The sequence below is a fragment of the Colias eurytheme genome, chromosome 21, assembly GCF_061535395.1.
Source record: "Colias eurytheme isolate Ceu_HAF_F1 chromosome 21, ilColEury1 Martin Lab GWU primary, whole genome shotgun sequence".
In the NCBI taxonomy this organism is placed as follows: Eukaryota; Metazoa; Arthropoda; class Insecta; order Lepidoptera; family Pieridae; genus Colias; species Colias eurytheme.
The window spans coordinates 869,158-1,072,067 of record NC_143000.1 but is presented as its reverse complement, the minus strand read 5'-3'; the positions used below and the strand labels follow the sequence as shown (position 1 = coordinate 1,072,067).

The window sequence follows — 202,910 nt, the reverse complement described above, 5'->3', positions numbered from 1 at the left end:
AAACTAAAGAGTTGTTTGATTGCTTGCTTAAACGCGCTAATCTCGAGAACCTAATCTGGGATAGCCCATTTATTGAGAAAGGTTATTATTATATCATCACGCTAAGACCAATAGAAGCAGAGCAATGCAGGTAAAACCGTGGGGCACAGCTAGTGTCTGATAATTTAATTTTCAATCGACCTATAGAAATTAAGAAATGTCAACAAAAAGTTACTAGGAATAAAGAATCAAACATATTTATTTCGCTAACATTTCAAAACAATAAATCGCCCAATTTTTTAAAATGCATCTAGGTAATCACTAAAATAATATTGTTGCTACACATTACACAAAATTAAAATCATAATACGTACAGCGTCTTTGCTAATATTTCGCTCAGGCGTTGCACTTGAACTTGGCAACATTGACCTATTGCACTTGCGCAGATGACCTTGACCTGCGCTCAAATTGACAGGTGACCGACTTATGTAAACAAACTTTTATCTGCCAACCTGGGGGGTAACCGGCACCTTTAGAATAACAGTCTTATTATGGGTACGTTCTGTTGCGTTCACAAAATAATCTTACTTTTTTGGCACCGGGACCTTCTAAAACATATGTAAACCAATTGCAACAAGACTGTTTCGAGCGGTTTCGAGACGTCAATCGAAAAATTGGAACCGGCACGCTCTCTTTGACATTTAGCATTCTTGTTATAATGTCAATAATGACAGTTTTAAGCAATTTTAGTGAAGTTGTAAATATGGAACTTTTATAACATTATTTTGAATATTATTAAAAGAATACACATCAAATTTAAGTGAAACGTATGTAGTTGGAAATCTATTTAATAAATGAAGCTTTTAAAGAAGATAATACATTTATTAAATTAAAAATGCAAAATTAACATAACTACATCATCGGGTTGTTCCAAGAAAAGGCTTCAAACCTTTTGATTTAAGAAGAATCGTGTAAATAATTTATTATTGCGAAGTGCGCAATCATCAAGAGTCTCTATGGGATATGGGGGCATCATATGAACAATCTTAAAATACAATTATAACCTACAGATTTATGTGTGTAAGATAAAAGTAATGTAAGTACCATACCTACCCAATGCAAATCTTAAGAGTATATTTAAAAATACGTTTGTTTATGTACACATTCTCCACTTGTTATTTCTCTATATAATAAAATGCAACCCTACTTATTCTCTAAACATAAATTTTATCTAATACCTACTCAATGTAAATCTATAAAAGATTCTTTATTATTTCTTCTTGATTCAATATAGTATTGACTGGCTATTTTATCATGTTATATTATTTATATAATAAAACACTTAAAAGTAAATCTACACTCAAATGCACTACCCATATTATACTTATGTTAGGGATCTCATTTAATTTTGAGAAATAAAACCATTATTTATTTCCAGATTCTACAATCAATTCCGAGCACAAGGAATAAGATTACCCAGCGTAACCACATGGAAGCATTGATAGTATTCAAGAAGCTATAAAGTGCCAGCGCAACATGAATATATTTTTTTCAATAGGAAGCAATATCATGCTTTAAATGTATTAGTGCAATTAAAAACATATTTTATAAATCCAAAATCTTTATTTAGTCCATTTTATTTATTCATTGACAAAACATTTGCTCCTTTACTTCTCTTGATAACATTTATATATAAAAAAATGTAATAAAACATGGAATTATTTGAAAATAGATTCAATTCTATTTTGATTAAATATTAATTAAAAACAATTAGGTATATTACTCAAATCCAAATTTGTAAGTAAATAGCATATTAAAAACACCCTTGATTAAAAAAATTAAGTTTTATTTATAGTATCAGCCTTTAAAACTTAAAATGCAATAAACAAAAACTTTATATTTACATCACAATGAATAATTCCTACACTAATAGATTAATGGTATTTATATTTTTATTTTAAATTTAAATTAATTATTGTATTTGCATATAAATAAAGAGTAGATAAATAATTTAAAAACTTGCAGTACTTATGTATACTTTTAATTTCATTTTTATTAAACTTAAAATGAAAACAATGTAGGTACTATATTAAGGTACATTTAAATTTTTACATTTTCAGATGTATGATACAAATATGAATATTTTAAGTGTAGACTGTAGACATGGTGGCGCCTCCCCCAACTTGAAGTTCTCACTACCACATGATCATCTCCCAAGCCGGTACTTCCTTGTTCAATGTTTGGGCAAGCCGGCAATCAACACAACTGTGAAAGATAAATTGGACTTAAACTGATTCTTTGTTGCTTTAAAATTTAATAAGTACTTACATTTAATATGTTTACTTTTATTATTAAAGGGCTTGTCATGGTGTATGTAAACGTCTAAAAAGAAGTTTTTTAAACAATGTCGGTATGGTTTGTTAAATACCTTATTTGTTAATAATTTTTCAAGTATTTCAACGTTTTAGTTGTTTATCTTGCAATTCTTAATATTGTATTAAAATAAACTTAAATGTGTAGGTACAATGCCTTAGAAAACTTTTAATATTTAAAGTAGCTTCTAACCAAACATAGATAGGTTTGCTTATAAATTAATATAAATATTTACTTTTGACCAGCTGCTCTAGTTTTTGTGAACTCCCAAATCAATTGCACTTAAACTTTCAGAGAATTCTATCAACTTCGTCTCAGCATAACTTTTACCTTGTTGGGAGTTATTTATGTATCCATCTTTGTCTTTGTAACTTCGGGGTCAGGGAGCTTCGCGCACTCTGCACAATGTTCTGCTGCAAGTTAAATAAAAATTACTTCAATTAAGTAACAATAATCAAAACAGACGAAATTATGCAAAAACCAAAACTTTATTCGTAAAAATATATCTCTGTAGTCTGTTATCATAAATCGTCCTTACTCGTACTTTATCTTACCTTGCTATTTCAATATTGCTTTTTCGCACTTTCTCATTTATCCAGAGATGAGATTCACATATTTAAGTTTAAGTTTATCTGAAATTTTAGATATTAATATGAATTATGAGGACAGTGACATGACATTTTGATTTTTGACGTTTAATGTTCGATACAAATCATTACGACTTGGCCTAAAAGCCTCGTAGCCAAGCCATTAATCTTAAAAAAATAGACAAAACTTCGGAATTCATTCGGTCATTGGACATTGTAGGCAATCGTATAGTAATCATGTTGAAAATGCTCCCGGTACCAAAATAAAGTAAGATTATTTTGTGAACTCAACAAAACAAGGTTGTTATTATAAAAATGGCGGTGATTGAAAATTAAACGTCAAAAATCCAAATGTCATAATCACTGTCCTCGTATTATTATCTAAAATTTGGATAAATCAAATTGAAAAATTGCGAAAGATACGTAATATGCATTAAAGAATGCATGAAAGAGCAATTGAAATAGCAAGGTAAGATAATATACGAGTAGGTAATAAATATATCTAAAACCTTGGACGATTTATGATAACACAGATATATTTTTACGAATAAAGTATTGGTTTTTGCATGATTTCGTCTGTTTTGATTATTGTTAATTGAAGTAATTTTTATTTAACTTGCAGCAGAACATTGTGCAGAGTGCGCGAAGAAAATAACTCCCAACGAGTTAAAAGTTATGCTGAGACGAAGTTGATAGAATTCTCTGAAAGTATAAGTGCAAATGATTTGGGAGTTCACAAAAACTAGAGCAGCTGGTCAAAAGTAAATATTTATATTAATTTATAAGCAAACCTATCTATGTTTGGTTAGAAGCTACTTTAAATATTAAAAGTTTTCTAAGGCATTGTACCTACACATTTAAGTTTATTTTAATACAATATTAAGAATTGCAAGATAAACAACTAAAACGTTGAAATACTTGAAAAATTATTAACAAATAAGGTATTTAACAAACCATACCGACATTGTTTAAAAAACTTCTTTTTAGACGTTTACATACACCATGACAAGCCCTTTAATAATAAAAGTAAACATATTAAATGTAAGTACTTATTAAATTTTAAAGCAACAAAGAATCAGTTTAAGTCCAATTTATCTTTCACAGTTGTGTTGATTGCCGGCTTGCCCAAACATTGAACAAGGAAGTACCGGCTTGGGAGATGATCATGTGGTAGTGAGAACTTCAAGTTGGGGGAGGCGCCACCATGTCTACAGTCTACACTTAAAATATTCATATTTGTATCATACATCTGAAAATGTAAAAATTTAAATGTACCTTAATATAGTACCTACATTGTTTTCATTTTAAGTTTAATAAAAATGAAATTAAAAGTATACATAAGTACTGCAAGTTTTTAAATTATTTATCTACTCTTTATTTATATGCAAATACAATAATTAATTTAAATTTAAAATAAAAATATAAATACCATTAATCTATTAGTGTAGGAATTATTCATTGTGATGTAAATATAAAGTTTTTGTTTATTGCATTTTAAGTTTTAAAGGCTGATACTATAAATAAAACTTAATTTTTTTAATCAAGGGTGTTTTTAATATGCTATTTACTTACAAATTTGGATTTGAGTAATATACCTAATTGTTTTTAATTAATATTTAATCAAAATAGAATTGAATCTATTTTCAAATAATTCCATGTTTTATTACATTTTTTTATATATAAATGTTATCAAGAGAAGTAAAGGAGCAAATGTTTTGTCAATGAATAAATAAAATGGACTAAATAAAGATTTTGGATTTATAAAATATGTTTTTAATTGCACTAATACATTTAAAGCATGATATTGCTTCCTATTGAAAAAAATATATTCATGTTGCGCTGGCACTTTATAGCTTCTTGAATACTATCAATGCTTCCATGTGGTTACGCTGGGTAATCTTATTCCTTGTGCTCGGAATTGATTGTAGAATCTGGAAATAAATAATGGTTTTATTTCTCAAAATTAAATGAGATCGTTAACAACAGACTACATAAGTATAATATTTGAGTGTAGATTTACTTTTATAGTCTTATATTCTACTAGCGGTCCGCCCCGGCTTCGCCCGTGGTACATATTTACGTTTTCTCTACATAAAAACCATGCTTGTACTTCAAGGAATATAATAGAAAAGAATTATCGAAATCGGTTCAGCCGTTCACACGTGATGCCGTGACAACGCGAAACGGGTGCAGACCCGCCGCCTTTTTATAGCTCCCGCCGCGAAGCGCGTCGAACGCGGCAACTGATACGCAAAAATAATCCTTATGGCATGATTCTGTATTCACGCGCGATGACTTATAGCGTATTTCATGTATAACTTTGGTGTTTCTACACCGATTTACATGATTCTTTTACTATAACCTGCCCAGGAGTATGAAGAATAATTGTGCCAAATTTGGTTAAAATCCGTCGTGTAGTTTTTGTTTCTATAACGAATATACAGACAGACAGACAGACAGACAGACAGACAGACAAAAATTTTACTGATTGCATTTTTGGCATCAGTAGCGATCCCTTATCACCCCTTCATAGTTTTTTTTTAAATATATTTCATGTACAGAATTGGCCTCTCTACAGATTTATTATAAGTATAGATATAGGTAAATAATAACATGATAAAATATATTGAATCATGAAGAAATAATAAACAATCTTTTATAGATTTACATTAAGTATTAGATAAAATTTATGTTTAGGGAATAAGTAGAGTTGCATTTTATTATACAGAGAAATGAGTATGGTCGCCAAATATTGTACAATAACAGTCGTGAAATCGTAACACACCGTAACATACGTGACTGATAGTAACATACGTGATTTTGTTAAGCCTAGTGTACATTACAACTAATAATGCAGGAGATTTTTTTTACATTTCTGTTTTATATTGTTAATTGAATTATTTGATTACATTACTTTAAAACTCAATAAAACAAATTTAAATATTAAAGAAAAAGTTTTATTTCTCAAATTTTGTATTTCTATAATACTTACAAATGCAAGAATCATTCACAACTTATGATATTAATTACGAATACGAATTATTATAGTAAAAAAGTTACTAACTTCCGAAACATGATAGTTTTTGAAGTGGGTTCTCTTTATGTAAAAAAGTAAATTTTTAACTTTAGATTCTCTAGTGAGTACTACCCATAAGAGCCGCTCACGGATGTTACGTAACACAATAGTAACACATGGTATCATTCGTGAATAAAAATATGGTTGGACATAACCTAAAAAGCCTTTATTCGCCAAAGTATTGTAGTAATAAGACGCCGCATAGTTTGATTTGTTACTAGAACACTAAAGCTACACACATAATTTAAATAATATAGTAAATTTGTATTCTTACCTTGCATAATTCTCACTCAAAATTATTAAAATGTTCTGGGACAAAAATGCCGACTACCTTTCGATCAACTTTTACAGTAACAAAATGGCGATTTTTTTTTCTAAAGGTAGGCCAACATATAAATCGGTGTTGCCCCTACTTAAAAATATTTTTGTGGCTTGGATATCTAGTTATTTAAGGTGTTATTTTATGGTAACCGTGGTGATTCGTGAAAAAAAGTGAGACATAGTTTTAAGTGAGTTTTATATTAATTTCTTTTATGTTATTTTTATTAGAACTTGTTAAAACTATCCACAAGTTTACAGAATAATTTAGAAATACCAAAATTTTACAGGTATCAATAGATTTTTGCATAATTTTGTGACTTCAAAGTGTGAGATGACTAAGTGGGACACATGATTTTAGTATGGAAAGGAAAATAAGCATTTCAAAAAAAAAAATATTGAGCTTGTTAAAGGCACTCAAAATTAATTTAAATTATTAATATAATAGTCCGGGATCCATCGCTCATTAATTTTGCAAGTGATTACTATCAAGCTAATTTTTCGTGAGTAGCTTTATTTTGATGAGATGCCCAATAATTTCATGTACGAAACTCTCGATTGTGGTAGCTTACAGAGGTAACAAGGATAAAAAATTTTGATTTGACGGTTCTCAAATATTTATTACGCAATTTGTAGGACAATATGTCTGTTGAATTATATAAGTATTAAATAAGTGAAAATAAAAAAATCAGCTGGTTAGTAATCATTTATGATGACCTCGTTATCGATACACATTGGAAAGGGGGACTCTTTGATCAAACCATAGATTTTGTAGGACAAATATTTTTTTCGAATAATTTAGATAATTATCTTGAGATTGAACAAAAAAAACATTCAGTTAGTAATTAATATTTGAGAACCATCAAATCAAAATATTTTATCCTTGTTTCCTCTGTTAGCTACCACAATCGAGAGTTTCGTACATGAAATTATTGGGCATCTCATCAAAATAAAGCTACTCACGAAAAATTAGCTTGATAGTAATCACTTGCAAAATTAATGAGCGATGGATCCCGGACTATAATGATAAATATAACATAGTGAAGCTGAAACTATTTAAAAACTACCATAATTACTATATAAAAAAATCTGGTGCTATATAAAATGACAAGGACATTTTTTTTTTCTTGAATGTACAATTTTTGGCGGCCATACTCAAATAACAAGTGGAGAATGTGTACTTATACAGACGTATTTTTAAATAGATTTGCATTGGGTATGGTACTTACATTACTTTTATCTTACACAGATAAATCTGTAGGTTATATTGTATTTTCAAATTGTTCATATGATGCCCCCATATCTCATAGGGACTCGTGATGATTACGCACTTGTTTACTATTTAGGTACACGATTCTTTTTAAATCAAAAGGTTTGAAGCCTTTTCTTCGAACAAGCCGATGTAAAGTTCTATTATTATCTGATAACTGTCAAATTGTCAAATAGATCGCAGTTCGCACCGGTCCCAATAATTGAGTGAACTATTACGAGTGACGTCGTCAAAATTGCTAGAAAAACAAAATCAGTTTAACGCTGCAACAAGCTTGCGTTAAGGGTGTCACGGTACGAAAAGACATAGTAATGTTATAATAAGCTTGCTATAAGAGATGCCGGTTACCCCCCTGATCGCCGATAAAAAAATAACGACGGCGTTCTAAATTCAAATTTTAGAATACAGATTAATAAATTGGAATAATTTTCGTTACCTATTTGTGATTATGTACAAATATAAATAAATGAAAACACGAAAAACAGTGGATGACCTTGAGAAGGTAAGAGAAGGATTATGCTGCATTATTTATGTTAGTACATTGTAGTTCATTCTTCTGAATAAATAGTTAAACAAACTTGATATATCGGTGAAATCGACCCTTAAACTTTATTATTAGTGGATATAACATGTGAAATTATTTTTGTTCTATTTGCAAATATTCTATGTCACAGTAAAAATATACACCCAGTTAGTAGTTACACAAATATTTTTCGCTATCAAAAAATCACATTCATGATCATCATCAGTATGGTCACACCTATAACTTACGACCTTTTAATGCTCTAAGCTTACGACAGTATAGTGCCTGCAGCTGTAAGAAATTTTCCTATTAGTCTACTTATTACAAATTGGGGTACATGCATGGCGTGCAATAAAAATTTAAATTTAGTTATTGCTTATTAGATCTAGTGAAAGAGGCCACGTCATTTCAATATTTCTAAATTTATTTTAAGTAGGTAAACACAAATATGGCTAACAATGATATAGGATGGATATAGATTATAGGTATAAATAATTTGAGGAAACCTACATAATCACACGCCTGCGGTTTTCCTGCTCAAGTTGTCAACAGGATACATAGTTTTACAATTATATTCTCCCGACAGGATTAAAATTGAATGTTAATGTTGGAAATATTTGAGCAGTGGTGGCTCAGTGGTGAGACCTCGGACTTCGAATCGATAAGTCCGGGGTTCGAGACCGGGCGAGCGCGCAGGAAATAAATTGATTTTTCAATTTATCTGCGCATGTTGTAACATCACCACTGCTCGAACGGTGAAGGAAAACATCGTGAGGAAACCGACACGTCGAAGAATCAAAAGTTCGACGACATGTGTCATCCGCCAACCCGCACTTGGCCAGCGTGGTGGATTATGGCCTGTACCCTCATAGGAGGCCCGTGTCCCAGCAGTGGGAACATATATGGGCTGATGATGATGATGATGATGATGATGATGTTGGAAATATTTACTTTAAATTTTGATTAAGGTTTAAGCTTTATTGGGTCAAGTTTTTAAAACTGCATCATAATCGGTTCGGTGATTGAGACGTATAAACTAAAGTATAAAGATAAAAACAGATAGACTTTTGCAACTTGTTTATATTTTACTTGTTATTATTTTACCTCGAATATATTTTTTAAAAATATTTTTTTTTTTGGTAACCGTCTGATTAATCGTAACTAATTCGTAACGTCCGCGTCATGTCATAGTAAAGTTTAAAATTTCCAATTTCATGATGGTAGGTATATCGCCCGAGTTGACCCGGGGTACGAACAAAATAAAATGTAGGATTAATGTAATTTTCTCCTGATGAAAGAATTTTCAAAATCGGTCCAGTAGTTACCTAGTTTTTGTGTGAAAACATACATACATACAAAAACACCAATGTTTTCTCTTCATAACGTTAACTTCGGAATTAGAAGTGGCCAAAAAATATATATTACTAGATTTCCGCCCGCGGCTTCGCCCGCGCAGGCAAAGAAAAACCCGCATAGTTCCCGTTCCCGTGGGATTTCCGGGATTGCGTCATTTTCCCGGGATAAAAAGTAGCCTATGTCCTTTCTCGGGTATCAAAATATCTCCATACCAAATTTCATGAAAATTGGTTCAGTAGTGTAGGCGTGATTGAGTAACAGACAGACAGACAGAGTTACTTTCGCATTTATAATATTAGTATGGATTACATAGTATTTAACTTACAAAACTTGACACCATCAAGCAAATTAAAATATTTAGTTCAAGCTATTACAATTTACAATTCATCCAAACTCGGGGCTCTTTAATCGATATTCTTGTCTGTGAACTCTGATCAAGCTATGCTAAAAGTATCTTTGTTCCAATGTTAATTTCTGTTACATTTTCTAAGGTTTCGCATTTTAAGGCATTTAAGGCATTTCATCATAATAAAATGTAAGGTGTATATCTAAATGTGCCCGTGGTTTTGCCCGCAAAGTTCTGCTCATATTATATTTAACGTGATGATCGCTTAAAGCCATCCTCGATAAATCGACTATCTAACAATTAATAACTTTTTAAATTGAATGCGTAGTTCCTAATTATGGCTCATTCAAAATATGGCTAAAACGATAATATATCGATAATCGATATCAAATTTACTATGAAACTTCACTATAAAATCCCAGTTCCCACCACTGAGCTACAGGTCACTATTGAAATGTTAAACGTTATCATGGTGTGGTATCGAGGACCGCGGGGAGCTTTCCGGCTGCGTTTCCTCTCGATAACAGTCCTAACGCTAGGGATGGACGCTTATCGATATTTTGGGTTAGCCGTAGTATAATGTTGTGTGTTTGTCGATATTTTCTTAGTTTTTTGATGCACATTAAAAACTTAATAAAAGCTTGAAAACAGTGCAGGAGTTCCGTCCAAGTTTCAGGTTCATTTGTAAAATAATTTCGCTATCAATGGTTTTTATTATGGATCTCTACTGATCTAAAACTGAGAAACAATAAAACGAATAAGTTCCTGAACGTCAGATTTCTTTTCTTATAATTGCATTGGGCCGTCATATACATTTCGAGGATTTCAAAGAATAATGATTCAATAAAATGTAGGCAGGTACACCATGTGGTATTATGACGTAAAAAGCGTATCAACGCACATTTGAGGTTACACAGTTTATTTTGAGTGTTGTGAATTCATTAACATTTTCTAAAACTACGATATTTTAGCTCCTTTAAAAATCTGTACGACACAAGCCTTTTGGCTCATTACTTTTTAAGATACAGTTTCTTTAAACCATTAGATCCCTGCAGCTGCGGTACCTGTTTCTTTGTTTTATAAACCATTGCCACTGCGTAGGTTATAATGGGTCATCATGCTCTGCTTTTTACCAAAAAATGCGTATCTTTCATACACATCCTTCAAAAAGTACGATATTTCAAAATTACTATTTGCTGAAAAACTATCGATACTTCCAGCACATCCCTAAGCGCAGTGGTCAAATATTTTCAGTTCACATTGTCCGTATGGCAGCTGTGCTCTTTAATTAGTTGTTTTTAACGCGTGGCTTTCCTTGTAGATATCAAATGGTTTATATGAGCTAGGGCCAAACATTGCTGACATTTGTACCCGGTCATTGTTAGTGATTTGTTCTCTATGGTTTTGCTATATTTTTAAATGTAACGGCTCTTCACGTGATCTTCGGTGGGGTGAGATTGGATTTTTTTTTTGTAGTTGTTTTGTATTGAAATAGTGTGCTTGTCTATGTTTATTATTTTATTGAATATTAATTGTGCATCCTGGTTTTCATTGTTAATGTTGACTGTTAGTAAAATTATGATTTTTATATGCGTAGGCCGCAATCTGGTTGTAGCACAATATTATAACTACGTAATATATTGAGCTATTGTATGTTTTTCATCTCATAATAATTGAATTGATAAGTTAGTTTGTGATAACTATGCAGCAATTAATAACATAATAACAATCAAGTTTTTCTCATGTTAATAAAACAAAATGGCCGCTCACAGCAGAGATGAAATATCAAGGCCTCTAAATACCTAACTAACTACAATACTGACTCCGCAAATGTAACAATAATTATTAATCCGTACATTATTTAATTATAATTTACAATACAAAAACAGCTAGACAAAAACTGAATACGTTCAACTACCAGTGTACCATGCAGTTGTACGTAACCTAAACGTGTTTTCTAACTTAACTAAAATGGAGTGAAGAGAAGATAAAAGAAGAGAGAAGAACCAACTCGAGTTAGTTGCGGCTCATCGTATGGCAGTTTGCTTGTGATAATCGCCAGCTGCCTAGCGAAGGGCAACAAATGACTGAGTTGTACATCATACGAGGATGGAACAACGCCTACCAAAAAGTAGTAAATTAAAGTACTGAGTTATGTCTAACTACGAATTTTTAACCAACCAAAATTCGCCCTTTTGAAGGATCAGAAAAATCATGCACACACTGACAACAATTTCGTACTTCCCCAATTACCTATATGTATTGTAAAAATGTCTAGATATATGTTATGGTTTTTGCGATCCATGCGTACGTCAAAAAGTGACTAATTAGCCACATCTTATTTAAGTTGTCTTTTGTTTTGTTCACGATAAAGTTCCGTTTTTTTTCAGAAATAATGTACGTATTAGGGCGCTTGTGCACTACAAGGAATTTTACTGTCCGGCATTCCGATTTTTTACGGTCCGGTTTGGCATGAAAAAACCGATGAATTGCTTGTGCACCTGTCCGTCTTTACTCGGATGACGGATCAGTGCGTACAATTCAAGGAAGTATGGTATAATGCTATCATAAATGATTGTTTTCGCATTTTACAAGAAACGAGTAGAAATATAGAAGGTGAAATATTATATTACTTCGTTATAATAAAAAGTAAAGTTCCGTAAGAGATTTAAAATGCGTGTTTCACTTATTTATTTTAATCGGTGACGAGGAGCTAAATCTATTCCCACTTGAACTTTAACTTACCAACACTTACTTAGATAATAATTTAAAAAGATCAATGCTTGGTCAATGTATATAAAATAACAATACCGACTTCTCAAATCTCATTGCCAGCTAAAAGAAAGTAAAACAAGAGCTTGCTTTCAATTGGCATATGCAATAAAAAGAGTAAAATCCAAGCAAGTGGGCACTCGAAAACAATTATACCTACAGCGACTCGTAAACTCAAAAAACCATCCGGAATAGGGAAAAGTAAAATGTCGGACAGTAAAATTACGTATAGTGCACAAGCTAGTATTTAGATTAATTGCGTGCCATACCGGACCGTAAAAAATCGGAATGCCGGACCGTAAAATTCCTTGTAGTGGACAAACGCCCTTACTATTATAGTTTTGGTAATCTACCCCACTTTTTAATTATAATATCTACCTACTTATCATTGTACTTATATCATATTTTACTAACTTACAAATAAGTAATCATTGCCTCTGCTATCAAAAGAAAGAAGAATTGTGTACAGTTTGGAAAAAAGTCGTGAAAATAATGGGGGCGCCACTATCGCGCATGTGAAATGAAATGAAATGAAATGATTTATTTGTATGAATTGTGGTTACAAAGCAAAGTTATAATAAATTTCACGTCCGCACAATTCGCCAACAATTGGCATACAAATATTTAAATTTTATAATTTAAACTAATTCACGTGAGTTATTATTTAAGCAATATATTATTTACATTAGTTCATTTTACATTATAAATTATAATATAGCAATATGACAATTTGATTATTCCATTCTATTACATTATAATTGATTTCTTACGTCAATTTTGTCAAGCTAGGTTAACATTTTTATTGTTTCGGTAATATATAGTCCGGGATACATCGCCCATTTTTGCAAGTGATTACTATCAAGCTAATTTTTCGTGAGTAGCTTTATTTTGATGAGATGCCCAATAATTTCATGTACAAAACTCTCGATTGTGGTAGCTACCAGAGAAAACAAGGATAAAATATTTTGATTTGATGGTTCTCAAATATTAATTACTAACTGAATGTTTTTTTTTTGTTCAATCTCAAGATAATTATCTAAATTATTCGAAAAAATATTTGTCCTACAAAATCTATGGTTTGATCAAAGAGTCCCCCTTTCCAATGTGTATCGATAACGAAGTCATCATAAATGATTACTAACCAGCTGATTTTTTTATTTTCACTTATTTAATACTTATATAATTCAACAGACATATTGTCCTACAAATTGCGTAATAAATATTTGAGAACCGTCAAATCAAAAATTTTTATCCTTGTTACCTCTGTAAGCTACCACAATCGAGAGTTTCGTACATGAAATTATTGGGCATCTCATCAAAATAAAGCTATTCACGAAAAATTAGCTTGATAGTAATCACTTGCAAAAATGGGCGATGTATCCCGGACTATAATTATAATCTTAAAGATTCGTTTAAGGAATATAAACAGTGATTAATAAGCCACGCTTTTAATTTTTTGTGCATTAAATTTTTTGGTAGTTCCCTTATATGTTTTGGTATATGGTTAAAAATCTTTACACACATTACACTTGCATTCTTTTGGTAGAGTGCTGAACGGCAGTTAGGCATCATTAAACGTGTGGGATCTCTTAGTCCCAGTATAGAGTGGTCTTTCATGCTTTTAAAAAGTTCACTATGTTTTTTGACAAATATACAAATTTCCAAAACGTATAATCCCGTGAGTGTTAAAAGATGGTGCTTTTTGAATAATGGTCGACAAGATTCTAAGGGACCAATATTGCACATAGCCCTTATGCACCTCTTCTGTGCCAAGAATACATTTGTCACGTCCGTCGAGTTGCCCCAGAATATAATTCCATACCGTATCACAGATGTAACGTATCCGTAATATGCGGTAAGCGCAGCATTAAAGGACACCGTTTTTCGTAGTCTTCTTAATGCGTAGACGAACTTATTTATTTTTCCGGTAATCATGTCACAATGTGCTTTCCAGTTGCAATTTTGATCTACATTTAACCCTAGGAACTTTATGTAATGTGTTTGTTCGATAGTATGGAATTTGTCCGTTACCTACATTAAGAGGTGTATGTCGAGCTTTATAATTTGAAAATTGAATAAATTTTGTTTTAGTCATATTAGCCGATAGATTATTATCATTAAACCATGTCAATACTAATTCTAAATTTTTATTAATTGTCATGTTATAATTTATCTCTTTGTGATCGTCAGAATAAATTATTGAAATGTCATCTGCAAACAATATACACTTTTGGTCCATAATGTCAGGTAGGTCATTTATGTAAATTAAAAATAATAAAGGCCCCAATATGCTGCCCTGTGGCACACCGAAACTATTAGGTAAATAGGGGGACTTGTATGTAGTGAACTCTAGCTTGGTATTTATTTTATTTATTTCAACACTCTGTTGTCTCTGAAACAAATAATCATGAATCCATTCAAGAGCAGGACCTCTAATGCCATACTTCTCACATTTATATATAAGTAGTTTGTGGTCCACAAAGTCAAAAGCTTTTGACATGTCAAAGAAGATTGATGCAACAGGAATTTTATTATTAATGCATCTCGTTACTTCCTCAATTAAATAGAACGTAGCCAATGCAGTAGATTTATTTGCTTGAAACCCTGTTTGTTCTTTTTTAATTATACTATATTTGTTTAAAAAATTTATGAGTCTGGCACTCATAGCTTTTTCCAGAATTTTTGAAAAAATGGATATAAGTGTAATCGGGCGGTAATTTTTTATATCCGTTTTGCTGCCTTTTTTGTAGAATGGCTTAACAATAGATACCTTCAGGTTTTCAGGGAAGACGCCTTGCGAGAATGATTTATTAATTAAATTAGCCAATACATAAGAAATGCTGTGTTTACATTCTTTAAGTATGCTTGTATCTATTGAGTCATAACCTACAGCCTTTGTATTCCTAAGAGAATTTATGATTTTAATAATCTCTTGCTCTGTGCATGGTGAGAGAAATATGCTGCTATTTATTGAATTTATTTTATATTTGTAATTACTTGATTGATGAATGGAATTAGTTATTTTACTTGAATTATTACAGGTAAATTAGCTTGGAGAAATTTTTGCGTTTGTAGTAGTGTATGGTCAGCAAATAAAATAAAACAACATTTTATTTTTAGTTTTTATTTTATATATATAAGGGATTTTAAATTAAACTATATGTGTTTCTCCTCTGAAAAAGATGAGACTTTATTTTAATATTTGCACATTTAACATACGTATAACTTTTACATTAACTAGACCGGGAGATATTGACACAAAATTTCGAGTCATTTGTAACAGGATGGCGGTTCTACAGGGGTCTTAGTACGCAATGACAAAAAGAAAAACGATGGTGTGAACGCTGGTACCGGCGGCTTAGTCGCGTAGGCGTTAGTCGAACTCGTCGGAAAAATAGCGAAGTCAAACAATTTGTAACACAAAAATTTTAGAATTTACCGATAGCCCATAAAAAAGAAGTAGGCGGTAGTGTCATGCCATACTTTTCCGGTGTGACTTACAGCCCGCCATACCGACGTGAATGTGTTGATTTAAAAAAAAACAATTCAACCATTTGTACCAGGCTAACTTTTGCACAGGTAACCATCGTCGTGCAGCCATTTACGAAAATCGCCATGCCATACTTTTCGGACGATTCCAAATGGTCGCCATACCGCCGAAAATCTGCAAATTTTTTTTTTCAACAAATGGTTGAATTGTTTTTTTTTTTAATCAACACATTCGCGTCGGTATGGCGGGCTGTAAGTCACACCGGAAAAGTATGGCATGACACTACCGCCTACTTCTTTTTTATGGGCTATCGGTAAATTCTAAAATTTTTGTGTTACAAATCGTTTGACTTTCGCTATTTTTCCGACGAGTTCGACTAACGCCTACGCGACTAAGCCGCCGGTACCAGTGTTCACACCATCGTTTTGCACGCCTCATAAGCGAAGCGTTGAGGTGGGTACTACTGTCACTTCGCGCAAAACATCTGATTTTTCAAACTTAAAATGTCTTTATGTATCATACATTGCACTTGTAAGATAATACATACACACACATATTAAGAAAAAACACTATTTTTAACATTCATGATATTTTTGATGTCATTTTTGTTATTTAAACTAGTTAAAAAACAGTTTAAAAAAGTTCTGTCTTGGACGTCCGTGTGTCTGTATGTGCGGAGGATTTTCTTGTTAACACGATAGCGACCGAAATACTTTACTAATCGAGTCTTTTTTTTTCTCTTACGCTTGAGTATGCTCAGGAATAGAACCCTTTCATTTTTCAGGGTCTGATTCGATGTGGTTTAATTGTTATTAAATAAACAAAAATAATAATTAATAAATAATTATTAAAAAAAAATTACGAGGCGTGCACTTTTGGATTTTCCAAACTATTTCTTTTTGTCATTGCGTACTAAGACCCCTGTAGAACCGCCATCCTGTTACAAATGACTCGAAATTTTGTGTCAATATCTCCCGGTCTATACGTAATAATTATAATTTTTGAATGAAATGTGTGCTTTATGTTCACGGTACCAAACGACTGCACGTGGCACCTGCGGACAGCGTAAACTGGTTTATTCTGGTTTTGTGCGTGTTTCCACTTTCCACTATCAAGTGACGATTTATTTATTTGTTTTGTTTCGTAATTATTATGGTCAAATATTAATTATGAAACAAATTATTATGGACACGATATTTTATTGTTTCACGGTAGTCGCCTTGTCGTTTGCTCAAGGACGTGAAATTGAATGATATATTTTTTTTTATAAAGTCAAAACCATTTTCTTTCAAATAAAAACTTGTTTTTATTGAAAACAAAAGTGTTGCTAGGAATAAGTATAAAATTAAATAGTAATGTTAGGATATCGAAACATTTTTGTATAGGCCAGAACGATATAGTGGAAACGCGCTCTAAGATCTGAGTAATATACACACCACTACATATGCAAAAATTTCTCCAAGCTAATTTACCTGTATATGTCAAATTAGTAAAGAAATTATTAAATGTCATAGCAATTTCTAATGGATCTGTTATATCAACGTCATTGTGTGAGATTAGGTCAATACAGTTGCTATCAGACATATTATGCGTCTCTCTGTTCTTTATCAAGTCCCATGTAGCTTTTGTTTTGTTTTTGGAATTTAATATTAATCTATTATTCTATATATATCTATGTGGCCACCCTATATACGATAACCATAACGGTTTTGATACTTTGTAGAAGCTCTGCAGTTAGAAAGCCTTTTCGCTCTAGTCAGAATTCAGAAACGACAAGAAGAACAAAATTGTCATCGTCATCACCTTATATGATGATGTGTTTTCAAGGCATGCAAATTGTGCATCTAAGTAAATTTTTTTAAAATGAATTTTCGCTTTTATTTTTTAAAACCAGGATATGAGAAAACGGAAATAAATTAAATTATGTTTAAATTAAATTATTAATTTTATGTATTTTAGTGGTGTGTGATCTTTTCATGGATATTTCTATGGAAAAAAAATCATTTATGTATACTCGCTCATATTATATCATATTCTTAGAAATTTATACTTATGCTTATTATTGCAATAACACAATGTAATTACTAATCAATGTACCTACATAATTACGATATGTGAGGCTTCTCATAGTTAATTAAGATTTCTTTACAATTTTATTATGCCTTTTAAGAATAAATTATTATAATACTTAAGTAAAAAAATTGGATTTACGTAAGTAAGTACATTAAAAATGTATATTGTAACGATGGAAATTTAATATTTAAATAACTTTACAGCTCAGTAGGTATGTACTTAGCATTGAGATATACATATAATATTATCTCAATGGTACATACGTAGTATATTATTATTAGTCTGTGATGGTACTTAGTCGCATTTTAGTTATAGAAGGCTATTCTACTGTTTATGATAAGCCAGCTTTGATAACAAAATATATTGTGTTAAAAATATATTGTTAAATTGTTCGTATGCAATTGTTTATGTTGGTATTATTAATTACCTCTTTCACTTCTTTCTTGGATTTTTTTATTTTTTTTTTATAAGCAAGGAGTTTCTTCATGACGTCCAGTAAAAACTGATAGCCAAGGTGCAAGGTGGCGGCATTGAGGATCATCTTTCATAGTGACCTCTCACGGTCATGCACTTGGTAGCGGCCATGTTGGAGTGATGCATTTTGGCGCGAAAAGTTCCGTAGGTTAATTTTTTTATTTTTAATTATTGAATACATATTATTAATTCATGTGATTGTACAATTGTATTTGAGTGTGAAAAGTAAGGACTTTACAACATATAAGTACACGAATATTTATTTTTATTAAGTTTTTTTTTTCGTAAAATAAATGTTAAAATCGTAAGTAGGTAGGCCAATGCCTATTCATTCTATTCTGGAGTGAGATTTATTGACATCTCACTCCAGAATAGAATGCAGCAACAAAAAGTAATTACGCGATATATTTAAATCAAAAAGATTCGTTTAAAAAATAACAATTGAAAAAGCAAATATCTTAGAATTATATTTTAAAACAAACCCTAGAAATTCCACAGATTATATCATAAAACCAAGCATAAAACGAACAGAGTATTTAAAATACAAATAGAAAAGTAACAAATGACACACGCTATAAAAACAAAGAACGGACGCTGTACCACAATCTTCAATGCGTTAATTTTATTTATCTGCCAAGGAACTCTAATAGCTACGTTTATGGGGACTCGTACAAGTAAATAGTATTTTATTTGTGAATTCAAGGATGGTACATTTTCAGGGTCATCGGGATGGAGGCAGACATGTTTTTAGGAAGAAAGTTTTTTTCTTCTATTATATTGTTGCTGTCGTTAAGTTGAATTGTTGCTGTTGAAAACAAACCATGCTGCTTTATCGTTAAAATAATAAAAAAAAATGTCATAAAGTCCTATAAACAATTAGTCGTTAACAACCCACTGTATGAAAGCATATTGTACTTAAATCAATAGGTAATAATAAAAATATATGTAACTTTATCAAAGGTATAAGTGTACAATCATAGAGGAAACATGTCAAAACGGTTCAAATTTTTACAGATTATAAAGCACATTGACTTTTTTTGTGTAGTGTCGCTGTTAACCTAGAAGGGCTTCTACAGCCTAACCGAACTTTTCGAACATGTGTTCCGGGCCTAATGCCTCCTGTGCACAAGCACATAGAGAGACAAACATACATAAATAACGATTCTTTGCTATTTTTTGTTAATTTTCGTACGCATTTAATAAAAATATTCATGGTTAGATTCATGAATATAGTATTATGTGATTATCCTAATCTATACTAATTATTATTAAAAAATAATCATAAATTAAAATATCGCAGAACTAACCCTAGCAATCTTGAAGTGAATCCATTTGTTTCTCAGACCAAGCTTAGTAAAAGCTAAAATTAGATCTAAAACTTGCATTCCATTATTAGCTATTTAAATTACAGGCCTTTACTCGAAAACCCACTTGGAAATAATCTTTTTGAGCTGTAGAGTGTAGTGTGAGTTAGTGCGTAGTAGGTGCCTATATCGAAAAGAATGAATGCATTTTCTTGGGTTCATTATTCTTGTATTTATTTTATTAAAATGTATCGAATCGTCTACGATTAGATTAAATATTTTGTAGCAGTTTTCATTTTGTAAAGTAGTAGGTGAGCGTTGGTACAGGATTTTTGGAAATAAAACAATAAAATTAAAAACTAAATAGTGAGGCTCAATCGACCCGTCAATTTGAATCCGAACACTTCGAGTCTTGGGCAAAAAGGTATATATTACAATTATTGTTTATAATACATATTACAAAAACAAAAAACCGATTTAAATTAATTATAAAAGATTTGTGAGTGTAGAGATTATATGAGTAACATAAATTATTATTGGACAAGACAGGTCTTTTCTATTATTTATGTACCCAATTGACAAAATTTTACATCTTGTATTTCTGTACTACAAATGATGAGTTCAACATTCTTAAATACATAACTATTTGTAGGTACTTATATAATACATATAGTGTAACGTGTGAATTTATTTCACTTAATCTATGTTTGTTTTTTTAAACGGGCTAATCTCAGGAACTACTGGTCCGATTTGAAAAATTCTTTCAAGGAAGGCTATAGGCTTTATATAATCACGCTAAGACCAATAGAAGTGGAGCCATGCGGGTGAAACCGCGGAGCGCAGCTAGTATATGTATAATATATATATATATATATATATATATATATATATATATATATATATATATATATTACCTAACTAATAACCAGGATATTCTGTCATCTGTGTGTGGTGTTTGTATAGTCTTTGGAATTGTAGTAGGAAATGAAAACATTAGTAAATGCGGTCTATTTTTTGAGAATAAATAAACGAAACTTTTTCAATCCTTTTTTTCACCTACCAATATGAATAATTTACAAAACTACATGAAAAACTATAAATTAGAATATGTATTGTTTATTACTAACATCCTCACTAGTCACTTGTCTAGTACAAAAACATGTAGGTATATTGTATAACATTTTATTAACATACTTAAAAAAAATACTTGATCCTTTACAAATATAAAAAAAGAGTTCAATATAACGACTTAGCTTTCGCAAAGCTTGTGCAAAAAGCATGACTCTATCACTTATTTCTGTGTCTAATGTCTATGTTTTGTTTCGTTACTAATTGATTATTTAAATTACTTTATATTCAAAGTTACCAATTAATCAGTTTATCAGTGCCTACATGGTAGATTCTTTGATATTTAATAGGTTTATTTCTTTGCATAAAATTAACAGATAAAAAATGATTAATAACAACATGTCGAGTAGAAATACTAAAAACATTTTAAATTTTTAATCAACGTCGCACCTGCGGTCATTGACCAATTTTCTCCCTGGCCTTGTAACAAATTTATTGGTCAGGATGCCAACAACTGGTATGTATGTAGGTATGTGTATGTTTTTCGTTTCGTTTTAAAACAAGTTGCTTTTATTTGCTGGAAGCTTGTCAAAGGAGCTTACTTAAGCTTAGCTTGTCAGTTATAGGATTATATTTTTAAATCAAGGAGTGTTCAAAATAAGATGTAGGTTCAATGAATTAAAGATCTTCATAATTAATACATGGGTACCACTAGAAGAGAGATATCTGGTCCTTTGGAAGGCTTACGTGGGGAATGGGGATACAGGTCCAACACGCAGAGGCTCTTTCTAAAATTTGAATGTGTTGTGTTGGCAACCTTTTACTATCTGTGGTAACTGGTAGTCCTACATGATACATTACAATATGCATGTAAAGTGAAGAAAGCCTGAGGCCAGAGCAAGTGTGCCATAAATCTCTTAATAAATATAATAGTTACTATAAATCAGAAACCCGTTAAAACTGACGCGAAAATTACAGAATGCATTTGGTATTCAGATAATTTATGGTCTGGAATAACAAATAGGTTTTTTTTTTCTTGTGTGAGCATAGCCGCAGGTTGAAAGTAATCTATATCTATATCATATATATATAACTCAAAGGTGACTGATATAGTCTGACTGATCTATCAACGCACAGCCCAAACCGCACTGTACGTATATCGGGCTGAAATTTGGCATGCAGGTAGATTTCATAACGTAGGCGTCCCCTAAGAAAGGATTTTAGAAAATTCATCCACCAAGGGGATCAAATAGCCAATAGGGGATGAAAGTTTGTACCATGGAAATTTATCTTTTCTACGCAGGCGAAGCTGCGGGCAACAGCTAGCTAGTTATAGATAATTAATGAAGAACTGTATGCATTTATCTATGTATGTAAGTACGTATTACGAACATTTACAACTGGCCAATCACCCCGGTTTCAAATGGAATAAAAAAATAGACAATCCAACAATTTTTTTCTCCAGCTTCATCATTTAAATCCATCTTTAATATAAATTTAATTTTCAATCACACATAATGCAACTCTATGAGTAAAATAATTTTCGAAAAATAATTTTAATTTTTAAAGTGAAACTTTTATTACATCGTCTCAAACTTTCTGATCTGTGTAGCGCATGTCACGTGTATCGCGGCTGCCGAGTAGGTATACCTACCGACCGTCACGCGACATGCGCTACACAAAGCAGTGTTCGGAACCGTTCGAACAGTTTCACTTTTACCGTGGTTTCATAAAACCACACAACTTTTTTTTTTCGAGTTCGACTTTCCAAAACTATGATAACATATCCAACTCACCAAACTATACTTTAATTCTACTCATCTATGTGTGTACGTAAGAATCTACGAAACGCATAGAAATACGGGGAGAGAGAATTAAAATTATAAAGACCTCAAATTCAATAAAAAATATGGCTCTACTAGTTAAATTGTTACACGAATATGTTTTCAAATCATTTGTTATGTATAAAATAAATTAAAATAATAATTATACATGGCAGGAATGGTTATAAATTATAATTATTCTCTAGTTCATAACACAATAAAAAATCCTAAAGATGCACTCAACTGTTAACGAAGTCAAGGATATTTATATACTTTTATAAGATTATACTAAATTTTCATTTTCCGAGATAAGAAATGATTATATCAGTAATTATTGAACTATTGTTTCATTCTTTTGTCCAAATAATTTATTGGAGCGCTAAATAAAAAAGCTGACCACGGCTAAAAGATGGTATATGGTAAATTAATCTAGTGCTTCTAGAAGAAGTCTTCACTACATAGGTACTTACTACTTATGTAGTATAAAACAAAGTCGCTTTCTCTGTCCCTATGTCCCTTTGTATACTTAAATAAAGGATTAGGATGCGGTTTTTTTTGTCAACAATAATTCCGCGGCCCTTCGCCATTCGAATTTCTTCTACTCTTTCTAGTTTTATGTACGTAAGGGGCACCCCACGCCATTTATTGAGATGATTAATAATCATTTCAACTACATCATAAAAATAAAAAAGCCTTTTATTTCCACAACACAACTTTGGATAGTTTTACTATTACATAATATGAACCACTATTTCAATTTATTGATGGAACGCGGCGTCTGTATGGTGAGGAGTCAGTTGTCACAGGTCCGAATCCAGCGTCATGATTAATTTTTTGTGTTTATAATTTTTAAAATGATGTCAATACTTTGAGCTAAGTATATATTTTAATCACGATATTTGTATGTAGGTATTAGCATTCCGTTATTCTTCGATGAACTATCCCGTTTTACTTGGATTAGGCCCAAAATAACTGTTACAGCTTATAAATCTAGAATTGTTTGTAAGGAGAAAGTTAATGCTGAATTTGAACTAATATAATACTGTAAAAATAATATACAGGTATAAAGGAAACGAATAAGAAAAAGTCGTGCCAAATTACTGAATTAGGTGAATAAAATTAATAAAAGTAATTTTATTCACAAATTTCGGCGTACAGTTTAGGGTGCTTTTCCACCAATAATGTGCGAGGATGTGTAGCTACTAGCTTCATTTAGTTTGGAGTTTGAACATTGAGATATACATATGGAGACGACACCACCTACATAACTTATGTTCCACTCAACATAAGCCATATGGCTTTCCTCGCACATTACTGGTGGAAAAAATCTACTCTATTTTTCTATCATAAGTAACCCTTTACAAGGGTCTTTACTTATTAGAAGAGATGGGTAATTTATGAACCTGAAGTTAGATTGCATATTCAGAATATCTCGAAAGTCGACGGGAAGTCCTTATATTATAGAAGATAATAATTAATAATTATTATATTATTCATCATCTCTAATTATTATAATTCTTTAAAGTCTTCACCTATCGCTTATGAAAATGCAAGAAATGCTCACCCTAGAGCAGAAACACATCTTATTTATTAGATTACTAGTTACTACATATTATAATACCTACTAACTATAGTATTAGGTATATTATCTGTGAATAATACCTACTTAATCTTTTTCCTTGACGGAGGTATAGCAGTAGGTATGTAAAAGGTTTTATGCACGAAGGAGACTAGATTTTTTAATACTTAAGTAACTGATATGTATAGATATTACAGATTATTTTAATTCCATCAAAAAATTAAAAATAAAGATGCCTCATTTGTATAATATATGAAATTCAATTAAAATTAGGATTGAGGCACGCAAAAGTTCGTCATATTGTTGTTTACTTCGTACCTAGCCATATGTGCATGAGCACACAAACCACGTAAATAAACCATGTTAGTCAAATAAGTGCTAGTTAAATATGAAAGTTGGATGTTATGAGTTCTTCACAACACTAGACTAAATGAAGAACTCATGTCAGTTTCAACTTACATGCGTATTAAAATATATACTAGCTGCGCTTCGTGGTTTCACCCGCGTGGCTCCGCTCCTGTTGGTCTTAGCGTAATGATATATAGCCTATACTCTATAGTTTTCCTCGATAAATAGGCTATCTAACACCGAAAGAATTTTTCAAATCGGACCAGTAGTTCCTGAGATTAGCGCGTTCAAACAAACAACTTATCAGTTTTATAATATTAAGTAGGTATAGATTTAATGACAAATTGTTAGTGAAATATAATACGATAATGTAAGGTGTTATTATTGACATTGGTGTGTTTCCTACAGTAGGTAACATGATCCTGGCAACCCTGCGACGAGTAAGGACGTGATAACATAATTATAATAATACAAGCTTCATGCCCTGGCTACGCCCGGGTTGACGTGGAATTAAAGCTCTATACCAGTAGGTAACTTACGATTATAGAATAATCTAGATAGTTCTTTAGGAATACACGTACCTATGTATATAAGGAGAGATTTTTTATTGAATAAAAACTTATTATAGGTATATAAAGAAGTCTTAAGTATGAAAAATGAAAAACTCTCGTGTTCTAGTATAGTAGAGTCAATAAATCCCAGATCATATGGCGAGATTTTTAATAATAAAAGTCCTCGAACATAATGAATATTTTTCGTTTTACTAAAATATACATCTATAATGTATTCCTTTCGTAAACAAATAACTAAGCAGCTTAGCAGCCAACCAATACTCAATAGCTGTTTACGCAATTTTTTTTAACGTACGCGTTCTAACGCTGCGTCTAGACAACACATATTATAGTATACTCAGTCGTTGTAGTTCGTGTGGACTCGTCGTTTTCTTATTCGTCTAGGTTTATAAAAGCTGGATTGGCACCCCCGCAAGTTTATTTACGTTTGCGCGCGAAGATAACCAAGTCGCCATGTACCGGTTAGTGTTTTTTTTTTTCAAGTTCATGACCAAGGAACCGGGTTGTGAATATTTAGTGTTTCCTGTGTAAAAATTTAAATTGATTGCGGATTTATTCATTATCTTTTCGTAATTAGATGTGATAAACGGTTAAATAGAATTTGTTACAGATATTTTAATAATTAAATAGGTGAAGAGTGTAAGATGTGTGTTCAAGTTATTTAAAAAATAAGGATATTGTTAATCATGAGTAGAATTTTTTACTTTTTAATATTTTTAATTTTTATTACATCAGGTCAGGTTTTATGACCTTTGATCTTAGTTATTTTTTTTAAACTACTACCTACTGGACATGGGCAAACATTTTATTTAAATGATATGTAAATGCAAATTATGAAAAATAAATATTTCATCTTTATTGTTTTATGATTTTAAGGCGTAGAGCATACTTTTAGTCACTAAGCCTTCAAATAATAATAACGTGCTTTAAAATTTTTAGGTACCTAAGTACCTAAGTAGATTAATATTAAGAAATTTACAAGGAATCTAAATACCTACTAACAAATCTTATTAAAAACTCAGGGTACTAGAGTGTCGTTCTGTGCTTCATGTAATAAAACAGTAATTAAATTGTAAGTAGTTAAAAGTTATAACCGACATTAACAAATTAATAATTACATAAATTTTGTAATTATTATACCTATGCCTTATTTTAAAGTTACGCTATCTCGGAGAGTTCTCCATATCACACTTTAGAAGTTTTTTTTAATACAAGTTTACAATTTCCAAAACATATCTAATATTTAATTATATCTAATTAATGTGCAATTAACTGCGAAACGTGTATAATTAGTAGCGTATGCGTTAAATTAGAATAAAACTCAGTTCCCGTGGCGGCGGCTTTGTTAACAAAACAATGACAATTTTTTCCCAATCTTGTGTTTATCTTACCGGTAGAAGCTATAATATCGTAAAATTATTTAATTATCTATTTAACATACAATTTTTGAATGGCAACTCGCTAACTACCAATGTCAAGGCCGACCAGATAGAAAGCGCGCGAAATATCGCCAAAATATTTACGCGGAATATAACGTAAACAATATTTAAATTAATGATTTATGTTAGACAAATATGCTAATAAGTCATTAATTTTTTAATTAAAATATTATTTCGAAGCTACGATTGGTTTTTCGTTAAAATCTCTCAGTTTAAACGAAAAACCAATCGTAGCTTCGAAATAATAATAATTTTAAAAATTATTATTTTAAGTGAACCTAGATAATTTTCGAAAATAATAATTGTATAACGCAAGCATTTAGGAACAAATATAATGAATGTCAAACATACTTGAAATTATATCACACGGAAAATCTGTAAATATACAAAAGTTATAATCGTTTACTGAATTGCGTGAATTGTTTAATTAAAAAGAAACAAGGCGTAAGAACGCTATTTTTATTGTGTACAATACTATCTAGCGTCTACCATGACATTAAAAATTAATGATTAGGTACATAATTAATATCCTCTTTTGTATAAAGGATGCTTAAAAACGAATTTAAATTACTACCAAATAGTAGGAAAGGTTAGAGCTGCTATTTTTTTGTAATCGATTCGAAACTTTAATTTCAAATTTTACCGATAAATAAAAAAATGTATTTTATCAACTCCATTTTGACCATTTTGAATTTAATGAGTTTTCGATCTGCGTCGTCGATATTGAAATAATAATTAATGTAGAGTTTTAATTGTAATTTATGTAAATCTATTCATATGATGGGTATCGTCTTTCTTTTTCAATTTTGAAACTTAAGACTAGGTAGGTCATTTGGCTGGTGGAAATTTTTTGGATTTAATATATCTTTATTAATTGATGATCTAGAAATTAGTATGCATTTCGTCTACTTTCCACCCAAAGAAACAGTAACCAAAAGCTCGAGATAAAAACTAAATTGAAAGCTTCCAGAAATGCAAATAATAAAGAAGAAAGATGCATATATAAAACCGGCTCTACAATATTTTGAACCAGCTGCGCTTCGCGGTTTCACCCGAGGGCTCTGTTGATCTTAGCGTAATTATAATATAATTACGCTATAACTAGGCTATAAATAATATAATTAGGCTATAAACATATTATGTTTATAGCCTAGCCTTCCTCGACGAATGGGCTATCTAACACCGAAAGAATTTTTCAAATCGGACCAGTAGCCAGTAGTTCCTGAGATTAGCGCGTTCAAACAAACAAACACTTCAGGTTTATAATATTAGAAGGTACACCTATAGATAAATATTTCGATGTCCAGGAATAATAGTTTAATCCAGTGTTGCGTGTTAAAAAAATCGTTTAAAAAGTCGACGTGTAGAAATTTATTGGGTGCACGTACACGCATGATTTCATTCGATTTGTTCATTTCCTTGAGGAAATAACTCTTAACATATTATGCTGAGGTGTTATATGTTGTAACGAATTTTTGAATAACTAACCGTAATGCAGTTTTATTACGAATTTAGGACTAATTATCAATTATACGGATTAATACGGAGTGATGTAATTTCTTACCGCGACTGGCGTTAGCTCAATTAATAACTAAATTATAAATGAATACATAATGCTGTCGGGTAAGAATACATACAGACATCCGTGATTTTTGTCATGATATAAAAATGTTAGCCATGATTCCTAATTATAATAAATAATAATAGAGCATACATATTCGTCAATTATGCAAATTTTCTTCTAATTATGCAAAGATACGCAGACTAAACGTGATAAATTATTATTATTTGCAATAGACTACTAATAATTTTAATTTATGACCATATTTTACAAAAACATTTGGTCACGGCCAATCTAGTACGATATAATATGTACCTAACTACATTTCTCAATGGAAAATGATGGTAGGTAGGTAGGTATAGTCAGAGCCTCAAAGAACGAATCTTTCGACGCAGTATTTATGTGGTTTCGAAAACAATCTGCTGTATTCAAGTTCTTGCGATGAAATGTCTATAGTTTGTGTGTACAGTATTGGGTTGTCTAATTTCCGAAATTTCTTTCGTATTAGTACTACTAATACGAAAGAAATTTCGGAAATTAGACGAATTATAGAGTTGATGTATTCTACTAATTTAGTAGAATACATCAACTCTATAATTCGCTAAATATCATTTATCTTCAATAATAAGTAATCCTTTTATCATTTCAGGTTATTACTCCCTGTGTTTCTGACATTGAACGCTGTGTCGTCAGCGCCTCAGGATGTGACAGAAAACTCCAACGTTACGTATGTGCAAATACAACCACTAGTCACAAACAACACGCAAGACTCGCCCATACAAGAATCCAGAATCGAAAAAATACCGCTCACAATTCCGGGAGCCGTTGCAGTTGCAATCGAAAATAACGTTTCCCGCCAAAACAACATTATCACAACAGAGATCGACCAATCAGAACCGACGACGATTACACCGGAAACAACTACGCGATTTATTCCGGTCAGACGAACAACTACTGAAAAAATTACAAGTCCAACAGAAGTTCCAACTACATTACTGCCTATAAAACCATCTTTTATCAAACCGAAACCGAAATTTGTGTCCAAATTAAGTTATTACAATAAAGCGAGTTCATTTGATGTTATTGCGGCAAAAAATTTAGTTGAACGCGTCGGTAAAAGGAAGTACAAAACTACATGTAGATGTGAGAAAATTTGGAACTGTCCGAAATTACAAATAACTATACCGAGATGTCCAGATGAATATTTTCTATGTTGCTTATAAATAAGAAGTAATTAGATAGAATATACATTTAGGATTTTCCTACAATATAGGTGACATGATTATAAAATAAAATAGTCTCGTCCAACCACTCATAATTAATTAATTTAAAAAAAAAGCTTATAAGGAAAAAGTACTAAGTTCACAGGGTCTTCTAAAGAATATAGCAATATTTTTAATAAAATTACAATTTTTAGTTAATTTGAATATATAAAATCAATTTGTAGCCTATAAAAATTGCCTAATTCTTTTATTTTTACAAATTAACATTTAAAAGCATTTTTATTTACCAATGTTAGCTTTTAAGTCGGTCAATACTGTATACTGTAGAGTGTAGAACCATAGTCAGACTTTTGTTTACATTTCAGTGAATAAATAAGGTTTTCTACAATTCTCGATTTTTTTCAATATTTTATCGCTTGGTAGAGTATGTCATTGGTTTGAATAAGCGACATATTAATTAATTAGATAATATTTTATTAAAATTTACATTTAACTTATAAGGCACATTATTAATGTTAGTAAATCTTTGTGTACTTTTTATTAGGAATACTATTAAGTATTGAGTAGGTACTCTATTATTTATTACGGCAGCTATATGTAATCACTTTATTATGTTATAAAATCTCAATCAAAAGAATTGAGCGATGTTAAACATTTGACCGCCTCCTTGGTACAGTGGTTGACGCGTGAGCGTAGAACCGAGGGGCCCTGGGTTCGATTCCCAGTGGAGACGAAGAAAAAAAAATGTCTCGGTCTGGCAGGACACAGAAGGCTGATCACCTACTTGTCCCTAAAGAAAATCGATCAGTGAAACAGATGTATGAATAATGCATCTGCCCCTTACCCCACTACGGGGACACGGGACTTCACAAACGTTATAGTTATTTAATAATTATTTTCTCGTAACGTAATCGCTCGTTTCTGCAAGTGTTAATAAAAATTTAATAAGTGGGCGCAGTATATCATTTCCACAATTACTTGTATCTACAATATTAGCAATTAATTATTGTAAAAACAAAATCCGATAGTTAGAATAAAGTAAATAATTTGTAAAATTGCGTAATTTTCGTCATAAACAACTTTTTTATCTGTAATTGTAACTGTACATGATTGATATAATTTAAAGTATTTATTTTAATAGTTTATCCTCCTGAACGAATTTATAATCAGCAAAAACCTGCAAAAACCAACGAGGGCTAGTGTACTGCGAATTTATATTATAGTACACTCCCTAGTCTATACTCTATGGTCAACAGATTTTCAAATGAATGGAAGATCGCTTCTTGTTTTCAAAAAATTATTGTCTATGACTATGTATAGAAACGTACATTTTAATTTAATATTGGATGTTTTGATACTTAACCAGGCGAAGCAATATGAGATATGATACAGTTATATAAACATTGCATGATATTGTATAACTTTTGTAAAAACTGTTCCCACCGTGAGTGTCTTTAGTGTTTCATTAATTATGTAAGAATTTATTGGAAGACAACAAACTGTATATAATTAGCTTGAATTAATTATAGACTGATGTTTAAAATTGTTGTTTTATTTGATGCATTTTCTCGTAGCAGTGTTGATCCTATGGGGAGGGAGGATGATAATTGCGAATTCAGGAAAGTAAAAAAGACTGAATTAGAATTCATTATTTTCATATTATATTCACTTGATTGATTATATTCACACTTATGGCTGGTTTACACGTATTAATTTGTTAAGTAGATAAAAAATTTTTTAGTGATTAATTCCCCTCTTTAACCTCTTCTAAAACCTCACTAATAAAAAATTTAAGGACAGATTTTACGACTTCCTCGCGTTGTTGATCGTCCATCCTTAGTTAACTAACGAACTTAATTACTAAATACGTTTGGACAGCTACTTCAATATAAGTCACTTATAATTTAGTTACCTACTTATCACCTTAAGAGGAGGCTCCCTAACATAATTTCTGGCACTGAGAGACCGGTTACGGTATTAGACGCTAACACAGCCGTAATAAAGTTGAATATCGCGTGCGCTCTTTGATCGCGTTCGAGCTCGAAAAGTAAGTCTCAATTCTTATTTCGTTTATTACTAAAGTTATAATTGATCTAGAGAAAAAATATCTTGGGATTCGATAGTAAACTCTATTTTCTTACTGTTAACATTTATTTTAGACATAAAGTCCAAGTAAATCTTTAAAAAAATGTAATAATCCTTAAAAAAGGCATAATTTTTGAATAAAAAATGAATCGAGCGAAAATGTTACAATTACGTAACTGTCTTGTACATCGAAAGAAAAAGACCCAATAAATCATATATGTAGATACTAAAGTTCCATTTTGATTGAGTGTGTGCCTGTTTCAGAATATTAATGCATTATCACATAAAATTTAGGGAGCCTCCCCTTAATAGGTGTAACCATTAATATGTGTGATGACAAGTGAATACAATGTATGTAATGTTTATTGTTTAATCGATAGACGATTAAAACATAGTTGTAGAGTATGCTATTACACCCATATTCAATGTATCTCATATTCCATGGTAGCTTCAATAAATTAAATTTTAATTACAATAAAACAACTTGAAAAAACTTAATTCCTTTATTGGCTCATAAAATAGACATTTAACTAAAACAATTCCATTACACATTTATAAACAAAAAATAGGCATTTAACATTTCTATTTACACAACTAAACAAGCAAAATAAATTCTTATAGCTAAGCATTAAGTGATGCATTAAATTGCATTAACATTAGATTATAGAACGAGAGTAAATATTTAGTATCTGTATTTTTAATCTGTACACAGTATGATATGTTACAATAATTATTAATGGCGCGAAAATCAATGGCGAAAATCAATAATTCAGTATACAGTTTCACACTGATTAATATAATTTATTAGAATACGGTAGTAGAACATTTTTTCCTTGGCACGTAAACATCTATATTATACAGTATTCTTAAATTATTTTTACACAAATAATAACATCTATTTTCTTGTATACAAGGAAGAAAATATAATATGTACGCATTTACAAGTAAATAGGAAGATACATTTTTGAAAAAAAAAAAGAGTAGCTCTTAAGGAAATGTAAGGGTATTAACATTAATTTGTATATAGGAAGAATATATAGATTCGAAAACTAGACATTTAAGATAGAAATTAGTTTTGAGCGTGTTTCCTTCAATATTCTAGTGTAAATTTTTAGTAAACACCTATTCGTCTACATATTTGCATAGAAAAAATATAACAGTCTTTAGAAGAGAGGAATCCTAATGTTATTGTCGTAATATTATCAACAAAAAAAATAAAAATTATTTACTCATATGTGCATTTTGCCCCTTTTGTCTTTAATAAAAACGATCAAATCGTAAAATTATTAATTTATTATTTTATATCTATCAATCGCTATTTTAACGAAATTGTTTTTAATAAGTTGAAATAAAAGAAAAATAATACACAAAGAAGAACACACCAATAGTTTCATTATATAGAAATTCGAGATTTCTTCTCTAATACAAATATAAAAGTTTTTACTGGAACTTTTCAAGAGATTTTTTTGGTCTTAAAATTGTGATGATTATAATATAAGGTTTATTTACAAATAAGCTAACATCAATATGTAAAAACATCCTGCCATCTTTATATTACCTATTTTTCTAGTAGTTGAGTATTTAATTCTTCTTATCCACCATGACTACTTAGAAGGTATACTACATTAAAATATCCTCTGTTGAAATCTCGTTTTAAACGGATCCCACCAAAAATACGGGAAACCGCTTAAGTTATACTTCAAAATTAGGACAATTTAAATTTTGAGCACTAGTATGTTTTGATATGGGCTTCAATTAAATAGTCCCTTAAAATCTAAGTTATATGTATATAGACACAAATTTAATTACTTCTCTTGACTTGATTTTGAATACTACCACTAGAAAGCTGAAACATAGATTTTTTAAGCTTTTTTTTTTCAATGAAGAGCCAAGATAATATTGTCATTAGTTGAGTCTTGAGAAATATAACGACAAAGTCGTGTGTAAGAACTTATAGTACCTATAACAAATAATTTTACACAAAATACACCAAAAAATTTACCCTAAAACCGGCCAATTTCGTACCAGCGAAACATAGAGATTTTTTTATTTAAATATACAGACTAATAATTCGAACACGTGCATTTATAAGTTAAAATAGCTTCAGATTCTGATATGAGGTTTTTAATCAGCGAATAGCAGATTCGATTCTCGGCCACAGCGTTCCTGCAAGAAAAGTTTTAACGAATTATAAAAATAATTAAATTGAACTTGACTTTGATGATCAGGCTGAACGAGCTGAATTATTAATGATTTGGGTACGTTTCTAGCGTCTCATTCCTTCGTCGACTTCAAACAGTTTATGGGGCTTGACATGTGAGTTTATATACGAGTGAGTGAATGAGTATCGACGAAGAAGTAATGAACGAATGAGTGAATGATCTATATTGTACAGGAGTGAACGATAAATAGTGGGAATGACTGAATGAACTGAAGTACAACTGCGTTAATGGCCTGTAATGTAAATAATCAATAGATTGGACTGGTGTATTTCATATTATGCTCATTAATCAAGTGCACAGGTGCAACTTCAACTGCTTCAAGTGCGCAGAACTCACACAGTATGACTAGTTCGACAAGTGAGTTTATAAGCGAATGATTTATTAGAGTAAATGAGTTAAAGATCAGTAGCGTGAATGAATGAAAGAGCTGAATAAGTGATTGAAAAGTATTGTTAATGATTTTGATTTTATTTAATTTGTCTCTGATTTTTTTTTTTCGTGTTGTGTTACTGTAAATGGAAGACACAGGCTCCTGAAAAACAGTTCTTGCTATCTTAGGAGCCTGGGTCGCTCTAATTTGTTAAATGTTTTAAGTGAAATAAATGATTATTTATTTATTATTTATTTATTTAATGAGTGCAAGACGAAGTAGTGTGAATGATGAAGAGTGAATGATAAATAGTGTGAATTACTGAATGAATTGAAGTATAAGTATAGTGTAAATCACTGCAATACAATATTAGATATATGTATAAGTTCCATACCTGATGCTCGCTAATCAAGTACACAGGCAGGGATCTCGCGCAGAACTCGCACGGTATGACCGTTTCGGCTGGCGGGCTCGCACTGCGGGGTGCAGCTTGTGCGATATTACCGCCATATTGGTCGGGGGGGGGACTGGCGCTGCGGGACCGCGGGGGGACACGGGCCAGGTCGGGGCGACAACCCGTCTGCAACACGTAGATGTTGATTTCAAGATTTTCTTATTTATTTATTAATTAAAACATAATTATGTAATTGTTAGTATGACCTTAAAACTATGTAAGTAGTTTTTAAAGAAGAACTGTAAAATGTAGTTCCGGCAATAGGTAACAATACAAAGTATAAATTAAAAAAAAATATACATACTTTCTTCAGCTGCAGTAGATATACAATGATCAAACTCAACTAAACAAACAATTATTCATGCAACAATAACTACTTTAGATGTCTTTAGTTCTACCTTTAACGTAAAATTTAATATTGTTTTTTAGTCGTAATCGCGTGAGAGAAAAAAACATATTTATTTAAAAATAGTATTCAAATAAATTAAATTCACCAAATTCAGTTAATACAATCAAACAAAAAAAATTGAGTCTATAATGTATTATGAACTTTACATAAGAGAAGACAAGATACACAAAACTCAGTGTTACCTCATGCTGCACCAGAACATCTAGAGGCACAGCCTCTCCACAGAACTCGCACGGCAGCCTTACTTCCTCTGGGGACCTGCAGTTGCGGCTGAAATTTTATTAAATTTATAAGTTTTTCATTAGTTAATTGATAATCGTAATAAGCCTAAGAAAATCAATTTTGGTAACAAGAAAGTTAACTTTTAACAGAGAAAGTAGCGTGTGTATTTGATTAACCTGATTTTCAATAAAATAGGAAAAAAATATTCACTCACTTTTGATTCACATCAGCACTGGCATTATTCGCATTATATGGAGCTGTTACCTGAAATAACATTGAGATATAGTAATTAGTTTACACAGTTGACACGTATTTTTATTCATCTTGACATCGATTCATTTCAGTTGAAAGTTTTGAAGTAACAAACCCGAAATTGGTATATTTACCTCATTCAAGTCCCGTCTTAGTACCTTCAGTGACGATTTAATCTGACTGAACCGGTCACCGTTCTTCCTCTGATTTGGCTCCTTCAGTTGCAGTTCATTGAATCTCTCCATAAATTCCTCTGGCGTCATTGGTTTCAAATTCTTGAATTCCTTTTTCCTCCTCTCAACCTCCAAGTCTATTTGCTCTTGTTCGGTATTTGTAGAAGTTCCGCCAGAACCGAGCACGTGGCCGGACGGTATGTCTGGCGCCATCCAGATGCGACCGTTGAGACGATTCTTGTAGCTTTGGTCGTCTATTTCGCGGTTGTGTAGCGCGTCCATCTTTCTAAGTTTCTCTAGTTTCTCGAGCGGAGTCAGGACTGGTGGAAGACCTAAGAGATATCATGGTATATTTTAGAATTTTAAAAACGAAGGAAGGGAATGAATATATGTTTAATTTGTTCAGTACTTATTTGATCAACACAATATTAATGAAAATAACATAAATGGCATAGCATCCTTTGACTTACTCTAGTCTTTAACCAAATATAACTTAATAGAAGTGATATTAAATTTGCACTATCTCGCCACTTACCCATGATAATATCTGCCCATTCAACTCCAATATGCTTCGCTTCTCCCTATAATTAAATTCAAGCAGTGGCTTGTGTTCTGCCACATTTTTTTTTTATTAAAGATAGCCAGGCATTTGACTGCATCCTACCTGATGGTAAGTAGTGATGCAGTCTATGAATGAGCATGCCTGCCTTTTTTTTTTATAGTGGGGAAATCTTCTTAGATACCCCCGGCTCCCGGGGATGGAGTCGTGGTTATGTCGGATTTCTACCGACTAAAACCCCACTCTGTTCCATCGCGCTGCTTTGGACGGAACTGCCGGAACGGTTACGACTTTACCGCGTGTCCCGCACAGGAATGAGCATGCCTGCCTAGAAAGAGCCTATTCACTTTCACCCTGGACAGATCCGGATTATAGGTTTCTGGAAAGACAGATGCATTAGCCACATGCATTGCACCACTCTGTAACCGACTCACCCTTGGCCAAGTTCTCCGCGTTCTTCTCCCGCAATGCACGCTGTTCCTCCTGCTGTCGTTGCAGCGCGCGGTAATAGGGCAGCTCGCGGAGCGGGTCCGCGGGGGGCTTGGGGGCCGGACGCTTCTTTATAGCGCCGCGAGACATTGGCCTTAAATAAAATAAATAAATAAATATTATAGGACATTATTACACAAATCGACCTAGACCCACAGTAAGCTCAATTAAGGCTTGTGTTGTAGGTACTAGGCGACGATAAATATAATATTTAATAAATACATATATAGATAACACCCAGACCCAAGAACAAATAATTGAGTTCATCACACAAATATCTGCCCTGACCGGGGATCGAACCCGGGACCGTCGGCTCAGTAGGCAGTTATTTTACCACTGCGCCAACCGCGTCGTCAAAATGAATTAATTTTACTAAAGAAACGCAAATTATAGTGAGGAGAGAATGAATGAAAGACTTATTTAACTTTGCAAGAGATTAAAAAAGACGTGTGTCACTCGGGGACTGCCGCGGTAAAGCTATTGCATGCTATGCCTTCAAGCCACACCTCCGCGCCCGTCCCCGTGGGGAGCGTGACGTTTTTTTTTCGTTATGGAATTTCTGGATTCGGTCCCCGCGCTCAAGGCCCGCGATGGAAGCTATGCAAAAGCTTAAAAAAAGTCTTAACTGTAATACTGACATAATAATTGTTTCAATTTAAATAATAAGATGATAACGATAACATAAATAAGCATTTTATGTATTATTATGATGGTGTCATAACAATTTTATTTATTGGACACACAATAGAACCAGAAAAGCGAGCGAACATAGAAGCGAGTTTATGCCTAAATTACAAACAAATCATGCTACCAAAACAACTAAGAAGGTACTCAATATCTATAGTGAATAAAGAAAAAACTGACATATTCTTATTAACTTTGTTCGTAGGCGCCACATTGGTATTGATCTGTGGCTGATCATTCGTTCTCTTCGGTCTTGGTACAGCACCGTTAGAACTAGATGCTCTCGGCTCTACATTTGTTTCTTTTATTTGATTCACTGTTCTTTGTTTAACTTCATTCACAGGTCTATGATTCATTTCATTCACTGGTCTATTTTTATTTTCATTCACAATTCTTTGAATCATTTCATTCACTTGTCTTTGTTTATTTTCGTTCACAGGTCTTTGAATCATTTCATTCACTGGTCTCTGATTCTTGGTCCCATTGGAAGATGTACTGGGTTGAAAGTAACGTATCTCGGTCGGTCTCGGTACATTAATGTCTTTAATAATGTCCGGCTTCTTGATCCCGTTCGCTGGTTTCGCCCAGTCGTTGAAAATCTTGTTGGGCTTGTCCTTTCTGAAGGGTGGCGGATCTGGAAGATAAAATGTTTTGTTAAAATAAAATTTAGTATTTTGTGGTGGATTCATTTAGATAGTGATGAACATCAATTCAAATTCCAAATTCCATTTTTTTTTAATTCTAAATTTGTTTATTTTTCATATTCATCGTCATAAATCGACATCGGTTTGTACAGAGCCGAAATTTTTTTTTACCCTTATCCAGAGTTAAAATGCCATTTAGACTTAGGGCCGATTTTTCAATCCTTGGTTAAAACTTATTTGTCGAATAACGTATTAAACTACCATTTTAAAAATGTATTCTTTGGCCGTATTTGACAGTTTACGGGTGAAATTTTAATATTATCGTGTAATACTTTATTGGGTGGATAAGTTTTATCCAAGTATTGAAAAATCGGCTCTTAAAAGAATATTGTTTCAGTACGGTTCAGAGCAGTATATATTCAGCTTGAGTTGGCATGACACTTAACCTACTTTTTACCCAGTTATCTAACTATTATTATACCATACCACCTTTCATCCTAGTTCTCCCGTGGAAGTTCCACCAAGGATCACTTACCATCATCCAGCCTCAAGAAGCCATGGTTGGAATCCAGATGCAGTTGCCTGTATCTCATCATGACCCATTCACCACACTGCTCGCACTGTTCTGTGCGCGCGCCGCAGTAGCGCTCGTGTGCGGGGAGTTCGCCCCGACGGAGCTCCAGGGTACAATACCTATACAAAATAAAAAATATGTATACCACATATATATTTTTTTAATGATCTAAAGGTAGCCAATTGCACAGTACAAATGCATAAGTAAAATTGAAATTCACATAAAAAATTTACGATAATTTTCTGATGACACAATTTGAAACTAAGGTTGCAACAATTTATTACATTTTTTAAATTCATAAACTCATAACTATGTGTGTGCATGGCTCTTACTTGCAAGTCTGCATGGTGTGTGCGCACGAGTCCCTAATGTGGTCCTCCAAGTCCGTCCCGCAGACGCTCTCGCCGCATTGTTTGCACGGCACTAGAGGCATAATATAAAATAAATAAATAAATACATATTAATTACATTTCCCGCAGCCGGAGGCCCCAAAAGAAACTCAGATATACTTAGAAACTACATTTAATGACTAAAGTGAGACTTTTACACCCATGTCTGCACGATGCAGACCGGAGTTAAAGAATGAATTTATACATTTTAATAATTATAAAGACGTAAGCTTGGATGCTAACTCAGGGAAATCGGACCAACATTCTATTCCCGTGCGAACGGCGTATTCATCAGTTTCGTATGAAGGCAGGGCCGTAACTTATTTCAACACAATCAGATCCCATACTAACTTTCGCTTGTGTAAGAATACAGGCATAATAAATGAATCATAATTTAAAATACTTTTTTTAACTTTAGTTTATAATTTAAAATATAATATTTCTAGGCCTAGGTCGAAAATGTTTGAAAATCTTCAAGAAAAGGATATTTTGTTCTTTTTGTAATGTTTTTTAAATATTTTGTTACTATTTATTGCATGGCTGGAATGTGTTTAATCCTGTCTTTTGGAATATGTATTTATTTCAAAACATTACAAAACATAACACATTCCTGGGAAATGTATAATACAGTATATACATCACATATATATATGCAATAAATAAGATGATTTATATGTGTGAAAAAATGGTCAGTAACTCTGATATTATCGCACATTCAATTATCGTGCATATAGATAATATTCCCTAAAATACATACACAATTTATGCATCTTCTCATGATGTTCCTGCAGCTCCGCGTGAGGGAATGGCTCCTTGCACACAGGACACATCCGGATGTTTCTAGCACAGTGGATGGTGTGGATCGTGAAGTTGTCTGCCGGGATGTCCCGCTTGCTGTGCGAGAAATTAATAATAGTAAATTTATGGAACTAACTGTTTACCCTTACTGTCTGGCTGTTTTTTGTTAGTTTAAAGACATAAATACAACAAAAAAATCATAAAAATTAATTTTTATGAGATATTACTTTTTGAGGAAAATTTCCTCATTTAAAAAAAAATATATTGTGGAAAGAACATAACTTTTTATATTGTTAAGTATAAAGTTAATCAACTAAAGAAAGTGTGACATAGTAAAAATTCAATGTATATTGTATTGTTGCATGTGAACTATGTCCCTTGCTAATAACACTAGTGTTGGTCTGAAGTATTAATCTATCAGAAAGTTTTATGGCATGACACTTGTTTTGCTCATAATTTTTTATAAATTCAGATTTAGATGTTTCTTATTTCATACACAGTATACCATTTATTAAATTTCTTATGAGAGAAACTGAACAATAAAGTCCACATTTCAAAAAGCAAAAGCGATACACCTCTTTACCTATATAAAAAGTCAAAACATTGTTCTTATTGATTTAATTTGTTATATATTTTTTTATAAAACATTATTTTATGCTGTATAAATAAGTTTATTGATTAAAATATTTATATAATTCAACAGTACAAAGGTACTTGCCTTGGAATTACAGATTTGGCAACAGATCTTAATCCCAAATGTATGCAATTATCAAATTGTTGCATAAATACAAATTTTCCTGTAAAACTGTAGATATTTCTAGTCTATTATATTTACCGTTACAGTACGAAGCAGGGCTTATAATGGAATGACGGTAGTTAGAAAAATCGAACGAACAATTTACGGGAAATCATTTCACAATAAAAAACAACGCAAGAAATCACCGGTTATTACTTCAAATTCGGTTAAAAGGTAAACAACCGAGTAAACGTCCAACACATGTAAGATTTGCTCCAATTGTCCAAAAATAAACTAACAACGTAGGATTACCAAAATAGAAATTATATTGACACAACATCAGCTACCTTTGTGACCAAACTTACCAGTTCTCGCACGTCTTCGTCTCGACCTCGTCCATTTTCCCAGAGGATTTACGATAAATTAAATAATATTACGGGATATGAACTTCCACCGTATTTAAAAAGGAAGCCAGTTTATATGTGGGTAGTATAACTACAAACTAAGACTACCAAGCACTCAATATCTGTTACTGTTTGACCTTATCACTTCATGGAACACTTTGTATGGTTGTAATTGTTTATGAAAATTATTACTTTTGTTTATAATTCAGTAAATCCCCGTTTATAATAATAGAGCAATTGTTTTGTGTACCTAGCTAGATGACATTAGAAGAAATCAGCTGAAGTATTGAGCTGTCAAACGTCACATTTCGATTGAAATTGTATCGAATTTAATATTGGACGCGTTCTTTATACTATTATGTACAACTTAAATAAATACAAGTAATGCGGTCTAGTATTTACATTAATTTAAACATAACAACTATATTTTTAGCCTTCTAGCGGTTCGCCCGTGGTGCATGTTTACGTTTTCTCTCCAAGAGAACCATCCTCGTACTCCAAGGAATATTATATAAAAAAATGAACGAAATCGGTTCAGCCTGTCCTCGAGATTTTAGCTATAAATTTAGCGTTTCATTTTTATATTATAGAAATATAGAGGACCTTGTCAGTCACAGATTATGTAGCTTTCACTTGGTAAAAGATTTTTTTAATTGTCTCAGTGTGGTCTCAACTCTCAGTACTCAGTAGGTACTTCAGTAGATCCAGAAATTAATAATTATAGCGCTTGTAATATCAGATTCATGATATAAATTATTTTCATCAATTATACTAAAATGTTACTAGTCATTAAAATCATTTTAGTGTTGCTTTAAATTTTAATTATTTTATAATCGAAAAAAGGCAAAAGTAAATTGAAAGTTTTTTATTTACATTAATTCGTCTTCAGCACAGGGCTTCAGTATCGAACTTTTCGTCGTATAATGGAAACAGTCTCTTCTTGGTCTATATATTTTTTAATTTAATATTACTTCGGTATAAATAAAAAAACAAACATCGCTTGGCAATAATAACTTTATTCAAATAAACAAAAAAGTAGTAATCACTGCATACAATTACAAAATACAACTCTTACTCTAACTTAACCTAAGTTAATTATTAATAAACACAATGCTTACTACTTTTTAATTTGATAATTATCACACAGCCCCTATAGCTTCATTACAGAGTTCCTATAGGTAAAAAAATACATAACATAAACCACCAAAACTCAAATGTTCACTGTAATAATTCCAAATAATAGTTAAAAGTTTATTTTTCACATTTCATAAATACCAAAGAAACATTCCAATAATTACTGTTATACTGTTACTGCCCTTTGAGATACAGGTAATTACCTAGTTCAGGGGCCGTATCGCACTGACTGGCAAATTCATATTATGATCGCAATAACCAGCCATGGTTAATCATGGTATTATATGAATTTGCCAGTCAGTTCAATTCACGGCGTAAACTGTCTGGAACTAAGAGGTCGTAATACGGCCCCAGAAGGCAGAGCAATATTGTAATCTTATATTTGAAGTTGCTGATAAATTTTTTATTTTTATTTTACACATTTTATTGTATACTTGTTTTACAATAATTCTTTTAAAACTAAGGATTGTTAAAAGCATTTTAATTCTTGAAAAATAAACATTTTACAGAGTTCCTATAGGTAAAAATAAATATTTACAAGATAATTCATAACCAATTACTTTATTTTTTATTTTTGAATCCCTTTAGTTGATGTTTGCAACAATTTTTTTTTGGTTTGAGAGAAAATAATACACATACATGCAAAATGTATATGAGAAATCCCTTCACTACACACACTTCATGTTATTTATATTATAATCAACACTAAACACTGCACAGTCCATAGCATATTATATTATTTCAACACAAAACCCTATCTTAATAAAAATGGAAGTGCAATTGACTAAATTTACTTCATCATAGGAAAATACTAGATTCTAATTTTTTTGTCATATTCTTAAAAATTCATTACCAGACAAAGGCCGGAATTTATAATATACAATAGATACTATACAATAGGTATTCTTCTTATTATTTACCTCTTTTTTATGACACAGCTGTTCATCTTACTAAGATATCAAGATCTTCTAGCCCTCCATCATAAAGAATATAAAGCAGTATTCCAAAGGACATATTTTCTTCTTTCATAACACTCTCTTGTTAGCTTAGTGTTTCATAAATAAGACAGCTCTTCCGCTTCTTTTAGTTCATCACTTATTTAGACTTCAGTATATTATCTATTTTGCAATACAATCCTGTCCTTTTTATTCCCCCAACAAGCCTCAGCAGACCTTGTTTCCCGGTATTTATTGTGATGTAGTGGCCACAAGGTCCTCACTGCCCAGTGTATAGAACGGTAGCCAACTTAAACCTGCCCCCACTAGCTCCCTCTGCCAATAGCCTTTTGAAGTGAAAACTTCTTTAGCGACGTTGAGCACTTTTTCTGTAATGGGTATAAAATCTTAAACTCACGTCAGAACACGTGACCTGATCGAAAAAGCGTAAGACGGATACCATTCCAAAATATCAAATATGCTCAACGTTAATAATCAAGTTTTCGCTTCTGCCGGCACTCCCGGAGTGCAACCCGTCTTTTTTAGTGCATGTAGTGCATAAATAACTTACATGTCTGCGGAAATTAGTTTATTTTATTGCACAATACACACTTTAAGTCTTCCACACTGTCCTCCTTGAAAACCAAGGCTCACACCACACTTTAAGTCTTCTAAACTGTCCCCTTTTGGAAAACAAGGTTCACATCACACTTTAATGTCTTCAGAACTGTCCTCCTTCGAAACCAAGGCTCATACAGCACTTTAATGTCTTCAGAACTGTCCCCGCTGAAAACCAAGGCCTACACCACGCATGGTGTGTGTAGTGGCTCTCGCCACTTCGTATTGCGCTTGCATCGCTTTGAACAATTCCTCTTGCTTCTGGTTCGGATCTGCACCTTCTGCCGCTGGGCTCTTTACCGCATCTGTGGAACAAGTATTAGTTGTAATGCTATGTGTAAAGTTTTAATGCAATATGTTTGCTGTTTCTAAATCAAAATAGAAATAGTACTAAGCTTATCTTATTATAAGATATTTTTTGTATAATGTGTAGTAGTTTAATCTATATCAGTAGGTTTTATGCAAGATAATTCACTTAAAAATCACATCATGTGACGTTTGTCACCCGCGAGCCCAGTGTTGCCACCTTAGACATTTCCGGGCTAAATCTAGCCCTTTTTTGAAATTCAACCCGTGTTTTAAGTTTTTAGCCACAAAAGGGTAATCTAGCCCTATTTTGAATGCCTAAAATTTACTTAAAATGGAGCCCATTATATAATTTTTGCCATTTTACCATGCTAAAATAGGGTTTGTTTACTCGCTGAGCGTTCTGATTGGCTAATAAAGGTTAGTCGACCAATCAAAATTCCCTCTATTTATTTATTTATTTATTTATTTATTTATGATAAGGTACCTTACAGCTAGTGATACAATTTTTGAGATGAATAAATACTAAGCTACGCCAATTAAAAGGTACACCGATAGGTAGTAAAAATAATATACGTATGTGAACAAAGACTAGTATAAGAATTTTACAAATGATAAGAGAAAATATTTTAATTTCATGTAGGTAAAGTAAGCATTGATCAAGCCCAATAAGTATTTATAAAGAAAGGAAATGTTTTAAATATCTATGAATTCATAATAAATTAAAACCAACTTAATTTAATATTAAGTAAAACCAGGTAAGTAGGATGTGATTGTGAGTGTGAGTGTGTGTGTGTGTGTGAAAGTGCGTGTATGAGAATGTGTGAGTGTAATAGCAGTGAGTGTAAAAAGCTAATGTATTATATTATTATGTGAGCTGAGCTTCAGTATTGATTAATTGTAAAATTTGCTTTTTAAAACTAGTACGCGATAAACAGAAGGGATCCACAGAAGAAAATTTTTTATTATAAATGTCCGGGAGCCTATGGAGCGGTGACATTTTTAGATAATTAGTTGATGTAGCCGGCACGTGGAATAGGCGTGTATGGCGAGTACGCTGTGTGGGTACAAGAAACTTTATATTTTCCAACGCTGTGGAATAGTCAAACTTGTTGTTCACGATATCGTATAACAGCATAATGTCTATTATATCTCTCCTATCCTCCAACGTATTTAACCCATAATGTGAGCAAGCCTGTTCATAATTCAACGAATAATGTTTTGTTTTATAATTCATTTTGTTCACAAATATTTTTTGTATTGCTTCCAATCTTTTAATGTGACATTTATATTGCGGTCGCCAGATCACACTTGCAAATTCGAGAACACTACGTACGTAGGCAAAATAAAGAACTTTCAAGCAAGTAATGTCGTTAAATGGATCAGCTTGTCGCAAGATGAAACCAAGATTTTTGTAGGCTTTATGAACAATAAAATCCACGTGTGTACGATATGCAAGTTTGACGTCCAGAATCACACCTAGGTCCCTTACTGAAGTAACAGCAGGTATAGATTCACTATTAATTTTATAATCAAAACAAATAATATTATTATTTCTATTACGGGTAAAACTTATTTTTTGGCATTTTTTTATATTAATTGATATTTTATTTAATTTATAATAGTCACTTAATCTATTAAGATCATCCTGAAGACATTGACAATCGTAAGAGGAAGTGACTTTTCTGAATATTTTTTTATCATCAGCATAAAGTAAGAAATTAGAATTTACAAAGCAGTTACCAATGTCGAATAAATAAATGTTATACAATAAGGGACCGAGATGCGATCTCTGCGGGACGCCCGAAGTAATATCAACAAAATCTGATTTAAACCCTCCTAGAATCACCGATTGACTGCGGTTCCTGATATAAGACTCTATCCATCTGAGAAGATCACCCCTGATACCCACCGCATAAAGCTTACGGATAAGAACATTATGACTTACTCTATCAAATGCCTTCTCGAAATCTGTGTAAATTACATCGACCTGTGCTCCTTCACTCATGTTGTTATTTGTGTAATGTGTTAAGTCTAATAAGTTAGTAGTAACGTTCCGTGATTTAATAAAACCGTGTTGTTGAGTAGGAATACATTTAAGTGTATGAGTGTAGATTTTTTGGTATACTACTTTTTCCAGCATTTTAGCAAATATATTAAGTAGTGATATGCCCCTATAGTTAGTTATATCTTTCTTCGAGCCTTTTTTATGTATGGGCACAATTAAAGCCTTTTTCCATAAGTCTGGGAAAATTCCTTCGGTTATGGAACGTTGGAAGAGTATGCGTAAAGGTGTTCTAAGACTAGTTCCACAGTTTTTAATGAAGACAGCCGGTATGCCATCCGACCCGGCTCCCTTTCTATAGTCCAAATCCCGAATTAGCTTAATAATCTCCTGATCTTTAATTGTGATTGAGCAAAGGCTATCAGCAAGCTCAAAATCGTCTACAGTAGTAATTGGGTCAGTAGTATTATCATCGGATTGAAAAACGGATAAAAAAAATTCACTAAACGCTGAACAAATGTCGTTACCAACAGTAAGGTTGCGTTCACGGAAAATCATACTGCATGGGTAACTAGAGTTATTTCGTTTGTCTTTAATATACGTCCAGAATTCTTTAGGCGTGGTTTTAATAGATTTTTGGCAACGTAAAATGTATTTTAAGTACGCTTCGTCCTGAAGTTTTTTTACTCTAGTTCTAAGCAGTGAAAAAGACGCGTAATCGTTTGGATTTTTGTATTTCTTCCAACGAAAGTGAAACTTATATTTTTCTTTTATTAAATTAATTAATGCAGGCGTATACCATTTCGGATATTGACGACGAGATGAAATCCTAACAGACGGTACGTATTTCTCTATAAGAGAATTTAAAACATTATAAAATTTATCGATGGAAATATTAATTGATGCGGAATTTAAAACGTCAGTCCAATTTATTTTACTAATTTCACGATTTATTGTAGTATAATCAGCCTTATAGAATTTTTTTATTTTAGAAAACTGGGAACGTAACGGTTGTATATAAACATCTTTTATTGTAATTACAAATGGTTGATGGTATCGATCAATGTTGACAAGGGAATCCGAGGATATAATATCATTACAATCAATAGATAAATTAGAGAACACGAGATCTAAAATATTACCACAACAGTTAGGTGATAGGTTGTACTGATTAGCCCCCATTAAGGTTGTTAAATTCATTAGGTCCAGAGAGGCATCTAAAAGATCATTAGTACAGGTATCTGTAATAATAAAAGAGTGATCCTTCAACCAAGTAATAAACGGCAAATTAAAATCGCCCACTATCAAATATTTGTTATTAGGGTAACATTCATACAAGGACAGTAACGCTGCGTTTAAAGATCTTATATTACCAGGCAAATCAGAATTAGGAGGCAAGTACACAGCAACAATGTGAAGGTCACCTTGACTTTTACCAAATTGACAGTTAAAAGACTTACCAGGTATAGTTAGCCAGACACTTTCCACGTTACCGCACGTAATATTTTGAGTTAAGTAACCACAAAACGCTTTTTTAACGCATATAACAACGCCTCCGCCTTTCATTTTATGTTTCCTATCAAATCTGAAAACGTCATAGCGTGAATCACAAATCTCTGAGTCAAGAATTCCATCACACAACCAACTTTCCGTTAAAATAATAATATCATAATTGCTTAAAACGATATTTTTATGCAGTTCCGGTAACTTAGTTCGCAAGCCGCGAGTGTTTTGGTAGTAAATGTTAATATAATTACGTTTGGAAGTCATTGAGAACAAGTATAAAACAATTTAAATGTTAAGTAAAGTACAATAGCAAAGTAATCGATTAAATCGAAATAATATTAACTTACAAGTTATATAAAGTATTATCGCGGCAATACATTTACCTATCTTAAGTATTTTTATTAATATTACACTATTCACATGAATATCATAACGATAATTATAGAATAAAACTATCGGAACACGACAAAAATTGTTAAAAATATTGCGGGCAGTTCTGAAAAAAGTAATGCAGTATAGGGGAGCGGAACCTTTTATAATGAAGTCGTAATAATAATTATTTATATATGAAGTTGACGTAAAATAATTTATTGAGAGCTCACGTATAATGTAAATTAAAATGTATTTATATTGTGTAGTGTTTACGTATGTTAAAAAATTGTAAGTGGTGGATACTGAGGATATAAAAGCGTATGTAATATGTAGGGCATGATCAAAACTTAAAATTAATAACATAACTAAAAGAAGTAAATTGCTATTGAAATAAATGGTTAAGGGCAGGTTTCTAAAAAATTCTTCAGGTCTTCATCCGAAGCTATGACCTTCGCCGGCGCTTTCTCATGTGCGCGTAAATATATGGTGCAATTTCTGATCCAAACGAACTTAATGTTTCTTTCTTTGGCACGTTGCTTGCAGTTGTTAAGTAATTATTTATTAGCGATTGTAAGATGTTCATTAATAAATATCTTCAGGGAGTTACCCGTGAAACCAAGGTCATGTGATGTTATGCCTTTTACTTTGTTAGACTTTTTAAAGTTACTGATCAAAGTATCCTTTGTGGCTTTGTCTTTCAGTTTGACTATTATCTTTCGTGGGCTGTCCTTCTTGTCTCTGAATGATTGAACCCTTGTAATGAATTCAACATCTTCCTGGTTGAGGTTACAGCTAATAGCGGAGGCTAGACGAAGGAATACTTTTTGTAAGTTTTCATTTGATTCTTCAGGCACACCGATAATTTCCACATTTAAAAATCTATTCTTTTGTTCTGTGCGACCTTGTTCAAGTTCCAGGGCAGAGATTTTCGCTAGAAGAGTATTTATAGTGTTACGACTCTTAGCTGCTTCAACTTCTGACCTTTGAAAGCGTTCTCCAAATCCCTTCATATCTGACTTTAACTTCTTCATATCTTCGTTTAGTCTGTCAACTATGGATAACTTGCAGTCTATATCTTCCAGTCTTTTGTATAAATCTTCAATCACATTTGCATTTATTTTGCTCGTTAAGTCGTTCAAATCACTCCTTAACTTTTCAACCTTTTCCGGCAGAGTAGAGAGCGGTGATAGCATTTCCTCAATCCTATTCAAAGATGACTGATAGGAATTAGGCTCAGTACTAGGTTTAACGGCGTCACCGGGGAAGACAGAGTTTCTACAGTCAGGACAGCACCAAGAATTTTGTCGTTCAGTGCCAAGTCTCCGCCAGCCAATTTCAGATAACGTCGCACAGTGGAAGTGGTAAGTGTTACGGCAGCTCGAACAAAGAGCGCCATCAGATACTTTTTCGTTGCAGCGCTTACAATTATTCATACCGAAGGTTGGGGACACCACACAAATCTTATACGACGTACGTAGATAAGCGTTCACGTATTTCGCGCGGAGTCTCTTAGCATAAATAGCTGCGCTGTCGTAGGGTCGGACTATCGAATTAGAAATCCGAGTTCTAATCCACGCGGGCGCGGTGAGCAAAAACTTTAATTTTAAAAATTTTAAACACTTCAAACAACAATCAGGAGAATGTCTAGTCACATACGACACCAGATCAGACCTCTACTTAACGAAATACGCACGATTGGGGAAAAAGGCTAAAATATGCACTAACGCCGTAATTAGAGAGTTTTATGCATTTGCATATGCAAATATGCAAATGCATATAATCCGATGTCTATTTATAACTTTATTAATGTTTTAGCTTGTTCTATGACCACCTTAACAGCCAAAAACGTTTGACGTTCATTAGACTAATTTCTGCTGTCAATAGCAACAAGATTGTCCGATAAGTTACAACTATAGTAATAGAAAAATATAAATAAAGTGGAGGTAGTGAATTGTGTGTTTCTTTTACTATAAAATGCAGTTCCATCAAAAAGTAACAATACAAAGTATAAATAAGCAACTAACCGGGGTCCCGTATGCCCATGAGTCGCATGAACTTGGACACCTGTCGGCCATCATTGTCTTGCGCGAACCGAGCGCCGCTCCACTTGGCCGCCTCCTCCTCTGCCGGTTTGCCCTTATTCGCCCACAGGAGTTTGCGCTTTTGCACCTGTGCACAATTAAATTCGTCTTATAAGAAATACTTTAAAAAAAGAGCGTGTGTGCCGAGCACACGTGTTAGAAGTGAAACTTCTTTGTCAATATTTAAAGATCGTCGCCCTACTCCACGTGGTGAATGGAGTAACTTTCTATAGTATTTTTCTGCTTTTTAAAATTCATAACTAAAAAACAAAGTTTCTGTCAACTGACAATTCAGATTTAGGTTTCATAGGATAATAGCCTAACCACAAAAAAATAACGCCTCTCAACTCGATTTCTTATGATTTAAAACCATAGACTAATATAATCAAGAAGACTTACAATCGCCATAGTAAAAAACGTAACTCGTTTCTCAGTTCCCAATTTTGTCGATAGATGTCACTCACAGTAGCATTTGGCATTTTTATAAGCTTTTTTATACGTTTAATGACTAGATGTCGCCTTAGAGCATTAAGTCGGTTTAATGAAGCTAAGAGATGTCGCTATTAAAAAAATCAATGTGCCAAATAGTATCTTGACGTAAAATATAATACGCAAAAAACGTAAACTATAACGTAAAATATAATACGTAAAATATAATACGCAAAAAAATATTTTTATTTAAATGTTATTTTTTGCTCTGAATCGCGCAAGCGAAATGTTTTCGCTACAGAGCATATATACAACTTTCCGCCATCAATAATCGGGGCCTTTACGGCCGGCCGGTCGAGTAGACTAGTCTCTCCCTTTTTCGATTGAGGAAATCCACCTCCACATCATTTTGTTTTAGTTTTAAAGATTTAAGAAGCGTAAAATAATACTTTCTTCATTTTTGTATTTTGAGTAAACGTAACACTAATATCGGTTAGTTTGACCAGAGGCGACTCGTGACAAAATTGTATGGGTGTTTAATTAAGTATTGAACTAAAGTCTAAAACAAAGAAAATACAGTAGCGTAGTAAATTCATTACAAAAAAAAAGCACCACAATAAGGGTGCTATTACAGATTTTTAACAAAAAACGCTATTTTACGGTACAATTTTAACTCAAAGCATGAGAACAAAGTAATATCTTAAATTAAAGATAATAATACCTATATTCAGTTCTACGATCATCTTATAAAAATTGTACGACGTCATACAAAATTGTCGCTGAAATACGATTTTCCCAGCACAATGATCGCATAAAATGCAAAAAAATGGGGTCTAAACATGGTCTAAAACGGTACAATTTTAAGAAAATTAAAAGCCTAATCTATCTTCCTATAAATTATTGAGGGATATATAGTCCTTTATAGATTCTGATAATTTTTTTGTATCTAAATCAAAATTTTATTTCAATTACTAGCGGTCCGCCCCGGCTTCGCCCGTGGTACATATTTACGTTTTCTCTACGTAAAAACCATCCTCGTACTTCAAGGAATATAATAAAAAAAAAAAAAGAATTATCGAAATCGGTTCAGTCGTTCTCGAGTTATGCGCTTACCAACACATTTTGCTATTCATTTTTATATATAAGAGATTATATATGTATGTTTATCAGCCATCTGGTTTCCATAACACAAGCTAAATTAAAAATACTTGTCGATTTCTTCATACATTTTGCTATCGCGAGTCGCGACTCGCGGGTCGTCAGACCGCGCTCAGAAGCGCTCTTGGAAGGACGGGTGTATCGCTCCTCGTCCCAAAAACAAAACGAATTAAAAAAAGATTATTGTGCGTGCACTGTCGTTTTCGTGATTTGAAATATTTGATACTTTATAAGAGTAAACTGTATAAGTTTCATATTCCAATTATTTGTAATATAAAATTATGTTTTAAAAATTACCTTGCCTGAGATGCTCTTTTTTATGGGTTGTTGAATAGATTGGTGGGGTAAAACAATTCAAGATGGCGTCGACGAAAATTTGACTTTTTTCGTGATGGGTGTCATTTTCATGGTTTTTGGGGTAGCTATTAACGAATATGAGGTCAAAATTATAATCCAAGATGGCGCCGACGAAAATTTTACATCTTTTCGTCATGGGTGTCATTTTCATGGTTTTTCGGGTAGCTATTAACGAATATGAGGTCAAAATTATAATCCAAGATGGCGCCGACGAAAATTTTACATCTTTTCGTCATGGGTGTCATTTTCATGGTTTTTGGGGTAGCTATTAACGAATATGAGGTCAAAATTATAATCCAAGATGGCGCCGACGAAAATTTTACATCTTTTCGTCATGGGTGTCATTTTCATGGTTTTTGGGGTAGCTATTAACGAATATGAGGTCAAAATTATAATCCAAGATGGCGCTGACGAAAATTTGACTTTTTTCGTGATGGGTGTCATTTTCATGGTTTTTGGGGTAGCTATTAACGAATATGAGGTCAAAATTATAATCCAAGATGGCGCCGACGAAAATTTTACATCTTTTCGTCATGGGTGTCATTTTCATGGTTTTTGGGGTAGCTATTAAACAATATGAGGTCAAAACTAAAATCCAAGATGGCGCCGACGAAAAATTTGAGATATTTTCGTCATGGGTGTCATTTTCATGGTTTTTGGGGTAGCTATTAACGAATATGAGGTCAAAATTATAATCCAAGATGGCGCCGACGAAAATTTTACATCTTTTCGTCATGGGTGTCATTTTCATGGTTTTTGGGGTAGCTATTAACGAATATGAGGTCAAAATTATAATCCAAGATGGCGCCGACGAAAATTTTACATCTTTTCGTCATGGGTGTCATTTTCATGGTTTTTGGGGTAGCTATTAACGAATATGAGGTCAAAACTATAATCCAAGATGGCGCTGACGAAAATTTGACTTTTCTTCGTGATGGGTGTCATTTTCATGGTTTTTGGGGTAGCTATTAACGAATATGAGGTCAAAATTATAATCCAAGATGGCGCCGACGAAAATTTTACATCTTTTCGTCATGGGTGACATTTTCATGGTTTTTGGGGTAGCTATTAACGAATATGAGGTCAAAATTATAATCCAAGATGGCGCCGACGAAAATTTTACATCTTTTCGTCATGGGTGTCATTTTCATGGTTTTTCGGGTAGCTATTAACGAATATGAGGTCAAAATTATAATCCAAGATGGCGCCGACGAAAATTTTACATCTTTTCGTCATGGGTGTCATTTTCATGGTTTTTGGGGTAGCTATTAACGAATATGAGGTCAAAATTATAATCCAAGATGGCGCCGACGAAAATTTTACATCTTTTCGTCATGGGTGTCATTTTCATGGTTTTTGGGGTAGCTATTAACGAATATGAGGTCAAAATTATAATCCAAGATGGCGCCGACGAAAATTTTACATCTTTTCGTTATGGGTGTCATTTTCATGGCTTATTAACCAATTTGAGGTCAAAAATAAAATTCAAGATGGCGCCGACGAAAAATTTGACATCTTTTCATCATGGGTGTCATTTTCATGGTTTTTGGGGTAGCTATTAACGAATATGAGGTCAAAACTATAATCCAAGATGGCGCTGACGAAAATTTTACTTTTTTCGTTATGGGTGTCATTTTCATGGTTTTTGGGGTAGCTATTAACGAATATGAGGTCAAAACTAAAATCCAAGATGGTCGTCGAATTTCAAGATCGCGTCATGGTAATACTGTCGCGTTACGGAGCAAGGCGGCGATTTTGGTATCTATGAATCTCGCCAAAGAAGTTTCACTCCGGACACGTTTTCTCGGCACACACGTTCTTTTTTATTTTATTCTCTTCGTTTAAATGTTTTAGATAAACTTTATTTTAAATAAAGTTTAGCGAATATAATATTTAAAGTTAATAATATCTGTCAGAATATTATCACAGATGATGATTGCCACAGAGTTGCGTTTTATATTACATTTCTAAAATAATATGCATTTCAAATTTCAATGTTCTTTAAAATTGTTTTTTAAGACTTTCTACAAAACTGTAGTTGTTAAAGTTTTTGTTATTTTATTTAAGTTAACTTTAAAGGAGTAAGAAAAATATACCTAATTATCGACGGTTATATTGGGGATTTGGTAATACTGTCTCAAAAACCTTGGAAATGACACCCATGCCGAAACGATGTAAAAGTTTTGTCAACACCATCTTGGATTTTAGCTTAGACCACATATTGGTTAATAGATACCCCAATAACCATGAAAATGACACCCATAACGAAAATATGTAAAATTTTCGTCCGCGCCATCTTGGATTTTAGTTTTGACCTCGTATTGGTTAATAGCTACCCCAAAAACCATGAAAAGGACACCCATGACGAAATGATGTCAAATTTTCGTCGGCGCCATTTTGGATTTTAGATTTGACCTCATATTGATTAATAGCTACTCCAACTCCTTGAAAATGACACCCATGACGAAAAGATTTCAAATTTTCGTCGGCGCCATCTTGGATTTTAGTTTTGACCTCATATTGGTTAATACTTAATAGCTACCCCAAAAGCCACCCACATTTGCAAATGTGTTTGCTACTTAGGAAAAGTTCAGTTTTGACGAATTTAATTTATTTCTTTCCGACTGTTTCTCGGAATAACATACATTTACTAAGAATTGCATAAAATGCCGGGTTTAATAATATATTGCCGGTATCATAATATTATGTATGATAATAATTCTTAAAAAAGTATTTTATACATTTCTTAAAAAGCTTCGATATTGTATACAATTCATATTCAAATTGTTGTAAAATAGTCACACTTTTTTAAGTTGGTTGAATACACTAAAATACTTATAAGGATCGTACCTACTAATAAATGATAAAAGTAACAAAATGAATTTTTAAAGTTCCCAGTAATCTTCTGGAATCAATTTCAATAAAAATATAAAAAAATAATACTATCAAGTATGAAGATGATCTATAAAATGGATTGCGCTCATATTGCGCTATGTTTACGTGATCTTTTGTTTCGCGAAGGACTGAAAATTATTGGATTCCGTATTTAGGCATTTGATATTCGTATTGGAGTTTAGGTATACGATAAATTTAATTTAAAATTAAAGATATATTAATTGTTAAATGAATGAGCACAACTTTATTATAATTATTTATGGGAGTTCACTGCACCAGCGCTCCTTAGGATGGACCGCCTATTTTTGTCACTTCGTTCATCGCTGTTCGAGAGTGACTTTGTGACCACCATGGACTTAGATCATTAAGTAATCGATAACACTCGCAGGTGTTTCCCCTTTTGTCGAGGTATCAGATTATTCGAATCGAAAAATCTTATGCTTTCATAAAAACTACTTGCGTAATCGATTACAAACACTCTGCGTTTTCCTAGGCTAAAACATCGAAAGGACGTCTTCGAGTGCTCCGCTAAAAATGCCGTTTTGCACTGTCAAGCCTTGCAGAAGCAATTCAAACATGTCGAATATTAAAAAAGATGGAATAACCTTTCATTTGTGTATATTTTTTTAACGTACATTTCTAATTAAATGCAATTTCTAATAATCGTCGATGTATCGTTTAGCGATATGATCAAGACAAATAATCGAGTCGTTTACTCGATCATTGATGCGGCCCCACGAGACTATCATGGAAAGAAAATATACAAATTTAATCTTTATGAACTAAGAGATAAAGTTGAATTTAAAACGCGATAATGAACCGCATTCCTTACGAGTCTATCTTTTAGCCCCTTGACCACCGAGCGGCCCGATCGGACCACGGCCCACGACACAATAGATTTTCTATTGTGTCTGTGATTCCGGGGGCTGAGGCATTAAAGAAATACAAATTTAATCTTTATGATCTAAGTTATAAAGTTGAATTTAGAACGCGATATTGAACCGCACTCCCCACGAGACAACTTGGAATGAAATACAAATTTAATCTTTATGAACTTAGGGATAGAGTTGAATTTAAAAACTCGTCGCTTAAAAGGTCATAAATTTTTACGATTTTCGTGACACAAATTATTTTTGTGAATGTGTGATTGTGTTTCAATAGTGTGAGTTACCTTCCCCGCACCAAAATCAGCAGAAAGTTTAGTTAGAACATTTACCAGCGTACTCCATCCATTACATAATGATCTAAGACCATGGACCACGTTGCTATGAACTGGTTTTGTCAAAGAATTACTCGAACAATTAGAGCATCAATTTCAACGTAAGATGTATAGGTGCCCGTAGCTGTATTGATGAGTCTCGTACTTAAAAACCGATAGATGCTGGTTCAAATCATTGCCGTACATCCACATTTTTTTTTCTTTTCCCGTATTTTATTGTCATATAAATAATACTGTTTACAAGGGAATAATTAAGAAGAAAAAAGATATAGACATTTTTTTTAACAGAAAATAAAGAATATATATAAATATAATATATATTATATACACTACTCTGATCACTATGTCGAATGTTTGTAGTGGGTGTCGAAATCTTATTAAAGGTACTCTCTTCCTTAAGATGCTCCACAATCCTATATAAGTTACTCTATGATGCTCCACCACCGCGTTGCTATGAACTGTATTTATCAAAGAAATACTCGAACAATTAGAGCATAAAGGAGAATGACCACGGGTGGTATCGGTAAAATTTTAGTTGTGCCACGTATTCGTGATATTGTTAATTCCTATTTGTATTTATAATGATCATATGTATCAATATTAAGTCTTAATTATACCGGATAAATTGAAATAATAGTAAAAGTTATTCTTTTGAAACATGTATGACCACGTATGGAATCGGTAAAATACTAGTTGTGTCACGTGTTCGTGATATTGTTAATTCCTATTTGTATTTATAATGATCATATTTATCACTATTAAGTCGTAATTATAACGAATAAATAGAAATAAAAGTAAAAGTTTCTGTTTTGACACATATATATCTATCTCTCTTGCAAGCGTCCTGCGTCATATTATGTCATAGTTGAATGAATGTGTTCGACGCATTGTTCGACGTTATTTATTTTGAAATAATGTTTATTACGATTTACTTTTCACATTTGTCTTGTAAATTAAAATATTACCTATGTAATAAATGTAAAACTTAACGTTCATCGTTAGTATAAACTCGATAAAGTATTTTTTTGAAGCGTTGAATAAAACTATTGTTTTATTTTTATTGTCGTGAACTGCGGCTTATTTACATAAAAACTTTAATCGTTTCTAAAAGTACTAACATCAAGCTTTAAATTGAACTATATTTCATCTTGACACAATAAGTTTGATTGCGATACCAAGTGCCATAGTCACTTGGGCAATCTCCTTTCAATGTGAGACGTATAAGTGCCTGTAGCTGTGTTGACTGAGTCTCGTACTTTAAAATCGATAGATGCTGGTTCAAATCATCGCTGTACATCCACATTTTTTTTTCTTTTCCCCTATTTTATGGTCATATAAATAATACTGTTTACAAATTAGAAGGGAATACTTAAGAAGAAAAGAGATATAGAAATTTTTTTTAACAGAAAATAAAGAATATATATAATATAATTATATTATATACAGTACTCTGATCACTATGTCGAATGTTTGTAGCGGGTGTCGAAATCGTATTAAAGGTACTCACTTCCTTAGATGCCCTAAAAACTAAAATAATAATTCAAAAACACCGGAGTTTTTAAAACAACGCCCTCTAGATGTAATAATTGAAAATCGATAGTTTGCTGTTTCCTTAGTTCTAAAATTGGTCACTAGGTGGCGCTTTTATAACTGCAAATTAAATAATAAGCTCAAATGAGAGCGCCATCTAGCAATAAGCTGAAATTACGGGGTACGATCTTTAGTATGACGTTCATCAGTCCTATATATTTATTAGTCCATGTTTAAAACTAAAAATAATTATTCAAATTGTATATACCTGATCAAGTATCTTAGAAGCGTGTAGCGAGCCTGAACAGTAGTTTGGCAAGCCGGACGGATTCTCGCCCGCAGCCGCTCGTAGCTGCTGTGCTGTCGCCATAGACCCATCTGGGGTTTTTATTTGGAGACCTGCAAAATTATATACATATTTATAATAGTAATTCAATTGATACAAATGGAATTATATCTTAAATTTTAAATTTATAAGGTAAAGGTGAATTATTTCGTGTAGTCAGTGCAGTTATCATTATCATGAACATTAGTTTTTATTCAATTCATCCGCAAAAAAATACAATGTAATGTGTATTGTATTTTTTTGCGTAGTTAAAATTTAAGGTTATAATAAAAAAAAAAGATAAATGCCTTTGTTAAGAATATTTTACAATATTAAAGTATAGTTTTTGTAGTAAATTTTTAATTTTATACCTCTAATTTTAAACCCTTTAGGGGTAACTGACTATACATTAAGAATAGCCCATATAAAGCTAGTGAAACTTACCCATCTTTTCCATAACTTCCAATTTCTTGTTAACCTTGTATGAGGACGGTCTGTACTCTCCCGATGTTGGCGATCTTTTTTCTCTCTCATTTGTCCTACAAATAAAAACATTTATCAAAAGATGTTAGTATCAATATGTCCGTACAAGTAAATATATCTAGGCCATTAAGTTATTTTTTCAACAATTACTGTATATGATATTAATATGCATATTCTAATAGAAGACTAGCCGATTACCGAATACCGCACGGCTTCGCTCGCATTGACTCATGAAAAACATAGATGAAAAGCTTATTTTACTCCATAATAAGCAGTTCTCTAATAGCAAATGAATCTTATATATAAAAATGAATCGCAAAATGTGTTGGTAAGCGCATAACTCGAGAACGGCTGAACCGATTTCGATAATTCTTTTTTTATTATATTCCTTGAAGTACGAGGATGGTTCTTATGTAGAGAAAAGGTAAACATGTACCACAGGCGAAGCCGGGGCGAACCGCTAGTTTAATATAAATTTATAAATTTTTAATGCCATAAAACCAAAATATCAATTTCAGCAAATGAATTTTTAAAATCGATTGAATAGTTTATGAGCAGATAAAATCTTTTCATGCTTATTTATAAGTAAACTAGCGGTCCGCCCCAGCTTCGCCCGTAGTATGTTTAAACTATCCTATCTCTCAAGTTGGATCGAACTGCACATGGAGTGCGAATTTTATTATAATCGGTTAAGTGGTTTAGGAGTCCATTGAGGACAAACATTGTGACACAAGATTTATATATATTAAGATATAAGTAACTCACATTGTGTGTGGTGGTGGATAGGCGTGACCACGAGATCTTGATCTTTCATTGCCTCGCTCGCGACCAGATGATCTGTTAAGATAAAAAAATAACCTATAAAAACTTTTGTACAATAATTAATATGCTTCAAATAACATCTTATATTTTAAATAGATCTTTTACAAAAACAAGTTTCTATAGTTATATTAGGTATGATAGACCGGGAGATACTGACACAAAATTTCGAGTCATTTGTAACAGGATGGCGGTTCTACAGGGGTCTTAGTACGCAATGACAAAAAGAAAAACGATGGCGTGAACGCTGGTACCGGCGGCTTAGTCGCGTGGGCGTTAGTCGAACTCGTCGGAAAATAGCGAAAGTCAAACGATTTGTAACAGTATGGCACTTATTTTTCCTGTAAGTTTGAGGATCAACAAATATAAATACAAAATTTCAAAGATCTAAGTGTTGGAAATCCTCACTTATATAAATTAAGTTTTCAAGTATAACAGCACTTTTTCCCCCTACTAGAAGTATGGCAAATATAATAATGGTCACATTTTATCAAATACTCTCCAAAAATCCAAATGGCATACTGGTACAAAAAGTTTGGCGAAATAAAAATTTTTTGCAGATTTTCAGCGGTATGGCGACCATTTGGAATCGTCCGAAAAGTATGGCATGGCGATTTTCGTAAATGGCTGCACGACGATAGTTACCTGTGCAAAAGTTAGCTTGGTACAAATGGTTGAATGATTGTTTTATTTAAATCAACACATTCGCGTCGGTATGGCGGGCTATAAGTCACACCGGAAAAGTATGGCATGACACTACCGCCTACTACTTTTTTATGGGCTATCGGTAAATTCTAAAATTTTTGTGTTACAAATCGTTTGACTTTCGCTATTTTTCCGACGAGTTCGACAAACGCCCACGCGACTAAGCCGCCGGTACCAGCGTTCACACCATCATTTTTCTTTTTGTCATTGCGTACTAAGACCCCTGTAGAACCGCCATCCTTGTTACAAATGACTCGAAATTTTGTGTCAGTATCTCCCGGTCTATGAGTGAATAAGATATTTTGTAAACATTCACAGACTAGAACAACAGATTTCTACAAGTAATTTAATATGTTAAATAATTTATATTGTATAGCATGACAAACCTCCTATCTTCAGATCGCCTGTTGGGTCGGTTGTCGCGATCTCTCTCACGATCGCGGTCATTATCGCGACCACGGTCACGGTCATTATCGCGACCACGATCACGGTCATTGTCACGGCCACGATCACGGTCATTATCACGGCCACGGTCCTGGTCACGGTCGCGATCTCTATCACGGTCGCGACGATCCCGGTCTACAAATCTGAAAATAATACACATAGGTTATGAAATTAAATAAAAATAATTTTATTCAATAGAGTTGTTTTATTGAAAGAGTATTAAATAAATAAGAGTGTCTGAATCTAATAAAATATAGAAATATAACGCATGAATGTCTATTTTTTATTATGATCAACAAGCTGAACCCCGCGGGTTTACACGCATTGCTCCGCTCTTATTGCTCTCAGCTCTATAGCCTTCCTCAATAAGTATAAAAAAAATTGGTTGTCTGTAAAGTCGGTTTACTGACGATAGTTGAACGTGACAACGTCCGATTATGCTTCTTTGTCGCTCGTTCCGCGCTCTCGCTCGCACTTCAAGCCTTACATGGAACGCCTCAGAGCGAGGTAACGCCGCATGTCTTTTCGTGCGTGCAGCCGGCGCTATCGAATTATAAGACGTTGTCACGTCAAAAAATTGTTACACTTTATTTCAAGCATATTATAAATGTAAAATAACATACCTAGGTGACACAGCGTCTCTTGCATCTTGTGACTTCAGTGGCAACGGCGGGACATCTCCGCCAAATGGTTTCAAATCCATAAGCGCAGGCATCTGAAAAAAAAAAGTTTTTAGAGAAGAGAATTACATTTATATTTATTATATTAATCATTCTGTAATGTCTTTATCTAAATAGGGCAATCAGAAAATATTTTTTTTTTAACAAGTCTCAAATAATTTTGAAAATAAACAAATTTAAGTTATTGTGGTAAACGATACCAATTGATTACGACAATATAAAACGCTCTTATGGAAGTTTAATTAAGTTACTTAGGGCCGATTTTTTTCAATGCTTGGATAAAACTTATCCGTCCAATAAAGTATTACACGATAATATTAAAATGTCACGTAAACTGTCAAATACGGGCAATAAGTATACGTTTTTAAAATTGTAGTTTTATACATTATTCGACGAATAAGTTTTAACCAAGCATTGGAAAATCAGCCCTAAATCGAGTTTCGTGTACCTTGCTATCAGTGGAGGGTCGTCTATCATCAGGCCTGTCTCCGAGCAGGCCCCGACGCGGCGGTTCGCGGTGACGATCGCTACGTTCTGGCCTGTAAATAATTACAATATACAAATTAATAACTCAGGCCCCGGAATCACAGACACAATAGAAAATCTATTGTGTCGTGGACCGATCGGGCCGTTCGGGTCTCAATGGGTTAATATCCAATTAGACAGTTATATTTGCAACATGATGCTTTTGGAATTATAAATGCTATGTTAGAAAAAAGCCTGCAAAATTCAGATAGTGTAATTTTTAAAGAACATTGAATATTTGTGAACTATTTTGAATAAAATTACAAAAATTATTAATTGACATACTCGCCCATTTACTCATTTATACCTTGTGTAGGTATATGTTTGTCACTAAACTACTTTTAAAAGGCTGTACCGATTTTGGTTGAGGTGGATTCAAGAATTATTTAGACTGTTAAATGTTTATTTACAATTCAAACACAAGTGAAGCGAAATTTTCACATTTATATGTTTTGACATAAATATTTGTTCATCTATGTAACAAGAACTACAAAAGTGATTGAATTTCAAAACCATTGCAATGAGCAAATCTTGTATCACTACATAGTATAAAACAAAGTCGCTTTCTCTGTCCCTATTTCCCTATGTCCGTTTGTATGCTTTAAATCTTTAAAACAACGCAACGGATTTTAATGCGGTTTTTTTTAATAGATATAGTGATTCAAGAGGAAGGTTTTGGTATATAATTTATTAGGTTTTAGACAAAGCGGGCGAAGCCGCGGGCGGAAAGCTAGTAAACTCATATATACCTGTGTCTTTCATCCCTCCGTGGCGATCGACGGTCCCTGCGCGGTGAGTCACGCCGTTTGTCCCGCTTGCCATCACGGTCACGGTCGCGATCACGTTGGCGGTCACGGTCACGATCGCGGTCATGGTCACGATCACGATCACGGTCGCGATCTTTGCCGCTGTCACGGGCGCCCTCGTGTTCACGGCTGTCATCTAAAAATATTTAGGAAGAATTAAATTAGTGAAGCAAGTAACAATGTATGAAAAATGTATTAGTTATGCAAAAACAGTTCACAATATAGCTTAAAGCTAAACCAGCCCCCTTTAGCACTGAAATGTTTCTAACATACCCACTTTTAACAACTATAATATGGAAAATATTAATTATGTGACAGATTTCAGATATTACTTATTACAGTGTATGATCAATTATTTTTAATAGTTGTATGGAATAGTCACGACATTAACCTTTTGGTTTGTGTCACTGATATGAATCTAAATCACAAAAACTACTTACTTGAGCTTCGCCGATCCTCCTTAGACGTGTGTCGCGAACCGTGGGTCTCAGCCTGCGGCAGCTCCGGCTCCGACTCGCCTTGAGATTCCTGCGACAAACATTCACTCGTCAATTATTATATGTATTGTATCAGCTTCAGAAGCGTTGTTTAGATGTTTGGATTTAATAGATATTTGCAAAATGAACCATATTTATAATACAGTTACCTCAACCAACTACTAGAACTTACAAATTATGATGTCATTGAAAATGCCAACATCAGTAATATTTAAAATGCTTCTTTCTTTCTTTAATATTACGAGACTGGTTTTTTTTTTACATTTTTTCTTCAAACTATACATTTAATCTATATAATTATATCACTCTTATCATTTACCATTCCCCTGAAGTTGTATGAATCATAATTTCGTAAAATTACTCAACATTGCAAATTATCCGAATTAGTACTATTTTGTTCACAAATACCTTACAATGTTTTCAATAACATCATTTCATATACATTAGACAATATTCAGTGTATATTACCTTTCACCACTGTTAAAAGTAAATGCAAAGATGGGCTTATCTCTTATTTCTATGTACTTACATGTTACAGTTGTAAGGGGAAAGCCAAACTGGGAGTCATCTTGAGGCCACGCAGATCGTTTTTGACTTTTTTTGTCAATTTACAAATGGGTAACATATAAAATAATAAAAGTGTTAATATCATCGCTGACAAGATTTCAATAGATGACATACTAACAATGAGTTTGGAAAACTATCATGATTGTGTATTTTTAATTTTATGTATAATGCTTTGAGGAAATAGTAAGAATATTCTATCTATGTGTAGATAAAAGATGCTTTTTGTTTAAAAATTATTTTGGAGCAATACAATTAAACTTTATATTGTCCAACAAATAATTTGAAAGAAAAGTTTTAGTACAAATTCAATATATTCTTTTAAGTACCTACTAAATTCTACTTTATTATGACACTAGCAATATATAACGTGAATTTATAATGTTTTACATAGACTAAGTTAGAGAAAGATTAAAAAAGTTGATACCAACCTCGCTCAAGTCCATGTTGACCTGGTCGTAGTTTGTGTCATCTTCTTTCTTGCGGCTCCCACTCGCCACCACCTATAATATCAGTCTATTGTCAAGCAGAGAAATAAATTAATATCAAATTCTTTCAAATGTAACATAATATGTATTAGCTAGTTCAATAAAGAAACGAATCTTCAATGGCGGCCAAAGCTGACTTTGACAGATGGTAGGATCGGCAAAAAAGAAAATAAAAATAACGTAAATTGATAATTATTTTATTTATTATTTTGTTAATTATTTTAATTTGTTTGTTGACAAACTGTTTTGTTATGATATTTGTGTATTTATATGAACTATCAAATGACATATTATACAGAACGCAATAAAATCCCCATTAATACTCGTAGTCTCGTAATTAGCCCATAAACTGAACAACTTTCCCCAAAGAATATATTATTAAAGAAAATATTATTTACCATAGCAAATAGGTACATAATTGTCATTCTAAATTTATGATCGGGTTTCGCATAGGGGTCGACAGGTAGTCAAATTTGAAAATTATAATTTTGAGCAATACATTTCTTTAAATATTTCTTTAATTCTTTGTTTGAGATTCATCATCATCATCAGCCCATATAAGTACCCACTGCTGGGACTATACAAGTGGGAATGGAAGGAAGAAAAGTTCATATTATTTCTTGTCCATATTATTTTTTTGCAATTTCAAGGCAATTCTCAAAACTTTAAACTCCAATATCTCAGAAACTAAGTGACTCCTCACCCCCCCCTTTGGAGGAGGGATTCCCACAACTCCCCCCTCCCCTCCCCCCCCCCCACAAAAACCTTAAATTCGAGGGTTGTATTTGTCTGCCGCCGAGGGGGTCGCGGAAGAATTCTAACAAATACCCGCGGCCCCATCATTAAAGCGGCTCGACGGAACACAGTGGGGTTTTAGTCGGTAAGAATCCGACATAACCCACGGCTCCTTCCCCGGGGGCCGTGGGTATCTTTGGAAGATTTCCCCACTATAAAAAAAAAAAAAAAAAAAAAAAAAAAAAGGGTTGTATTTGTACACTTCTTCCAAAAATTATAACAGGGAAAATTAAATACATTTTACTTTACCCTATTTTTTTTGCATACCGTACGGCCGTGTGTGAGCGAGAGGGAATGATAAGCGCCGCCATTGAAGATTCGTTTCTTTAAAGAACTGACTAATAAGGGATTTATTTTTAATTGTACATAATTAAGACAAGCAGAAGTAGGCTCGTGACTGTTAGGAACAGTCAATTAATTTAAAAATTTTCATGATATACTACGTAACATAGGCCTACACATATTTTACTTGTATATTAATTACATGTTAAAAATTATCCCGATTGTGAAAAAAATCCAAGCCAAGCACTAATGATTAGTTACTACCGATAAACTTCATCAGTGAGATAAAATATAAAAATAAACATATTGTTATTTTTAGAAGAAACAGTATGTAGGTAATTGCTAATTTTTCCCATAATAATTATTGATTTAAAATCAAAATGGACATTACCCAAGGACACTTACCAATGGCTGTTGTCCGTATCGTTCAGATTCATTATCGTCATCACTTTCATAACCAACGAGGGAATCCATTATGAATATGTATTTGATTTTCACAATCCTAATTCTTTGTATTATAGAATTAATTTAATCTAAATTTAAATCACTGTGGTAAGACGAAATTTCGATGCTTGACTTTTGAAACAATATGGCCGCCGGCATGAAAACGATAACGAAAAAGATAATAAAAATCGAATCAATCGAGTCTTGATCGACTTTTAAAAAGTTTTGATGAGACCATAGACAATTAAAATTATATTTTTTATTTTTATTTTATTAAATATTACATTAGATACTAAGATTAAATACTATCTTGGAAAAGTTGAATAGTGTAGATTGTTCGGTCTTAAATTGGAATTTAGTTAATGCAAACCAGGACACTTATAAACACACATATTTGTAGTTTGTACATTGGTCTACTATTACTACGTAGTACATACATATTATTATTTAGCTCAATGCATTTGTAAGTTTAAGTTAAACATGACTTTAAAAGATATGTAATGTAAGATATGTATTTCGCGTTTATATTAATTAGAAATTATTGCGATGACTAATTAATTTCAAAAAAATCTGTTTTTCGATTATAAAAAATATATATCGATTTTACGTTCGGATACGTAAAGGGGCAAGTAGTAAGCGTTTCTGTTACATTTAAGAATAAAAGTGAACATAGTTTCTATTTCCAAGAAAAATTGCTTTTTAATAAATATTGAATATTTTCAAATATTTATGTGAATAGTAAAAAATTATAATGATTGAAAGTTTTTCAATGATGACACTGCAATCTTCGCTGTATCCGAACGTCCAACTGTACAAAATTCTTTTATCTTTGACAAATTTTTAATATGGCGGAAGCATTGACCGCCGTCAGGTCGTCTGGTTTTTAAAACGTGTGATTGACGAATTTTTACGTGTTTATTTCGCGCGAGTGATTTAATAAAAAAGTTTATATTTTGTATACGATCTGTTATCAGAAAAAAAATCTTATTAAACGAACTACATCCAATTAAATCCAAAATAAAAATGGTAATGATAGTTTTTTGTTTTGATACTTTTTTACGAACTTTACTTTGTTCCCTAAACATGACTTTTGTATAATTTTGGTGTTTTGAAAGTGATTTATAGATAAAAATATAGTTAGAATATTTAACGACCTCGTGAAGAATTCAAAAGTAGCATTTTTTAATAATTTTTTCCTTGTTTTTAAGGTTTATAACCAAAAAAATGTGTCATGAGGTAATGGATGTTTCTCATGTGTTAAAATTTCAAGTGATTCCTCTTAAATTTTAGTGAATCTAAGTACGTGACGCATTAATTATGCAAGTTGGGTGTGGCTGTATTGATTTTCTTGGAAGGTTCTAGGTCTAGCATTAGAATACATCCTAATAACTGCACTCAAGACTTGTGCAAAGTACAATAGTGCAATGCGGTATAGACTCACTGAAGCGATGTTTTCTTTGATTTAGCACATTCGGTTTTACTATTCGACGAAGAAAGATTAAAATGATATTCGAGAATTGCATAAAATTCTATGAATGCAAATATTTTTGACATTGTTTCTTGAGACATGTGCACTAAGGTGCAATTTCATAGTTTTGATTAAAAATTCATTTTTCGATAAGTAGTAGATTGAAATGGTAGTTAAATTGAGTCTTAAACCTTCGTTATCAGTTATATAAGTGTTCACGAGAATTGTTCTCATGCCAGATTCAGAAATGTTGAAATTACATGTGTGCCAAGATAGTTTTTTGTTGTTACGATTTTATGAATCATAAAAAATGTATCACATGGAAATGTTTTTACTTTTACTATATTGTATGAATGTTCGCATTTGTCTTGAATAGTTTTTTAAGGCTTGGAATAATTTGTTTCATCTATAGCATAATATAACACATTCAAAAATGAATGATAGTGAATCAATTTGAGAATTTCGAAGTTGCATACTCAAACATTGCTATGAACACTGAAATACTGCTACATTGTTGATGTTAATTTAAATGTAAGAGAAGTGATATCAGTATGATAAAATGAACAGATGGAATGTACAAAAAGTACCCAGTAATATGAGGGTGCAACAATGAAACCTTGTAATGCAAAAATATTATCATTATTATCAATTTAAAATAAAATATGGTGTCCTATGGATTTCATGAATGAACAAACAAATTCTAACTCCCACATGGTCTTATCACATGTCCATGCGGAAACAATATTAGAAAAAAAGGATGAATAATTGTTTTCAGTAATAAATGATAATATAAATTACTTATAAGAAAAATAAATGATAAAATTGTTTATATAGTTTTGACTATTTTTGACTTGGTTAGTCATTTATAACTGTAATATGTTTGAATTTGAAAGGTATATTGAAAGATATTTTCTATGTGTTCATAATTATTGTTGTTTATCTAAGGGCCGATTTTTCAATGCTTGGATAAAACTTATCCGTTCAATAAAGTATTACACAATTAATATTAAAATGTCACGTAAACTGTCAAATACAGGCAATTAGAATATGTTTTTAAAATGGTAGTTTTATACATTATTCGACGAATAAGTTTTATCCAAGCATTGAAAAATCGGCCCTAAATAGATAGAGAATTGTAAAAATAAATATTTTACATAGATTATAATTTTGTCATTGTTAATAAAATTGCTAGGAATGAAGAAAAGCCCTTGTAAATAACAAATCCTATTACATTTTTATAGTATGTGAATAATTAAAGTAATTTTTATAGTTAACTAGAGGTTTACGTTTACGTTTTCTCTCCATAAGAACCATCCTCGTACTTCAAGGAATATAATAAAAAAAGAATTATCGAAATTGGTTCAGCCGTTCTCGAGTTATGCGCTTACCAACACATTTTACGATTCATTTTTATATATAAGAAGATTTTAATTTAAAATACCATGTTAAATTGTTTTTCCAACTTTGCAGTCAAAACGTAATGGTGATAATCCACCCTCAGATGATGATTCCGATTTCGATGATGATGAGGATCCAGACAATTTGGAAGTGCCAGGTATGATTAACTACTTGTAATATTAAGTGTACATAATAGAAAAGCTATATCAATGAAAGAAAATTAAAATATGTTACTACCATAGAACTCTAAATAACAAGACACTAGAAGTCGTAAGCGTGCGTGACCTTGTCGCCACTCAGGTGATTTGCACATCACCAGTGCATTCGTCACTGTTCAGTTGCTCTGGAGACGTATGAGTGTATACATGGTGTGTTTCAGCAATTCCCATTGCGGAAATTCTTCCACAAGTTGTAATTATACTTATAAAGGAATAATATTTCATCGGAAAATATTATTTTTTAGAAAAAATGCCGTTTTTCCTTAAAATTATAGAATATTTACAAGTATTACGAGTGTCACCATAGTAATCGAAATAACAATGAATGACAGTCGACCATTCTTATTATCACGTTTGTTCGTATTGGAGCAAAAAGTCTCATATACTTAGGGATGTTATTCTAAAATAAACCGTAAATTCGTGCGTTAGGATACATATTCAAAAGCTTAATTTAATAGTTAAGTTAGTTTTCACTAAAATCAAGCTGTCCAATAAAAGGCATAGTTTACTTGTGTGTACTGTTTAGCTTTCGGTTTGAATGTGTTGATTTTGGCGACAGCGGTTTTCATACGAATTATGACATTATAGCACTTCTATGTGTCTTGTTATTTAGATTTCTATGGTTACTACATATTGTCATTTTGTTTGTAATCTGATTATTGGAGGTATATTGTGCAAAAGTAAGTTCCACTTTACCAATATCTCATTTAAATGTGATAGATTACATAAAGCATCTTTTATCACTGAAAACAAAAGGCTAAACAATCTGTGTTTACATCAAAACAATGATAAAAAAATAGATAAAATATTTAGTGCCTCAATAATTTCAAAATGCAATGACTTCCATTCAGTTGTATGTGAAATTAATTCTTAGTGTTATTGAAAGGAGGTTTTCACTATTAATTTAGAACTATCTGTGCCCCGAGATGCTATGCACCTGTTGGTCTTAGCGTGATGATAGATTATAGCCTATAGCGTTCCTCAATAAATGGGCTATCTAACACCGAAATAATTTTTTAAATCGGACCAGTAGTTCCTGATATTAGGGTGTAAAAACAAACAAACAGTTCTATAATATTAGTAGGTATAGATAAAATTAACCCATTGACCACCGTAAGGCCCGATCGGGGCGCGACACAATAGATTTTCTATTGTGTCTGTGATTCCGAGGACTGATGGATTAATAGAAAAATTAGATGTAGTCGCTTACTAAGAAAACTGGATATTTGATCAAATCAATTGATTATTACGCTTTCCAATAGCGTTATTTGAATATTTGTATATGTTAAAATCATATTTTAGGCGGCGGAAAGACGTTGGCTGCAGCGGCGCGTCTGGGCGACAAGAAACCGGCCCCACCCCCTGCTACTGTTAAACCTACCACAAATCCTTTTGCAGGTAATATTATGTTACAAAATTTATTTATGATTTTGGTGTATCACAGAATAGAATAGAAGAAAACTGAATTAAAAGATGAACTTTTTAGCAATAAAGTAAAATATTACCACTTTAGTATGATTTTTTTGTAAATAAACGCATAAAATCGATTTCAAAATATTCGTTGTATTAAGATTTATGTAGTTTAGAAATGAAGGATTGAAAAAAATAAACATTTTAAGTAAGGTAAGTTGTAGGTAGTAGAAAATACCTATTATCAAATTGCTTATTTGTATATGCTTTAATCCATACTAATATTATAAATGCAAAAGTAACTCTGTCTGTCTGTTACTCAATCACGCCTAAACTACAGAACCAATTTTCATGAAATTTGGTGTGGAGATAATTTGATAACCGAGAAAGGACATAGGCTACTTTTTATCCCGGGAAAATGACACAATCCCGGAAATCCCACGGGAACGGGATCTATGCGGGTTTTTCTGTGACTGCGCGCGCGAAGCCGCGGGCGGAAACGTAGTATCCAATAAAATACAAACATTATTTATCTTTATTACAGCGCCGCTAGGTGTCGCTTTCGGTCACGCGTCAAATGTGAAACCCATCAGGATACCGGCCAGCTCGCTAACAAAACCTGTCAGTCTTGGGCTGGGCAGAGGAGGTAGGATATCTATATTATTTGTATAAAATAGGAAAAACTATCTTTTGATTGTGAAAAAAACATGAATATATTGCAAATTTCAAGATATTTGTAATAAGTTAAGTAGTTGTGATCCATTAAAAGGAAACTGGATCATTTTAAAAGTTATACAGCAAGTTTTTACTTAATCACAAACAAAAAAATAATAATGTAATGTACGATCCAATTAATAATAGGAATTTCAATGACTATGTGAAGTATAATTTAGTTTGAATGAACTTGTCACAATATGGCGTAGAATCGATCCTATTCTTAGTTGGATCGTAAAATACACCCACACATAATATTATCCACAAGTAATAAAAATTAGAAGAATAATATTGTTTAGTTTTTAATATCATTAAAATCAACTTTAAAATACTTGTAAAATATGAGAATGGTATTAAAACATAATGTTGTTAGCGGCCGGGATGCCCGGCACCTCCGCGCTCAACACCGCCTCGCTTCTCGCGCAGAGTGAGTAGCCTGTACCCTATGTGTAGCTTTCTACACTTTTATATGTTGTATGTTATATTGATCTAGATATATGTTATTTCGCTGTAGATACTAATTTTAAGGTAGATTTCCAAAAAAAAAAACTGGGCAAAACGTTACTTGTGTAGATGGAATGTTTTATATGTTATAGCGTAGATTTTAAGGTAGAATTTTAAAATAATTGTGCAAATAGGTCGCTATTGAAACTATTTTTTGGCAGAAAAGGAGTAAAATTGCATTCATTTACAGATAATTGACTTTTACGGTTTAGAATCTTGATTTATTCAATTTTTATTTATACATTGATCCTGAAGACTTAGACTTTCAGACCCTCGAAAGCGGTTGTCCAAAAAATAAGGGAATCTGTAAGAATAGAGATATGACGTCATTGACGTCTCAAAGTATTGTAGAGATTGTCTAATCTAAAAATGAACGCCCCTCCACTGTGTTTACGCTCACATTCAAAGTACGTTTATAGACGCAATACACACAAATTGGTCTGCCTCATTGGTCGTTCAGTCCTCCAGTCCAGTCCATGCCCGAACGACAGCACCAGTTGACCAACTAGTGCATAAATGACGCGATGCACGACAGAACGGACGTGTCATTCCGTACATAGCGCGCTCTCCCCGCCATACAATGCTAGGCACCTGAACTGATCGCCCGATTAGTTGACAAATCAGTGCGCGAGAGAGTCAAAGTTTGCAGTAGAATCGCCGCGCGCACACATATAAAGTGGTTCAATAATTATTTGTCCTCACACATTGAAACAATTAAGTTTAGTGGAGGGGCGTTCATTTTTAGATTAGACAATCTCTAGTTTTAAATGTACCCTTTGTTATATGCAGATATGGCAACGGGTACATTTCAGAGAAAACCTGTAAAATTAGCAGCTTTATTTCCTTAGTTTTTCGCTTTCCTTATAAACGCATGCGTGCATCGTCCAATGTACACAGCCTTAAAGACCCCTTTTATTTTAATGGACTTATTAACAAAAAACGTCGCAAAAAACATTAATTATACAACCATTAACAGTGGAAATGGTGGGCATCCAAGGCATGAACTCGTACCTGCTGCAGAATCTGAATCAAATACTAGCGTCCGGTATGGGTGGGCCCTTAGCTGGTATGCTCGGACAGTTTGCGCAACTACCCGCGTGGCAGAATAAGGCCATGTGGCAGCAAGAAAAGGTAGGATATTGTGTGTTTTTTTCTTTGTGGATAATGGTAGTGTAATATTTTTTTGGGACTCTACTAAGGACTTAAATTTAAACAGTAATGTAAGAAACATTTCATTCGTCAAATTCATATATCTCACAGATTTATGTTTTTACTAAGGTTACGAAATAGCACATTTTTCCGTCTCGAAGGACCAAAATTCATAAAAGGACATTAAATATTTGAGCATTTGGTTTTGAACGAGAAATAAATAATAATATATTCATTATTATTACAGGGACCTGGTGATGAGGAAGAAGTGGATGACGAGGAAATGGGTGTAGCTGAGACATACGCAGATTACATGCCTACTAAATGTAAGTGACAATAGTTTAATACACATTACACAATCTTCTCATTTTGAAAAATATCGGACTTAAAATCTGATGCTCTTATTCAAAATGCATTATGCACTTGTTACAAATATTAAATTGTACATGAGTCACATTTTCATCGGTCTCGAAGGACCACAATAGAACTGCAGTAAAAGTAGCAGTTAAAAACTATCAAGTTATTATACACCAGATTAATTTAGTTCCATTACTTCATGTTGACCATTACTTATTAGCACAAATCCGACTCGAAGGACCACGTAACTAATTTCTAAACATACATAAACATAAAAAACAGACTAGATTGCCTATCTTATCTATCCTAATACTTGTAAATAAGCCATCAATAAGCCATATTGTTACTAACAAGTGGACAAATGATGATGTTACAATAAATACATGAATTATAATTATTATATAACCATATTCACCTAACTCTACTTGCAGTGAAACTCGGCCGCAAGCACCCGGACCCAGTGGTGGAAACAGCCTCTCTATCCTCCGTAGAACCGGTCGATGTGTCCTATCAGATCGCACTACCTGATGAGACAGTCCGAGGAGGGTTATTGTCAGCTTTGCAACTAGAAGCTGTCGTGTATGCGTCGCAGGCGCATGGACATATGCTGCCTGATGGCACGAGAGCTGGTTTCCTTATTGGTAAGTATTAGGACAAAAGGGTGGGTGAAACTTGCTGTGGTAAGCATGAAGGCAGAAGGTGTGATAAATTATACAGCTGTGTGCACTTGTAACAACATTGTAGATAAGGAAATCTGCAATCTTAACAATTCGACAGTACATTCATAGATAAGTAATTTCAATCGCAGTCAGCTATTGTTATTAGAAAAAGTAGTAATTAACAGTCAGTTAGTGATTGTTAACTACTTTTTCTGATTATCAAATATAAATTAAAACATATATATGCGCATATTCTTAACATAAAAGAAATCGGTTAAAGTTAACTACTTTTTCTGATTATCAAATATAAATTAAAACATATATCTGCGCATATTCTTAACATAAAAGAAATCGAATAAAATACTTGTAAATAATTATATAAATAGATTTTAAAACTATATTATTTCGCAGGTGACGGTGCCGGTGTGGGCAAAGGCCGAACAATAGCGGGTATAATATTCGAGAACTTTCTGCGCGGACGCAAACGGGCCATCTGGGTGTCTGTGTCCAACGACCTGAAGTATGACGCGGAACGGGATCTGAGGGATATTGGAGCGTCGTATATTGAAGTGCACTCTTTGAGCAAGGTGTGTATTGTGTATGCTATCAATTTTGTGAAATAATTTGAAATTATTTCATAAAAAATCTTATCTAGACCAGAAATCAGAAATAAACATATTATGGTATTGGGTAATGGTGTAGTATTTTAATAAGAATTTTAAAAGCGATCGAAAAGTTTGTTTAATTTAAATCGTAATAAATAAAAAAAAACAAGTCGTATCCTTTTTTATTACCCTTTTTCTGTATGTTTCTGTTTCTTTCGTTCACTTGGCAAGGGACTGATTTTATGGGCTTTGGAACTAGTTATGCTACTTTCGATTTCATTTCTTTGACCACATTTCATTTTCATTCAACAGTTTTAGCACAGACAACTAAAATATCATCTTTAATTCTAGTTCAAATACGCGAAAATCTCCTCCGCCATAAACGGCAACGTCAAAAAGGGCGTGGTCTTCTGCACGTATTCGGCGCTGATTGGCGAAACACACGCAAATACCAAATATAGGACAAGACTGAAGCAACTACTGCAGTGGTGCGGCGAGGACTTTGACGGACTTGTATCCTTTTTTTGTGTAAAAATATAGGTCGGAGTATACTGAGGTGAAAAAATACGCGTGTGGAAAGTGTATGTGGAAAAGCTATGTGTGTGTGCGTGTATACGTGCGTATGTGCGTGCCTTAATATATGATACCCGTCAAGAGCGCTAAAACGTCCAAATAGCGTAAAAAATTATGACAACCTACTAATATTATAAATGCGAAAGTTTGTATGTTTGTTGGATTAAAACATAAGGTATTTTTTTTATCTCAAGAACTATACAGGTTTTTATAGGACTACGCGGGTGAAGCTGCAGGCAAAAAGCTAGTGATTTTACTAAATTATCAAATATTTTCGCATTTATTAGGAGTACATTAAAAATATAGAAATTCAGACAATCCACAAAACCATAATTAAAATTAGAAATATGAGTATTATAAAGAACCACGTAATTTTTACCCATATCGTCATTTATTTAAACACTAGCACGATTCCCCTAACTCGCAACCCAGATCGTGTTCGACGAGTGTCACAAAGCGAAGAACCTTTGCCCGGTCGGTTCGGGCAAAGCAACGAAAACTGGACTCACTGCCCTCGAGTTACAGAACAAATTGCCTAAAGCTCGTGTTGTGTACGCCTCAGCGACCGGGGCTTCGGAGCCGAGGAACATGGCGTATATGGTGCGGTTGGGGATATGGGGGGAGGGCACACCGTTCCCGACGTTCATGGATTTTATCAATGCTGTGGAGAAACGGTGAGGAAATATATATTTATAATTTAGTACATAGATGAGCAAGCCTTTGTTATTAATTAGTCATATAGCATTCAAATAATTTATAAATTTTTATGAATAGAAAAACTTCGAGGCGGGGAATCGAATCCACATCTTTCGCCTCGTAATCTAATTTTTAATATTCTTTAAAAATTGATAAAGCTTTGTTCGGTAGTTTTTTAATTACTTAATTTGATGTGTAAATCGTGTGTGCGTTAAAGTGCCGTTTTTGAAGACCAAATGTAGTGTTACTAAACCATATATTACTTTATCACTTGTCTCATATATTATAAACATATTTTTCTTTCCCAGTGGTGTGGGAGCGATGGAAATAGTGGCGATGGACATGAAACTCCGCGGCATGTACATAGCGCGCCAGCTGTCGTTCCACGGCGTTAGCTTCAAGATCGAGGAAGTGCCGCTCAGTGACGCGTTCCGGGATACGTACGATAAGGCGGTAGCGCTGGTGGGTATTTACCTTTATATAATTTTGAAAAGAAAAGTAAAATTTGGCCTATGCCTTAAGATTTCTGTATCTGTCCTTAGGTGAAAGAATTTTTCGTATTGTATTAGTTTATCTATTATAACCTTATGTTGGCTTATTTAATTAAACGAACGATGATCACCACCTAGGCTATTATACATATAGGTGTATAATAGGTAACAATATAATAGGTATATTGTATGTATACTTTAGAATAAAGCACGGTTCTGCCAGCGGATAAATCCGCGGGCAAAATCAAGTACATATGTACTTCATGTGTTATTCTTATGTATAACTTATATTTACTGTAAAGTTTATTTTTTTGGTTCAAAACCAACCATGGCTGGACATTGCGATCATAATATGAATTTGCCAGTCAGTCCAATTTACGGCGTAAACTGACTGGAAACAAGAGGTCATAATACGGCCCCTGTACTGTTTGAGCCAATTCGTTAAAAAAATAAACACGTATAAATCTTTATTTTTTTATTATATTAGTATGTATTATGTATCCTTAGTTACTAATAAAGTTAACGATTACATAACATTTGGGATATTCCTCCCAGGACCCATATTACTCCGTACCTGGTAGAGGCTAGGTGTCTTAAAATGGAATATCGTAGGCGGTTGCACCTCGCGTCACTCCTTTTTGGAGTGGTCATAACGAAAGCCCCGAAATATCTATACGATAAACTAACCTGGATGGGGGAGGGCAGCGCCTATGACACCCGTTCCTCATTTCGTAAACTTGCCATGCCGAGGAGTTTCACAATTGCCTTCAGGGGAAGTTTCAAATACTCCGCAACTAAGTGTTGGAACAATCTTCCACCACCTATATTAAACTCCAACACATTAAACTCTTTTAAAATTAAATATAAAAAATACCTGTTACAGGAGTTCAAAATCCAACCTTAGTTGCGTATTTCTCATTAGGTCTTAACGTATTTTATATTATGTAGGTATATTATCATTTTATCTGGATATTAATTACTTTATTGTGTATTGTTATTGTTGAAAAATGTGAATTTTATTTATGTGTATATGTATATCGTGTGTTTTTTATTTACATGTTCTAATTAAAATATATATTTGCGAACGTACTGCCGCTCCAATCACTACAGAGAGGGGCCACTGAAAATCAGTGTTGCAACTGTGTCGCAACATATACTGAGTGGCTACCTGGTTTGGCTCCACTTACTTTTCCTCATTTTATTTTATTTTTTTTATTTTATTGTATTAATAAGATTGTTAATTTGTTACCTATTGTTATTTTAATTGTTTACTTGTTTATCGTTTATTTAATAGTTTTATTTGTTTGAAACTGCTTGTTACCTGTGTTTTTATTATTAATTTAAATTTTATATTGTGGAGTCAAATAAATGTTTCTTTCTTTCTTTCTTTCTTTCTTTATAACACTAAGTAATAAAGATTTTACATACTTACATCATTTAGGGCGGCCCATTTTTCAATGCTTGGATAAAACTTATTCGTCGAATAATGTATAAAACTACAATTTTAAAAACGTATTCTTATTGCCCGTATTTGACAGTTTACGTGACATTTTAATATTATCGTGTAAGTAATACTTTATTGGACGGATAAGTTTTATCCAAGCATTAAAAATTCGGCCTTTAGTAGTTTAAATCTTTATTAAAAATTTTTTGAGTTAAACTACACTTATAAATTTTTTTCGAGTGTATTTTCAAAGTTTATATTGTCCGTAGTGGGTGGAAGCCATGCAGCGTTTCACGGAAGCGGCCGAGCTGATCGACGCGGAGGCGCGCATGCGCAAGACGATGTGGGGGCAGTTCTGGTCCGCGCACCAGAGGTTCTTCAAGTATTTGTGCATCGCTTCCAAGGTGAGGACGGGGTTTGGTGGTATTTGATGGGTTTTAGGCAGGAAAAATGTGTGGTGTCCTCTTGCTTTGGCGTCGACTGACTGGAGGCAGAACGATGGAAGCGAACAGCCCGCGTGCAATTATTTGCTCATAATTTATAATATATTATTTATTTTTGAATTACTGATTTATTTATTTATTTATTTATTTATTTAGGTACATCGACAGATCACGCATACATCATTCCTTAATATTAAATACAGAGTAATAATATTCTAATGCTTGACCCTATTATAGATGTACACAGCATTACAAGAAAAACTGAAGATAAATGTAGTCAATGAGGATGTTTTATACAACTAAAATATGTATATTAGTTCAATATTGCTTAATTCTAAGACGTGATGTGATATGATCTGTGCACCTTTCGTTTAAACATTGGCAAACTATCGTGAAAAATATCAAGGTTCGGAGCTTTAGTGAGGAGTTCATTGTAGGTTCTTAATAAGCGATATACTGGAGAGTTTGAACCGAGAGTTGTTCTGCAAGTTGGAATGCTGAAAGTTCGGATAGGTTTTCTGGGAATCGAACGGGGAGCATTAAACATTATACTATTGAGCAAATCTGGGCTATCAATTGTTCCGTTAACCAATTTAAATAAAAATGTTAAGTCTAGGGTGACTCTTCTGTCCTGAAGTTTGTCCATTTTGAAAAAAGCTAATCTATCATAGTAAGGGCGTCTGTGCGAAATGCCAGGTGAAATGAAGGCAAGATACCGAGTGAACCTACGCTGTACAGCTTCCAGTCGTTGAGAGTGAACGGTGAAGTAGGGGTTCCAAGCGACACTCGCGTATTCAAGAACACTGCGAGCCATACTATTGTACAGAATAATCCGGGTACTATTAAAACGGAAACCTTTTGTGTTTCTTTTCAAGAAACCAACCATCTGATTCGCCTTTTTAACAATTGTGTCAAAATGGGAATTAAACTTTAAGCTCCCATCAATCACAATACCCAAGTCCCTCATCTCTTTGACCTCTTCTATTTGAACACGATTGATAACAAAATTAGATTTAAGTACATTTTTTTTCCTAGTGCATATGAGGTGAAAACATTTTTTTGGGTTTATGATCATTTTGTTTGCTTCACACCAGGATTGGATATTATTTAGATCGCTTTGAATCAATTGTGCGTCAAAAACTGAATCGACGACTTTATAAAGTTTAAGATCGTCAGCAAATAATGAGACTTTTGAGTTTTTAATAGCAGCAGTTATGTCGTTGATAAATATGACGAAGAGAATAGGGCCTAAATGTGATCCTTGAGGCACGCCTGAAGTTGCCTGGTATGATTTAGAAGTATAGCCGTTAACTGATACTACCAGAGGTCTTTCTCTGAGGTACGATTGAAACCAATTAAGAAGGGGGCCTGATATTCCGTAGGATGATATCTTTTGTAATAAAACTGAGTGGTCGACTTTGTCAAAGGCGCTTGCAAAATCTGTATATATAACATCTACTTGCTTCCCTCTGTCAACATCATAAGAAAGGTTTGAAATAAAAGTTACCATGTTAGTGTGTATAGAGCGTCCTTTAACAAAGCCGTGCTGGTGGGGTGATATTGAGTGATGAATATGTCTAGAGATGAGTGGAGTTAGCAAAGACTCGAGAATTTTTGGAAAGCAGCTCAAAATTGCGATTGGTCGATAATTACAAACATTGCTACGGTCACCTTTTTTGAAGAGTGGAATTATCCTAGTTTCTTTCCACGATGATGGAAAAATACCAAATCTTAATGAATTATTAAATATCAATGATAAAGGAAGGGCGAGAACTTTGGCACACCGTTTAACAAAGAGTGAAGGTATTTGATCTGGACCTGGACCTTTATTGTAGTCAAGTTTTTGAATGCATTTAAGTATATCTGTCACAGAAAAGGAAACATTTGAAATATTATTGTGGTTTAATGAGGAATAATTTATATGATTTGTCGGACCGGATCTGGCTGTATACACTGACTGAAAGTGCTCAGCGAATAAATTCGCTATTCCTAGTCCAGTGGAGGTTGCAGAATCGCTTAGATGCATTTCGGAAGGTATCGAAGAATTTGTTTTAGATTTATCCTTAAAATAGCGCCAAAATTTTTTAGGATCTTTTGCTATATTAGACTCTATAGCATGTTTATAATCACTTAAACATTTATTAGTTAACTTTTGACATTGCTCGCGAAGTATTTTATATTCTATGCTATCACGTGGATTATTATACTTATGAAACCTCCTTCTAACCTTGTCTTTTTCTTTTAAGCGTTTTATTAATGAAATACTCATCCAACTTGGGTATTTAGATTTAAATCCATTTCGTATTGGGACATGTTTCTTAATAGCAGAATTCAGAATATTGTAAAATGCAGAGACCATATCGTTAACATCTGACAGATTCGATAACTGATCCAGCCAATCAACAGAACCAAGCTCATTGTTAAGTGCAGGATAGTTTGCTCTCCAAAAGTTGTGTCTAGGATTGTATTTTGATTTGAGGAATTTAATATCTCGACAGTTATTTAGTGATATTAATAGACATGGATGATAAGAATCGATTCTGGATAAGCTATCGTCTGACTTATAGACAGATATTATACTATTGGATAAATTACTTATGACTAGGTCTAATACTTTCGAATTACAATTCCTAAACTCATTAAACTGATTTAGACTATTAGATGATAAAAAATCTATCAAATTGTGACCCAAAGAACAGTTGTAATCAGATGGAATCAATACATCGCTGTGTGAAGTCCTATTCCAATTTATGAAACCGAGATTGAAGTCACCTACTACTATAACATTATCAGCAGTACACAATACTCTATCCAAGCTATTTAAGAATATATTCAATGTTCCGATATTAACGGGCGGGGGAAGGTACACAATACAAATAGCTAACTTAATTGTCTTACCATTCAACAATACCTCAGTCATGACCCACAGATCCTCGCACTCCGATTCCCAATTTTGAATGCGATACGATGGAGTGTCGCGTGATATTGCTAAAACGACTCCACCGCCATCGTTCTTAATATAATTTTGTCGATCTCTTCGGTATACTACATATCTTGAATCGAATATTTCGCTATCAGCTATACTGCTATTAAGCCATGTTTCGGTAAATGCAATAGATTTGTAGTCATGCTGTAGGATTTCGTTATACACATCATTGGTTTTGGTACGAAGACCACGGACATTTTGGTAGTACATATCGAATTTTAAGTAAAAAAAATATAAAAACATTTTAAGTTAAGTTACTAACTAATAATATTAAGACTATCCCTGTTGCGTATTTGAAAGGCTTGACTGGATACGTCTTTGCGGACATAGATCTTGCCGTTCCTGACCCAAACGAACTTATAGTTTTTCTCGCGAGCTCTGATCCGGGCTGCTGCGTGAAGCGATTTATTAGTCGGTGTCAAGTGTTCTGATACAAAAACAGGGCTGGGTGCTCCACCAATACCTAAATGATGAGAATTTAGTTTGGTATCAGAATTATTTTTATTGAAATTTGACACAGCAGCAATAACTGCATCGCGGTGTTGTATATTACGCAGTTTTACTATAACAGAGCGAGGTCTTGAATCATCCTTATTCAATTTCTGGACACGAGTGACAAACAAGATATCTGCAGGAGCAATGGGGTTATCAACTGTCTTGACTAATTGGCCAATTGTATTCAATAAATTTTCAGATTTATGTTCAGGAATACCGTTTATTTCCAAGTTGTTTTCCCTCATATGCTGTTCTATTGTATGAAGTCTACTTGTTAAATCTTTTACTGACGTCTTCAGGAAAAGGTTATCTGCTTTAAGATCGTTTATAATAGAAGATTTTTCTTCCAGCTGAGTTTTAATATTCTCAAATTGTGTATTAATAAATTCTAGACTTTCATGAAAAGAGCTTATCTGCTTCTGTATATCTCCTAATTGAACCAACACTGACGACTCCAAGGCTTCCTTTAATATTACGCGCAGTCGATTTTCTGTAATGTAACAGTCCGCAGTGCCGGTAATATTTTCCAGGTGTTGAGACTTATTGAAAGCTGAAGCAGCAACTGCACTGTCACTACCTGCGATATTTGAATCACTTGACGCCAGTTTACTTTTACAGGTACCGCATTTCCAAGACGATTTATGTTCTGGTATCATCAATCTAAAAAAATGGCGGCTCATATCTGCGCATTCTATATCGTACTTAGAGTTACAGAAGTGACAGGTCAAGAAGTCTTTAGTTTTTATAATATTTTGACATGTTGCACATTTAATCGGAGGAGCCATTATTGATGGGTAAAATCGTTAAACAATTTTCGGTCTCAAAAAAAAAATTATAAAATAAATGCGTCCGTCTAATTGACAATGTTTGCAACAGCGCTTCAAGCGCTTTACGAAGCGTTCCGTCGTGACCTTGGAGCGTTATAACGCAGCGACAAGGACGAACTGCAAGTAGCCGTTAATCGAAAATTTATAAAGTTTTTAAGTTTTATCTCACAAGTTTGCGTCCGTTATTGAGATTATTTTTGCACTGATACTTCCATGAGACACTTATATTCACGATGACACACTGTTCCAAGTTAAAATGTTATTTTTTACCACGAAATAAGAATTAAATACGAGGAGCACAGTAACTACGTGTTATCTCGCGCGACAGCGAACATACACTGATATTTTAATTGAAAAATCTACTCCCATACGTCCCTCAAGAATTTAATGTTGCATACGTGGGTAAAGTTTCATTTATATTACTTCAATATTGTCCAAATAAAATTGATTCTCCGTTTAATTTTTAGGCAACTTCACAACGTTTTTCTATCGAGGCAAATTTTCTCAATCGTGTTTCGGTTCCCAAACGTCGCTAAACAAACTCTTTAATTGAATAAATCGATAAATAAAAAAAAACAAAATTGGTAGTTATGAAGAAAAAAATTGAATCTCCGTGCGGTCGAAACGTCTGTTTTGGGTCCGATTTCACCTTAATTTGTAACCACTTAAATGTATTTTCAATTAGCAGAAAAGTGTCGTTATTTTTGTATTCGATAGAAGCCAAGCGGGTACAAGTGTCAAGTTTATCGTAGCCAAGTGGAACGTTAGTGAATCTATTTTTTCATAGGCCAGTCAATGATGCTATAAAAATTCACTATTGCTATGTCCATTTTAGTTTTTGTGAGTCTATTTGTTCAATGGCCAGTCAATGATGCTATAAAAATTCACTATTGCCATGGCTATCTTAGTTTAGCCAAGTGGCACGTTCGTGACATTTGTTTATAGGCCAGTCAATGATGCTATAAAAATTCGCTATTGTCATGTCCATTTTAGATTAGCCAAGTGGCACTTTTGTGAGTCTATTTTTTCATAGACCAGTCATTGATGCTATAAAAATTCGCTATTGTCATGTCCATTTTAGATTAGCCAAGTGGCACTTTTGTGAGTCTATTTTTTCATAGACCAGTCATTGATGCTATAAAAATTCGCTATTGTCATGTCCATTTTAGATTAGCCAAGTGGCACTTTTGTGAGTCTATTTTTTCATAGACCAGTCATTGATGCTATAAAAATTCGCTATTGTCATGTCCATTTTAGATTAGCCAAGTGGCACTTTTGTGAGTCTATTTTTTCATAGACTAGTCATTGATGCTATAAAAATTCGCTATTGTCATGTCCATTTTAGATTAGCCAAGTGGCACTTTTGTGAGTCTATTTTTTCATAGACTAGTCATTGATGCTATAAAAATTCGCTATTGTCATGTCCATTTTAGATTAGCCAAGTGGCACTTTTGTGAGTCTATTTTTTCATAGACCAGTCATTGATGCTATAAAAATTCGCTATTGTCATGTCCATTTTAGATTAGCCAAGTGGCACTTTTGTGAGTCTATTTTTTCATAGACCAGTCAATGATGCTATAAATATTCTCTATCGCCATGTGTATTGTCGCGCAGGTGAATCACGCGGTGGTGACGGCCCGCGAGGCTGTGAAGTGCGGCAAGTGCGTGGTGATCGGGCTGCAGTCCACGGGCGAGGCGCGCACGCTGGAGCAGCTCGAGCGGGACGACGGCGAGCTGAGCGACTTCGTGTCCACCGCCAAGTGAGTGCCGCGCCGTGTGACGTCACGCCATGCCATGTCACGCTACACACTGCAGTATACCACACTACACTAGACTACACCACACTGCTCTACACTGCACTACACCACATCTATATCAATAACCACAACAGATAATTAATATCTTCCACATTAACACGTCATCACACGCTGCCATACGCCACCACACGTCATCACACGCCACCATACGTCATCACACGCCACAACACGCCACCACACGCTACCACACGCCATCACACGCCACGAACGTCAAATCAAAGACATTATAAAACAAAATTTAGGAACACTTCAAAGACATATTATTATGCCAAAATCAGTTTTGTCTTGCAGCTAGGCAGGTAAGCAGGTAAGATTTTTATGTAAAATCCTGCAAAATGTCAATGGCTTGGAGAATAAGGCATATGGGTTTGACGTTAATCATACGAACAGCTATAGTATAACTGTTCTGTAAAACTAAATAGCGATGATAAAAAATGTAACAAGTCTGATTTTTTTGTAACTATCCACATTCTATCTAGACTATCCACATTGCACACAATGATAAAACAACACCTGATTTTCTATTTATTTCTGTCCTTCTTATTAGTAAGTACTGACGGGCTTAATACCATAAAATTTACTACTACGAGCTAGTACATTAGATATTTTTACCAAGTCGACGAATTGGTCGGTCATTAGATATAGAAATACAATTATTTCTATACTAGCGGTCCGCCCCGGCTTTGCCCGTGGTACATATTTATGTTTTCTCTACATAAGAACCATCCTGGTACTTCAAGGAATATAATAAAAAAAGAATTATCGAAATCGGTCCACCCGTTCTCGAGTTATGCGCTTACCAACACATTTTGCGATTCATTTTTATATATAAGAAGATGTCAATGATGAAATGAGCTCTTTCAGTGATGTGCATATAAAAATCACAATTCAAATGTGTGGTAGTAAAGGTAAGTTACATTTTGTGTATATTTTAAGGTTTTCTTGTTACAAAAATTTCATTAAGTATACGATGTGTTAAATTCGAAGGAAGAACATTATACACGGTATAAGCATTACTTCATTTTATGTTTAACGCTTAAAAATTATAATAATATGTTTGTCGGCGCAACGACGATAAACGACTACCCTCAAACCACTAAATAATTATAACTAGCTAAAGTTTACTTTGATCTTTTTAAATAAGTGGTTGATTCATTAATCAACCACTAATGAAACAATTAAATTAACGAAATAATTAATGTTTGTTAAAACTGATGAAAATTCATTGTAAAAATTCGAGTGGCAACACTCAAACTAATTCTTGTGAGTCATGGTTTGCTTTAAATGCGATCGCCCGATGGCACAGAGCACATTCACACGCCGGCCGTTGGAGCGTTCGGAGCTCTCTCTATAATTTCCACGTAGTTTAAAAAGGCATTAAAATACCCACGGGCGTTCTACTTCGAGTATGAGCGTCTGCTCTGATGATGGTGACGTCAGAATTGCTGACGTCACTCTTTTTAAAAATAGCCTTTGGGCCCTTTCTTCCGTCATCAGAAGTGGGATAGAATTCAAGCTCACTCTTTTAAAATGTTAAACGTTAACGTAGTTTTGTAACGGCATACTGGCGTTTGTGTTTTTTCGTGCGTTGTGTAAAGTAAAAGTTTGTTACGTGGATTATTGTAACGGGAGTGTAGTTCATCGAAGGAATTGTGTGTGTTATCTGAGCTGCGCCTCTCTTTGTGATAAGCATAAATCTACGAGAACCTCCGAGAAATCTACGAGAACCTCCGAGAAATCTACGAGAACCTTCGAGAATCTGCCTATATCACAAATGAGTAGGTGTTGATCACATGATACGCGAACGGACTGTGTCTGTCATGTGGAGTGTTCAGTATTCTGAAAGGTCAGTGTGGCCGAGGCAGTGTGTTTTTGAAATCCCGAGATGAACTACCGTAGTGTTGTAATACGAGAAAAGGCGTACGAGGACGTACGATTGTCAATATGGCCGTGTTAGACTTAAAATCTACGAGAACCTTCGAGAACCTCCGAGAAATCTACGAGAACCTTCGAGACTCTCCGAGAACCTGTTACTAGACTGTCTGGTGCAGTCTGATACACAAATTCCTATAGCAGATTTCACTTGGTCGGTCCAGCGCATTGGTGACCTGCTTGGCATTGTTACAGACATTTACTACGAGGCTGGTGCAGAGCGCGCACCGCCTGTCAGTATGGCCGTGTCGGCGCAACGACGATAAACGACTACCCTCAAACCACTAAATAATTATAACTAGCTAAAGTTTACTTTGATCTTTTTAAATAAGTGGTTGATTCATTAATCAACCACTAATGAAACAATTAAATTAACGAAATAATTAATGTTTGTTAAAACTGATGAAAATTCATTGTAAAAATTCGAGTGGCAACACTCAAACTAATTCTTGTGAGTCATGGTTTGCTTCAAATGCGATCGCCCGATGGCACAGAGCACATTCACACGCCGGCCGTTGGAGCGTTCGGAGCTCTCTCTATAATTTCCACGTAGTTTAAAAAGGCATTAAAATACCCACGGGCGTTCTACTTCGAGTATGAGCGTCTGCTCTGATGATGGTGACGTCAGAATTGCTGACGTCACTCTTTTTAAAAATAGCCTTTGGGCCCTTTCTTCCGTCATGTTTATATGGACTTTTTAACATAATATTGCTGGTTCTATTTTTCAAATTTATTATAGTAGAGCCATTTTATTTTATTTCATTTCATTTCATTTTAATAGGCAACATTTGACAGTTCAACAAAATTCAACAACGTAACCTAGTAACGACGACATAGAATAACATGATATTTCGTTTTGTTAGAATTGCACATTTGCTTAACTCTTTTCAATTACGATTACATATTTATAATAATAATGACCGATACAAGTAATTTTAGGATTTGATTTTACTGATAAACCATTCTAAACATAATAAACAATTTCTGATTTACAGAACTGACGTCGCTACATGTTTGTGTTTTTTTTCTTTTTAAATACCAGAGACGTTACTCTAAAAAACGAAATCTGACATCTAGAATCGAATGCATTGATTACTTGTGAATAAAAATCATTATAAATTAATAAATGCGTTGTGTTTTTTTTATTATGTATCTAATAAACTTGTCTTATTTAGCTCCTTAAATTTACGAAAGAAAGTATATTACTAGGACAGGGATTCGCTGATGAATTTTAAAATTGACATGTGTTTCAACTTCGATTGGCAAATGTTTCAAGTCCGTATCGTATAATTAATTCACTTTAATCGATGTTTTTAAGCAGGTTACCTCTCTTCGAAGATAATATTATTGATAGACGTCAAATGTTGCCTATTAAATTGGATCGACTATAAAAATCGAAGATCCTTCAATATAAGCATACAAAAACCACAAAAATTTCACAAGAACGCTCACTATGTTGTTCGTATTTTTGGGCATATGTACACAAGGTCTTATAACATAATATCTTGTGGAACTCTTCGTTTTGGCTGAACAGCTTAAGAGGGGTAATGTTTCCTTAAAAACATTGTGTGCTGACATTTCTCAATCAAGAAGGTTCTAACATAAGGTGATATCGTTTATATCTGGTACGAAATGTTTATATTCAAGGACAATTTTTCGAGCTGACTTGGAATGTAAAAATACGAAAACAACCAAAAGAAATAAGTTAACTTAAAAAAAACATATAGAAATGTATTTTACATTCCGCATTACAGAATATAATATCGTTTTATCCAAAAATACAACTTTTTTTAAATTTGACAATTTAAATTATATTTAAGATAGGAATTATTATAATAGCATTGCGAATGTTAAATATATTTCATTGATATATTTTCTTTTGCGAATGTGTTCTATAAAATTTCTGAAATCGCCCAGCACTTATACTGCGTACTGTTAAATCGGCCATGATTAAAATGTAGGTCAATCAACATGCCTCCATCCTCTATGTCCTTTAAAATTTTGTTCATCTAAAGATTTAAACACATTGATAAGTTTTGGTAGCAAACCCTTATTATTCAGTACTAGCGGTCCGCCCCGGCTTCGCCCGTGGTACATATTTACGTTTTCTCTACATAAAAACCATCCTCGTACTTCAAGGAATATAATAGAAAAGAATTATCGAAATCGGTTCAGCCGTTCACACGTGATGCCATGACAACGTGAAACGGGTGCAGACCCGCCGCCTTTTTATAGCGAACGCGGCAACTGATACACAAAAATAATCTTTATGGCTGCATGATTCTGTATTCACGCGCGATGACTTATAGCGTATTTCATGTATAACTTTGGTGTTTCTACACCGATTTACATGATTCTTTTACTATAACCTGCCCAGGAGTATGAAGAATAATTGTGCCAAATTTGGTTAAAATCCGTCGTGTAGTTTTTGTTTCTATAACGAATATACAGACAGACAGACAGACAGACAGACAGACAAAAATTTTACTGATTGCATTTTTGGCATCAGTAGCGATCCCTTATCACCCCTTCATAGTTTTTTTTTAAATATATTTCATGTACAGAATTGGCCTCTCTACAGATTTATTATAAGTATAGATAATAGGTAAGAATAGGTCTATTTTTATACATCTATTTCTTTATATTATGTCAAACAACCTTCACTAGGTCAGTGAATTTTCTATAAAATTTTAATTACATTCCCTATACAATCAATAGCTTGTCGAAGTGAACTTTACTGTGTTGGGGATATGATGTCTTAAAGCAGTATTATTTCCAGTGTGGGAAACGTCAGAGTAAAACGTTTTTATAATGTCTTGAGTGTTAAATAAATTGATAGTTATGGTTATTTTAACAAAAGTTACAAGACATCATATATTTGAAAAGAAACCTAATATAAATATCATATTATTTCTCAAATGAATCAATCTTTAAATGTTTAGACCTAACTTATTATGTACATACATTTATACTTCGTTATTTACAGATATTATGATATTAAAATCTTATATATAAAATTCTCGTGTCACAATGTTAGTCTGCATACTGCTCCGAAACGGGTGGACCGATTCTCATGAAATTTTCTGTGCATATCGGGTAAGTCTGAGAATCGGCCAACATCTATTTTTCATATGTACCACGGGCGAAGCCGGGGCGGACCGCTAGTAATTAAATAAAAAAATCGCATTGCAAATTTGTTTGTTAAGTTATAAAAATCAAATTACATCAAATCGCTTTGCACATAATGTTATGAAAAATGGTGTTATTTATATGCCACATGAAAGATATTTTTTTATATATTTGCGTAAAACCTTTATGTATAATCTTTAAATTTAAATTATTAAATCCCTAAGAGTAATGGGGTTTTAATCCTAATTAAAAAGGGATATAAAATAAAACACGGATGACACATTTATAATATTTATTTTTCCATTCAAAATTCGTAATACAACATTTAACACCGATATTTTTAAGACTTACGTACAAATGTCCTTTGGAGGACGGTTCACAACACATAGTGAGAAAAATAGTTACAAAATATTAGAGAAGCGATCACATAAATAAGTTACAGTCACATGTATACAATAACAAGAATATACTTAGTTTTTCATTATTTTATATTATCTACGTAGTTGGAAAATACATCTGCAAAAAATACAATAAAACATCAATTATCATTATCTATCCAGTACTAACAAGTAACTCATTTTTTGTTCTTTTTCTTTAATTCTTCGGTTTTCTTGTGTGGGGTCATGAAGGATGAATACATTTTCTTGAAATTATTTGCCAGTTCCTTTATAAGAACCAAGTTGGTACTGTTCGGATTCATGAGGAAATTTGTGTGCAGTTTTTGGAAGCGGGTGCTCATTGTAAGGAATTTCTTCTTCACCTCCTTGGAGAGCATGCGTTCTGCGCCAGTATTACGCACTGATGCACTGCAAGTGCCCGGAGCTGTTTTGCGTAAAACGCTTATTATTATCCCAGGGCTTTCGTCCTCGCTCAATAATTCACATTTATCTTTATACTCATGCATACGTCCAGATACCTTCATCAAAAGTTCTATTTCCGGCTTGTTCAACAGAGGCACGACGAGCACCTTTGTCAAGTTCTTGCTGAACATAAGGCCGAGATGGTCGCACAGTATTCCCTCCTTTGCCGAAGTACAGCCGCAGTAAACGGTATCGGTCTGTAGGTAGTACAAATTGGGCGTATTATTGCATTGCACCACGTACGCGTTCACTTTTATTCGGAACGAGTTGTCGTCGAGGCGATTCGTGTCAGATTTGTGAAATATATTCGTATAGCTGGATATTATTGGCATTCCATCGATATATTTTGAAATCAAATTCTTCTGGTAGTCTTCCAACAACTTAGTTACGACGTCAATCATCATGGTGACATCGAAGTTCCTGCATTTACGCATAAAGAACTCCTTGAGGAGGCAAATCCAAGGTTCGGTTAGATCGTGTATTCTGATATCCCTATTCAAGTGCCACTCGTGCGATCTTCGCCACAGAACATCGAGATAGTTGCGCAATTCCGGCTTGGAGATGAACGCTTGGCTTTCGCTCAATTTCTCATAGAACGCCCGCAGATTTTCCGGACGCTTGTACACGAATGTCTTGAATACATACATCAGGCGGTAACGGCGCTGGCTCTCCAGACCGAGCTCGTCACTGCAGAGCCAAGACCATATGTCGCAGCAAATGGACCAGCGAGATATATTTATCTTCGAATACGGAAAGTTTACGGATATAGCTTTCTTCTGGTTCGGAAGATCATTGATGATCAACGTTTTAGGATTGAAATTGGAGTGTACGGTTTCAATTGTGGACTTCAATTCTCGAAAGACAATTTTTAAATTAGTTTTGGTGTCTTCGGTATGAACTGCGCAAGCGACTGGCAGCACTCCAATTTTGTTGGACACATACAAGTATGTTATCACCAGGCCCATCCTTATTACGGTGGTATCTACGAACACGCATTCCATGTTATTGTGAGTTATGACATTTTTCATTAGTGGAGAAATAATCACTATAATTTCGGGACAGCTGGAATATGTCAGAACTCCTCCGCAGGTTCTTATGTAGGCCTTCTTAGCTTCCATAATATCAGTAAAACTGCGTTGGATATCCTTGCTTTGCATTTGATTCCGTAGAAATGTTATGTGTTCTATTGTCGGATTAATAGTAGGATCCTCGAGGCAATGACTTCCATATTTTCCTTGTAATGTTAGTTCGTGGAAAATCTTAGCTGTTTTTATGTCGAATCCGTTATCAAAATACTCAAAAAACAAATTGTCGACATCGGAGTAAGACATAACGGAGGACGGTGCGGGGGAAGAGACGTTGTGAGAATGTTGAGACGTTATAGCAATAAATAAATTAAGATCAGAATTGTCGTTAATAAGTTTAACTTTAAATTCGATTTGGGCCTTACATTTCAAAAGTCCGCGGTCCGCGACCCCTTTGCCGGCGAATTGGCAAACGAAAACTTTCTGCAGAAGCAATGTTTTGATTTTCACGCATCGACATTGCGCGATCCACGCGGTGGCGGTAAACTGGGAGAAGTTCATGATCCAATTGTCTATATAGGTGCTGTAAAACTCCAAGGGCTTGTCTTGTTCGATGTCGCATCTTATCTGGGCGATAAAGTTGTCGGCGGATGAAAATTCGAATTTGAGAAACTCGCCGTTGCCGGTGATGTTCATCAGGTAGTTTTTGATTTGCTCTTCGGTAAACATGTTGGGAGATAAGTTTTATTTTAGTCAAAAAAAGTGATCACTGATGCGTTGTAATACGGACGGGGTTCGCGTGCGTTTCGCGGCGCGTCTGCTCACGGAGTGCAGCTGTAATGTAACATCGATGCAAACAAAGCAACTGCAATCGATCATAACATGATGCCTTGCATAGCGCATGTCCTGTGCCTAAACACCTCAGCCCGGGAAAACGTATCTGTGAACTACATAACCTATCAGCCCCGCCTCCCAACAAGGACTTACCTACGGAAGCTGCGTTCGAAAATTTAAACTGATCAATTATAAAATGTTGCACATAAACTTCTGTTTTTATAATTGGGCGTTTTAGTTATGCTATTATGGGAATTAAATCAATCGTATAGAAAATAGACCAATAAATTATGAATAGAATATTATAATAGACCACTTACTAAACATTTTTTTACAGCTTCTTTATCTAAGAAGCTGTAAATAAATGATTTTTTTAGTATATAGATATTTTTTTAAGACTTACTTCTTACCGATAATTAATTGGATTGTATCATTTCATTGTATTATAATTTACAAAGATATTTTCTTTCGTTAGCTAAGCATAAATATTAAAAATAAGTTAATGGAAACATTTTTTTTTCTTTTCTTGCGCGATCTTGTTTTTTTTTTAAGTAATTTATAAGAAAGGTTTCCACAAAGCGAATAATCTTTACGACAATATTTCACAATGAAGACCGAAGTTCGAGAAAAATTTGTTAATTAACAAAGTTGAAAGATTTACTTTACGATAAGTTTCGAAAACAAAATAATTTTTAATATTTTTCAATTAGTACTTAACATGTTAAATAAAATTTGGACCGCGTTAAACTTAATTTAAATAATAAATAGTAGAGATAATACCCCGACAGGTTGTTTTGTTTTGTCCTCTTAAAGAATTTTTGTAGGTATATTTCCGGACAGAATGAGCTTTCGCGAATATTTTTTTACCATTTTCAACTTGTTGCTTATACAATTGAATCTATGAAACATGTGGTTCTATTTTTAAGACTGGTAAACGGGATAATAAAATATATTTTTATGTTTTTGCCCTAAAGAAGTAGTTATACAATGAACATTCCGCTTTTAAAATACCTTAAAATGTTTTATTTCTTAATGTTATAATATTCGTCTAAACAAACAGCAAAATACTTCACTACATAGTATAAAACAAAGTCGCTTTCTCTGTCCCTATGTCCCTTTGTATGCTTAAATCTTTAAAACTACGCAACGGATTTTGACGCAATTTTTTTTGTAGATGGAGTGTTTGTCAAGGAAGGTTTTAGTAATTTATTAGGTTTTAGACAAAGCGGGCGAAGCCGCGGGTGGAAAGCTAGTTTGTATATACAGGATGTTCTGTACGCAGTGGACCCACGGGTTATGGGGAGTAGAGAGAATTACTAACAAAAATACTAAACTTTATTGTCATAGTTAGCTGATTCGTTAGACGGTGACCTTTCTTCGTGCGAATAGTGTTAAAAAGCAGTTCACTTTTCTTAATTTTTCCCGGAAATTTCTTAATAGCTCAGGCCCCGGAATCACAGACACTAATCTATTGTGTCGTGGACCGATCGGGCCGTTCGGGGCTCAATGGGTTAAATCGAAAGCGAAAAATTTGTGAAATGAGTTCATCAGTACACGTTAGATATCACGAACAAGAGAAAAAGGAATGAATTTGTACTTTTTTATAGATATTTTTTTAATTGTAGTTCACCAAGACAAATATAATACATAGTACAAAAAATGACTTTTTCATACGTCCTTTCTGTTTTATAAGCAACGGTGTTATGTGAATTTCCTAGACACACGAAGCTGTGTGAACTAGCTAGTTACTATTTTAACAGGATTTTATTAAATTAGCTTCACCTGTAAGTTTTTTATGTAACCGATTCCTTAAGACTCGATTTTATCCCACTTTAAATTGAAAAATTCAAATTTTGTACACTTTTCCAGAATCGGTGACTACAATTCATGAGTTTAGTTTATTATTAATATAACAATTATTTGCTATCTTCCACCAGGGGCGTGTTCCAAACCCTAGTAGAGAAGCACTTCCCAGCGCCGGACAGGGAGCGAATCAATCGGCTGCTCGGTTTGGAGCCGAAGAGCAAACCGCTGTCCATATTACCGCCTATAGTTAATGGAAAGAACGGCACGGATGACGATGCTAACACTTCTAAGAGGAAATGTGAGTGTTTTGATGTATTATGTGTATGTGTTTGATGTATTTTTATAGTAGTAATTTTTAATAGGCAACATTTGACAGTTCAATAAAATTCAACAACGTAACCTAGTAACGACGGCATAAAATATTTAATATGTTATTTCGTTTTGTTAATATTGCACATTTGCTTACCTTTTTTTCATTTACGATTACATATTTATAGTAATAATGACCGATACGAGTAATTTTAGGATTTGATTTAATGGTCCGGGAGCCAGCAGCAGATTTTATGACCAAGTTCCTCTCAAGCGGTAATTAGTAAAATGCATCAAAGTATAGTATTATGAAGCCTCGTGAACGTCAGCTGGAGCTCGGTTGGGGGGAAGAGTGGTTGTAGCCTCCCGTATAGCTGACGGTTTTTCCACCAAGATACAGCCAGCTGACATATATATTTATCCACAGTTACATATAAGCTATCATCAGGTAAATTTTTGTTTGAGAGGAAATAATGGAAAATAAATTTTTCTTTAAATTTAACTTTCATGTTCGAGACACCAGCTGACGTATAATACACCATGTTGTAACCAGCTGACTATTTTTTTTCGTTGAGATATTGGGTTAGCTACAATTTGACAAATTTTTAGCTGAGAGGAAATGAATGAATGAATGTATTTTTTTTCCTATGTGCGTGGGAGGCTACAACCGCTCACCCCCCCAACCGAGCGCCAGCTGACGTTCACGAGGCTTTATAATACTATACTCTCATGCGTCTGACGAATTATCTCTTGAGAGGAAATAGTTAACCAAATTTGCACCTGGCTCCCTAACCATAACTAATAAACCATTCTACACATAATAAACAATTTCTGATTTAAAGATCTGACAACGTTACAGTGTTACGTCAGTTAACCTTTTTTATTTTTAAATACGAGACATGTTACTGTTAAAATTTGATTGAATATCATCCTTTCATTTGGAATAGGTTGTAATAGTAGGGGAGCCCAGGATGCTAAATGTGGATTTACTCGAGCGTCACGGGAACCTATTAGAATTGGTAGATTAGACCATAGCGAGAAAAAAAGGTCCTATAATGTTTTCACTTTTAGCGGTGGGGAAGGGTTTTTTTTATTTTTTTTAATTTAAAAAAGAAAAAAATTGGCTTGGAAATACTCAAGCGCGTTAGATATTGATATTTTGCATGCTCCAGGACGTCACTGAAAAAAAGTATACGTTAATCTGACGATTTAAGTGGCGGTTTAATCGCTATGAAGAAAGGGTAAAAAATTAAAGTAATATTATTCGAGCGCGTCAGATTAATATATGTGGGGGTTAATTACAATATAAGAAGTCCCCATTTCGCTAATCTGACGATTCGAGCTCAACCTTAGGGAATTATGGATTATTCAAATTTTCCAGCGGGGCCCCTGAGCGCACCCACCAACCATAACTGCTCATATTGACTAGAGGTACTAATGAATAGCTAAGGTACCGTCCCTTATAGTAATCTGACGCGCTCGAGTAAATCCCAAAATCCCCTCTTGGGCTCCCCTACTATAATGTTTAGGCATGAATACAGTCCTTACTTATACTAACATTTAACTACGTTTAGTTTTTTGAATCACGCAACATATATTTTATTTTTTATTTATTTATTTATAACACTTTACTTTGCTAGTTATACAAATTACTTAAAAACTTTAATTTATAGCTAAACTAGCACAGAGGGCGGCCTTATCACTAAAGAGTGATCTCTTCCTTATCATATATTATATCTTTATTATTCAAAATTGTATGTGCAGTGACATCTCGGCAACAAGCCAACATAGCAGCAAAGCGTTTACGCGGCGGCTCGTCGAGCGACGAGTTCGTGCGCGGCTCCGACGATGAGCTCGACGCGGAGCTCGACTCGGAGGAGGAGAGACGGAGTGACTCTGATATGAGCGACTCGAATCCCTTCCGCAGTGGCAGTGATTGTGATGATGGTGAGATTACCACAACTACCATAGAAAACATAAACACTGACAGCAACTGCACTTACACTAACGACATTTGCAATAAAACCAAACCAGAAAAACCCCATGAAACACCACTGTCATCAGCAACACTAACCTTTTCTTTACTAAAAACATTTTCACACAAATAAATACTGTCTACGACACTAACTCCACCATTTACACCAAAACTAAATTCAAATTCAAATACTAATAACAATATTAAAACTAAACCTAAAAAATTACCTAATTTTTTTGTATTATTTTTATTCTTTCATAATTAATCAGTCAACAATTTGTTATCAATAAAATAAATTAATAAGTGAAACATTTATTCATAACAACCAAAACTTGTTATAATAATATGTGTATGCTGAAAATAGCTGACCATGTCAGTTATTGCATGTACCAAAGAAGCATACATGAATTTCATCCAATGCTGAAATGTAATCATGCCCGTAACATAATATCCTCTTTCAATGGAAATCTTATTTCGCATAACAAATTGAAAATATCACTGACTAGCTGTATCCCGCGGTTTTACTAGCTCACAAAATTACAGCAAAAACTTTCCCTTATTTATTATTATTTATTTATTATTTATACTCTTTATTGTGCTGCCAAAATACATAAAATACAAACAAAACTTATTCTAAAAGAAAAACAGCACAGAAGGCGGCCTTATCACTTAAGAGTGATCTCTTCCAGGCAACCAACTGATAGAAGGATAAATTATAAACTAGAAATAGGAGGTAGGTAGGTAGAAAGTATACGCAAAGATAAATAAATACATAGTAATGTTATACAAAGATAACAAAAATATTATTAAATAAAGATTATAAATTTAATAAACTAAATACTATAAAAAACACATACATACATATAAATAAACATACATACATATATAATAAACATACATACATATAAATACATATACCTAAAAAATAATAAAAGACAAAGGACAAGGAGTCATTAGAGAAATAATATACATATTATAATACATATAATTAGCTAAATATGCTATACCGAGTCAAAAGCCAGATTTAAATAATGATTTCGGACGAGATTTTTAAAACAAGTTAGGGCGCTTGTGCACTACAAGGAATTTTACTGTCCGGCATTCCGATTTTTTACGGTCCGGTGTGGCATGAAAAAACCGATGAATTGCTTGTGCACCTGTCCGTCTTTACTCGGATCAGTGCGGTACAGTTCAAGGAAGTTTGGCGGTATAATGCTATCATAAATGATTGTTTTTGCATTTTACAAGAAACGAGTAAAAAATATAGAAGGTGAAATATTATATTATTTCGTTATAATAAAAAAGTAAAGATCCGTAAGAGATTTAAAATGCGTGCTTCACTTATTTATTTTAATCGGTGACGAGGAGCTAAAGCTATTCCCACTTGAACTTTAACTTACCAACACTTACTTAGATAATAATTATAGGTCAATGCTTGGTCAATGTATATAAAATAACAATACCGACTTCTCAAATCTCATTGCCAACTAAAAGAAAGTAAAACAAGAGCTTGCTTTCAATTGGCATATGCAGTAATAACAGTAAAATCCAAGCAAGTGGGCATTCGAAAACAATTATACCTACAGCGACTCGTAGACACAAAAAACCATCCGGAATAGGGAAAAGTAAAATGTCGGACAGTAAAATTACGTATAGTGCACAAGCTAGTATATAGATTAATGGCGTGCCATACCGGACCGTAAAAAATCGGAATGCCGGACCGTAAAATTCCTTGTAGTGGACAAACGCCCTTAGGGATTGGGCTTGTCTGATGTTTATCGGCTGTTTATCGGATGTTTATCATGTTTATTTAATTCATGAAAGGTTGATTTTTAACTAAAAATTTGTCTATTCTGTGATTTTCACCTACTTTCTTTAAACATTTCATGCAAAACGTTCGTTTGTTTTAACCGCGAAAGCTTGACAGACAGACTTGAATTGAATTAAAAGCTTAACGAACAGACGGACAAGACGGACATCAATAATATTAATATGTTGATATATTTATGAAATGCTCGCTAAATAAGCCCCGGGGCCGTGGGTGGTGCGTAGGGGCCGTCCGGGGGCCGATATCAGATCGATACGGGCTGGAGCTTGTGATTTCAATGCCTGTAACTACGATATTAAATCGGGGTCTCGTTCTATGATATAATAATTTGTAGGACAAATTGGTTTCTTTTGAAATGTGATAGAACATGTTTGGAATAGGCTTTCTTGGTATTTTAATTATTATGGTTATGATAATAAAGGTTGTTGAAAAGTAGTTTTTCTTTCAGTTGGGAACATAATAAATTTGAACTGTTTTTCTTTCTAAAATAATTGTACTATATCAAATCGTGTCAATTTATGTGGTGTTTTTTCTGTATGCTAAATGTATGTTTATTTGTTTCTTTCAATAAATGGTTTAAAAAAATGTTTAACCCATTGACCACCGAGCGGCCCGATCGGGCCGAGACACAATAGATTTTCTATTGTGTCTGTGATCCGAGGACTGACGGATTAAAGGGATATTTTGTTTTAACCTCGTATTATTCTTTCTAAAATTTGAGTTTCCTTCTTAAGTATAAGTATAAATGTAACTATATTTTTAGACAATTACTAATCTCCTATGTAACTTTCTATTTCTGTCACTAAATTACGATCATTAACATCAACGACCATCCACAGAACCATGGGTGAACCGCAAAAAGAAGCAGGCGAAAAAGAAGAAGGTGGCCAAGAAGAAAGCGGCGACCACACAGGACAAGATCGAGACGATGTTCGAGAAGAAAAATAGTAATGTGCCGGCCACGCCCACGGTCACAGTGACCACGCCCACGGGACGAGCGCTTACGGGCACACCCGTGGGAACTAATGGACTGTATCTAGGTGAGATGACACACAAACATACACTGTTACATGCACATTATGACGTAGAAACTTCATAGTATCACATACGATCTGACTGCACACTTACAAGTCGCTTCGTCACATAGTAAAACTACTACATTACCGCACTGTCACGTAGCAATCAATTGTATACATTGATGGTTATCACGCACAATCACAAAACATTGAACACTAACATAAAACGCAACTACACGCCATCACACGCTACCACACGCCATCACACGCCATCACACGCCATCACATACCATCACACGCCATCACATACCATCACATACCATCACATACCACTATACACGGCGCTACACGCCTTGACACATATTCATTCAACACAACATTCAAATAATTATGATTGTTTAATTTATACAGTCACTAAAGAGTAAAGATAAGTTCGACAATCTGCATACATTTTTTATAGCTAAATAATAAAACGATTACCCCACTTTATCTACACGCTCTTCAATATAATCTCGTATTACTTATACAACAAAGTGGCGAGACGAATAATAATGATCTCCCGCGGCCCGCCCCTCGTTCGCTACTTATACACTAGCTAGCAACAGGTGTCTCGGCTGTGTTGACAAAACAACCGCTCTTTAAGCGGTAAATTGCTCTATACTGTAGCTTTAATGCGAAATAATATATTCATTCCAAGTGTTTTTTAATAAACTTTTATTTTTTCAATCTAAGTTATTATTATTGCAATTACTTATCAAAGAACGTGTTTGCCAAATCTTGAAATGATGTCCTAGTTTTGTTGCTATTGTTTAAGAAACCATTGTTTTAATTGTCTTTATTTTATATCTAATATTAAATTATCGAATTTTAAATATTAATTTGTTGTAATACGCTTTAGATAACTGTAAACTGTATCCCATTGTGGTATGTATAACTGTACACATTTTGTTGGGTTGCGATCTGCTCGTGAAATTGATGTGGCGCCTATGGACCCGGCTAGATCGTGACCTGTCATGTGTATTTAATTTTGAATAAATTGATAAATTTTCATTTGTATCTCTTACTGTACATAATATATACAGACTGGTTCAGTGAAATACGATATTCGAAGAAATCCTTTGTGAATGCTTCAAAGGGAAATTCAATTTTCCCTCTATATTAACAAGTATTTCGAGCTCTGGCGAATACCTAGAATCTGTATAGCGGCTGCACGAATCAATAAGGATGTACCGGGAGGCAAATTGTGCCACGTGCAGGGTTGCTAGGGCTGCCACCTTGTTGCTATGGGGATGCTCGCTTTGATTTGTGTCCTTTGGTTATGTATTGTGTTGCGAATTGAGGATTACTAGCGGAAATATGACATGTTAATGATGTGTTCGAATATAATATATGAGTGAATGAAATAAGAATGTTATATACAAACGACGATGTTATAAAACTAATGTCTATCGTGTAGGTTTATGTCAGCAAATAAAACTGTGAAAATTAAATCGTCCAAAATATCACTTGGTTACTTTAATTTACAATGAAATTAAGATTAAATAAAAGAGCATGTGTGCCAAGCACACGTCAGAAGTGAAACTTCTTTGGCAAGATCAAAATCGCACTTCACTTACTCTTAACGCGACGGTATTGCCAAGACGTAACCTTGAAATTTTACTCTCAACGCATCGAAAGAAGTTTCACTTTAAAAAATATCGGTTAACAGTTTATACATTTTGTCAACACACCAAACGACAAAAAAGAAGTTATAGTGACCCTAAAGTGGTAGTTACATAACATTAAACAAGCGTGTGGCAACCCTGCCGCTGGATCGATGCAGCTCGCCCGGGATCTCACCTGTCCGCTCCGATAGCGGACAGTACATTAATTAGTTTTCACTGGACGCCGAATTGATGCGAATTCAATATATATTTCATTACAGGCTTTTGAGAGATCTTAGTTTGGTTTTGATTATGGATATCTGTTTGTGTGGAGAAATGTAGGTGGTAGGAAGATATGTACTGATAATTGTTGGAACAATGTTTGAATACGAAATAGATTGTTTGTTTTATTTCATAAATTCTAGCTATGTAACCCGGCTCCGCTTAGCTAGATATGCTATTAATTATAAATATAGCCAATGTTACCTCGGGATGAATTAGCTTTCTAATTGTGAAAGATTGTTTAGATTTTTTGGTCCAGTAGTTCGGAGCCTCTCAATTTAAATATATACAATCAACCAAATCTTTCCACCACATTATCTTATATATAAAATTCTCGTGTCACAATGTTAGTCTGCATACTCCTCCGAAACGGGTGGACCGATTCTCATGAAATTTTCTGTGCATATCGGGTAAGTCTGAGAATCGGCCAACATCTATTTTTCATATGTACCACGGGCGAAGCCGGGGCGGACCGCTAGTAATATACAAAATATTCCTTCTTATCTTTTAGTGTTCGTTCAGTAAACAAGACATTTATTACGGTCTCAAATAAGTACAAATTGTTTACTTTCCCGTTGGCGTTACCTGTACAATAGGAAAGATTACGCCTCCGCTCGACCCCGAGATGTTTACAAAACAACCTACATGCGCCCTCAATAGATTATTTTTCATTTTAATGATCAGTTCATTAGTGATATCGTTAAAAATACAAAAATAAGCAAAAGAGGGAGTAATTGATTTCTCCGTAGCGTCGTCGTGTTGGTGTTTCCATGAGGTTGTTTATAAAATGAAATGTTCTAACTCAATTATTTATATACGCAATAAGATTTTGTTAAAAGCGTCATTTCGATTTTTTATTTCGTTTTTTTAGAGATGAGCCTTTTTAGTAACATAACCGGCGTCATTGTGGCTACTAAACAGAACTTGGCCGTTGTGGCCGGGTAAATTTTACCCATATACATTATTGTACACTGAATCAAGCTTATGTCAATATTAGTTTTTTATAATAGGGAAATAGGTAGTTTAATACATTATTAATAAAAATCAAACATTATTTATCATAAAATGAGCATATTACTCATCAAATTAAATCTTTTTATTCTGCGATAATTTTTTTAGAACATAACTTAAAAAGTTTATTCGAAAACATAACATAAAAGACATTGAGAGACAAAACATAAAATTTTCTTTAGAACATAAACATGAAATCATGAACTATATAAAACAAAGCTTATTTACTAATAATATACCGACTTATTCGCTATCGAGATCAACGCAGCGTTTTCTGACCTTGTGCGGACGTTGGTCCGAGGTGGTTGCGAAGACCATTTGGTGGAATTGTCTTTACTAATATAAAACTGCTGGTTACTTGTTGAATCAATTACTTCTTGTTCATCATCGCTGCATTCCTGTTCCGTATCACTGCCATGGCTTCGCTCTGAAATATGGTTGATTTCACCCTCGTCGTCTGAACTGGACTGTTCATTTTCACTGGCGTCAGCTTGTTCAAACAAGGCTAGGAGTCAACGTTGTTCGCTTTCGTAAGACGTGGTTCATAAAAGTGTGAAAAACGATATGCAATTTACCAATAAACACTAAAAAACAACAAATACGCTGTGTCGCTGTCTTTATAAATGTTACGTGGCCATTGTGGCCGGGTATAACGTACCCGCGCGCTCTTTACACATGTCTACACTACGAGGTAGCCGCGGCAACACAAAATAAAGAAGAGAATACGTGAACAGAGGCAGCTACTGTAACGGACAAAAGACGCGCGCATTTTGTTTTAAAATTATGACAGTTTTAAAATGTGTCGGGTATTAGATACCCGGCAACAATGACGCCGGGTTGGATTCAGCGTAAAGTTTTGGGTCTGGAAGAAATTGCTTCCAAGCGATTAAAAACTGGCAGCAGTTAAGGAGATGGTTTTTTTTGTATTTTTTTTATTTTAATTATATATATTTAATTATATTTTAATATGTAATGACGTTGTGGCAGCTCCGCGGGTTTTTAACTTGGTCTATTCTAAATATATAAAACTCCAAAGGGTATTGACTGACTGAATGACATAGTGATCTATCAACGCACAGCCCAAATCACTGAACGGACCGGGCGATCGAAGCGAAGCTGCGGGCAACAGCTAGTGATAGTCTATATGTATAATAAAATCGTAGGCAAGTCAAAACTGTACATTGAATATTTTTTTAAATAATACTTGGGGCGTGATCTACAATAGATACCGCAAGCAAAAAATTGCCGTTTTTTGAATTTTTGTCTGTATGTATGTCCGGGCTAATCTCAAAAAGTACTGCATGGATTTACTTCTAATTTGGAACATAGATAGCTTGAGACCTGAGGAAGGACATAGGATAGGTTTTATCCCGGAAATACCAGGGGAACGGGAACTATGTGAGGTTTTCTTTGACTGTGCGGACAAAGCTGGTTACTAATAAATATTGGTGTGTAAGGGCCGACCCGCAAGCAAGCCCCGCCGCGGTCGGCGATAGAGCGCGCGTGCAGCATGAAGGAGCAGCTGCTGGCGAGCATCGAGCGGCTCGGCCGCCGCCTGCCGCCCAACACGCTCGACCAGCTCGTGGACGAGCTCGGCGGGACTGATAACGTCGCTGAGGTGAGTTAGTTAGTGATGAGCGATAGACAATTAGTGACAATTCACTAGTCTTCACTAGTTAAAGAATTAATTTCACTAACTATACACTATTATGTATTTCACTAATTATACATCGATACACTTCACAACCGTTCATTATCTCTTCACTATTCTTCGACGCATTCCACACTCGCTAACCAGCAGACCAAAAAACTCACAAATATCACTAAAAATAAAATATCAGTTATAACTAAGTAATAAAAAATATCACTTATGAATCACCACTCATAAACTACCTGCTACTAAAATTAGACCATCAAACTTTAATGTGCTTATCTTTTTTCGTTCACTATTTCGTATTTAATTAACTCTGCAACCCTGCGTAGGCGGTGCGGCACCATCGCATAATTTGTTTATGAGTCTCCGTTCAAAATTAGATAGTGTAAAGCAGTGCGGCAACTACCCCCAATTTGATGATTAATTTCGAAGATTAGGGATCTTGCATCGCCTTTAATTGCAACGATGAAAATTTGATGTGATACAACTAGAAAGTAGTAACACAATAATGTATATACGAGTGTTACCTACTTGTAAACTAATAAAATACTCTTGCTTCAAATAAATATGCATGCCAACTCAGTATTCCAACATTAATATCTTAGCAATATCATGAAAAATATAAAAGTATAATTTTCTATAAATTCTTGGAATAAAAATTGATGATATTACTCGTTAATACAGGGATGGAATGACGATGTCGATCACAATCGGCAACGTCGCATATTGGTGATTGAATATAGACGTAATATTGGCAACGTCGCATCGAACAAAATAGTGAAATATCGAATAAAAATTATCTATTGCTAATTTTTAGGTATGTACTTATTACATGTGCGTCGCGTTTAAAGTCGTGTAAAAAATGATTGAAACAACATGTAGATTTATATCAATTTATTTAATAGTAAAAAATATCCATAACAACGTTTTCAATCCTAACAAGATGACCAATTTTATATTTGTCAAAGAACTTTCGCAATAATACATATTGATTACTTACTTAGGTCGAAATAGATTTCCATACGGTACAATTCTCAATAAGAAAGCGCTTTATCGTAGACCAAAGCGGTCTCTACAAAATGTAATTGTAAATCAACATTTAAAGCAATCAGACTCATACCATGCATATTTCCTACAGATGACAGGCAGAAAAGGTCGCGTAGTGCAAACGGAGGACGGTCAAATAGTCTACGAGAGTCGAGCGGAAGCAGATATTCCGTTGGAAACATTGAACCTAGCTGAGAAACGACGCTTCATGGACGGAGAGAAAGATGTTGCTATAATATCTGAAGCGGCTTCAAGTGGTATATCGCTGCAGAGTGATAGAAGGTAGGATTTAGATATTAAAAAATGTATAATACTAGCGTAAAATCAACTACATTAGAAAATACTGAGGTAGGATTTTTTTTTGGTCGTAAGATTTGTTTAGGGATCTGGGAATCTGCTTAAGGATTGGTCAACTAGGGTGACATGTACATTGTACAATTTTAACTTAGAATTTTTATCTTTTTTATTTACAAGAAACAGTTATCCTCAATTTAAATAAAGAATAACAAGATTGAATTTTATTTAAGTAATAAAAATGGGAACGTTTGTTGGATAGTAATAATAAATGTATGGTTTCAGAGCGAGAAATCAAAGGCGAAGAGTGCATATAACGTTAGAATTACCGTGGTCAGCGGACAGGGCGATACAGCAGTTCGGTGAGTATATACTTTGGTGAGAAATAATTACCGTGCTTTTTCTTGAAATATTTTTTTCGGTTCTAACTCGACGTTACTACTGTTTAGTAAAATGGTGAAAAAATCAGGATGTGCGATGCTTAGATGAATGGCTTTCTAGGACAAAATACAACATACAGAAAAATATATACCTACACTTGTAGCTACTTAATGGAATATCACAAGATCACAAATATTTTGTTCCTTCGTGTCTGTAATTTTTTATTTATTACATTTTTACAATTTTGTTTATAGGTTTCTTAATAGCTGCTAAGGCCAAATGTACAGTTTTTTATAATAATAATAATGCATTTCTTTAATAATAATTATTGTTTCCCGGCAGGTCGCACGCACCGCTCGAACCAAGTGAACGCGCCGGAGTACATATTCCTGATCTCGGACCTGGCGGGCGAGCGGCGCTTCGCCTCCACCGTGGCGAAGCGCCTCGAGTCACTCGGAGCCCTAACACACGGGGACCGGAGGGCTACGGAGACGCGCGACCTGAGCCAGTTCAATATTGATAATAAGTATGGTGAGTGCCGTTTAACAAATAAGCACGCACATGTACGCCCACGTACGCAAATATACACGCATAAGCACTTATGCGTACATACTATCATAATATCATCATAGAACAAAACCTCCAACCATCAGGATAACACACCTGTCGAAAACTGTGCTATAGGTATTAAGTAGATACCAAAAGTCTGTCCATCGTGTTATGGTAAAAAAATTAATGCTAAAAAGGCGTGATCGTTTTCAGTAGTGCCGTAACACGAATTTTGCGTTGTGGCCGTTTTATTGTGACCACAACGCGACGGGATATTTCTCTTTTTTGCTCAACGAGTGATTTAGCTCCTTGAACGTTACCTATCCAAGACTTTAAACACTATTTTCACTCGCTACAGGTCGAACAGCCCTAGAAGCGGTGATGAAGGCCATAATGAAGTACGAAACACCGCTAGTGGCGCCGCCCAGCGACTACCGCGGGGACTTCTTCCAAGATCTCGCTTCAGCGCTCGTGGGTGTGGGTCTCATAGTAAACAGCGAGCACCAGCCTGGTGTGCTGGCTTTGGATAAGGTGGGTATGGGGAAAATAGGGAGAAAGTGGATCCATGCAGTACTTTTTGAGTTTAGCCCGCACATACATACAGACAAACACATGAAAATTCTAAAATCTATATATATTTTTGGCTTCGGTATCTATTGTAGATCACGCCCCAATTATTCTTTGAAAAAAATATTCAATATACAGTTTTGAATTTCCTAGGATTTTAATATATATTGTATAGATTAGACTTCTTCTAGAAGCAAAGTTATTTGCTTGGGATCGACAATTTTGACATAAAAGAAGATGTACAAAAGAAACTTTGCGATATGTTGTTAAATTAATTGGCTAATGGTACAGGTCGTGTACAACAAATGTTGTTACATCATAATATGTGGGAAAATATATTTAGTCCGTCACAAAAGTAGTTAAAAATTAAGTAAAGATGGCTTAATTGAAGTATTAAAATTGTTTATTTCTCTTTTAGGACTACAACAACATGTCAAAGTTCCTAAACAGGATATTGGGAATGCCGGTGGATCTGCAGAACAGGCTATTCAAGTATTTCACGGATACCCTCGCTGCTGTTATGGAGCAAGGTTGGTTTCGTCATAATATACTTACGGTCTTACTAATAAAATGTTACCCATTCGCTTTGTAATGGATTAGTTATTGCAATAACCTGTCTTGTTTTTATGATTGACGTTTCATATGAGCAAGAGCAGGACACAGCTATGGTAGAAAATGGTAGAAATGTATCCATTGTTTAACTTTTTATTAGTAAGGCCGTATGAAAATAATTAATAAATTGTATTGATCAAAAAACAAAAAATTTCTAGATTTATAGTAGTAGCTAGTTTGTTCAAATCCGACTCGAAGAATCATGCGAGCCGGATTTGATGATTCTTTCTTTGTTTGGAATCTTGTGCATTCCGGTTCGTCCACTTAAATTTTGTATAGTTTTGAAAATATACAGGTTGTTTGTAAAAAAAAAATAATTTTTGGCTAAATTTTTTTTATCGAATTTTACAGCAAAACGCAGCGGCCGCTTCGATCTCGGTATTCTCGATCTCGGCAGTGCGGGTGAGTGCGTGCGGCGCGTGCGCTGCGTGCGGTTCCTGCGGCGGCACGCCACCGGCACCGCGCCTGTAGAGCTGCACACCGTGCTGTGCGAGGTGAGCTGCCACAGCTTACGTTGTACTGCTTTACAAAATTTCACGAAAATCGGTCAAGCCTTTCGGAGGCGTATGGGAAGAATTGTGTTACGACTTTCATGTAGTTGTGTTTTGTGTTTATCTATTTTTTTGTTATTAATCTATACTTAATATTATAAAGCTGAAGAGTTTGTTGGTTTGAACGCGCTAATCTCGGGAACTACAGGTCCGATTTGAAAAATTTTTTCGGTGTTAGATAGTCCATTTATCGAGGAAGGCTATAGGCTATATATCATCACGCTAAGACCAACAGGAGAGCCGTCAGGCCACAGCTAATTTTAAATATTGTTTTGTATTTTTTTTTTGTTTAATCTATGTATTTGTACGTTTGCAGCGCGGCATGGAGTGGCAGGATGCGGTGGAGCTGAGCGAGCAGTGCCGCGGCGCGGAGGGGTTCTACCTGTCGCTGGCGCCGCGCAACGGCAAGCACACGGCCGTGCTGTGCCGCGCCGCGCACGCCGCTCGGGACCGCGCGCTGCCCGACCGCGACCGCGCCTACCAGCTCTACAGGTGACGTGTTTCATCACGACAAAGGGCCATGTGATACGCAGTCATCCATAATTATAATGTTGTGTACATTATTAATTATTATTAACTACACTGCCCGACAATATGTTAAAATTTCATATTTCATACCACCATAACATCACTTAATTTAATGTGTTCAATGTGTCGCACTATACACTAAACACGCTGAATTACACTTTACAAAATAATTAAGTTTTCCATCGACAAGCGAAATTTTCTAAATCGACAGAAAACTTATTTAACTTACCTAATCTATAACAATGTAATTTCTCATTCCAGGCCGAACACAGGTCTGCAGCTCAAAGTGGAGACACTCGGCGAGATCCAGAAGAAATACAAGCGTGTTAGTGCCGAAGAGGCGGAGAGTGCGTGGCGCGCACAGCACGCAGCCTCGCTGCGTGTGTGCTCGCACGCGTACTGGAAGGCGGTGTGTAGGAACGCGGGGGACTGTGAGGTGAGCGGGGGAGGGGGGGCAACGTATGAACAATATACGTTGCTAGTTCGATACGAACTATTCGTAAAGTTATTCAAAAAAAAAAAAGTGTAATAACGTACGTACGTGTTTTATTTATTTTATTTTACTCTTTAATACAACTAAACAGGCACATACTAAAACATACAAAAATAAAAGCAAGGAGCAGTTTAGTGTATTTGGCGGCCTTATCACTTAGTAGTTATTTGTGTTTTGTGCGTTGGTGTGTAAACTTTTAACAAACAACTGAATTAAATTGCATTTACATAGTATTGTTCGATAACATTCGTTTTGGGTGTTTATTTCAAATTTTAACTGTATAAACCCTGTTTGCAGGTGGTCAGTAGCAGGGTATTTTGTGTTTATTTCACATTTTAACCGTATATACCCTGTTTGTAGGTGGTCAATAACAGGGTGTTTTGTGTTTATTTCAAATTTGAACTGTATAAACGGTGTTTGCAGGTTGGTCTGCGCGTGCGCACATACCACGTGCTGGCGGGCTCGGTGCTGGCGGTGTGGGCGCGCGTGGAGGCGGCGCTGGCGGCGCGCTCGCACCACAACAAGATGCAAGTGGTGCGCCTTAAGACGGACGCCGGCCTTAAGATCGTGGGTGAGTGTGTGCGTGCCGCGTGGGGGGAGGGGGGGAGGGGGAGGTTAAACAGCAGCAATTGGACTGTTTTCATCCCAAGTGTCATATAAATAGCTAATGCGGTTCATGGACTATTTTCATCCCAAATGTCATTTAAATAGCTGCTGCGGTTCATGGATTATCTCCATCCCAAATGTCATACAAATAGCTAATGCGGTTCATGGACTATCTCCATCCCAAATGTCATCCCAGTAGCTGCTGCGGTTCATGGACTATCTTCATCCCAAATAACTACTACGGTTCAGGTTTAAAAGCGACACAGACAGATTCTCATTTATTCACTTTCGCATAGCAATTATTGTCGAAGTACGCAAAAAGCGCAGGTTTTTTTAAAGTTTGTTATTTAGGTATTCTGAGGGCTATACGTGATCAAATTTTAGTAATAAAATGGTGTTTCCCCCGCAGGTACGCTGATCCCAAAGAATTGCGTGGAACACCTGAAAGAGACTCTCTCGTCGGACGCGGTCTCTGTGACCGAGCAAAAATTCGACACGGACGACCTGAAGTGAGCCCGGGATCCTCAGTTCCTTGCGGTACGGGACCACGGCGTGTCTATGGCCATAGATAACCATAGACAACACAACACTACCCTCTATGGACCATAGTTCCTTGTGGTACGGGATCGCGGCGCGTCTTTGGCTATAGACAACACTGACACACCCGCTCTACTCTCTACGGGCCATAGTTCCTTGTGGTACGGGACCACGGTGCGTCTTTGGCCATAGACAACCCCGACACACCACTCTACCCTCTATGGGCTATACACGCCGAGCTGTCTATGCGCTGTAGACGACTAATGTAATGTATAGTAATTTATAATTGTTTTCCTACGGTCGATAGTGATGAATAAGCCAAAGGTCTGGCGCAGACTTTGTCTACACCCAGCTCTATGTTGTCGTTGGTTAACTATAGAGTTGTGTGAACTGTGTTTATGATTTACCTTTTGGAGTATTGTGATATATAAATTGACCGACAGTACTATGCTCGAGCACAGAGTAAAGAACGGATAGTCTATGCCCCGCAAAGATATTTACGACCTAGTTTCCGTAGATTATAGAATACTATAATCGCATTTATTTAAGAGTTGTGTATGATGAATCATAGACAATTTTCGCACTATAGTGATACGTTAAAACCACCGGTGTTGTCGTTGAGGCAATCGACTATTAATACAAGTTTTTGTTACGATATTAGTGTAATCAAGATTATATTATTTTAATCTATTATGATTATAACAGACTGTCTATGGCTCGGTCTATAAGACCATAGATTAAACCAGACAGCATGCATAGCCAATGCATGGTTTTATGATACCAAAATTTTGTCTTTGGATATCATAGACATAGATAATGTACTGAGCATTTCCTTTGTTATAATTGAGATGTGTGAGAGATACAAAAAATATCTTTTAGGTATATGTTTCTCTCTTTTTGGTGTGCGGATGAGTACATGCTCTATAATTTATGAAAATAAAATAAAATTATAATATGTTTTTAAGAGACATTACAATACATTTAAAAGAGTATAAACATCTTTATTTCACTCAGTCCATTTTGTTTGTCTATGGTAAATCTACTAAGATCTATGGTATATTAGAAATAGTATCTCTATGACCATAAATGTCGGCTTAAGCCCTTTTAACGAATAATATTTTATCTAAATATCATTTCACTCTACATAAAAACTTCACACATTAATAAATGTAATGTTTTTATCACATTCTTTCTTACGACGATATCTTAAGTGTGAACGAAACAAAACACCTGTAAGATAAATAAAATGTATGAAAAGCTTTCATCTTTTGTGAGATTTGGAAATTAAATGTTTCTTAATGTATGCTTTAAAAAAGGAATGGTTTCTATGAATTGTAGGAACATATCTACCAAGAATGTACTAAACATAAAAAAAAATACATTTTTAAATTTATTGTTTAATAAAACATATCGTCTCTCGCCAATGGGATATGAAATCTTCAGGCAAGATCTAAAAATATTTATTTTTATATTATGACAAAAACTATATCCCTGGTACATATGTTTCATACAATAATAAGAGTAAAGTATGGAGGCCTTAGTCCAAGCACGGACAGAGCCGGGTCCCAACGTAGTGTTACGGACAAGACGCGGCGTTGACTGACATTTGATGTAAGTACTAAGTAGTACCATGTAACACGTATTTTTGTATATCTGAGCAGTTTTGGCGCTATATTTTGACATTCGAATGACATTTTGATTTTTTTTCTCAAGAAGGCATTGATTCATGACTCGATTTATATTCTGTTTATTATCTATGGACGATATGACGTTTCTTTGACAGATGTTATTGCCAAAATTGAATGGATAAAAAACGAATTTGATGCTATGTGATTACAACAGGCCAAAAAGGAATTGTAGAATCGTAAAATTGGTAAGTTTTAAATTATAAGTTGTAGTCGCAAATGAATAAATGTAAAAACAGAATACCAAATTGGGTACTTGCCACATTAAAAAAGTGTTACGAATTTATATGTAATTATTTTTACGAATTAGTGCGTTTTAGTGTAGTTGAACTATGAGTTTTAAAATTTGAAAATATTCAAGTGTACTGTGTAACAATAAATTTGAACCGTGTATATATTTTTAGTAGATTTTTTTAAAGTGCAGTGTTTCGATGAACTCGATAGATTCAATGTCAATTTAAACTTGAAGTATACGATGTAAACATTGATATAGTATTAAGTAACTGCTGGACCTTAATGTCAATGCATTAAGATATAATTTGCTATGATTCAGTAACTGTACTAATGTAAATATTTATTTTACGAATGTTTTTTTTTTAAACATGCTCTATGGCCAGTTTTAGAACTTCTGTATGTGTTGTCTTTAGCTTATCTGTCAGTCAAATGACTAATAATGTGTGAAAGTATGAGACAAAAAATGTCCAATAGGCTATCAGCGAATCCTCACACATTATTAGTGGAAAAACACCTTTAAGCCGTGAAACTGGCCCTAAATGATTTTACTTATACTATATCGATGGGTGTAAGCAAACGGTTATTTTGTACAAAGTTATGTTTAGATGCTGATTTTTAATTTTAATGAAATAAATAACAAATGCTTTAGAGTTTAGTGTTGCCACTATAAATGTTCGATGTTTTAAATGGAAAATAGTTTTAATATGTGCAATGGCGTAATTGATAGCGTTTTTAATTTAGTGTATAGAGGGGCTACCATGATGTCTTAAAGCAGTTTTAATTCCAGTATGGGATAGTGATGGCGCTAGACGACCTACATAGCTCTGTCTCTTTTCCACACTGGAATTAATATTGCTTTAAGACGTCACGGTAACGCTTCTGATTTGAAAAATTAGATGAACTAGTCTGTTCTGTGAATTCTTGTTTCATTGTTTCGTATTTCTTAAGCGACAACATAACATGATCTCTGATTTAATGTAAAGCAATCGTTCGAAATATAAAATTTAAAAACTTTCACTACTATCCTGTGAATGTCTATATGTATGTTTATAAAGACAAATAAATGTATATAATTATACTGGATTTTTTATTTATACCCTGTAAACCTCTAGTTAAAAGTTTATTTATATATAAAATATAAAAAGGCTATTTATTTTGTATTAGAAGCGAAAGTAATATTTTGCTTCTAAGTAAATATTCTTCTTGAGTATTTGAGAAAGTAACCTATGTGATAATTAAGGCATTGATCTATTTCTAGCAAATTTTATACAGATCCTGTCAACTGTTGTGTAATAGAAACATTCATACATAAAAAATCTTAAAATTTCATATTTAAGAGGATAGTTTACAGAGGATAAAATTAAATCGCGAAAAATATATCGTCGTTTTTAATTCCATCCTTAATCGATTTATACAATATAATAAAAGCATTTTAATCGATCTGCTCGAATTTTATCAGTCGAACCATGCTCGAACAATGATTCTGACAGTTCTTTTGTTTTCTCAAATTATAATCTGTCGCCTTCCTTGTGACATCTGTCAAATCGGTCTAATGACATTTTACATTTGACATTCAATTTTATTATTCCTCATTTTTTGTTCAAGGAAAATGGTCGTTTTGCGGTTTCGCCTTTTAGTGAATTATAACTTAAAAAATTAAAATTAACTGTGAAAATGACAGAAAAAGAGATCACAATGGAGGAATTAGACGATTCGGTGAGTTAAGTTGTGATACATCATTAAATCTTTGTTTAATTGCTATGGTTTTATCACGTTTTATTTAGGTCAGTGCGCCGCTTCCCTATATAAATAATTATTGAAATACTACTTTACTCGCTCTAATTCCCCTTGTAACTTTGAACTTGAGTATACATTAGTGTTCTACGAATTTGGTATGGAGCAAAACTTGCATTTTAATTTCGTTTTTATTTACATAACGGGTGTGCCGCATTTCGCTTGTATGTTAGTGGAGATGAGTAATACTTGTTCAGAGCTGTTTATGGCCTCTCATAAGACTGTATACAAACAAAATACAGTAATGTTCAGAGCTGTTTATGGCCTCTTGACTGTATGGACTAACAAACAGCACTAAAATTGAAGACTGATTTTACTTTGTATTTAGATTTTCTGTTGTATTTTTTGACTCTGTTGATAACAAATTCATAACAAAGACATGTCATTGATAAGATCTGCATACAACTGCAAAATCAACATCATTTCTTTGCAATTCCTAATTACTTCTCATTTACTTCCTGTATGTACAAATGGGCATGTATTTTCTATAAAAAATACATGCACTTGTCTTAATAATTTTACTTTCGTTTTAATGTTGGTTTACAAATTATTTGATATTAGTTATACTGGCAACCCCAGAACAAATTACAATATTTTACATTATTTACCTTACTATAAAATGAATCTTCTTAAAATAAACAGATTAAACAAACCAATGAGCAGCTGGACCTGATGGAGTGGAAACTGGATGGAGGTGGAAAGGAGCTGGTGGCTCCGGTAGACCATCAGGACGTCTGCCTCGTTAACTTAATTAAATCTGTCTCAGAGGTGAGATGAGCTTAACAGTTCATAGTGTATTATTACAGCATATTTTTAAAGGACTTGTATAAAATGTTATGATGTATTTAAAATCTATGACAAACAATTTGTAATAGTGAATACCAATTGTATAAAAATATTTCAAATGTCCTAGAGTTATTTTGTGACATTTTTAATGAACACAGAAATAATAATGAAATGATACTGCTATAGTAATTTTGTGCATGGGAAGCACTCTTTCTTGATATTCAGATGAATATACTAACAAATATAATAGTATTTCAAGTATTTGTATAACAACTAACACTACATAGCACAAGCTTAACTAAACCCTGCTACTAATGTAATCTAGCTGCAAAGATATGTCATAATAATATTCTCAAAAGATCCTTTAAATACAAGGAATCACTGAAACTTATGTACATATATGTTTTTAGTTAATTCTTATTAGATTTATTAATTGAAGTTACACAGTAAATTAAGTTAGGGATAAGAATATCAATAGGTTCTTATAAACATACAAACAAATTAAGTCAATACTCAATTTATAAATATACATAATTGTTATCAGCCCTATTATGTAGTTTCTTAAATACCATATAGGGAGGCCCTTTATCTTATCTGTCTTCAAACATATGCATGTAATGACTCATTGGAATATTTAAAGGAAGTGCATTTGGCTTTGACTTTTTATCACTACATCTTGTATGAGGAGTCATTCTACATATAGGGTCAACCGGGGCAAATGCAACTAAAAAATAACAAGTTTCAAGTTTGATCGGTTGCAGTTATCTCCTTTTATATTTGGTCATTTATTTGACCCATTTAGTGATTTTTGTATTTATTCAAGATTATTTTCAACCAATCAAGCAATACAGTAGTCTTATAAATAACTGGTAGTGAGAATATTTCCTAAAATTGGTAGAAAAAGTTACATTAACCCCTAGTCGGGGGTAAATGCAACTAACTGCCATAGCTCTTCTTCTATTTCATATAAAACAACGAATATAGAATATATTTATGAGATTTCATGTTATTCATAGGATTTTGAACTGGATTACCGTGTAGCAAGAACGAGTTTTCAGGAAAAATCTTATTTTTCTGATTGTGGGGCAAATGCAACTATTTGTTAGAGAATTAGTGTGGGGAATGCAAAAAACTTATTCATCGATATATTTTTATTATTCTATATATATATACAATAACGTTATCTATACAATAACGTTGCGATCGTAGATGGCGCCGCATTATTTAGAGGAAAAACTCATGTACCTACTTTGATTTACCACTTTAAATCGCAACAAAAAAAATAACAGTGCACTACCTACTAAGTCAATTTTAGTTTTTGGTCAGAACAAATAATATTCTTTGTGTTAAATATTGTTAAAAACGTAAACCAAACAAAATACGTTTATTAGTTAATCAACCGTTTACTAAAAATTACTTGAACAATCACAGAACTATCCTACCTATCGTTTTTAGTTACTTATATTCTTTAACCACGCTTTATCTAATTTGAATTTTACTTATGAACCCGTCTCTGGGTATAATATCGAAGAAATAATCGATGGTTCTTCTTTAATTAATCATAAAGAAAATATATTTTGACTACCAAGAAGGATACATAATAAAAATATCGACACTGTCACATCACTAGTGTTTTTAGTTTCATACAAAAATATAAGGGGCTATTGTAACTAACCTCACAGTTGCAATAACCCCACAGTGAAATTTTCATGAGGCAATTGTAACTGCATCAATAACACAAAATAGAGTCAACTAACGCACTAAAAATATAAATGAAATATGCTTAACGGCTTGTGATAATCGTGTCCAATCAAAAACACCTGCAAAAAATCACTCCTAAACAATTTTTTTGTCTGCAAAACTCGACACCTGTTTTTACGCACACCAACTTCAAAATAGCGGTTTGACACAATGGCCTATCAATCAAATAGTTTTCATCGTAGGGGCACCATCTATTACTTGTAAGATTTATTAGTCGTTGAGCTATTGAATCATAGGTGGCGATTTATTACAACAACTCTAATAAATTAGTTATGATAACTAGTTGCCATAGCCCCATAGTTGCATTTGCCCCGGTTGACCCTAGGCCATTTTGAGCAAACTGTACTCTGGATTTAAACTTAATTTTAATTTTATTTTAAAGTACTTATACAAGAACACATAAAAAAAATCCATAACCATTTATAGCATCCAAATTTAAAATATGTAATATAACGAATATATACGAGTTTTATGCGACACTCCAAAAACGACAAAATGTTTTAAATTCGTAAAAAAATTTAGATTTTTCTCAAGTAGTAGCGTTGTACATTAATTTGGCATGTACTCGCTAAAATATACGCGTACTTTCGATTAATTAAAATAAGCCAATGACTCTATGTAATAACTAATAAATAACATAAGTTTAATATGTTTGTAAAATATGAATTTAAATAAATTTTTACGACGTAAAATTGTAAACAACTACTTAATTATAAATATAGTCCATTCAAAAAGCGTCAATTAATTACGCTCCTCTAAACTAAATAACGTGACATTCATGATCCACTGAACATGGCCTTATGTATTAGTCGAAAATAGAAAAGCAATCAGCAGAGCTATTTAAAGAAACATGTTATATACAGCTTGTACTATATATAATGTAACTTGGCTTGAATCTCAGTTTTATTAGAAACTAGTTGTGCCTCGCGGTTATATCCGCATTGATTTGAGGAAAATAACTATTTGTATATAACCGTGTATGTCGTTTATTTATATGGTTATATCAACGGAAGCTGTAAAAATCGGATCGGAAAAAATAAGTATTTTTTCCCGCTTTTCCAACATTTCTCATGGCTGCTCAGCTCCTTATTGGTCGTAGCCTTCTTCCATTGATGGACTGTTCAACATATACCTAATAATTCTTCTATTCGAACCAAAAGTTATTGATATTATTATAGCGTATTCGATAAACACTCTTCGGCTTTATAATAAAAAAGTAAATAATAAAAACAAATTGCATTTAGTTTTAGATTAGTTACAATCATATCTATTCTAAAAAGCTCCACAAATACCAAAAATATGTTTATTTTTAGGTACCACTTTCTAGTCGAGTTGAGAGCTTGTGCCTATAAACAAAGTTTAGAATTTTTCGGCACTAGTGTCAGAACTAGGTCAATATTTTAGACCCAGATCTTTAGTAGTTGCATTGGGAGTTGAATATTTCAGTGAACTATTTCTATTCCCACACAACCTAGAAACGAACCGTTTTACGAGATTTCTAAAAACACCAACTAAAGATTTACAGATACAAAGCTATTAGATACAACATTATAATTTGCAAATATTTTATATCGAGATATTGTACACGTGTATTAATTAAAGTTTGAAAACGAAATAGCCTCCGTTACACCGAATATAATTTCAGCAGCACTTCAACAAACAAATCTCGTTGAAGTTGGTTCAGACGATTATAGGTTTAAATATGGACAAACAGACAAATATGCCTTATATGTTTTCATGTACATTAAAAAAAACACGCAGAATACTGTACTTTTACTATTTAATATACTATTTAATGATCAATAAAATATTTATTGCGAAAAGGCATAATAAAATAGCTCCTATTTGCTACCATACACTGTAATGATAAACATTTAATTAGCATGTATCTGATAACATTGACGCAAACGAGTATCTATTGAGTCAATATTGCCTTTGTAGTGCTAAATATTATGGGCTGCATTTGTTGTCTAGTATTTATGATAACACTAGCGGTCCGCCCCGGCTTCGCCCGTGGTACATATTTCGCAATAAAAGGTAGCCTATGTCCTTTCTCGGGTATCAAAATATCTCCATACCAAATTTCATGCAAATTGGTTCAGTAGTTTAGGCGTGATTGAGTAACAGACAGACAGACAGAGTTACTTTCGCATTTATAATATTAGTAGGGATATAACACATCTTTGAACATTTTATGGGAGTTAATAGAAAGGAAGAATAGATGAATAAATTATTGAACTGATAACAATTATTTATATTTAATATTTGGTTTTATGGCATTCAAATGGTCTATAAATAAGATATTTTTTAAATATGTAATAGAAAAAATTCAAACACGAGTCGCCATTCGAACCCGCGTCTTTCGCCTTGCCGGAGTGACCGAGAGGCTAGGCGTTACCCCGGCATGGCGAAAGAGGCGTGTTCGAATCCCGCCCCGTAATAGGTTTTTTTTTTCTATTATTAAAACAAATAATAATATTAATTAAGTTAATACTTCGCATCTCCTTTTCTTAAACTGTCTTTTTTACGAAAATCGTAACTGTAAGAAGATTGTTTAAAACGTAAAATATTTATTTTTCAGCCCCTTGCGTTATAATTGAGGACAGGTCAGAATTTATTCAGTGTTCCGTTTTGTGTGCTTATAGCTTGCCATTTTATTTAAATTCAAACATTTATTTATTCAATAAGAATTCTTCTAAAAGCACTTTTGAATCGTCATAACTCATAACAGTTTAAGTCGTCACGCGTCCTACGTACATTATTTGCTCGTAACTAAATCAGTATGTTATAGTAGGACGCGTGAGAGATTAAATATTTATCACCGAGTCGGAAAGTATCTATAGTTGCTCTTGTAAAATCATGTCAATATTACATTTTAATTTTACATACTTAATATTACAAACTAGCTGTGCTCCGCGGTTTTACCCGCAGTGCTTCGCTGCTGTTCGAGATGATTTTATAGGTATAACCTATAGCCTTCCTCGATAATTTGGCTATCTAACACTGAAAGATTTTTTTCAAATCGGACCAGTTGCAGTAGTTTCAGATATTAGATAATTTTTCAAATCGGACTAGTAGTTCCCGAGATTAGGGCGTTCAAACAAACAAACTCTTCAGCTTTATAATATTAGTATAGATATCACAATAATCGTTCTTTATTCCAATATCGCGTTGTCTATGAACAATGAAGCGAGATTACAATGTGAATGGAGAATGGAGTATCATAATAGCAGACGTTGAAAGCTTGGACATTGATAACAATACATTGTAGCTAACCGACATAACAAAACAATGGATGGTTTTTGTCGTGAATTTTTTAAATTGAAGATTCATAAAATATAAAGTACAGCTTTCATATTATAAAGTAGACGTTGCATATTGTAAAATATGAAATAAATAAATTAAACTATTATCGAAAGGGTAACGTATCTTATTATTCTGTAAAACAGGAAAATATATAAGAAAATAATAATGTTGTGATATTTTTGATAGATTTTAAAATCAAGTAACTAAGTACCTACATCGTTTTAAAATTAGACATTTTTGTCTCCGATAGAAACATGTTTTAATTACAAAATGGCAGACTATAAGCGTTTCGCTTTGATATTAGTTGACGGGCTTAAATTCGATACGAGGTTTAAACCAGGCCCGAAAATGTATAATATAGTACTAATAATGTACTTTTGCGAAAGCCTGATCAACAGGAGGCAGTGTTGTCGCTTAATACAGGGCTTCTCATTTTTTTGCAGGAGTTGCCATGTCGATAAATAATTGTGGATACGATGTCGTTAAAAAGTGGCTGGGTAATTTTTATTAATATAATTTTTTAATTTGTATTTTATTGATAGAAATGACATTGCAAAATGGTACCTACAAAGTTTCATAATAAAATTTATTAATTATCTTTATCAGTAAGTACTTGAAAAGCAAATGAAAAAAATTGGAGAAGCAGTTTCAACATTAAAAATGTAATAAAAAAGTGTCAACTCTTATTTTTGTGTGTTTTTAGTTCCTTAACTTATCCAGCCATTTTTAAGCTTAAATTTAATTTTCAACTTCGCAACACATTCACAAGTTACTTCCCATGGGAGACCATGTCCATGTCATTATTCAATTCTACAAATCTATTTGTATTTACAACGATGTCTTAGCTCTCTTTCTAATCGCTTATGTGTGAAGAGCATTAGAATATTCGTTTCAGAGATGTCTACAAACATTTGTGTGCAATTTTGTTATGTATTGCCAGATGTTAAATATTTCCATATTTTGAATTAATATTAATAAAATATTTGTTCTGCGAAATATTTAATAATTTTTATCCTTATTGCATATTGAAGCTTACAGGTCGATAATAAAGTGAATCTCATTGAATTAAAAAAAACGCAATAAAGACTAAAAAGTTATATTAAATAAAATTGCAATATGTTCCATAATTTAACATTTGACTCATACATAACAACATTCCACACTCAACTTTTTCATCGTTAAACCGCAACGTGTGGACCGACCCTAACGCATAGATCGTGTATACAATGTTCGTACACAGGTGCGTTCCGACTATCAGCAGTTGCGTCGCGAGCTGATCGAAGTGCAGGCTCTACAGCGCGAACTGTCGACGCGACTGCGCACGCAACTGCGACTTGTTCACGGCAAGTTCGCGCGACTGCGACAAAGAATCGCAGCCGCGTCGCCGCCCCGTTAAACTAACATAACCCACTGCCGATACTAGTCATCGTCTTTTGGAGATCTTTAACTATAAATTTACAGAGGCTTCCGTTACTAGTGAAGTGTAGTAACGTTTGCACGTAGCGGTGAAAACGCTGCGTGTCGAACGCTCGTGCGCCCGTGAAATAGCTGTCAATTATTCCCTTCTCTTCCGATTCCTATTAATTTTACTAGATTACATTGTAAAGTTAGTGCCAACGTAATTTAATAAATGATGATTGAATAGTGAATGCACTATTAGCAATAATAATTAATCACTAGAATTATAGTGTTATTGATCTCAGTAACTGAGAATTAACTACTTGAATTAATTACAATATATTATGTATAAGAGGGGATAACTACAGTATGGTATGCGGTGTGGAAATATTTTTGTATAACTTATCATTGTTTGATTTGTTTATGGCTAGTCTTTTTTGGGATTAGTGCACACGCTTATAAATTTACGTGAACTGTTTCGTATGTACTGACCCTAATGTTTATTTAAGAGTATGCGAGGTATGTCAATGTCTAAATTAATGAAAGAATGTCGGTGCTATGTATTTGAGTGAAGCAAGGTACAGAAATCTCAGGTCTGAATGTCCCATTCAAATTGATAAAAACATTGTTGATTTTTCAAATTGTCAATTTTAATTCAATCTTCAAATTATGTAGATATATGCGAAATTAAAATGTTAAAAGACATCGAATGTAAAAGTGGGAATGGTAGATATGGATCGAATTTAAAACAATGTTCAATTTAGTTTGAATAGACCGTAGCGCTTCGTCTGTACCTTACACGTTTATCGTGGCTAGTACTCTAAGGTTTAGAACAAATTTACATTAAACAGAAGTCCTAGAATTTAAATGTTGCATTTATTTTTTCGCATTTTACATTTAGGGAAATTGTAATGTGTCATTATATTGTAGTTATTACATATCGAATATTTGCATGCTTTTACTGTTTATATTATCTGTGCACCGGGCGAGCGGGCATTTCAGATTTTATTGCGCGAAAATGCTACATAGCTTTGACATTTATAAATTCATTTTTCAAATAATATAAACATTGAGATAATATTACTATACGTATGGAGGAGACACCACGAACAAAATCTGTGCGCCATTTTTTTGCTCTAACTAAGTTTTAAAAATTATTATCTAGTTAGGTTCTTACCGATGAAAGTTATTCCTTTGCACATTTCCGTATTATTTGTATTATTTGTGCAATATCGTAACACACACGAAGGCATATTTGATGCGTTTCACTTTAAAACCATTAAAAAAAACCGCTCAACATACGTCATGTGGCGTATGTTGAGCGGAACATAAGTGATGTAGGCGGTGTCGTCTCCATATATGTATATCTCAATGAATATAAACAGGTTTATTTACCTACGAACGTTGCTACTTTTATTAGTGTTGTGATAGGTACTAATGTTGTAAATTAAATTATATGTGTATCTGCATAAATTCTTAAATAATATGCCGCAATCTTTTGTCGTCTTCCATGTCATAATTATATTTTCCATTCTGTACATTTTTATTTTACATCTGCATGGACATAACTATGTATTAATTTGTTGAAAATAACCGCTCGCCCATTTAAATCTCACTGTAGTTGTAAGAGAAATACATGTCTGATACTATGTATAAGTCTTAAATTATCGTATACCTTTAGAATAGATTGTAATGTTTAGATGTTTTTAATAGTCCAGTCTGTGGGGAAATGTAAAAGCCTCTGCTCTACAAAAGGTGGCGTAGAAAATGTTTTGAAACAATATTGTTTAGGTATGAAAGGTTAATAAAAATCCAAGTTTTCGACCTTGACGGACCCAGGCGCTAGCCGCCATCTTGAATTAAAGGTGCTAAAATTAGGTATATTTTAAATAACTTCTCAATTGTTTACTAAATCACAAAAGTGTCTATGAGGGGTTCAAAGAAGACAAAATTACCTACATTTTTTTTTTACATGATTATTCTGTAAGTCTTAAAGGTAAAAAGTTACAAGCGACGGAAATAATAATATTTACAGAAATCATATAATTTTAATTTTGTATAAAAATTGTGCAGCAATCTTTTTTTATTCTTTTTGATGGCCCGGGCTGGTTAATGGTGGCTTCTTCATTATCGTCGCTGAAATTTTCTGTTTCATTGTCTGTATTTTTAGTTTCCAACCATGAAATTTCGTCGATTAAATTTACTTTTTATTGATAACTTTATGAATCGTTCATATCGGATATCTTCTAAGGATTCCTTATCCATGTCCCCTCCGTAAAAAGTTACTAGAAAGCGTGCTCCAGCGTCTTCGATTTCTTCTGGTCATGATGACGAAATTTCATGGTTGGAAACTAAAAATACAGACAATGAAACAGAAAATTTCAGCGACGATAATGAAGAAGCCACCATTAACCAGCCCGGGCCATCAAAGAGAATTAAAAAATGATAGCTGTACAATTTTTAAACAAAATTAAAATTATATGATTTCTGTAAATATTATTATTTCCGTCGCTTGTAACTTTTTACCTTTAAGACTTACAGAATAATCATGTATGAAAAAAATGTAGGTAATTTTGTCTTCTTTGAACCCCTCATAGACACTTTTGTGATTTAGTAAACAATTGAGAAGTTATTTAAAATATACCTAATTTTAGCACCTTTAATTCAAGATGGCGGCTAGCGCCTGGGTCCGTCAAGGTCGAAAACTTGGATTTTGATAGTGGAAATTAACATTAAATTCGCAAAGCACGATGTAGATTTGAATTTTTGGTATGTTGTTTGGATCAGTTAGGGTGATGTAAATCCCAATTTGCAACTTCGAAAAAGTTGTGCTCGCTGCGCACCACGTGATAAACTGCGAAAATTTTGGACTTTTTTCACTTTTTGCTCTAAAAGTCATAAACTATGCGTTTCCGACAAGTATGATTCAGTACATAAATTAAGGTTATTAAATTTGCAACAATTTAAGCCTAACCGCAGCTCTCTAAACCTTATAACGACTAAACTGTGGCCATTCGAAGATGGTTCATTTTTCCGGAAATATTGAAATTTTTAGTTTTGCTCCCATTTGAAGCAAAATATTGGCAAAAACCGCTCGTTCTATGAGAAGTTCGTATAATAAAGTTGTAGTGCATTTAATTTTCTTTCATAAGAGCATAGAACAAAGTCTGTGAGACAAATATTTCACACACAATATCTGAAAAACAAAAAGAAGGTAGAAATAGATTTTTAAAGAATTGAAACTGAGAGCATATAAAATCATAAAAAGAATAATGCTTTTTCATTTGCAGGATAGGTAATTAACGAAATTACAAAATTTGGGAAAGTAGGATAAAAGATTATACGCAAATAATAAACTGCGAAAATTTTGGACTTTTTTCACTTTTTGCTCTAAAAGTCATAAACTATGCGTTTCCGACAAGTATGATTCAGTACATAAATTAAGGTTATTAAATTTGCAACAATTTAAGCCTAATTAAAGCTCTCTAAATCTTATAGCGACTAAACTGAACCAAAATATTGGCAAAACCGCTCGTTCTATGAGAAGGTCATAAAATAAAGTTGTAGAAAATTTAATTTTGTTAATTACCTATCCTGCAAATGAAAAAGTATTATCCTTTTTATGATTTTATATGCCCTCAGTTTCAATTCTTTAAAAATCTATTTCTACCTTCTTTTTGTTTTTCAGATATTGTGAGTGAACTATTTGTCTCACAGACTTTGTTCTATGCTCTAATGAAAGAAAATTAAATGCACTACAACTTTATTATACGACTTTCTCATAGAACGAGCGGTTTTTGCCAATATTTTGGTTCAAACGGGAGCAAAACTAAAAATTTGAAATTTTCGGGAAAAACTGACTATCTTTGAAAGGCCACAGCTTAGTTGTTATAAGGTTTAGAGAGCTGCGGTTTGGCTTAAATTGTTGCGAATTTAATTAGCTTTGTAATTTTGTTAATTACCTATACTGCAAATGAAAAAGTATTATCCTTTTTATGATTTTATATGCCCTCAGTTTCAATTCTTTAAAAATCTATTTCTACCTTCTTTTTGTTTTTCAGATATTGTGAGTGAACTATTTGTCTCACATACTTTGTTCTATGCTCTAATGAAAGAAAATTAAATGCACTACAACTTTATTATACGAACTTCTCATAGAACGAGCGGTTTTTGCCAATATTTTGCTTCAAACGGGAGCAAAACTAAAAATTTCAATATTTCCGGAAAAATGAACCATCTTCGAATGGCCACAGTTTAGTCGTTCTAAGGTTTAGAGAGCTGCGGTTAGGCTTAAATTGTTGCAAATTTAATAACCTTAATTTATGTACTGAATCATACTTGTCGGAAACGCATAGTTTATGACTTTTAGAGCAAAAAGTGAAAAAAGTCCAAAATTTTCGCAGTTTATCACGTGGTGCGCAGCGAGCACAACTTTTTCGAAGTTGCAAATTGGGATTTACATCACCCTAACTGATCCAAACAACATACCAAAAATTCAAATCTACATCGTGCTTTGCGAATTTAGGGTTTTTTAGTGTCGATTTCTACTGGCCTATCATACCTAAACAATATCGTTTCAAAACATTTTCTACGCCACCTTTTGTAAAGCATAAATACCTACAGACTGGATTATAAATTACTTTGTACAATGTGTTACTTATCGTTTCGTTGTTTTATTGTTAAATTTTTATAAATAAAAGAATTTTGGGTAAGACCACACAAGAAAAATCTAAAATTGTATGTTACCTACTTACTAATAATTTTATATCAATATTATATGAATATCCTATGAACAGGAAGGATTGATTTATCGTATTATTATAATAACTAGCGGTCCGCCTCGGCTTCGCCCGTGGTATATATTTCGCAATAAAAGGTAGCCTATGTTCTTTCTCAGGGTCTAAAGATTATCTGTGCCAAATTTCATCAAAATCGGTCCAGTAGTTTATGCGTGAAAACCATACATACATACATACAAACCTTTCCTCTTTATAATATTAGTATAGATTTCTCTAGTCTGGTCTTACCCCAATATGTTCAAAATTGTTTTAATTTTGGTTATGAATATGTCTTCTATTCACATCTATAAGCGGAAAAATCATTGTCATTTGTGCACGTATACTTAATAATAATTTAGGCAAATCAATTGAAGAATTAATATCACATCGTCCACATTGCAGCGCACAGACTATTAAAAGTTACTCACATTTATATACTTAACTATAGAAAAGATTAGAAAGTTGATTGATATCACTATCAATAAATGAAGTGCCAAATATGAAATCACTTATTTTTTCTCGAATAACGAAAATGTAATCTTCACAATAATTATTTAATCATGAATTTATATTATTTTGAAAGTGCTTTACTGTTGTGCTTTAATATTTTATTTTTAACTGTTATTTTTAACAGCATCTTAAATGATAATGATCATTTAATCTTATTATGTAAGGCGGCCAACTTCCTGGAACTGAATGTGGGTCGTTAATTTGAACTGGTGTACTTTGAAAGCCCTTGTTATTTAATTCTGGTATTGTATCCGAACTCTGAATGAAGAGTAAATCAATTTTGTGATTATGTTACGAAATTCTTATTATTTTACTTGAGTAAAAATATCAAAAAGCCTCACCTGAAATCGTTATTATTTCACACATTAAAACTCTTTTCGTATTTATCACCTATCTAGTATCTTGTATGTATTGAGAAACAGGTGATGATTTTTGTTACTGTTCAAAAATTCAAAGAGTCTACATTAGTATTATTTGTCTACTAACTTGGCCGCCTCATTTATAATTATTATTATTATAAAATAAACAACTTCGATGTCCAATTTCGACAATATTTTATTATTCCTATTTTTAATAATTAGTTTATTTTCTATAAACTATAGGGGTTCCGTTTAACTATAACTATTATATTGTGTCCGAGACATTTACAACCCATGTTTAGATCAATTTTTTTAATAAATAATATTTTATGGTTGAAATGTGTTTTATTTTATCCTTTTTTAATACCTACTATGCTTAAACAATTTTGGTGAAAAATGAATACAAAAGATTCTTTGGGATAATTGAATAAAATGATGGGACCAGTCCAATAGTGAGAAATTAACACGTACCTACTTAAATTGTGATTGTTTTCGTAAATATGCTTAATGCTATGTCAGCCATATAATATTTTCATACTATACCTACAGTCTGTACGATAGGTACCTACATAAAAGTGAACTACTAACCTCCGAAGTGGTATTCACAAATTTCCCCGCTTTTTTTTATAAAATGGCTCAAAAGTTAAAAATACATAATCGATACTGATATACAAAAACTACTGGACCCTGTTGATTAGCTGGAACCTGCCCGGGTCAAAAGTAGCATATGTGTTAATCCAGACTGTAATTATTTCTGTACCAAAATGCATACATATGAGCTGTTATTGTGTGGACGTAACAAAAACCACTGGTATTGACTGCTTTCAACAATTATTTGTCCATGAAAAGCAAAAAGCTACTATGCGATTCCACAAACCGCCTGTCCACAACCAAGAGCGGCGCAGCATGAGGCGTGGCGGGTGAGCGATGAGCGGAAAAACAAATTGTATACAATCTATGATGTCACAGCTATCGGTGCGGTGTCGCAAAACGCAGCATCGCGTCGTCGAGATTCTCGCAACACGCAGCGGCAACGGTAGCTGCGTGCGGTGCAGTACAAGTTGTACTGACTAGTTGTACGGTCGACACTGAAAACTGGTGTTTCAGAAACTTTCTCTGTAAATTATTACCTACTCGTGTGGGGTCATTTTGGTATCATTAAGTATGTTTGAATTTTATTGATCTGTATAATTTATACTTTGTATTATTCGAAATGACGATGATGTTTCGAAACCGGTTGTACTTAGTTTATTGTAATAAAAATGTAAATAAAGTGGAATTAGTCGATTGTGTGTTGTTTACTATTTATTGATCTGATTAATTTTTCCCTACCTAATTTTGTTTCGAGCCGAGTACGAGTGGGTACGATGTACGAATCAAGCAACAAATAAACAGTTACTGAAACGAAGAGAGGATTTCTTTTTCTCTTTAATAAAACACATAACGGCCATTGGCATTCCTATTCAATAACGGCAACAAACGATGAGCGATTATGTTTATGAGTTATATATCATTTTTTTTCCTATATTTTAGGGTATGCCATATGTATGATGAGATGTTTAGAGTAATCAAATAGGTAAAGTATAGTAATAAAACACGCTATTATAATAATAAAGAACATAGAAATGGATCAAATAAAAACACAAGTTATTGGATATATCCCTTTATTTTTGTACTTACAAACAGTATAAAGAGTCGGAATGCATGAAGACGGAACCCTCGTCAAAGGTTAAATTGTTAATTTTGTAAAAATACGAAATAAAGTGTTAATCAATAATTACTATCAAGATCTATAATACTCGTTATTGCAACATTTTACAAACAAAATGTATCACAGACATTATAAAAACTATGAGCACTCTAACATGAGATTACAAATTTAATTCACAAATGCAACAAAATGGGAACATCATAAGCCATAATAATTGAAACTGCTTTCAAAACCTCGACCCTTCGTTGCATTTAAACATTAAAATAAAACATGGCACCCTGTCACTATATTCCTTAAAATTAAATAAAACTAAATGCGATTAAAAAGTTAATAAATTAATCATGTTAATATTTTTATTAAAAAGTAAACGTAAGCCTAATCTTGTCAATGTAAAATAATAAAGTAAATACAAACAGGCGGGTTTGCGGAATTATTTTTAAAACAATACAAAAATAATATCAATAACCAGACATATTTGGAGGTTTTATACAAAATTTATGCTAATTAATATATCGTCAATATATTTTTGGACAAATTAAATTGTATGAAAAATGTTAATGCTTTTCGATTATTATTTGCGTAATATAATAATTAATAAGGTATTTACTATAAGTATTGGCACTAGAGGGCATTAAAATTTATTAATTTGAAGCATAAATAATTTTTCTAGAAGACGGAAAGAATTCGATAGTGCAAAATTATTTATTAAATAATTGTTACAATGGCAGTTGTTTTACTTTGCGAATTATTGAGCAAAATATACTTCGTTAATACTTTGAGAAAATATTGGAAAAAATACAGACTATATAGATTGCTTGTATTACAATTTGTAAATATTTTTTTTAAGTAGGTATATATCTTAATTAGTTCAATTATTTTAGGGGTTAAATTTTAATTGCTCTGCCAATTATAACAGAAAATATATTTTCACGCAAAAAATATATAAAGCATAACACCTTTGCTTAAAGTAATCAACAGCAAAATAATATAAATACCGTGTGCCTAAAGTACAGAAATTTTTGATTAAAAATACATAAAAAGTCTTCATACTTCAGGCGCAGGGGTTTTCCTAATAGTAGCCATACGCGAAAGTTATTATTAATTTTTAAAGAAAATCTATAGATTATCTTAGAATTGCAGAAAAAATTATATAATATCGATATAATGTATTATTTTTTTCAGCAATGAAATTTACCCTTGATCAAAGTTGTTCAAACTTGTCATGCCTCCAAAACATCGTGTAGGGCTACCATTATTTCGGTGACAAATTGACAGAACAGTCTTGGCAAAGGCACACGCAAATGTAAAGCACGTAACAACTATTTGTGCTAAAACAACGCGTACAAAATCTATGGAATATTGTATATTTATATAAAACTTGAAACGTTTAATAACTGTATCAAAATTTTAAGCTATTTATTATATTACTGTACTTTATTTCGTGGTCGCCATAAAATATGTAGACATTATTTAAGAATTAACTAGTATTTTTTAAAAATTAATTTACCATGATCAGTTCATAAATGAAATACATAACTAAAAATGTAAAGGAAATTAAGTAGATATTTCTCTCATATATTACGATAAAATCAATATTTTCAGAATTGCAAATTTAAATAAATAAACGGCCAATTTAACACTTATTTTTACTACTTCAAAAATCTTAAAAATGTATACTTACGTACATATTTCATAGCGACCACAATTTACGTATAACATATATTATTAAAGATTCTACAAATACTATATTTTGTTGGCAAGTAAACAATAGAACATTATTCCGTTCCAAGCGTTTTACAATAAGTACTTAACAACTCAACAACTGTATAACTAACTTGGCAAGAGACGACTGTACACAGACTTTATTTCATTATATCCCTACTAATATTATAAATGCGAAAGTAACTCTGTCTGTCTGTCTGTTACGCTTTCCCGCTTAAACCTCTCAACCGATTTTTATGAAATTTGGCACAGACAATCTTTAGACCCTGAGAAAGAACATAGGCTACATTTTATTGCGAAATAACACCACACGGGCGAAGCCACGGGCGGAAGCTAGTTTAAAATATATTCTTGAAAAGTGTATGAAGATAGAATATAAAGACAATATATAATATTTTTTATAACAATTCTTAAAGTTCATTTATTCAGGGTAATATTTTTTGGGATAAATTACCAAATTTCATCGAAATCGGCCCAACAGTTTTTGAGTATATAGACTAACGATACATATAAAAACTTTCACAATATTTTCTATATGAAGTAGAATGAATAAAGTCGGCGTACATACTACACCGGCGGTCGACATAACAACAATATATTTGTAAATAACATTTAAGCAGAAAATGACATAAATTCTAAAACGCTAACATGGAAGGAACAATATTATAACAATCTGAAGCTTGATACCGACCACCGGTGTAGTGTCTTGTGATTGTTTTAGTCTCGAGGAAAAACGCGTTTTAGCAAAAATCTAATAAAAAAGGTGGGTGCCGAGCACATGTGACAGAAGTGAAGGTTCTTTGGCAAGATTCAAACATTCCAAAATCGTCGCCTTACTCCATGACGTGACGGTATTGCCATGACACGACCTTGAAATTTTACCCTCAACGTGCCTTAAAAAATTTCACTTCTAAAGTATTGTTTATAAGTGTCTATCTATTTAACTGTTTTGAGCATTTGAAAAGACAAATCTAAGAAAACGTCATTGATAGACCAAAAAATACGATCGGGCCGGCCGATCTTTTTTGAAAATTATTTTTTTTAATCGCCAATTTTAATATAACTTTATTTGCTACTTAAGTACGCAAAATGTTTGGACTTCAGATTTTATGTGTCATATTCTATATGAATAGGTCATCTTCTTGATTAGAATGACCAAAAAGTTAAAGATATCCCGTGTTAGATACAAAATTATCAATGCAGAAGAAAATATCCTGATTAATTCAGAATATTTCTACATCACAACCATTTCACGCGTTTTTTCCTACGACACTAAAAACATCGCACATTAACCTATATAACCCTTTCTACTGGAGATTCTTTAACTTCACTGTCTGGTTTCAGATCTTTGCTAATTTTGAGATTAGCTAGTCTGACGTAATTGCTCCTTGTGATTCCTTCCCTCCTTTTGGGCTTATCATCTTTCTTTTCTAAAACTGGCGTTAAATTCTTAACACTTCGTATCGGTAACTCTATTTTGCGTCTATCCAGTTTATCTTGGGTTTTATCCCGGTAACTGTATCGACCGTCGAAGTCTTTTCGGTTTTCTAAATGTCGTCTAAATATAGGCGTCATTGGTTTGCCTAAACTGGCCAATTTTAAGTCACTTTTGAGTACGTCTCTATTTATTTTCGGCTCATCGTCACTTGGACGTACTCTGTACGTAGATCGTATTGGAGAAGCAGGTCGCTGAACGAAAAACTTGCTTCTAGACTTTTCCTTGTCTTCCTCCCTTTGCCTCACCACTTCTGTCGTGTTTGGCTTGAAAAGTCGACTCAGTTTTGGTGACAACAACTTCTTAGCTAGCGAGTTCTTTTCACACTTACCCACTGTTTTAGGGATTTCTTGCTTTTCCGGGATAAATTCTTCGAGACTATCCGGCGAGTCTGTGATGTCGTAACTTGCTTTTTTCGCTAGTAAGTTCCCCTTTTTGACTATATCTGTCAATATTTTGGGGTTGCAGTCTATTTGTATTTCTAGTTCATCGTCGGAGGAGTCTGATTCGTTTTCAGTCTGTATTTCGCAGTGGTCTGGAATGCTTTGGTGTCTGCAAAAGGGCAGGTGTTGGTCGTGATCTTTTTCATCAGTTTCTAGCCCTTCTACTGATTGATTTCTGAGGAAAGCAGGTAAATTGGAATCCTCAATTTTCCTAGTTTTAGTATCGTTTAGCAAGTTATTGAGATGCGAGTCAGGGCTTGTTCGTTTGAGCGGTGGAGGGTCCAGCCATTCGGATATATCGTCAACCTGTAAATAAATAATGGTTGGATTATTAAACAATGTTATGATGTGATACTAAAAGGAAATTGTAGGTGTGATTTTACTCTTGGATAAGATGTAGCAGGTAATTTTACTGCTATAAGAGGTGTAGTAGGTAATTTTACTTATGTAAAAGGTGAAGCAGGTGAATTTTCTGCTGAAGAAGGGGTAACAGATGAATTTGCTGCTGTAGAAGGTGTAACAGGTAATTTAGTTGCATAAGAAGGTGTAGCGGGTAAATTTGCTGCTGTGGAAGGTGAAGCAGGTAAATTTGCAGCTTGAGAAAGTGTAGCAGGTAGATTTACAGCTGTGGAAGGTGTAACAGGTAATTTTACCGATGTAGAAGGTGTAGCAGATAATTTTACTTCTGTAGAAGATGTAGCAGATAAATTTGCAGCTGTAGAAGGTGTAGCAGGTAAATTTTCAGCTGTGGAAAGTGTAACAGGTAATTTTACCGATGTAGAAGGTGTAGCAGATAATTTTACTTCTGTAGAAGATGTAGCAGATAAATTTGCAGCTGTAGAAGGTGTAGCAGGTAAATTTGCAGCTGTAGAAGGTGTAGCAGGTAAATTTGCAGCTGTGGAAGGTGTAGCAAGTTAATTTGCAGCTGTGGAAGGTGAAGCAGGTAAATTTGCAGCTGTAGAAGGTGTAGCAGGTAAATTTGCAGCTGTGGAAGGTGAAGCAGGTAAATTTGCAGCTGTAGAAGGTGTAGCAGGTAAATTTGCAGCTGTAGAAGGTGTAGCAGGTAAATTAGCAGCTGTAGAAGGTATAGCAGGTAAATTTGCAGCTGTGGAAGGTGTAGCAGGTAAATTTACTGCTGAAGATGGTGTAGCAGGTAAATTTGCAGCTGTAGAAGGTGTAGCAGGTAAATTTGCAGCTGTGGAAGGTAAAGCAGGTTAATTTGCAGCTGAAGAAGGTGTAGCAGGTAAATTTGCAGCTGTGGAATGTGTAGCAGATAAATTTACTGCTGTAGAAGGTGTAGCAGGTAAATTTGCAGCTGTGGAAGGTGTAGCAGGTTAATTTGCAGCTGTAGAAGGTGAAGCAGGTAAATTTGCTGCTGTAGAAGGTGTAGCAGGTAAATTTGCAGCTGTAGAAGGTGTAGCAGGTAAATTTGCAGCTGTGGAAGGTGAAGCAGGTAAATTTGCAGCTGTAGAAGGTGTAGCAGGTAAATTTGCTGCTGTAGAAGGTGTAGCAGGTAAATTTGCAGCTGTAGAAGGTGTAGCAGGTAAATTTGCTGCTGTACAAGGTGTAGCAGGTAAATTTGCTGCTGTAGAAGGTGTAGCAGGTAAATTTACTGCTGTTGAAGGTATAACAGGTAATTTTACCAATGTAGAAGGTGTAGCAGATAAATTTGCTGCTGTAGAAGGTGTAGCAGGTAAATTAGCAGCTGTAGAAGGTGTAGCAGGTAAATTTGCAGCTGTGGAAGGTGTAGCAGGTAAATTTACTGCTGTAGATGGTGTAGCAGGTAAATTTGCAGCTGTAGAAGGTGTAGCAGGTAAATTTGCAGCTGTGGAAGGTGTAGCAGGTTAATTTTCAGCTGTAGAAGGTGTAGCAGGTAAATTTGCTGCTGTAGATGGTGTAGCAGGTAAATTTGCAGCTGTAGAAGGTCTAGCAGGTAAATTTGCAGCTGTGGAAGGTGTAGCAGGTTAATTTGCAGCTGTAGAAGGTGTAGCAGGTAAATTTGCTGCTGTAGAAGGTGTAGCAGGTAAATTTGCAGCTGTAGAAGGTGTAGCAGGTAAATTTGCAGCTGTGGAAGGTGTAGCAGGTTAATTTGCAGCTGTAGAAGGTGTAGCAGGTAAATTTGCAGCTGTTGAAGGTGTAGCAGGTAAATTTGCAGCTGTGGAAGGTGTAGCAGGTTAATTTGCAGCTGTGGAAGGTGTAGCAGATAAATTTACTGCTGAAGAAGGTGTAGCAGGTAAATTTGCAGCTGTGGAAGGTGTAGCAGGTTAATTTGCAGCTGTGGAAGGTGTAGCAGATAAATTTACTGCTGAAGAAGGTGTAGCAGATAAATTTACTGCTGAAGAAGGTGTAGCAGGTAAATTTGCAGCTGTAGAAGGTGTAGCAGGTAAATTTGCAGCTGTAGAAGGTGTAGCAGGTAAATTTGCAGCTGTAGAAGGTATAACAGGTAATTTTACCGATGTAGAAGGTGTAGCAGATAAATTTACTGCTGTAGAAGGTGTAGCAGGTAAATTTGCAGCTGTAGAAGGTGTAGCAGGTAAATTTACAGCTGCAGAAGCTGTAGCAGATAAATTTACTGCTGTAGAAAGTGTAGCAGGTTAATTTGCAGCTGTAGAAGGTGTAGCAGGTAAATTTGCTACTGTAGAAGGTGTAGCAGGTAAATTTGCAGCTGTAGAAGGTGTAGCAGGTAAATTTGCAGCTGTGGAAGGTGAAGCAGGTAAATTTGCAGCTGTAGAAGGTGTAGCAGGTAAATTTGCTGCTGTAGAAGGTGTAGCAGGTAAATTTGCAGCTGTAGAAGGTGTAGCAGGTAAATTTGCTGTTGTACAAGGTGTAGCAGGTAAATTTGCTGCTGTAGAAGGTGTAGCAGGTAAATTTACTGCTGTTGAAGGTATAATAGGTAATTTTACCAATGTAGAAGGTGTAGCAGATAAATTTGCTGCTGTAGAAGGTGTAGCAGGTAAATTAGCAGCTGTAGAAGGTGTAGCAGGTAAATTTGCAGCTGTGGAAGGTGTAGCAGGTAAATTTACTGCTGTAGATGGTGTAGCAGGTATATTTGCAGCTGTAGAAGGTGTAGCAGGTAAATTTGCAGCTGTGGAAGGTGTAGCAGGTTAATTTGCAGCTGTAGAAGGTGTAGCAGGTAAATTTGCTGCTGTACAAGGTGTAGCAGGTAAATTTGCTGCTGTAGAAGGTGTAGCAGGTAAATTTACTGCTGTTGAAGGTATAACAGGTAATTTTACCAATGTAGAAGGTGTAGCAGATAAAGTTGCTGCTGTAGAAGGTGTAGCAGGTAAATTAGCAGCTGTAGAAGGTGTAGCAGGTAAATTTGCAGCTGTCGAAGGTGTAGCAGGTAAATTTACTGCTGTAGATGGTGTAGCAGGTAATTTTACCGATGTAGAAGGTGTAGCAGATAAATTTACTGCTGTAGAAGGTGTAGCAGGTAAATTTGCAGCTGTAGAAAGTGTAGCAGGTAAATTTGCAGCTGTAGAAGGTGTAGCAGGTAAATTTGCTGCTGTAGAAGGTGTAGCAGGTAAATTTACAGCTGCAGAAGGTGTAGCAGATAAATTTACTGCTGTAGAAAGTGAAGCAGGTTAATTTGCAGCTGTGGAAGGTGTAGCAGGTAAATTTGCAGCTGTTGAAGGTGTAGCAGGTAAATTTGCAGCTGTGGAAGGTAAAGCAGGTTAATTTGCAGCTGAAGAAGGTGTAGCAGGTAAATTTGCAGCTGTGGAATGTGTAGCAGATAAATTTACTGCTGTAGAAGGTGAAGCAGGTAAATTTGCAGCTGTGGAAGGTGTAGCAGGTTAATTTGCAGCTGTAGAAGGTGAAGCAGGTAAATTTGCTGCTGTAGAAGGTGTAGCAGGTAAATTTGCAGCTGTAGAAGGTGTAGCAGGTAAATTTGCAGCTGTGGAAGGTGAAGCAGGTAAATTTGCAGCTGTAGAAGGTGTAGCAGGTAAATTTGCTGCTGTAGAAGGTGTAGCAGGTAAATTTGCAGCTGTAGAAGGTGTAGCAGGTAAATTTGCTGCTGTACAAGGTGTAGCAGGTAAATTTGCTGCTGTAGAAGGTGTAGCAGGTAAATTTACTGCTGTTGAAGGTATAACAGGTAATTTTACCAATGTAGAAGGTGTAGCAGATAAATTTGCTGCTGTAGAAGGTGTAGCAGGTAAATTAGCAGCTGTAGAAGGTGTAGCAGGTAAATTTGCAGCTGTGGAAGGTGTAGCAGGTAAATTTGCTGCTGTAGAAGGTGTAGCAGGTAAATTTACTGCTGTTGAAGGTATAACAGGTAATTTTACCAATGTAGAAGGTGTAGCAGATAAATTTGCTGCTGTAGAAGGTGTAGCAGGTAAATTAGCAGCTGTAGAAGGTGTAGCAGGTAAATTTGCAGCTGTGGAAGGTGTAGCAGGTAAATTTACTGCTGTAGATGGTGTAGCAGGTAAATTTACTGCTGAAGAAGGTGTAGCAGATAAATTTACTGCTGAAGAAGGTGTAGCAGGTAAATTTGCAGCTGTGGAAGGTGTAGCAGGTTAATTTGCAGCTGTGGAAGGTGTAGCAGATAAATTTACTGCTGAAGAAGGTGTAGCAGATAAATTTACTGCTGTAGAAAGTGTAGCAGGTAAATTTCCAGCTGTAGAAGGTGTAGCAGGTAAATTTGCAGCTGTAGAAGGTGTAGCAGGTAAATTTGCAGCTGTAGAACGTATAACAGGTAATTTTACCGATGTAGAAGGTGTAGCAGATAAATTTACTGCTGTAGAAGGTGTAGCAGGTAAATTTGCAGCTGTAGAAGGTGTAGCAGGTAAATTTGCAGCTGTAGAAGGTGTAGCAGGTAAATTTGCTGCTGTAGAAGGTGTAGCAGGTAAATTTACAGCTGCAGAAGGTGTAGCAGATAAATTTACTGCTGTAGAAAGTGTAGCAGGTTAATTTGCAGCTGTAGAAGGTGTAGCAGATAAATTTACTGCTGAAGAAGGTGTAGCAGGTAAATTTGCAGCTGTGGAAGGTGTAGCAGGTTAATTTGCAGCTGTGGAAGGTGAAGCAGATAAATTTACTGCTGAAGAAGGTGTACTTAGCAGATAAATTTACTGCTGTAGAAAGTGTAGCAGGTAAATTTACAGCTGCAGAAGGTGTAGCAGATAAATTTACTGCTGTAGAAAGTGTAGCAGGTTAATTTGCAGCTGTAGAAGGTGTAGCAGATATATTTATTGCTGTAGAAGGTTAAGCAGGTAATTTTGCAGCTGTGGAAGGTATAACAGTTAATTTTACCGATGTCGAAGGTGTGGCAGATACATTGACTGCTGTAGAAGGTGTAGCAGGTAAATTTGCTGCTTTAGAAGATGTAGCAGGTAAATTTGCAGCTGAGGAAGGTGTAGCAGGTAAAAGATCAGCTTTGGAATGTACAACAGTTAATTTTACCGATATAAGAGGTGTAGCAGATAATTTACCGATGTAGAAGGTGTAGCAGGTAAAATTGTTGCTGCAGAAGGAGTAGCTGATAAATTTACTGCTGTAGATGGTGTAGCAAGTAAATTTGCAGCAGTGGAAGGTGTAACAGGTAAATTTGCAGCTGTGGAAGGTGTAGCAGGTAAATTTGCAGCTGTGGAAGGTATAACATGTAATTTTACCGATGTAGAAGGTGTAGCAGATAAATTTACTGCTGTTGAAGGTGTAGCAGGTAAATTTGCAGCTGTTGAAGGTATAACGGGTAATTTTACCGATGTAGAAGGTGTAGCAGATAAATTTACTGCTGTAGAAGGTGTAGCAGGTAAATTTACTGCTGTAGAAGGTGTAGCAGGTAAATTTGCTGCTGTGGAAGGTATAACAGGTAATTTTACAGATGTAGAAGGTGTTGCAGATAAATTTACTGCTGTAGAAGATGTAGCAGGTAAATTTGCTGCTTTGGAAGATGTAGCATATAAATTTACTGCTGTAGATGGTGTAGCAGGTAAATTTGCAGCTGTAGAAGGTGTAGCAGGTAAATTTGCAGCTGTAGAAGTTGTAGCAGATACATTTACTGCTGTAGAAGGTGTAGCAGGTAAATTTGCAGCTGTGGAAGGTGAAGCAGGTAAATTTACTGCTGTAGAAGGTGTAGCAGATACATTTACTGCTGTAGAAGGTGTAGCAGGTAAATTTGCAGCTGTAGAAGGTGTAGCAGGTAAATTTGCTGCTGTAGAAGGTGTAGCAGGTAAATTTACTGCTGTAGAAGGTGTAGCAGATAATTTTACCAATGTAAAAGGTATAGAACTTATTGTAATGTTAGTGTTGTCGACAGTGTTGATTTGACTTAACCCATTATATAAACACCAAATAACCTTAGTGATGTCTATATTCTTGCCGTCCGCCCGCAGTATGTACCCCGGTGCCAGCGCGTGGTGTGACCGGGAGCGAGCGGCCGGGCGCGGCTCGGAGTGTGTGACCCGACGTGCGGTGAGTTGGCTGGCGGAGACGCACTTGCCTAGCGCGCTCCATCGGACACATTCGGGGGGCTGGAAGGGGAGAAATATTTTGTTAATTATTGTAGGTTTTGTCTTGGGAAAGTGGATAGTAATAACATTTTGTAATTTTAAGGATAATTCATATTTATTACGCGAATGTTTAGGGAAAAGATGGCAAAAGTTCGAGATGAAAATAAACAGCAAAAAAATTGATTTATGGCCATTTTGCACCGATTTCATCTGGGCCTGACATCACCACATAATATTATGATCATTTAAACGAACATGAAAACTAAGGCCTTTCCCATAGTAATATGGGAAAATCTGTGTAAGAGAACAAGTGGCACAATAAATCAACAGATTTCACCTCCCGCAGCTCCTCGCGGCTGCGCGTGTTGGCGCAGAAGATGCCGTTGTCAGTGTGCGCGCGGCGCTCGGGCGTGGCGGTCGTGCGCGCGGAGCTGCGGCGCGCGTACTGCTCCACGTCCGCGAGTAGTGTGGCGGGTAGGGGCAACGGTTGGGACAGGTGCAGCACGAGCGACTCCAGCCAGATCTCCATCACTTCGAATGGCGGTCTGGAATTTAGATTATTGCGTGTCAGCTTGTCGTTACAGTAATTCATTGCGTGTAGATGCATGCCTATGAAGAGATGTGAGAAATTACTAAATTCAAATTAAAAAACAGCAATGCATTAAATAAAAAAGATATAATTGCACAAGGCGTACAATACATAGCTTAGATACACAGCAAGAATTTCAAAGTAACGATAAGCTATATGAATTTTACTAAGGCATTCGACAAAGTGAATCACTTGCTGACACCTAAAAGTTTGTAGAGTTTATATTCGTACACTTCTACATTGGTCTGCAAAATATTAAGAAAGAAGAAATTTAAAAGTTACAGATTAATGTTTCGACTGGAAGTAAACTCATCCCAACGTCCCTTTGTAACAACTTCGGGTGTTCCGCAAGGCTCATACCTGGGGCCTGTTTTGTTTTGTATCTACCTAAAATTTATCATTTAAACTTTTGAAATGAAGAAAAACTCATATTTTCAACCGAATCGAAATTAAAATCAAAATTTTAAAATTATATCTCAAACATAAGTCAAATCGAACGTTGTATGTGCTTGTAATTGTAACTATAAAAAAATTACACTACTCACTTTTTCAATACTAAAATATCTTCTAACACTTAATCACTGGCTAGTTAACTGACACTTTCTACAAACCATACCTATCGTCAGGCTCCAGATTGCACGCCAGGAAGGCTATCCTATAGAACGGTTCAGGACACGTGCGACAGAACTTATCCAGGAACTGCGCCTCGTTCAGACCGAAGTCAGACCGCCGCGGCAGAAAGTCTGGGTCTGCTGACACTCGACCTATAATCTGCGGAAGATGTTGGGTTAGGATAGATATTGGGTTTTGTTTTGTTTTTATGCAATTGGCACAATTTGTTAATGAGGAATAACATCTTGACGTTACATGCGTATATGGAATCTAAAAGATTTTGAACAGTAAATAAATTACATAAAAAATAATAAATCGGGTCTGCAGAAATTAAAATTTACCGATGAAATATTGGTTAGAAAATTTATCTATAATTTCATCGGTATATTAATGTTTATGCTTATTTATTATGTATTGAAATGAATATATATTGGAAATGTGAGTTTGTGTTAATAGACTTATTTTGCTTCGCACGCTTTGTCTAAAACCTAATAAATTATATTTTTTTCTGAATTAGAAAAGAATGGAGAGTAGCTTCGCTATTTTGTGGGTTTTTTTCTACGAACAACTGTCGTTATTTTTCAATTAAAAGACAAGCAAGGCGATTTCTTAGATCAGCACAACTAAACAGACGGAGCGTCACACAAAAAATATTGTTGTCTACATATATGTATATGCTTATAAAGAGACAACAATATTTTTTTGTAGTGAGAAGTTTCTTTCGATCACATGATGATCGAGGAAACATGCATAACAACTTAAATACAACTCTATCCATTCCTGTTATCGAGTACAAAATCCAAAGATTCTTCTAGAACCTTCTAGAACATTCTGGAAAATTCGACAACACGGTGCTTGTCCCAGCCCGACCTGTTGTTACACTGGACCAGGTAGGTATAGCACTAATTGAACGAGTGAAACAGCAGAACGGACTGGGCGTGTCTTTGTCTAATGATGATGATCATGGTGATAATGATGATGATGTTCATGATTCTTCATATGCTTTCAGCAGTATTTCGAATAAATTTGTATTGATTTTTCTTAAGACTTCATTTATGACTCATCGAAAAGTAATAATGTGAACCGTACTCCTAGTGTGAGTTTGATCGAGTACGAAACGTTACTATCGCGTCTGCGTCACAGCCAAATTAGTATGGGAAATCGAACAGCGCCCCTAGCGGACGTATGGGGAAGCTAGGCGGCGCTGTTTCAATTTCATAGAAATCCGAGTTAACTTTATCGCGATCGAGTGCGAGCAAAAACTCACACTTAGCACACAGAAGTAAATAAGAACGGTAGAAATTGCATTAGTAAGCCATTGATATAGATTTTTTGACAATGTAATTAGACATCATTTAAAAAAAAAACATTTGATAAGTTCCTGTACGGGCCTATCCCGTACGTGTGTATGATTAATTAATATTGAAATAAAAGAGTTATTTAAACTATATAAAACTTGTAATTAAACTGAATATAATAACTATATAATGGATGGATGAGTCACGCGAGGTACTCTTAATGCCCGTCGACGATGAACTGATTTTAATTTTATATAAAGTGTAAAATGTTGGATACAATTTGCAAGCAAAGCGCCTTGTTGCACTTTGGACGTGCTTGCTCGTACATATTCCCGGGCGGGAAAGATGAGGGTTAGTATGAGATGAGGTGACCCCATGATACAAGGTGATAACAATTTTTTCTTAATTATAGTGAACCCCATGATTAGTAATACAATCTATAACTGCTTACAATAATATAAAATAGTATTTTAATAAAATAGTACAATTTCTTAAACTATAACTTATACGGGGGAATTGGTAGTGTGAGTGAGATATTCGTCGGGAACACTAAACTTCGGTGTCTTTTTCACTAAATCACTAGCACTTGCACCTTTGTTTTCACTACACTGCACTTGTACTGTAATAGGGAGGGCCGGGCTCGCCGGAGCCGGCGGAGCCGCTGGTGGCCCACGCTCGGGCGCCGGGGCCTCGGGCCCGCCTCCTCGCCTGCTGCTGCATCGGGACCGCTTGCACAGCCATATTACTCCGCCGAGTCCAATTACCACAAATAATGTATATATCGCAGCGTAGTGGTGTATATCGTGATTTGACATCGCTGCTAGAGGTTCGGTATTCTTCATATATTCAATATTTCGCTGAATATCTAGAAGCTGGTTGTTATAATTGAGAGACGAGACAGAGGTATAATTTGTAGAGGCACTCGGTAAGGAGATGTTTATGATATTGTTGATCTGAGATATCTTGGGCGATGCCGGCATGTCAGACGATATATTCAGATTACTCTCCCTTCGACTGTGAGAGATAACGAAGAAATCGGATGATTTTATAACGCATCCTTCGTCAATACTAAAGAATCCAGAGTCAGTTAATTGTAGAGGCGTAATTTGATCATTGCATATAACTTTTATGAAACATGGTTCACAACAAAAGTAAAAATATTTATTTAAGCTGCTTAGCTCCAACCATCTGTTCTTGCAAGCTGAAATTGTCGTTTTACATTTACTTTCCTTTGGCGTCGTTTCGCAAAAACTATAGTCGTCTTTGATAATATGTATAGACTTTCTAAGATGACATAAACAAAGTTGCGGATTTCTTTCTAAACATGATCTTAAGAGCCCCTTGTACTGAAAGTTTAGGCATTTTAGGCACTGAGATGGCTCGCGCCCGCGTTGCGCAGGAGCCGGCGCGGCATGAACTCCGGTGACCTATGAAGGCGGGCGATTATGCCACAGTATAAATAAATCAGTAGTTCGATTTTATTTGCTATCGTAGGAATGTTGTTGATAAATAAATTTACTACTTATCCTATACCATTAAACGAGCAATATTTGCATATTTATATATTTGTTTGTATATATACAGTGTGGAAATTTTCGATGTGCCCTGAATGGAAAGTACTTGAAATACTAGGGATAGCAAATTTTTCTGAAAGGAAACATTCCTTTTTCAAATTTTATTTTATTATTCAAATCGATAGAAACAATATAAAAGATAATTTATTGTTAATTTCTCGTAAAAATTTTTTGGTCTATTTTATACATACATTTAAAGTTTAAAATGAAACTCTCGTTCTGGATACATTAATTTATTTTCTTCTGAAAATATTGGTAATAATAATTAAAAGTAAAACAAATAAAAAAGGCAAAATAATAATTGAATATAAGTATGTAATAAGTAAGTTAGTGTATTCAACCAACTTAAAAAAGTGTGACTATTTTACAACAATTTGAATAATAATCAATTAATGATTTGTATTATTGTATACAATATCGAAGCTTTTTAAGAAATGTATAAAATACTTTTTTATGAATTATTAATTATTATCATACATCATAATATTATGTTACCGGCAATATATTAAACCCTTCTTAGTAAATGTATGTTATTCCGAGAAACGGTCGGAATGAAATAAATTATATTCGTCACATTACCTATGATATCTTTAAATCTGAACTTTTCCTAAGTAGCAAATGTGGGTGGTTTTTGGGCTAGCGATTAACCAATATGAGGTCAAAACTAAAATCCAAGATGGCGCCGACGAAAATTTTAAATGTTTTCGTCATGGGTGTCATTTTCAAAGAGTTGGAGTAGCTATTAATCAATATGAGGTCAAATCTAAAATCCAAAATGGCGCCGACGAAAATTTGACAAAATTTCGTCACGGGTGTCATTTTCAAAGAGTTGGAGTAGCTATTAATCAATATGAGGTCAAATCTAAAATCCAAAATGGCGCCGACGAAAATTTGACAAAATTTCGTCACAGGTGTCATTTTCATGGTTTTTGGGGTAGCTATAATTAACCAATATGAGGTCAAACTAAAATCCAAGATGGTGTCGACGAAAATTTTACATCTTTACGGCATGAGTTTCATTTTCAAGGTTTTTGAGACAGCTATGTACAAATCCCCAATGTTACCGTCGATAATTTGGTAAGTATATTTTTCTTACAACCGTTTACATATTTTTCGAGCAGAATTCAGAAACCTTGAAAATGACACCCGTGACGAAAAGATGTAAAGTTTTCGTCCGCGCCATCTTGAATTTTAGTTTTGACCTCATATTGGTTAATAGCTACCCCAATAACCATGAAAATGACACCCATGACGAAAAGATGTAAAATTTTCGTCGGCGCCATCTTGGATTTTAGTTTTGACCTCATATTGGTTAATAGCTACCCCAAAACCCATGAAAATGACACCCATGACGAAAAGATGTAAAATTTTCGACGACGCCATCTTGGATTATAGTTTTGACCTCATATTCGTTAATAGCTACCCCAAAAACCATGAAAATGACACCCATGACGAAAAGATGTAAGATTTTCGTCGGCGCCATCTTGGATTTTAGTTTTGACCTCATATTCGTTAATAGCTACCCCAAAAACCATGAAAATGACACCCATGACGAAAAGATGTAAAATTTTCGTCGGCGCCATCTTGGAATTTAGTTTTGACCTCATATTGGTTAATAGCTACCCCAAAAACCATGAAAATGACACCCATGACGAAAAGATGTAAAATTTTCGTCGGCGCCATCTTGGATTATAGTTTTGACCTCATATTCGTTAATTGCTACCCCAAGAACCATGAAAATGACACCCATGACGAAAAGATGTAAAATTTTCGTCGGCGCCATCTTGGATTTTAGTTTTGACCTCATATTGGTTAATAGCTACCCCAAAAACCATGAAAATGACACCCATGACGAAAAGATGTAAAATTTTCGTCGGCGCCATCTTGGATTATAGTTTTGACCTCATATTCGTTAATTGCTACCCCAAAAACCATGAAAATGACACCCATCACGAAAAAAGTCAAATTTTCGTCGGCGCCATCTTGGATTGTTGTTTCATAAAAATAATATTTGTCATACTCATTGAATACAGATCAACCAACATCATAATAGTCTTTCTACTAGTACTTCAAAACTTTGCCGCTATTCCTATTCAATAACCCATAAAAAAGAGGATCTCAGGCAAGGTAATTTTTAAAACATAATTTTAAATCACTACATAGTATAAAACAAAGTCGCTTTCACTGTCCCTATGTCCCTTTGTACGCTTAAATCTTTGAAACTACGCAACGGATTTTGATGCGGTTTTAATAGTTCTTTCGATTCCCGGTCGAAGAAAATGAATTTTTGAAAATCTTTGAATGCAGTTCTATTTCTTTTTAAAAATAAAGGATATTTGCTATCTCCAGTATTTCTAGTACTTTCACCCAGGGCCCATCGAAAATTTCCACACTGTATTTACAAACAAATATATTAATATGCAAATATTGTTCGTTTAATAGTATAGAATAAGAAGTTAATTTATATTTACAACAATAATCCTAGGATAACTGTCCGTATTTATGCAAAATGGAACCACTCGACAAATTTCGTTTTTTACTTTTATTGAAGAATACTCATTCAAAAGTGGTCTAAATTCTTATACAAACAAGAACCACATGATTTTTACATTGGAAACAAGGTATACTAAAAGCAGAAAGGAACCACCAGCAACAACGAATAATACCATATTAAGCAAAACCGAACCACAGCACCACGGGATTGCTTTGTTCAAACAAATAAACGATATTACTATCATGTCATTTTATACAAAACAGATCCACACCTACTTGGTACCATTATACATTACACATATTTCTATTAATAACAATTATTTTTAATACACAAAATGGAACCAGGTTTCTGTGGTATGGTTATGCGTAAAATAAATACATAATTTAATTGTAATTTTTTATTGCAAAATAAAACCACAAGCATTCGGTTCTATTATGCATAAATAAATATTGTAAAACATTCTGAAACCCATCATCGCTATATGGAACCAAATGCCTTGACTTGTTACAATGCTTCTCATCTTTAAACAACGTATTTCATTACTTAAATTGCTCAAAGTGCAAAACTCCAATTTTTTAAGTAAAACGTCGAACATCTGTCAATATAGGTGACATTCAGCGAAGTAGTTCGTATACGTGACGGTGTTTTTTTCCTCCGCGAAGTAAGTTCTATTGTTTTTGTTAATTACCTTTAAAATTAAATGTGAAAATGTTTAGTAATAAATTAATAAGCAAGCAATGGGTAAGAAAAGCATTGGAGACGAACACCGAAGATAATAATGAAGATACAACGGGTAAGTAGTTTTATTTAATGCTTGCCACTTTTGATTCATTCCCGATTGTGGTACTGTGATTTTAAGAAGATAGTTCATTAAGTAAGTACAAGAGGAATCCTCTGTGGATTTACGTATTTTAACGACAATGTCGCTAAAGTCTAAACCCTGTTTTAAAAATAACTGTCGATGATCTAGGTACCTACCTACTATTTTGGTAAAATACGTTTAGATTCAGATTCAGTACAGTACATTCAGCCACATCATTCAGCGCATATAATTATTTGTTTGATTTTAAAACTCGCGCGGCTACTGTTTTGACCGGAACAAGGCCCTAGCCTGCGAAATTCAAAATTTTAACAAGTTTATTTAATTTTTTGCTAGGGTTGCCAGTGTTGCGTATGATTTTTAGGGTTCCGTACCCAAAGGGTAAAACGAGACCCTATTACTAAGACTCCGCTGTCCGTCTGTCTATCCCTCTGTCTCATGAACCGTGACAGTTAGACAGTCGAAATTTCATATGATGTATTTCTGATGCCGCTGTAACAACAAATACTAAAAAACAGAATAAGAAAAGACGTGTGGCATTCGGGGACTGCCGCGGGAAAGCTATTGCATAGCATGCCTTCAAGCCACACCTCCGAGCCCGTCGTAGTGGAGAGCGTGAGGTTTTTTCGTTACGGAATTTCTCGATTCGGTCCCCGCGCTCAAGGCCCGCGATAGAAGCTATGCAATAGCTTAATAAATATTTAAGAAGCTCCCATACAATAAGCCGTGATTTTTTTGCCGTTTTTATAGATAATGGTACGGAACTCTTCGTTGCGCGAGTCCGACTGGCACTTAGCCAGTTTTTTGTACATGGCGCATGTACATACAACATACTTAGTCGTCTAGGGACACGGCTTTATAAGAACTAATAATATTTTGCTGTCGCCATATACCTACCTACGTATAAAAGCCACGCGGCTTTATTTAAAGATTTTTCTTTTTATTACAGAAGATAACGAAGAACCTTATACGTCGCTGCCTCTGGAGAAGCTTTCTTCACCTTCTAGCGATATTCAGTCCATATTACATCTCATTCCACAAGATGCACAGTTTTTATAACGGTCTCATTAGTGATGATGCAATAGAAGACCACATAGATGGACTAGACACGGTGGATTTCGAAATCCAATTTGATGATAACGTCGAATAAACGTCCTATATAAGTATTATTTTATATATTTTATTAATTAAAGCTTTAATTACGATATTATAAATACATAGTTTCATTTATATCATTAAATCCCAGGGATGTGGTTCCTTTTTGTATAAGAGAAAACCTATCAATTGATAAATGTTAAAAGGAACCACATGCACATTTTCTTAATTATCTAGAAAGTTTAAGAATATTCAGAGCAAATTTATATACACATACTTAAATAAGTAATTTATCAATGAATTTAAATAAAATAAATTTTAATTTTACTTCATCTGACAGAGCTGCAAATGTTTTTGTAAATCCTTTGATATCTCAGAAGTGCGTTTTTGCTGGGTGGTTCCTTTTTGCTTAAATACGGACAACTAACAAAATCAAACTACTGATTTATTTATACCGTGACATGCTCGCCGTTTTACTCGCCGCTCGGTTCTAATACGCGAGCGGCGACTGCAACGTGGTCGGGAGCAAAACTAGCACAGGTCCTCCTTCGATGACGTCCGGCTGGACTCTGGCGGCACTGACGTGGTGCGCGCGAGTCGCATTTTACGTATTATATTTTATATAGAAAAAAATAAGGGCTAAATTAAAAATCTATCCAAAAATTTCCCTGTAAAACCTGATTAGTAAATGAAATGTCAAATTTTCATAAACATAGCGTTCCCCTAATTCTCATAAAACTGATTATGCTTTTAAAATCGATGTTACTTCTGATTTTTTTTTGATCGAGTCAAATGTTTAATATTGTGTTTTTATCCAAAAAAGTCACTAGATCAAACGTTTATCTGTGCTATATATTTTTTTAGGATTTTAAATATGATGATTTCTATCCAAAAACCATGATTTAGAAACATACATTTCGGAGCAGGGCCCCTTAAATCCCATTCAGTGATTGGTATGAATGAGTCATGCTTTAGATTGACGGCCACGTAGTCGGCCACCGGGACCACAACCACCTCGTCGCTTGTGTGCGTGCGGTGCGGTATGGGGAAAATTCTTAATATTTCGTATACATTGTCGTCAATTAGTGGAATCATGATTTCAAATATAATAAATCGTGATGTAACTCTTGTACGGACTTGCAATAGATTATATATTTCTGATAAACTGTCAGTGGCTTTAACTGGTAGAGATAAATCTTTAGATAGCTGCTGGGAGATAACTCCCAGTTCATACCTCAGTTGGTCGGGGGTGAGAAGATGAAAGTTGAATTTACCATTGTATATATTAGTAACAGAATCCAAAAGTGTTTGCTGAATAGACTTGAGGCTAAATATTAAATTATTTGTCATCATAGCGGTCATCAGAAAATCGTTTACGAGTGTTGTATTTTGTAACTCAGTTTTCACTTGATTTATAGCTCCGTCCATGGCGTTAAGTTTCTTATTGATTAATTTATAATTTTCGTCGATCATTGTCTGAGTTCGTTTCAGCAAATTGAACTCTGCTTCGACCACCGATGTCTGGTTTCTCCATAACAGAGCGAGATGGTTCTGATTTTGCCGAATAAGATCGATGTCATTCTCATATTTTTGAGCAAAGCTGTCATCTAAGACCCCAAACAAGCTATTTGCAATATATCCGACCCCATTAAATAGCCCGCGTTTAGTACGTATGTTATTATTTACGTTATGGGTCATTAATAGGCTATTATGATACTGCAGTTCGCTCGCCTCGTGACGTAACTGTAACATGACTCCGTCGCAATGTGATCGCGATTGTATTCTTTGACAAATATTATCTAAGTACTTTATATATTTCCCAATGGCTTTATTGCCTTCTAAATAGGGTTGAGTATTGTAATATACAACCAACCGCCAGTCGTCTCTAATTATATGCATGTCTTTAATACGATCAAAATAAATACTATTGTTACTAGGTAAGTTACTTATGTTATACAAACCATGACCTACAGGGATCATAATATAAAATAATAATAAAGAAAGTACAACGGACGCTAAATTAAACGTTTTATTTTTTCTCAAGGGTTTAATACTAATTTGTTCCTTTTTTAAATTATTCGTACTAGGGATTTGATTCACGCATAACCTGCATAAGTTAATAACGGGCCGTTGCATGAAACCCTTATTCGTTTTAAGCGTCACGTCGTCCCTCGGCGGGAGGATGTCATCCTTAATGATGACACTATCGCCTAATTTTACATTCGACTTAGGCTGCCTCCATTTACTACTAACTGTTAATAAAGTTAAACACTCCTCAGGCCACCTGCTCCATATATTATTAATAAATATTTTTTGATTGAGATGCCACCTAGTTCTAAGGTCTGTTTCGGTGTCATATGAAGTAAGAATAGGGTCGTAGTTGACGAGGCATTTTTTTCTCAGCGGAACTAATTTGGTTTTTCCCGCCACTAAAACATCTGACGAATTATTATTACGCGTAATTTTACAATAAACAACAGAGCCGTACGCTTTCGTGCTTGCGTCACAAAAGCCATGCAGTTCTATCAGATCATTCTCTTGAGTTTGCAGCCACCTTGGTACTTGAAACTGGCTGATGGTGTCGATATCTTGTTTTATCTTACACCATTTTTCAGAGATGTGCTGTGGTACGAGCTGATCCCATGCTAAGTTTTCTCTCCAAACATCTTGAAACAATATCTTAAGCTTTGTTGTGAGGGGAGAAAGCCAACCTAGTGGGTCGAAGATCTTAGATATCTCCGACAATAGAGATCTTTTCGTAAGCTTTGTACACGTATTTAACTTAGACTGAAATATAAAATTATCGTTTTGCGGATCCCACCCAAGACCTAAGGTCTTTGTTGACTCCACTTGCTTGAAGTCAAAGCAGTCTTGATGCTGTATAGTTACATCAACGTGCTTAAGTAGTTCAGGCGAGTTTGATTTCCATTTTCTTAAGTGGAAACCGCCCCTCTTCAACAGATTTATCATATCTGTTTGTAGCTGCTTGGCTGCCTGAAGTGAGTGGGTCCCATGAATGAGGTCATCCATGTAAAATGATTCCTCAAGGACGCTAGGCGCTAAACTATCTTGAAAGTTCGACCTTTCGTCATGAGCTAATTGTTTGAGTGTCATCATGGCAAGGAACGGAGCCGCTTTCGTACCGTATGATATAGTAGCCAAGTGATACTCAAGTAGCTTTTTATTTGGACTATCCCTCCATAAAATCATTTGTAAATTCTGATCTTCAGGGTTAATCCATATTTGTCTAAACATTTTTTCTATATCGGCCGTAAATGCATATTTAAATTGCCTCCACTCAATAACGAGACTAAATAAATCTTGTTGGAGATTCGGCCCCCGATACATAACATCATTTAAACTAGAGCCTGATAAAGTTTTACTCGAAGCATTAAATACAACGCGTAACTTAGTTGTCGTTGAATCGCTTCGGGTGACACAATGATGAGGTAAATAACACCTAAGGTATGTGCTACGGTCATCGGTCGCGGGTGTCATATGTCCGAGCGACAAATATTCATCAATGAATTGCACATAATCATTCTTAATAATTTTATTACATTCGAGTTTCCGTTCTAAATTATAAAATTGAGCAATTGCTTTTGATTTTGAATTGCCTAATTTTTCCTTGTAGTCGGGTAACAACGGTAACTTGACCTCATATCGCCCGTCTTCCCGCCTTTTTGTAGTTGACTTATAAAACTCTATACACTTATTATCTTCTAAAGATAAATCGGATTTTTCGGAAATATCTTCAATTTCCCAAAAATTTTGTATCGCTTCGAAGTTATGTAAAACTACGTTGCATTGAAACGTTTTTGTATTGCCACTCAAAATCCAACCGAGCTGCGTCTGTTGAGCAGTCGGTAAGGTCGAGTTTACTTTACATATTCCATCCATAATAACAACAGAATATATATCTGCACCTAATAAAATATCTACGGGGCGGCTTTTATAGAACTCAGGGTCCGCAAGGGTAATATGATCTAGGTATGACCAGTTTGGTTTTTCAAAAGTACAACTAGGCAAGTTTTTAATAAGTTGTTTCATAATTAACGCGTCGGTTTCAAAGGAAAAATCGCTGACTAGAGATGAACACTTTAATGTGACCATACCCTTACTATTGCTTTCCTTATCGCCGACTCCCGAAATAACACCCTTACACCGCTGCCTAGGGATTTTCAGAGCCTGTGCTGCGTGCTCGGTAATAATACTAGTTTGCGAACCTTGATCTAGTAGAGCCCTAAGGATACAGTAAGAACCATTCATGGCTTGCACCCTTAACATTGTAGTAGGAAGTAGGACCTCGTTGGTGTCCTCCTGAATTGACACGTGCGAGTTACGTGGGAGCAGTTTTTCAGCGGTGGCATCGACCGCTGCATTTGCTGAGTTGCCCCCGCGCACGCTCATGCCCTCACCGCTGTGACCGAGTTCCGCGCGCGTGTATTGCGATTGCGCAAACGCCTCATGTAAAAGACGATTATGGGCCATATTGCACTCGCGACAAACTTTATTTGATTTGCATTGATTGCCATTATGATTAAATAAACAACTTGTACATAAATTTAATTTCGTAATAGTTTTAAGCCTATCACTAGGTGGCATTTCTAGAAATTTTTGACAATAATATATTCCGTGATCATTACTCTTACACAATGAACACCTAAATTTTAAACTTAAATTGCTTTTATTATTAAGAACTGGCGAAGTTACTTTACTACTACTTAACAACGTTTTATGATAATGAGGCTTATTATACTGCGGACTAATATATTGATTCTTATTGCTAACGATATTTTTGTACATAGGGTTATCTTGTTTCCTATGTGACGATTCTAATGAAATAAATTTAACTTCTAAATACTTTAAATATTCCTTAAGGGATGGTAAATCTCGTGGGTTTTCTACCGATTCCATATAATTAGTAAAGGACGCGGTATCTAATTTTTGACTTAATAAATATACAATTATAGGATCCCACGAACTAATATCTACCCCTAAATTTTTGATCGCATTAAGACACTCTTGTGTAGTGTCATGCATACGTTTAATTAGAGCGACTGACCGCTGTTGCATTACAGGTAAACCCATTAATGCATTCATATGCGATTGAAAAATAAGCCTTTTATTATTGTATCTCTGGTTTAGAATGTCCCAGCAGACTATATAATTATCTGAACTTACAGTTAAATGTTGTATCAGCCTCTCAGCTTCACCTCTTACTTTTGTTTTAAGATGTTGCATCTTCTGAGCGTCCGATATTGAATTATTGTTGTGGATTGTCTCGGTGAATAAATCCTTGAAAGAAACCCAGTTGTTGTAGTCTCCACTAAACGTAGGAATCTCCAGCTGTGGCGTGGACTTCGCCATATGTGCCGCTTCCCAAAGTTTCTTATTAATGGCCTTCTTGATAGCCACGTACTTCCTCTCATAAGCCGAGAAGGCACGGTCATATTCGTCGTTGGACCCGTCCAGCACCAGGTCCAGCTCCCAGTGCAGCGAGTCGATCGCCGCCCAGCGGGACTGGGCCGTGCTGAGCAGATCCTCCAGTTCCCAACGCTCTTGTATAGGGTCCAAATCAATGCTTCCCACCGTCCGGTGGAAAGCCTTAAAATTAATTTGTTGCCTTCTTAACATCTCTACGGTCTTGCTTTCATGAAGAGCAGCCTTGCTGCCGCTCGGTTGTGGATTCTCTTGAGTGTCTGGTTTATTGAATTCGAACGTGGGAGGATTGAGCGGGGATTGTGGTTTGTCCCCACCTATAACCTCACAGCTCTGTAAGTGCGACTTAATAGCACCATACCTTTCCCTTATTCTCTCCAGATCCTTTTTTATTGCCTCACGAGTGTGTCCATCTATCTCCTTACTTGATAGCCTCGTGAAGTTCGCCTCATATTCGAACCAATAGCTTTCCAGGAGGTCCAATCTCTTCTTAATGTACTGGAGTGTTCTCCTGCTTGGGCCATCTTTCTTGAAATTAGTATAAATATTTTCTATGGCCGATGCCAGCTGCTGCTGGTTGGCTTGTATATCAGCGACTGAAGACATTGTTGTTGATGTAATAATCGGACTCTACTACCAACTATTCACTTGCTAGAACAGTATATAGTAGAGAGTCACTTGTCTATAATGCACTGTATTGCAGGTGCACAGGTCTACGGAACCACACACGCGAACGCACAGGGGTCCCGCTTTACGATAGCTCGAAGGACCAGAATGTACGGGCCTATCCCGTACGTGTGTATGATTAATTAATATTGAAATAAAAGAGTTATTTAAACTATATAAAACTTGTAATTAAACTGAATATAATAACTATATAATGGATGGATGAGTCACGCGAGGTACTCTTAATGCCCGTCGACGATGAACTGATTTTAATTTTATATAAAGTGTAAAATGTTGGATACAATTTGCAAGCAAAGCGCCTTGTTGCACTTTGGACGTGCTTGCTCGTACAGTTCCAGTTTGCCTATTGATTTAGGGCGTCGTTACGGTAAAACGAAAGGTGTGGGTTCAAATCCTGCAAATATTTTTACAATGCGGATAAAATACTGTCACACAATAAAAATTTTAACTCTACATATTATTTACCAACAAAACCAAACCAGTTATCATCAGACAAACGAACAGATGATAAACTCATACAGAAATAAACTCACCTCACACAAAATAATGCCAAATGAGAACACATCCACCTTCTCATCATACAGGTTGCCGTTCATCATTTCCGGCGCCATCCAGTAAGGGTTCCCCACCACCTGGAATGGGAAACATCCAATACTTTTAATACTTTTCCCCTTTTTATTATTAGAACCCATGTTTTCTTCTCTTCAGTTTTTCCGGCACATCAAGACAGTTTGAAGTGAAGGCGACTTCATATGATCGTAGTCCGTATGAACTTTGCTTCCTTATTTTACCTATTTAAGATTTATTTTCAATAATCCTGAAATATATTATATTCACCATTTTTTGACTAATTATTAAGTTCGCTCGCTGTAAAGTGCACGAAACTTGTAAATCCCTAAAAAACTAGTTTAAACTTTTCTGAATCACCTAGATATTTTGATTTTCTCACAGGCAGATGGCGCTGAAATAATTATTTTAAAAAGTAATAATACCTTACATATGGCCCAGAGTAATACCGAAAAAAAAACACAAAATAAATATTGCACCCAACAAATCTCTTTTCAAAGTCAGTTTAAAACTTACCGTGTACCGTTTCCGTCGTAACGATGAGTGTGTGTGCGCGCTGCTAGCTGTGCGCTGCACTATACGGGCCAAGCCGAAGTCTGCCACTATCACTGTCATTTCCTGCAATTATTAGTTTATATTATACTAGCTTTCAACCAGTTGCGTGGTCAACGAAGAACCTGCGCAGTTCCCGTGCCCGTGGGATTTTCGGGATAAAACCTATCCTATGTCTTTCCTCAGGTTTCAAACTATCTCTGTACCGAATTTGAATTAAATCCATGCAGTACTTTTTGAGATTAGCCCGGACATACATACAGACAAACAGACAAAAATTCTAAAAACTATATTTTTGGCTTCGATATCTATTGTAGACTCACGCCCCAAGTATTCTTTTAACAAAATGTTCAATGTACAGTTTTGACTTTCCTATGATTTTATTATATAGATTATATCCCCGATCGTGTGCAAACCCGTCAAAAAATCGGCCAAGTGCGAGTCAGACTTCGTACGAACGTAAGTGACGTTCGTGTTCACGGGAAGTGTCCCTGTAGCGTTTTAATTATCTATTGAATGTCGAATATTTGCAACATCAACGGCTACAAGTTTAGATTGCGTTGGCTCTGAAGTTAGAAGTTTTTCACAGCTTCAATCATGTGTGTGGGGGGAGGGGGGGGGGGGGCTAGTGTAAACCTATATATTTGAATATATTTATTGTATTTTAAGGTTTAAAATTTTTAATGTGTATTATTCTTAAAAGTGTATTAGTTATAAGTGAAAATTTGTAAAAGTATTTATGATTAAACGTATTTTCTTTCTTTCTTTCTTCTTACTTACCTGATCAGCTCTCACAAGACAGTTGTGCGAATTGAGATCTCGATGTATAACATTCATACGATGCAAGTATCCCACGCCGGCGGCCACGTCACGGGCGAGCTTAGCACGAGCGCACCAACTTAGCGGACGGCTTGTGTTCTGTAGGGAAAACATTATACATGAGATCAGATCGTGCCGTGTGTGAAAAATAGTCCTGAAATATTTATTTATTTCTATCAATCATATATCTTATCCCAACTCCGAACAGCCACACTGGTACAGATGAGCCAACATTTTCCGTGAGTGTCTCCCGGGCTACGCACCTGCAGCAGGTCGTGCAGCGTGCCGCCGGCCACGTACTCGGTGACGAGGTGCAGCCGCCGGTCGCGGTACAGCACGCCGATGGACCGCAGTACAGTGTCTCCCGGGCTACGCACCTGCAGCAGGTCGTGCAGCGTGCCGCCGGCCACGTACTCGGTGACGAGGTGCAGCCGCCGGTCGCGGTACAGCACGCCGATGGACCGCAGTACAGTGTCTCCCGGGCTACGCACCTGCAGCAGGTCGTGCAGCGTGCCGCCGGCCACGTACTCGGTGACGAGGTGCAGCCGCCGGTCGCGGTACAGCACGCCGATGGACCGCAGTACAGTGTCTCCCGGGCTACGCACCTGCAGCAGGTCGTGCAGCGTGCCGCCGGCCACGTACTCGGTGACGAGGTGCAGCCGCCGGTCGCGGTACAGCACGCCGATGGACCGCAGTACAGTGTCTCCCGGGCTACGCACCTGCAGCAGGTCGTGCAGCGTGCCGCCGGCCACGTACTCGGTGACGAGGTGCAGCCGCCGGTCGCGGTACAGCACGCCGATGGACCGCAGTACAGTGTCTCCCGGGCTACGCACCTGCAGCAGGTCGTGCAGCGTGCCGCCGGCCACGTACTCGGTGACGAGGTGCAGCCGCCGGTCGCGGTACAGCACGCCGATGGACCGCAGTACAGTGTCTCCCGGGCTACGCACCTGCAGCAGGTCGTGCAGCGTGCCGCCGGCCACGTACTCGGTGACGAGGTGCAGCCGCCGGTCGCGGTACAGCACGCCGATGGACCGCAGTACAGTGTCTCCCGGGCTACGCACCTGCAGCAGGTCGTGCAGCGTGCCGCCGGCCACGTACTCGGTGACGAGGTGCAGCCGCCGGTCGCGGTACAGCACGCCGATGGACCGCAGTACAGTGTCTCCCGGGCTACGCACCTGCAGCAGGTCGTGCAGCGTGCCGCCGGCCACGTACTCGGTGACGAGGTGCAGCCGCCGGTCGCGGTACAGCACGCCGATGGACCGCAGTACAGTGTCTCCCGGGCTACGCACCTGCAGCAGGTCGTGCAGCGTGCCGCCGGCCACGTACTCGGTGACGAGGTGCAGCCGCCGGTCGCGGTACAGCACGCCGATGGACCGCAGTACAGTGTCTCCCGGGCTACGCACCTGCAGCAGGTCGTGCAGCGTGCCGCCGGCCACGTACTCGGTGACGAGGTGCAGCCGCCGGTCGCGGTACAGCACGCCGATGGACCGCAGTACAGTGTCTCCCGGGCTACGCACCTGCAGCAGGTCGTGCAGCGTGCCGCCGGCCACGTACTCGGTGACGAGGTGCAGCCGCCGGTCGCGGTACAGCACGCCGATGGACCGCAGTACAGTGTCTCCCGGGCTACGCACCTGCAGCAGGTCGTGCAGCGTGCCGCCGGCCACGTACTCGGTGACGAGGTGCAGCCGCCGGTCGCGGTACAGCACGCCGATGGACCGCAGTACAGTGTCTCCCGGGCTACGCACCTGCAGCAGGTCGTGCAGCGTGCCGCCGGCCACGTACTCGGTGACGAGGTGCAGCCGCCGGTCGCGGTACAGCACGCCGATGGACCGCAGTACAGTGTCTCCCGGGCTACGCACCTGCAGCAGGTCGTGCAGCGTGCCGCCGGCCACGTACTCGGTGACGAGGTGCAGCCGCCGGTCGCGGTACAGCACGCCGATGGACCGCAGTACAGTGTCTCCCGGGCTACGCACCTGCAGCAGGTCGTGCAGCGTGCCGCCGGCCACGTACTCGGTGACGAGGTGCAGCCGCCGGTCGCGGTACAGCACGCCGATGAAGCGCAGCACGTTGCGGTGCCGCAGCGAACGGAGCACTGCTACCTCCTGCGAGATAGATAACACTTGTTATATCATATTACGCAAATAAACTTGCTGCGTCACGTAAAAATTGCACTAGCTTCCCAATGTGAAGCGAGATATAACAATAATACACGCTACCAACTGTCACGTAACATAAATTACACTTTGTACCCACTACACGTAACATAAATTACAAATTGTACCTACTGCTTAGAGTATAATATATTAGCACGTGTCACTATTATGTTCATATAAGCGTATATTTGATCATACACCGCTCTTCCTTGACACACACAATCAGTATAAAAACAATACGCGTCACATTAAGTCGACGAAAGATATTTTGTTTGTTTTTGTATAAATATGGTGGTAAATAGTATTTAATTAATAATTTAATTGCTTCTGTAAATTATGAACAGTCTGAAAGGGGTTTACGAAGATGAGAGAGTTGGTGAAAAAAGAGATAAGAATGACGAATCTAAAACACAAATGCAACAATATGTCAACGAAACCACAGGTTTTAAATAAAATAACCCTTTTTATCGGAATGGGACACCAACAATCTCATAACTAAAAACTTTTATAAGTTTAAGCTAGGTACTATCTTTCAACGTTTTTTTTTTTTAATATTCTTTGTTATTATAATTATTAAGTTCTAGAACAACCCATACGTTACTCATTTTTCATAATTCCAAATGCCAATATTTTCCTATATGAAGCATCGAACGTCACTATCAGTCATTAAGGCAGATAAATGTTTTCAGATGTGACATCCGCGCTCGGCGCTGTATAGCTTGCTAATATATACTCTAAGAACTACTGTCACGTAACATAAATTACAATTTGTACCTACTGTAACGTAACATAAATTACAATTTGTACCTACTGTAACGTTACATAAATTACAATTTGTACCTACTGTAACGTAACATAAATTACAATTTGTACCTATTGTCACGTAACATAAATTACAATTTGTACCTACTGTAACGTAACATAAATTACAATTTGTACCTACTGTAACGTAACATAAATTACAATTTGTACCTACTGTTAAGTAACATAAATTAAAATTTGTACCTAATATCACCTAATATAAATTACACTTTGTACATATACTGTCATGTAACATAGCCTATACGCATTACTTTCTGTCACAAGATAGATTCCAGATGTTACATCCCGTGTGTATAAAAAAATCGACGATAGAAGTTTTTTTATATTCTTTAAATCCTATCCTAATAACTATAAACGCGAAAGCTTGTAAGAATCTATGGATTTAACTTTATAACTTTATAAATGCACCTCTTGCCCATAAACTAATACTTACACTGTTTTTCCTTGACCACCAGGTTGTCTGGAAGAGATCGCTGTCTTAGCGATAAGACCGCCTGTTGTGCTCAACTGTGTCTATTTATTTTATATATTTACTTTTGTAATTTTTATTTATTGGTGCACAATAAAGTATTTTTGTTTGTTTGATTTATGTTTGTGACTCTTTCACACGAAAACCACAGAACTGATTTTTATGATACTTGGCAGGTAGCTTATTTACTAGAATTACACATTATCTAAAGAAATGTTTACTTTTGTCTGCGGGTTAATTGCGCAACACATTGCTATTAATTCATTAATTAAAATATTCATTTAAAGATATAAATAAACAATACCTTCAAGAAGTTCCTCTGAGCCTCTTCATCGACTCGGTACAGCTGTTTCAGCACCATCACTTCGTTAGTGGCTCGATGTGTCACTTTGTACACGTGCCCGAAAAAACCTGTGCCTAATAGTTCACCCTGAAAAAAATAAAACGTTTTAAGCATTTTTTTTTAATATTACCAAAAGAAACCATGCCATGACATAACACTTCCTTAATTGCAATATATTTTTGCCACCGACCTTTGTTTTTATTTGCTTGTTTTAAGTGACCATATAGACATTTGATTAGTCATTTGTTTTTCATAAGTGCGAAAAATTTATAGGCATAAGTTGAGGTTAAAGTTATCAGTCAAGTTTTTTAGTCTATGAATTTATACCCCAAAAATCAACAGCATAAAAATTTCAAAATTATAACAAATAACATAAAACTCCGAAAAGTTATGCTACTACGAATTAAACCAAACTATTAGTTACCTGTAATAGATCAGAAGCTCGGAACACCTTCTGTCCGGGCGCCGGCTCAGCCCTGAACGACCTCGCTCGGCTCAGATCACATAACACACCACTCGATTCTTCCCCATCCACACTACAATTAAGATTTTCTTCTATATACAGGGTGCCCCGTTTATAGTGGTCCAAAAATTTTTTTCAGCTTGAGAGCATCATGAGTAATCATTTAAAACAAACTTTAGTTAAGCGAAAACTTATGGTTTAGAAATTATGATTTTTTTTATAAATAATCCGGAGTTTCAATATTTTTGTCACAAAACCACTCTATTATGAAAACTACTGGACCGAATTGAATGAAATTTGGTATAGGTATAGCGCAATAACCTACCTATCGCACTATAGGCTCATCTTGTGTAAATAATTAGACTGCATTTTTTTATTTTAACTTTTTCTGTAGTTTTTTGAATTTCTCGGCAAAATATTGATTTTTCGAAAAAATCCTGTGAAAAAAAAATGTACCACCAAGGTTTTGCTGGTACTGCTAAAAACTACCTTAACATAGGGTTATTCTTGACACAAAAAATCATAGTTGTCCTTCGATTGTAACATCTTCAAAAACAACATCATGTACAGTGCGACACAAAAGAGATGAAAATAAATGAGGGCGCCACCGTCGCTCATATAGCAACACTGATACTGCGACGCAAGCCATCTTGATACTATAGAATAAAAATCCAAAAATCTATATATATAATCTAAAATAAATACCGCGATTTAAACCGTTATAATTGTTTCATTGTAGCAATAGTGTAAATTTAAAACAAAAATACATTAGTATTTTAATTGACCTACCTAGGTCAAATTTTACTTAAATGTATTTCGAATTAGTTATTTTATAAAAATCGGTCAAATGCTTAGACTGCAGAGGCGCACATAGAATCAAACATACAAACAAACAAGCATACATGCAGCTCAAACACATTACCCTCTTTCTGGGTCCGTCGGGTAGAAAAAAACAAGGCGATTTGAAAACCACATATTTTTATTTTTTTTGTAGATAAATTTTGTACATTAATATAATTCATCAAAATCTAAATATTCTACTCCTTCAAAGGACTGATCATCACTCTGTTTCGAAGTACTGGCAAGAGGGTACGGGGCATCTTCAGTATCTGTAAATATGATACAGTAAATATGATTTTTTTTCTTATGGTTTGATTGATTAATAGAGAGATAGCTGTATGAAAGCAGTTATCACTATACTATGTAGTAAAATCTAAACTAGGTACTTTATTTGAGGCTGGTTGGATTGGATATAACTTCTTGACTCAAATTGTGCTGGTCGCACTATAAAAACTAGTTTTTGTTTACATACAAATAACCTCAAATTAAATTGCGAAAACGTAATAATCGCCATACATACATACATTAAACACTCGTCACTAATGGAATATTCTATTTTACGTAGTACTGAGCAAAAATAACTGGAATCTCACCGGTATATTCTGCTGTACGTTTGTAAACGTTTTCCAAATCAGTCAATAAATTTCCAGCTTGAAATTCGGACAAACACCGAATAAAAACTTTATATACCACATCACGGACACCGCTACGTTTATCCTTTTTCATGATGTCTCCTTTTTTATTTAAATTTCTTGTTCTAAATAACAATTTTATCTCAATAATTCTCCACTTCACGAAAAAAACAACAAATTTTTATTCAACTTGACAGCTACATTGCCAATTCAGGGTTGCCAGATAATGAAAAACGAATTAGTTCCAAAATAATTAATTTCATCTCTTTTATGTCGTACTATACATTAAAGCATGGAAATCGAAAAATTACGAAATTTACCATAATTTAATTTTAATCATTTGGAACGGCCAATTTTTGATTAAAGAACCATTTATTGCCATAAAAGTCATTACAAATCAGTATTCACATGGCTATAAAACTATTTGAATGAAATAAAATTTTAACCTGCCAGCCAAGATAACGTAACTTTATTCTAATGTCAATTTATTGAGTTTTTTTTGTTGTTTAGTTTTTATGTTTAAATCTTAATAAAAGGTTTGGAGAATTAATAAAACAAAATAAATATTAATTAACATATTGTTTATTTTTTACAAAAGGTTTTCAAAATGCCGTCCGCCTTTCGCTAAACATAATCTGCATCTGCGTAAGAAATTTCTTCGCAGCCTATTAAATGGCTGCCGGCTTTCTTTAATGACTGTTATATCCACTTGAATTTTTAGGTATGAACCTATGGTAATAAATGGTATAATACCATAAATTGGTATACAAATGTACCTATGTATAATGAATGTATGGTTATTTATAGGCATAAATTCAAGTCGCTATAACAGCCATTAAAGAAAGCCGGCAGCCATTTAAAAGGCTGCGAAGAAATTTCTTACGCAAATGCAGATTATGTTTAGTTAAGGGCTTGGTCTAGTAGTGCAAACAAATGCATCCTGTCATCCTATATCACTTATATGTAAATAATACAAATGTACTAAGGGAAAGTTGCTCCACTTAATTTTTAAAAATTAAATCATTCGTATAATTTAATATTCGTAATAAGTACCAAAAATGACAATTTGAAACAATTTTCGTGAAAATTACACCGGGTGATTTTTTTTTTATCAGTACACAAAATTTGCGCATACTTTCTATTGATATCTTCAACTTCATGTTTATATAACTGATCAACTTTTACAAAGAAATTTGGACGAAATATAAAAAAAATAAGCTTTCCATACAAAATGCTTAACTCTATACATTTTTTTCGACCTAAGTTTCTTAGTGAAAGTTATTCAGTTTAACTAATAAAACGGATAAACAAATTTTGTATTTAATAAAAAAAATGTAATGTTTGTGTTAAAAAATTATAAAATAGAAAAATACGCAAATGAAAACAAAAGATATTTATTACTGACTAGCTTCCGCCCGCGACTCCGTCCGCGCGGATGTCAGTCTTCGCGTCTTCTACAGATTTATTATATTATGTATAATATATAGATTAATATTGATAAACCTAATAAATCTTTTGCTAGCATTCTGATGCTTTATCGGTTGCACTGGATTAATCTCTTTTTTTTCAATCGCTTGAATGATATAGGATGGGTCCTTGATGGGCATCGAATGCTGAAGTCTCGAATCAATCAATTCTGACAGTAGGCAATTTATGTAAAATCTTGATAATGGTCCATCATTTTATTTTGCCTAAACGTTACATACTTTTTTATATATTCTATTTTTAACGAATGATTCACTCCAGTCCAAACAGCAAATAAGCAGACTTCTGCTTCTGCAACGTTTAGTTGTCCCTGAATTTGAAAAAATAGTCATGATTCTTATCTATGACAAAAGTGTTATTTTTTGCATTGTATTTCAAATATTAATTTTTTTTTAACCGCATCTTCCGCATTCATGTCTTTTGCCGGAATTAGACATTTAACTTCTACTAGTCCCATTTTTCCTTTTTGATATGGGAGTGTATAAAGTAAATTTTTTAGATATTTCTCGTTATACTTTTAAAAAGTTATTATTGTCATTTTGCTCATTAGGTAAAGTAATTTCGATATCAGTTTTAAGTTTTTTGATACCTGCAATAATAACGTCATAATCGCCTGCACATACTTATCGATTACACCCTGTATACAATCCACCATCCACATTCATAATGTTTTCCTGTCCTCCTCTCCTTTACGCTGTTCACCGATACATTTTAAATGAGTAAATCTGCTACCACTGAAGGATGTTTCATTGTGATCAGCAAATTTTCACCACTGTTGTCGATTATTTGTTTTTCATTTTTAATCAGCAATTGGGAATTATCAGTTTTGTTTTTTGCAGATTGGTGATGTACCCTAACAATACGTCGAAAAGGGAAAGCATCAACGAATTATCGTTTTCGTCCTCTTTTTTTATTCTTCGCGTCTCTGTTACTTCTGTTTGTTTAGTTCTCAACCCCACTGAATTTTCTATGTTATTGTGATCTTCCATTACATCTGAGTTTTGATGATGTGATGATAATCCATTCGTTTTAATATTGGTACTTAGAGTTGGTAGACTAAACTAGAAATGGTGGACTAAATTTGTCAGCGCGTCTGTAAGATCAGAATATAAAACCAACATCCTGTATTTAAGTTACAAAATTAATAATCAAACAACATGCCGCTACGTTGAAAATGACTAGAAGAAAAAATTAAAACACCTCGGATCAATTTTGGAGTAAACAAATCATTTTCCCCGTATGGGGATTTCCCCGGATGAACTTGGGAAGTTCAAGTTCTCAATACAAGTTTATATTATATTTCGTATTTCTCAAACGAAAAATAAACATTTTTGGAACTTCAAAAAAATTATATTATAAGAAAATTTATGAGCTTACTTTAGTTTTAAAGAAATATACATCCCTTTACTGACACCCCGTAAAATAAAGAAATTGTTGCCAATCACCTTTGCAATCTATTTGGTTTCATTAACTTTATGTTCGAAGATAATTTTTTTTCTAGTAGTTACACGCGTATTTTTTTCCTTTATTTTCCATATCGAAATCAAATGTTTAAAAATACGAATATTTGCACAAAACTAAGATAAAAATAATCAATAATTAACAAAAATATTAAATTTAATGAAGTAGAGCAACTTTCACTTCGGTATGAAGGAAAATCGAGCGTAGAGCACACGTCAGAACGCTCCGGCCCAAGGAGCGCGACTAAAGAAATTCGCTAGGATTTTTACTTATTATTTTAAATATTTTTTTAATATTTAAAGAATTATCAAAATTCAAAAAAAAAAAATTTAAAGGATTAATACTCATTGGTCTTCAACCAACTCGAATAAATTAATGGAAAAAATAACTTTTAGCAGTATTTATCAATCGATTTTGTAAGGCAAAAAATGGGAAATTTAATGAATTTATAACGTCCTAATTAAGAAAATCATAAGTTTTTCGGCAATTGTATTCAGCAGTTTTTAATAACGACTATATAAGGATAATAATGCGCTGATCAGATTGTGTAAATTGTAATCGGTTGCAACGTAGTGAGTGCACAAACTTAGCTCGAAATGTCTTTGGGGGAAAGAGACTTATCTCTAAGGCCTGATTAAGGTAACATAAAGTAACTTTATAAATGTGAAAAAATTCACGCGCATTGCGTATATAACACTAATTGATAAACAAGAAAAAAAAATTCAGTTTATCATTTCATTAGCCGGGAAAAAATTGTCAAATAACTTGTTGAAAACGCAATTTTGCTAGACTGCAGCCTTAAGGCGGACTGCATTTCAAAAACCTTTTGTAAAAAATAAACAATATTTTAATTAATATTTATGTTGTTTTATTAATTCTCCAAACCTTTTATTAAGATTTAATCATAAAAACTAAACAACAAAAAAAAACTCAATAAATTGACATTAGAATAAAGTTAAGTTATCTTGCCTGGCAGGTTAAAATTTTATTTCATTCATTTTAAGTTTTATAGCCATGTGAATACTGATTATTAATGACTTTTACGGCAATATATGGTTCTTTAAACAAAAATTGGCCGTTCCAAATGATTAAAATTAAATTATGGTAAATTTCGTAATTTTTCGATTTCCATGCTTTAATGTACATGATGTTGTTTTTGAAGATGTTACAATCGAAGGACAACTATGATTTTTTGTGTCAAGAATAACCGTATGTTAAGGTAGTTTTTAGCAGTACCAGCAAAATCTTGGTGGTACATTTTTTTTTCACAGGATTTTTTCGAAAAATCCATATTTTGCCGAGAAATTCAAAAAACTACGGAAAAAGTTAAAATAAAAAAATGCAGTCTAATTATTTACACAAGATGAGCCTATAGTGCGATAGGTAGGTTATTGCGCTATACCTATACCAAATTTCATTCAATTCGGTCCAGTAGTTTTCATAACAGAGTGGTTTTGTGACAAAAATATTGAAACTCCGGATTATTTATAAAAAAAATCATAATTTCTAAACCATAAGTTTTCGCTTAACTAAAGTTTGTTTTAAATGATTACTCATGATGCTCTCAAGCTGAAAAAAATTTTTGGACCACTATAAACGGGCCACCCTGTATATCGACTGACCAGTTGGCTTGGTTGGTAGTGGCTTCCAACCCAGAGGTCGTGGGTTCGATTCCCACCCGGGGTAAATATTTGTGTGATGAACATAGATGTTTGCTCTGTGTCTGGGTGTTAATTATCTATATATTAGTATTTATTTAAAAATTATATATATGTACCTATGTTTATCAGCCATCTGGTTTCCATAACACAAGCGAAAGCTTAGTATGGGATCAGATTGTGTTTTAATATAAAAAAAATAAAATAAACAATTAAATACATATAAGAATTTACAAAGTTGTATATATTTATTTTATAGTTGTGTGGTGATAAACTTTTGTAACTTTTCAGAACGGCTAGAGATCGAAAAGAATTACCGTTGAAATCGTTATTGGCTGCAAGATAAATTGTGTAGTAGACTGGAGTTAAAATTTGCTATAGTATTAGATATAACCACTATTAACCTCACCAATCTTAGTGCATTCTATCATTAAATAGTTAAGTTCAACCTTTCCTTAGGGTGTACCCTAAGAAAAACGAAACAACACTTACACATCAAGCAACTTCGACATACTGCTACTCCTCTCCTTATCCCCAAGCAACGGCGAAGCGGGTGTCTGTCTCCTCTTTATAACCCGTACCTTCCCCCCCTCCTCCCCTTTCCTTTTAAACAATCTCTCCTTTTTAACTCCCTCCTCTTCTGCCTTTTTGGGCACTTTAGTATCTTCCTTTATTTTCCTTTCTACTGGTGATTTGTCGTGTTTATGTTTGTCATCGTTTGGTGTACTGATGCCGCGTTTTGCGTTTATTGTGTCCGGATTGTGTTCTATTGTAAGCTATAAAATATTATAAAATATTATTTACATGAATATTTTATTTGTTGAACACGAGAATACTTTATTCGTTTTTGTAGAATTTGAATACTTATCGATTTTAACTTACTTATTTTACTTAGCTTTATTACATGACCCAATAAATACGTTCATAAAATATTATAGTGCACAATACTGAAAACCATTTTGTATTGATTGATAAAAATTTGTTAGTACGTATATTATATTCCATTTTTTTTGAGAGAATATATCATTACATAATAGTTAAGTCATAAATGGAGAGAGATATATAACGAATTAACATTATATCAGTGTAATAGATTAAGTTAAATACTGCTTATACTTTTTTGAAAACAATATTATTTTCAAAAGTAAATATGTTACCTGTATAACATCAGGCCTAGCCAGCACCCGCTCTATTTCAGCCAAAGGCCGGTTCCTCACGGGTGACCCGTTTACTTCTAGCACACGGTCACCAATATGCAATGTGAGCATACCACAGCTTGAGTCTATCCTGTACGTGGAAGAAGAATATTTTTTGGGTGGCTGTTTAAAAAAATGTAAAATGGCCGGTTTCACAGCTTCTATTAAGTTAATGCTGCAGGTAGAGTAGAAAAAAATTATATAAAAATTGTAAGTATATGTACATCATAGTTTTAGATAGACAAAAAGTAAAATAGCTTGAAGAGCTTTTCAGAGATATTGTCAACCAGTGAAATCAACCTTTGATGAATGCAAGTAATGATTCGTTTTGAACTTTTGAGATTCGAATTTTATTTCGGTGTTTTACTCTATTTCGAGGTCGTGTCTAGTAGACCATAAGGATTTTGGTATTTATAAATCATTTAAGTTAATACAGGCCTTAAAATTAAAGGTCCTTAAGGAGAACGAATCATTTCTTGCCAATGGTAATTGATAACATACTAAGAATTAAAAAAAAAAAACTAAACAAACAAGCGAATTGCAATAAGTATTGATTTCAACACACTACATAAAAAGAAACAACCAAAGCACAAACATATACATTGTTCAAATAAAAATAACACAAGTAAAACAGAATACAACAGGTACTAACATGAAAGAAGTAATTTTTACATATAGTATAGTTCAGGAGACACAGTAAACCGAAACGACATACTACCAATAAAACCATACAGCATCGTGTTACGCAAAAGCATGCGTCAAACTACACAGTCCAATCTCACGTACTAATGACACTGTGTTAACTTTGTACCCTACATCACGTGACGAAAGGTACCCTATATAACTCATGCATTAAATTATATGTACATTCTATTCAGGTACTGTGCTTATGTTGTACCCTATACACAGTCCAGTCTCACGTACCTGTGGCACTGTGTTAACTTTGTACCCTACAAGACGAGACGAAAGGTACCCTATATGGATCATGCATTAAATTATACATACACCTCAAGTACTATGCTTAGGCTGTACCCTATAATATCATATCAACCAAGCGTCAAACTACCCAGATCAAGCACATACAGGGTTAGTTTTCAATGACCAGCCAAAATTTAAAATTATGATCTAGATATTAAACCAAAGGTCCATTTGAAATATTATTGTCGAATAAAAAAAAATAGCATTCATTTGAAAATGTCTCACAATTTCCTAAATCGTAAACACGCGATAAGCTTATTGAGAATCAATGCACTTGTGTGCGTGCGCGCATCGCCAAATTTATGTGTGTGCTAACTTCTACCTATCTAGGTTGTTGAACTGAATTGTGCTTTTGTAATAACACGTTCGCTTTTTAGTGGCGGACAGGAATGAATTCTAATTTAAAAAAAAACGTTTTTTTTTTTTCATTAGATCGAAAATGTTATCGATTCTGAACCATTTCTGAAAATTTGGCCAGTCATTGAAAACTAACCCTGTATACCATCACACTACGCACCCCAAGCACATATACCCTGAAACCACACATATACCTATGGCACGTGAGATGCACGCACGCCTGCAGCGCGGCGCGGAGTAAAGATCGCACGAGTGCGGACAGCTTGCCCGCGCAACGCTCGCTGCGAACGTTGTTGTTAATGGTTTATGTTACATCGGTAGTTTTAATGTTTTTTTGCATGGGGAATTTATTATTTTAATATGGATTTTAAAGTGTAAATTACTTAAGTTTTAAGAACATTTTTACAACTTCTTTATTATGAAAAGCAAGAGAAAATACAAATGTAAGTCAAGTATTAAATAGGAATTCATTGACTTTTTCAATAAGTCGTAAAAACTGTCCCCAGGGCTTTTTACTCTCAAGGAATTTTTAATTCGTATTATTGTATTTTCATTTTCATAGTTTGAAAATTGAAAACATCGCACTGGATTGAATACGCATTTTTTTAAATTTAATTTTACCGATGTAACATAAAGTGGTTAAAATGTACATGATCGTTAAAAATATTATAGATTACAGTGAGATTGCAGTTGTCAGAGATTTTGGTACTTTATTAGATAAAATGGTATACCTAAATTATGATAACTTTTGGCTTTTAAAATATATTACCCATAAGACAACTGCAATCTTTACGTGGGTGATAATTAGTAGTTACGCTTTAATTTTTTTTTGTCTAGCACATTATCAAACCCTTTATTACTGCACTGAGCGGACATAAACTAGTCTGCCTCCGGCTTCACTCGCCCAGTTTAATTATTTAACTGATACATTTATTTGTACAATAAAAAATATAAGTAACATCTTGTACCCTACAAACCCTAAAAAAATGCACAAAAGTACCCAGGTATTAAAAACAGCGTATATGTTTCAATATGATATTAGACAAAGTTTCACAACTTCTAGATATGTTCCAGTTAGCTTATCAGACAGTTAAACAATGAATTATGTATTAACTATTAAAGTATGCGATAAAAAGTGTTAAATAGGCTATGTGTGACTTTATTAGCAAGAAGTTAATCTGGCCCTTAAAGTTTGTATATTTTTAGTGACACAAAGCAATTTTATAATCCATAAATTTAGTGTTATTTACATTAATATAACACCATTTGTTAACACAAATTCACACTCTTACATAATTGATGGTTTCTTCAATAAAACGAACTGTAGAGAAAATAATTTCAAGTGAACACAACTATCAACACTGATATACGGCGTAAAACTGTGTTTTTGATTTCATTTTTAATATAATTAGGTTATACTAATGCAACACACCTCTATTAAGGTAATACTAATGACTTTTTAATTAATTTATGTTTGTGGAATGTGTGCCTATCTATTTCTTGTAATATTAAAAATATAAAATTACTTTTTTTTAAGAAATGTATGAAACAACTGCCGTCTGCCTGTGCCTTTATTATGGTAACACGATAAAAATAACACATAAGACATAGTGTACAATACAAAAGTGTAAAATGTGTGTATATACATTACGTAGGGTAGTGTGATAATATCTACATGTGTACACGTGTGTAAAAATGTGTATGTACGTATACTCACTGCGCGAACGAGCGCCTTGTTGAGTACGTATTTTTTGGGTGTATCTAATCTCTTGTGTAATATAATCGTGTAATATGTGTTCGTGTAATTGTAAAAATTGAATTGTGTGTACATTTAAATAATTAGACTAATTTGCTTTCTATTTTAATATTTGCACACCCAATCGATGGGTAGAATGTATTAGCCACATAATATTGTAATTAAAACATCTGTAATTTGTAACTACATTCTTGCAAATAAATATAATTTGAATTTGAATTTGTACGCACACGAGTGCGTGTATAGCGAGCCGCCATGTATAAATTATAGTAAATGTTAAAAATATGTTATGACGATTTTAAAGTGCTTCTAGAAGTCTAATTGAATAATTAAATGTTTGAGTTTGAGTTTTTGTCTACGTGCGTATGTTGCGTGTGTCGTGCGTATGTTGTGTGTATCTACATGTGTACACCTATGTTTATATGTATTTTGTACACTTGGCGTGTGTATATAGCGAACCGACATATATATAATGTGTCTGTGTGCATGTATATATATGTGTATATGTATGTATGTATGTGCGTATATACTCACTGAGCAATAGAAAGCGCGCCGCGTGTAGAAGCAAGCCGCAGTGCTCGCGCCGGGAGTCGAACAACGCGGATCGCGTGTCTCTCGGTACCCACGCAGCATGTGTAGCACGCACCACTATGCGAAAAATGTATGTTTTTTTTAACAAAAGCACAGTATTAATATGGATAACAGTATGGAAAGTGACATGTCTTTAAATGAAATTTTTAATTTTATACCATTCCAATAATTATAAATGGAATTGGTAAGGAAAAGAAAAAAGAGTGTAGTTTAAGCTATCTTTAAGTTTGCATTCTATATTCTAGATTTAAGTGCAATAAAGTATTAATAAATAATAAATAAAGAGCGTGTATGCCAAGCACACATGTCAGAAGTGAAACTTCTTTGACAAGATTCAAAGATATCAAAATCGTCGCCTTACTCCATGACGCGACCTTGAAATAAAGAAGTTTCACAGGTTGACCCCGCACAGGATTTCCTAGTGGGTTAACCAAGGATTTACAATTTATGTGAAATTTTGTAAAAAAAATGTGAAAAATAAATAATTTTTTTTATTTAAATTTTGAATTTTCTCTTTAATAAACATCAAACTCACCAGTACAAGTGCGATCTATCAAGTAACGCGTAAGTCGCTGTGTCGTCAATGTGCGCGCCGCACGCCTCGCACGCGAAGCACTCCGGGTGGAAGCGGTGCTCGCCCGCCGCCATCACCGGGCCAGTTATTATCTAAAAGTCAAATTACCACTTTAATTCATGGCAGTAGTGTTCAAAGTCTATTGCGCTCATTAGAAAGCACTGCTGTTCCCCCTGAAGACAGCTAAAATGGGGTATATTCATGTTTTTATTGTTTGTCTTAAATTAAAAGTTTACTATTTTATAACGTAGAAAAAAATATTAATGGGCTTCAAAACACTCTAGATATTTTTAAAAAGAAATTTAAAACTTTTAAAAAATTTAAGCAGTTCAAACGCCGCCATTTTAAGCGCGCTTTGCGTGATGTCACATGACACGGTCAGTGGGTTTAGGTCCCACACCTTAGTGTTTACTGTGGAGTGATGAATACAATGTCGTGTCAGATGAAGTCACATTTCGTTCGATCAATGGTGGCGCGTTTTGGAAGTTCGCTCCCTTATTTTGCACTTTTTGAATATTATTTTAGGGGTTTAAATAATAAGTAAATAAAAAAAATACTTTTCATTATAATATTACGATAATAATATTCGAGAAAAAAATATTTTAGGCCATTTAAAATTTTATGCATATTCCCTACTAGCGGTCCGCCCCGGCTTCGCCCGTGGAACATATTTACGTTTTCTCAACATGAGAACCATCCTCGTACTTCAAGGAATATAATAGAAAAGAATTATCGAAATCGGTTCAGCCGTTCACACGTGATGCCGTGACAACGCGAAACGGGTGCAGACCCGCCGCCTTTTTATAGCTCCCGCCGCGAAGCGCGTCGAACGCGGCAACTGATACACAAAAATAATCCTTATGGCATGATTCTGTATTCACGCGCGATGACTTATAGCGTATTTCATGTATAACTTTGGTGTTTCTACACCGATTTACATGATTCTTTTACTATAACCTGCCCAGGAGTATGAAGAATAATTGTGCCAAATTTGGTTAAAATCCGTCATGTAGTTTCTGTTTCTATAGCGAATATACAGACAGACAGACAGACAGACAGACAGACAAAAATTTTACTGATTGCATTTTTGGCATCAGTAGCGATCCCTTATCACCCCTTCATAGTTTTTTTTTAAATATATTTCATGTACAGAATTGGCCTCTCTACAGATTTATTATAAGTATAGATTAACCGGGTTGCATTTAGACGGTCATGTGCGGTTACATTGCACTACGTTCTACGTTCGGCGAATAGTTTAAATGTAATATATTCTATCTTTGTCTCACTACGGAGTACGTGAATGTGTATGTTACTATGTTTGTGTGTGTGTGTAGAATGTAGATAACGCGGAATGTCTGTAAATGCTAGTTTGTTGGCATAGACCGCTTCTACGTCGGTGTGTGTGTCTCTCTGTGTGTGTGTGTAGAATTACTAACTGTTTTTAACATATGCATTATTCAATTTAATTAATAGGTAATTAATCTTAACCTTTCAATACACTTGTATGTGCATATTTTACCAAGATACACCTTTGATTTTGAAACCTTGTCTGATACGTTAGCATAGCACAATAAACTATTTTTTTTTTATAGTTTTATGTTTAAGTTTTCTCTACAATATCTATTTTAACAACTTATGGAACATCAACCATAATATTTATCTTTCTATTTTCGAAGTAAATTATAAAGTGCATTTATAGACATTCTATGTGTATGACTAACCTCTGAACATTGCTGACAAATATCCCCAAATCGCGCCCAGTAATCCGCCTGGCAAAACAAAAGCCCGCCCTTCTCGAAGTACCACGTCGTCAGCTGAGCATCGCATACTGAGCACCTGGAAGATATAATGAAAAATTATATATATTTCCGATTAATAGTTTGTCACAAAACGCGGTAAAACTTTATGAGAGTACCAAGAGTACATACAGAACTTCTGACAACCCATATAACTATCTCATGAGGTAAACTACCCAGCCCAGCCTAGTACAGGATGCTCCCAACGCTTCTAATCGACAGAAATGTACCTAAGATTCATTGTTAGATAATAAACATAGAAAAAAGAGACGAATGCATACAACAGAATTAAATTATCACGACCACTTATTTCAAACAGTGTATGAAGAAATAACTGACCTAAAACAGTCTTTGTGCCAATCCTGCCCCAGCGCGGACACGTAGTCTTCATCTCCCAAATCATTTAAGCACCCGGCACAGCTGTGGCTTTCTGTAACAATAACATTTTAATAATTTTTTTATATCATCGTCGGCAAAAGTTTGTGGGGCGCTTGATGGTAAACGCTACCACCGCCTATCAAGCCTATCAAGAGACTCGACTTCCGTTCCGTTCCCTTTAAAAACGGAATGGATTTCCGTTTTTGTTTTTGGGATATCTATATCTATACTAATATTATAAAGAGGAAAGGTTTGTATGTATGTATGGTTTTCACGCATAAACTACTGGACCGATTTTGATGAAATTTGGCACAGATAATCTTTAGACCCTGAGAAAGAACATAGGCTACCTTTTATTGCGAAATATGTACCACGGGCGAAGCCGGGGCGGACCGCTAGTAACTAATAAGATGTGATTGTTACAAATTTGAAATATCTACCTAGGCGGAGCTGGGGCGAACAGCTAGTCCCTAATAAAGAAATGATTGATGAAAGGAACATAGGTTGGTAACAGTGAAGAAGGGAACTGAATGATACACAGGATCACTCCCATACTACCATTTCACTTAAAACCTTTCATATGCTAGAGCTGGCAAAACGAGCTGGTGGTAAGTCTGAACAGCGTATACCAGCGCCCGCCAGAGGCATTCTCTCTGCAAATGGATTGCCACTGGCCAGCTTATGGCAGAAAATATGACAGGAAAACCTTAACTCTTATTCGGTAAATCCGAAACAAAAATAGCATATACAGACTGTTGATGAAACCAAGCCCAAATCCGACTCGCACTTGGTCTGTATTTTTATTTATTAGATACCTACTGGGGAAAACCTCTATACAGATATGTATTATTATACAAGTCACATGCTAATTCGTTTTAAAAGATAAATATGCTTTGATTTAATCTGAGATTACCACTAATGATAAGTTCGGAAATCAAAGTTATCTGTTAAAACATAATTAAGACGATTATATTGTTGTTTAAACAATACAGTGAAGGAAGTATACATATACATTTTTTCTTGAGGATGTAATTAATTAATTTAATATACAATATAAAATAATTAAAGATAATTTTATTACCGTTTTAAATTTAAAATTATTTCCGAAGCAAGAATGATACTTATACCTACTATTGCATGTTTCCTACTTGAATACTCCGCTTTAGAATATTTTCAAATTTGAGATTTTGTTTTTTCAATGCAACTGATTCTCGTTCATAATCCGAACGTTATTTTTTTCCTCAAAAAGATTCAAGATTTATTATCCTCAATAAGATTTCCTTTAGAAGTCGCAGAAAAAAAAACATACTAATATTATAAATGTGAAAGTTTGAGGATGGATGGATATTTGTTACTCATTCACGCAAATACTACTGAACCGATAATAATGAAATTTATTATGTAGGTAGCTGAAGGCCCAGATAGGCTATCCCGGAAATCTCACCGGAACGGGAATTATTCGGGATTTCCTTTGAAAACGCGGGCGAAGCCGCGGGTGGAAATGTAGTAAAAAATATTCATACGACATAAATATAAATCCAGATACAAACAATAATACCAAGTATATATAAGATCAAGGCCATCGCTATTACACATATTCAAGAAACGCGCGTCGTACGTGTTGTATCTTCAAACGTTTTCCTAGAAACAAGTGGAAACATGTTGACTGTAACGAATGTGATGATGTTTTGTTAAATTGCGAACGATAACATCTAATGATATTACTGATTGCCCGTATACTGATAATAAGGGGCGCCGACAAAAAACCCCGTTTGATGATTCAATCCATACTAATATTATAAATGCGAAAGTAACTCTGTCTGTCTGTCTGTTACTCAATCACGCCTAAACTACTGAACCAATTTACATGAAATTTGGTATGGAGATATTTTGATACCCGAGAAAGGACATAGGCTACCTTTTATTGCGAAATATGTACCACGGGCGAAGCCGGGGCGGACCTCTAGTTTAGTATAGAAAATTTTTAGTGCTTCGAACATACCATAGATTCGTACAATATTTAATCTCACTTGTAAGTAGACTATTAAAAATATTTATCTTCTTTTAATCTAAGAGCGGAGCAATAACTTATCTAAATTCCATATAGAAACAGTTTACAATACGCACAATGCCAAAATTTTAAATCGAATGTCGGATTTAAGATTAAGCTCTTTTGCTATAAATCATACTGTAGCCAAGTCAGACGAGTTATAAGTACCTACCATATTTTATGTAGGTACTATTTGTACCATCCTTTACTCCACACTACACACGTATCAAACCTAATTAAGTCAATTATCGGATACACAACACACATTATAAGATACACGTAAACATTATAGATTGTCTTACAAATTATCAGACCAGTCCACATACACAACAAAAAGAAACACCCTGTAGCAACAAGCAAGCAATTACCGATTAACATACCTTTTCCACGATATCAATGTTATGACGTTGTTGTGATGTTTTTAAAACAATCACTAGTTGTACATAATATGCAGAGAGAATAACGTATTCTATCCATGCTGTGCTTGATACTAAATCTAGGTAATTGCTAAGTGCAACGTGCAAAGCGCATGTGCATAGCCCGGGATAAAATTCGCTCGTAGGCCCTTCTACCGGCTATCGGAAATATTAAACACTAACTTTACTTTAATAGAAAGGTTATAAAGTAATAATTAATTTGGAATACATGTACATATGCAATTTTTGAAACATTATATAACAATAATATTAGCCCATTGAGCCCCGAACGGCCCGATCGGGCCACGACACAATAGATTTTCTATTGTGTCTGTGATTCCGGGGCCTGATGGATAATAACATTTCCATCTCTATATTTTTATGATTGGGCCTTCGCGTTTAACCAGCATCGTACATGTCCTTGATTTTTATGGTTGCCTGGAAGAGATTGCTTTATGCAATAAGGCCGCCTATTTTGCATTTACCATATTCATGTTTTCATGTAAGATTATGTTTTTATTACTGGTATACTGTACAATAGGTGTCATAAATAAAATAAATCATAAATATTTTTTACAATTTAAAATATTAACAACATCAGAAAGCTTAGTCGATTGTCCAAAAAGTAGGAGGATCTATATTCTTTCGTGTTTTTTTTTTTGTTCATGTCATCGATAATTTTTTAAATTTTTTGAACATCCTGTGTTATGTATACCGAGATAAGTAATTTTTATCATTTCCGCGTTACTAAGCATAACATCGCATATCATTGCGATTCTCAGAAACTATAGATCGTTGGAAATTATTCAATTTGCATAGTAACAAATTTTTTATTATTATTGTAAGGTTGTAGAGCTGTGGTAATGTTTAGTTTTTGGAATTCCCTACTTTAAAAGGAAAAATATCGTAGTACAGTATTTATAATAAATTATTGAGCGACTAGTGACAATTATTTATTTCTTGGTTTAACTTAAATATCGGATGCGTAAAAAAATTTATATTTTCCTTTAAATAAATAAAAAAATATTAATATTCATTAAAAAGTTTTAAAATAACTAAATCACATTATAGGCACGCCGCGCCGCGGCCGCGCAGTACAGTCACGCACGAAAACTAAAAAAAAAAAACCTCATTGTAAACATTGGCGGGAAAATCCTGTATGAACCCATTCATGTACACACGGCAGAAAAGACTCGTCATGTTAAAGGATGTGCGTCATTTATTACGCAAATAAAATCGTTTGCTTTTTTTCAATGTCCTTTCTAATGCAGCGCATGCTTAGAAAAATATGCAACAAATACAATGTTTACATTTTTTCTTATTAATACGCTGTTATAAGCGTAATTTGTATGTAACCGTCTCCTTTATACCTACTCGATTTTGATAGGCAGGTTTCATCCAAACTTTATACACCATCACGAGTTTATGCGTGTTTTTTTTTACTTGTATTAAGTAATGTGTGTTATTTTTGTTTTATGAACGACCAGCATTAATAATAAGTCACTCATTTTAGGTTTTTTCACTAGCAATAGTTTTATTTCGCAGAAATATCGTTTATGAAGTGTAACAGAATAAAAAAGAAGAATAGGGTATTGAATTTGAAATCTTGAAAGAGAAAGAAACTAGGCTACATGTACATTAGTTTATGACTGACTCATTGTGAAACGGGATGAGATAATAGGAACCCTGGCGCCGATTTTCTGTAAGGGTGACCTAATTTTACAGAAGCATTTTTGTTATATAGGTGTCTTTTATCAGAGACACAACTTTTTGCCCATATACAAGTTTACATTACATTAATTATTATTCAATTCTATGTAATTTTTTTTTAAATATTTTCTCCCTTATAAGCTTACTAGATTTCCGCCCGCGGCTTCGCCCGCGTTTGCAAAGGAAAACCCGCATAGTTCCCGTTCCCGTGGGATTTCCGGGATAAAAACTATCCTATGTGTTAATCCAAGTTACCCTCTATATGTGTGCTAAATTTCATTGTAATCGGTTCAGTAGTTTTTATGTGAAAGAGTAACAAACATCCATACATCCATACATCCTTACAAACTTTCGCCTTTATAATATACTAGATTTCCGCCCGCGGCTTCGCCCGCGTTTGCAAAGGAAAACCCGCATAGTTCCCGTTCCCGTGGGATTTCCGGGATAAAAACTATCCTATGTGTTAATCCAAGTTACCCTCTATATGTGTGCTAAATTTCACTGTAATCGGTTCAGTAGATTTTACGTGAAAGAGTAACAAACATCCATACATCCATACATCCATACATCCATACATCCATACAAACTTTCGCCTTTATAATAGTATTAAGATAAGATTAAGATATTAAGATAAGCTTATAAGCTTATAATTTTTATATTATAGCTTATTTCGTTTGGGAATTAATAGTGATTGTGTTAATCCACCCTTACTAATATTATAAAATGTGAAAGTTTGTGAGCATGGATGGATGGATGTTTGTTATTCTTTCATGCAAATACTACTGAACCGTTTACAATGAAATTTGGTATGTAGGTAGCTGAAGACCCAGAACAAGTCATAGGCTACTCTTTATCCCGGAATTCCCCAGGAACGGGAACTATGAGGGTTTTTCTCATAAATCGAGTAACGTAATATGTAAAAAAATATCATATATCAAAACCGGCCATTCCGTACTATGGGGACACCCTTTGGGCTTTGATATTTAAGTTTTAGTATTTGTCGTTATAGCGGCAACAGAAATACAGCCTGGAGACAGAAAGGCAGACAACAAAGTCCCATTTTATCCTTTCAGTGTGGAACCTTAAAAATCGTATTAGCGCACATTCATTGTGATAAGGATTATAAATATAAAACATACCAAACAATGATATTATTTATGTATTTATTAATTATAGCTTGTCTCATAAGTAACTATGTGATTAATCTAATATAGCCATAAATTGCAATCATCCCATTATATGTATAAGGAATCTATAGTCATTGTGTAATACAAACCACATGTTTTTATTTACATTTTCTTTAGGAATTATTGTCGTTTGTATACTCACAGATTAATCAAGAAAAATTTAATATGTGTGATGTATGAAATCACACTAAAAAATTTAATAAAAGTTAATATAAACACAGGCATAAAAATTTAATAAAAAATAGAATTAGAAAAAAAAACAATATTAAGAATGAATATAGTAGTAGAAGAACGAAGTATATGCAGTGGAACATAGAACCTTTTCTTTTATAATTTAAAATAATAACTAATTTTGCAGAATAATAGATACAATTTCAGTGTCAACTCATTAAACATTTTTTTCAAATGTCAACAAGAACTGTTGCAAGCTGATCCCTGCTTCGCGGGGATCTTTTTCAGTATAAAAAAACAACAAACCTAACCCACCACCTTATCCCAACTAACGACTATGCTAAATGACGTTCAGTCAAGTTGTTGAACATTACATACCAAGGTGTCCTTCAGTCATTCAATCAATTAGCAGATTCAACAAGATGACTGTGACATTATTAATAAATAATAAATAAATATTTCAGGACAATTTTCATACACGGCACAATCTGATGGTTATGAAAACCAGATGGCTGATAAACATACATATACATAATTTTAAATGTATACTTAATAAGTTAATATAGATAATTAACACCCAGACACAGAGCAAACATCTATGTTCATCACACAAATATTTGCCCCGGGTGGGAATCGAATCCACAGCCTCTGGCTTTGAAGGCAGGGCCAAGCCCAGCAAGCCAGGGTCAGCCAAAATTTATTATTTGATTTCTTATGGAGATAATATTGATAGACTTGATATAGAGATAATACAAATTTTTAAATATCTGCAAAGTTAAATAGACATTTTCAGATATTATAAGTATTAAATTTTTTAAATATAGATCATACTTAATACGCATAATCAAGATACAGAAGCAAAACATTATGAATGAATTTAAAAACAGTAATTATCTTGTTTTGCATTATTAAAGTATATATTATCAACCTTGATCTTAACATTTTCCTGTTCAAATCAATCAATAATTATATAATACTAGCGGTCCGCCCCGGCTTCGCCCATGGTACCTACATGTTTAAACTATCCTATCTCTCAAGTTGTATCGAACTGCACATGGTGTGCGAATTTTATTATAATCGGTTAAGTGGTTTATGAGTCCATTGAGGACAAACATTGTGACACGAGATTTATATATAACTAGCGGCCCGCCCCGGCTTCGCCCGTGGTACATATGAAAAATAGATGTTGGCCGATTCTCAGACTTACCCGATATGCACAGAAAATTTCATGAGAATCGGTCCACCCGTTTCGGAGGAGTATGCAGACTAACATTGTGACACGAGAATTTTATATATAAGATAAGATGAGAATTATCATTATTGCTTACTATTCCATATCTAAAATCTGATACATATGTATGTATATTGAAAAAAAAAACGAAAAACCTTCAAGTAGGAACAAATTTTAAAATTCAAGCTTTTTAAATAAAGGAACATTTTTAATTTCAAACATTATTCTAATAAGAATCTACGTAAAGTTTTTCGATAGAATCTACGTAAAGTTTTTCGATAGAATTGAATCATTTGCAGATTTACTTGTGCGAAGGCACGGAAATATATCTCATTTAAATTCAATAAATTTTATATCCTTTTGATTACTAAGCCACAACAAAAGATAATTTAAACGCAAAACAAGAATCGCCCACACAAGCCCAATGTCACGATACAAAACATTTGATTATTTCGAAACGGAATTGTCTAAGGCCAAAAATAGATCATGGATATTTTGAAAACACTCACCTTTTGTATCAGAACCCTCCATGGCATTGCTGGAATATATTTTTCATAAAAAAATAAATGGAAAAGCACCTAAATCGCACGCTAAAGGTCCATAATTCCTACGATTGACGTGAATGACTAATAAGCATAGACAATACATTATACAGTAGTGAGATATTGACATCTGCCAAATGTTTGTCAGATCACTTTTTCAATATCCGGATACTTGAGCGGATACTAGATTCTCGCTTAGCTTTACTCTATGGTAAACTTTTAATATTCAGGTTATTATTTTTGAAACTAGCGGTCCGCCCCGGCTACTCCTGTGGTACATTCTGCGTTTTCTCTCCATTAGAACTATCCTCGTACTTCAAGGCATATAAAAAAGAATTAACGAAATCGGTTCAGCCGTTCTCTAGTTTTGCGCTTATTTACATTACATTTGGTGATTCATTTTTATTATAATACTTATAGAATAGATTTGAATTTCATTACTTGACATTATGCAAGCAGAAATGCTCATATTTTCAAATATGATTTTAGTAGTTTTTTCGTAACCTCTAGTTTAAAAATTGTAATGAGTTAAAAGACAATCGTTTTTTTTTTGGATAAGGTGGCAATGAAAAATATTGATAAAATTTTGCCAGCTAAAAATTATCTTGATCAAAAATAAATCTTATCAACCAAAATAAAATGCGATAATATCGATTCAAGTTATCATTCTAATGAATAGCATTAGTAATATGATATTATTAAAAATTTCTAACTAACTATACGGATTATCTTGATATTTTTTATGAATAAAGTAAAAATATTATCTGCTAGAAATACAAAAATATTGGCACTATGGCACTGCACTGTGCACAGCAAAAATACGATAAAGTTAATTCTATTCTTTTCGTAAATCGCAAACCATAATATATAATACCATAATATATATGTTTTCTTTTTACATAATATTACAAACACGACACCGATTTGTATGTACTTTGCGTGCCAAATAAGAATAGGACTGTCAAGACGCCATATTGTTCAGTAATACGCGCTAACTTCATTACCAAAGCGTATGGTGTGCAAAAAAATCAATAAAGTTAATGTACGCTTTGTTGGTATTTCTAATACATTTCACGCTAAATTTATTATGAATGAGTAGCATTTGAAAATAAAAGCACGTATATAAAAAAAAACATAGGTATATATTATTTCAGTTTTTATCAATCGGATAATATTTCCTCTACACCACTTAACACAGCGTCATCGTCGTCGTATTCTGAATCTTCATTGCTGTCGCTGTCACTGCTATCTCCGCATTAACTATGAAAATGTTAACTTTTTATGAATACTGTTTCCACACCTGTATAATTAATTTATCCATAATCCATCAGTGAAATTCAATAAATAGTATTTTTTAATGAATATGACGATTATACAATAATTAAATATAATCATGAACAATAAAAAATAATTAACTACATATATGAAAATTCTTTTTCGCACATTTTTGCTGGCAGTACTAATTTGACAGTTTTCGTGTGAAGTTGGCAGCAAGCGCGGTCCTATTCTTAGTTGGCACGCATAGTATATGTCGTGGCCCTAACGTAGATTTGCTCATTTCATAAAATGATTGATCATTTCACGAAATGGTCGCATTTCATGAAATGGCCAACATAGTTTGAACAGATCGTTGAATCGTCACAGCAAATCAAAATATTTATAAGATAACAGTTAATAAATACATATTATAGGACAATAATTTTACACACAGTAGGTAAACAAATGTGGTAAAATACATCTAATATAATATAATAGTCTTCTTTTTATATTTTTATTAACTACCTGAAGTACGTACGTAGGTACGTACCATCTTAGACCGCATCTTAGCTTTCCATCAGGCGAGATTGTGGTCAAGCGCTTCCCTAAAAAAATACCTGAGCCCCGTGGGCGAATTGACAAAGCGGTTTTTTCGTATGTAATGTTTGAAAATATCTCGGCAAAAGCTAATCCTTTCGAGTCACGTTTAGATAGATTAGGTTTTGTCGAGTAATATGCATACACAAAAGCTCATCTATTAGAGAATCTCTAATCTAACTATGTTCATGTTTATAAGAAAGTCGTGTTAGTAACTCCACTTATAACTCAAGAACGGCTGAACCGATTTAGCTGAAAATTGGCAGGGAGGTAGTTTAGAGCACATAGAGTCAGGAGAAGGACATTGGATACTAAATATGTACCACGGGCGAAGAAGGGGCGGACCACTAGTAGTCTAATAGTTATGCTTTGTAAATTCGCACCCCGTGGTCACAGTTGCACTATTATAATAAATAAATTGTAATACTGTGCCGTGGTTGTACCCGCATTGCTCTGGTTCTAATAGTCTTAACGATAACGTGATGATATTCTATCGCCTATAGCCTTCCTCGATAAATGGCCTGCGCCTGGCGCGTTCAAGCAAACAAACAAATCCTTGAGCTTTATAATACTAGCAGGATAGATGAGTTACCAACACCAAGACCTCTTCAACTGTCAAACTCTTTATTTTCTTCCCGTTCTCAAGAAAATTTAGTCTCTAGTTGTATACGTAGTATATTATTATTAGTCTGTGTCTCTAGTATTTATTATATAATATTTACATATTGGGGTTTTGTTACCCATGTAAAATAAAAGTTGTGTCTTGGTATTAACTAATAGCTCTGTGCATGTGCGTATTATTTGGCGTATTAACCATTGAGATAATATTACTACGTATGGAGGAGACACCACGAACAAAATCTATGCGCCATTTTTTTGCTCTAACTAAGTTTTAAAAATTATTATCTAGTTAGGTACTTACCGATGAAAGTTATTCCTTTGCACTTTTCCGTATTATTTGTATTATTTGTGCAATATCGTGACACACACGAAGGCACATTTGATGCGTTTCACTTTAAAACCATTAAAAAAAACCGCTCAACATACGCCATATGGCGTATATAAACGGTTTTTTTACGGAACATAAGTGATGTAGGCGGTGTCGTCTCCATATGTATATCTCAATGGTATTAACTGGAGAAAATTAACGGTCGAATCCTCGGGTCGAATCTATTTGAAATTCGGTCAAGTGCGTTCCGTTTCGGGACGCCACAGATAATAAAATTAATATAGATAATAAAAGTGGCAACGCCACATATCCATACTCCATAGGAAATACATTTATGCAGTCTTTCTCGAAATTAAATTTTCTATTTTCCATGTTTACTGATTTATATCGTTTTAATTTATATGATCTTAGATAGACGATAAACTTGTCTATTGATATTATCTATCTGCTATCACAACTCACTTCTTCATTGTTTTCCACGAAAAACGTAATATGTAATACCTATTTAAAATTTCCGCACAAAACAAACAAAATATGCAGGGTTTATTTTCGAAATTATTTAACTTTAGGGGGATGAAAAATTAAAAAAAAAATCAGTTAGTAATAAATATTTGAGAAGCATCAAATCGACATATTTTATCCTTAATACCTCTGTAAGCTACCACAATGTAGAGTTTCGTATAAGAAATTATTGGGCGTCTCATCAAAATAAAGCTATTCACTGAAAACTAGCTTGATAGTAATCAAGTGCAAAAATGGGTGATGGATCCTGAACTAACTATCACTACGAATTTTATTCGCAAGCTTAGAAAGGATTTTCTTTTTTTCGAATTTCGAAAAAAATCATAGATAACAGAGTGATGATATTAATTAAAAAATAACTTTTAGGTTTAATGTTGCTATTACATAAAATTATACAAGAGCGGGTTATTTAAAAAAAAATGGCGGTAATTTTAGCAAACTTTTTTTAAAATAACCCGTCACAACACGTCAATCTCTCCACGCGAATAATAATTGCACCCTCCAAAATGTGTTTAAATACGTTGACAAAGTTATTAAGTTGTTCAAGTGGTTGGCCATTTCAACATTATTTATTTTCGGTTTAATTTAGAAAATCAAACAAATGATCAGAAATAAATATTGAGTTGAAATATTTTACGCCAATGGAGTGATAGCTACAAAATCGGGTAAGTACTGTAATAATTGTTAAAACGTTAAAGATACTGTGGATATACTTAGGTAGGTACCTAATATAGGTATTTGTGGATTAAAAAATACATTTTAAATGAAACCAACATAAGATACAATTTTATCAACGCGTTAATAAGTAGACCGTACTGTGTAGACGCAAAGGTTTATGAGAATGTAAGCATGCAAATATTATGTACATTTAAAAAAGACGGGTTGCACTCCGGGAGTGCCAGCAGAAGTGAAAACTTGATTATTAACGTTGAGCATGTTTGATATTTTGGAATCGCTTTTTCGATCAGATCACGTGTCCTGACGCGAGTTTAAGATTTTTTACCCATTACAGAAAAAGTGCTAAACAACACTTGAAAGTGACTAAAAAGATGATCAACTTTCTAAGCTGCACACTGCACAATTTTTGCGTATTTTTCGCGATGAATGAGATTACAAAAGTTATAATTGAATGTTTTGTTTGTTTTAGGCATCAGCAAAGCAGATTATATCTGAGGACTACATTGAAAACTTGAAAACAGAAGGTAAGTCACATTATTAATAATAAACATTTTCTTTATTTGTTTGTTGTCGGGATAAATAGGTAATTAAATCGCAGTCGTTAAAGTTTTTCAATTCAATTTTCAGTCGGATCCTACTTCCTATATCGATGTATGTATATGTATGTGTAGGTGTGTATGTTTGTTACTTTTTCACGAAAAAGCTATTGAACCGACTACAATGAAATTTAGCACACATATAGAGGGTAACTTGGATTATAGGATAGCTAGGATAGGTTTTATCCCGGAAATCCCACGAGAACGGGAACTATGCGGGTTTTTCTTTAAAAAAGCGAGCGAAGCAAAGAACACTTATACCACAGACTAATAATAATATACTACGTATACAACTTATACTCTAAAAAAGAGGGGCGAAGCCGCGGGCGGAAAGCTAGTTTAAGAAAAGGGGGAGGTTCTCAATTCGATTGTATTTTTTTTAGTTCATCTAACAGAACTTTCGATAGCTACTGTGACTAAGTGAACCGATTTTAATGAAACTTTTTATAAGATGACTAGCGACCCGCCCCGGCTTCGCACGGGTATAAAATATATAGCCGGGCGGCCGGCCGGTACCGCCGCAAACGCTACGTCCCGCTATTTTTAAATCTGTAATATCTTCGAAAATATTCACTTAAATCATACGGCGTAAAGGGTCATATAGATCTAATGTATTCAAGGTATTAATTTGGTTAAGGATTAATGCTGTATTGGTTAAAATCGCTTCGAAAATTAGCCATTATTTGTCGTAAAAAGTAAATGACAAAAAAGTTATTGTGGGTTATCCATAAGAGATAGACATATACCATCGCGGACTTTTCTGTAGACCTTTTCAATGTGTATAATACTTAGTACATTATTTTGATAAAACTAGTAGGGTTCAGCTTGCGTTTGCAATGTAAGCGGAAAAAATGTAATTTTTTATGACATCACAATAGAAACCTCAAAAATAACAGTACTTCTCTACTATTTAATGGGTGTTATTATACATATAAACCTTCCTCTTGAATCACTTTATCTATTAAAAAAAACCGCATCAAAATCCGTTGCGTAGTTTCAAAGATTTAAGCGTACAAAGGGACATAGGGACAGAGAAAGCGACTTTGTTTTATACTATGTAGTGATGATGATGCATCAAGTCCTAACCTCCGCCGAATATAATTTTGTTTCGTTTACCGCGTAGTGATGACGATTTAAATCAAAACATCAGGTACCAGGAAAGCAGACGTTCCAGAGAGATTGCAATTCTCTCTAAATGTGTGCAATTGTATACACGCACACAAATGCAATATAAGTTCATTTATGGACGCTTTCCACGCGGCTTTTCATATTGAATTTGTTTCTTGACGATGGATATTATGCTGAAGGTATTTTTTGTAAATTCGTGGATAGATCTATGATACAGGGTGACGCTGAAGGGAGAAATCTATGATAAATGATAATTAATTAATGTAAAACCTAATAATGTATAGTTATTTGTTTCCAAGTTAATTATTAATATCGCAGAATGCCATTTAAAATAAAAATTATTTACTTACATTGAAGATAATTTGTAGACTAGGGAAAAATACACGAACTACATGAATTTCAAAAATATAAATATATATAAAATATTAGGTATAATTATTAAACTCAGACATTACAAATTATTTCGATGTATATAAAAATTACCGAGATAGCATACATAAAGCCACGACCCTTGTTTACAAAAGTGTCCCGTAACTCAAAACATTGTACCAGGCTGCTAGGAATGGGAAGAGCTTTATCGAAACTTGATCAATATATTGTTTTGAAATTCACGACACTGTACCAAGTCCTTTTAACTTTCAGGAGATGTAGATATTATGATTTATAAGTAGCTGAAGTTACAACCGGAAATTAGTATACCTATTAAATATAATTTAGATAAAAACACGTGTGGCACTCGAGGACTGCCGCGGTAAAGCTATTGTATAGCATGCCTTCAAGCCACACCTCTGCCCGTCGGAGTGGGGAGCGTGAGGTTTTTTCGTTACGGAATTTCTAGAGTCGGTCCGCGCGCTGCTATAGAAGGCCTGCGATAGAAGCTATGCAATAGCTTAATAAAAATCAATATAGTTTTTAAAAACTAAAAAAAAAACGCTTAAATTCATGAAATTATTGTATTGTCACTGATCCTTGACTTGATAATTGTACAAAGTTTGAATTAAACATGTCCTTTTAAAAGTGGGTAAAAATCGAGTCAAAATTTAAAGTTTTCTAACAAGAAATGAAGATTCTTATCACTCATGTTTCCACCATAGAGAGAAAAATTAACATTATAAACGAAAATAAAAGAAAATCATGAAATGTATTTATTTTGTATTGAAGACCTTATTGTCTATAATTCTTCCATTTACCGACAAAATTCTACATAGATTCGTATGAATATCTAAAATATATTCGTACAACACATTATATCCCTAAACAAGCCCTGGACTTTGTTGATGTGTGTATTTTGGGTGTTTCGGCAAAAAGTTCCAACAATTGAATTGTTCTTACTTAAGTTTCATTCGTCCAGGACCGTTTCATTCCTGGTACAAGGAAGTCACTAGCACTGATTTCGAGGAATTGGACGATGAACAAACAACAACAACTCCCGCTCTAACTACACCAGAAGCACTTCCAGCAACAACAGTTCCTTCAACAACAATTGTACCAGGATTGACCACCCAACACCAGAAGTGACCACTCCATCACCAGAAGATGATGAAAGTGATGAAAGTGAAGAAAGTGACGAAAGTGATGAAGATGAAACTGTCAACAAAATTCTGAAGAAACTCAAAATACGCGTCAAAGTTATGGTCGATATTGAAGAAGTATAAGAGCAAAAATGGTCAAAATTCAAATCAAAGAGATCGTTGAACAAATTGAGTAAATAAAGTTCATTGTTGAAGTTGAAATAATTAAAGTTTTCTAAATTAAACGCATGAGATCAATTTGTGTTGTTAAACGTACTTTTTCTTTTTCTTTTTGCCTTTCCTGCATGACAAAACCGAAACGCATGTAACGTTTGGGTTTTTCGATGCTTTGCATGTTCTATGCGAACGAGATACGATATAAATTTTTTTATGCCACTTTTGTATTTAATCCGAATTCTGCACTTTTGTATGTACTCATATACCTGCACTAATGTTGTTGATGACTCACTGATGGCTCACACAAGTTCACGTTAAAAACTGTTTCACCAGGCACCATTACGTGTACTGTAAAATGACATTTATTATTTCATTACTACTTAGTTCTTTATACTTTTCACTAAGTTTTCACTTCTACGCCGGCATGCCTTCATTCTTTTGCAGTAGCTGGATACCTTATAGTCTTTATCTTTGTGTCCTGTAATATTTTCATGTCAATAAACTACAATATCTTTTGTACAATTACCAGCTTCTAAGAAATGTAGTGTTCCTTGAAATCTCACTGCCAAGTGCTACCCAATATCTTATCAATAAAATCAAACCTAATCAGTCAATTAATAATTTTATCTGCTAATTGCTGCGATCCTTTGTATTTAAGTTTGCCAGTCGGGAAGGAAGAAGTAGTAGTCAAGATGTGGAGTAAAGTAGTGTTTGTAGCATTATTATGCCATTTGGTAAGTTTGTATATTAATTTGAGTACTATTTATTAGAATAATCGTGACTTGTTTACTATTTTACTGTCAGGAATATCCCCCACTAGAAAATTTATGTTTGTCTCCGAAAAAAAAACTATTACGGTCAGTGTATTTAGCAAAGTGTAGATTTACGATTAAACTAGTTAATATTATTACCTATTTTTGCACTTCAACTTCCCGTTTGAACCCGAAAGTCTGTGAGAATAAAATCTAGGAGTTTGTCACGCAAAAAGTGCTGATCGTCTCTGAATGAAAATCAGCTGAAATTCTGTTGAATTCGGAATTCAGTCTTGTATTGGCGCGTAATCCGACCCTTGTGATCTATTTGAAATGTATGTTATTTTTTCCATATTTTAAAGTTCTGAGGCAAAGGCAATGAAGGTTCTAATTTAATGTTATTCATTTCAGGCATCATCAAAGCAGATTATATCAACAACTTATGTTGAAAATTTGAGATCTGCAGGTAAGCCCTATAAAATAATTACACCTATTTATATAATTTATATAATGAATAGGCAGACGTTTGACCACGATCCCACTTGATGGGGAGCGGCGATTTGGTTTACTTGGATGCCTAGAAGAAGTCTGTTCATCCTCGCTTTGAAAAGGTCCAGATTGTATGATGCAGAAAATAAGGAGCTAGGGAGAGAGTTCCATTCCCTAGACGTTTTTATTAAAAAAGATGACTCGAAGCGACGTGTTCTAATAGGAGGGATATCTACAACAAAAGGATGGCAACCCTCGCCACGTCTCGAAGTGCGGTTGAGGAATGGAGATGAAGGGATTTCTTCTGTTCATAACAGAAGAAATCCCCGCTTGTTTTTGCGGATATCTTTATAACATAACTTAAGAAAGGCAAAGATGAAATAGGTACATAATGTAAATACCGCTCAGTCATTCTGCCCTCTTTTATTTTGTAAAACAGCAATTTCAAAAGTCCACTAATAAATCTCCATTGAATAATAAGATAATGATTAACGATGATAATGATCTTCCTGACCAAACTTCAGACATGGCGGCAAATCGCGATTGAGACTAGCCAACTGCGTAAGAGATATAAAATCACCAATAATAAAAGGGCGCCAGCGAACTTCAAAAGCAAAAACCAATTTATCGATACAATCAATTATATTAAATACCTATTTATCATGGAATCAATTTCCTTAATCGCCAAAGCAAATTTAATCACAGAAAAGAAATCAGAACTATTCCTAGGATAAAGTGTTATCAACACTGATTTATTTAGATAGTAACCATTAAATAGTCGCACGTTATTACTCTTTATAAGATAAAAGATTAAATTGTGATTATTCATTATCTGTTGTCGTCATTTGATTTTGCGCAAAATGGATATGTCGTTAGTAAATAAATATTTCTCTTTTTCAAGAAGAGAGTGAACAGGTACATTCTAGGGAAGCGCGGTCCATTCGAGGCCACAATATCTCAGCTTACCATCAGGCGACATCGTGGCCAAGCGCTCCCCTAATGTACAGTAAAAATAACACAATGATAAATAAGTTTCAAAGACGTATCAAAAGGATTGTCCACTAACACGCCCAACAACATTAGTGGTAAAATTATTTTACACACTCCATGTCATCCTTATAGATAAGGACGATATGATTTTTTAATAAAATACGTACAATTAGAAATTGAGTAGTGGAGCTGTTGACCATCAACTTTCACGAAAGTTCAGGCCTTCGATGTACAGAAGTTAAAAACCTCATCGAATTTAAGCCACTGCCAAAACCCTAGTTCCTGCTTAGACTTGCCAGAAATGGTGATTAACTCAGAAAGAAAATAAAATTAAATTTTAAATAAAATGCACAATCAATTTCAGACGGGCCCAACAGCCGTATCGTATCAGGATGGGATGCCCTTCCCGGCCAGATCCCCTACCAGGTTGCAGTGAGGATCCTTGACCAGCAGTTCAGGATCCTCGGCTGTGGTGGTTCCGCTATCCACGAGCAATGGGTGATCACTGCTGCTCATTGTACTGCCAAGTAAGTACTATTTATCTAACCTTTACCCAAAGATATTATAAATAAAAAGGTAGTCTATATGTATATAATATGAATGATTTATGATTAATATAAAATTAACTAATAAGTTACTTTAAGTATCGCTCTTTTATTTAATTCGCCAGCAGCTTCGCACGCGTATTCAAAGGAAAACCCGCATAATTCCCCTTCCTGTCTGATTTTGAGTTTAAAACTATACTATGCACTATATTTGCACACCCAATCGATGGGTAGAATATCTATAATTTGTAACTACATTCTTGCAAATAAATATAATTTGAATTTGAATTTGAATATGTCCTAATCCAAATTATTCCAAGATATGGATCTTCGTGTGTCAATTGTCATGAAAATCGTTTCGGCACTTTTCGCGTGAAGCAAAATAAAAAACGTACAAACTCCCGCATTGAGTATATATTGGTAGGATCATCTATTAAAAACCTTCAAGACATTTATTAATATCCACCGTTCAATATTACAGCTACAGATCAGTGACCATCCTCGGTGGACTCGTTCACATGCAGAACGCTGAATACGTGTCCGAATCATTCGAATGGTACAACTACCCGACTTTCAATTCCAACTCCCCTGGTGCTGTTCAGCCCAATGACGTTGCCTTGGTGAAACTGCAGAATCCTATGGTGTTCTCTGGTAAGTAAAATTGATTATTTGAACCCTGTTATTTACAAAAACTTTAGGAAGTGAACTTTTTTTTGTTCAAATAATATTAGCTAAATTTCTGCAATTCTGCAAAAATGAACGCGTAATACATGCAAACTACATAGTTGCAAAGATCTTAAACGAATTTAACAAGATGTACCTACCTACTGTCTTACCACAAAAAAAACTTTAGACAGGGTTTAACTTTAAGCGCTGGTTCTCTTTAATCTGGTTTTGTCGTATTTCACATAGACAACTATTAAAGTGACAGATCCCTGGTTTTAAAGTTAGATTTTAAGTGTAGTTTTTAATACAAATATTTAATATAACCTCTAATGTTTCAGCAAATCTACAAAGAGTCAAACTGCAATCGTCCGCCGATGCTTACAGGGAATACGCCGGTGACAGACTGATCGCTAGTGGATGGGGAAGGACATGGACTGATGGTAAGGATAGATAAATAAAAGAATGAAAAAATATAGAAAATACATTTATTTCCAAAACACAGTTATAAAAAGTACAAAATTAGGGCGAAGACGTCACACACACACCCTGTAGGTTTTGATTCCCTTGCGAATGTTGAAATTTGCAAAATCTTTTGATTGCGTTGGCTTACAACTTAGATTCAAAGGATCTTCAAAGGATCGTAGACTTGAGTATTCAATATAAATTTCAGCTTGACACTCCACGCGTTCCTGAGAAAAAGGGTAAGACAGACAGACAGACGGACGAAAAAGTTATCCTATAAGGGTATTTTTTCCTTTTGGGGTTCGGAACCCTAGAAATAAAATGTGTTGCATTATAATTTGCATTCTTAAAGTGTTGCATTATAATTTGCATTCTTAAAGTGTAGCATCATAATTTGCTTTTTTATAGTGTTGCATTATAATTTGCACTTTTAAAGTGTTGCATTATAATTTGCATTTTTAAAGTGTTGCATTATATTTGCACTTTTAAAATGTTGCATTATAATTTACATTCTTAAAGTGTTGCATTATATTTTGCATTTTTGAAGTGTTGCATTATAATTTGCATTATTAAAGTGTTGTATTATAATTTACCTTTTTAAAGTGTTGCATTATAATTTGCATTTTTAAAGTGTTGCATTATAATTTGCATTTTAAAGTGTTGCATTATAGTTTACATTTTAAAGTGTTGCATTATAATTTACATTCTTAAAGTGTTGCATTATAATTTGCATTTTTAAGTGTTGCATTATAATTTACATTCAAGTGTTGCATTATAATTTGCATTTTTAAAGTGTTGCATTATAATTTGCATTTTTTATGTGTTGCATTATAATTTGCATTTTAAAGTGGTTGCATTATAATTCCCACAGGTTTCACAACCGACATGCTCCAATGGGTATACCTAGTGGGTGTGGCCCAGTTCACCTGTACCAGGACATTCGGTAGTGTTGTGAATGAGAACTCCATTTGCGCCCGCCATTACAACGTGACGTCACAATCTATCTGCCAGGTATGTTTCTAAATACAGTTAAAAAACACGCATAGGGTAAATACAGTAAAAAAACTAAAACGAATTAATAAGTCGAATTTGGAAAGTTTAATTGGCTGCATATGACTTTTTAACTAACCTTCCCAAAAACGAGTGAAGATGTTGAATTTGTATTAATATTTATTTTTACTTTTAACCTAATTGCCAAGTTCTAGATTCACATTTTTTTCTTGTTTTTTTATGTTTGCATATTCTATTCTCCTCCTAGAAAAAATCAAATTATAAAACCGTTTATACATGTTTGCTTCGTTCAAACACAAGGCGCATTTGCTTTTTAAGGCCTTATCATAATTTATGATAATCGATATCATAATTTACATTGTCCTCCTATTTGAAATATATTTTATGATCGCTATTCTTCCTTCTTTTCTATCCTGCCTATTTCCATATTAGGGTGCTTATCCAGCAATATTGTGCGAGGAATGTGTTTGAAAAACCAATCATATCGCTTCATTTAGTTTGAAGTTTGAAACGATACTATTGGTTATTTACAAGCACATTCCTCGATGATGATGATGATCTGTGAATGAATTAATTAATGAACGATGATGATGACGAATGAATGAATGAATTGAACGATGATGATGACGAATGAATGAATGAACGATAATGATGACGAATGAATGAACGATGATGATGACGAATGAATGAATGGATGAATGAACGATGATGATGATTTATTTATTTATTTCTATAATTTCAGGGAGACAGTGGTGGTCCTCTAGTATACAAGGACTATGATGGAGTTCCCGTACTCATTGGTATCAGCAGCTTCGTAGCTGGTTCTGCGAGCGGAGGATGCCATTCCGGTCATCCTGCTGGTAAGTCAAATTGTTACCTAACCTTCCCAAGATATATATTGTAAATTAAAAATATATATTATTAATTATAATATAATATAATCATAATAATATAATAAAATATATATTACAAATAAATATTTAAAAATTATAATATATAAATAATAAATTAATAATAAGTTAAATTACCAGAAATCATAGGTTGCATGTCTACAGTATTAAAGATTAGGAATCTCGCCGTCTTTTCTATTGACATTTTTATAATTTTCAAAAATTTCATGATAATAATCAATATTATAAAAACAAGCTTTATTTTCACTGTATTAATTTTTGAGTTAGCTAAAACACGTAAGTAATGGACCATAAGGTTAACAATAAATAATTTCCAGGTTTCATCCGCCCGGGACCTTTCCACAACTGGTACCAACAAGTCACTGGCATCAACTTCGAGAGATTGGACGATGAACCAATAACAACAACATCCCGTCCAGAAAATATTACAACAACCTCCCGTCCAGAAAATACAACAACTCCCTTCCCAACAACAGCATTCCCTCCAACAAATATTACAACAACCTCCCCGCCAGAAAATATTACAACAACCTCCCGTCCAGAAAATATTACAACAACCTCCCGTCCAGAAAATATTACAACAACCTCCCGTCCAGAAAATATTACAACAACCTCCCGTCCAGAAAATATTACAACAACCTCCCGTCCAGAAAATATTACAACTCCCTTCCCGACAACAGCATTCCCTCCAACAAATACAACAACACCGATTCAGACAACAACAGCATCCCCAGATGTGACTGGCCAACCTGATGAAAGTGACGAAAGTGAAGAAAGTGACGAAAGTGATGAAGATGAAACTGTTAACAAAATTCTGAAGAAACTGAAAATCCGCGTCAAAGTTATGGTCGATATGAAGAAGTATAAGAGCAAGAACGGTCAAATCAGAGAGGTCGTGGACCAAATTGAGTAATTTTACAGTAAATGTTCATTGAAAAATGTTATTTATTTTTTTAAATTAAACGCATAAGATCAGTTTGTGATTTATTTCTTGAATAACCTAAAAGTCCAATGTCCAAGACTCAATAACGAATGTCGTTAGTTTTATAAGATAAAACTTCGTTAAAATATTTAACGTAACTATTGTTTTTCATTGCTCATCATTAATTGCTTATTTGTGTCTAAAATGAACAAATTAATGAAACCACCATTAACCAAAGTCGGTTTCTGAACACAGGAAAATAATTCATAAAATTTTAGCAAAACTTCATTTCTTTCTAATTTAACTTTATTTCGCTCTTATTTAAAAACTAGACAGAAAGAAAAGAGTAAGGCCGCCTGTCCATCTGCAAGAAAACTTCCGCAAGAAATGTCCGACAGTCTGTCTGACAGCAACTTGCAAGTCTAGTTGCAGGTGGAAACGCGGAATTAGACTTGCAAGCTGCTGTCAGACAGACTGTCGAACATTTCTTGCGGAAGTTTTCTTGCAGATGGACAGGCGGCAAGTATCTGATTAAAAAATGTATTGAAGTGAAAACTTCTTTAGCGGCGTTGAGCACTTTCTCTGTAATGGGTATAAAATCTTAAACTCGCGTCAGGACACGTGACCTGCGAAAAAGCGTAAGACGGATGGATATCAAACATGCTCAACGTTAATAATCAAATTTTCACTTCTGCCGGCACTCCCGCAGTGCAATCCATCTTTTTTTTCTTAATTCAGTAGGTATTAAAAACGTGTTAAGTGCGTATGTCATCACACATCACTTTATGATAGTGAATAGTTTATTATTATAAGTATGCCATTTATAAAAAAAAAAACACAAATATTTTAAGGTACAATACTTAACAATAATTTACATGCTTTGAATAATTGGCCTTTAAACATATTTAATCACAGATTAATTAAATTTAGTTGTTTTCTGTGAACGAAATTGCTAAATCATTGTAAACTGTACGGTTTTAATCCCTCGACCCTGTTCGTCATATATCAAAAATACCTGTCCCAATGATGTTGCAAAAAGGTGTATTTATCTATTTATTTATTTATTTTAAAAGGTACCTACACATTACAGCTGACAATTTTGACAAATTATACACAAATACCTAATCACAGCAAATAATTATAGACCTGGGTTACGAACACAATCGATTCACATCGAATCAAGGATGCGGGTTCGATTCCCGCCTCGTGATCGATTTTTTTCTAATCTTTATAAATTTATATTTATAAAGCATTTGAATTCCAAAAAAATATTTCAAAAACGTCATAACATAGTTTTACCCTTAACAATCGGTTTAGAAAGCGTTTCCTACAGAGAAGAACCGGCGTGAAACTCTGTAGTTGAGGTACGTAAAGCTGGCGATGAAAAATTAGCGAAATTAAAAAAAAACAACACCAGAATTTGTTGCTTATTTGTTGCTAATTAGTTGCTATAATGACGATTTTGTTGCTCAACCCGTTCGCTGAAAATCAGCAACAGTTCTAGCTTAACATTAAGGTAGCGTGCAGAAATCGGAAAAAGGGATGGATCGTTGCAAAAATGCAGATGAATTTGTTGCTAATTTGTTGCTGCATAAAAACAGTGAAAATCTTGAATTTTTTTCATTGGCGCCAAAAATAACACTGGCCACGTCAACTTAATTGTCGATTTTCGGTAGTGAAACATAAAAAAAAAATTTGTTGCTCCTCACATCGTTCACTGGCAAAGTGTACAGAGCCAGCAACAAAATAGAAACCGGAAGTAGAGTTAATTTTGAAACCGGTTTGCTAGAAAATCGTCCACGCCAGCTTAACTGTCGATTTTCGGTAGTGAAACATAAAAAAAAATTTGTTGCTCCTCACATCGTTCACTGGCACAGTGTACAGAGCCAGCAACAAAATAGAAACCGGAAGTAGAGTTAATTTTGAAACCGGTTTGCTAGAAAATCGTCCACGCCAGCTTAACTGTCGATTTTCAGTAGTGAAACATAAAAAAAAATTTGTTGCTCCTCACATCGTTCACCGGCACAGTGTACAGAGCCAGCAACAAAATAGAAACCGGAGGTAGAGTTAATTTTGAAACCGGTTTGCTAGAAAATCGTCCACGCCAACTTAACTGTCGATTTTCGGTAGTGAAACATACAAAAAAAATTTGTTGCTCCTCACATCGTTCACTGGCACAGTGTACAGAGCCAGCAACAAAATAGAAACCGGAGGTAGAGTTAATTTTGAAACCGGTTTGCTAGAAAATCGTCCACGCCAGCTTAACTGTCGATTTTCGGTAGTGAAACATAAAAAAAAAATTTGTTGCTCCTCACATCGTTCACTGGCACAGTGTACAGAGCCAGCAACAAAATAGAAACCGGAAGTAGAGTTAATTTTGAAACCGGTTTGCTAGAAAATCGTCCACGCCAGCTTAACTGCCGATTTTCGGTAGTGAAACATAAAAAAAATTTGTTGCTCCTCACATCGTTCACCGGCACAGTGTACAGAGCCAGCAACAAAATAGAAACCGGAAGTAGAGTTAATTTTGAAACCGGTTTGCTAGAAAATCGTCCACGCCAGCTTAACTGTCGATTTTCGGTAGTGAAACATAAAAAAAAAATTTGTTGCTCCTCACATCGTTCACCGGCACAGTGTACAGAGCCAGCAACAAAATAGAAACCGGAAGTAGAGTTAATTTTGAAACCGGTTTGCTAGAAAATCGTCCACGCCAGCTTAACTGCCGATTTTCGGTAGTGAAACATAAAAAAAAATTTGTTGCTCCTCACATAGTTCACCGGCACAGTGTACAGAGCCAGCAACAAAATAGAAACCGGAAGTAGAGTTAATTTTGAAACCGGTTTGCTAGAAAATCGTCCACGCCAGCTTAACTGTCGATTTTCGGTAGTGAAACATAAAAAAAAATTTGTTGCTCCTCACATCGTTCACTGGCACAGTGTACAGAGCCAGCAACAAAATAGAAACCGGAGGTAGAGTTAATTTTGAAACCGGTTTGCTAGAAAATCGTCCACGCCAACTTAACTGTCGATTTTCGGTAGTGAAACATAAAAAAAAAAATTTGTTGCTCCTCACATCGTTCACTGGCACAGTGTACAGACCCAGCAACAAAATAGAAACCGGAGGATAAGCTGGCGTGGACGATTTTCTAGCAAACCGGTTTCAAAATTAACTCTACTTCCGGTTTCTATTTTGTTGCTGGCTCTGTACACTGTGCCAGTGAACGATGTGAGGAGCAACAAATTTTTTTTTATTTTTCACTACCGAAAATCGACAGTTAAGCTGGCGTGGACGATTTTCTAGCAAACCGGTTTCAAAATTAACTCTACTTCCGGTTTCTATTTTGTTGCTGGCTCTGTACACTGTGCCGGTGAACGATGTGAGGAGCAACAAATTTTTTTTTATGTTTCACTACCGAAAATCGACAGTTAAGCTGGCGTGGACGATTTTCTAGCAAACCGGTTTCAAAATTAACTCTACTTCCGGTTTCTATTTTGTTGCTGGCTCTGTACACTGTGCCAGTGAACGATGTGAGGAGCAACAAATTTTTTTTTTATGTTTCACTACCGAAAATCGACAGTTAAGCTGGCGTGGACGATTTTCTAGCAAACCGGTTTCAAAATTAACTCTACTTCCGGTTTCTATTTTGTTGCTGGCTCTGTACACTGTGCCAGTGAACGATGTGAGGAGCAACAAATTTTTTTTTTATGTTTCACTACCGAAAATCGACAGTTAAGCTGGCGTGGATGATTTTCTAGCAAACCGGTTTCAAAATTAACTCTACTTCCGGTTTCTATTTTGTTGCTGGCTCTGTACACTGTGCCGGTGAACGATGTGAGGAGCAACAAATTTTTTTTTATGTTTCACTACCGAAAATCGACAGTTAAGCTGGCGTGGACGATTTTCTAGCAAACCGGTTTCAAAATTAACTCTACTTCCGATTTCTATTTTGTTGCTGGCTCTGTTCACTGTGCCGGTGAACGATGTGAGGAGCAACAAATTTTTTTTTTTATGTTTCACTACCGAAAATCGACAGTTAAGCTGGCGTGGACGATTTTCTAGCAAACCGGTTTCAAAATTAACTCTACTTCCGATTTCTATTTTGTTGCTGGCTCTGTACACTGTGCCAGTGAACGATGTGAGGAGCAACAAATTTTTTTTTTATGTTTCACTACCGAAAATCGACAGTTAAGCTGGCGTGGACGATTTTCTAGCAAACCGGTTTAAAAATTAACTCTACTTCCGGTTTCGATTTTGTTGCTGGCTCTGTACACTTTGTCAGTGAACGATGTGAGGAGCAACAAATTATTTTTTTATGTTTCACTACCGAAAATCGACAGTTAAGCTGGCGTGGACGATATTCTAGCAAACCGGTTTCAAAATTAACTCTACTTCCGGTTTCTATTTTGTTGCTGGCTCTGTACACTGTGCCAGTGAACGATGTGAGGAGCAACAAATTTTTTTTTTATGTTTCACTACCGAAAATCGACAGTTAAGCTGGCGTGGACGATTTTCTAGCAAACCGGTTTCAAAATTAACTCTACTTCCGGTTTCTATTTTGTTGCTGGCTCTGTACACTGTGCCGGTGAACGATGTGAGGAGCAACAAATTTTTTTTTATGTTTCACTACCGAAAATCGGCAGTTAAGCTGGCGTGGACGATTTTCTAGCAAACCGGTTTCAAAATTAACTCTACTTCCGGTTTCTATTTTGTTGCTGGCTCTGTACACTTTGCCAGTGAACGATGTGAGGAGCAACAAATTTTTTTTATGTTTCACTACTGAAAATCGACAATTAAGTTGACGTGGCCAGTGTTATTTTTGGCGCCAATGAAAAAAATTCAAAATTTTCACTGTTTTTATGCAGCAACAAATTAGCAACAAATTCATCTGCATTTTTGCAACGATCCATCCCTTTTTCCGATTTCTGCACGCTACCTTAACGTTAAGCTAGAACTGTTGCTGATTTTCAGCGAACGGGTTGAGCAACAAAATCGTTATTATAGCAACTAATTAGCAACAAATAAGCAACAAATTCTGGTGTTGTTTTTTTTTAATTTCGCTAATTTTTCATCGCCAGCTTTACGTACCTCTGTAGTTGTTTCTTTTGTATGTTTATTGTTTTCATATATTTCATTTGATCTATAAAAACACTACAGATAACTTATCATTTCCTCTATTTAATAAGAAATTATGTATTAAAACTAAAGCTTTGAATGGCTTGATAAAAACGGACACTCGATAAAATTTCAGTCATTCATAAAATGGATTACGGATTATGATCTTCATTTCCTTTATAAATTCTTTAATTGTATTGTTTTTATGTACTTTTCCCTCGTTCAAACGGCTCAAAAGAAAGGTCAATCCATACTAATATTATAAATGCGAAAGTAACTCTGTCTGTCTGTCTGTTACTCAATCACGCATAAACTACTGAACCAATTTGCATGAAATTTGGTATGGAGATATTTTGATACCCGAGAAAGGACATAGGCTACCTTTTATTGCGAAATATGTACCACGGGCGAAGCTGGGGCGGACCTCTTGTTATAAATAGGTCTTAAAAAATCAAGCCTAGCCTAGCCAAGTCAAGTTGTAGGTATGACATCTTTCAATCATCAAACTCAAACATTTAACTATTTATTCAATTAGACTTCTTCTAGAAGCACTTTTGATAGTTTACGTCATAACATATTTTTAACATTTACCACCGATTCGGAAAGCAGTATCTACGGAGAAGAACCGGCAAAAAACTCCATACTTAGTTATAGTAAGAACTGTACTGTGGTTTTTACGCGACAACCCTCCATGGGTTTCTATCGTCCATATATTCCTATATTCCTTAATTCGAAACAAAAATCAATAGAAAAATGTCACGCGTAACGAAAAAAAGTTACACTAAATTTTTTTTCCAACCCCGATAAAGAAGTTTCACTTCAATGACGCGAATCGCATGAATATAAAGTTTTTATTTGACAGCGCAATTCCCAGCTGAAAAAATGTTCAATTTGACAGCAAAATGCAAAATAAATGCATCCAATAAATTTATATTTATTGGATTTATTGTTACAAAAATGTAATAAATGAAGAACCTACCGATTTTGTTCAAACTTTTATTTGTTGTTATCATTGTAGATATTTATTCATAGACGCCGCGTAATAACAGCGGCAAAAATCGGCAAGCTTTTGTTGCGCATTGTGCCATTACGCTAGTAGGAGAGCCACCTCGAAAGTTTTTTTAACCGACTTCAAAAAAGGAAAAAGATTCTCAATTCGACCGTATATAATATTTTTTTATAAAATTTGCCTATGAGTTGAACATAATTTTGATTTCCTTTGCCATACATATTACATATACTAGCTGCTCCGCGCGGTTTCACCCCCGTGGCTCCACCCATGTTGGTTGTAGCGTGATGATATATAGCCTATAACCTTCCTCGATAAATGGGCTATCTAACACCGAAAGAATTTTTCAAATCGGACCAGTAGTTCCCGAGATTAGCGCGTTCAAACAAACAAACAAACAAACTCTTCAGCTTTATAATATTAGCTTATACTGATATTAGTATAGATTTTACTATTTTTCACCGGTACTTACCTACATACAAACAGACAATCATTCAAACAGAAAAATTACTCCATTGTTGTGTGGTTTAGAAAACAACTATATTGCATAGCAGTTATTATATTTATAGGTACCTACTTGTATGTAAATAAACAAATTCAATAAAGCAAATATACTTATCATTAAAATCGGTTCCTCTATTCTTGTGTTAATCGTATTAATTCTTTAATCTTGTTCCATAAAGAGATATTTAAAAATAAATGTTTTTCTAACATGCCTCGATCCATTATCACTTTGGAGCTACGACATAAATTGTCTGCAAACGGAAATATTTTTGTTTTTAAGTCAATGATATACACCAAAAACAAAAAGGGACCTAAAACAGAACCCTGTTGTACCCTAATGTTATCGGAGCTTCTGCTTGCTAATTAGCTCCTTTGCACACGAGACGTTCACATAATCGTCTCGCAAGCGTATCGTCAATATGTAACTTTTAAAACGGGAACTATTCGAAAAGTCTTATTTGAAAATTGAAATCCTGTCTACGGTGCCATACGTTTTTCATGAATTGGAAAATCCTACTTTCTATACAGTGGTCAAACGTAAAAAAAAATTATAGTATTATTGTATGAAAATAAAATCCTCATTTTTTGATTACTGAATGAAACATTCAGAACACTTAATTGCAAGGACTATGGTATATTTTCAAACCAGTATTACGAATTGAACACTTTTTCAGTCATGTTAGGGGAATTAAATTTACCTAAATTATGAAATCCAAAATTATTTTAGGCAATTTCATAACATTACCTACATTTTCATTAACTTTGTCTCTTTGATAAGACTTTTACAACATTTTATTGAACTGCAATAATGCATTATCACGCCCCTAAATTACCTAATTAAAACGAAATAAATTTACGATAAATTGGATTATTCGATCGCTATTATCAACAGTAAGAAAGTTTTTTAAATCGGTGTTGCTATGCCTTTGATCATCATCATCAATACATATCAATACATATAATAAAATTCTAGAAAAGTGGTGTCTGTACAATGAAAATATCTAAAAAAAATTTAGCAGGGGTTATTACTAAATCGATCCCAAACCCAAAACTGTCGTTAAAATTTTTTTTGTCTGTTTGTCCGTTTGTCTGTTTGTCTGTATGTTTGAACACGCTAATCTCAGAAACGGCTTATCCGATTTAAATGCGGTTTTCACTAATATATTTTGGTAATCTTCTTTAACATTTAGTGTTTATTTCATGTCAATCGGTTTATAAATAAAAAAGTTATGATAATTTAAGTATTCACGGTGAACATTTGCTAAGGCATTTTAAGGTACACTATTATACAGTGTACGATAAAACGTAAGTTATCTGTTATACGCTACAGTTATTTCTGGTGGTGGGGGTGGGGGTGAGGGGGTAAGCTGAGGTAGAAGGGGGGTTGGGGCAAATTAAAATTATGCTTATTTTTAGGTAAATCTTATATATAAAATTCTCGTGTCACAATGTTAGTCTGCATACTCCTCCGAAACGGGTGGACCGATTCTCATGAAATTTTCTGTGCATATCGGGTAAGTCTGAGAATCGGCCAACATCTATTTTTCATATGTACCACGGGCGAAGCCGGGGCGGGCCGCTAGTTTTATACATAAAATGTCCTTTAAATTATGTCGTATTACATATATTTTTAAGCCCCGACGCAAAAAGATGAGTGATAAGTGTTTGACCGCTATGTGTGTCTGTGTGTGTGTATCTGTTTGTTCCACCGTAGCTCGCTAACAGGTAATCCGAATTAGATGCGGTTTTTTGTTAGGCAGCATATTTTCCGACGCTGGTTCTTAGATAAAGTGTATCAAAATCGGTTCATCCATTTATTATACCTACCTATAGGGGTAAAAGTGGGAATGAAAAAAATTAAAGTTGTCGAATCTAAGTCATATATATTAAACTAGATTTCCGCTCGCGGCTTCGCCCGCGTTTTCAAAGGAAAACCCGCATAGTTCCCGTTCCCGTGGGATTTCCGGGATAAAACCTATCCTATGTGTTAATCCAAGTTACCCTCTATATGTGTGCTAAATTTCATTGTAATCGGTTCAGTAGTTTTTACGTGAAAGAGAACAAACATCCATACATCCATACATCCATAAATCCTTACAAACTTTCGCCTTTATAACAGTATTAAGATAAGATTAAGATTAAGATGAAAGTGAACGTTTTATCAAAATCGGTTCATCCATTTATTTGATATAGGGGTAAAAGTAGGAATAAATAAATGAATTTTATCTGAGGAAAATTCGTATAAGTCCGGAAAATTTCCATACGCCAGGAAAAATTCTATACGTCGGGAAAATTTATATAGATGAGGCAAATTCGTATAAGTCAGGAAAATTTTTCTAAGTCCGGAAAATTTCCATACGCCAGGAAAATTTCTATACGCCAGGAAAATTTCTTTAAGTCGGGAAAATTTAAACAGATGAGGAAAATTCGTATAAGTCAGGAAAATTTTTCTGAGTCCGGAAAATTTCCATACGCCAGGAAAATTTCTATACGTCAGGAAAATTTCTATACGTCAGTAAAAATTTATATAAGCCAGGAAAATTTCTATACGTCAGGAAAAATTTCTATAAGGTGGAAAAGGATAGGTTAGGTTAGGTTAGGTTAGGTTAGGAAAATTTTTCTAAGTCCGGAAAATTTCCATACGCCAGGAAATTTCTATACGTCAGGAAAATTTATATAAGCCAGGAAAATTTCTATACGTCAGGAAAATTTTCTATAAGGTGGAAAAGGATAGGTTAGGTAA

General features: G+C 34.4%; 7 protein-coding genes and 2 long non-coding RNA genes across 12 annotated transcripts; 5 read left to right on the top strand and 4 right to left on the bottom strand.

Annotated features, from left to right (window-relative positions):
• Positions 1-2,030: 2,030 nt before the first annotated feature.
• On the bottom strand, positions 2,031-3,043 carry LOC149898882 (uncharacterized). Of its 2 annotated transcripts, none has more exons than XR_016457993.1 (3): positions 2,907-3,043; positions 2,588-2,765; positions 2,031-2,244 (listed from the first exon to the last, which is right to left on the bottom strand). It is a non-coding gene; the product is annotated as an uncharacterized LOC149898882 (long non-coding RNA). The 2 variants fall into 2 exon arrangements; XR_016457994.1 differs by having other exon boundaries at positions 2,059-2,244; positions 2,683-2,765.
• Positions 3,044-3,057: 14 nt separating this feature from the next.
• On the top strand, positions 3,058-4,852 carry LOC149898881 (uncharacterized). The gene is made up of 3 exons (XR_016457992.1): positions 3,058-3,408; positions 3,562-3,700; positions 4,044-4,852. It is a non-coding gene; the product is annotated as an uncharacterized LOC149898881 (long non-coding RNA).
• Positions 4,853-25,665: 20,813 nt separating this feature from the next.
• LOC149898880 (uncharacterized) lies at positions 25,666-30,204 on the top strand. The gene is made up of 2 exons (XM_090114546.1): positions 25,666-25,792; positions 28,981-30,204. Exons 1-2 carry the CDS (start codon positions 25,785-25,787, stop codon positions 29,552-29,554), a joined length of 582 nt encoding a protein of 193 aa, XP_089970672.1. The 5' UTR covers positions 25,666-25,784; the 3' UTR covers positions 29,555-30,204.
• A 2,045-nt stretch (positions 30,205-32,249) lies between these two features.
• LOC149898879 (uncharacterized) lies at positions 32,250-41,302 on the bottom strand. The gene is made up of 11 exons (XM_090114469.1): positions 40,980-41,302; positions 39,838-39,974; positions 39,024-39,114; positions 38,653-38,810; positions 37,654-38,107; positions 36,735-36,883; positions 35,703-36,073; positions 35,531-35,580; positions 35,277-35,364; positions 34,626-34,811; positions 32,250-33,805 (listed from the first exon to the last, which is right to left on the bottom strand). The coding sequence occupies exons 1-11, from the start codon at positions 41,012-41,014 to the stop codon at positions 33,764-33,766; spliced, it is 1,761 nt and encodes a 586-aa protein (XP_089970595.1). The 5' UTR covers positions 41,015-41,302; the 3' UTR covers positions 32,250-33,763.
• Positions 41,303-42,014: 712 nt separating this feature from the next.
• LOC149898878 (uncharacterized) lies at positions 42,015-65,508 on the bottom strand. Of its 3 annotated transcripts, XM_090114365.1 has the most exons (13): positions 65,382-65,508; positions 63,843-63,914; positions 62,791-62,878; positions 62,294-62,486; positions 61,468-61,558; positions 60,963-61,054; positions 60,383-60,482; positions 60,282-60,334; positions 59,137-59,208; positions 58,333-58,427; positions 57,832-57,962; positions 49,919-50,063; positions 42,015-44,010 (listed from the first exon to the last, which is right to left on the bottom strand). In XM_090114365.1, the coding sequence occupies exons 1-13, from the start codon at positions 65,448-65,450 to the stop codon at positions 43,859-43,861; spliced, it is 1,353 nt and encodes a 450-aa protein (XP_089970491.1). In that variant the 5' UTR covers positions 65,451-65,508; the 3' UTR covers positions 42,015-43,858. The 3 variants fall into 3 exon arrangements, with proteins under 3 accessions (XP_089970491.1, XP_089970490.1, XP_089970492.1); XM_090114364.1 differs by having other exon boundaries at positions 60,282-60,482; XM_090114366.1 differs by having other exon boundaries at positions 60,282-60,482; positions 63,843-63,927; positions 65,382-65,491.
• A 766-nt stretch (positions 65,509-66,274) lies between these two features.
• On the top strand, positions 66,275-112,140 carry sno (Protein strawberry notch). The gene is made up of 28 exons (XM_090114603.1): positions 66,275-66,446; positions 68,359-68,443; positions 69,807-69,902; positions 70,459-70,560; positions 71,002-71,055; positions 72,109-72,263; positions 72,529-72,607; positions 73,070-73,279; positions 73,709-73,884; positions 74,254-74,415; positions 74,908-75,149; positions 75,480-75,633; positions 77,376-77,510; positions 83,472-83,617; positions 93,392-93,558; positions 95,334-95,516; positions 98,212-98,412; positions 102,782-102,942; positions 104,117-104,307; positions 104,605-104,681; positions 105,043-105,231; positions 105,608-105,780; positions 106,235-106,346; positions 106,780-106,922; positions 107,296-107,471; positions 107,769-107,943; positions 108,424-108,571; positions 109,016-112,140. Exons 1-28 carry the CDS (start codon positions 66,444-66,446, stop codon positions 109,117-109,119), a joined length of 3,999 nt encoding a protein of 1,332 aa, XP_089970729.1. The 5' UTR covers positions 66,275-66,443; the 3' UTR covers positions 109,120-112,140.
• Positions 112,141-112,693: 553 nt separating this feature from the next.
• Positions 112,694-121,811, top strand: LOC149898876 (uncharacterized). Its single transcript, XM_090114217.1, has 3 exons — positions 112,694-112,778; positions 113,499-113,624; positions 119,950-121,811. Exons 1-3 carry the CDS (start codon positions 112,737-112,739, stop codon positions 120,103-120,105), a joined length of 324 nt encoding a protein of 107 aa, XP_089970343.1. The 5' UTR covers positions 112,694-112,736; the 3' UTR covers positions 120,106-121,811.
• Positions 121,812-128,686: 6,875 nt separating this feature from the next.
• Positions 128,687-179,460, bottom strand: LIMK1 (LIM domain kinase 1). Its single transcript, XM_090114604.1, has 18 exons — positions 179,347-179,460; positions 172,034-172,124; positions 171,620-171,734; positions 169,860-169,990; positions 169,268-169,381; positions 167,172-167,258; positions 165,604-165,733; positions 164,939-165,222; positions 158,332-158,443; positions 157,869-157,994; positions 155,980-156,222; positions 154,082-154,219; positions 153,266-153,367; positions 152,716-152,814; positions 138,777-138,931; positions 137,909-138,116; positions 137,419-137,592; positions 128,687-131,431 (listed from the first exon to the last, which is right to left on the bottom strand). The coding sequence occupies exons 1-18, from the start codon at positions 179,366-179,368 to the stop codon at positions 130,481-130,483; spliced, it is 3,282 nt and encodes a 1,093-aa protein (XP_089970730.1). The 5' UTR covers positions 179,369-179,460; the 3' UTR covers positions 128,687-130,480.
• Positions 179,461-187,444: 7,984 nt separating this feature from the next.
• Positions 187,445-193,596, top strand: LOC149898874 (epithelial serine protease-like). The gene is made up of 8 exons (XM_090114411.1): positions 187,445-187,528; positions 187,958-188,012; positions 189,390-189,552; positions 190,052-190,221; positions 190,575-190,676; positions 191,570-191,709; positions 192,452-192,569; positions 192,938-193,596. The coding sequence occupies exons 1-8, from the start codon at positions 187,487-187,489 to the stop codon at positions 193,531-193,533; spliced, it is 1,386 nt and encodes a 461-aa protein (XP_089970537.1). The 5' UTR covers positions 187,445-187,486; the 3' UTR covers positions 193,534-193,596.
• Positions 193,597-202,910: the final 9,314 nt, after the last annotated feature.

Excerpts from the sequence above, each read along its gene's own strand:
- LOC149898879 (XM_090114469.1), bottom strand. The coding sequence starts at position 41,014 with ATGGACGAGGTCGAGACGAAGACGTGCGAGAACTG. Across the intron at positions 39,975-40,979 it reads ACGAAGACGTGCGAGAACTG|CAAGCGGGACATCCCGGCAG; the intron begins GTAAGTTTGGTC and ends TTTCTCGCACAG. Across the intron at positions 35,581-35,702 it reads TAAGACGGGACTTGAATGAG|GTAACAGCTCCATATAATGC; the intron begins GTAAATATACCA and ends ATGTTATTTCAG.
- LOC149898878 (XM_090114364.1), bottom strand. The coding sequence starts at position 65,450 with ATGGATTCCCTCGTTGGTTATGAAAGTGATGACGATAATGAATCTGAA. Across the intron at positions 61,055-61,467 it reads GACCCTCCACTGATAGCAAG|ATGCCTGCGCTTATGGATTT; the intron begins GTACACGAAACT and ends TTTTTTTTTCAG. Across the intron at positions 60,483-60,962 it reads AGAGACGCTGTGTCACCTAG|ATTTGTAGACCGGGATCGTC; the intron begins GTATGTTATTTT and ends TATTATTTTCAG.
- sno (XM_090114603.1), top strand. Across the intron at positions 77,511-83,471 it reads ATTTGTGCATCGCTTCCAAG|GTGAATCACGCGGTGGTGAC; the intron begins GTGAGGACGGGG and ends ATTGTCGCGCAG. Across the intron at positions 95,517-98,211 it reads TGGCAGTGATTGTGATGATG|AACCATGGGTGAACCGCAAA; the intron begins GTGAGATTACCA and ends GACCATCCACAG.
- LOC149898876 (XM_090114217.1), top strand. The coding sequence starts at position 112,737 with ATGACAGAAAAAGAGATCACAATGGAGGAATTAGACGATTCG. Across the intron at positions 112,779-113,498 it reads TGGAGGAATTAGACGATTCG|ATTAAACAAACCAATGAGCA; the intron begins GTGAGTTAAGTT and ends TAAAATAAACAG. Across the intron at positions 113,625-119,949 it reads TAATTAAATCTGTCTCAGAG|GTGCGTTCCGACTATCAGCA; the intron begins GTGAGATGAGCT and ends GTTCGTACACAG.
- LIMK1 (XM_090114604.1), bottom strand. The coding sequence starts at position 179,368 with ATGGAGGGTTCTGATACAAAAG. Across the intron at positions 169,382-169,859 it reads GATAGATCGCACTTGTACTG|TGGTGCGTGCTACACATGCT; the intron begins GTGAGTTTGATG and ends TTTTTCGCATAG. Across the intron at positions 152,815-153,265 it reads TACGACGGAAACGGTACACG|GTGGTGGGGAACCCTTACTG; the intron begins GTAAGTTTTAAA and ends TTCCCATTCCAG.
- LOC149898874 (XM_090114411.1), top strand. The coding sequence starts at position 187,487 with ATGTGGAGTAAAGTAGTGTTTGTAGCATTATTATGCCATTTG. Across the intron at positions 187,529-187,957 it reads TAGCATTATTATGCCATTTG|GCATCATCAAAGCAGATTAT; the intron begins GTAAGTTTGTAT and ends TATTCATTTCAG. Across the intron at positions 191,710-192,451 it reads CGTCACAATCTATCTGCCAG|GGAGACAGTGGTGGTCCTCT; the intron begins GTATGTTTCTAA and ends CTATAATTTCAG.